This window comes from Cupressus sempervirens, chromosome 5 (genome assembly GCF_028749045.1).
Source record: "Cupressus sempervirens isolate cs-2001-9-10 chromosome 5, ASM2874904v1, whole genome shotgun sequence".
Taxonomy (NCBI): Eukaryota; Viridiplantae; Streptophyta; class Pinopsida; order Cupressales; family Cupressaceae; genus Cupressus; species Cupressus sempervirens.
Window position 1 is genome coordinate 1,023,189,509 of NC_143122.1, and position 288,358 is coordinate 1,023,477,866.

At 37.1% G+C, this 288,358-nt stretch overlaps 3 protein-coding genes across 3 annotated transcripts; 2 read left to right on the forward strand and 1 right to left on the reverse strand.

The window, feature by feature from the left end:
- Positions 1–3,721: 3,721 nt before the first annotated feature.
- On the reverse strand, positions 3,722–242,441 carry POL{LAMBDA} (DNA polymerase lambda (POLL)). The gene is made up of 14 exons (XM_089833317.1): positions 242,134–242,441; positions 238,503–238,640; positions 223,779–224,213; positions 223,385–223,463; positions 223,151–223,281; positions 189,397–189,459; positions 143,388–143,567; positions 143,215–143,268; positions 119,710–119,798; positions 64,997–65,087; positions 28,923–29,003; positions 28,692–28,759; positions 4,491–4,572; positions 3,722–4,181 (listed from the first exon to the last, which is right to left on the reverse strand). The coding sequence occupies exons 1-14, from the start codon at positions 242,215–242,217 to the stop codon at positions 4,083–4,085; spliced, it is 1,674 nt and encodes a 557-aa protein (XP_089689443.1). The 5' UTR covers positions 242,218–242,441; the 3' UTR covers positions 3,722–4,082.
- LOC149559422 (cysteine proteinase inhibitor 3-like) lies at positions 72,904–73,210 on the forward strand. Its single transcript, XM_089828404.1, has one exon. The coding sequence runs from the start codon at positions 72,926–72,928 to the stop codon at positions 73,166–73,168; it is 243 nt and encodes an 80-aa protein (XP_089684530.1). The 5' UTR covers positions 72,904–72,925; the 3' UTR covers positions 73,169–73,210.
- A 7,851-nt stretch (positions 242,442–250,292) lies between the features above and the next one.
- Positions 250,293–250,646, forward strand: LOC149559423 (L10-interacting MYB domain-containing protein-like). The gene has a single exon (XM_089831434.1). The coding sequence runs from the start codon at positions 250,293–250,295 to the stop codon at positions 250,644–250,646; it is 354 nt and encodes a 117-aa protein (XP_089687560.1).
- Positions 250,647–288,358: the final 37,712 nt, after the last annotated feature.

The window sequence follows — 288,358 nt, forward strand, 5'->3', positions numbered from 1 at the left end:
GTGCTTTATGCTTCTCTATGCTACCATCTGCGGGATGTTTAATTTTGAAAAGCCACTTGGATGAAACAACGATTTCTCTTTTGGGTTGGGAACTATGTCCCAAACATCATTTTTCATTATGGATAGATACTCTTCTATCATAGCATTTGTCCAAATTTGATACTTGAGAGCTTCAATAACATTAGCAAGTTTAGAGTCCAGAATCTCACACATTAATGCATCATATATTAATTTGCGAGGTCTTTTACACTCCTTGAATGTCCCTTTAGGTGTAGCAAACTGATCTCCTTCCTGTATTATCTTCCTTGCCCAAAGTGGTCTATTAGAATTATTGTTTTGATTCTCTTCTTGAATTTCAAGAGGAGTCTAACAAGATGTGGGATCCTCTTCTATAGCTTTAAATACTTCCTGAACTTCTACTTCATTTTAGCTATGTTCTCTTTTAAATGAAATGTCTGCTTCGATAATGGCATCTCTATTAAGTTATGTATTTGTCTAGACATGTATACCCTGTAAGCCTTTGTAGTTTCACTATAGCCTACAAGAATTTATTTCCTTCCATTAGGTTCTAATCTTGACATTTTCTCTATAGGTACATGGATGTAAATTGGGCAACCAAAAATTCTTAAATGACCAATGTCAAGTTTTTCACCTGTAAAGGCTTCTTCAGAAGTTTTGTTATCCAAATGTGTGTGAGAACATTTTTTTTCAATGTATAACATTGTATTTGATGCTTCTGCCCAAAATGAAATATTTAAACTTTGATTATATAGCATAGCCCTAGCAGCTTCAACAATAGTCCTATTCTTCCTCTCTACAACTCCATCTTGTTGAGGCTTATAGGGTACATTGAACTCCCTCTTAATCCAAGAATTGAACTCCCTCTTAATCCTAGTATTTATACAAAATTCTTCAAATATTTCATAAGATTATTATTTTACATTATCTATTCTCAAAGTTCTAATTTTCTTCCCTGAAGAATTTTTTGTAATTGCTTCAAATTCCTTAAACCTTCTAAGGATCTCTTCTGATTCCTTACATTTTAGGAAGTATATCTAGGTCTTCCAAGAGAAGTCATCAACAAAGATTACATAGTACAAAAATCCTCCTAAGAAGGGTATAGACATAGGTCCACATAAATCAAAGTCGACTAATTCTAACACATCTTTAGGTCTACCAAACTATTAGGAAAAGTACTCTTGGTGTTTTTCCTCAAGGCACACCCTTTACATGACTCACTATGAGATTGATTTAGTTTAGGTACTATAGTTATTAATTTATCCATAGAAGTTAGGGCATGAAAGTGAACATGGCCTAATCTTCAATGCCAAATCTCATTTGAGTCAGAGGTCTCATGAATAAGAGCTTGGGTTTGTCTTAGTGCAAAGTTCGTATAGAAGTCCTTGTCTCGTGCTTGTAGTTTGAGCATTCTTAATAGTTGAATTCTTTGGCCATGCTAGGACTTTACCCTCCATGAATGCAAGTTTGTATCCATCATCTTCAAGAGCTGATATAGATATTAAATTTCTTTTAATGCCTAGCACATATAGTAGTCCATCGAGTTGAATAGAGTTCCCTGATTTCAATTCGATAGTGCAAGTTCCAAGCCCTTTTATGAAATGTGCAAAATCATCCCCAATTGCAACTTCCTCATTTGATTCTACTTGCATGGTTTCTAGATTGTCTTAGTATCCTATGATGTGCCTTGACAATCCACTATCAATTATCCATGTGTTGGATTTGTTTGATACTTGATTGGACAATATTGAGTATAAGGAAAACTTCTCAAGTTCTATGATTGTCTTTCCAACTTTGGCAAATGAGGCTTGTTGTTTTATTCACTCAGGGCAATTTATTTCACAATGTCCATAATTTTCATGAAGAATGCATTTATCAACTCTCCCTTGATCATGCTTATGTTATTCATTTGTCTCTTTAGAGCAAGGGTTCTACCTGTGTTGTCTATTTCTAATGCTCTTTCGAGGGTTTTGAACATGAGATATGCAATTTAATGTTTTGTTAGTATAGGTACTATGTGGTCCTGGACTGCATCCACTATGAGTTTCATTACTTTCTCATTATTCTCAATCCATTGGGTCTTTTCTGGCTCTTCTTTAGGTTCTTCCTTATTTTCTTTCACAAATGATTCTAACTTATTCTATTTTACCAAAATCATCATTTAGAGCTTCCAAGATACAAAGTTGTTAGCACCTTCAAGGCAGTCTTCAAATCTTATCATGTTTAACATCTTGAAGAATGATACGTGACTGCAATATCAAGGTATAAATCTAATGTCTCAAACTTAATAGGATCTTCCTTACCTAGGCTCAGATACCATGTAAATGTTTATCAAGTTTATTTCAATTTCAGAATCTAATTGTTTTAATGTTTGATATATTGCAGACTCAAACTTCAATTCCTGTGACTTTGATTTACTCCAGACCATTATATGTACTATTGTGTCAAAAGAGAAGAAATGCTTTAATGACCGAATTGTTTATTATTCTCCAGACCTTGCTTTGTATTTATTGATTTTGATCCTTGCAAGAATGAATTCATTTTGAATATATAAACATATGATAAGGTAAGGGGGTGAATGAGCACGCCTCTAATTAGAGAAATGACCATTCATCACCGTAACTTGTCATAGTTTTGTTAGCACTTAACAACTGCTAATGCAGATCGGTATATGAATGCACTGATTCACTAATGTGCATTGCCCACACATGATACTTGCATGATCGATAATATATAATAATCATATAACAATTGACTTCCATAGTAATATTGATGATCATATAAAATGTAATTCAAAATCTTCACAAATGAAACATACACACACACAAATTCAGATTTATTAATCTCAGAGATCACTTGACCAAAGCTATATACTTCCAACGCTAAGGATCAATAATTCCCAACCTGCCCTTATGCCTCAGTTGAATGCAATGAGACAAAGAAGCAATGCTAAATCCAGCATTACCGTCCCATTTATACCAAAGATTTTTTTTTATAAGTTTGTTCAAATCCTCAAACTTTCTCTGTGATGGCATCCAACAAGATGAGTAATAAGCATGGGAAGCAATACAAAATTTATTTGCAACTCGTATTTTTCCTACCAAAGATATGGATTTGATACTCCAATTGAATAATTTATCTTTAAGAGTGTTTCAAAACCAATTCCATGTTTGAAAGAGAAACCCTGATAGTGAAGGGGACGCCCAAATATCTAGTGATCTCCACATGCGTAATATGCCTCAATTCGTTAGCAGTCCACTTTGGAACCTGTCCAAGATGAGTTATTATAATTGAGTTTTATTATGAGTGAACTGGAAACCAGATATAGCACAATGTAATTCCAAGATATCCCAACCAATAAATAACTCTTATTCAGAATTTTTGAAGAAAAGCAATCTATCATCAGCAAAATGGGAGTTAATAACTACCTTATTTTGAGGGATGGAAATCACTTTGATGAGTTTCATATGATTAGCACCTTGAAGAAGCTATTCCAAGGCATCAGCTGTAAGAACATATAAGAAGGGGGGTAATGGGGCAACCCTGTCTAATAGATCGTTGTAAATCAAGTGGTGTTGTGAAAGAGTCATTAATTACAATTTGAGCATTGGCATCTTGGACCAACATTTTGACATGTCCAAAACCTAACCAAAGCACCCATTCAACAACTTATAATAGTTCCTAAGACCAGTTAATTCCGAAGAATGTTAAATTTATCATAAACTTTCTCTATTAAGATCTGAAAAATGTATTTGACAAATTTGGAGACTTGAATAATGTGATTAGCCACTCAACCTCAATTTTGCATCTCAAAGTCTGTTTCATACAAGCCAAATTAAGGCTCTATAAACATTATACGTCTCCCAGATATATACAGATTTTCACAGTTGTGTTCTTTAACATTTTTGTACAATCCACACAGACTTTACAATCAAAAAACTTATCATCCAAATGATCACACATTTATTTAAGTGATCAAAATCACCTGAACCTTGCCCTCTACATATAATTTAGGCATGTACATTTACGATGAAATTATATTCATTACAATTGATTTTCCCTCGTTACAGATTTCGCTCATGGGGTTCAAGCCACGGAAATCCAAGATAATCGAAAACTTCTCTTTCTGTTTTGCATCGGACACTTGTACTTCCCTTTGCAACCTGCAAGGAATGTTGAATACTGACTTTGATTATGAAAAGGTCTAGCATGTCTGTATGACGCAAAAAATGATTACACAAAACACAGTACTTTTGCGTCTTCATTAAAAGAAACAGAGTTCATTATGCAATATAAAGCTTTACTACTCTTAAAACAGATTCATATGCTAGTAACTAAAATGGACACAAACTTTATTACAGTTGAAATCATTGAAATTCAAATTCCACATGGCAATATAGTTGGAATCCTTGTAGGTTAAGATCCTGCTATTATACAGAAAAGTTTTGAGGTCTTTAGTTTCAATGATATACCTTTTTCCCTGCAGATTGTGTGACTGGATAAAGGCCAGTATCGTCAAGTTTGTAGCCTTTTTGTTCTGCCAGGAGTCTCAACCTGAAAAATATATTGAATTTACATAATTAGTGCTTGATCATAGAAAGAAATCCGATTGCAAGAAGAAACTGATGCAAAAATAGAATGCATGACTTAAATTTGTGATTTAGAGTTGCAACGGATCTGTGTTAGGTTGAGAAGTGTCCCACATCTCTCTAAGAAATGGAAAATTTAAGATGATCCACTCAGTTTGCAAATGAATTCAAGATATTCCATCTCCAAGAATGATACTGATCTGGAAACTACAAAGTTATTTCCCCAAGCAGTCACAAACCTACAGACTTCGTCCTGTTCACACTGCAAAATGCCCTCAAACAGAGTATCCTGTAGGAAACATAGTGTTCATAGCAGTATAACATGTTCACTGAGTTTAGATTAATATGTAGAGAAGAAAACAGGGACCAACAAACGCAAGAGAAACATGCAGCAGTGACTGAGAAACTCCGTCTGCCCTGGAGAAATCCTGAATAGGCAAAACTCCAGCAAGAATAAGCTCTGAAGTTTCTCAGTGTGTGCTATCCTCTAGGGAAACAAAGCACACACACACACTAAGCTTACAACACCCGTATCGCGTCCTTCCACCAAAGCAACATGCATCTCTGCTACTGCAACAATCAAAATGAACAATAACACAGAGGATTTGGAAGGACAGACAACTCAATCATCTTTCACAAGGCATATACAATCCGCACCACATTCCAAAATTGGTTGAGTTGGCTACCCCATTTGTAATAAAGCTTTTAGATTATGCAAGCAGTCACAGGGAAGAAGTGCAGTTAGTTTAGTTAATTTATTTAATTTATACAGAGCAGCATAAATGTCTTTTTGGACTTAATATCATCAATCAATGGTAAATATGATGCTTACATATGTTCAAATTACAGTTCACCAGGTATTTGTGATTGTTAATTCAAAATTCATGTCAATTTTCTCAATAGAGCTTTATTATGGCTCTCTTACTGATAAATGCTTACTCCAAATGTCTTGTTACATCTGTTAGATGTTAAATTGCCTCCATGAATTTGAAAACTTTGTATTGAAAGTTAGCTTGAAGGTGTATATGTCATGTCCCCTTTCTAGTGACATAACTTTAACAGGGGAATTTGCCTATCATCGACTCTCGTAGGCAAATGATTTTGGAAAGAAAGTAATTTTATTTCCAGATGGTTACATTTTTTTGCTCTCGGAGAATAATAATTCAGTAAGTGGGGCCTACTTGTTCTAATATTAAATTAAGGTTGTACTTTAACTTTATAAAGTTATTTATTCAATTTTATAAAGTTAAACAATTAAAAAAAGTACATTATAAAAGACAATTCCGGAAGCTTCCAGTGACTTCTCAAAAAAGTGAATAAATAGAGGACATGAGGCACCCATTCAGGCAAGCAGTTTTGTGAATTAGATTTCTATTCCATTTGGAGCGATTTGTAGCCATTTGGTCTGCAAATTCTCAGACTATCTTTGGGAATGATAACTCCCATTGATAAGCAATTTTGAGGGTGTGGAATATCACCCGAATTATTGCACTTTGGAGGTAGCATTCAGCTATTTCAAGTTGGGCGAAATTTGTGGCCTAGGGCCAACATCCAAAGGATTTAAGTTAGAGGAATAAAACGCCATTTTCAGTGGTTATTGCAAGATTTGGGAAATTCGTTTCAAGCAAGGAGGCGGAATTATTTTCAGTAACCCGAATCACAAGCAGAGTCTCCTCCCGGCTAACATACGAGCAATCAAAACTACCGGCGTCACATGATTACTGGCGCCTTATTAAAGATTAAACCTCGGGCCAGATAGAATATAACCGGACACGCGATCGTGAGCCAAGGCGAATTATAGTGGTCAAAAACGGCAGCCGCACCCAGTCTGGAAAATCGGAGGTATTTCGCGTGATTCTGGGCAAACCCCCGACAGTGAGCTAAGTGGTCATGGAGGGCATCCGGCAACTAAAGCTGGGTATGATTTGATCCTATATTAACTGGCAAGTTTAATCGAACTTCTCTGATTTGGGTGGAACGACCAGCACGCCATTACAATGAGAGCAAGAAGTGCATCAATCCCTAGCCGTTGGAGTCGGCAACTCAACACGATTTTAGTAAGAGCCGACAAGGATAAATTCGACAGCCATCAGCAAGTTTACGGACTGAACAAAAAAGTTGCTATTCAATATTCATGCATTGCGTATTCCTTGATTTTCTTTAAATAAATCTAAGTGCAGTCTGTATGTGCTGAGACACTGTTATCTAGCATTCCTTGCTATTTCCCTTAGATGGTTGTACAAATCATTTATGAATGCAAATAACGATTATTTTTTTTGAACATTGTTGTTATTCACTATACCTACATGCATAAATGGTTGCACAATAAGTGTTTGAGGAAAAATCCAAAGTCAGTTTGTAAAGGGCCATCTCAATAAAACTTCTAAATCCCTCCGCAGAAAGGCCGTAGGTAAAAGACATTTCCGCCAGGAAGACTCCGCGAGCAGTCTCCGCTGGTAAAAAGGAAAGGTCCGTGGGCTATAACAAAAAGAACCCCGCCATCTGCAGATTTCACCATAAGAAAAACTCCTTCATTCCTTCGTCACCAGCAGAACACCTCGGCAGGTTGTGCGGGTGCAGAGGCAGGTGAAAGGTGTGGTTGATAATTTGGCGGCAGTGAAGGGGATCTTCAATCAAATATTGTCGGCCTTGCCAAGACCAATCGGGTGACTGCTTCTCTCAATTCGAGCGGCGATTTACTAGAGAAGATATTGAAGCAATCTGAACATATATGCAAGAAGAGCATTGTTCCAAATTTTAATCGTGAAACACAGGTATTTGTGAACATATATGCAAGAAGAGCATACAGTGGTGCTGTCGTGACAGTTTTTGTGGTCCGGGCCAGTAGACGGACAATTTTTGCTTGGATGCGGAAACTCTCCATTCCTGTTCTGCACAGGTGATCCAAACGACTACGGCTCTTGGGGGATCTGTGAACCGGCTGTTCCAGGAGGCAAGTAAAGAGGAGAATGGAGTGCATATTACCGAAGGTTTTGTGATAGCGGAGGGAGATTTTGTGCATTCAATTTTGACCTCACATCAGCCATAAAATTGTTGAGATCACATTCTCCTCCAGACGGGATCTTCGCCACATACTATAAATACACTTTGCACATATTTCTCTTCCTCTCGGCCTGCAAGGGATTGGACAGGCAGTTGTCCGCGGAACTTCATTGGGTTGCCGTGGGAGTAACCGGAACTATAAAAGAAATAAGAAATAAGAGGCCACCGTCATATGGAATCGGCAGGCAAGCGGAAGCCGTGGAAGAGTCAGTTAGCAGCTAACATGGAAAAGAATTCAAGAGTTTTGGCATCGGGAATTCGAGTTGCAGGCCCCTCCAGTTCCAGTTGCAAGAAACAGAAGACCAAGAAAGAACTCACTTATCTCACCGTCCAGTTTGAAAGTCTTAGTGGGAGCGAATGCCGGAAGTGGTGGCAGGAGACCCTAGAGGCCGACCAAATTAAACAGATTTTGATACGGGCACAAGTGCATTGGGCCATCCAGCTTCCCATCTTTTCCATCAGGTTGTTCGAATCCGTTTTGTGCACCATGATAAAGACATATAGCGCCCGGAGCAAAACAAGTACATTCCTGTACAAGCAGCATCAGATGACAGTGTCTTTTAAACCTAGGGATTTCACTAGGGTTTTTGGCATCCCTGGCCCCGATGGGAGGAAAGTGGAAATCAAGAATCATAAACTGTCACGGGAACGGAAGGAGCATTGGATAGATCTAGTGTGCAGGGACCTTACACCTGTGGAGAGGGAGACAGCGGTTCAAGGGACAAAGTGCAGAGGGCTTCGCAGGGACCTTTCGGGAGGGTCATTGGCGGTGTATCATGGACGTCATCAAGAGCAGGTTGACAGGTGCCACCCGAGCTTCACATATAGCTTTTCCGTAGATTGTGTTTATGAATGGTATCATGCAGGGAGTAGTAAATGATTGGGCCTCAGTGCTTGCCGACAGGATGGAGGAATTCATGACGCTTCAACACCGAACATTTTTTATGCCACACCATGCCATCGGGCTGTTTCTGGAGGCTGCAACTAGCCAGATTCCACTGGATGGTTTTGAGGCTCCTCCAAGGGGCAATTTGGCAGACGGGGAGCCTCCCATATTCTACTGGCGACACTTGGATACAGGGGGATCAGTAGCAGGTCACAAGAAAGTACTCTGCGGATTGGCTGCTTCCGGAGAGACAGATAGCGGACGGGAGGGCACTTCGATGAGTGATGGGGCTAAGTCCATGGAAGAAGAGATGAGCACATCGGCGGAAGTTGATGGTGAGGCAGCGGGTAGTGGGCCCACATTCTTTACCCCTCCTTAGCTGTCAACTTCGACACACTTGACTACCTTTTCGACAGTCATTCCGACGTTTGGTCAGCGCCATGCCTCGGTCCTTGACTCCTCCAACAGAGGCAGATGTCCCACGGACAATGACGGAGATGGTCCCACAGACAGTGACAGATGTTATCCCACGGACAGTCGCCGAGATATTACCAACGGCTGTAGCGGAGGTGATTCCAATTCTACCACCAGATGTCACTGTCGCAGTATCACAGAGAGCACAGTTGCCACCGCCGGAATCTGAGCCGCAAGTTCGGTTGGAGGTCATTGATTGTGATGCAGTTGTCATTGTTTCGTCATCTTTTTTAGCAGAGGCCGAGTTAGCCCAGCCAGTACCGGAGGAGAACATGGAGCTCGCGCAGTCCGACCAACCGGAGGTGATGGATAGAGCTAGTGAGTTTCTGAGGCAGCAGTTCTGACTCACTCCTGCCAAGCGGGGTCCATCCATTCAGTCTGCTAGGCATTCAGGAACATCACTAGCAGTACCAAAGCCTCAGCTTCAGGAGGAGGGAATGCCACATGCCGTGGTTGCGCCAATAGCAGAGAAGGCGACACCGGATGTGGGCATGGCTCCTGCTAATGAGGAGGAGAACAGTGATGCGAAATGGTCATTGGAGGACTTTGCCAAGGAGGATTACGGGTCGAATAAGGATAGGTGCCGGGATTACCTCAGGACTATGAAGTCTGCGTTGAAGAAAGGACATGATGTGCAATTCAGGCCCTAACTTGGCGAAGGGAGTGGCATTTGATCAGAGCATATATCCGTGGGATCTGTCCTCGACGATTTAAGACTTGTTTTGTAGACAGGGGCTGGCCGATGGTGGAGATAGCTGAGATGTTGGCAGATTGGGCTGCTGAGCCAGAATTGGGACCCAGTGACACCCCTATGATGAAGCTGGCACATGAGATTGTGGGATTGTACAAAGATGTTTACTATGGTCGTCAGCGTGTGGAGGCGGACAAGGTTGCAGCAGAGAGATCATTGGTAGCTGAGAGTGAGGCTAGACAGAAGCTAGCCGCCGACTTGGCCGACCAGCAAGCAGCATGGGCCGCAGAGTAGGCAACACTACTGGCCGATTTGGCAGTAGCGGTGCAGGAGAGGGACGTGGCTAAGCAAGGTACAGAGGTGGTGGTTCGAGATAAGGATGCGGCTGAGCAAGAGATGCAGTTAGCTAGGAGGCAGGCTATGGATGCGGTGCTTCTTCTAAAGGAGGCCGTCGAGGTTGATTCTCAGATTCAGACAGATCTCCGCATCAGGACAGAGCAGGTGTACGAGTCACGTTGCCAACAACACACTTCTGGGACTCCCCCTTCTCTCTAGTATTTCTTCTGTGGTCTGTAAGTTGTCTCCTAATTTTGTTAGTTGTCAGGAGACCACTATTTTTTTGGGGGGGGATGGTGTTAGCCAACTGGATGGTTCCGACAATGTTTCTGTAGCCGACGGATTGACTGTCAACGATGTGTTCTATTTTGTAGCCGACGGGTAAATAGTTTGTAGCGAATGTAATATTGTGGCCGACGGACTCCTTCACAAAGGTTCGGCGATAGTATTTATATCCCGTCTGGGATCATTGTAAATCATCTTTCATCTACTATTGCAAATATAATTCTGCTATTCTGTTCCCTTGTCTATATGCATTGATTTCTTTACCAGTACAGTAAACAGGGGAAATCTCGGCAAATTAGAAAGTACAAAAATTTAAAGTCTCTTGAAGAAACATATTTTTTTGTAGAATACAATTACAAATTGTATTAAATTAGTAATTGACATTTCAATACAAAAAATGTGTAGTTTTATAGCACTAAAATGATGTGAAAAATGTATCTAATCCAATGGTTTCCGTGCATCAACATTTTTACCTACATTTTTTTACATCTATAAATACGCGAGAGTTAAACTTGAGAGTACTCGCGCAGCAAAAAACTTGGGAGTACTCGGAAACTCTGTGAGTACTCGGAGAGTTTGCAAGCTATGGTTGAATGTGTCCATGTAAGATTTGATGAACAACTAAATAAAGACAATTCTGGTGATGGCATGATTAATTCTGAAAATGTATTTGATACTGTTCCTACAAATGTTTGTACAAGTAATTCTGATGGAACAACTTCAGCATCTAATAATGGAGTTACTTCAGTACCTACTAATTCTATGGAATTAGTAGAAGCATCATCAAATAATGCAAGTGGGATTTCTTTTAAAAATAATGAAGATGGTAATCCAATTAGAAGTCCATCTAAATTTGTCAAGAAAAATCATCCAGAACAACTAATAATTGGTGGTAAACATGAAGGGGTTTAAACTAGAAGGAAAGATGTAAAATATTATAATGAAGATGCATATTTTGAAAATGCTTACTTATCCTTAATCTCAGGAATGGAACCCAAAACTTATAAAGAGGCTAGTGCAGATGAATGCTGGATTAAAGCAATGAAAGAAGAATTAAATCAAATCAAGAAAAATCAAACTTGGGAGTTAGTTCCACGGTCTACAAACAAAAATGTAATAGGTGCTAAGTGGGTCTTCAAAAATAAACAAAATGAAAATGGTCAAACAGCCCGTAATAAAGCCAGACTTGTATGTGAAGGCTATGGTCAAATAGAGGGAGTTGATTTTGAGGAGACGTTTGCTCCAGTTGCTAGACTAGAAGCTATACGCATGTTTCTTGCATTTTCAGCATATAAAAAATTTAAAGTATGACAGATGGATGTAAAATCAGCCTTTCTGAATGGTTACTTAAACGAAGAAGTGTACATGGAACAGCCAGAAGGATTTGGTTGTCCAAGTAAAGAAGGGTATGTTTGCAAGCTCAAAAAGGCACTCTATGGTCTAAAACAAGCCCCCAGGGCCTGGTACTCTAGACTTGATCAGCATCTTATTGAGCATGGATTTCACAAAGGTAATGCAGGTAGTAATATGTATTTTAAGTCTATTAATGATCAGATTTTTGTTGTGGTCGTATATGTTGATGACATAATTTTTGGGGGTGATGATAAAATCTGTCAAGAGTTTGCAATTGAAATGCAAACAGTGTTTGAAATGTCGATGTTACGAGAACTTTCCTACTTTCTTGGATTTCAAGTCTCTCAATTGAAAGATGGCATTTTCTTATCTCAAACTAAATACACAAAAGAGATGCTCAAGAAGTTTAAGATGGATTCTTGTAAACCTGTGAGTACTCCTATGATTACAGGTTGTAAACTTAGTAAAGATGATGAATCTCCAGCAACAAACCAACAACAATATAGGTCAATGATTGGTAGTTTACTCTATCTAACAGCATCTAGACCAAATATAATGCAAGCAGTATGTATGGCTGCTCGATTTCAGGCTGCTCCTAAAGTTTCTCATCTTAATGCAGTGAAGCGTATATTCAAGTATTTACAAGGCACTTCTGAATTTGGTTTATGCCTATGGTATCCTAATGATGATCAATTTTCTCTTGTTGCATATACAGATGCTGACTATGCAGGTAGTGTGGACGATAAACGTAGCACTAGTGGGCGAGCATTCTTTTTGGGTAACAGGTTGGTTGCATGGCTTAGCAAGAAACAGGAATCCGTGACTCTCTACTGTTGAATCTGAAAATATTGCTGCTGTAGCATGTTGTACACAGGTGTTGTGGATGAAACAAACATTGTTGGACTTGCAGATTGTTTTCAATGGGCCTATTCCTATATATTGTGATAATACCAGTGCCATTAATATCTCTAAAAACCCTGTTCAGCATTCTCGTACTAAACATATTTCTATAAGGTATCATTTTTTGAAAGAGCATGTTGCTGATGGTGAAGTGTGTTTGACTTTGGAATATGTGAACACTAAACAACAGGTGGCAGATATCTTTACAAAGCCCTTACCTGCAACTACCTTTGAACATCTTTGAGAAGCACTTGGAGTTGTGGGTATGCCACACTAAGCTCTTGCCACAAGGCATGAACATCGGGGGAGCATTTATTGTGTTCCCAACCCCTTGTCATTGATCTCAAAGGGGGAGTAAGCTACATATTGATAAGTGACAGTACGTGATGATTCTAAGATTTTCTCAGATGATTCCAGATTGCGTGGTTTAGATTTGATGGTGTAGTTCAGATTTATATAGCTCAAATGTTCAAATTTATGGAGTTTTTGCAGCATTGTGACAGTATTTCGCCATCAATGACAGGGGGAGATTGTTAAGTGTCATTGATGTCAAATAGACTCTTTTCTAGATGAATATCAAACCATGAAATGAATATCTTGTACATACCTGTGTGAATCTGAATACTCTGTTCTTCACATTACTGTTCTGTATAGACTCACAGCAAGCTTTGTATCTAAACAAATATGTGGTGGCTGGAAGATATCTTGTTGATATTATACATAGGGTTGCATATCAGGTGATAGAACAATGTTATACAGACTGGTTATGAATGAAGAACTTACAGCAACTGTTGCAGCGTAGTTGGATAGCAAAAGATACATTCGCAGCCTCATGAATATTTAAAAATAAACACTGTGCGATAATCATTCTTCAAAATGTTTGACAAAGAACTACAGGAAATGAATTTTGTTTAGAAGTGACAATAAATATATTCACAAGGCACTACAGATGAAATTTTGTTTGGTCATGTAAAAGAAAGTAATAAAGACAAGGTTTAGAAAGGACAAAAGACAAAACTGGGAAAAGACAAAAGACAAAATTGGGAAAGAACAAAAGAAGTTTGTCTTAATATTTACTAGTATCGAGCTGTGGCAGCCCGATGATAATGAAATAGTCCTATTAAAGTTTTGGTGACACAATAAAATATTGAAATGGTGCATCAGTTTATTTAGTGGTGACGTGTTTCATATTAATATATTTAATATTTTGTTAGAGGACAGTTTTATTACAAAGTGAAAGAAGTTGGAACAAATTTCAACTAAATCATCCTCTATATATTTCGTATTATTGTGTCCATTTTAGATTGTACTCAAATAGAATATGTTTTGGAGAAGAAGCCGATTACATGAACAGAAAAAGGTATTGAAAGTATATATTATTATTAGAAGAGCATACAGATGAAAACAACTTTTTGAGATTGTATAAAATCAGAGAACCAAATACATCAAGAACAGAGATCAACAGAGAAGTTCAGAAGAAGATTTGTGACAATGTACAGGGCAGGTATATTTGATTTAGTTGTATGTTGAAATTTGACATGTCACAGGATTTGAAAATTTTATTTTGAGATTTTGAAAAAAATGTCTGTGAAACAATTGTTCCTGGTTTGATAGTTATTAGAAGTTCAATTACAATATGAATTTTAAAAAGGAGATGTTTTGATGTTCAGTAAAGCAATATCAGACCTAAGCCAAACTTTTAGAAATTCAATTCAATCTTTGTATAGAGATAACATAATGTTTTAAAGCAAACTGGAATGTGTTTTGGATTCTAATTTGTCAATGAGTTAGATACTTGTATAGATTAGGTGGGTGCTCAGTTTAAAAGAGTTGTAGCTCTGAAAAAGGGGTTGTTGCTGCTAAGGGTTGAAGCCCTTAAAGTTGTATTTGAAGAAAGATTGGTGAGACTGGATTAGGATAGTAGCTTCTAGCAGTCTGGGTGTTGGTGGTTTTTCCCGAGTTGGGTTTCCACGTTATATCTTTTGTACTCTTCTTGTGGATTGTGTTTATTTGATTATTGTTGTTGATATTATGGTACACTGATGAAATATTTAACACAAGTTTAGCAATAAATTAAATTGGCAAAAGATTTCAGTATAATCCTAATTCATCCTCCCCTCTTAGGATTATTATTGTGTATTATTATATAAGAAATTAATACTCTTTAATAATTATTGGGATCAATAATTATATAATACTTTGATTATATTTTTTATGTTCACTTAATTAAAACATTTGTAACTATAATGGAAAGGCTCTTATATCTTTTAACTCCCTCCCTCTTAATTAATTTCATATATTTTCTCCATGCTTTAAATCTTCTACATCTTGCTTCCGTCTTTGTATATATTAAAAAACACCACTTCCCCTTACGAGTATGCACTTACCCTCTATATCTTATTGGCTGCAATATAAAACTTTAAGCTTTCTCCATTTTAATTGTTGTTTTTTTCCCTTTCTATACTATTTTAATAATAATATCATCACTTTGATGGCTGCATTTATCTTATTATTATTTTATTGGATGGTATCATCATCTTAACCTCTTCCAAGCGATTCCCTTATGTTTGTGGACCTTTTTAATGATATCTTTATGGGTTTAATATGTGTTGCCCATTGAATGGCAATATGGGTTTATGCATTTCCCATTTGATTTCAATTGCCTTTGATAATTGGAATGAGCCAATAAAACCATCCCCCTCTTTATTTAAATGTTTTTTTTATAGATTCTATTTTCAAATTCCTTTTGTCCGATTTGGTGAGTTGGTGATATCATCCATTTCTTTATAAATTCTTGACCACATGTGATAGTTAATGCCAAGAATCAAATAGCATGCGAATATATGAACTCTCCTTTATAATTTAATAATTCCTTAGCGCAAGAGTATATGTATATTTAAACTATCCTTTTAAAAATGTTTGTGCGGTCTATATCAAATGGATTAATAGTTGTTGCTTATATATGTCGATCAACTTGTAAAGGTTGTGATGTGTGATAGGGTTGAGTCCTTTTGTTAGATACGGTAATCGGTAGTGCATTTGGGTATTTATTATTTAGCTTATTTAATTCTTTGTTTATTATTTAGCGATTATTTATTTATACAGTATTATTTATATTATTATAAATTTTCATTTGTTAACTAATATTGTTTAGTTAATATCTAAAGGTAATTTGATTATATTAATAATTATTATTCAGTTATATAATAATCAATTAAATATTCTTAGTTGTGAGTACAAATGTCAATATTTTATTTTATTTTTATTGGTAAACGGCCGAAGCCTAGATTAATTATTATTATTTGTTGATATTAATTATTATTATATGTTAAGCGAAGGTAGATTCGAACCCAAGACCTCCCACATGAGAGGCTCGCAAGTTACCGTTGCGTTGTAGGCTTTTGCCTAAGTACAAATGTCAATATTAGTTTCTATTGTAAGACGAAATATTATATGAATTCTAGTGGCAAAGCACAAATGGATGAGGAATACATACGTCGACCCGACTCAGAGCCATGACATATGTTTTTAACTAGTCTTTTAATACAAAGTGGTTTTCTTTCTTAAAATTAAAAATAAAAACCTGTACAAGTTGTACACCCTTGTACAGGAGCATTAAGTTACATATGCCTCTGAGACAAGGAGTACCCTTTATAGTATAATAATGAATTCTTCTAAAAGCCATATTTTACTCTTGATATCATTAAACAATCTCTCATAGGGCAAGGAACTTATTACTATACAAACAACCTGCAAATTCCATGATTAATGGACAATCACATCAAGGATGGTCAAGCATCGTTGAGACGAAAGGTGTAGACTGTGAACATGGATTATGGGAATATCCCTCCAAATTAAGAGAATGGATCCGTAATAAATTATACATCAGAAAAGTAACTTAAGATAGAAATTGGATGTGGTCTTGTTTGTCAAGTCGAGCGGTGCGTGATCAAGCACATAGTGTCCATGTAAATCCCTAGCCAAGGTAGGATTAGTGGAAAATGATGTTGCTGTGATCTCTAGAGGTCAGCATAACTTGCAGTCCGATGGATAGACCGATAGGAAGGTTCCACAATCTAGCCAGTTGCGTTGTTGACACACAAACACCAAGATGCTTAGCTGGCAGGACAAGTTGTTGTTCCCCTACCTTATCCCGTGCAGGGTAGGGTCGTTCTCAATTAAGAGTGAGAGGAAGATGCACTAGGAATGTGGTTGGGTGATTAAGGCTCTAAAAATACTTATCCTCTCCACCAATGCCAAGACTTGCACAAGATGGAACAAGTCTGCAATTTTATCCCAATAGGAATAAGTAGGTATTTGAATCTCCTTTCATTCTCATTTAAGTTCTATTAGATATGTATTTATTTATGTTCCAGTTGCATTTATTCCCTTTCACATATATGAAGTGATATTTAAATGTATCATCTAATTAAAGATCTCTATTTTTCATGAAATTTAATTTTTAGTTTAATTGAATAAATGAAGTAAATCTCCATTTGCTAGTTCCTTTCATAAAAATCCGTTAATCTATTATAACAGTTAATCCCATGCATATGAATATGCAGATTGCTTATTTTCAAATGTTAAAATATAGAGAAATTAAGGGGTAGAAAAGTTGGATGTTACATTCTTATTATTATAATCTGATAAACTAGTATCCCTCTTTTGTCTTATGTCCCATAAACTTCAATGATTTGTAAACAAATCATAAACGTATTTTCCCATAATAGACAACAAATCACTGAACTTCATATTTACTAACAACGTGCCCTAGGTATAATATTTCTGTCATTCTGAATTCACACTTGGATTGCTTGGCGAAGAAGGACTGAGCCTTCATGATCCCTAGGACTTCATTTAAGTGTTTCAGGTGTTCTTCCCAAGTTTTGTTGTAAATAAGGATATGATCAAAGAATACCAACAATTACTTACGCATTTGTTTGTTGAAGATGCGATTCATGCAAGACTAAAAAGTAGCTAGTGCATTCATTAATCCGAACGACATGACCAAGAACTCATAATGCCCATAGTGACAACAAAAAGCCGTTTTCTCTATGTCTTCTTCCCACATGCGGATCTGATGGTATCTAGAATAGAGATATATTTTAGAAAATAAACTGCACCATGCAACTCATCCAACAATTCATTGATATTGGGAATAGGGTATTTGTTTTCTATTGTCTTGTTATTCAGCATACAATAGTCCACACACATGCCCATTGTCCCATCCTTTTTTACTAAGATCATTGATGACGCAAAAGGGCTAGAACTGGGACAGATCCATTCTTTCTCAAGTAGCTCCTGAATCGTCTTCTCAATCTCATCTTTGAATTTTTTGGGATGACAGTATGGCATTGTGATAACTGGCTTGGCGCCAACCTCCAACTCAGTGGTATGTTCAAACCTGCGATGGGGGGGTATGTCAGGTAGAATGTCTATAAAAACCTTATCATGGGTACTCAAAATATTTTGAAGATCATCATCCCGGTGGGGTGTCTGTTGTCCTTCTATAGGATTCGCCAAAATGAAAAAATGTGCAGCCCATGCAATGTCATTATGCCAAAAAATTGCCTCCATCCATTGTGTTGAAACTTCCGTCAATGCATCATTGGGTATTCCACAGAGAATAACCTTCTTCTCATCGATAAAAAAAGTGAAGTCCATCTGTTTGAAGCTTTCAGTGTATTCTTCAAGTGTCTCCATCCACTATATGCCTAGAATAACCTCCATATCATCTAGGTCCACTATAAAGAAATCCTCCATCACAGTGTGGTTAGCCATGGTGATACTCAGTTGGGGAACGCAATTCGTAAAGGACAAGAGTATCCCTGTAGCGTCCTTGACCTAGAATCCAAAGTGTGTTTCAATAGGTAGACCTCTTCATTTCACCAAAGATGAGTTTATGAAGTTTAGAGTGGCTTTGCTATCGAGGATCACCATGACCCTTTGTCTATAAAGAGTTCCTTGTACATGAAAGACTATACGTCTTGGGCTCCCGGGTAGGGCAATGGTTCCTCCGCGCTATACTAGTGCTGCAATTCTCTCTGTACAATTTAGATTAACCATTTTGGTGTCCTCGTGGGGATGGTCATCTTTTGTGGGTAGATCCTCCTAATCGTCCTCATCATCGGATATGACTTCAATGTAGTGTATTTTGCCCAAGCTCCCATGGTCCCTTGCAATTGAAGCATAATTTCTTTCCTCGTTGCTCTTGTCTGGTAGCTTCGTCCAATGAAGGCTTCTTTGGCAAAGTTTCTTATCTTTGTCCTTTGGAAATACCGGCAGTTTGGAGTGTGAGTAAACTCAAGAGGATGATGTCAATGATGATGCCATGCTCCGCGCCTTGTTTATAGCCTCCGAAAGGGTGGTGGGATTGAACTCGTTTACCCAACCCTTGAGTGGTTTTGTCAATTCGTCCATGAAGAGCACTATCCATCTCCTTTCGGAAATGTCCAAAATAGGGAGTTTCTGAAATTTTGTGATGTCCTAGTCAACCGATCCAGTTTGCCTTAGTTGTGCCAATTCTTTAAAATTAAGTTCTGGATCTTTACCATCAAATCGATCTATCAATCTTTCAATGAATTCCGCATAAGTATTTATTTGGTCATGCCCTAGTGTGATGGCGCCATGATGCCACCATTCATGTGCCACACCCTCTAAGTGTAGTGCCGATAATTTGATTGCTTCTTCTTCTACATTTGTTTCATTACCCATGGTTGAGCAGATATGGACCTGGATCCATCAAATGGTGATAGATTGACCTTAATCAATTTCCTTTTGAGATCATCGTTAAATCAGTTTCTACCTCCATAATATCTCATTCTTAGTTCTATCTAATATTTGTAGGATATATCCTCCAAATTTACATTCTTCTAGTCTTCTCTCAACTGTTCTTGAACTTCCTCAAAGGTTGTCTACTTTCCTCCGTGTGGTACCTTCGTCCATGGAGGGAAAGACAACATGGAAGGTCAAGAGTGTGATGGATTAGGGTTTTCCTTACTCAGCACCAAGTCTGTATTGTGGCCATTTTATTCACTAGATATTTTATTGTTTACCAATTTCCTAAGAGTTTCTTCCATACGTTGTTGAGTATTATTGATTTGTGCCTAGTTCTTCGAAAGATCTCTTAGTAGCGCAATGAGTTCGGCAGCAGTGGGTTCTTGTTCCTTCATTCTATCAACTGAATGAGATCTTCTTCTCTTCCAGCTATTAACTCTCATTCACTGTCCATAGGCTGGCAGGATCATTGGCTCTGATACCACTGTAGTGTTCCTAACCCCAACATGGCTTGCTAAATGCCTAGACTCAGGTTTCAAATTGGTTGTACACTACTATTCAGGTGACCATATGGTTGGAGCAGGTGAGCAAGTTGGTCGTACAGTCTAAGAGTGGAAGAAGTGTTGGCCGTACGGCTAGTTAGAGGTTGTAAGGTAGGGTGACTAATGGTTGAATGATAATTGGGAAAGAAAAGGCCATACAGTGCTTGTAGGGTGGCCATACGGTGATGAATCTGGAGGTCGTACGGTCAGAGTGAAAGTCCATACAATATGGACTAGGTTGTAAGGTGATGATGGACTGCATAAGATGGGTTGGAGGCCGTACGATGGTTGTGGGATGTGGGTATGGTGATGGATTAGAGGGGAAACAATATCCAGGAGATAGTCGAATACACACTTGCCAAATACACAAACAATAATATATATACTAATGTTGTCCAAACACAAATATATTCCAGAAGTTGTGTATGTTGTAAACAATAATGATGCTCCAATTTGCGAGATTCGAGCCAAGAAATATAGTGACAAAATAGGATGAGGGATGAATCCCACTGAAACTGCAAGAGCCAAATGAGGAAGATCTTTCACTTTCGAAATGACGAACAATCCAGAACTCCAACAGGAATTCGCAGTACAAAGAAGTAATCCAAAACGCATACCAACTATTTCCTACATGCTGTGCTTAAATACCCTTCAGAGGAACTTCTCGAGGGTTTACAAATATAGCTAACGGCCAAACCTACGGAAATAATAAAATAAAAATGGGTCCAAGATAGACTAAATGAATCGACCCAAGAACAAAGGTTTGATTAATTAATGATTTTATGACGGGAACATTACAGACAAAGAAGAAAGATTGGCTTGATTATGCTAAATGTATTCATAAACTGTCATAATCTTTTGCCCAATCATTTCATTTCTACTGAAGATCATGGTCAATGAATACAAAGTCATAATTGTCAATGTTGAAATCCAAAATGAAACAAAAAAGTGGCATCCTCCATCATGATGAACTATGGAGTGTTTTGACTACCCAAGATTCCTCTCCTTTGTGCAATGACAAATTTGTATTTTAGTTGAAAGATCTAGGAATCCTTCACTGCAAATTGTATCCTTCACATCTTCTACATCTGTAAAGTACTTTCCATTATAGCAAAGTGTTGAAAGGATAACAAGTAAATTTACATGCTTTGAATTGTCCCTGTAGGAATGATTGGTTAAACTTCTCTTCATCAAGCTTCAAATGCCTCAAGGTAACCATCTCCATTTTTTTAAAGTGTGATGAAGTGACAGCTTGGTGAATACATCCATTGCTCAATGGTATTCATGTTGGCCTTTCCTAGATTTTCCACGTGCAAATTAGAAGACTCTTTCTTATGATCACCAATCAAGTATCGACCCATCAATGAAGTTAATGGAACAAGGGATTTCAAATGTTCCTTGGTCAACCTTAATGTAGTCAATGCATTGAGTTTTCTTATTATTCCTCCATGTGGGGGTCAATTTTTGATGAATTATTCTTCAAGATACCATCACATAGTCCAAGCATTTACATACATTTCAAATCATCATTATAGAAGTCAATTAGTTCAGAAAATTGTCTAAATGTTTCTTGGGCATAAATTGCAATCATAGATACATCTTCAACCCACAAGTACCATCTCTTTTTCGTCCTTTGTTTTAGCAATTTCTTGTCGTTCTCATTCCAATTTATGTTATGCTATCATTAATGATTATTTTGGAGCTTGCTCCTTGATTTCCTCTTATGTACTAATTTGGAGTTTGTTTCATACTGGCTCTCGAGTACGTCAAGAACTCAAGGGAAATGCTAAAACTGAAATCTTTTGACAATATTTCATATATGTTAATAATCATGGGGCCCTCAATTTTGTGCCATAGTTTCCGAGTAGGATCCATGTCATCTTCCTTTTGTAGACATTTAAATCTCTTTGATAAGAATATATCCATGTAATGTCCCTGTTCTTGGACTAAGTAATTGATGCTAAGAACATGTAATAGTTGTTAGTAGATGAAAGAGAGCATAAACATATATCACATTGTTACTGGTAAAGAACAAGATACATAATCTATCAGACATAGTCAATACTGAGCGGGAGTGGGGTGCGGGGTGAATGAATACTGCAGCACTTTTACATCGATTGAATATTTCAAAACTCAACCATATACATCCACAAATAATAGTATTGAAAAGTAAATCACATGACAATGAGAAATTCATAACACCATGATTTGTTTTCAGAAAACCCTGGCCAAGGGAAAACCTCGGTGGGGATGGTATGCACAACTATGTACTAATCTGAAAATAATCTATTAGGAATTGACCCTATTAGGAGTCATTACATACATTTAGTACATTAGTCCTTGTTAGAGAACTTGACCTTGTTAGAGGTCTCAACATGTTAGGAGTTGTTTTACAATGGAATCTCACTGCTTAATCAATACAGTAGGTAATGGATATAATAACAAAATGACTATATTGATATCACACTATCCACTTAGTCCATTGTGTAGCTCACATCTAATTCTGACCATACATCAAATCTCAAATTTGATTATCAATACAACATTAAAGCATCAACGGAGCATCATTTGTAGAGTTTTCATGTCATCATTATTGCTCGCATACAACAACTATCCTTTATATCCTTCCAAAATACTTATTCAATTGGTTGTCTTCACAAACCGTGTAGTACAGTAATCAAAACTGATTATTAGAAATTACTATCCAAGGGTTTACATCTAGGATGACGTCCCTACAATGACAAGTAGTTGAATTGACAAGGAAACTCAATTCCTTAGGCCCATGTTATAAGGGCATTTCTAGTGACTCCGCTTTACTCTTTTGCTAGTTATGATCTGAGGCTCCATATACTTGCTACCTATTCTTATGGGCATTCTTATTGGCCTTCTCGTTATTTAATCTTTTGTATTTGGTAGGATTGAGGGTTTTCTTGCTGTTTCTTTCCCTCATGAACCTTGAACCAGTGTTATTTATTAACAAATCAATGGCTTGCCACTTTTGCCAAAAAAAAGAAAAAATAGTTAGGCCAATTTGCTTGATTAATAACGTTTACTCTAAACTCTGCGATATCAAACAGTCAGCATATTCTTCATCTAAAACATGTGCCAACCACTATCTGAACTCAAGAAAACATACTGAAATCATATATAGATTGTATACTATCAATAACCAAAGTTGTAGCCAATACTAATAAATATCCTGTGCATGCTGATCAAAACAATCTGAAAATATACTATGTTCCTATATTATACTTAGGCATTTTTTCTTGATTATCCAGAGCCAAAACTGATCATTAAGTCAAGCTACTTTACTAGATGCTTATGTTGCCATCAATAACAACATCTATGCTTCCCATTATTGATCACTTGCCAACATCCCCCTTTGGCATTGATGGCAACATTTAGTGAAAAATAAGTAAGTGTCCAATGCCAAAACAAAAGCTTAGTACATATTGTATGTGTGATGTCCCCAATTTAAATGTAATAATTAATTAATTAATTCCTAGGAATTAAATTAAATAATAAGGACCTTTAATTAATCCATAAATGTGGGGCCCAAATTAGTAAATTAATCAAATAGTTTATATTTTCAACTTGTACTTGTAAATTTCTAGATGCTTCCTAGAGGCATCTAATCGTCACGGATTGGAGATGACTCTTCTTTGTATTTTTGGAGGGTAAAGGCCGAGGGATCATTGTACGCAGTTTCGGAGGTGGAAGATCCTCCCTACTCTGCTTGTTGCAGTTTTGGTGGTCCAGCGCCTCACTACCTTGTCGTTGGAGATATCATACGGATATTTCACTTGTGTGCCAATTTGCAAAAACCTTCATTTGAATACTAATTTGTAATCACTCAGTCATTGACCAACACTGTTGTAATCTGTAGTACTTTCACTATCTAGATATAATTATATTTGAGTCGCTGGCTTTTGGCAACACACATTGCATGTTCTTGTGATCTGAAGCAATATCACTATCAGAATTTGAAGGAGTCTTTCTAATTGATTTGTGTGTAATTATCAATCTGTGATTCCATGACTTCCCACTTACAACATTAATTGCAAGGTATTTGTGGCATCACAAATCCTTGTTATAATTTCCGTCGTTAAAGTCTGCAGATCATACGCTCGAATACCACCAGTACTTTCCCCACATTGTACAGTCATTTGCATCATACGACCCAATCTGTATGGTACAACAGTCCCCTTGCACTGTACTGACACCTCTCCTCTCAACCATATCGTACACCCCAGCTGCACTAATTCCACCGCATGCCACCATCCACTCTTCCCACTCACCGTACAATCAACCCTTTCCCACCATTTCCCAACATACGGATCAAAGGCTCTTCACTACACGGCTTCATTGACAGCCTCACCATACAACGTACACAGAACTTTCTCTCCACTCTACAAATTGATCAGTGATGGCTGATTGATGACAGTTGACATTATTAATTTTCAATATTCATATATAACATATATCATGACATTCAAGTTTGAATAATTGAAATTGTAATATTTATTTATTTTTGTGGTGGCTTTGTTTATTATAAAACATATGATGTGTGGTACTTTGAGCTTAATTACTGCTGCAAATATCTATCTATTTGCCTATCTAAGTTCTTTTTATTATTATATGTTATGTATGGATGGACTTGATAGAACTCTAAAATTTCTAAAATTTTGGAGAATTTCAGAATCCTAAGCACCATGGGCATGAGAAGATTTTTTTGATCTCATCCACTACTAGTATTCGAGAATTATGCTTGAATCATGAGCAGGGCAGTTATAAGTGGTTCGAGGATAATTATAGAAAGAACAAAAGGGTGGACTTCTTTTAATAGGTTATGCAGCATTCCAGAGCTTATCTTTAGGGAAATATGTGAGGGACAAGGCTGTTGCATGATGATATTTGTGAAGCTTTACAAAATGGACCTAATATACTCATCTATGATGATGCCCATATGATTAGGAATACAAAAGCTGATATAACTCAAGCATTGAAACAAGTGAAGACCCAACGCAGAATTGCATTGACAGGTTCATCTCTGCGAAATAATCTAATGGAGTATTATTGCATGGTGGATTTTGTAAGAGAAGGTGTTCTGGGAACTAAGCACAAGTTTAGGAACAGGTTCCAAAGTCCTATAGAAATGGCCAGCATGCTAATTCAGCAGCCAGATGATGTGAAAGTACAAATAAGGATTGTCCAGTCATAGAATTTGTTGTTCCAGATAATTTTGAGGATGAAGGGTGTTTGATTGACAGCTTAAAGAGAAATTTATATATTGTTGAACAACAAGCTTCATTTAAAAGTCATGATTTAACTGTAGTTAAAATGGAGGCAGATCCAGAAGCATTGGGCAAGCCTTCTGCGATTTTGGAAGAAGTCAGTGGTCTTCATAAATTTGGCTGCAGTACTGATAATATGCTGTTATTGAACTGCCATGGTTCTTTTGGTTAAAAAAAAAGGAAACAACTGCAGAAGAGAATTTGCATCTGAATTCTTGTGGAAAATGTACCAATAAAGAATGTTCATTCAAGCTATCTACCTCTTGGGCAGATTGTAATCTGAATGTTTCTCGGATTTTGTTTAAAGAGAAACCTGTTTTCAAAGTCCCCGAGGAAACTCCAGGGCTTTATATAGTAGCTTCTCATCGTAAGCAGATTCAGAAATTCTGACAGAATTTTTGATACACATGGGGTATTTCCTTCAGTTTGCAACTTAGAGCTGTATGCACATATGCCCATGGATATCATTTTCTTGCACAATTTGGATTGGCGCTTTCTAGTTCTTGGTAAAATCAGATTAGAGAATCAGGTTTAACCAATTCATGGAGAAGTGAGCATTCATCATCACTTGGCTCTATTTTTATGAGTGGCAAAATGAAGAATGAGGGACATGCTAGGAAGGGTGATATATCACCAAACCTTCCATTATCACTATCCTGATTGCTTGATGTTCTTGTAAATCTAGCATAGACAAAGCATTTCAGTGCCTGGAGGAAGAGCCTCAAAATCTGTATGCAATAAGGTTGGTGGGTGGGCTAATCAACCATTTTTTACCTCTGGAGGTGGAACAGGTGAAGAGACAAGATGAGTGGTAAAGTCAAGGATCTCGAAGCAATGCAAGAGTTGCTTTCCCTTTGTTGCTTGCTACAGCAGAAATACAGCTACATGGAAAGGGAAAAGCTCCTCTAACTGATGCTAGTGTCTCTGAGGTAGCACAAGCAGTTCAATCTGAAACATTGGTCCTTATCATAGAAGGCTTCTAATGAAAACTTTGCTACGGGCTATATCTCTTGGAATATATGCTCCTGGAAATACTGCACGACTCTATGGATCTGAAGAAAATGCATTGCCATTTTTCCTTTGTATCATATTCAGGAGAGCAGAAAAGACATATGGAGGGACTCTCTGACCGGATGTTTATCAATAGCCAAACATTTTCTTTATATCGTATAGTGTCTACTGTTTGTCACAGGTCTGAAGCGTGGAGTCTGCAAGCACACTCTAGAGGGCAAAATATACGTAATGGATGGAATGATAGAGTCCCACGTCGGATGCATATGAGGAAAACGTTGAATTCGAGGAAGTCTGGAGATATATGGGTGCAGAGAATAAGGTATATGCGCATATGAAAATCCCAATATGCTCGATTGCATACGACTAAAGCATCACTGTGGAACAAGGCACATGCGTGAGGGAGATTTCAGAGGTTTGTGGCATAATTCCAGCCCTGCCAGATTGCGGAGTGGATGCATTTGATTTGTTTCAGGAATGTCTATGAAAAGGGAAATCGAGTTTTAGTGAATATGTGATGTAAGGGGTCCACGCAAATGATGTGGCTAAATATCGCAGAGTATGGCTTGCGGTTTGTTGTTAAGTGGATGGAACCACACAGAAAAAGTGCCCACGGGAAAAATATTGCGTCTAATGTTATAAGCCACGGGAATTATACAACCGCCAGTCATAACTCACATCATATTAAAAATTAAACAACATTTAATTTTTAGTGAAGAGATGCAACGTTTGGGAATGCAACGGACACCTTTTTTCTTGTCTATAAATGTATAGATGGAAATCAAAACGAGAGACAATATTCATTCATATTTTAATTTTTTGGCCTAGCCTATGCCTTATGATGTATTATATTTTCTCATTGGCAAAAAAATGATCTTTGAACTAAGCCTGTGGATGGTGGATTACTAGGTAAATTTCATGCGGTCCGGATAAATTTGCAGTAGATGGATCATCCATAAGGAGTGTCTCTATGTATAATTTTTATTTCCGGCACAATCTATCAATGTATTTATTTTCATTTGCATTGGAGTTTAAATTATTATTAAGTTTTGTCCTTTGTAAATGTTTTTTATTTATTTTTCATAAATATTTTAATATTCAGATAAGTGGATTGGATCATTATTGGATTTTAAATTTGATAAACATAGATATTGTGAAATATTTTATTGTTTCCGTATTTATGTCTAATCTGTCTCTGCAGGAGTTAAAGTGCATTTTAGACTAGTTTAAATTGTGTTTATCTAATTGATCCGTCACGTCAAAATTATTAAAATTGTTTATAGTTTAAATATATTAAACTTTATAAAGTTGTACGTCTCAACTTATAATATTGACTCTGTCGCCCATTCAATTAAGCACTAGTCTTTTGCTCTTAATTCATAATCCATATGCTAGCAAATGTCTCATTTCTTGCCTTTGAGGAATTAATATATTCATCTGTTGCATTAATCTATACTTATTTTTTATTTAAAACATTATTTCAATCATTTACTTTTGTTCTCAATTCATAAATTGCAAGTTCAAAGTTTTCCTATATTTCTTGCCATTTGGAAAACTTTTATTGTATTTGTGTTCTAATCAATCTGCTTTAAGCATCTTGCATTTGAGGTTGTTGTCCAAGATTAGGTGCACCCGCCTCGGTTTTGCAAAGCTCAAAGTGCAGGGGATTGGATCGCATCGATCAATCCCATCAAGTTGGCCTTAACTAGTTGGACATCCCAAGATCGAGCAGGCAAGGCTCGTAGGATTCCAATCTGTGGTTTTGGGAACCAACAGGACCCAACTCCCAATTTTGTTTAACCAAACCAACAAACCAAACTCATGAAACCAAACGAAAATCAATAGCAAGACTGGTTGTTTAAATATTATTTTAATAAACATTATAGCACAAAATTTATTTACCATGTAGACATTATACCTCTTTTACCTGGGGTACATCCTTTGAAGATGTTCTCCAATCATTTGCCTTACTACTATAAATTTCCTCCACCTAATATTGACAACATGAACTAAACTGATATGTGAGCATTTTCCCCATCAATTATATTTACACATTGCTTTCCTTTACAGGTTGAGGGTTCAGTAATCATTCTACTACAGGCAATGGCTGATAAACATGACATCAAGGATATTACAGTATAAACAGACACCTTCTGCACTGTTAAGTTTAATTGCCTTGCAAGATTAACCACAAAGTACATAAGAAGACAGCAATACTAGGGATGTTTTTGGACAAAAAAATAGTATTCCAAAGGATACACTTAAAATACTCTTGGAGGAAAGTGGTTAAATTATGGAGTGTCCTTGGTGAAGCAAAACAGATTTCATATTGCGCTAATCACTTTCCATTCTTAATGCAAATCAACCAAATAAGGGAATATTACCAGTTGTTGAAACTTTTCAATTCCAAAAATCAACATTTCTTAAAAACATAAATAATTCAGATGCATGAAGATATATGATAGGTTGTACCTTCTATTTAGAACATCATTGCCCGTCCATGCAATAAGTCCAAATGAGAATATTTCTGATGGGTATACCTGCAACGAGAAATTCAATAAGCAACCAGTTTTCCACAGAAGTCGGTGGTGAGGCAAAAGAAAAATCCAATTGCCTCGGAAAAATTCACTATAAAAACTTCCATTTGTACGGTAAAATGTGTCCAACATATTTAAAAATGACAGATTATTTACTTCAGTATACCTTGATATCAATGCGGTGGCGCTGCTCACGACCTGGATATGTGCAAAGCCCAAAATATGTATCTACCCCAGAATCGGTTCCCTGGCCATTTTTAACTTCAAAAGTTTGGAAACAGTAGTCTAAATAAACTGTTGTTTTCTGAATATTTTTACTCATAGAGAATGAATATTTTTTACTCAAACAGTTACATATCAAGAAGTTCTAAGCAATTACTTATGAATCTCAAATAAAACCCCTCATAATGAAAATGAAACCCTAAAATGTTCTTGTGCAAGTCATTCAAACTGGAATATTTTTTGAAGGATAACTCAATAATTGAGATTAAAAATGTAGCCTATAGAGTTTCAACCTTAGTGACTCAGAAACTCCATTATAAGAGCATTAGCTGTGTACTCATCTCCACAATTCCCACTGAAGACATCGATGTATACTATAGCTGTCGCCTTATTCACATGCTCTAAAAGTTGCCAACGAGAATAAATTTCTGCATAGAAGTACATTTACCTCTGTTTCTCCTATTAACTATGGTTTTAAATTTTAACACACTTCTTATATAGGCATGGCATATGCATATTCAAAAAATATCACAATATTTATTTTATTCAGAGTTCACTCCCTAGTATATGTTGTACATACTCAAGGGAAATACATCATATATTTTTATGGATGGTGCACCCCGCTGGGAAGGAGCCATAATACTTCAAATGATTTGGATTTATATTGTTAGCAACAATCATACATGGTGCAATTTGATAATCGCAAAGTATTAAAGCTGAAAAGGTAATTGCACTATTGTGTTGGATTTATTATTGTCTTGAGAGTTCATACTGTCAAGCTCAGTCTTAAGTTATCTCCAAGCTGTCATAGCATCTATTGGTTTGGAAATTCCATTTATGTTGCTATTTAAATTGTTCTTCCTTCTATATCAATTATACAATTTGCAGGGCTGAATATTTGGTGTTTTGTTATTCTGAAAATTATCTCTACTAATTAGTTTTAATTTCAATCTAAATTTTTTGTGCTGCCAACATTAATAATTGATCATTTTATCATGTGTTTCTATGGAATTATCACTATAATTTATTTATAGAAGGATTGCCACAAACACCTGCTACAATTCATTTTCAGATTCTGTAACTCCAGTATAAAGTAGTGTAGCTTCCTGCCTGTAACATAATATCTAATTAGCCGATAGGCTATTAGACAACAAACTTTGACCGTAAAACCTAATGTCTCACTCCCAAATATAGTCTGGCAAAAACGTTTCGGTCGGGGAAAATAGATAAGACAGGTCCAAGACCTGAAAAATAGATACGACAGATCAAATGCCCGAATTGGGGATTACCCAAGAATTCTCATCTGTGCTGAAAGGACGAGTTCAAGGAAGGCTGACTTGAGCTACAACACTTGGCCATGGTGGACACAGTCTGATGCTCTGTATGCACCTGTTAGCATAAATGCTAATGACATTCCTGTGGGGGAGCATGTTAGCATTGCTGGAGATATGATTGAGTGCTTATGTATTGCATTCATGACTGAGTATGTTGTTGATGTCAACATGTACATTATTATGTGAAGATTACAAGAGTTGTAGAGGAAGATGCATTTGGCATGGTCAACGGTCAACGATTTTGGTTATGCGCACTTGGGAATATATTCAGTGATGTGTACAAATGCTTCAGTTATGACTCAGAAGGAAATATGAAGTTCTCTCAGAGTTATGTGATGTGTTTTTGGAGGAAGCTTTCAAAGAGTTTTTCGAAAGAGGGTACAGGTAAATTAGCTGTATCTTTTAACAGCGATGGAATTTGGTTAAGCGAGCTTAGAGGATGGTCAAGACATGTTCCAAATGCAATGTTCCAAATAGTGAAATCAGATATGCAGTTTGACCCAACTTATGAAGTCTGTTCAGCATGTTGTTTCCTCTAAGCTGACTACTGTTAAAATCATTATGAAAACTGTTAATTGTAATGTAACATGTATTGTAATATCTTAATGATGTCCTATATTATTCATTGTAAATTAAGAAAGCGTCATGGCCGACTCAATACTAGTTTTAGGACTTGGTATATAGGAAAGATCATTTCCTTGTGGATACGTGTCTAATGTGGATTGTTATTGAGTATGCAAACTTGAATGCAAATTTGGCTAGGGTCAGAGAAGAGATTGATGTTGAGAATGTACTGTGAGCTTCAAATGAATTGTATTATCAAAGAAGTTGTTGTTTAGTCAGTTCAAAACTTGGATATGTTATCCTGAAGATTGTTTGGTGAAAACGTTCTAAGGCTATTTGAATAGTGGGTTCAGTTGTCCTCCTTTCAACTCCTAACAAGGTTGGCACACCTCCTAAGAGAGTTGGAATCTTCTAACAGGGATTCAAAGTCTCCTAGCATGGACTCATATGTCCTGATTGTATTTCATTGGCTCCTAATAGAGTCCATCCTTACACAAGGAACTTCTATATTAGTACATCATCTTGTGGGCATTATTCCCACCAGAGTTCTCCCTCTGATCAAGGGTTTCCCTAGTTAACATATCTTGTGTTATTGTACATGGTTATCTTTCTATGGTTGTTGCATCGATTGTTTACATGTTTCAGATTAATAAGGATATAAGAGTTGTTTTAAATACATAACTCTTTCACCCTCACCCCCCCCCCCCCAGTTATCTTGGTGGACTTACTTTCTAATAGCACCCACAAGGCATATTGTTTTACATGTGACTCTTAAAAATGAGCATGGGTGTAGGGACAAATTGTGGTAGAAATATTAAGGACAATTCATAAGATTAAGAGCTAGTTCATCTCACATTTAAATATCAATCTGGGGTCGTAAACTCATAAAAGGTATAGTGCCTATATGCTCAAGGGATGAAGATAACATGCCAAGTGGGGATGGATGCAACTAAAACATGTGAAAGGAAACCTACAACAAGCCAAAACAAAACTGGAGACAGGAGCTAAGCTGAAACCTACAATAAATCAAAACATAACTGGCAACAGGAACTATCACTTCCTATGGCAGAAATTGAATGTTTAAATCTAAAAGAAAACTATTCTAAAAACTAGAAAAGAATTGCAAAATGTAAAATTTAATCTAGAATTTAACATTGCATAAAATAAATAAGAAACCATAGAACTCTAAATTCACACTTTTTTAAACCATACATGAATCAATAATTAATTACAATAACATGAATTAAAACAAGTAAGCTAATATAAGAATTTTATATAAGAAATCAAATCAAAACATACATAAAATAAAACACACTCTAATCAAAAACAAATCATTAATATGATTTCATAAATTAAGGTATCTGAACTATACACTATTTCTATATATGAAATCAAATGAAAATAATAACACAGAAAATAAAAACTCATAAACAATCTAAACTTATCACTAGTCATTTTGAGAAGTGGATCCTACCTCCTCAATACGTCTGGTGATTAAAATTAAACACTCTTTTACATTCCTCTGATCAAAATGATATCTCTTTATTCATTCAAAAATATAGAGTCTACACAAGCTACTGCTACAGGAACAATCTTCTTACAAAATCTGCATTTTAATCTTACATCAAATTTAATGTATATATATGCCCTTCAAAAGCTACAGTAGAGCTAAAATATATATAGCGCAATATTACAACAATAGCTCGCTAAAATAAGATGGTTTGGTAAGATGGTTTGGTTTGGCCATCTTAACAATATTATGATGTTCATTTTAGTCCTCATATTAAAATGATTTAGTTACAACAGCAAGCTCAAATAAGAAGCATGTTGTTTTCTACTTCCATTAAATAGAAAATAAGCTATGGGTTTAAAATGGTTAGCAGAAAATTGACTTATGAATCAACCAACCATATGAAGCTGTAAACTAGGCGCTAGGAAGAGTTGATAGGTGTTAGGAAGTCTTGTTAGGCGACAGGAAGGAAGTCTAATAGGTGACAGGCAGTCTGTCAAGTGATAGGAAGTCCGACAGGTGACAGGAAGTTCTATAGAATTCTAGACTGTGACAAGAAGATCTGCACCCACGAATCAGAATGTTGCAAACTATATATGCCATGACAAATAATTTTGATTAGTAAAAATAATCAATAAATAATTTCCATAATTTAATCCCAAAATGATATTAAATAGTACTTATATATATTTAACCATATGCAACATTACGTGGTAAAAATATGATAAAATAGAATGGAAATAAGCTATGGGAATAAGTATAAAGGTATATAAAATGGATTAAAAGATGGTATAAAATGGGTCATAATTGATTCTCATCAATGGGCATATAAGGTGGAGCTCCGCAAGACAGACCCGGAGCGAAGCAGAAGAAAGCACCACATTTGTTTCCCACTCCTCTAGTGCAGCATCATGATGTCATTGCCGAGGCTAGTGCGATATCTAGTAGAGCTATTCACAATTTGAGCAGTCTACTAGTCACCCAGAGTAGGTCATTGTTGCCTTCTCGTGCTGATGATGTCGGTGCTAGTACATCTGGCAATGCCTCACATGTTTGTGTGTCGCATACTTGCATTATGTGTGCAAATCTTTGTCTGGGTCCCATTAACAATTCTGAGTTTCAATTTGAGGTTGGCGATGATGGCACAATAGACATGGCTATAGAGACACACACAACTCCCACAAGAGATAAGGAGGGGCGAGTAGAGACATAGACTCCTGCTGTTACAACAAGTCTATACAATTGATTCATCACAGCATTTTTTATTTAGAATCAATATTTATATTAGAAAAATTGACAACTTCATACTTATGTACATTATGTGATTCATATATGTCTAGCTGATGACAAAGGAGGAGATGAGAGATTCGGATGTTGTCACACTTTAAGCCATTTCATTTGGTCTTGAGACCTTTATGGTGTGTATTATTTGATTACTCATTAATTTCCTATTTGATATTGTATTTTACATGATTTCTCATCTTTTTTTGTCCTTTGCAGGGTTCACTTGTCAATAGAGGACAGTGTGAGAAGGTTGTGCCACCGACCATTGACAAGGGGAAGGTAATTATATGTTTTGAAGTCATTAAATGCATATATAGATATATATGTACTTGTCAGTTCTTTGTACTAATGAAACGTTATTGCATTGTTTATTTTATAGGGGGTCACCTCTGATGATACATCGACCCATATTCGCCATCGTACACCCTCAAGCATTTCCATTTGTAGAAAAAGCCCTATAGTATGTATATTTATCGCTTTTTGTTACTTATCTTAAAGTTCATAGATTATAAAGAAATGATTGCCATCATTGTAACAACTATATTTTTAACTATAGTAGGAAATACCTGATGCGACAGAGGGAGATCAACAGGGCTTTGTATCTTTTCTCACTCAGCCAACATTTGCCGATGAGGGTTCACCCAAGGTAAATTATAATTTGAATTCTTAATTATGTTATCATTAATAATGTTATAGGTTTAAGTAGTAGATAAAGATGACAACCATACAAACATGTTTAGGTTGGAGGTGGCGAGGTGCCTACTTTGTCGAGGACATATACAAGGAGTCATGAGCAGCGGAGGAAGGCATAGACAGAGGTAAATGAAGTTGCCTTCATTATTGATCAATATGCGTTTGAATAAATTTATATTTGATATGTACAAATCATTTAATTAACTAGTCTAACTTGGATTTTGTCTTACAGGATCTAACGAGTTCAGAGAGTGCATCGAAGAGGCTCCATTTTGACAATCCTCCAGCAGCCTAGGATATTGTAGTTTTTTAGGAATGCCTTATAGCACATTTTCAGATGGCATATGCCACATTTTATATATAAACTTTGATTTCATACACATTTTGATGGCATGCGCCATATTTTGCATATGGATGTATATTTTGACATATATTTGCATCAAATAGTATATGATTAGATATTTTGATATATTATATTATTGTGAATTATTGTGCATATGTATTTGTATAGTGCATGGGATCTTGTTCAATTTAATCATGTTCATTAGAATCCTGTTAATTGAAATCTCATTCATTGTAATCTTCTACATGATTTATGAAATCTTATTCATTTTAGTTTTGTTCATTAGAATCTTGTTCATGGTTTATGAAATCAATATCACAATAAGAGAAAGGAATTGAACTCCTCCAAAGATATAAGCAAACACAAAACCAAAATCCCTCCTTAAGAAAAAATAGCCAGAAACCAAGACTAGCCCTTGAAATTTTTCAACATCCAACTAATCACAATCACAATGAACAAACAAAACAAGGGCTCTGAGTTACCACCCTCAAAGATCGTTGCTCAAACGTGCTTAGTGCACCTTGTAGACACTTCGGTCTGTGGTGCTTGCAAACGTTCTAGGTGTGTCACTAGGTTTCACCCGCCCATCTAGAGCTAACGAGGTTGACAAATTGATGCCGTAACGAATAGCTTCAAAGTTGCACAGTGGTGGACCAATTCACTAAGGAACACTACAAGATTTGGCATCAAGCAAGATCGTTGTGCCAATTTCAAACAAAATTGATCCTCCCAGACCAGAGAGGTTATTGTAGACATCAATATCATAGTCCGCAACATCTGACAGTCCATCGATGGGCCTCACGAGCTCCAAGTTACGACCCTCGCAAGAGCGTTGCCCAAACGTGCTTAGGGCACCTTGGAGATGCTTCGGTTCGGGGTGGTCGCGAATGTTTTAGGGTTTCCATGGATGAAACAATGGTGTCACTAGGCTTCACCTACCCATCCGTAGCTAACAGCATTGATAAAACAATGCCACGATGAGCGGTTCAAAAGTTGTGCAGTGATGCACCAATTCACTAAAGAGCACTAAAAGACTTTCAAGTGAAGATAACATGCTAGTTGATTAGTGATGCAGTGATGCACCAAAATGGTAAGATAGTCGTTATGATTTCAAGTGAAGATAACATGCTAGTTGATCATTAATCACGAATTCATGGAATTGAGAAGAAGATATACCGTTATGATTATTTATGATTAAATAATTTATAATTTAATTACAGAGAAGAATTAGGCAGAAGCATTATAATTAAATTATTTATAATTTAATTATTTATGATTAGATAATTTATAATTTAATTACAAAGAAGAATTAGGCAGAAGCATTATAATTAAATTATTTATGATTAGATAATTTATAATTTAATTATAGAGAAGAATTATGATTAAATAATTTATAATTTAATTACACATTGAAGGGGTGGAAGCATTGTCAAAAAAGAATTAGGTAGGAGCATCACCATCACTAAGCAAATGAGTTGAGGACCTGGTGACTTGAAACAGGATACATCTGTCATGAGCTATTTAAATAAATAAATTGAGAAAATAATTGGGTTTAAATATAAAAAGTATCTCAAAGGATATTAATTTATCTTTCATCATATTATTTTAATAAATATTTAATTACGTGCATTTAAATATAAAAATGATTTTGCATCATTCTAATTTAATAATTTAATAAAGTGATGTAAAGTGATGTTTACATGTATATATAGATATAAGATTATAATAATGTTTAGAACATAATAACATTCGCATTATAGTATTTGAATTATAATCTTCCAACTTTATTCCTTCTTTTTATATTCTTGCTTTTAACCTTTCGACTTCTCTTTATTTCTTTTCCCTCCTCATTTCTCTTCCTTTCAAATCAAAATTCTTAATGCATCCGAATAGACTTCTTCAAAATGGATGGAAGTCAAGGAGACTTGGCTTAGTTATTAAGAAGTTGTGATTGAATTAGAAGGATATACTTCTTTTCTCTCCATCCTCTATGTATGCGTTTGAAAGCACGCTCTTTCTCTGCCAAATACCATACTTTTTGCACCCCGAATCCCTACATTAAAGCAAATTTATTCACCTTGCTGCTGTCAAATTTGTGTCGTGAATCAACCCAAGAGATGAACTTTTTTTCATGTTGCTACGAAATTCAATCAAGCACAGGGGGTTCTGGCCAAGAACAGAGGATCCACGCCCAGATCAACTACAATCTTAACAGAGGTCATGAATAATGCCAACATGATTCATAGAAAATTTCTTCCTTACTATGCATGTTCTGACTGTAGTTGGCTATAAGAGATATGACAAATGTGTCTGTGATTCATAGTTCCTCTTTATTGATTAATGTCAAGTACATATTAATAGAGCTGATAATAATGCAAAGGGGTTTGCATATTCATAACCTTTCTTTTCTGGTTTGAATGTTAAAACCATTGTCAGTTTTAAAACAATCCAAATTCTTGTTCTTTGAATTTAAATTTGAATAACCATGAAAATACTTGAATTATGGATTTAGAGGATAGAGAGTTCAATTGAGTTATATAATCAATATCTATGCTTATGAATATCTATTCTCAGCCAATGCATAACAATAGGGAGGAGAATAAATTAAAAATGCTTTTCAAATTCCTTCTCTCTCTGATTTAGTATCCATCCATAGCCGGTTAGGCATGATAAATGGAGATCAATTTATAATACTAGCTGTTTGTACTCTGAAATGTATATGAGATCATACACCAAGTATCCCTGAGTATATACCATTTAGAAATTCATTTGGCAGTTGTATCAAACTTGATTGATTACATAAACCCACATCAATGCATATGTTTTTATAAATTTTTCAAACATATTCAGAATACTTTTAACACCAAGGAATTCACCGGCAAGATGCCAATGATATGGTGAAGAGGTGGAAAGATTTCTGCAAGAACGTAGAAGACAAATCAGATATGATTATATTAAATTAATTAAACAATAAATTCTGAAATTTATAAGAATATCTTTTTCAAATAACAATTGTTATAAGCTAGAACATTTTTGTTATTCATGAATTTGTTGTGAATCAACAGTCAAAGCCGAATGCTCTCAGATCCGAACACCTAGGATTCAACGGCTGTATAGCCATGGAAAGGGGTGAAGAGGTGAGATGGAGTTTGCAATGACTTAGAAAACGAAAATTAGATATGATACATTAAATTTAGAATAATGAAAAACCTTAATCGCTCATGCATAATCCTATTATTGCAATATTTTGTTGTCAAGTTGTATGGTGTGTAAAATACTAGGATGCCCAGTGGATGGCAAGATGACCCCTATCTATTGCGCGTAGGGAGGGCCTTTCTCATTAGATATTGTGTGGGGATAAAATTATGGTCCGAGGTTGGGTGGTTAAGACCCTGACAATGTTTCAACTCTCCATAAGTTGCCAGATGTGCATCAGACAAAGATAAGCCATACATTCAATTGGTTGTTAGAAACAGGTATTATCACTTTTACATATGAGAAGGTAAGAATAATTGAGTTATTTCATTGTTACAGTTATTTTACACTTAGATGCAAAGGATAGATTTATCTAGTAAATTGATATAACAAACTTCCATTTATATGAGCATATCTACTAATCTTGAATTCCTGCAATAGTTAAGTAATCAGATGGAAACGAATCAGAAGCCCTTATTGATTCAGTGGTAACTGGAACCCTAAACGATACAGCGATATCAGAAGCCTTAATTGAAACAGTGGTATTGGAAGCCCTATTTGAATCAGTAGTATCGGAAGCCCTAAGTGATACCGAGATAAATAAAAGCCCTAAAAGATTTCAATGGTAATTGATGCCCTAATGATTATAGTGGTATGTGATGCCCTAATTTTTAAATATAGTGGTATTTATTTGCAATCATCATTTGATTTTGAGATACTAGTTTTTAGATGATAGTCGTCATTTGATATTGTTATAGTGGTGTTTGTGGATTAACCCGGATGGTTGCAGAAGCATCCCTAGTTTTGATTTCGATTTCAAAAGTCATGGTATGTGGTTTTTAATTTCTATAGTAATTTCATTGATGGTGTTTTCAGCTCTTCATTAAGAAATTTTTGTTTAACTGATTTTAACTGTCAATCTCTTTCATATGAATGAAACTGAATTAACTGTCTTCCTATGAAAATGAAGTATTAACTGTATTTCATTGGATATGTTAGTTGTTAATTTAGACCCGGGAAATCGAAATGTTATAGTCTATCTTTATCAACCCTTGATTTACTATAATTAGTAAAATCTGAATTACTCGACCAAAACAAATGAATTGAAGGTCATCATTGCAACTGAGGCTTGTCCAAGTGCCCTGCGAAATATAGAAACATTGGCTAAATGACTTACTATAAATAGTAAGTGTACCAAATTGACCCAAACAAAGAGCAATCCTAAGTAATTCTAACCTTTGAAAGAGAAATAGCTTCCTGCTCTACAAATTGGGAACTAAATAATCATTTGTCTTAGCCTAGGAGGGTCAATGATAAGCTAATCCAAACAAACTTTGATGCTTACGAAAATGGGGACATTACAAGAATGGAACTCAATACTACGAAAGTTAATGTTCCTATAAAAAAAAATGTCAATATAAAGCAACTTAATGTAAATAGTTGGACAAAATGACCACATAATCAAGTGTATGGAAAAAAATTGCAAAACTTTTAGGGTTTAACAATCTATAATGTTCTTGTCATAAAATAAATAATCAATCGAACCTTTGTTTATGGGCCGACTCATTTAGTATATTTTGGACCCATTTTTTATTTAATTGATTCCATAGGTGTGGCCGTCGGCTATCTTTGTATACCCTCGGAAAGTTCCTCTGTAAGGTATCTAAGCATGTAATGTCCCTAACTTTTTAACCTCTTAATGTAGTTCTTAGCCTTTACATTCTCCGAAGGCTAAGTGAAAAGAATAAGGAGAAATTGATTAAATTGATTTCTTATAAAGTCATTAAATAAATTAAAATTAAAATGTCACTTTATATTTAGTCTAATTTAATTAAAAGTGACTAAATTAAAAGAATCTTCTAAAAGGAGGAATTAAATATTATTTTATTTCTTCTAGAAGGAGATCCATCTATTGGAGGAAAAGAATATATAGAGAGGGCAGCCTCATTGTTGATCATCGAATGTGTTGCCATCTATTCTTTCAGGTAGCTTATGGAGCCAAGGGTTTCTGCAGTTGCTACATTGAACATGAGAACGGACACTCCCATTGATTTGCATAATTGCCGTGGTGAAATATCTTCCGAAGGGTTGTCGCTATTGAAGAAGACAAATCAGTCTTTTCATTGTACCAAATTTGTGGCATAGGGCCAGAATTGTGGAGTAAGGAATAAGTTGGATATTGCAACAGGAACTCTGCTACAGTAACTTTGCTACAATACCGCTACTATAGTATCGCTACTACAATGACGCTACTACAGTAACTTTGCTACAATACCACTGCTACAATGATGCTACTAAAGTACCGCTGCTACAATAAAATTCAGATTTTTTTTGGAGCAATTCCAGGTTTTTACCTACTACATTTTGCATTGTTGGAGAGTAGATATTTAGGGCATTGGTAGGGTTTTTTTTTTTAAATCTATTTTAATATGATTTATATCAGAAGTTTATATCATAATTTATTGCCCTAATGTCTTATTCATGTAGATGCATAATTTCCTATTTGTAATTAGTGTTATACAAAAACATTTGCATCTTCATTGCTAGAAGTTTTGAAGTTCTTTGCAAGCATATTTATTAAAGTTTGGCATTTAGAAAGCAATCAAAATTTAGATATACAAAATATCTCTTGCTTGCAAAGTGTTTGACGAAATGTCAAACGAGTGAATTAGAGAAGAATTTGTGTTTGACAAAGTTATAACCGGTTGGGGTTATTACATTGGTATCAAAGCTAAATCATGTCATTGTGAGGGTTTACCAATCACATGCAGCCACCTGTGGTTGACTCTCACAGATTAAACACTTGCAGGCGAGCTTTGTTTGACAGGGAACAGGATTTTGACAGGCAGCTAGACAGCATGGGTGATAGGCAAGAGCGTAGCCCACCAAAAGACAATACGAATGAGGATGAAGAAACAAGGGAATTTTCCAGAGCCATAGTTACAGGACAAGAGTGGATGGCTCAAGCTTTGCAAGCACTCCCCACCATGGTTGAGTGCATGAACCCATAGGACAAACGGAATCAGGAACAAGGGGATAACAGGAGTGCAGTGGGATCACCTAGAGCTCATTAAACTGTTTTCAAAATAGCAGATAGGCCCACACGTCCTACATTTGTTAGAGAGGAACCAATACAGGAGCCAGTAGAGGAAGCAAAGGATTGGACATTTGCAGATGTCCTTATGGTTGCTAATGATGAATGGGAATTATTGGCATCGCAGGTACAGGAAAGAATGACTTTTGCGAGGTTTGTGAACCAAAGAAGAGAACATTACCATGCAGTCAGACAGAATAGGAGACCTCGTGGCAAGGATAATGAATTAAAGCGTGCTATAGGGAAGCTTTCCTTGACTACATTTGATGGGAGTAACAAAATGACAGCGCAAGCTTGGATTCACAAGCTTGATACCTTCTTAGCACTGAGACCTATGACAAAAGTGGAGGCAATAAAATATGCCACGCTACATTTAGAGGGAGTTGCACATGATTGGTGGTACCATGAGATGGTTACCCTTCAACATAACCAAGTGACTTCATATTAGGACTTCATGGACAAGTTGGTAGAGAAGTTTGATAAGAAGGATACAGAAGTCTACTTTAGGGAGTTGGCACAATTGAAACAAACAACTGGATTGGAGTATTTCATTAGTGACTTTCAGAGGCTATCCGTTATGGTGCTAGATATATTAGATGGGAGATTGGTTGTTTTATTCACAAAGGGATTATCCGAACCACTAAAGGGTTGGATAAAAGCTTTTGATCCATTCAATTTGCAAGAAGCGATTAAGAAGGCTAAACGTATGGAACAAGCAGCCCCAGTAAATAAATTTCAGTCAAAGGGTGCATCATCTAGCGAAGACAAACAATTCTTCAAAAAACCTAAGAGGAATGAAACAAAGACTGAAAAATAAAGATAAATAATTTGCCCCTCTGGATAGAGAGACATTGGATGATTTAAGGAAGAAAAATCTTTGTTTTTATTGCAAAGGGCCCTATGAAATGAACCATGACTGTCCTTTGAGGCAAAAAGGGAAAGCAAATAGGGTTATGTGGCCTTATTTTGAGGATTTTGATTCTGAAAATTCAGACCAGCAATCTGAAAATGAGGAATCAATTGAAGAAAAGGAAGGCATAGATGATATAGGTGATGAGAAGATTGAGAGTAGACTTCAAGAGGTCCGTCTCACTAGTGTACAACAAAAGAGATCATTCAGGATGAGAGCGGTATTGGCTGGTCAGCAAGTTATTACTTTGCTTGATACAGGTGCTACTCACAATTTTATTGATTCCAAATTGATTGAGCGGCGTGGGATACAGACAAAGCAGTTTGAGGGTCTGAGAGTGAGGGTAGCTGATGGCTACATCCTCAAATGTGACAGGAAGATTACAAGTCTCCCCCTAAAGATCAACAATTTTAATTTCAAAGCAAATTTTTATGATATTAACATGGGTGATATAGATTTAATCTTGGGTATGACTTGGTTACATGATATAGGGGAGTTCACTCTCAATTTGAGGGATATGGAGATAAAGTTTCAGTTAAAAGGGAAGTGGGTTTAGGATGATGTCTTGCAGACGCATGGAGAGCTTGTTGAGACATGACCAGGTTGAGTGGGCAACCCGTTGCACTTTGATGCCATCATAGGGGCAGCGAAAATCAAAATCACACCCAGACATACAGGAACTGAGAATCAAGCACTACAAGGTTTTCGATGAAATACCACTAGGTAGACCTCCAAATAGAGGTATTGAACATATTATTGAGTTAAAGGAGGGTGCTAAACCCATCATGATCACACCCTATAGGCATCCAAAGAGATTGAAGGATGAGATTGAGAAAACTATCAAGGAACTACTTGTTATGGGGCAAATTAGACCAAGTCTCCTTTCGCTTCTTCTGTGGTTTTAGTGAAGGATGGTACTCTTAGGATGTGCATAGATTACAGGGTCTTGAACAAGAAGACTATCAAAAACAGGTATCCCATCCCAATCAAGTAGTGTCTCCACATTTGGAGGGCATGTACTATAGCTGCCAACTGTAGATCATGGGGGGTGTGATTATGCTCATAATTCTTCAATTTCCTTGACTTGTATGCAATCACCTATTCATCCTACATTAGCACTCCTCCTACTCCTTCCCCTGATGCATCATGTATGACTAAAAATTTCTTTTGTGGATTGGCTACTCTTGGTATGAGTGCAGTAGTTAACTTTTCTTTCAAATACTCAAAATTTGATTGACATTTTCCAGTCTATACAAATTTCTTTCCCATTTTCTGAAGTGATGTGATTAGGTAAGCTATCTTGGAAAAATTCTTAACAGATTTCTTATAGAATCCTCCCAATCCCATGAAAGTCCTAACTTCTGTCACATTCTTAGGTATAGGCCATTCATTAATTGCTTTGATTTTTGATGGATCTACGGCTATTCCTTGTGCTGATATAATATGTCCTAAATACTGAATTTCTTTTTGATAAAAAGGGCATTTAAACAATTTTTAGTATAGTTTATGTTCTTTCAGCCTTTGCAAGACTTTTTCTAGATGCTCTTGATGTTCCTTTTCATTCTTCGAATATATCAGGATATCATCTGTAAAAACTAGTACGAACTTATGTAAACAACCTTGGAATATGTTATTCATCAAATTCATGAAAGCTGTTGGAGCATTGGTTAACCCGAAAGTTAATATTGTGAACTCATAATGCCCATACCTAGTTCTAAATGCAGTTTTTTGAATGTCTTCATCCTTGATGCGAAGCTAGTGATATCCTAACCTTAAATCAATCTTTGAAAATATCGTAGCGCCTTTCATTTGATCAAAGAGGTCGTCTATTCTAGGAAGTGGGTATCTGGTTCTTGATGGTGACCTATTAAGCATTCTATAATCTATGCATAACCTCATAGTCTCGTCCCTCTTCTTGACAAACAATGTTGGAGCTCCCCATGGTGAAATACTAGGCCGAATAAGTTTCTTGTTTAACATGTCCTACAATTGCATTTGAATCTCCATTAATTTTGTGGTGATCATTCGGTAAGGAGCTTGAGAAATTAGTTCTACTCCTGGTACTAAACCTACAGTAAAGTCAAAAACTTAAGATGGACATTATCTGAGAAGTTCTTCAGGAAACACATGCTGATATTTCTTTAGGTAGTAATACTTCTCTTTGAAAAATTTCTTTAATTTTTCCCTAATTTCCCCATCTTCAAAAATGTAATCATCTCCATAAATGGTGTTTATAGGATCTCTCACATCTTCAACTCTTATGCAAAAATCTCGCAACCTTTTCTTCCACATTTCTTGAGTTGCATGGTGGATATCTATTTTGATTTAATTTCATGTATAACCCCTTTAATGCTTACAGGTTTGCATTGGTCATCCAAACAATATACAATTTTACCAAGACAATCAACCTTGGCCTTATGCTCACTGAGCCAATTAATGCCTATAATAATATCTTAAGACCCAAGAGGTGCTACATACAAATTCAATTCAGAGGAGAAATTTGGAAAATCAACCCGAGCCTCAAACAGACACTGCTCTACCTTAGCCTTTGACTGGTTTGCATACTTGATTGTCCATGGTTTTGCCATAAAACTAGATCTCTTTGGAAATCTACTTAATAGTTTAGGTGATATAAAGCATTCAGAAGCTCTAGTATCAATTAATATGGAAACAAGGTTTCCGTAGATTTTACCCAAAGTTTCAATCAGGCCTATCTCTTGCTCTGCTTGTCGATTGTCAAGTGCTACGTGAATCCTTTGCTAATAAACATGTTGCTGAGGTGGAAGGGGCGGTCGGGGTGGCTGATTGGCGTTAGTCTTAGCAGGGGATTTATTAGCATAATGATCTCCTCTGCAAGTGAAGCATCCTAAAGGTGGCCCCTTCTTTTCACTACCTTTGCTATTCTTATTTGTATTAAAATTACTTTTAAAATCCTTAATACCATTCCCTTTTGGTTCTGGTTGTTAAAATTATAATCCTTAAACTGTTTCTTCTGAAATCCAATATTTGCACTTTCTATATTCTAGTTTGTTTTTCTTTTATTATCCCGAATGGAATCATCTCTCTTGATCTCATATTCCTATCAGACGGCCTTTTCTAGAGCTCCTTCCATAGTTTGAGGAGCAAGAACATCAACTACACCTCCGATCCTATTATTCAATCCCATGATAAATTTCCTCACTTACAGGTTCCTATCCTATTGGTATGGTGGTGAATACTTCAATAATCAGGAAAACTTCTCCCAATACTTATGTATGGTCATATCTCCTTTCTTGAGATTTTGGAAATCCAACAACTTTTGGCCATAGAAGGTTTGGGGTAACCAACAGTCATTACAAATTGTTACAAACTTTTCCTAGGTAATCTCAATGGTTTTAATATTTAGCTCAACCTTGGTGTTTCCCCACCATGTAGCAGCTTCACCAGTAATAGGTCTCTGAAAATTTCCTAATTTCAAAGTATTGTTTCATTTTCGTTAATCAGGCCTCTGCATCCTCTTCGGATTTAGAACCAAGAAATTTGGGTGGTTTGATCTTCTTCATATCTGCAGACAAGTCGCTCACTATTTCAACTTTCTTTTGTTTTTCATTTTGGGAAGGTGAAGTTTGAGGGGTTTTCTTGTTGTGTTCAAAGACTTCTGTTTTTGTTCTAGGTGGGGGCAAGGATTGCATTTCCTCTTGATTATGCCCTATCTGGGTTATCATTTCATTCATTCTTTTTTCCATATTATCCAAATTCAGTTAATAAATCAGTGGAAGATTGTGGGTTATTTTCATGGACCATGTCGTGGCCTGCAATGTTCTCATCACTGCTCATTTTTCTTACTGGTTTGACCTGGAAATTATCAATATTCTTATGTCAATTTGTTGTCTTATATCATTTTTTCATGATTTCTACAAGATAAAAGGATTGCAAGTAGATAAAACATAGGAATAAACCAAGTTATTTAATCAATTTTAATACTTCTATGTTGTAGTTACTGCAGCCTTTATTTACAAAAATTTCCTTATCAAAGGATGTTTACACTATAGATTCAGGCATTCTGGATTTTGTTTATTTTCAGCATTCAATTCAGTTTTAGACTCGTACATATCCCGCACCATCCAAGATCTATGGAAGTGCATAAGAGGATTGACCTGACAGGCATTCCAATTTTGAAACAGTTTGTTTCTATAAGCTGCTTTACTGGCAAGAGTCCACCTAACTCTTTCCATCCTCATTCATTGCAAAGCCTGCTTTAGGGTTTCATTGTCTTGAGGCATGGAACAACAAGTATAGTCATAGTTTGGTATGTTCCTAATTAAGTATAAAAGGATGGGATGTGTTGCTTTCTTGCGAGGTGTTTTGCGTACTTGCATCTTGTACATTTAATCTAAGAATTTTCAGGTTTACTAGTTTTTATTTAAGTAGTGTGCCCTAGTTTCAATGTCGAACCCAACGCTCTGATACCATATGTAACAAACGGATTTTCATAACAAAATAAAGAACTAATATCTGATTTCACATAGAAATAAAATAATTTTCTTCAGCTAACTTTCAAAACAAAACATCTTAAATCTTTTTCATGAGACCTTAACCGGTAACTACTAACGATTATCTGAGATAAACATTCAACTGAAATAACTGAAATAACAATTTCCTACCTTTCCTTGCATATAGTAAAGTAAATACATGATCAATTACAAGAGGAATATAAATGCATATAAGGAATGGAAAAAAAAAACATACAAGAAGTAACTGGCAAGTCTTTAACTAATTGTGCAAGCCTCGGCTTTCGGTAAGAGGAGAGGCATTGACTTAGGCTTAACCTCCCAACCTCAGACCATATTCATATCCACAGAATCTATTGAAATCCTAGGATCAAACTTGGGGTACTACAAGTCCAGCCACCTAAGCATTTTCGATGTTTAGACTATCCTAAAGTTATGGACAGACATGTCTGAATAACTAGCACTACTGACATCAAGTAATCATAAGATGGCAAACATGCCTTTAACGACCTTTTCCAAAGTTTTTGGATGTATTGAATTACCCGATCACCACCGCTTGACTTGACAATAGGGGAACAATAAATCTGAACATGCATGAGTTATTAAATGATTTTCCTTTCGAAATAATATATAATTATTATGTCATATCTAATTATGTTTCAATGTTATTGCAGATTTCTTTATCACCTCTTCACCTCTTCCTTGGCCATACAATCAGGTGAGTCTCTGGTGTTTATATCTCAGAGTAAACCAACACATTCTACTAATCCTCAACTAGTTTATGAATATTACATGTTCCAACATATAACAGCTTTTATGACTTGAGAGAAATAATCTTAAGATTTGCAAAAATACAATTCGGTTATATCATACAGCAATAAAATAAAGATGTATAAACTTGTCATGAACAATTGGTCTCGACTTAGCATGGAAATATCTGACTCATTGAGAACCTCTTCGGTGATACCAACATAGATGAAGTACAACATTTCATGGAAATATACCTTACTATTGTAAATACAAATCCAGTAGTAATTTGATTATATATATATATATATATATATATATATATATATCAATCGGATATGGTGAGCTAATCACATAACCTAGTTGTTTGAAGAAGGAAGAGCCTTGGTTGGATGCTAACAACCAATTCCTTCACTAGAGTAATTCTGAACGCACAACTCAAAGTGATTATCAATCATGACTTTCAACAAAGGTAAAATGAGAAGGAAAAATTGTGACAAGAATTGCAGAGGTAAATCGTAAATCTTATGGAAGTAGAGATCAATTAATGTTCCTCTAGTTTCTCACTGCTCCCAAATATATGGAGGCATTCGATATAACAAGGCTTCCAAGAAGCCATAACTCTTAAAGAATTAAAAAGATTTGTCTTCTTGAACACTGATATTATATGCCAAGTGTACGTTTTAGTTCTAAAGAAGAATTGAATAAATATGGAAAAGAACACAAGGATAATTATAAACATATTTATCTACTTGCACGTAGATATATTTTATAAGATGGCATCATATTATATGTTTTATCCAAGGTCATACCTTTTAAATATGTATATCTAAATACATGCTTCATTTAGAAGATTATTTTATCTTCTTGTACATATATTTAAATGTACGTATTAATTAGATAAAATCTTGTATAAAAATTAATACTATAGTGTCACCTTTATTTCTATACCTATGTGCACATACATAGATATGTATTGTAATGAAGCAATGGAAATCTTAATTATAAGCCATTAAAGCTATCTATTTAAATTAAGTTAAAATCATTACTATTTTTAATGTTTATCTAATAGCTCACGCATGTCCAAATGATTGTACCTTGCTTTACAAGTTGCTAGGTCCTTACCAAGTTAGACGTCATACCTATCGACCAGATAAATGGACTAAGATAGTACCCCATTTTGTTGATCCCGTTAAGCAATACTTCTCCCCTTCATCTCCTCCTGCAATCACTTGTGCAACATTTTCCACAATAATAACAAGTTCCATGATAAATCCATAATAACATTTAACATATATATTAGCAAGGAATTTAATTATTAACCCTAATTCTGAAACTAAACAACTAGTAACTACTATCATCATCATATGACAAATAAAGGATAACGACCATCATCATTAAACAATTCGACAAATAATGACAACAACATTTCCATAAAATACAATGCATATATTTAACTACTCTTTTCACATGATTATGAAAGAAAATCCATTCAATTCAATGGCTATAATAAATTTAAATTAGGTCAAAAATTTGGGATGTAACATGAATGAGCTCATCATTTTCAAAGGGTACATTTATTTGGTGTCAAGGTCAAAGGTGAGGAGGATGGTGTTGAGAGTTCATCATGACTCGCCTATGGCAAGACATCCAAGTTTTTACAAAACCTACTGCCAAATTCGTGAGCATTTTTCTTGGAAAGGGCTCAAAGCTGAGGTATTGTAATATGTTAGAGAATGTCCTACTTACAGAAGAATAAACAGGAGCACTCTTACCCAGCCTGACAGGAAGTGGGAGTGTTTGTCCATGGACTTCATTACAGGACTAATGATAGCCAAGGGCAAAGATTGTATAAATGTTGTTGTTGATTGGCTTACAAAGTTTTCCCACTTCTTGATCATTGGTGCATACACTGCTACACATGTGGCAGATTTATTCTTCGAAGAGATATTCAGGTTGCATGTCTTACTTTGGAGCATTGTCAGCGATAGGGACAGTAGGTTTATGAGTCACTTCTGGCAGGATTTGTTCAGATTGTACGGGACATAGCTCACTCCAAGTACTAGCTACCACCTGCAGACAAATGGTCAAACAGAAATAGTAAACAAAAGGGTGGTGGGATACCTCAAGAATTAAATAGCAGCGCAACAGAAGGCTTGTGTTAAGTGGATATATCTATGTGAATATTGTTATAATTCCACCTATCACATGTCTATCCAGATGTCACCATTCATGGCATTATATTGATATGAGGCACCCAATTTCATGGATTTGTTGCTATCAGACAGTAGAGTACCTAGTGTTGGAGACTTATTACAGGAGAGCTAGGACATTGTAAAGGCTCTTAAGGAAAATATCACTAAGGCACAGAATCAATACAAGCAATATGCTGATCAAAGGACTGAGCAGACTTTCGAGGTAGGTGATATGGTATATTTGATGCTGCAACCTTACCGCCAGTCCACTCTCAAGAAGAGTGGTGCTGAAAAACTTAAGCCATGTTATTATGGCCCTTTTAGGGTGATCAAGAGAGTTTGAGAGGTAGCTTACGAGTTGGGTTTTTCGGCAAAGAGCAGAGTCCATAATGTTTTTCATGTCTCATGTCTCAAAAAGGCATTAGGACACCAAATTGTTCCTTCTATAGTGCTTCTACCCTTGGACGATGAGGGGAAACTAGTTTTAGTACCAAAGGTTATCATTGATTTCAAGGAGAGGAATTTGAGGAGACATACTATCAAGGAGTACTTGGTGAAGTGCAAGGACCTACCAGTAGAGGATGCCACTTGGGAGAGTGAAGAAATTTTGCAGCATCCAGAGTTAACATTGCTTGGGGATAAGCAATTTCAAGAGGGGCGAACTGTAATGTTCCCATCTTTTTAGCCTCTTAGTGGAGTTCTTAGCATTTAAATTCTCCAAAGGCTAAGTGAAGGAATAAGGAGAAATTGATTAAATTAATTTCTTATAAAGCCATTGAAAAAATTAAAATTAAAAAGTGACTTTATATTTAATTTATTTAATTAAAAGTGACAATTAAAAGAATATTCTAGAAAGAGGAATTAAATATTATTTTATTTCTTATAGGAGGTCCATCTATTGGAGGAAAAGAATAAATAGGTAGGGCAACCTCATTGTTGATCATCGAATGTGTTGCCATCTAATCTTCTGGATAACTTACATTGCCAAGGGTTTTTGCAGTTGCTACATTAATCATTGGGAATGGACACTCCCATTGATTTACATAATTGAGGTGGTGAAATTTCTTCCGAAGGGTTGCGGCTGTTGGAGAAAACAAATCAGTCTTTTCATTGTGCCAAATTTGTCGCCTGGGGCCAGATTTGTAGAGTAAGGAATAAGTTGGATATTGCTACAGGAAGTCTGCTACAGTATTGTTGCTACAGTAACTTTGCTACAATACCACTACTACAATATCGTTGCTACAGTAACTTTGCTACAATACTGCTACAGTAACTTGCTACAGTAAAATCCAAGTTTTTTTTGGAGCAATTTCAAGTTTTTAACTACATTTTGCATTGTTTGAGAGTAGATATTTAGGGCATTGGTAGGTTTTTTTTATAAATCTATTGTAATCTGATTTATATCAGAATTTGTTGCCCTAATGTCTTATTGATGTAGATGCATAATTTCCTATTTGTAATCAGTGCTATACAAAAACATTTGCATCTTCATTGTTAGATGTTTTGAAGCTCTTTGAAAGCATATTTATTAAAGTTTGGCATTTAGAAAGCAATCAGAATTTAGATATGCAATATATTTATTGCTTGCAAAGTGTTTGATGAAATGTCAAACGAGTGAATTAGAGAAGAATTTGTGCTTGACAAAGTTATAACCGGTTGGGGTTATTAGAAACCATAGCATGTAGGTAGTAGTTGGTATGTGATTTAATTTTTCTTCTTTGTACTACAAATTCCAATTGGGATTCTCTGTTGTTCACCATTTCAGAAGTGAAAGATATTCCATACTTGGCTATTCTAATTTTAGTAGGATTCAAGCCTAACCCTATTCCATCTGTGTACTGCTTGGCTCGGATATGGCAAACTGGAGCATTAATCTTGTTTGCTAATATCATTGTCATCTGGAGTTGCATTCTGCTTGTGGTGATCCAGTTACTTCAATTATATTCAATGTTAATAATATCTCTGAGTGGAATTGGTGTTTACTTTATGCAGGTACGCCCCTGCTCCCTGTCCGTACAACCCCTCTTCATTTTCTCTCCACACCGAATTGTACATCACTATCTCCCTTTACCATACGGCCCTCATACCTCCCTACCACAAAACATACGGTCAAGTCAATTTCCACTATACATCACCACCATACGACATCCTGACATCTTTTGTATGGACACCTTTCCATCCGCTCAACATCACACGGTAGGGCCTCTGTTTTTGACCATACACCATCTAGCTTGACTTTGCACCGTACGACCTCTTGCTCTTACCATACATCATCAAATTTGGCCTTGCACCAAACCGACCGTCTGACATCCTATTCTAACCATATTGCTTCCCAATCAAACTGTACGACCTTTACAATTGCTCCATCATTTATCAGTTATTAACGGCATAAATACTGATCAGAGATGTAGTGGAACAAGAACATTACAATGGTATCAGAACAAATGATCTTGCTAGCCTATGGATAATGAATGAAAGCCTATAGCCAAAAGAGAAGAAGATTACATTTAGTTGATAGAATTGTGGATCAAGAACCCACTCCTATCAAACTCATGGTACTATTAAGGGATCTTTTGAGAAATTAAGCTCAAATCAATGATACTCAACGACATATGTAAGAAACTCTCAGGAGATTGGTAGACAATAAATATCTAGTGAACAAAATGGTCATAGCACGGACTCAGTGTCGGGTAAGACAAACCCTCATCCAGCATGCTCTCAACCTTCCATGTCGTTTTTCCCTACATGGACAGAGGTAACGCACGTAGGAAAAGAGACAACCTTTGAGAAAGTTCAAGAACAGTTGAGAGAAGACTAGAAAAATGCAAATTTGGAGGCTATATCCTACAAAGATTAAGCAAAATTGAGAATGAGATATAATGGAGGCAGAAACCGAGGATACTTTAACGATGATCTTAGAAGAAAGTTGAGTAAGGTAAATCTGTCACCATTTGATAGATCCGGATCCATATCTGCCCAAGCATGGGTGATGAAGGCTGATACTTACTTCCAACTTAATCCAATCCCAAAAGAAGCAATCAAATTTGCAGCACTTCACTTGGAGGGAGTGGCACATGAATGGTGGCATCATGGCACTATCACACTGAGGCATGACCAAGTAAATACTTATGCGGAATTCATTAAAAGATTGATAGATCGATTTGATGGTAAACATTTGAAACTTAATTTCAAAGAGTTGGCACAACTAGGGCAAACTAGATCGGTCGACCAATACATCACAAAATCTCATAAACTCTCTGTTTTCGTCACAGACATTTATGAAAGGAGACGGATAGTGCTCTTCATGGACAAATTGACGGAACCACTAAGGGGTTTGGTAAAAGGATTCAATCCTACCACCCTTTTGGAGGCTATAAAAAAAGCACGAAGCATGGCATCCTCTTCGACATCATCCACGTGAGGTTACTCATACTCCAAACCACCAGTATTTCCAAGGGACAAATATAAAAAACCTCTGTCGAAGAAGCCTTCATTGGATGAAGCTACCAAACAGGAGCCCTGTAGGAAGAAATTATGTTTCAATTGCAAGGGACAATGAGAACCTGGGCATAGATGCCTTGGTAAACAAAAAATACACTACAATGAAGTCGTATCCAATGATGAGGACCAAGAGGATCTACCCACAAAAGACGACCACCCCCACAAAGACTCCAAAATGGTTAGTCTAAACTGTAAAGAAAGAATCGCCGCACTAGTACGACGTAAAGGAACCATCACCTTAGCAGGGAGCCCGATATGTACAGTATTTCGTGTATGGGGAACCCTTCAAGGACAAAGGGGCATTGTGATGCTCAATAATGGAGCCACTCTACACTTCATAAACTAGTCTTTGGTAAAAAGAAGTCTACCTATTGAGATGTGCGCAAGAGCATGTTGGATTGTAGATCAATGTTATCAGAGGGACACTTTTGCCCTGTATGCACTTTGTTCCCCAACTGAGTATCACCATGGCTAACCACACTATGACGGAGGATTTCTTTATAGTGGACCTAGATGATATGGAGGTTGTTTTGGGCATACAGTGGATAAAGACACTTGATGAATATACTCAAAGCTTCAAACAGATGGACTTCACTTTTGTTGTCAATGGGAAGAAGGTTGTTCTCCATGGGATGGCCAATGAAGGACCGAAGGAAGTTTCGGCACCGCGGATGGAGGCCATCTTTCAACACAATGACATTGCATGGGCTGCACATTGTTTCGTTTTGGCAGAACCTATAGAAGGACAATAGATACTCCACCGGGATGATGATCCTCAAAATATCTTAAGTACCTATGATAAAGTTTTTATAGACATTCCTCCTAGCATACCCCTCCATTGCGGGTTTGAACATACCATCAAGTTGGAAGCTGGCACCAAACCAATTATCACCACGCCATGTCGTCGTCCCAAAAAATTCAAAGATGAGATCGAGAAGACGATTCAAGAGCTACTCAAAAAAGGATGGATCCATCCCAGATCTAGCCCTTTTGTGTCATCAGTGGTAATGGTAAAAAAGATAGATGGGACGATGGGCATGTGTGTGGGCTATCGTGCACTGAATAAGAAAACAATAAAAAATAGTTACCCTATTCCCAAGATCAATGAATTGTTGGATGAGTTGCATGGTGCAGTTTGTTTTTCTAAAATAGATCTCCGTAACGGATACCATCAGATCCACATGCAGGAAGAAGACAACTTTCCATTGTCACTACGAGCATTATGAGTTCCTGGTCATTTTTTCGGATTAACGAATGCACCAGCTACTTTTCAGTCTTGCATGAATCACATCTTCAACAAACAACTGTGTAAGTACGTGTCGATATTCCTTAATGATATCCTTATTTACAGCAATACTTGGGAAGAACACCTGAAACACTTAAATGAAGTCCTAGGGATCATGAAGGCCCAATCCTTGTTCACCAAGCAATCCAAGTGTGAATTCGGAATGACAAAAATATTATGCCTAGGGCATGTTGTCAATAAATATGGACTACACATCCACCAAGAGAAGATTCAAACTATCCTAGATTGGCCCCCACCAAAATCACTCTCTGAGTTGCAATGTTTCTTAGGACTATGCAGTTACTACCGAAGGTTTGTAAACGGTTTCTCTCAGCTCAGTGCGCCATTAACAAATACCATTAACAAATCTGACTAAGAAAGACTCTTTCGAGTGAAATGAAAGAGTGCAATGCACTTCTGATAAGTTAAAAGAAGCAATGAGCACTTGTCCAGTTCTTGCCTTAGCCGATTTCACACAACCATTCATTCTAGAGTGTGATGCATCCGGAGAGGGAATTGGCACGATATTAATGCAAGACAGACACCCTATAGCCGATAGGAGTCGGAAGCTTACCCAAGCGAGCGTCTATATTCCATTTATGACAGAGATGTTACCCATCATGCATACACTAACCAAATTCTGGCAGTATTTGGTAGGTGCACAGTTTGTCATTCATAACGATCGTAATAGTTTGAGATATTTTCTTGAGCAATGAGATCTAAACGAAAGGCAACAAAAATGGGTAAGTAAGATTTAGGCTTTTGATTTTGACAATGAATATGTGAAGGGGGTGAACAATGTGGTTACAGATGCCCTGTGAAGAAAACCTATCATTTTGTTTACTATCTTAGATCTTTGCTCACTGGAAAACACACTTATTGGCGAAATATTCCAAAAATACATTTGCATGTAAGCTGATGGACAGTGACACTTAGGATGATCAATACAAGGTGGTGAATGAAATCATTTACTATAAGGATCGGATATACTCGGTACCTGAATCCAAACTGAAGCAGAAAATGCTGAAGATGACTCACCCTTGCCCGAACACCTAGGGTTTCTCAAAACCTATAGATAGCTCGGGGAGAAGTTTTCATGGAAGGGACTTAAAGGAATTATATTGCAGTATGTACGAGAATGTGCAGTCTGTCAACAGAACAAATCCGAACACACTTTACCTATGAGGTTACTGCAACCCTTGCCTATACCAGAACAGAAGTGGGAAAGTATCTCTATGGACTTCATCATTGACCTCCCTAAAGTAAACGGGAAGGATTGTACCTTTGTGACGGTGGACAAATTGACGAAGTAAGCACACTTCTTTGTTATCCCCTCAAATATTTAGGTCGTGTAGGTAGCAAACTTATTTTTCAGAGAAGTTTTTCATCTGAAAGAGTTACTGTAAAACATTGTTAGTGACAGGGATTGTTGGTTTATCAGTATTTTCTAGACAAAATTGTTTCGGTTGGCAGGAACAGAATTCTCGCTGAGTACTAGCTACCACCCTCAAACGGATAGACAGACGAAGATTGTGAACAAGTGGCTAGAAGGCTACCTCCGGAACTACGTTTTGGCACGACAACGGGCATGGGTCAAATGGATGCATCTAGGGAATATTGTTACAATACCACTTGGCACATGTTTATTGGGACGGCACCCTTCTATATGGGTATGAACCCTTTTCATTTATCGACATGGTTCTGAGTGACAGTCACGCTCCAAGGACGAGGGACTAGCTTCACGAAGGGCAAGACTTCCTAAGATTCTTGAAAGAGAACTTACAAAGGGCACAGATTCATCAAAAGATGTACGTCGATAAACACCGAATCGAGAGAAGTTTCAAAGTGGGAGACTTGGTCTATCTCAGCCTCCAACCATACAAGCAGTCCTCATTGAAGGCAAAAGGGAAAGAAAACTTGAAGCCACATTTTTATGGTCCTTATCGTGTAACTTGCCACATCAGTGAAGTTTCCTACGAATTGGAACTTTCAGAAGGAAGCCGCATCCATAAGGTCTTTCATGTCTCCTACCTGAAGAAAGATGTGGGACAGAACATTGCAATAACCACAAATCTTCTACCACTCAATGAAGAAGGGAAGCTCGTATTGCAAGCAACTAAGATCATTGATGTACGTAGAAACTGTACTGTGAGGGAGTACTTGGTAGGCTGGAAACACTTGTCGTTGGACAACGAGACTTGGGAAGGTGAACACATTCTGCAGCATTCAGCATTGCATTTGCTTGAGGACAAACAAATTTTGGGATGGGAGGACTGTAATGTTCCCGTCATAAAATAAATAATTAATCAAGCCTTTGTTTATGGGTCTATTTATTTAGTATATCTCGGACCCATTTTTATATTTTATTGTTTCCATAGGTTGGGCAGTCGGCTCTCTTTGTATACCCTAAGAAAGTTCCTCTAAAAGGTATTTAAGCACGACATGTAGGTAGTAGTTGGTATGCGATTTAATTCTTCTTTGTACTGCGAATTCCAATTGGAATTTTCTTTTGTTCCCCATTCCGGAAGTGAAAGATCTTCCCTACTTGGCTATTCCAGTTTCGATGGGATTCAACCCTCACCCTATTTTGTCTGTCTACTACTTGACTCAGATCTGGCAAATTGGAGCATTAATCTTGTTTTCTATTATTATTCTCTTCTAGAGTTAGATTATGTTTGTCGTGATCCAGTTGCTTTGATTATATTCAATATTAATAATATCTCTGAGTGGAATCGGTGTGTTTACTGTGTCCAGCTACGCCCCTGCTCCCAGTTCGTATGACCCCTCTTCATTTTTCCCTCCACACCAAACTGTACATCACTATCTCCCTCTACCATACAACCCTCATACCTCCCTACCACATAACATATGGTCAAGTATGTTTCTACCGTACACCACAGATCTACCACTCAATGAAGAAGGGAAGCTCGTATTGCAAGCAGCTAAGATCATTGATGTACGTGACAAAACTCTACGAAACTGTATCCTGAGGGAGTACTTGGTACGTTGGAAACACTTGTCGTTGGACAACGAGACTTGGGAAGGTGAACACATTCTACAGCATTCAGCATTGCATTTGCTTGAGGACAAGCAAATTTTGGGATGGGAGGACTGTAATGTTCCCGTCATAAAATAAATAATTAATCAAGCCTTTGTTTATGGGTCGATTTATTTAGTATATCTTGGACCCATTTTAAATTTTATTGTTTCCATAGGTTGGGCAGTCGGCTCTCTTTGTATACCCTAAGAAAGTTCCTCTGAAAGGTATTTAAGCACGACATGTAGGTAGTAGTTGGTATGTGATTTAATTCTTCTTTGTACTGCGAATTCCAATTGGAATTTTCTTTTGTTCCCCATTCCGGAAGTGAAAGATTTTCCCTACTTGGCTATTCCAGTTTCGATGGGATTCAACCCTCACCCTATTTTGTTTGTCTACTACTTGGCTCAGATCTGGCAAATTGGAGCATTAATCTTGTTTTCTATTATTATTCTCTTCTAGAGTTAGATTATGTTTGTCGTGATCCAGTTACTTTGATTATATTCAATATTAATAATATCTCTGAGTGGAATCGGTGTGTTTACTGTGTCCAGCTACACCCCTGCTCCCAGTCCGTATGACCCCTCTTCATTTTTCCCTCCACACCAAACTGTACATCACTATCTCCCTCTACCATACAACCCTCATACCTCCCTACCACATAACGTATGGTCAAGTATGTTTCTACCGTACACCACAGATCTTCTACCACTCAATGAAGAAGGGAAGCTCGTATTGCAAGCAGCTAAGATCATTGATGTACGTGACAAAACTCTACGAAACTGTATCCTGAGGGAGTACTTGGTACGTTGGAAACACTTGTCGTTGGACAACGAGACTTGGGAAGGTGAACACATTCTACAGCATTCAGCATTGCATTTGCTTGAGGACAAGCAAATTTTGGGATGGGAGGACTGTAATGTTCCCGTCATAAAATAAATAATTAATCAAGCCTTTGTTTATGGGTCGATTTATTTAGTATATCTCGGACCCATTTTAAATTTTATTGTTTCCATAGGTTGGGCAGTCGGCTCTCTTTGTATACCCTAAGAAAGTTCCTCTGAAAGGTATTTAAGCACGACATGTAGGTAGTAGTTGGTATGCGATTTAATTCTTCTTTGTATTGTGAATTCCAGTTGGAATTTTCTTTTGTTCCCCATTCCGGAAGTGAAAGATCCTCCCTACTTGGCTATTCTAGTTTCGATGGGATTCAACCCTCACCCTATTCTGTCTGTCTACTACTTGGCTTAGATCTGGCAAATCGGAGCATTAATCTTGTTTTCTATTATCATTCTCTTCTAGAGTTAGATTATGTTTGTCGTGATCCAGTTGCTTTGATTATATTCAATATTAATAATATCTTTGAGTGGAATCGGTGTGTTTAGTGTGTCCAGCTACGCCCCTGCTCCCAGTCCGTATGACCACTCATCATTTTCCCTCCACACCAAACTGTACATCACTATCTCCCTCTACCTTACAACCCTCATACCTCCCTACCACATAACGTATGGTCAAGTCTGTTTCTAATGTACATCACCGTACAACATCCTAAGATCTCCCGTACGGACACCCTTCCATCCACCCAACATCACACTGTACGGCCTTTGTTTCTAACTGCACACCATCTAGCTTGACTTTGCACCATACGGCCTCTTACTCAATACATCATCCAATTTGGCCCTGCACCTAACTGACTGTACAGCATCTTGTCCTAATTATACTACTTCCCAATCGGACCGTATGACCCTCACAATTGCTCCATCATTTATTAGTTATTAATGAGAGAAATATTGATCTAGAGAAGACATAGGGGAACGAGAACATTACAAAATCCCAGTTTGTTATCACTTATTACCCCCATTTTCGGATTTCAATGATCAAAAGATGTTAAGGTTTCATGTATTTGATCTTTGTTGAACTCTCAAAATCAAAGGAATACAGTTGGGTTCATTAAACTTTTGACTAACAAAGCAAGTGAGCAAATATTCAATATAAGCCAAGGTAACTAGGAGACTGTGGTACTTGGAGACAGGTAGCAATACTAGTAGTAGTACTGGTACGTCAAATTTTCAAAAAAGAAGACAGGGATACTTGGAGACGTTGAATTTTTTTAATTAAATTTAAATTTAATAATCTCTAGAAAATAACATGGCACAGAACTTTGAGAGAATGAACAACAAATAATATTAAGTTTAAATCAAAGTAACATGACTCGAACCCGACTCAGACTCAGCAAGGGTAACTTGACTGGTGACCCGGCTTGGACTCGCCAATGACTTGACACTGACTCGACAAAGTGAAAAAACCTCAAAATTTTGAGAATTTTTAAGATTTAAAGAACATTCCATGCACCCATTATTGAATAATGCTTAAGTACACAATAACATCATGAAATAGAAGGTAATTAGATCACAATGCACATACTTAAAAATTAAACATACATCGATTACATAAGTACAAAGCTAAATTGCTAAATATTAAAATTTAAATAGTACCGGAAGGAAATAGAAAAGTAAAACATAGAATCATAGATATATAAAATGATAAATCCATGAAACCCATCAAAATGTATATCAAATCCATGAAATCCAACACATCAATAGTCATCATCAAATGTTCCAAATTCCGATCATATGTTAAATTAAACAAAAAGTTAAAACAAGACTAAAGCTATGCCTCCTAGTCCTCATCCTCATCCTCATCCCCAACCCCACCCTCAACCTCAAGCTTAGTATAATCTATAAAATGCCTCTTGGTAAGGCATCTAAGGTAGGTCCTGGATGACTGATTAGCCATAGCATCAGCCTATGAGGTGCCTCTAGCATCAACTGAAGTCTCTGCCAGTGCTTGTGAGGTGCCACTAGGAACAACTGTAGCTCTCTGGTCCTCTGCTACCATAGCCATGGCCTCAGCCTCAGCCTCTCTATCTGCCTCGTCAACCCACTCTAGGTCCTCATCATCAAAGACAAGATAAATAGCCTCAGTGATCCACTCAGACTCTAGATTAACCTCCTCTAGAGTAATCGGAGTGGTGTCACTATCCAAAATCTCCCTAGTCTTAATGCGCAAGTTGTTATGCACAAAGACTAGCTTATTCATTTTCTCCACATACAACCTGTTATGCCTCTTTGAGTGGATGTCCTCGAACATGCTCCAGTTGCGCTCACATCCAGAAGCGCTACTTGGCTAACTCATTATGCGGATGGCGATTTGCTGAAGGTTTTTCGTTGAAGGCCCAACCATTTGCCGCCATCTATCTAAATTTTTAAAAAAGGAAAAGAAAAAATATATTAGTCTCATTTCAAAATTTGAACTTTAAAGTTAGAAATTTAGAATCTAGATTGTATAAGGCTTAAGCTGCAATTTTATATGACCTCCTTTGCAAATTTGACTTGAAAAAATGGGCCCTATTGCATTATTATGGGCATCAATCTCAAGCAATATATCTATGGCATTAGTGGCCATCTTCGATATCATAGAGTATAGGCCACTAAGAACCTCCTCATCTGCCTTGAAATCTTCACGGAAACAGTACGCCAGATTGAGGTAATAAGTTGCCACGTGGATGGGTTTATGAAGCTGATTTTGCAATTTCCTATCAATTATGTCCCAAATATGGCCATACTTGTCCTCAACTCCTACATATTTAGCCTTAATAGCCTCCTTTGTCCTATCTATGCCCTCATATATGTAGCCCATAGTGGGTTTCTCCCCATCAACAACTTTTAGGAGGGCTACAAGAGGCTCAGTGATGTACAAAACAATTAAACAAAAAAACAATTTACTGAATGATGATCATGAAACTTTGCAAAGTTGCAAAATAAAAATAAAACAAAAATATGTATGAGAAATTAATTTATAAAATTTTAAGACTTAAGCTTTTAAAATTTAAATTACCTCCACAATCTCCATACATGGCTCCCAAAAACCTTCTTCATCATAAATGCATTTTGTTGCATCTATCCCTACAAGGGTGGTGGCAAAGGAAGAGGAACTCCATTGTGAACCAACAAACATGCACCTCAAAGCTAACCTTGAACTCAGCAAGGATTTTAGTGTGAAAAATTAGAGGCAAATCTTGTAATACCAGGACAAGCCAACTCCTTTCCCTTCATGTATTCCGTCATAATGATGAGGACCAAGGCATGATTATAGATGAACTTGCAAAGATTTTTGACCTTGGCAACACATGATTTCAACCATTCAAGCTTGCCAATATCCTCTAACATGAGGTCGAGGCAATGGGCCGCACACGGAGTCCAAAAGATTCTTGGGTGTCTCTCCATCAGAAGTTTTCTTGGAGCAATTTTAAATTAGTTAGTAAACAATTAAAAATTTAGATGTGTTAAAAAACTTTTAAAAACCTAAAATAAAATATTTAGAACTTACAAGTTAAAATTTTATCTGCAGCAACATAATTAGCTGCATTATCAGTCACCACTTGGACAACATTCTCTTCCCCCACCTCCCTTATGACCTCCTCAATAGCATCACATAAGAATTTTGCATTTTTGACATGTGACGAAGCATCTATAGACTTTCAAAACATGGTGGATTCTGAAAGTCATAATTTGAAAAAAAAATTATCATTGAATAGTCAATAGAACAAAATTTCAGTTATTCAATCATACATTAAATTTTAGACTTCGTGAAGCAGAGGATAATGAATTACCTCCGCTAGAAACAAGAAAATTGAGGAGAGTCCTATTCCTCCTATCTGTCCATCCATCTGTCATAATGGTACACCCCCTTTGGCTCCAAATTTTTCTATGGTCCTCAAACTCAAGTTTCATCTCCTCAACCATTTCTAGTAAGAGGGGGCTACTCAACTCATCTTCAATGGGAGCTTTAAACCCCGCACCACAAATGGAAACTGCATCAATCATCCCCTGCCAATAAGGAGTCCTATTACATTTATAAAAATATTTTAATTAGCATATTTCAACATCAAGTTAAAATTATAAAATTGAATTTAAAACTTAAAACGTAAAACAATCAAATATAAATGAAGTTGAAGTACCTGGCTGCTATATATGGAATGTTGCAGAAATACCAAAACTTGCAAATTGCTCTTCTTCCAGCTTCATGGATCTCCCTATTCCAGACCAAGCTCTCAAGTGAGGGTTGTGCACCAGGAGTGGAACGTGGTACAAAAAAATTGTTCAACCTAGATTTTCTAACTCTAGGACCAAAGGTAATGCCAGTACCACTAGCAGGGGCAGCGCCACTAGTAGTGCAAGGAATTGATGTAGAAGAAATATAACTAGTAGAAACACTAGAACAATAGGGGGGAAGGAAAGCACCTCCAACACAACCTATTGAACCTAGGGGTGTAAAACTAGATACATAAGCAGTGCCAAATGAGTGAGGAAGGGAATTGGAACCAATCTGAGCTAACTTTACTAATTGTTTTTGTTTTAATTCCTTTTCTTGTTCATATGCCAACAATATGGTATTTTAATCTATTTATCCCCCCCACTATTAATGACCTTACAAAATAGACATTTTGTTTGAGTTCTACCTCTACCAAGAAATTCTATGGTGTACTTCCAGCACTCATCTTTTTTATTGCCTTTAGAGAGCTTGGGCTTTTTAGCTGAAGCAGCCATTATAAGTAAGGAAAAATGTCAAGGTTGCTACAATAAGACATTTTAGACCAAATATTACCATTTAAGCATTGTATTTTATGAAGATCTAAAGTAAAACAAAACTCATAAACATACGAAAAAAAACAGCCAAAAAAACCCATAAGCATAGAGAAAAAAACCATAAAAATCCAAAAAATCAACTGTTACCCCTTTGAAGTGAGTTGAGAAATGTTGAGAAGAGCTCCTATAAACTCCTTGATGATCTAAATGCAAGCGTATAGTTGCTCCAATGTCACAAATGCAAGTTTTTCTCCTCTTCCTTTCAACTGGTTGCAAAACAATGGCACTCTATTTCTCTTCTTCCTCTCTCTCTTTCTTTTTCTCACAATAGAGTGTTATGAAAGCCCTTTTAGGGTCTTAAGGATTAAAAAAGAACCAAAAACAATATTTTAAAAAAAGCCATTTTTTATGTTTTAACTTTGTCGGAAGTTGACTACCACGGTCGGGTCAACCAAGTTGTGACCCGCAAGTCATGCCTTGACCCGCAAGTCACGCGAGTCACCCTCCCTGACCCGTGGAGCCCGAGTCACAAGTCACTTGGACTCGGCAAGCCCTCCCTAACTTGATAACTCGGGAGACTTGCCCAACTTGCGGCGAGTCTCATTACTCTGGTTTAAATACACAAATGTAAAATGACACTATGTCAGATTTTAAAACTCAAACTACATATTTCAATGTTTCATATTAGATTGTCATTACCTATTGAAATCCAAAAATATTGATAGTTAAATGGTAAATGCCGATACACGAACAGAAAGAAAAATTCAGAAATCTATCATCATTTTTTACTCTTTTCAATGTAGAGACATTGATTTTTCAACAAGAGATTGCAAGGGATGTCGGGAGACATTATTGCCCGAGCCTTAAGCATCCACTAAGTCTCCGGAGACGTTTCCGAGATGGGAGATGTCTCCCAGTATCCGTGACGTGTCCCAAGGGTTTGGAGACAGGTCTCCCAGTAACGTCGATATTAGGACAACTCTTAATCATCTTTAGGTTTGTTTATAGCATATAATTGATGACTTAAGCCTTCCAACTTAAGCATATGCTTAGACAAGGACTCCCCTTCAGCCACCACTGTATTCAGCAATAAAAAAATTAAATACAATGCATGAATTTCTTCTAACGTTTGATACTTATTTTAAAGCTTGTCACAAGACAACGATGGAAGCATCATTTTTACTCAAATATGAGATCATTGGTAAAAGAAAAAGGAAGTAAGATATAGTGCTCAAGTGCTTTCATTTTATAGGTATCTTGAAACTAGAAGTGTTATAGCTTTTCCTACTGATTTTCTAAGGGTTAAAAGTACTCGAATTTTTTTTGCATCAGCTGTGATTCGTAGGACATTGAAAGAAACACAAGAATAAGCTCTCAACCATATGATTTAAACTTTTATCAGGAATTAAAAGGACGACAGTGCAGTGGTAAACAATAGAAATGATTGAACCTCTGTACAAGAATAACATTATTGAACAGAAAAGAGAAATTCAGATTTAACAAAGGAAGAATTCAGATTTAAAAGCATGATTATCTATTTATTTGGTGTGAAAACCTCACACTGATCCTCATGCACCCCCAGATAAATTTCTATTCTTTTTTTTTTTGGCTTTCTTTATTATTTGGCCAACATGCTTTTTCTACAGTTTTGTTTTAGTTAATCCTGCACCTATGGATACGAGATAATCTGATACTTCATTGAAAATTGAAAGTACTAGGGAAATGGGTTGAGAAGAGTACATTTTTGCGCATACTTTTTATTTATGAGGGACAAAATTAATTTAGTTGTAAAATATATAAAGAAAGTTAGCTTAGTAGAAAATAAGTTTAATTATAAAGACGTAATATAACATCAATACCAGCTAACATCTACACACTATATCTGCTATGCTTTAAACTCAAAGATGATAGGTCATTGTAGTTAGGTGTTATGAATGTTCCTATGGACTATGAAAGCACAGTGCAAGTTCTATCTTGGGGTCCATGTGTACCACCTACCATACTATTCTTCAGGATTTTTGCTGAGGGCCTGCAGACTTATACTGAAGTATAAAAGACATCACAGAATATAAGTAGCAATGTCTTTTGGCCTAGAACTTTTACCTCATTTATTAAAATAATTCACTGAGATATCTATTAAGTCTGTAATATAGCATGCTCAAAATAAATGGTAGAGATAAACACATACCTCAATGCTATGAACGCTGAACATTAAATCCTCTTTAAGAAAATCAATTTCTTTCAAATATTTCACAATTTTTTGCAGGAAACCTTTATGACTGCAAAAATATAACAGGTTGAAAACAAAGGCATTAAAAAAAAGTTAAAAATCAAATATCAAATTCCAATGAATATTCAAATCTCATTCATTTCTTGACAATAACAAGACTATCCTCTCCCAAAAGGCACTTCGTTTTTTGAAGCGCAAAGAGAGAATATTTCGCAGGAAATAATTCAAATGAAGTATTCTAGAATGGCATTCCTTGGACAACTGAAAAGAGTTCAGTGTACACACAATAGAAGACTAACTAATAAAAGCATATTTCCATATAAAGCATCTCTTTTTGATGTGAGAATAATTTACTGATTGTTAAGTTGTATATTGATGCAATTTTCAAAATTTTGGCCATCTAAATGCATATAACACACATTAAGGTTGATTTCAATTTCCCAATATCTTGGCTGATGGAGCTGCAATGAATTTGTCTAGCTTATGGTATCCCTGTCTTATATATGCCATCACCAACCTCAATCCCCAAGAAATTTTAAAATAACAAGGCTTACAAACACCTTCATGTATGGAAGCAAGGAAAGGATTGTGTCTAGGGAGATAAATGAACTTAGAAATCCTGATTACTTATTGTATGTTTGCTTTAAAATTTTATAGCATTTTCAAAGATAAAGCTATAGTACATCACATGTGAGGGGATTGTGTGGTTTAAGAATTTTAATCCCTATTGAGATTCCAAGCAAAGTTAGTTATCATGGGGTATAATTTTCAGCTTTTTCTTCACATGAAGCTTGTTTCAATTGCCTTGCTATTTCATTTCACCAACCATTAGACTACACATATTTGCCCTTTCTGTTGTCATTAACAAAGACAACCATTTGACAAGCAGTTCCCAAAATTAGAATGGTCATTAACAGGGATAATGGCACAACAAAAATATTACCACAAAAAAGATGTATTCCATTAAAGGAAGTGATCAAGCCAAATTAAAGAAACAATGAAAAAAACATGAAAATACAAATTAGAGCATTAGATTTCTGTGAAGAAACTCTTGCAAGAAGAAACCCTGCAAAAAAGAAAATCCAACATTATACTAATCTCAAAAGTGTAAACACCAATAGACCAATACAATCACTTATCCCTTTGGCAATTAACTAGCAACATAAAAGTACCTATAACGAAAGGCACTCCCCTTACAAATTGAAACATACAACAGCAGAGAAGTTCAAATAAACAAAAAAAAAAGCAAGAAAGGAACACTTTCTTTTTATAAGCTAGTCAATTGAATTGCTTCTCTATTGTGTAATCTTGGGGCATAATGTCATCTAAATTTTTATCTTTAGAAGGCTTCTAGACATTAACCACCCAATTCCCTATCTGCTCATCAACCTCGAGCATGGTTTCTATTTTTGGCTTTTTGGCTTTTTGGCCTTATGGGTTCTACCCAAGCATTTTCCAACCATGTCTTCCACTAAGAAAATTGCAGGTACTATGTTTCTCTTCTTGTTCATTGACAAGTCAAACCAATTTGGTGCAGAGGAAGTGCTTTTGGATGAGGGGGTTTGTAAAGCAGGGGAAGTGTTGATGGCCAAAGAACTTGGAGCATTGACACCACTTACTTTTTGCTGGTTACTTTGGTCCATGACTTCAAGTGTCTCTTCTCTTGCAGATTCAGCCACTGTCTCAACTTCAATCGATTTTGTACTAGGATTCACCACAATAGCTCTTTGGCCTCTTTCTTTCCTGGTGCGGGAACGAATTTGCTTTGTTGAACAGAACTTTGAACTTTGGGTTCAAGTTAAGCTTCAACGTTTAAAACATTTGCAGAGGAAAATGTTACAGCTTTGTCAGTACTATGAATAGGTAGAGTTGATTTAAGGCTGGTGGGCACTTCTTCCAAATGTTGTTATGAATCTCGTATCATAGATTTCCTTCTCTCTTTCAACGAACTCTTACTTCTTTTGATGAAGGGATCAATTCTGACTTAATGATCATCTTCTTCAGGTGAATCCCAATCTATTTCTGGAAAGGGAAAAGCTTCGACTTGAGCTACATAGAAAGGATCAACTACTTCTTCACCTTTATCTTCTTTTACACCCTTCACATTTATCTGTAGCTTAAACTCTTTTATCTATTTCAAGGTGAGTCTAGACCACCATCTTTTCCTCACTTCATAATCCTCCCCACAGTCAGCCCAAAAGTCTTCCAAATGAGGAACATGAGAAAATGAGGGTTGCAACTCAAATAGGGGATGAGCGAAACCCTTGCTATCAAAACTAGAATGAGCGGAATAGGCTGCTAGATTCATTGTTTTTAACTCCAGCTGGAGACCAAAAGTATCTTGAATGCTCTTGCTCCGATAATGGTCGAGTTCTATAGGAAAAGTAGAACCAGAACCCTTCTTAGCTTCGCAACTCTTGTTAACCTCTACCACCTGTCTACAGAATTCAATTAGAACATAACGATCTAGGAAGTATCAAGGCAACTTAAGACATTTACCTTCATATCCACCCACTTGAATATATGTAAATTTGGGAATTGGGTGAAGAAACTGCCATAGATAGATATGAAATGTGCCACTTATTCAATCAATCTCATTGTTTTTTACCCTACAACTCAAAGCCAGTTTAGCAACTAAAGTATCTTGCACCCTTTTGAAATCACTCGAATTCTTTTCTTTCTACAAAGAAGGAAAATGGTCATATATAGGCATATCATTAACCCATAGGGTATGAGGCAATCTGACCCACTCTTTACAGCATGCAAGAATGAAGAACAAGTACAAAGTCATGTAAAAACTACAAACCCCAAGTGCTTGTAAAAGTTCATCGTGTACTTGGTCTGCTATGATTTTTGTCCAATGAATACACCTCCCATCACTTTCAATAGCTTGAACAAAGAAATACATCCAATTTTCCCAATAAAAGGCATTTTTACTTCCCTTTACTCTGTTCAGAAGGGTGATCACATCTTTTATTTCAGATATCATATGCTCCCTTGTCAGGAGATGTGGAAGGTAAGAACCTCCTTTCTCAAGCTTGGGTAGCCAATTTTTGGCTCTAGCATTGTTGAACGTATTGGGGTCTGATGCAAATTTGGAGTCTAAGAGACCGATAGTCCAAGCCTCATATTCTTCGTATGTTGGAATCCTTAGGACACCCATGATCATAACCCTGTTTCCCATATACCAAAACTTCACCGAGGTATGTCCTAATACACCTCTGGGTGGCATCATACCTATTTCTGCATTCTAAAACAAGTTTTGGGCAAAGAATCGCCTCTGAAAAAATTGCGGTCTGCAATAATCCACTCGGCTATCTTTTCTTTGATGGACCCAAGTTTAGGCTTTTAGAATCTAGTCAGCAGCTTACTAATGTCCTCATCAACGAGGAAAATATCTTTTAATTCTAGCAGAAAATTGGTAAGGGCAGTTGTTGGTTTTTCTTTTGGTAACTTGAGGCGGGACGTGGCCATGAAGGACGGAGAAACTAAAATCTTCCTTTTTTAACCAGAAACAAAAGACTGAAATGAAAAGGATTAACAGAACTATTATACCATAAAGTAGAAATTCCAACAATAACTAATGAGGAAATGAAAAGGGACTCACCACGAGAAAGAAACGACAAGGTTCCTTGACAAAAAATCTATGTTGCAGACCGCTTACAACTCCAAAGAAGGTGTGAACGCTTACCTCATTCAGCAAGAACAGAATGAACCAGGAAGGCAAGTTTAAGTAGCCTATACAGGTAAACGCATCATAATTCAATATGAAAAATTTCACACGAGTACTCAATCATCAATGAGTATATTTTATCCCCACACGTAGCAAATCATCCTTCCATCTTTCGCACCGATCATGTATTAAAGTATGTCACTTCAACCTTTTAGGAAAGATTTTGACAATCTCCATACTTGTAATAACCCCACTAGGTTATAACTTCTTCAAACACCAAAAATCTTTATATTTCAATTGTTTGACATTCCGTCAAACACTTTGCAAGCAAGCTCTGATACCACTGTAATGGCCCTCCTCAAATCTGCCCTCAAAAAAAAATGATGAAAGCTCAAGGAATTTCATCAAACAATTCACATGCAAGGGACGTATGACTGATATAGTATTTCAGTTAGCTTCAAATGACTTTTTCTTCAATTTGCATCAATGAGAATCTTATGCTAGAAGACTACAATGGACTACACAATGACCTAACATGAGTGTGCTACTAATTTTGACAATATTCAGTGCATATATATGATCTAAGCATGAGAAATGAACACCTACAGCCAACTGACATTTTTACAAACAGTTGGTATGCAAACTAACTAGCTGATAAATAATGATATTAAATTGCTTAAATGACACCAGCAACTATTATCTTCTTAATTGCAATGACAATTACAATGCTCATGAAATATGGCCAAGACTTTAGCATTTACATGGATTACAAAATGATAATGCTAGTATAATGCACACTTACAGCTGAAAGCTTATAACACCCTAAAAAGCAATACGAACAAAAGAACCTGGTTGTAGATGGCTATAATAATTTCCTTCAATGCTGCCCCTTCTTCTTTGCTTTTTTCGAACTGCTTTTTCAGCCTGCTTTTTCGGTTCTACTTTTTCGAGCCCGCTTTTTCAACCTGCTTTTTCGGGCCCGCTTTTTCAGCCTGCTTTTTCGGCTTTTTCGGACTGCTTTTTCGTATCTGCTTTTTCAGATTGCTACTATGTTGAATCTCAAGACCATATCTTTCAATAGCGTCAAGACTTCTAGCTTGAAGGGATTTCGTCCTTCAAACTATTGAGACATAATCTCCAAAAAATTACCCAATTTCTTTGATATTTCCAAGCATGCATAAAAGAAGCTCTTCCATTTCTTTTATAGTGTTCTCACAAGAGCTCCATCCTTCGTTTTCTCAATGTGGGATAAAACATAACTCCCTTTATGTAACTTATGTCTCCAATATGTTATAAAATAAAGGGGACTCTTTTAATTTAAATATTTCCCACAAACTATAGTCTATGCATTGATAAAGTTAAATATTTAAATTTAACTTTATAAAATAGCTTTATCAATGCATAACAAATCTTATCTGTTAGAAATGGAAAAAGAAATATGTAAATAAGCAATACCAGGAAAGAATCTAAGCGAGTTAATGCATGAAAAGATATTACCTTAAGATAGGAGAGAGAAAGCTTCAAGATCCAACACCATGAGACAAGATATTTGGAAAGGAGAAAGCAAAGAAAACCCCTTGTGACATTATGAATGAGGCATGAAAAGTCTAAGAAGAGAGAGAGAGAGAGTGAGAGAGAGCAATTGCTCATACAATAATTGAGAAGAGGAAGAAACCTCATCATTAGAAATGAGAGAGGAGGGTCATCTCTTAAATAGAGATGAGAGAGAGGAGTTAGAATGTAACTCCCATGTCTATGAATGTCACCATTCATAAGTGTGTGAGGCCAAGTGTGAGATTCTTCTTAAGGAGGAATAATCTAAATTACAAATTACAATAAATATTTGTCCTCACATATTCCACTAGAGGACAAAATAAGATGTAGTGGAAAAAGGACAAAAAAGAAATATATTAAGATACCTTGGCTTATATCCTAATATATTATAACAATAACAAAAGGACGTCTAACCTTGGTTTATAAACACACCAAGGAAAGATTACAACTTCTAACACCCCCCTTTAATCTTTACTTGGGGTAATCATATCAAGGGGTATTAAACCCATAATTTACAAAAATCTGCAACTTAATCTTCAATATGAAGTAATTTGATTGTCTTCAAGCCATATGGAACATTTGCAGATCCAAGAGAAGTACACGAGTCCTTTGAATGTGATCAAGTGGAAGCATAGACACATCTTCATATGTGAAAAATCGAGAAGGTTCCTCCATGGATCACCTGGAAAAAAATGAGAACAAAAAACAAGACAACTATTCACAAGTAGAATTACATTGAATGGTCAAGTTAGTAAAAAAATAAAGTTATAATAATTGAATTAATGAGGATAAATGAATGTGTTCACCAACATGCAATGGAGTTAACAGGATATCTAAAATAAGACATAAGCTCAAAATGATCATAATAGATGCAATAAATCTCTCATTACAGAACATATGAATGCACAAATGACCATAGACAAGGCCAATAAATGAAACTTGCATCAACATTGTGTCAATCACATGGATATAGACAGTCCATTAATGAGTCATCCCACTACAAGTGAATGGGTCGCGACTCCATCACCTACATGACTCACGATCGAGGCAATAAAGTATGCAGAACATTATCACATAGTATATTTATCAAAGAAATATAAGAGAGACAATAATAAATAATTAGAACATGTGCCTCAAGCACCAATTAATTCAAGTTACAGTTTTGCTGAGAATTATAGCTGAAGTGGACCAAAGGAAGGGTTTATGAGGAGTAACAACATATTGCCTTCAAATAAGAAATCCATCATGGACAAGCAACATCATTGCCATGAGGAAAAAGATCAACATGGGTCAAAACAACTTTCTCAAATAAAGTCTCCAATATTGGAGTGCTCCAAGATATGGTAGCCTCGTCACCTATACACTCAAAAATGAGCAAAGTGTAGGAAGTCATACCATGACTAAATCAAAACTAGGAGCATACACCAAGGAGATAAAGAGATTGAAATGGGAAATCCCCATAAAATATCTTCCTCGCATTGAGGAACAAAGTGGAACAAATGGAGGGAAACTCCATTGAAGTAAGTGCACACCAATTATAGGTTGGAGGGATACTCCACGGGCCAGATAAGGCAACTACGAGTCAGTTCAAAACTGTCGGGTCCACCATAGTTAACCTTGATAAAAAATTGGCTCCCGATGCAACTTACAAAAATATATATAAAAAGAATGGTATTAAACCATGAAATGCTACTATGAGCATAAAGAGATGCTATAAAAGCATAAAGCTGCAACCATGTGCAGATAGATCAATAGAACATAGCAAAATAAAATCATTAAATAATGAAGGCAATAGTGTAAGATAACTCCTAAACCTGACTAAATCGAGATAAATAAGAAGTATTTGGAAGAGCAATAAGCGTAAATTATTAGATATCAGTTAAAATCTCCATGCAAGGTGAACACAAGTGAGAAGAAATTAAAGATGAGCCCACCAACAAAGACAAGAATCCTCCTAGATTACGACAAGAAAAGGAATTATAAATGAGGATATTTATTTATATATATAAAAAAAACATAAAAAGTCTTAACTTTTTATGTAAAAAAAAAATAATAAAGCTTTAATTAGTTTTAATATTTAATTCTAAGAAAACTTCTCAAAAAAGAAATTATCCTTAAACTTCTCCCTTTTTTTACTTAAAACCACATAATTTTAGATAAAACATAAGTAAAATCTTATATTAAATGGAAGAGATTTAATTAGATTAAATTTATATTGAAAAGAATCGCAACAAAGGAGTAAGAGAGATTTGAAGTAAAATATTGTACTTGTGTTTGCAATTGCATATAGAGTTGTCTGATAATGAAGGATTACATGCCAAAAATAGGTTGACAAAAGGCAATGATAGAAGCAAATGATGCCTCTGTCGAGAGCTCAAAAAAGAAAAAAGAATCTAAGAAAAGACGAGAAAATGTTACTACAGGAAGGCGTTCTTTTATCATATCTGCGGTCATAGAGCAAGCAGCAGAGGAACGCTCTGTCAAATCTGCGAACTCCCACTCAAGAAACTCTGCTAGACCGATGAATCTGAGGAGCCAATAGAATCCATTTCTAATAGATGTAATAAGAAAGACTGCATAGAATAGCAGCTTGGAGATGATGAACACTGAGTAGCCTACAGGAAAACCTATCAGAGCGGAGGTCAAAATAGAAGCACAATATGCAGTCGCAGGACAATTGGATCAGGAAAGCGCTTGTAATTGCAGCAGCAATAGCGATAGGGTTACTTGGCGTAGGGGCGATGGCCACTTTGGGCGGCAAGCATGCTATTGAAGGTTCTCAGAATAGCGTGGAAATTGAGGAGCTTGGACGCTTTGCCATTCAACATCACAATATCCAACAGAGAGAGAAAGAGAACAAAGCGCCTCTGTCATTTAGCCGAGTGGTGAAGTTAGAGGAGTAGGTGGTAGCAGGGACTATGAACCATCTCACGCTCAAGGCGAAAGAGGATGGAGATTTTGCTCCCAAACTCTATGAGGCCAAGGTATGGGTTAAGCCGTGGGAAAATATCAAGAAGTTGTAGGATTTCAAGCCTGTGCCTTCCTCCTCAATTACTCCTGCTGATCTTGGCGTTAAGCGTGAAGGGTTGGGTTCGAAGTGGAGTATTACTGCATATTCTAAGTGGTTACTTGGAGTATCCTTATGCAGGAATTCATCCGGAAAATGGATCTTTACTGAACTATATGCCCGGCTATGGTTACATGCAGCCAGCAATTGAAAAAGAGAAAGAATTACTGCAGGTTCGACTACCCTTCAGCTATGCATCAGCAAGAAAGCAAAAGCAAATACATTGCTGTTTGAAAGAAAATAAAATAATAATTCACTGGATTATCTATCTCAGCAGAAGGCCAAAACACTCGCGCTAAAAAAATAATTGTGGACATATAGAGAGGCATAAAGATCTATATTATTTCCGAACCAACAAGCCAACTCTCTGAGTCTATGACTTCAAAGCAGGAATTGCTCTCAAATTTACAAGGACACTGAGCAAAGACTGAGATGATGGCTCAAAAGAATAAGAAATGAATTTTTTAATTTACATTTGCCACTATAGCAAGTAACCCATAAAAAAAATAATAATAATAAATAAATAAATAAATCTGAACATTGTTTAGTTATGAAAGGTTGTAACCCATCAAAAACTAGCATATATATTTGAACATTTCAAATAAAAACTAATATAACAAAATGATACTGCAGAAAAACAGAACAAGCCTTCCAAAACAAGAGAAAAAAAAAATGGTTCGATGATAAAGAAAGTTACTTTTTGGTGGCAAGCCTTCCAAAGAGGGTTAGATGAAAACTAACAGAAAATAAAAAGTAACCTGCACAAATTAGAGCAAACAGAAGTTAAACGGGTTTGGCAGTAAACCAGCCAAATCCAAAAAAAACTTCAATTTCTACCAACTTAAGAAGATTAAAAAAATTAGTGAAATCTCTCTCAAGAGTCTCCTTCGAATCGTACCTTCATGCAAACACTCAAAACAAAGATTAAACTACTCTGATACCATGTTAAAAATGAAAAAAGAAATATGTAAATAAGCAATACCAAGAAAGAATCTAAGCGAGTTAATGCATGAAAAGATATTACCTTAAGATAGGAGAGAGAAAGCTTCAAGATCCAACACCATGAGCCAAAATATTTGGAAAGGGGAAAGCAAAGAAAACCCCTTGTGACATTATGAATGAGGCATGAAAAGCCTAAGAAGAGAGAGAGAGAGAGTGAGAGAGAGCAATTGCTCATACAATAATTAAGAAGAGGAAGAAACCTCATTATTAGAAATGAGAGAGGAGGGTCATCTCTTAAATAGAGATGAGAGAGAGGAGTTAGAATGTAACTCCCATGTCTATGAATGCCACCATTCATAAGTGTGTGAGGCCGAGTGTGAGATTCCTTTTAAGGAGGAATAATCTAATTTACAAATTACAATAAATATTTGTCCTCACATATTCCACTAGAGGACAAAATAAGATGTAGTGGAAAAAGGACAAAAAAGAAACATATTAGGATACCTTGGCTTATATCCTAATATATTATAACAATAATGAAAGGAGGTCTAACCTTGGTTTATAAACACACCAAGGAAAGATTACAACTTCTAACATTATCAATGATAAACAAGTCTTCTTGTCGATTTTAAACAATTGCCATCGACATACCGTTGCCACTGGATGTCCGCCCATGTCCAAGATGACTTACTATAAATAGTAAGTACGCCCAAAGTTGCCTCAAAACCCCTCAGAAAGACCTGCAACTAAAACTACATAGGCCAAATGGCCTCTGAGCCCCTTTAATGTCCTGGTTAGCCTACCGGACCGTGGGGAAATAGGCTAACGACAACATCATGCTATGAATGCTAAAAAGGGGACATTACAGTCCGCCCTTCCCAAAATTGCTTGTCCCCAAGCAATGGCCGAACAACAACCCAATCGATCCACCTAGATCTCAAATGTAGTCATGAACTATACTGCTGTCAGTCAACATAGGCTCCTGGAACAACCTCTGAAAATTAACCAAGAGGAATCCATAATCAAACTGATAATTACAGCTCAACCAAACTCCAAAATCACAACTGCCACAGTCAGAAACCCACGAGACACAAACTCTTAGAACATCAGAACCCAAGTAAAGTGGGCAAATCAAGCTGCCAACACAGTAAATACCATCAACGCATCCCACTGGCCTATACGGAATGTATAATCCAACTCTGCAACAATGGTGAATGCTCCCGAATGAAACTGTACCAAGTATGGAGAATCTACACACTGTACAACTCCTGCAGTCAACACAACTTTGCAGATCACCGGCCACTGTCTCATAACCATAACTCCCATGCACCGCTAATGGTGAAAAGACATCACAAGATAAACAGCAAGAAATGGAACCCAAACCAAATTTGCCTGCCATCAACTCCTCAACACAAGGATCAAATGCTAACTGATGTACATACCCTGCAGTATAATGCTAATAAAAAGAACCAACCTCAGTCAACAGCTCACCATGAACAAGTGATACAACCCACTGTGACTGATCACCAGCTAAGTCAGGAGATGTCATAGCCAAAGGAGTAGAATCAATAACAACAACCGTTGAAGCATCACTCCCAAACTCCTGCTCTAAGTCATGTATTATCAAGCTGTCAACCGCAGAACCTATCGCCATGTCATGCCTATCACAACTCTCATCCTGTGGCGTCAAACCATCCCATAACTGATGACAAGCACTAGGAATTGTATATGAGAAATGTTAGTATGCTAATAGAAACCAAATTTAAATAAAGCCTCTACAAACTAAACAAAATTCATAAACTTCAAGATAGACTAAGATGAGCTCTCAATTGAGAATATGAGTCATTAATGGACTCTCTCAATAAGAAGCTCTCCTGTTGAGTAGCTTTATCTAAATGGATAGGATGTATGCTCAATATGCTTCCAAAGGCTTCAATGGAGTTGGAATTTGGGTGTGAGTGTATGGTTTTGATGTAAAATGGCATTATGACTTTACTTCATGGATTGTGTTATTTTGCAAAGGGGAAGGATCCAATTTATAAGCAAGAGGCTTGAGGGTTTGAGGGCTAAGATGCAAGGATGGGAAAAAGCTTATGGAGGGCTCAAATTGCATGAGAGGAGAGCACATGGATTGTGCTTCCTTATAGTCAATCAAGGAGTGACACATGTCACATGGTGAGAGGATGGAAGAAAGGGGAAGGATGAGTCAACAAAGGAGGCTCAAGGGATAAAATCTTCATAAAGACCCTCATAATGACTTCTAAGAGCAATAAAAGGGCTTGTAAGAGTCATTTATGACCTAGTGGACTTCATAAAGTTTTATGGTTGAGATATTTTGAGGGTGATGAGAGCAATTTCGACTTGGACTTGATTAGGAAGGTTTTAAGCTTGTTTAGGCTTGTGCAAATGATTAGAGGATGGATTAGGATGGTTTAGGATTAGCTTAGGGATAGGCAAGTGGATGGCATTTAATGAGGGTGGGTGAAAGAGGAGATATTTTTTAACTTTGGCTTGAGTTAGCAAATCTTAACCCATGTTTAGGGAATGTGACAAGGTTAGGAGGGGATTAGGATTAGGTTTAAAGACATCTTCTAGAAGAGTCTAGATTTTGGATGAGGATAAAGACTTTCTAGAATAGTCTAGAATTTCCTAGGATGAGGATGAAGACTTTCTAGAAGAGTCTAGAATTTCTTAGGATGAGGATAAATTAGATTTTTAGGAAATAAATAAAGTTTTATTTATTTCAAGGGTTTGGGTTGAGGAGATATTTATTAAAACTTTTTTAATAAACATGAGGATTAATATTTAATTTTAATTAAATATTTTGAGTTGGGATTAGAGGTAGCAAATGATGGGATTAGCCTTTAATCGAAATTAAAGAAGGATTATAAGATTTTGGAAGAGGTTATTGGTCATAAGGAAATTGGCCAAGTTTTGGGCAAAAAATAAATTTTTATTTATTTTAGGATTTTTGGTCAATTTATTAATTAAATAATTAATAAATAAGGAAATAATGTTTAAATAAGATTTAAACATTTTTGGGAGGGATTCCTTAATTAAATATTTTTAATTAAGATAAAGGGATTTAATGGCATAAAAATTAATTAATTAATTAATTAATAAATGATGATGTCATCAGGACTTTTTCAGAAAATAAAAATACTTTATTTTCTAAAGGTTTTTAGGTGTCTACATTTTGCCCCTCTTTGATGTGATGCCGCAAGTGGCATGGCATCAAAGATAAGAAAATAAGATGCCCAAGGCTAGAGCAGAATGGACTGTGAGTTGCCCCCTCAAGAAGGTAGCGAGGAGAGAAAGCGAAGCTCAATGGCTTCTTGAAAAGTACAAGAATCCGAGATGAGCAAGGAGACTCAGATTGGCAAAGAGAAGGGGCTGAATTAGCTCAAACTCTCACTATGGGAGAATGATAAAGGAGAATCAGATGCACAAGAGGAAGCAAGCTTAAGACCTTAGGGAAGGTGGAGGATGAAGGAGCAGAGCGCTATAAAAAGGAATCCAAGATAGGGAGATGGATGAGGGGATTATAAAGCTAATGCAACAGGATTTCAAAGAGTCAGATTAGTGGAAGATGGGTTTCGGAGATCCCTAGGACTAGGATTGTGGATCTCAAAAGATGAGGCTTGGTGGATTGATTTGGATTGGTGGATCCCTAAGACTAGGATTGTGGATCCCTAAAGCTAAGAGTGATGAGTGATTCAAAGAGATACTGATGCATAAGCTGGGGTAGGAGAGATGGATGCTGGATATGGATGGGGGATAATGGAGATGAAGAAAAACCATTGAAGCTTTTTGAGCGGGGGGATACTTCAAAGAGAAGTACCACCATGTAGTTGAGCACTAGATTTGCTATAGGACTATTGGTTAATTGCCAAGGTTACCAAGAACATCAAGGCCTTTTCACCAACCGTCCAAAGGACTGACAAACTAACTCAAAACAAACACACAAGGATTGCCCCAGCATCACACATGAATCCTAGAGGAAGCAGCGTGGAAACGACATTGGAGAACCCACAAGCAGAAAAGAAAAACAAACGAAAGACCTGATCAAGACCTTACGCTCTAATTGCTCCATTCGCAGCATACCATGATATAGAAGATCGTGGCAACCTTGAGGAGGGAACAAGGAGATTGCTTGGAAAAGATACTTCAAAACCCAAAAGGGAAGATCCCAAATCAAAAGAAAGTGAAAATCCAAAAGAGAACCGTTTGCCAACGAGATGGGTAGGACGAGGTACTAATGGACCAAGATCAGACATGAGGAAAGCTATATCCTGCAAGGACCTATCGGAGAGCACCTAAGCTGGTGAATTTGGATGAGTGATGCGTCTGGCAAGCTGAACTAAGAAAGATAACACTTTGGTGATAGGAAATCTAGCTAAAGGATGCATTGGAATATCTAACCAAAGTGTGCGATGTGTGCAAGATGTTGACCAAGGACGAACTGACACGAACGCTGGATAGATACAATGGTACTAAGCTAAAGAGGATGTACAAGCTGATGGACCAAGATATGTTACAAATGTACAAGTTTTTTCATGTTTTGGTTTTTGTGAGATGAAAATGTTTGTGAAGGATGGGATGTCTATAATAGGTGATAGGTGGATAGGTAGATGGTTTGCGAAAAGATTAAGTGAAAATGGGGTTTTGTGTGTGCACGTGATAGTATACAAGCTAGGATACAAGATTATTTATAGGCTGGAATATGGTACAAACCTTGGACAAGATTCGGATAGACAAGGTATGGTACAAGATTTACAAGCTGTACAGGAGGTATTTACAAGCTTCATCAGATTTTGGATATTTGGTTGGAACATCAAGGGAACAAGCAAGTGTGTCTTATGGGATGGTGGGTAAATGGATGAGGGATAGGATAGTGATAGATAATGGATTAGTCTTTAGTACACAAGGCGCCTGAATTACCAGGTTTTCACCAAGGTACCTATCCAAGGTGCTTGAATTGCCAAGTTTTCACCATTGGACGCTTATTTCTCTTTACTATTTTTTTCTTTTGTATTTTTCAAAAGCCTGGTATACCAAGGATCTTCAACCATAGAACTTCTTGAGATGAATGATGTTAGTAGGATCATTCAAGAGTTCTCCTTCTAGTGTAGATAGTTGATAAGCTCCAGAGCCAAAGGAAGCAGTGACAACATAAGGACCAAGCCATGTAGGTTCAAACTTGCCTTTCTTTTCTCGATCTACTTGGACTTTCATGTTTTCTTTGAGGACCATGTCACTTGGCTGAAAGTGTCGTGGAAGCACCTTCTTGTTGAAATTTCTTTTGAGACGAGTTTGATAGACTGTGAGATGATCATAGGCTTGTTGCCGCTTCTCGTCTAAAAGATCTAGCTAGGTGAGTCGAGCTACTCTATATTCTTCATCTGATATTTGCCCTTGCAAAGATATGCGCAAGGAGGGAAGTTCAACCTCTATAGGTAGTACCGCTTCGGCACCATAGACTAGGGAGTATGGAGTTGTGCTTGTAGATGTACGGAAGGAAGTTCGATAGGCCCATAGGGCTGGATTTATTTGTAGGTGCCAATCACGGCCGGAATCATTGACAACTTTCTTTAGAATTTTGAGGAGGGTTTTGTTAGTTGCCTCTGCCTGGCCGTTACCTTGTGGGAAATATGGGCTAGAAAAGCGGTGATTGATGCGGAGGGAAGTGCATAATTCTTCCATGTTGAGATTTTCAAAGTTACCTCCGTGGTCGGTGAAGATGGTGGATGGGATGCCGAAGCGGCAAACAATGTGGTACAAGATGAACTTGGAGACCTGAACTCCTGTAGCTGAGACTAGGGGGACTGCTTCCACCCATTTAGTGAAATAGTCTGTAGCTGTTATTATCCATTTATGTCCATCAGATGAGAGGGGTGTGATAGTTCCAACTAGATCAAGGCCCCAACAAGCGAAAGGCCAAGGTGGTGCAATAGGCTGTAGATCCTGTGCCGGAGCGTGCACAAGATTTGCATGCTGCTGACATGGGAGACACTTTCTGACAAAGTCACAGGAGTCTTCTTCAATGGTAGGCCAATAGTAGCCTGCTCTAAGGATTTGTCGCGCTAGGACAATACCACTCGTGTGGGCACCGCAAAGTCCAGACTGTACTTCCTTTAACACCATCGCGGCCTCATTTTGGTCTAAACATCGAGAGAGAGTATCGTGATAACCCCGACGATATAGGGTATTGGCTATGATAACATAGCGAGATGATTTTCGGATGAGGTTCTGGCGTTGGGTACGTGTGAGGTGAGGGGATATGATACCATCGTTAAGGTAAGCGTGAATCTCATGGTACCAAGGGGATTGGGGACCAACCAAGATACAAACACGGTTTGAATCCTCATTCGCATAGGCAGGTGTGAGGAGCTGCTCCACTAAAAACTCATACTGTGTAGCTGCTTGGGGAATTTCCAAGAGCGAGCCTATAGTAGCCATAGCATCTGCTGCTTTGTTCTGTATTCAAGGCACTTGTGTAAACTGAAGCTTTGTAAAATGTTGGGTTAGCTGATCAACCAGCTCTTTGTAGGGTAATAGCTTTTCATCTTTGGTTTGATATTCATTTAGGGCTTGCTTGATGATGAGCTGAGAATCGCCAAAGATTTGTAGCTCAACAATGTTCCATTTTGCAGCTATCTTTAATACTGCTATGAGGGCCTCATATTCAGCTATATTGTTGGTGCTAGGGAATTATAGCTTGAAGGCTTTTGGAATGTAATCTCCTTGAGGTGTGACCAACAATATTCCTGCCCCTGATCCATGAGATGTGTATGAGCCATCAAAATAAAGTTTCCATGGGGGTTGTTCTTCAATTAGACAGATATGCTCATCTGGAAATTCTGTGATCAATGGATAAGCATCTATTAGAGGTGCATCAGCTAGGTGATCTGCTATAGCTTGCCCTTTGATTGCCTTTCTATCCACATACTGGATGTCAAATTCACTAAGGAGCATAACCCATTTGGCCAAACGGCCTGTAAGTGCTGTTCTAGAGAGCATATACTTGAGAGGGTCAATCTTGGAGACTAGTTGGATGGTATGACTTAGCATGTAATGGCGAAGCTTTTGAGTTGAGAAAACAACTGCCAAACAAGTTTTTTCCATAGGAGTGTAATTGAGTTCATAACCAACTAGGGTTCTACTGATGTAGTAGATGGCTCTTTCTTTGTTGTAGTCATCAAGCTGTGCTAGAAGTGCCCCTAGAGCAGTAGGTGTTGCTGATATGTACAAAATCAGGGGACGACCAGGAACTAGTGGAACCAAGATAGGGGGATTGATGAGATACTGCTTGAGATGGTCGAAGCTGCGCTGACATAAAGGATCCCACTTGAAGTTCTCATCCTTCTTCAGTAAATGTGAAAATGGTGTACACTTATCTGCAAGCTGGGAGATGAAGCACCGAACAGATTGGAGCTTTCCCTGAAGAGAGCGAAGCTGTCGCAGTGTCTGGGGAGGAGGCATGTCTAAGATAGCCTTGACCTTCTTGGGGTCGATCTCTATACTTCGTTTAGAAACTATGAAACCTAGAAGCTTGCCAGATGTGACCCCAAAGACACATTTCTTGGGATTCAGCACGAGATGATATTTGGCTAACCTATCAAAGACTTTCTCCAGGTCAGCAAGATGATCCATGAAGGTATGAGACTTGACCAAGATATCATCCACATAATCCTCCAAAATGCTATGGATGAGATCATGAAAAATGGTTGTCATAGCTCTTTGATAGGTAGCCCCAGCATTCTTTAGGCCAAAAGGCATCATGTTGTAGCAAAAGGTTCCCCAAGGGGTAGTGAATGCTGTCTTATGCTGATCCTCTTCTGCAATCTTGATTTGATTATACCCAGAAAATCCATCCATGAGGGACAAAATTTCATGTCCAGCTGTAAGATCTACAATCATATCTATGTTGGGCAAGGGAAAATCATCTTTTGGACAAGCTTTGTTAAGATCTCTAAAATCAGTGCAGATTCTGATGTCACCGGAAGGTTTAGTGACAGGGACCATGTTGGAGATCCACTCTGAGTAGTCGATAGGTCGGATAACCTTAGCAGCTAACATTCTTTCTAATTCAGCTTTGACCAATAATGCCACCTTGGGGTGCATTTTTCTAAGCTTTTGTCTGACGGGCTTGATCTTTGGATCAACTGCAAGATGATGAACTACAAGCTTTGGATCAAGTCCTGGCATGTCCTGATATGACCATGCAAATTGGCCAATGTTCTCTCTTAAGACCTCAAAGAGGAGGTCAGCTTGGTCTTGTGATAGAGATGCAGCAATGTGAACAAGTCTGGGGATCTCGGATGAACCAATGTTGACTTCTCGAGTATCCTCAATTAGAATAGAAGACACCTCTGGTCGATTATCTTGAGGAGGCAATGCTAAATCCTCATGTTCTTCTGGATTTTCTTGCTGAGGGGTTCTCTTCGTTGCCTTAGCTAGTCTTAGATTCACCTTAGTTCCAGTTTTGGGTGTATCGGAACTAAGTTGGGGATTTTCTCCAAAATACCCCTTGGGATCTAGCTTGTAGATATAGGCAGAATCTGGCTTTGTTTTCTTGTGAGGAGTTTCAGCTCCCATGAATCTTAGAAGTGCCTCCTCTGATGTGAACTCATCGATGTGTATGACACTTGGTTGGTCCCAATCTATGAGTTGTGGATGGGCGAGTGGTAGCTCAATGAGGTGGATGGATAGTTCTTGGAGAACAGAGTCTCCGAGGGAGATTTGGTCTAGGATATCGTCGTAGGCTCTCTTTTCAACTTCCTCAGGAATGTCTTCGATTTCGACAAGGTTGCGGTGAATGTTTAAAAAAGCGTGACCGTTCTCATTGGTGCCCCCAATTGTGGGTATGCCAAAGCCAAGACCTGACTTCGATTCACACTTGTGTGCGTCGATGGGGCACTGCATGCCTCTTTCTTCTGGTCCTAGACCACCACCTTGATAGTTCCATTTGTCAGTGATGAGCTTATGTTCTTGGGGATACTTTTGGCTGAAGTGATCAAGGCGTGCTTGATTTCTTTGAGGTGCATCCTTATGTAACCATTTGTTGATATCTAGACTGAGCTCCTCATGAAGAGGGATTTTTGAGGATACAAAGGTTGTTGGGCCAAACTGTTTGTATCGAGGAGGTGGAACCTCCTTAGCTTTGTGATATGTCGGTCGTCCATGGGCATGTGGATCAAGTGGGAGTGCCCCGACAGCAAATGCATCTGACAGACTATACTCTCCACAACCTTTGTTATTGATCTTCACAGTAGACAGGGTAGAGGCGAGGATGGTTTTTGGGTCATTATAAGTGTGGGATGAGCTGGCGATGGATGTGCCGATATCAATTCCAGGACAATGGTTTGTATATGAAGCTTCAACCGCATTGCAGTAAGCAAAGGGTTCTGGATCGGCATGGATGGTTACCTTAGTGCCTTGATGCGAAAATTTAATGCACTGATGGTAAGTGGATGGAACGGCTTTCATGGCATGAATCCATGGGCGACCAAGGAGGATGTTAAATGGTAGGTTTAGATCAATAACATGGTAGAGTGTATCTTGGATGACTGGCCCAACCTTGATTGGCAGCAAAATAGTTCCTTCTGTGGTTCTTTCCAAGTTGTCATAAGCTTTGATGGTGATAACCTCACTGATGATATCTGCCTCAGTATACCCAGCTTGTTTTATGAATTTTAGGGTGTAAATATTCAAGGCTGATCCATTATCTATCATTACTCTTTTTACAGCAAAGTTGGATACCATGATGGCTATGCGAAGCGGAAGGGTGTGATCTGGCTTGACCACGGGTATGTCGGTGGGTTTGAACGATAGGGCACATGAGGATGAGAGGTGTCCAACAAGATTACGAAAATCAGTAGCATTGATATCAGAAGGGACACGAGATTCTATGAGAGCACTGTCAAGGATGTTCTTGTACATAGGACTAGTGCGAAGAAGGTCTAAAATGGAGATTTGGGCTGGCATGTTCCCAAGGTGTTTCAAGATATTGTACTGGCTTTTTGATGGAGCTGATGGTGTTGGTGTAACAGGTGGGCCTGCGATGTTAAATCGCGCTCTTCGAGTGGTGACCGCACACTCATTGTTTGGTCCTTGGATATTGATAACATTGACGGAAGGCTCTTTCTCGGATATACAACCTATAAGGCTACCATAGTCTATATAGGATGAAGTGTGGTCATTTTTCTTCCCATGCTGTTGGTTTGGCTGACGGTTGTTGGTGTTGTTGTTGTTGGTTTGGATAGGTGTTTTTCCAAGATTTTGGTTGTGGTGTGGAGGAAAAGCATTTTGATAGATCTGTAAGCCTGCATTGGGAGAGGTTTGGGCACCAACAGTGATTTCCTTCCGATCAATGAGGTCCTGCACATAGTCTTTCAGTTTCATGCATCTGAGGGTAGTGTAACCTTTTACCCTATGAAATTTGCAGTACTCATTATCTTTGTACCATGCAGCTTTGGATTGGCTTGGGTCAATTTGCTGGGTAGGAGGAAATTTTATGAAGTTTTCTTTGACTAATTTCTCAAAAATGACATCCAATGGCTCACCAAGGGGTGTATAGTTTCTAGGTGTAGGTTGGAATCTAGGCTTTTGTCCTGCAGCTACATTGATAGCATTAGCTTGATTGCTAGACCCTTGGAAGTTGGGTCTTGGATTGTGGTTTTGATAGCTTTGGTTATTCTGTTGTTGGTAGTTGATAGCTTGTTGATTTTTTGGTTGATATGGTGGGTTGGATTGGTTGTGAGAAGGACCAACAATATTCACATGTCTGGTGTCAGTGACACCATCTGTTGCAACGTGCTTGTTTTTGTTCCAATACCTAGACTTGTCATTGGAATGTGATTGATTTTGGTTGGCTTCCTTGTAAAGCTTGACCACACCATCTTTAATGAGTCCTTGCTCAAGGATCATTCCTTTCTCTTTGATATCTTTGTAGGTTTGCAAACAGTTCATGGTCATGTGGTGAGCCAAGCTAGGATGGGCATTATCAATAAACATTTTCACCACATGGCGTTCTGGCAAGGTGCAGGATATGCGGGTGGTAAGGGTTTGCCATCTTTGCAGGTATTCGGCAAGGCTTTCTCCACATTTTTGCTTGGTGTGGACAAGATCAACTATTGATAGCTTTGTTTCAACAAGATGGGCATATTGGGCTACAAATGTCTCAGATAATTCAGCAAAGTTTTTAATTGTGCCATAGGGGATTCTATAAAACCATTCAAGAGCTGGTCCAGCTAAGCTTTTGGGAAAAAGGCGCAAGAGGAAAACATCATTGTATGCTACGTCCTGGCAGTGCATGTAAAATTCTTTGATATGTGTGACAGGGTCTCCTTTTCCTCTGAATTTGTCAAATTTGGGTACCTCAAAGTGTTTGGGAAATGGTTTTATGGTAATGGCTCTGTCAAATGGGTAAGGACACACATTCTCAAACTTGAATGTCTTCGGATCATTCCCTTCTTGGATGGCTTTCAGAGCTATCTTCATTTGCTCCCATTCTGAATTGATAGGTGATGGCTGGGGTGCCCCCAATGTAGGAGTGCCTTGAGGTAGGTATGTGCTGGATGGGGCCACTGAATATGGATGGCTATGAGGGATTTGCTGATAGGGATTGTACATTGTTTGGGCAGCTGCATGGTGGATGACAGGTTGCTGAGGGGGAGGTGGCGCATATTGTTGCATGTGCTGCGAGGCTTGCTGTTGATATGGGATTTGAGGTTGGGATTGAGGAACATAAGCTGGCTGTGGGATAAATGGATTGCTTTGTGGAGGTAAGGTATAAGATGGTTGAGAGGCTTGGGGAAAGGATCGGGGGGCTTGTGGGGTTTGACCAATATATGTGGATTGTGCCCCCATTTGGGATGGTATCTGCAAATAATTGGTGGTTGGCTGGGGTGGTGGATTACCTCCTAGAAGTGGCATTGAAAAGTAGTTGGTAATTGGAGGTAATGGATTAGTTGGTGGTGGAGGTGGTGGGAATTGAAAGCTTGGGAATGGAACTGATGGGGTTTGATAGCTTTGTGGTTGGATTTGGAAGCTTGGTAGAGTGGTGGCAGGGGCTGGGGTCACTTGGGAGTTTGGTAGAAAATTGGTAGTAGCTTGTGGGATTTGATAGCTTTGTGGAGTGAGGGTAGTAGCTTGTAGATTTGTGGCTAATGGTATTGAGCTCCCAAGACCTAATGGAAATGATGGGATTGTGCTTTGGGCTGCAGTGAACAAGCTGGGGGTGATGAAAGGTTGATTACTTGGCCCCATGGGTGGCATCCCTGTTGTATATTGCTGAGGTTGGCCAAAGATGCTAGCACTGATTTGGGAGATGGGTGGATTTGGAAGGCTGGGTTGGGGAGGAGCAGCAGCAATAGTGAAGGGGGTGAACGGTGAGCTGTTTTGGGTAAAGGGGGTTTGGAGCGGAGAGGTATGAACCAAGGATGGAGTGGTGGTGGATGGGTTGGCTTGCGGCATGGAGATTTCAACTTGGGTGGATGATGGTATGTTTGGGTCTGTTGGATCATATAGATTGGCTGGAGGCTCTTCTTTTGGCATATATTGAGGATAATTTGGATCATAAGAGCCTATGGGTGGTGGTAGCTGCCCAAACAATGGGTGAGATGGATCTGATAATGGAGGGGGTCTTCCAAAGTCAAAGGTTCCTACATTTTCCCTTCGAAAATTAGCCATGATTGTCTCTTTGTTCTTGTCTATAATGGCATTTACCAATACTGCATTTCCTGGTTGGTTCATGAAAGCTTCAATGTCAGTACATGATGGCATAGCTTTCTCTGGGCTGAAGGATGGCTAAGTGCTCAAGGGGGGTGAGGTTGTTCGATCCAAATGATAGGGCTCCATTGTTTCTTTCTTCTTGGCTAAGCGAGTGACGGGTGGCATGAAAAATGCTCCTAGGGATGAGATGCAATAATGCTGATGGATGCAAAAGGGGGAAGGCTTCTCTATGCAAATGATTTCCTAGGTTAAGGCAAAGCTATATGACAAAACCTAAGGAGGATTGGGTTGGAGATTCTAACTTCAAAGATATGTTGCCAAAGCACGAAAGGTCTGCTTTCCTATGTGCAAGCTTGGTGGTGATTGTGTCAACTTAAGAATAGACTGATGATCCTTTAGGAAGAACACGAGATTGACCACTTGTGGATCCCAACCTTTAGCTCAAGGTGATGAGGGATAACAAGTGACAAAGTTGAATTACCCTAGACAAAGCTCTGTCAAAGGGATAACCTTGGTGAGATTGATGGCTTTCGAAGATTTTAGGAGTGGCAAACTTTTGGCAAAAGTGACAACAATTTTGAAGGCTTGGATGTGAGGTTTTGATTGCTGGCTAGATGGTTTGATTCTAAATGAGATGGATGAGCTAATAATGCTTAAGGGGATAACCTAAGATGGCTAGCTTTTCTACAAAGATGACTCTAAAGTGAAGCTAATCCAAGAAGATGTGGAGAAACAAGGGTGTCTAATCATAGAAATCATGCCTAGTTGGTAAGGCATAAGCAGGATTAACTCCTGGATGTTGGCTAAATTTGATGGTGCGCTCTAACCAGGCCTCTTGAAGTGCTTCGTCGGTAGCTTTGTCCTCTGCTTTGTGGAGTTTGGCAATTCGTGGGCTTGGTGTTATTTCTTTTCTCTTGGCTGAAAGTTCTTGGTATGCTAGAGATGGTTTGAGTTTAACTTTGTGGAACTTCTGTTTGGGTTTGGGTTGCTCTAACAGCAATTTCTAAATCTGCTTGGCTCTGAGAGATCTTGGTTGTTTTGCTTCAACTCGTTCAACTTCTGGAATAGGCAGTGACTACGCTAAGTATGCCCTAAGCTAGGATTGACCAAGTTTGGCAAACATTCATTCAACAAATAAAAGATCAAGCAATAGATAGAAACAACCAGATAGAATTTTTTGATTCTCAGAAAGTGATACTTGCGCCAAGGAGTGTGTATGTTCTACAAATGTTTCGATCAGTCACCTCAAACACATTAACATCCTAGATGGTTGTCTACAAGGTTGACATTTTGTTTAGCTAAGGAGTCCTCGATATACCCAAGGTACGTGAGGCCCAAATTCGTAGATGAGACCAAAAAGATGTCACACAGCCGAGAGGAGCGGTAACCCACTTCTCCTCTTTCACTTCTCAAGGGTATAAAGTTCCTTGAGGCTTAGCCCGAGTGACAAAATCTTGATCCCAAGAGAGGTGTCTTTCGATTCACCTCCCAATTCTTATACTCCGCCAGAACGCTGGAGTTGAGGTCGTCCAAGGGGTGATGAAATCCCCAAGCAGGCCTCCTAAAAAGAAACAAGGTTTTGGATCCTAATCTTATGCACCCAAGATGGCCTCGAAAGACGACAAGGGGAGAGAATACTTGGATGACCTTGGGCTAAAAAACACGCTTGTTCTTTTACCAACTAACTCTTATGTGTGCTAATCTAGACTTTGCAAACACTCATGTTTAAGAGACAATGTTCAATTCCAACTTGAAGTGCCAACAAAAGTAAATCGATCGAAGAATGCAAACAATAAGAAGAGTTAGGGTCAACAAAAGCAAACTCGCGCGCCCAGAGGCCCTCCACGTCAAGTATCGATTAATTTTCTTTAAGGCATTCAAGATTGAGTGTGAGTTTGTTTTAAGCCCAAAACAAAAGTGTGTGAGATTCGATTTCAAGTGCGCGCCCGAAGGCTCTCCACGTCAGTTGTTATTTAATTTTAGTGCCCAAACTTGAAGTGTGATCGATTTAATCTAGAGTTTTGATCATTTAAGAATTTTGATAAAGTTAAAGCAAACATTCAAAGACCAAGTGAGTGAGTTAAATTGTGGAACATTTAACACCTTTTTCAAGTAGACCCATCCCCATAAATGGCGCTGAGATTGCAACCAATGGTTAATATTTGATGGGTGATTAGAAAAGAGGTGAGTCCAAGGAACTACTCAAATTGATTTTTGCAAATTTGTATTTTAACTTAACAAGGTTTCTTAAATGTCCAAAAATCAAACTTTACCTAGATTGCATGTGGAAAAGAGATTTGTTTTGTTCAATTTTTAGAAGCTCCAAATGAAGTGTTTGATATTGCAATGGTTAATTGATCCTTAGAATTTAAGATTGGATTTGTTGTTTTAATCATGCATTCAAGGAAAATTTGATTTTAATCCATGGCATTCAAAAGTGATTTTAGCAACATGCATTCAAAGAAAAGTGGTTAAACATTCAAGTGTTTTCTTTTGAGCATTCAAGATTGAGATTTTGTGTGTTGTTTTAAGAACTTTGAAGTGCTTTGTTTTAACCTTAGATCATTCAAGATTGTTTTGGACTCAAAAGTGAAAATGACTCTTTGGACTTTGGTTTTCATTCAAAATTTTGTGTTCTAGTTTGCATATTTTAAGCCCAAAAATGATATTCTTAGATTGTTTTGATGCATGAAAATCCTAAGAAACATTCAAGATTTTGCAATAAGACATTTGTTTGGAACAAATAACAAAGCTTTTAGGACAATTTTTGATAACCATTTAGGACTCTTAGTTTTCATGAGATTTTTTAAAAGAACTTTAGTGTGCACTTAGTGTTGATCTTGAACCTTTTGAAATAGAAACTTGAAGTTCTTTTTAAATTCTCAAAAATGAAGTGTTCCTAATTTTGCATGAATGCATCTAAAACCTTGATGTTGCAAGGATGCAAATGATTAGATTGGTTTAGTTTCACTTGTTAAAAGATTTTTTCTTTCTTGCAAATTTTTAATTTTTCAATGGATTTAAGTATGATTTGGGGGTTCATTTTAAGCACTAAAAAGAAGTGTGTATGATTTTGCTTCCTTAAAAAAAAATGGCCAAGATCTCCTACAAGAAGAAGAAGAAGAAGTAGATGGAATAAGAAGAATATAGACAAGAAGAGGAAGAAGAATTTCAAGTTCTTTGTCCACCTATAAGCTTGAAAAATCTGCAAACACTATGAGATAGATTATGAGTTCCTTTGTCTTCTTCATGCTCATGTGGACCTACAAAACCAATTTATACAATCCTACCAATCACAAAAACAAGAAAAATTAGCCAAAATCAGCAAATAACATACAAAACTTGACTAAAAAAGCTAATGAAGATGACCCATGCGGGGTCCCACCGGGCGTGCCAAAATGTATATGAGCAATGTTAGTATGCTAATAGAAACCAAATTTAAATAAAGCCTCTACAAACTAAACAAAATTCATAAACTTCAAGATAGACTAAGATGAGCTCTCAATTGAGAATATGAGCCATTAATGGACTCTCTCAATAAGAAGCTCTCTTGTTGAGTAGCTTTATCTAAATGGATAGGATGTATGCTCAATATGCTTCCAAAGGCTTCAATGGAGTTGGAATTTGGGTGTGAGTGTATGGTTTTGATGTAAAATGGCTTCTCAAAATGGCATTATGACTTTACTTCATGGATTGTGTTATTTTGCAAAGGGGAAAGATCCAATTTATAAGCAAGAGGCTTGAGGGTTTGAGGGCTAAGATGCAAAGATGGGAAAAAGCTTATGGAGGGCTCAAATTGCATGAGAGGAGAGCACATGGATTGTGCTTCCTTATAGCCAATCAAAGAGTGACACATGTCACATGGTGAGAGGATGGAAGAAAGGGGAAGGATGAGTCAACAAAGGAGGCTCAAGGGATAAAATCTTCATAAAGACCCTCATAATGACTTGTAAGAGCAATAAAAGGGCTTGTAAGAGTCATTTATGACCTAGTGGACTTCATAAAGTTTTATGGTTGAGATATTTTGAGGGTGATGAGAGCAATTTCGACTTAGACTTGATTAGAAAGGTTTTAAGCTTGTTTAGGCTTGTGCAAATGATTAGAGGATGGATTAGGATGGTTTAAGATTAGCTTAGGGATAGGCAAGTGGATGGCATTTAATGAGGGTGGGTGAAGGAGGAGATATTTGTTAATTTTGGCTTGAGTTAGCAAATCTTAACCCATGTTTAGGGAATGTGACAAGGTTAGGAGGGGATTAGGATTAGGTTTAAAGACATCTTTTAAAAGAGTCTAGATTTTGGATGAGGATAAAGACTTTCTAGAATAGTCTAGAATTTTCTAGGATGAGGATGAAGACTTTCTAGAAGAGTCTAGAATTTCTTAAGATGAGGATAAATTAGATTTTTAGGAAATAAATAAAGTTTTATTTATTTCAAGGGTTTGAGTTGAGGAGATATTTATTAAAACTTTTTTAATAAACATGAGGATTAATATTTAATTTTAATTAAATATTTTGAGTTGGGATTAGGGGTAGCAAATGATGGGATTAGCCTTTAATCGAAATTAAAGAAGGATTAGAAGATTTTGGAAGAGGTTATTGGTCATAAGGAAATTGGCCAAGTTTTGGGCAAAAAATAAATTTTTTATTTATTTTAGGATTTTTGGTCAATTTATTAATTAAAAAATTAATAAATAAGGAAATAATGTTTAAATAAGATTTAAACATTTTTGGGAGGGATTCCTTAATTAAATATTTTTAATTAAGATAAAGGGATTTAATGGCATAAAAATTAATTAATTAATTAATTAATTAATTAATTAATGATGATGTCATCAGGACTTTTTCAGAAAATAAAAATACTTTATTTTCTAAAGGTTTTTAGGTGTCTACAGGAATCAAAGTATATCTTTGTATCATCATCTCATCAACATGGTCATCAAAGGTAAATTGATGAGCATACCTCACAATGTAATGCCAATAGAATGTGCCAATCTTAGTCAGTGGCTCAGACTGCAACCCAGATGAAACTAACTACAATCGATCACTAACCAAGCTGGAACTGACTACTACCTCCGAAGACATCGCCAAGGGAGTAGTATCACTAGCAGGAACCATGCCAACTGCCAACTGCCAACTCACCAACATCACACATGATCTTTGATACAACATCTCTAGTCTTCGTGCCATCAGTACTAGAGGCCACCACCATGTCAGGCATACCACAACAATCTGCTGCAACACCCAACTCAACTGAACCTGACTCTAGTGAGAACGAACCCGATATGCCAATGTTAGTATCAAGGATGGATGCATCCCCATCTCCACTGTCTCTGACAATCTCGACTATGGACATCCTCGGATCACCAGACACCACAACTTGTGACTGTACAGAATCTGGTAAAGATTTCAGTCGCTCTAACTCCATGGTCACGTTAGCCAAATGAAATTATGACTCCTCGAAAGTCAACTGTGTACTCTCAAGAATCTTAGAAGTCACCTCGAGCTGCTGAGTAAGCTCACTCACCTTATCTTCCTTGTCCAATAATGCTTCGTATGCTGTACTCCCCCACTCCATAAGATAATCTCTGTCGGCTACCAACTGCATATAATTTTGTCTCAGAATCCGAATAGGCTCCCATAAAGAGTGGATCTCTGTCAAAGAAAGATAACTGCCTCCCTGCTCATCACTAGTAGGAGAACCCCATCCATAAACTGCTAACAATTGATGAGCAGCATCGAAATGCTCGCAAGCAATAGAAATGTCTCGCTTGCCAACTCTCAGCTGACTAGACACATGATTGAGCTAACTGGTCGAACTCCTATACTCTATCCCTGGTACACTGTCCAAAGGAGTAACCTCAGAATAGCTATCATCTGTAATACTCAGATCCTGGGACTCTCCTGTAAACTCTGTCATCTTTGAGAAATCATCAACATGTGATCTGACTGTAAAAGAAAACTGAGTCCCTGCTATACACGCTAACTCTCGAACTGAGCTCACCTCAAGACAAAGCTTGTCCACATGTCTCTCAGAATCCTGGAGAGCCAACTGAATACACACCAAGGAATTCTGAGTATCCTCCAACTCATGAGAAAGCCGGTCAACCTCCTCCTGCTTCTTCTTCAATGCATCTAAATAGATGCCTGCAAGACTAAGGAGATGATCGCGATCTGAAAGTAGGTGTATGTAACTTACTTTCATTGCCTCCATGCCTTCCTTGATCTGCTGTAAGTCGTCACAAGAAGAACCTGTTGTGACTCCTTTTTGTCTTTCCTGCACTTGAATCATCCAAATGTGATTCTCAATCAATCCATGCATCCTATCATGATGAGATAAAGCTGCGACAATATCCTTGTCCCCTGTCTTCAGCTGGCTTGCCAAACCAAGTGAAGAGCTACTAGCCTCTATCTCATGTGAAGAAGCATCCAACTGTGCTTGTTACTCATTTTCTGCAAAGTCTTGAATGCTCACTTTCTGATCAACTGTACTATCCTCAAACATGACAGTATCCTCAACTGCTGCAACTTCATCCAGCCCAACTGTACTGGAATCACTATCTGTGTCAATCACACAATCCGGTGTACTTGTGATATCACCTTCTAATACTACTGGCTCAACCTGCACAACATCTGTAACCCCTTCTACCTGTGAAGATGATGCAGATAAACCATTACCTGAAGATGTGCTAATGTCTCCCTATATCGAATCAATATGTCTGTTAAACTCCTCATACAAGTTTCTGCTTGTCATAGGGAAGGTACGATCCTTAGGCCTATCAAAATGTTCAATCAGTCTCTCCTTAAACTGCACATATGAGGTAATGTGTGCATGACCCATAGTAACCATACCATGATTCCACCACTGGTGTGCTAACCCATCCAGGTGAATTGCTGCATATTTAATAGTTTCTTCCTCAGGCATAGGGTTCATTTGAAAGTATGTGTCAAGCTTTTGAACCCAAGCTCTTGATGTAGACTTCCCCGAGCCATCATAATATGGTAACTGAAGTTTCCCTACTTTCTTGTGTAGCTCATAGCTCTGGTTCCTGTCATGTCCACGTGGCATATGCTTCATCCGCACATCTATATACTCTCTAAAGGTGATTGCAGCAATAAAATCTGGACCTCTAGCTTCCCAATCTCTCCTCAACTGGTCTTGTATATCAATGATCTAGGGCTCTGGTACGGGCTGCTCTAGAGTTCTGGGAGGAAATATGGGAATCATGGGCCGCGAACTCACTGTCCTAGTTTGCTGGGGTGCATGACCGAAATTGTTCCCAACTTGTTCGCCTCCATTATGTGCGCCACCCTAATTATTACCATTCTGAATATTTCCTCCACCCACATTAGCATTCAACCCCATTTGACAAGCCATCATCTGCATCATAAGCTCAAATCTCTGACTCTGTTCCTGTGCTCTTTGTTCTGCTGATCGCAGTCCCTGTGCTAAAGTGTCTAATAATTGTAAGAATCTTTCGTTTCTCTGATCTAGACCGGCATTCATTTTGTCAAACATTTTTCTCTCTATCTGGCTATTCCAAATTCCCTATAAGACCTCCACAGGATGGCAGGACTTATAGCTCTGATACCACTGTAATAACCGCACTAGGTTATAACGTTTTCAAACACCAAAAATCTTTATATTTCAGTTGTTTGACATTCCGTCAAACACTTTGCAAGCAAGCTCTGATACCACTGTAATGGCCCTCCTCAAATCTGCCCTCAAAAAAAATTGATGAAAGCTCAAGGAATTTCATCAAACAATTCACATGCAAGGGATGTATGACTGATATAGTATTTCAGCTAGCTTCAAATGACTTTTTCTTCAATTTGCATCAATGAGAATCTTATGCTAGAAGACTACAATGGACTACACAATGACCTAACATGAGTGTGCTACTAATTTTGACAATATTCAGTGCATATATATGATCTAAGCATGAGAAATGAACACCTACAGCCAACTGACATTTTTACAAACAGTTGGTATGCAAACTAACTAGCTGATAAATAATGATATTAAATTGCTTAAATGACACCAGCAACTATTATTTTCTTAATTGCAATGACAATTACAATGCTCATGAAATATGGCCAAGACTTTGGCATTTACATGGATTACAAAATGATAATGCTGGTATAATGCACACTTACAGCTGAAAGCTTATAACACCCTAAAAAAAAATACGAACAAAAGAACCTGGTTGTAGATGGCTGTAATAATTTCCTTTAATGCTGCCCCTTCTGCTTTGCTTTTTTCGAACTGTTTTTTCGTTTCTGCTTTTTCGGGCTGCTTTTTCGTACCCGCTTTTTCAACCTGCTTTTTCGGTTCCGCTTTTTCGGACTGCTTTTTCGTATCTGCTTTTTTAGATTGCTACTATGCTGAATCTCAAGACCATATCTTTCAATGGCGTCAAGATTTCCAGCTTGAAGGGATTTCGTCCTTCAAACTATTGAGACATAATCTCCAGAAAATTACCCAATTTCTTTGATATTTCCAAGCATGCATAAAAGAAGCTCTTCCATTTCTTTTATAGTGTTCTCACAAGAGCTCCATCCTTCGTTTTCTCAATGTGGGATAAAACATAACTCCCTTTATGTAACTTATGTCTCCAATGTGTTATAAAATAAAGGGGACTCTTTTAATTTAAATATTTCCCACAAACTATAGTCTATGCATTAATAAAGTTAAATATTTAAATTTAACTTTATAAAATAGCTTTATCAATGCATAACAAATCTTATCAATGATAAACAAGTCTTCTTGTCGATTTTAAACAATTACCATCGACATACCGTTGCCACTGGATGTTCGCCCATGTCCAAATGACTTACTATAAATAGTAAGTACGCCCAAAGTTGCCTCAAAACCCCTCAAAAAGACTTGCAACTGAAACTACATAGGCCAAATGGCCTCTGAGCCCCTTTAATGTCCTGGTTAGCCTACGGGACCATGGGGAAATAGGCTAACGACAACATCATGCTATGAATGCTAAAAAGGGGACATTAGAGTACTTCCACCTGTCACCTTCCGCATGTACTTTAGACTAGCGAACTGAACCTTTGAACCACTTTGAGCTTCAAGATTCAAATTTAGTAGTCAATAATGTAGGGATTTTGGTGCATGCAAACCGACTTGACATGAAAGGAAAATTATGTGGTTAATGAAAAGTGAACTTGAATGGGTGATTATTTAAACTTCAAGGTTCAATTCAAAAGAAGCATCAAAATCCAACTAATGATGGTGGTCTCATCGGGTTTAGACAAACATATGGACAAGGAGGATGAACTTTGAACCTTGAACTCAATTGGTTCGAAGTTCAAGTTCAAGAAAAGAGGACAAAACAAACCAAACAAAGTGTAATGTCCCTAAATTAAGAGATGGAATAAATAATGATAATTATCTAATATTAGTTAAATATTTTATAAACTAATATTAGTAAGTATTATTATTTAATATTACTTAATAAATCAAAAACTAATATTAAATAATTAATTATAAGAGTTGTTTGGAGGAAGTTGTATTATGGGAATTTCTTCCCTTATAAAGGGATTGCCAAGGTGGAAGGAATGATTTTGGGAATGGAATTGGAGAAGTTTGATTGCTAAGGTGGTGAATAAATTATTCCTTTCATCAGATCCTTCTGACCTAGTGGAATTGGAGATCAAGCACGTCTATATCAATATTTATTTTCAAAGTTACCGTATGTGGATATATATTCAATTGTGGTTAGCGGAAGAGAGCATACCAGAATTCAATGATTGTCTAAACAACTAAGACTGAAGATAGCAGTATGGATGGAATTGTAGGATGAGTTTGGTTAAATTCCAGATACAGTGAACAGGTGTATCTTTCTCTTTATTGTAATATTTCCATTCTCATTTTTGTGGTAAAACAAATGAGTCAAATATAAATATTGATATCAGAAATTCAATTAGAATAATATTTCCTATATATACATTAAGATCTCTTTGAATTAAATAAATTACACGAGATCGAAATTTACAAACATATCTAGTTTAATTGTTAGATCTAACTAAACATTTACATTCTTAGTAAATCCACGAAACTGGGATTTTACAGTGGTATTAGAGCTTTTTGTCCTGCTAGCCTGTGGATACAAACACACATATGCCAAAAGGGAAAAAAACAAAAAAAAAGAATTGAATGTCTTCAAGATCGAACAATTCATGTGAATAAATCCTTTTGTCAACCAATGTTGACCTAGTGGATTGAAAGGTGATTAAATCACAATACTGAGCAAACGTAAAGTATTCCTAAGAAGTAAAGGATCTAAGGAGACCATGAGTTGCTGGTTATCACGAGTTGGAGAAATCCTTTCGCATTGGATGGTTACATTTGTCATAGACTGAAGAAATCCTCTCTGGTTGAAAATTGAAATCGATCTTGGCCCACGAATGAAGAAATAACTACTTGACTCCTTTCGTCAAACGGAGAAACGACAGAGAGGGAATAAGGTGTCATGTTCTAAGGAGTAAAGAAAATGTAATCATCCTTTCATCAGGAGTTCGTGTCTAACCTAGTGGAAGATATATTTATCTGATATTGGAGGAGAAAAAGACAAGAACCTATACCATTTCTTTACACGAAAGTCATCCAAAAATCTATGCCATGACAGATAAAGATAATTGTTTGGTTCATGGTAATTCCTTCTGTCAGAATTATTTTAATAGAGTGGAATGAGCGACAAAGATTATTAAAATCAACCTCAACTATTTAAAATTTGGGGAATGATATCAGCAACAAGCATATTCAGGAAATCATTGTCGTCTTCTGACAGACAACATAGGCATCACTAGATAATGAGACAAGAAGCGTTCAATGTTTGTCTCCTTTCGATCAAAACTTAGGATATCGACGTGGACAGAAGATCTATGGATAGAGACAAAGAATGTTCGGGTGATTAAGCATATCTAAAGTCATGGTTTCCAGATTTCAAAGTCTATAGCAGGAATCTGGAATTATACATTGTGCCTTCCATGTTAATTTATAACCAGCTGCATAAGAAATTGGTTATAATTCTATTCGACGGAGAAAGGACAAGATTTGTCCAGTTGTCTATACCTATGGAGAAGATGGAAATACATGACACAGCGGCAGCTTTCCTGGAAGAGTGAACCAACCCAAATAATTTTCAAGTTGGCAATATCTTGCTTGCACCGATTCAGTATGGAGTTGTCATGCAGTTGAAGAAGTCAGTAATCTAGGTGATAACGACAATTGAATTGGGAAGTCTAGAAAGTGAATTCTCCAAAGTCCATGCACATTCTTTGACTGTGGATTGTAGAATTACGGTGGACAATTCTAAGTAATAATAAATCCTAGTAGTGCTCGATTGGCAGCCTCATCAAATTCTCAGAGCATTTGCCGAATACAGAGGTTGTTGTTTCATTTATAGTCAAGTGGTGCCTGTTCAAACACACCAATATATATACATCTGTAGAACAATCAAGTGACAACAAGCAATATGCTCAAAACAGAATGTGTATCAGGTAGGATGATATTCAACCCAATCAGAAGAAGGTAAACTTGTGGCATTTAAATTTGGCTAAAGACAAAGAGTTTGTCCTATCCGACCCTTCTAACTTTGGCCAACGTATGATTCATCATGGGGTGTGACCAATGTTCTATTGCCATGAGACAGGAACGTTAGCAGGGTTGTTGCAAACATTCAAGAAGACCATATACCTTCGGTGAAGAGACTTCCAGCAAGAATGTGGATTTCTTTGGAACTAGTTAGAGCATTCAATAATTGCAATAAATCAAGTTTGGAGTATTTCGATACTGGCCCATCTACAGTGTTGAATAAACAAATTCTGGAATAGTAGAAACATATTAAAAAGGTAAAGTTATTCATTGCTACGCAACTTCAATTCTGGGTTAGAAATTTTACATGGTATAAAAGTAAAATATGAAAATAAGTACGGAATCAAAAGAAAGACCTTGGTTGGTTAAAGCATTGCTATAAGCCAGCGACAAGGTACTTCCTCATCAACCCAGAAATGTTGTTTTTGACAATTTAAATGTCCTTGATGATTGTTTAAGTTTAGTAGAACAATCACCTTCACAGATTTTATATTCTTCTGTCATCCTCGTGAAAATATGTTTGAAGTAAGACTGGTTGTTGATGCATTGAGATACAGGAATTAGATTAATGGTTACATCAAGCCTCTATGAAGTTTTGAGAATCTTCGCACCACACATTTCCTACGATGTTGTTACCATGAAAAAGGTATTGGGTTTGATGGTTGAAAGTTCTCAGGGCCTTGATGATGTCAGTACTATTCATGCTTCAAGAAGATTGGCTATACTGAAAATATTTGAAGTTAGAGAATGTGCAATTTCTTCATCTACATATACTTTGGTTTGCAACGTGTTCAGTCAATGTGAATAGAATCTTAAGTGTCTCCTGTAGGAAAAAGAGCAGCAAAAGGATGGCATTAAAGAGAACAATTTCTCTCATGAGGAATGTGTAATTGAATCGCAGGTAGCTTCCAAAGAGCAAGAGATGAGTTATATACTTTAATTTGATTATCTTAATTATAGTTACATCATATTTTCTTATTCATTAATTTAATCTTTAACTCTATTTTCATTAAATTTTATGCTAGAGAAAAGGGACATCACAACCTTTGCATAGATAGCCATGATGAATCTTCAACAAGCATTCCTTTCCATTTAATTAGATACTCTTCATATTACTTGTTTCTTGTTTTTCATTCACACAACTATCTAAGATATCTTCTACGTCCTCATTGTCTGAAGTGTTTGAATATTTCAATGTACTTTTATTGATCCATCTTTAATGCCTCCTCTATGATACCCAATCAAATCTAAAATATTAAACATGAGTGAAATGTTAAGTCCACTTAGCAACTCTAACTCATAAGTATTTCCTCATGCCCACTTCAAAATTTTGTAAGGCCCAAATATCTTCATCATCAACTTATTATATGTTCCCATTTGAAACCTGACTTTTCTAAGACAAACTATGACATCATCTCCAATATGAAAATCCTTATATTCATCTTTTGATCTACCTTATTCTTGTATTGAATATTCACATTATTAAATATGATTTCTCACCTCATGTTGAGAATTCAAGTACTCTGCAAAGTCTTTAGTTTTGGCATTTGTCTATTTTTGCTTGTCCATCTTCCCTTAAGTCTGAAGCATTTCAACAACCACTTCGATATACAATCTATGATGGTGATTTATTAGTGCTCTTGTTGACATAATTATTGTAAGAAATATCCACTTGTGGTAAAAGCAAGTCCCATCCCTTGACTTTACTTCCCACTAAGCATCCCAACAAGTCACCAAACTCTTATTTGCCAGTTGGGGGATGGTTCTTTCTCCATATTTGCTATTGTTGTCTTCTCTCCTTTGAGCTCCTTTTCTTCCAAGCATCTTCTTGTGTCTCTATGGTCATAAAAAAAATTTATCACCTGTCACTTTTGGAGACACTTTTGTCATTATCCTTATTTGAACTATTGCTTTCTTGAACATGTAGGCTCTTCTTATGTCTTTGAAAGTTTTATTTCTCATGCTTCCCTCAAATGTGCATTTTCTTGTTGTATTGATGTGTCTTTCCTTTTCCCTATATATTCTTCCTCTTTGCTACTATTACTTCCAACTTATGCATATTTTGCAGAAATATGACCTATATTATGACAAAAAAAATATTGAGACTATACTTACCTTTGTGCTTCATAAATCCTTTCTTGAATTTCTTTAAAAAGTTAGCTTCTTCTCCATCGCTTGAAATTTGACTTGATATTGATCCTTTCTTCTTCATCCTTCTTGACGCTTTGAAGTAGTGTTACAAGACTCAGTGAGTCTGGCAAGTACTCGGCGAGTCTCAAGGCAAGCTGAGCAAAATGAGCAAATTGCCTCTAGACTCGGACTCGGTCGAGTCTTGGCTAACTCTTAGCTAACTCACTAAGGCAACTGACTCGGTTAACTCACCGAGTCTTGTTGGTTGGACTCTACCATCAACCAATAAAAAATAATAAGTTTTTCAGCTCAAGGGCAAGAGGATTTATACAAATATACAATTTGTAATGTCCCCATTTTTGTCAGTAACAAAGTTTCATGGATTAGCCTATTAATTGTAGGAGTTGAGAATCCGACTCCGATAATGCACCAAGATCACCTGCAGTGCAAATAGCTTGCTGAAGAGAAACATAGGGAGCAAAGAGCTTGAAGCAAATACCGCACAACAATATTTCACAATAGGAAATTAGAATTGCTATGTGAAAATGGAATTTGAATGAATTTACAATGAGAGAGAGACCACTTATAAAGGCCTCATGGAAGCTTGTAGAACAAGCTGGAATGAGGTAGGAGATAAGGTTGACAACTCAGCACACATCCACAAAAGGTGGAAAAGATAAGTATGCTAAAGGGAACAAACTCCCATGTTGTCAACAACTAACCTCAACTACATGCATTAACCTAAGTACGCTTAAGCAATAGAATAAATAATTAACAATTAATTAATTATTTACTCTAACACCCCCCCCTTAAGTGCAACTTAGGGAAATGCCTTAAGCTCACAAAACAAGGGAAAAATGCAAAATGGGTCCCAGCAACGAGGCCATTTTAGGTACCCAAGTACAATGCAACTAAATGCAACCTCTATAAAACGGGGAAAGAGAGAAAACCACTCGAGAAAAACTCTCCCCCAAAAAGAGGTAAAAAACATGCTGAAAAAAAAATGAAGTGAAGGAAGGAAGGCCTCAACCAATCCCCCCAAGGACAACTTCCGTAACCCCAAGGATTGACCGTAGCTGAAGAAAGCGTGGCAATGCAAAAGGTTTAGTGAAGATGTCTGCAACCTGACCGGCGGTAGGAATGTACTCCAATGCAATAACACCATCCTAGATCAACTAACGGATGAAATGCATATGCAACTCAATGTGCTTGGTACGCTGATGTTCCACCGGGTTGCAAGAAATGTGGATGGCACTTTGATTATTGCACCACAAAACAGTGGGACGATCAAGAGGAAAGCCAAACTCAGTCATCAACTAACGAAGCCATAAAGCCTCCTAACTAGCAAGAACTGCAGCCCTGTACTCAGCCTCTGTAGACGAAAGTGCTCGAGCATGCTACTTCTTGCACGACCATGTGATGGGACCGGAGCCAAGGCAAAACACAAAGCTAGAAGTAGACTTCCAATCATCAACATCACCGGCCCAATCTAAGTCAGTGTAGCCAACAATGTGTGGAGTCCCCGTAGTGTAGTGAATGCCATACATAAGTGTGCCCTGAATGTAGCAAAGAATACGCCTAGTAGCTTGCCAATGACTCTCATGAGGGTCCTAAGAAAGCCAAGAGACTAGGCCAACCGCAAAAGATAGATCAGGGCAAGTGTGTGTCAGGTACAATAGGCTGCCAACCAACTGCCGATATAAAGTAGCATCCACTGAAGGTGAAGAGCAGGAGGTAGACAAAGTAACACCCGACTGAAATGGTGTAGGAGCAACCTTACAATCAAGCATGTAAAAGCGACGAAGCATGTCAAGAGCATACTTCTGCTAATACACAAAAATGCCAGTAGGAGATTGATGAATCTGAAGACGAAGAAAGTAGTGCAGCAAACCAAGATCAGTCATTTCGAACTGGTCCATCAGTGCACGCTTAACATCCTGGAGCATGGATGACAAACTACCTGTAAGGATAAGATCATCAACATACAAAACAAGAATCAGAATCTCATCACCAAGACGCTGAATGTACATTGTGGGATCGGAATGGCAGTGAGTGAAGCCTGTAGATAGCAGAAATGAGTCCATCTTCTCATACTAAGCCCTAGGGGCTTGTTTGAGACCATACAATGAATGTCGAAGCCTGCAAACCAAGGTGGGATCCTGCACAAAACCTGGAGGCTGCTTCATATAAATCTCCTTTGTGATATCACCGTGCAGGAAGGCACTCTTCACATCCATCTGATAAACTGACCATCCCTGCGAAGCTGCGAGGGATAAGACAAGGCGTATAGAATTCATCTTGGCGACAGGGGCAAATGTCTTAGAGTAATCAACACCCTCGACTTGCGAAAAACCCTTTGCAACAAGACAAGCCTTATGCTTATCAATGGAACCATCAGCAGCATACTTAGTGCGATAAATCCACTTACAACGCACTAGTTTTCTCCCCTTAGGAAGAGAACAAAGATCCCATGTGTGGTTCTTCATCAAAGAAGAATATTCCTCCTCCATTGCACTGTCTCATTCTGAATGTCCTGTCACCTCTACAAAAGTTTGAGGATCAGTACTAACAGCGTGACTGAGTAGACTAGAACCTGTAATGTGAGAACGGGTGCGACGAGATTTGGAAGGGTCACCAGCTAGAGATCCTGCAGCCTCAATAGTAGCTCGAGCCCATTTAGGCATCTGGGGAGGATCTTGTGGTGGAGGTATATCGGGATCAACATAATCATCATCCTCATCATTCGTGAAACAAACTGGAGATGAAGAGGGAGTAATGGGTGCTAGAGGAGGCGTTGGAGATGAGGAATGAACTGCAGGAGGGCTCTCATCAAACTGGACATCCCGTCGAAATAGGACCTCTCTAGAATCAGGATCAAATAACATGTAAGCCTTTACATCCTCACAGTAGCCAACAAAAATCAGGGGTCGGCTCTTCGGTTCCATTGCTTTCCTCTGAGCATCAAGTACAAATGCATATGCTGTACTCCCAAAAACTCTAAATGACGATACATCAGGCTTGACATAGGACCAAGCCTCCTCAGGAGTCATATGTTGAAGTGCCTTGTGAGGCATCCGATTTTGAATGTAGTTGGCACAATTGACTGCCTTTGCCCAAAAACATGAATCCATGGACCTAGACTGAATCATACAATTTGCCATCTCCCGAAGGGTTCTATTCTTTCTCTCGGCCACACCATTCTACTGAGGAGTGTAGGGCACTGAAAGCTGATGTTGAAGACCATGCTCAGAACAGAAATCTCTGAAAGCTTGGTTCACATACTCTCCCCCATTGTCCGTGCGTATCCACCGAATAGGAAGTCCAGACTGCTTCTCTACAAATGCCTTAAAAACTCGAAATGAATCGAAGGCATCAAACTTGTACTTAAGAAAGTACACCCATGTGCGTCTGGAGAAGTCATCAATGAATGTAAGCACATATCTAGCACCCGAAAAAGGAGTAGGAAATGACATAAGGTCACTATGAATCAACTCCAAAGGTGCTAAAGCACGAGTGGCTTGTTCATGTGGAAAAGAATCCCTATGTTGCTTGCTAAGTGCACATCCCTAACAAACACCATTTGGACAGGAAATCTAGGGAAGCCCAAGAACAAGTGCCTGTCTGCTCATCTGCTGAAGATATTTGTAATTGACATGCCCAAAACGTTCATGCCAAAGTTTGCTTACTGAATCTGTATGTGCAACTAAGCATGAACCTGTGTCATCAGAAGACTCAAATCCATCAAATCTATAGAGGCGTGATGCAGAGTCAACACTCCCAGTGGCCACGATCATCTCCGGATCATGCAAGTCCCGAATAACCACATCATGTGGTAAGAACTCGACTGTCTTCCCAAAGCCAGAGTGGCAAATCTGATAGATAGACAGAAGGTTCATCGAAATATCAAGAACACAAAGTACATCCTGTAGAGAGCCCCCCGCCAAAGCAACAGTGCCAGAACCCAAAACTGAAAGTTGTGAAGAGTTCCCAACTGCAATCTCTGTGGTGGCACAAGGAGCAAGTGAAGTAAGCAACTGAGGAGTGTTTGTTAAGTGGTGAGAAGCCCCGGAATCAAGAATCCATAAAGGCGCTGAAGTTGTAGCTCGTGCAGAAAGAGCATGACCTTTCCCTGCAGGTGGAGATGAAGACTAAGGAGCTGAAATGTGATGCTCCTTCATGGCTTCCTCTAAAGCCTCTAATCGTTTCCAACACCTAGAAACTGAATGTCCATCTTTCCCACAAAAGCTCTAGTTCTTACTCGATTTCTTCTTGGTCTTGGAGGTAAACTCACCCGACTTTGAAGAATCTTTACCCTTGGGAGGGTTAGCTGGAGGATCAGATTTTGATGTGTCTTTCTTCGATTTGCCTTTCTTCTTTGATTTCCCCTTAGAATTTTGAGCAACCAATGCTTGGCTGGAAGAGCCAAAGCCATCCACCTGTTGGATCTTTGCCTGTTCCCTAGTCAACCTATCAAAAAATGTCTCAAATGTAGGCATCCTATGTCTGTCTCCAAGGGCATCCATGGTGGAGTAGAAAGTAGAAGAAAAGACCTGATACTGCCCCTTCAGCTTTGAAAGTATCAAAAATATGCACTCATTATCCCTTTTGTTCTTCCCACATCCCTGTAAAACTGCACGTAGGGATTTGAACTTCATCAGAAAGTCCTCGATGGTGGGAAAGTTGCTTGGTGACAAAGAAGTCAATTTTGCATCCAACTGAAGTGCTCGGAACTCATTCACCTGTCCAAACAAAGTCTGAAATTTTTGCCAATAAGCCCGTGGAGTAGTCAAACCATCTAGGTGAAACAGCAGACTGTCTGAAATGTTGAGTACAATCAGTCGCATGGCTTCATCCATCTTGTTCCTGTGTTGTAGAACCTCAAAAGGTCGCGTAAGAGTAGGCTGATTCTCATCCAGACAAGACCATAGACCTCTTGACATGAGAAGCTTAGTCATTTGTGCCTTCCAAGTGTGGTAGTTGTGTGTTGTGAGACAGGTTATAGTTGAATCCGCCATTGAGAGAAAGAATAAGACGGAAGTAGAAGGGTCTTAACTGAAGTAAATTACAGAAAAGAAAGACACTCCCCCCCCACAAACGTAGAAGAATATCTCCCAAATACCACAAAAACAACTATAGAAAGCAAAAAATTGGAAAAGAATCTGGATTTGTTGATGCAAAATAGGAGGAAACACAAGCCTCTACTTTGATGCCAAAAATGGGAGCTCAAACGAACTCGAAATCTTATGAAACCAGAACCAATGTCTCCGTCTCTAAGTCAACTTTTCGACGCTTCTTTTGGATCAGAAAAAGACCTCCGTATGCTCAAGTTATGGCCAAAAAACCGACAGCTGCTCCAAAAATGCAGCTTGCTGGAAAATTATAGACACTGGCTTAAATTTGACGCCTGTAAGGCCGTCACGGAACTATCGCCAAAAAATGACGTCAACCGCCAGAATCATGAGGTCAGTACACGGAAAGATGACGTCAGCTTGACGAAAAATTACGTCAGCACCGGTGTACGAAAAGATGACCTAATCTGCTAGGAAGGTGATGTCAGCACTGTACGGTCGCCGGTAAATGACGTCAGTAGTCCGTAAAATGATGTCACTGGCCAGAAAGTGACACAGGTGGTCGGAGCGCCCGCAAGGCAGCGGAGAGGTTGAAACCGCCGGTGGCAGTGGCGCCCAGGAGGAGAACCCGACAGCGCCGCTGGCAGCTAGTGGTCCCCGAGTTGCGCGTTGGCGGCGGCTGGGTTGAGCGCCCTCCGGGTGGCGCTTTGGCGGGAGCCGTCGGCGAAGCGCAGAGCGAGAGGTGCGCTGGTGGTGTGCAGGTGGCCCCACGATGGCGTGTGAGCACTACTGCAGCGGCGCACTATTTAAATTTTTTTTTTTTTTTGGCTCTGTTCGTCCGTACGGCTACCTGGGAGGCCAAAAAAATTTCTAGAAAAATGCCTGAAGCCAAAAACGAAAAGTTTTATATGAATCTTAGCTGTAAATGGCATTCTGGATCCAATGGCAATGTCCGTTTGGGCTGAAAATGCTCCAAAAATTCGCTCTACCCCCGATTTGAAGAAAAATTGTACAAACAAACTAGAGTTTGTGACTCCAAATTACGGCTTCAAAAATCCTTCGAACAAGAAGCAGCAGGGAGGCTCTGATACCATGTAGGAGTTGAGAATCCGACTCCGATAATGCACCAAGATCACCTGCAGTGCATATAGCTTGCTGAAGAGAAACATAGGGAGCAAAGAGTTTGAAGCAAATACCGCACAACAATATTTCACAATAGGAAATTAGAATTGCTATGTAAAAATAGAATTGGAATGAATTTACAATGAGAGAGAGACCGCTTATAAAGGCCTCATGGAAGCTTGTAGAACAAGCTGGAATGAGGTAGGAGATAAGGTTGACAACTCAGCACACATCCACAAAAGGTGGAAACGATAAGTATGCTAAAGGGAACAAACTCTCGTGTTGTCAACAACTAACCTCAACTACATGCATTAACCTAAGTAAGCTTATGCAATAGAATAAATAATTAACAATTAATTATTTAACCTAACATTAATGTGATCCTCGTAGGCTAAATATTGCGGATAGAGGGTCTTCTGAGATAGTGGCTTGACTTGGGAGGGTCTTATCTTTTCCACAATTCAGTAAGCTACAGGTTGGTCTTCGTTTGGCTCAGATTTGACTTCGTTTGGGCTTAGTTTTGTGTACTTACTATATGTGGTAAGTTGGTGTTGATCGAGATGGACACTTTCTATTTTTGGAAAGTGCATTTGGTCACGTGGAGAAATAATAGGTATGACTCCTATTAAGTGATGAATATTTTGGGAGTTATTATATTTTTAGTGGCCAAATTATTATTAAATGATTAAATGGCTTATTATAAAGTTATAATTTAACTTTATAATTTCACTTAAGTTGAAAGTTTGAGTTATCAATGGAAAGTTGCCATTTATTAATTAGTTAAGCCAAGTCAAGTGAGAAAATCTATTGGAAGCTTCTAATTAATGTTGTGTGATTAAGCTTCCTGAGTGAAGTTACATTTTGGCAACAATAGGGAATTTGGAGGTTATAAACACAAGCCCATTTGTTCAGAAAAGCATGCTTGATTATTTATTTACTTTTGTTGCCTTTGTGGCTTTTTCTAAGTTCATATTTTCATGCCCTTTCTAAAGTATATGGGTCTGAATTCTGGGTTTTTACATTGGATCTACAGCTGAAGTATTGTAGACTCGAAACTGAGATTTAATTCTGGGATTGCTTTGCAAATTGTTGCTGAGGTTAAACTATTTGCTAATTTCTCCTACTACTCTAACTGTGTCTAAGGAGATCTGCGTTGCTGGAGGTTATTGTTTGCATTTGTGAGAAGATCCATTAAAGTCTTCTACACCAACTTGCATCTGCATATTGGAGGGTCAATCTGGGCATATTTCAGATTGTCATTTTTCATCTAGAGGCCATGTTTCGGTATTGCTAACGTCTACAGCCATTGCCAAAGCTGAGATATCAAACTTGGAGGAGGGATGTTATTTCTCTAGAGCCTGTGATTCATATTCAGGAGGCTGTGAATTATTAAAGGCTGGAAATGCACACCACAAGGCCTGCGTTCCATATTTCTTGGCATTGTGAACTGTTATGACAGGTCTGCATTTTCAGTTTGAGGGTCTTGGTCTTCATTATAAGCTTGTGATCTGATGTTTTGGAGCCAGCAGTTTGCCAAAGGCTGCCATTACCATAGAATTGAGCACCAATCAGTGAAAGAGAAGAGTGCATATGCTATAAAAATTAGGTGCCATTAGTTGCATTTGTAAATTTCAGTTTTTCTAGAAGTTCAATAAAATTACAAGGAGTATCAATTGTCCAATTTGATATTTCCTTCAATTGTATTTCCACATTTCATCAAATAAATGGGAAATTCAGTATCTCTTTGGTGCATCACATATATTTTCAAAATAACTATCTTTGCAAGGAATTGGTGTTAAATGCTATATTCAAATTACTAGCAACAAGAACACAAGGGGCACATATAAATCTGAATATTCATAACATCGACAAGGAATTAGCAGAAACAAAGATAAGATTTTATGCATATTGCTAGTTTGATAGTTGAGTCAGGTGAGGGACATTACACAATTTAAGTATAAGAAATCTTATACTTTAAGTTATATTTGTATAAATATTGTTAGGATGTTTGAAATAGATTTCGGCTTCATAGGAGTTAAAATGCCAATTCTAGATTTTGGGGATTTTCAAAGAATTTCAGACTGGGCCAAATTTCAAGATTTAGCATGCCTTCAACTGTGTTATCTCGCACAACTTGTCTTCGCTATTTAAGGTCACATTAAAGCTGGAAGTTGATAATCCTATCTTCAATGATGAAGACTTAAAGTGGGTTGATCAGGTGGATCGAGAGGCAAAAGCAGTGGTAGTGGCGATGGCAGTGGAGGAGGCTAGAGCACCAAGAGACTCAATGCAGGACCTTGAGGCTAAGAGTTATGGATCTGACTCTGATGATGAGGATTATGAGGATGAAGATGAGGATGATCATGATGGGCATGTCACTGTCATGTCCCCTTTCTAGTGACATAACTTTAACAGGGAATTTGCCTATCATCGACTCTTGTAGAAAAATGATTTTGGAAAGAGAGTCATTTTATTTCCAGATGATTACATTTTTGTTCTCGGAGAATAATAGTTCAGCAAGTGGGACCTACTTGTTCTAATATTAAATTAAGGTTGTACTTTAATTTTATAAAGTTATTTATTTAATTTTATAAAGTTTAATAATAAAAGTACATTATAAAAGATAATTCCGGAAAACTTCCAGTAACTTCTCAACCAAGTGAATAAATAGAGGACATGAGGCACCCATTTGGACAAGCGGTTTTGTGGATTCAATTTCTATTTCAATGGGAGCAATTTGTAGCTATTGGTCTACAAATTTCCATTAGGTCTTTGGGAATGAAAACTCCCATCGATCTGCATAACTGAGGTGGTGAGATATCCTCCGAAGGGTTGCACATTGGAAGTGGTCTTCAACCATTTCATGTTGGGCTTATTGCATATTCAAATTGTTTGAAGGGTGGCAATTTCATGAAATTCTAAGGAGGGATACTTGTATTACTCTCATCAGACAATCTGCAGGAGACAAATTCAAATTATCATTACACGTAGAGGGTACAGAACTGGAGGATTTGAAGGGAAGTGGGGAAGCATTTTTCGGGTTACCAATTCCTCATACCCGTCCCCAGATTTCATGCGAATTAATGCGATATCATCCTAATAATTGAGCGAATCAACTCAACCAAAGGAGGCCGCTGTATTCCGCGTTGGAAATTATAAATTAAAATCGCGCAAGTTATACAGCAAGGGCAGACTAGTTCTAATCATCGTCGGCGCCAAAATCCAAGAGGAATGACGGCATAGATCGGGCAGACTGTGCAATTATCAGACCTGTTCTTCCATCCATCAGCAGTTATAAATAAGCTGAAGTTGTGGTTTTCTCGTTGCGCAACGGAAGTCTCTCTACAGTCTCCGCATACTATCGGGAGTAGCTGTGGACAAATAAGGCGCGAGGTGCTATTCCGACGTATATTCGAGATTGCCAGATTGAGCTACGACTCAGGTCCATTTAAATTCGGTTACTATTGAAATAACAATTGAATATTTCAGATGATGTTGTAGATCAGTATACTCAGTTTCCCCTAAAATTTGATAAAGTTGTTATCTTTAATTTCATGGGTTTATGTAAATCAATTTGAATGAATTATTAGAAACACTACACCATATCATTGAACAGATGCATGCTTAGTTTTGATAGAACTCATATTGCAAGGCAAAGTTTGCGAATTGTCACTATTCAGAATTGTTTCTTATTGACGCTATAGTAAGGGTTATTTTAGTGTCAGAGCTTGTTTGCTAATTGCTTGACGAAATGTCTAACCCTTGAAGTAGTAAGATTTTGGTATTGGAAGAAGATATAACCTGCAGGGGTTATTTCAGTGGTATCAGAGCTTGTATTCCTGCCATCTTGTTGGAAAAGTCATCTTATGCAATCATATTCCAGATATTATATTCGCAGGAGGACTAAATATAAAGGCAGAGATATGGGGGAAAGACAATCACTGAGCCCACCAAGATTTCCCAGAATTGATGATGATGAAACCAGAGAGTTTTACAGAATCATGACTACTAGACAGCAAGAAATAGCTCAGTCACTACAGGCTTTGAATACCATAATGGAAAGAGTTGTTCAGCCCAAGATTCAGGAACAAGGAAGAGGTACATCTGATCATGATAATAGAAGCGTGGCAGGCTCACAAGGTGCTCCAAGGCACAGATCATGGACAGCAAATAGGCCTACTCGTCCCACCTTCCTAAGGGAAGAAGCTCAAGAGATAGGAGAAGATGAATTGCCAGATGATTTCCAGGATGACCTCAGAGTTGCTACTGCAGAATGGCAGGCATTACCCCCGCATGTGTGTGAACTATTGAACTTTGATCGCTATCTAAACCAAAGGAGAGAACATATGAGGAGCAGCCGCCAAAATAGGAGGCCTAGAGGAGGGCATGATAGTGAGTTGCAGCGAGCTGTTAGCAAACTCACTTTACCAACTTTCGATGGTAGTGGTCAAATGACTGCGCAAGCTTGGGTTCATAAGTTGGATACATTCTTGGCATTGAGGCCTATGACAGAGATAGATGCCATCAGGTACGCTACCCTGCATCTGGAGGGTGCAGCTCATGATTGGTGGTCACATGGAATGTTTACTTTGCAACACAATCAGGTAACATCGTACCAGGACTTTGTGGATAGATTGGTTGAGCCTTTTGATAAGAAGGACCCAGAGATTTATTTTCGCGACCTTGCACAGTTGAGACAGTCTGGCAATTTGGAGGTTTATATTAGTGAATTTCAAAGGTTGTCAGTCATGGTATAGGATGTGTCTGAGAGAAGGTTAGTTATATTATTTACAGAAGGATTGTCTGAACCTCTCAAGGGATGGATTAAGGCATTTGACCCACCAACACTGCAGGAGGCTATGAGGAAAGCATGAAGTATGGAGCTTATAGCACCTTCTAGTAGGTTCACCTCTCGGAGTACTACCTCTTTCAGAGACAATAAGAAGTTTGATAAGAATAAAGGGAAGAGCATTGAAACCCAAGGAAAATCTAATACACCCCTAGATGCAGAAACATTAAGCGACTTACGCAGGAAAAAATTATGCTTCAATTGCAAAGGTCCATATGACAGGGATCATGATTGTCCTTTGAGACCTAAAGGAAAAGCCAATAGAGTTATGTGGCCATATTACGAAGGATCAGATTCCGACAGTACAACGCATGAGGATGATCACAGTAGTTCAGAGTCTGAGGAAGAAACAAGGAATTCAGAGCAAAAAGAGGACCCTGAATTGCATTTACAGCAGGGGCGTTTATCTAGCATTCAGCAGGAGGGATCTTTTAGATTACATGGTGTTTTAGCAGGACAGAAGGTGATCACATTGGTTGATACAGGAGCTACGCACAACTTCATCGATGCACGACTGGTTGAGCGCCGTGGTATTAAGACAGAAGAATTCTAAGGTCTCCGAGTACAAGTTGTTGATGGTTACACTCTTAAGTGTAACAGGATGGTTAGAGATATGCCTTTACGCCTAAATAATTATGAGTTCAAAATGGATTACCATGTGGTTAATATGGGTGACTTAGATATCGTTTTGGGTATTGCATGGCTACGTTTATTGGGCGAAGTTACTTTCCGACTCAAGGACATGGAGATTAAGTTTGAGGTTGATGGGAGGAAGCATGTGCTAAGAGCAATCAGAAATAGTGACATCCGAACCATTTCTCTCAGGCGAATGGAAAGATTGGTGAGGCATAATGATATTGAATGGGCAGCCATGTGTACTCTCATGCCTACACAGGAGGGACAACAAAAGACAGAATATCATCCCAACATACAGATATTGAGGGAAAGGTATAGTAAGGTATTCAGCGATATTCCACCGGGTACACCACCTGATAGAGGGATTGAGCACATCATCGAATTAGAAGAAGGTGCTAAACCAGTCATGATCACTCCATATAGGCATCCAAAGAGACTCAAAGATGAAATAGAGAAAACCATCAAGGAGCTTCTCGCGATGGGACACATCAGACCTAGTAAGTCTCCTTTTGCTTCTTCAGTAGTTTTGGTAAAAAAGAAAGATGGTTCTCTTCGGATGTGCATTGACTACAGAATGCTGAATAAGAAGACCATTAAGAATAGATATCCTATTCCTCGGATTGATGAATTAATAGATGAACTACATGGGGCATGCTACTTCAGTAAGATAGACTTAAGATCCGGGTACCATCAGATTAGAGTCAAAGAACAAGATATAGAAAAGACTGCCTTCAGATGTCATTGTGGACACTTTGAGTTTATAGTGATGCCATTCGGGTTGACTAATGCACCAGCTACGTTTCAGTCCACCATGAATAAGGTTTTCCATCATCAGCTGAGGAAGTTTGTATTAGTTTTCTTTGATGATATCTTGGTATATAGCCGAACATGGCATGAGCATATGGAGCATCTAGAGACAGTACTGAAGACCTTGCAAGCAGAATCCTTGTATGCAAAAGAGTCTAAATGTGATTTAGGCATGACCAAATTATTATACTTGGGACATATTATCAGTAAAGAAGGAGTACGGATGGACCCTGATAAGATTCGTGCTATTATGGAGTGGCCCACTCCTGAGAACCTGACATAGTTGAGAGGGTTCCTTGGTTTATGTGGCTTCTACCGCAGATTTGTTTGCGGATATTCGCGACATGCGGCTCCTATGACAGATTTGCTTAAAAAGGGAGCTTTCGTCTGGACAACAAAGGCACAGGCTTGTTTTGACAGATTTAAGGAGATCATGACTTCATGTCCGGTACTAGCATTGCCTGATTTCTCGAAGCCATTTGAACTCTAGTGTGATGCTTCAGGAGATGATATTGGGGCTGTTTTGATGCAGGACAAACACCCAATTGCATATGAAAGCAGAAAACTCCGTGGGCCAAAGAAAACATTCAGCATTTACGACAAGGAGATGTTAGCTATCATGCATGCATTAGCTAAGTTCAGGCAGTACTTAGTAGGTGGCAAGTTTTGCATAAAAACTGACCACAACAGTTTAAGACATTTCCTTGGGCAAAGGGATCTCAATGATAGGCAGCAGTAATGGGTCAATAAGTTACAGGCATATGACTTTGATATATCTTATGTTACGGGCACGCAGAATGTGGTAGCAGATGCCTTGTCACGCAGACCACATCTTAGTTCGATGATTGAGATCTCTGAGGACTGCAAGCATTTGATTATTGCAGAATATGCTAGAGACCCATGGGCATTTGGGATAGTAGATAGGACAATTGTTGGTACCAGGTATACACTTGTGGATGAGTTGATTGTTTACAAGAACAGGATATTTTTAGTCCCAGGATCGAAGGTGAAGCAGTCTATTATGCGAGCTCTTCATGATTCACCCATAGCTGGTCACCCCAGATACTTTAAAACATATAGACAAGTGCGAGAACGGTTTACATGGAAAGGACTCAAGAAGGATGTTTTGCAGTATGTTCGTGAGTGTTCTGTTTGTCAACAAAATAAACAGGAGCACACCTTTATAGCAGGACTTCTACAGCCACTTCCCATTCCGCGTCAGAAGTGGGAATGCATATCTATGGATTTCATTACAGGGTTGCCCAAGGCTCAGGGTTGTGATTGTATTTATGTGGTGGTAGATAGACTAACGAAATATGCTCATTTCTTTCCCATCACCACTACTTATACCGCAGTCCAGGTAGCCGAGGTATTCTTCAGAGAGGTTTTCAGGTTACATGGGATACCCCGCAGTGTTGTCAGTGACAGGGATAGCAGATTCTTGAGTCATTTTTGGCGAAAGTGTTCCGATTATGTGGCACTGAGCTCACACCCAGTACCAGTTATCATCCACAAACTGATGGACAGACAGAGATAGTAAACAAATGGGTGGAAGGCTACTTGAGGAATTACGTGGCTGATCAGCAGAAGGCTTGGGTAAGATGGATCTATTTGTGTGAATATTGTTATAACACCACTTTTCACATGTCTATTCAGATGACCCCTTTTCGAGCATTATATGGATATGATGCACCGAGTTTCATTGACTTGTTAATGGGTGATGTTCGGGTTCCACATGCCGGGGATTTGATTCAAGAAAGTAAAGACATTATTAACACTCTACGGGATAACATAGCTCGGGCACAGAATCAGTATAAGCAATATGCAGATCAAAAGAGGACGGAGAGGAGCTTTGAGGTGGGTGACATGGTTTACCTAATGCTTCAGCCATTTCGACAATCTACTCTCAAAAAGAGTGGGTCAGAGAAGCTTAAGCCTAGGTATTATGGGCCTTTCAGGATCACCAGGCGAATAGGGGAATTGGCTTATGAGCTTGAGCTTCCAGCAGATAGCAAAGTGTATAATGTGTTTCATGTATCACGCCTCAAAAAGGCGTTGGGACAGAATGTGACACCTTCTGCAGTATTACCTCCCTTGGATGATGAAGGGAAATTGATCTTAGTGCCGGAATTCATTTTAGAAAGCAGGGAAAAACAGCTCCGCAGAAGGGTAATCAGAGAATATTTGGTTAAATGGAGAGATCCACCAGTTGAAGATGCTACTTGGGAAAATGAAACAATTTTGCAACATCCAGCTTTGACATTGCTTGAGGGCAAGCAATTTCAGGAAGGGCGGACTGTCATGTCCCCTTTCTAGTGACATAACTTTAACAGGGAATTTGCCTATCATCGACTCTCGTAGGAAAATGATTTTGGAAAGAGAGTCATTTTATTTCCAGATGATTACATTTTTGTTCTCGGAGAATAATAGTTCAGCAAGTGGGACCTACTTGTTCTAATATTAAATTAAGGTTGTACTTTAACTTTATAAAGTTATTTATTTAATTTTATAAAGTTTAATAATAAAAGTACATTATAAAAGATAATTCCGGAAAACTTCCAGTAACTTCTCAACCAAGTGAATAAATAGAGGACATGAGGCACCCATTTGGACAAGCAGTTTTGTGGATTCGATTTCTATTTCAATGGGAGCAATTTGTAGCTATTGGTCTACAAATTTCCATTAGGTCTTTGGGAACGAAAACTCCCATGGATCTGCATAACTGAGGTGGTGAGATATCCTCCGAAGGGTTGCACATTGGAAGTGGTCTTCAACCATTTCATGTTGGGCTTATTGCATATTCAAATTGTTTGAAGGGTGGCGATTTCATGAAATTCTGAGGGATACTTGTATTACTCTCATCAAACAATCTGCAGGAGACAAATTCAAATTATCATTACACGTAGAGGGTACAGAACTGGAGGATTTGAAGGGAAGTGGGGAAGCAATTTTCGGGTTACCAATTCCTCATACCCGTCCCCAGATTTCATGCGAATTAATGCGATATCATCCTAATAATTGAGCGAATCAACTCAACCAAAGGAGGCCGCTGTATTCCGCGTTGGAAATTATAAATTAAAATCGCGCAAGTTATACAGCAAGGGCAAACTAGTTCTAATCATCGTCGGCACCAAATTCCAAGAGGAATGACGGCATAGATCGAGCAGACTGTGCAATTATCAGACCTGTTCTTCCATCCATCAGCAGTTATAAATAAGCTGAAGTCGTGGTTTCCTTGTTGCGCAACGGAAGTCTCTCTACAGTCTCCGCATACTATCGGGAGTAGCTGTGGACAAATAAGGCGCGAGGTGCTATTCCGACGTATATTCGAGATTGCCAGATTGAGCTACGACTCAGGTCCATTTAAATTCGGTTACTATTGAAATAACAATTGAATATTTCAGATGATGTTGTAGATCAGTATACTCAGTTTCCCCTAAAATTTGATAAAGTTGTTATCTTTAATTTCATGGGTTTATGTAAATCAATTTGAATGAATTATTAGAAACACTACACCATATCATTGAACAGATGCATGCTTAGTTTTGATAGAATTCATATTGCAAGGCAAAGTTTGCGAATTGTCACTATTCAGAATTGTTTCTTATTGACGCTATAGTAAGGGTTATTTTAGTGTCAGAGCTTGTTTGCTAATTGCTTGACGAAATGTCTAACCCTTGAAGTAGTAAGATTTTGGTATTGGAAGAAGATATAACCTGCAGGGGTTATTTTAGTCACTGAGGTTCAACATCACACACAAGGAGAGATGATGGCTCTAGAGTTATCCATGACCTATCTTAGGCATAGTCATAGGAGGACATAGGCTACTATGAGCCTTTATTTTGATATATGTTTTGAACTTTTGATTGAATGGATCAAACACTCCATGAATATTATAAACATTTGACACTAACACTATATCTCTATTATCCTATTTAGTTTAACTTTAAGTAGTTTCTTTCAAAAAATCGCATTTATACTTATGTGATCTATGAAAAGTTGTCGATGTGTGCAAAGTAGCTTCTATTTATCTCAATTATTGTGTATTTGATGTTAATTGGTTAAATGATACATGGAAAAAACTTAAAATCCTTTAAAAACTTTGAATTTCATTTTTTTTATTGCTGAGTCCAGCCGTTGAGTCCGAGTCTGAGTCCAAACCTAATTTGGGCCTAGTCGAGTCCGGGCCGAGTCCGAGGCTGGTAACACTGCTTTAAAGGTGGCTTCTTGTTCTGTTGTTATTCCTTTCTCAGTATTCATTTCACATGTAGTAAAGATGTCAGGTAACTCATCCACCTTCAATGTGTTTAGATTCTTCAATTTTTTATGGAGGAAACTTTCACATCAAATCTCAAGGGATGAGATCTTAATACCTTATGGTCTACGGCTTCATCTCAATCTTTTCTCCAAGTTGACAAATAGCATTTACGATTTCACTTAGGTAGACAAAATAGGTGACAACATTCTCTTCATGCTTCATCTTCAAACTTCAAATTTTCCCTTATGGTTTGAGCTTTTCCTTTTTTCACTTTATCTGCTCCTTTAGGAGTCCTTTGAAGCTTATCCAGCATCTCTTTTATCAATATGCAATGCATGAATTTGAAAAGTTTATTCACAAAACTAGTTAGAATTGCATTACTGCTTTAGCATTGTTCTCAACTACCCTCTTTCTAGTTTGGTCCCATCCACAACTAGTTGCCAGATGTCAAATCCATAACCTGCCAAATTAATTAATGCACATCCTTTCACTCCAAAATGCATAGTCGCTCCCATTGAAAATTGGTCCTTAGTTGAGAAGAAACCTTCTTGACTTGCCATGTGTGTTGCTTAAGATCTTTCCTTCAAGGAGTTGGGCTTTTTCAAAGAAACCAACTCTAATAACAATTGAAGAAACACACACATTTATATTGAGAGGGGTGAACCAATTTAAGGCCAACAGTTCATCAGAATAAAAACTTGAACAGCTATAATGAAATAATTGGAATCATGTGCACAAATAAGATTCAACAATTGAGACAGAAGATGTTCCACACAGTTTACATGAAAATCCTTGTGGTAGAAAACCATAGGAAAAAATTGTTTATATCTAGAACTTTGTACAATCTTCATAGTAACCAACCTGCAAGAAACACCAACCCCTCAACTGAACATGAGCTCAGAAAGAGACACCAATCCCTTTGAATGAGAGACACCAAAATCCCAATCTCTTAGAATTGAAGGTGCTAAAAATGGAATGATTTGCCTGTGAATTATTGGATTCACCATAAAAATCTGCTTAATCCTTCAACATAATCTGTGTTAAAACTTAAAACTCACTCTCAGCTCTACAAAATGATCTCCAACGAATGCTCATGACTGAAATATTCCCTCACACATATCTACATCATGATCTTCAATAATTATTCATAAATTTCCATATGTATGGTCCAAAATATGTCTTATTTTCCTCAAAAAAACTGCTCTTATTATGTGAAAGATCCACAAAGAATTATTGCTCCAACAACACTCAACAAACCTTCTTTCTATACCTTTCAAAAAATACCTTTTCACCCAATGGTCATGCCTCCTCAATAAGATCGGCTTGGCAAGATGAATAATAAACATTTCTTATAACTTTCTCGTGAAGTTGGCCAACACATTTCTAATTTCCTTAATTTATTAAAACATAATAATTCTTTTCCTTTGGCAGTAGCAAGATGATAGGAGCCCCAGTTTCTACTTCTTCCCTTTAACATCTAACAGCTATATTTCCTCCACACAATGTGAATCTCAACTATTTTAAGTTCTCATTCCAAGTTAATGGGTCAATTGGTGACATGATCATAGCCTTTTGATGAAGCATGTAATGTCTTAGTTTCTGAGCTACAAAGACCACAGTGAGGCATGCTCTCTCAATAAGTGAATAGTGTGCCTGCCATAGCCAAACAACCATATTGAATGGTCACCTTGAGTGCCCTAACCCCAACTCATTAGCCAAACAATAACCCACTAAATAGGCTAATGGTCACCATGATGATTGTGCTTAAGAAGGGGACTTTACAATCAACTTAATAGAGAATGTAAAGACACATTTTTAAATCTAAGTCAATAAAATCAAATTGTCGTGATGCCTTTCTATAGTGAATTGACATTTAGTATATATTATTGGTGATGCCTCTAGATGGTCAAGGTAGCATGTAAGAATATTAGATGTTTGATTCATGAAAAACTGCAATTGGTATTGATTTGTCGTAAAGAAAATTATACTAAGTGAATTCATGATTCTATTTAAAACATCAAGAGTGGGGAGAACAAACATTTGAGATCGAAAATCAATACTAATTAACATGAAAACACCACCACACGATAGAGATATATAATAATCGAAATAGCAAAAGATTATGTAAAGAAACATAAATGATATTTGAAAATATATGATCATTAATCTCTCTAAGTCCTGAACTACCCACAAATTAAAAATAACAATAAATCGCTTTACCTTGTACCATCGGGATGTGTAATAACGATGTCCATATCTGAACAAAATGCTTTTCCACGTCGATATGAACCTCCACATACAACTAGAACCTACAAATGGATAAAAGTAATAATCATTATACATTTTACATAAACACCAGTCATGTAGAATAAGATCTATGTTTTCAAAAAATTAAAACAGACCAAAAAGTCAAAGTACCAAGAACTTATTACTTCATGAGAGAATAATTACATACTTTTAAGGACAATTATGTTAATTTACTTACAAATTTTAATTAACATGTTCTCCATACATGCTTTGAAAAGATTTATTTTCCTCAAAATGGGGAATCATGCTTTGATTTGGAGAGAAGGGCAGTTAAGTTGCTTTTGAAAGGAAAAAGAAGTCAGTTGTAACAAGTTGGAATGCATTTAAAAAGCTATTAACAGGGGATTCTTATCAAATTGTACGCAAAACAGATCAAAATATTTAGCAATACTTTAGATTTGATCATGCTTAAAGTGTCCAGAAGTATTCTAATTTACAATGTTCAGCAGGTTCAGCAGATAATATACGTTGATGAGACTTGACTTCAAAGATGAAATAACTTGGCCAGATGCATGAGTGTTCTCAATTGCTCCATAAGAAGGTCATCACTTGCAAAAGAAAAGATGTTGATGAAGAATGTGTATTCATAGTCTTTATCGAGCATGAACTAAGCAAGGTGAGGAGTGATGGAGCCCTAAACTGTTGCAAAATAAAATTGGAAACATAATGAAGTTGATATCATGAATGTAAAGAAGAAGATAAACACAAGAAGCTCCAAGAGGTGATAAGAGACTTTTGGAAATCAAGTTGTAGTATTGACTTAAGTTTATGTGTAGTAATAAGGAATTAGTGTGTTCTTGCTCAATATGTTCAATATGCAGGAATAAATATAACATGAGCAATATAGTTCAGCACATACACCAATATATATACAAACTATTCCAGCATCAGATTTCACAGTGAGAGACATATATAGCAGTAATATATAGCAGCAGCAGATAATCAGAAGCATATTGTGCTTTTGGCTTTTGAGATCTACCACTTTCATTGATAGTGTCAAATGGCTGATAGCATCTATGAACAACAGAGTCAACAAAGAGTAATGAAGATCTGATGTTCCTGTTTTAAGTGGTGCTACTGGTCTGATATAACATTTATGAAATGGCAGATCAGTTGTTTTAAAGGCCCGATCAGCAATGAAACCACTGGCATTTCTGCAACCATTGTGGAAGCTTCATTTGATTAACTCCACTCATCTGTTCAGCATGTCTTAATTGATTACAGAAGGCAAACTAAGAACGGTTTTTTCAAAGTTATAAGTTGGAAGATATACCAAACAGTGATGTGATTAGAGTTTGAGAAAAGTAAAAGTATTAAGAGGCAGTGGAACAAGAACTTTTAACAACCATATCACCAGCAATTGTTAATATAGAGAGAATCAACAGAATAAAAACCCCTTCAGGAAAGATGACTGTCTCGTCTCCATGGCTCACCCATACAACCTGCTCCTCTGCCATACACTCCTCAGACAAACTGCGCCCCTTCTGAATGTGTATCTCCATTCTCCCATGCTCCTGACTCTCTGCGGGCTTTACTGGACCCCAATCATCCGAACCATCAAATGGAAACCATAGCAAATACCCAGTACAAAAACGTCATTATGCAAGACATTCCCAAAATCCCTGAGGCAGAATGGGCGTGCCCTCCTGATAAATGCTGTGAGGGCTACCTGGAAAAATTATTATCATCAAAGGCTTTGCTTCTGCGACTGCAGAATGAGGAGAAATACCTGATATACAAACAGAACATATAGACATCTGCCGAGTGCACCTATGGAAATAATAATCGATGAGATGGATTTTATTGTTGATATAGAATATATAAAGAGTATGGCTATCATAAAAACTTATAAGTCAAAAAAGTGTAATTAAAAAAGTTCAATAAGCATAAGCCAAAAACAAAGATAATATTTACTTAAATTGGTGCAATTATTTTTAAAGATGACATGACTTTTGGGATTGAAAAATCACCCTCCTTTTATTACGAAGTATAAATAAGGAATGAGAGGGCAGTTAAAATAACAAGACACATATTCAACAAAAGCATTTGAAGAAGAAATATCCATATATCTGTTTGAAAGGAGCGATAAGGAGTAAGAAAGATGACTTTGTAATATAAATTTATTTATTATATTTTAATGATAAATAAAAGCCTTTTTTGCTTTTTGTTTATTTAAAAGGCATGGACATTTGAACTGCAGTTGATTCATCCTTTATAATCATTTTTAAAATTCTGTAAACAATTTAAATATCAAATGAGTGGACAGGGTCATTTATGGCATTATAAACTCAATCATCATAGATATAGTGAAATATTGAATTGTTTCTGTATCTATGTCCAGTTTGTCTCCCTACCTTAGTAGTTAAGGTACAATCTACACTAGTTTAGAATTGTGTATATATACTTGATCCGTCGCATCTTGATTATTAAATTGTTTATAGTTTAAGTGCATAGAACTTTATAAAGTTGTAAGTGATAATCTTCATTGTAGTTGACTTTGTTGCCCGGATAAGCAAAGGTACTAGTCTTTTTATTATTTAAGTCAGAAATCAATATCTTCTTTCATGCAAACATCTAATCAATTATTGATAAACATTATACAAAATATTTAATCAATTCAAACATTCAGCATTCAACCATTTTAAGCACTCAACATTCTATATCATTTTGATCAAGTTTTTCGACCTTGCCAACCAGAGAACTCGTAAAGCTTAAACTCGCTCTATAAAGACTTTGAACTAGGTGATAAGGTTCAAGGTGAAGGTCTACACCACCTAGGTGTAGCAAAGCCTAAAGTCCAGGGCAATTGAAGTCATTCCCATTCATTGGCAAAAATTGATTGTGGATTCCTATTGGACAATTGGCAAGCTCTTGGATTTCTAATCTGTGGTTTTGGGAGCCAACAAGGAGAATCCTTTATAAAAACAAAATCAGCTATGGAAAGAATGTAGCTAGTCATCCAAATCCTATGCAAAGGATAAAGGTAAGAAAAATATAGTGTTTCAGCAAGTTTTTTACGACAAAGGAACTTGAGAATGCAATTTTCGGGGATGGAAAAAACATTTTTTATTTTTGAATGAACTGGAGGATGGTGAGAGACCTGTAATGTCCCCTTTTTGGTCTTGTGTTTTTTACAAATTTAATAAATATCAAACATCCTAGATATCCCTTTTTTGTGTCAATACTTTGTGTATATAACTTTCATTTTCAAAGTTGTCCTTTCATAAATAATATTATCCTGTTAATAGTTATATTATATTTTTATTTATTTTGATGTAATATTACTTAGATTATACAATTCATTAACAAATCTATTTATTTATCATTTATTTTTATTTATTCTTTTATTATATTTCACATTATGATACTATTAAATGTATGATCATATATAACATTTATATGATAATTGTATCAAATTTATGATTATATATAATATTTGTATTACTATTACTTTGCATTTTGTCATTATCATATATTATTATCAACTCATAATATTAGTATTATTATCATTTATACTTATTGTTTATTAGATATTCCTTTAAAGAGGAGAATATTGTAAATTGGGTTCTAAAAGGGGAAATGACAGCCCTCCCCTCCCAAAATTTGTTTGTCCTCAACAAAAGACAATTTATACAAATATTTCTATGTAATGTTAACATATGAAATAGAAATACTAAGTATAAACTTGGATGCAAGAAGATGCAAAGCATACACAAAGTAGACACATGAATGCATGAAGACACGATGCAAACATGAGTGCTTATAAACACAAAGCATACATGATATATACACATATTATTTGATTGGACCCTACATTTTATAATTTGCAATGAGCTAGGGTTAGGAAAATGATTTATAAAATTTAATTTCTTCAATAAGCTCTAGATTATAAATCCTACAACCACAAGTGATCATGCATGTATAAGTTTGAAAGAGAAGGCGAGTCATGATAAATTAGTCGAAGCTAATTCTACACTATGCCCTAGAGTAGAACAATGGCCTCCTTGGCCTCAATGGTACGTATTAAGAAAACAAGCCAATTATGTAAAGATTTGTTTGAGTGCAGTAGAATATGTTTATATGAGTAAGAAAACCTATTCTTATATTCATTCACTGTAATAGAGTTCTCATCACCTAGGATTATTAAGTTTCACCAATCCCTATTATTATCACCTTTGAATTCTAAGAAAGACACTCAGAAGCAATCGGGTTGCTTAAACAACAATCCTCAATGGGTATTCCCTCAAAGTTTACAAATCCATGTCTGCATTTCAAAAGCTCATAGATCATTGATCCCTGCCCTATTTTGGGAACAACCGATTGGTTGGAACTGATCCGAGTCACTCCCTCAATATACCTTTGCTCTTTCTTCTCAGATTTAATAGCAATTGCAATGTCATGTTTTTAGGGTTGGTCATGATTGATACTTATTTAGCCAATCATAATGTATACAAGTCTAAGGAATATCACCATAATAATAATTTCAATTATTCAATGATATTGTTTTACAGACGGAGGGTACAAATGCTATCCAAGTTTCCTAGACATTAACTATTGGCTCCCTCAAAGTTTACAAGTCCAAGTCCCTTTCACAAAGATTTATGGAACATTGACCCCTACTTATTATTGGGAATAAGACTCATTAACTTAGTTTTATACAAACCCCTCCTAGGAAACACTATACTCTTCCTCCCATAAGTCAAACAATGTTGAAAATTACTTTTGGGTTTAAGGAGGCTTTAGGTGTAATCAAGTTGCTTAGACATTGATCCTCAATAAGTGTTCACTCAAAGTTTACAAAGCCAAACCCTTAAGCCTTTCTTTGTACAATGCCTCAGGGCACTCGAGGTCGCTTATCCCCACCCTATTTTGAGAATATCCAATTGGTTTGAATTTACTCAAATCTCCCCTTGATTGCATCCTAGACTCCCTTTATTAAATACAAGGTAATAATGATATTGGAAATAAATGGCTATTCATAATAATGATAATAATATTAGAAATTACATTAATAGATAATGTTGATTCTATTCTTCAATTAATAACATAAGGGTTTTATCCTTAATATTTGATGATTATATTAATATGTGATGTTATTATTAATTATATTCTCAATGTGTTATAGGCATCAATATATATGTAGGGTTATAACCTTTGCCACATACCTTACTATTAGACTCAAATGGCCGAATTTGGCTGACATAACGATGTACTAATGAATATCTTAACACCCTCGAACTTTGCACTATAGACTTCATTGTTTCTGTCGGTTATTGTATGTTTTCATCTCCTTTAATACTCCATTCGGCGAAAATAATTATTGTTATCCTCTTCCTTTTGAAAGATGACCCTTATCTTCAATCACAACCCCATTTCCTCCTACTCCCTTCATTCTATTCATAATTCTTTCTCCCATTTGATGCTAATGTGTTTTCTTTTTTAATTTTTTGTCCACTATTAAAACAAGTCATATCTCTTATATTGAATTTATATCATCAAGTTGTGCCACTAACATTGGACCCTCACAACTTTAGGAAAAGACAACATTCTTGATTTGTTAATTATATATTAACTATCAAGGTCTTCTTTTGTGATTTAATCACTAATCTCTATCCCTTTTTAGCAAATCATTGTTAGTTTATCTTTATTAATCATTGATATTTCTCTAACAACATTGTATATTATTATCATCATAAAATGGTGTCTGATCAAGCTTTCCTAGAAAATATAGTATGTACACTTCCCAGTTCATTCATCTCAGGACACGATATACTTCTTAGACATGCCTTTGTTCAAATATAGTTCCTTCTTTTCTGAACTCAATTCTCTTTGTTCTATAGGTATGGATGAGTTTTAGCAGCCAATGAAAATGTCGAAATTTGAAATCTCCCCACACGATTAACTTGAGCGTCGATCTAGCAACATAATCTCCTCATCATATACTAAGCATTAGTGTTGCTAGGTGTCGAATGGACGTGAACCTCTCTTCCTTCATGTTTATCACTATTCTCTGTATATTGATCCATATGCATATGAATGTTTGATGGCTAATTGATAACTAATGAATGATGCCCTCTATAAGCTTTCCTAATTGAGGGTCCTGTTGATTTATTTTGAGTTTGCAAATGCTCAAACGATTTTTCCCTTTGACTAGGTTGCTGAATATAAAGGTGTCTCTCCTGAACATCCAAGAAAACTAAATACAAACTCAGAGCGATTGGCAGTAAACTCATTGTTGCATCACCTCACACAATGTGCAGTCAAATTAAACCAACACACACATTTTCTTATTGACATGGCTTGCTTGTAGTTGTAAACTCCGCAAGTCGATCCCTCTATAATGGATGCCTTCTCTTTGAACTCCGCCATTCTTTCAAAACAATAGGTGTACACTGGGATACAATTCTGTGTTGAAATGTCCGGAAGCTTTTATCTATACAAAAACTCTTCTTTTGCAGCCATTTGGACTCTTGAATTGCGTCTTGATTAACTCTCAATCAATTGCTTGCAATTATTTATTTTGTTGGTACAAAAAAATTAGAATTGCAGTATGTATATATAGATAAGGAGGCCATATAAATGTACACGCCATATGAGGCCAATTATGAGACCAAAAAATGTCAAGCTATTCTGCAATTTCTAATCTCCGACAAATAAGCTTATGAAGTTTTAGGCGGGATGGTAGGATCATAGCTCTGATACCAAATGTAATGTTCCCTTTTTGGTTTTATGTTTTATGCAAATTTAATAAATATCACACTTCCTAGATATATCTATTTTTTGTGTTAAGACTCCATATATATAATTTCTATTCATTAAGTTATATCCTTTCATAAATAAAATTTATATTATATTAATAATACATAATATATTTCTTATTTTTTTTAATGTAATATTATTTTGATTATGTAATTAATTAACAATTCTATTTATTTGTCATTTATTTATTTAATTTTTATATTATATTTTGTTAATGTTGTGGCTTCAGTCAGATTGTATTGATCTAGATGGCTATTAGTCAAGGTTGCACGGGTACGTGGGTACGGGATCGGGTACGGGTACGGGAACGGGTATGGGTACGCATATTTTTCAAAATAGGGGACGGGGGTACGTGTGTATGCCTATTTTTTCTATATAATTAATATTTTATGGAAAATATAAAAATCAAAATATATGTCATGAGTCATGACATTGAGCATTCAAAACAAGAAATTTGAAATATATATATATATATATGCTATTGCTGAATGTTTAATGTTTAAAGTATTTTTCATAATAGGGGATGGAGGTACTTGGGTATGTCAAACTTATTTTAAAATTATACCTTTATATTTATAAAACATCTGAAATTATGAGTCATGACAATGGTTTTTCAAAACAAGAACAGTGATAAAGTTTGCAAATGTAATGTATTGTTTTCAGTTTCAGATTTGCTATATGTTTGAAATAATAATACATGATAAATGCTTAGATGCATAACAAAGAAGGCAGACTTTAAACATGAACAAGAGGATCCTAAATCATATAACAATGACATATTGCAAATGATAAACTTATGACTTGAACAGTGATAAAGTTTATTGTTAATGAGTATTAAAGTTTCAAACTGATTTGGTATTGAATTACGTTTGATAAACAACAAGCTAATACAAAAATAAAAAACCAAAAAGAAAATCAGAATCTTAATCAAGGTCCTTAGCTATGATGCTCTCCACTGAGTACCCGGTACGTGGGATACGTGTACCCGGTACTGGGGTACGTGGGTACTCGGTGGGTACGAGTACCAGGGGTGTGGGTACGAGTACCCATGCAACCTTGCTATTAGTTAAACATCATTGCATTTGATTAATAATCAATTTGAAAACCAACAAATATATACATACATACATATATGTGTGTGTGTGTGTGTGTGTGTGTAGAGAGAGAGAGAGAGAGAGAGAGAGAGAGAGAGAGATGTTGTATTGTTATGTTGTCTAAATGATGCAATTACAAATATTGATCAACATTCAGATTCAAACAAAATAATCCTTATGTAGATCGCTAGAGTTAAACAGCGACCACAATAATATAGATCACATTACATGCATAGTGACTCCATTATGAGATTGCATATAATTCATAAGGAACTAACACAGCGATCTGTTTATGAAACAGTACAAAGGAAGGGTTTGTTAAGATGTGATTTATGGACCAGATAGGTCCCTACATGGGACATGCCTCTCCATCGTATTCCACTATATAAATAACAAGAGAGATCGCTACCTGAGGAAGACACAGAAATAAAAGGGCTGTGCTATTACTGGGCAGTGATATTCTCCATACATTGAAAAATATTAATTACCGTGAGAACATTTGAAAAAGATTACTTTGATTATCGTAGCACTTGTAGCGATCCTACCTTAAAATGGTACCAAGCAGGTGACAATCTTGAAGAAGTAATTTTACAGGCAAATCCAAATGTATCTAAGGTGCTCGCTGAGATGGTGAAACAATTTTACAGAGTGCTGAGTTGCTAAGAAATTAAATTTTTACACACAGAAAATTCCAGACAGCTGTAATAGAAGGCTTTGTTTGAATAAAATCTAGTGAAAATGCTTTGGAGAGCCTTGTGATATTTGTTGCTGCAATAGATGGGGTTGGGTTTGGCTTAAGTGACCAGCATTGATTTCCTATGTGTGGAGTCCCTGATTCTTAACTGCAATCAAAGGGATAACTTTTGCAGAGATATGTAACTTGTCATGCAGGTAATGTGATGGTCAATAAATTCTAGAATAACCATGTGGTTTGTAAGACCACTGCAGACTGCGACAAAACTATGTCGGCATTAGGATATTTTTGAGATTTCTGATATCAGGCAATGATGGGGCTGGACGCTTCGGGGTCTACTTGGTTCACAATCTCTGATTGAGTAGAAAGCTGATGAGCACTGGGAAATGGAGAAGGTCCAAGTGATCATAAAGATAGACCTGATTAAAGGGAAACTCAAGCACTTGATTGGGAGATAAGTGCCTCACAATATGCACAAATTCTTTATTATAAAAAGCAATAATATTACAACTGTTGACGAAAGAAATGTTAAAGACAAGGATTGCAAGGCATGACTTCCACGAAATAATGTAAGGATCCCAACTGCACAGCAAACAAATCCGTGAATCCAAAGTCATCAAGAATTAATAAATTTGAAAGTAAAGGTTGTCCACTGGACCTGCAGGCAACATAAGAGATTTGAAACATTAATATGTTTAGTGCAATTTGTAAAGAAAGTAAACAAATAGAATAATGGCAGCGATGATGATATATGCGTTTGACTGAAGTTTTTAGCAGTGATATGCATCATAGGCAAAATAAGATGGACGACTTTACTGTTTACATGAGATTCATGGAAAATATTATCTCCAGTATGGATAAGAAAAAGCAAGATTTTAAAGCAGCGACAGCATTTGAAGAAATGGTGAATTGAATTATGCCTTAAAAGTATTAGGAGGTTAGAAGGTTGATACTTATATTGGGGCTTAAAAAAGGAACCACATTATCATGAGCATTTGGCATTACCAAGCCTAAGGATGAATCCATAGTTTATTATATTCACTCATGTTATTATGGAATCAGAGAAGTGCATTTGTGTACAAGAAACTACTCCTATTACAATGTTGTGATCATAATTGTAACATGGTGTAAATGACCATGTCCCAGATGATGAGAGTCGCTTAGAACAAGATACTCTCTTGATTAGGGCCACGTATGCCTCTTTGACAGAGGGAATCTAACAGCTCATGAGAGGTAACCTTGAACAAGAAAATCATTAGATTGATATCAAATTCAGACAGAGTATGACATTTCATTAGAAGAAACCTTAAACGAGAAGGTCAGCAGGCTGATATAAGGTCCTAAGCTTTGTTGTTGGATCTGTTCTTGATAATGTAATGGATACAATGATTGGTCATGTGGACATGGCTGATTTTCTGTAGAGAGTTGAAAATCTTGTTGGCCATGAGATGAAGCGCATCAAAAGAAGTAACATTCGCTTGGTGTTTGCATTGCTTATGACAGGCATGGAACCTAATTTTGTTCTTGGATGTGCACAGCGCTTTAGTCCAAAATCAAAGACTATCAAGGACACTGCTAACAAGGTTGTCATTAGCCTTGACCCAAAGGTCATTGAGCAGATCTTTAAAGTACCACATAAAGCAAAATGTGTAGATCTAACCAAGGAATCATCTCTGGCATGTTGGAAAGAAAAGTGATTATCAAAAATATGTCAACCAATACTGGTTAGACAATAAAAATAACAACTTCTCAAGATGGCCAAAGATCATTCATCAGTCTAAGTTCAAACAAGAGTCCAAGGATCTCATCATCCTTCTCAACAGAGTTTGCGGTCTCAAAGATTCTACTGATTTCGAGCCATGGTTGTACAAGTTCATCTTTCAAATCATGGAAAACAGAGAACACATCTTTTGAGGACAGTTGATTAGCACTGCACTTTGCCAACAGTTACTCAATGTGGGAACTTCAACACCCTTCTACATGAACTCCTATCTTGTCTATATTGTTCCTGCCATAGGATCTTTCTCTGGTCTCTCAACTAAGGGAGATCATCTTCAAATTCTTGTTTGGGATTACTATGACCAAATCACTCTAGCAAATAGTAAATTTCATTATAGAAAAGTCCAATATGCCTTCTTTGGGTATTTCCGATGCTTGTTCGATAGAGAGTTATCCGTCAAGAGGGTATCTAACGGAGCGTGGGAAAAGGTGAATAAATACGGCTGTATTTTCATTCATTTTTCAACTTTTACATACTTTAGAGTTGGGTATTTCAAAGACGAACTGTATGCCTTACCTAGGTATGCTACAAATCAAATCATCTTGATGCAGCTAGCTAGACAGCTCATGGACGTGCAAAGTGATTAGCATGCTATGCATAGGCCTAGTTTCGGTATTACTTCAGCGAAAACAATTGGCAACTATTCAATCAAAAGCAGAGTTGCAGTTAATCACCTTGAAGAAGTTCAGAGCCAGATTCGAGTTTGATTACTAATAAATGAATTCTCAAATGAAAAAAGCTTGCATGCATGTTCATTGCATCGAGGACATCAAAATTGATGTGAGAACAGAGCTTGACATAATGAAGATGGACTACTGCAGATTATCCCTGTGGCAAATAATCAATCTCAACATAATGGAGATCCCTTCAGATTTCCATGTTGAAGATGACAGTAACATCCTTGATTCAGAGTTTCATCAAGCCAGCTTTAATAAGAAGTCCCCTTTTCCTATTCAATGGAAACAGATGGTACATCTATCATGAATAGATTTCAATCCATCTTGGTAAACAGTAACAATGGCTAAAAAATAAACCCCTTAAAAGATTTAATCCTAAGATGGGTTTGGATTGTGAAAACTTTGGCCCTCCTGGCAAGAAGTCACAGATAGAGATTACAGGGAAAGACAGTGCCTCACCTTCTGATGCTAAGGGTTCCCTCAAATTCAAATTGAAGGGTGGAAAAGGTTCTAGGTCATCTCAAATCTCTGAACCAGTTCAAGAATCAAAGGAAGAATCAGAAGAGGAATTGGAGATAGAATCAGATAAAGAAGATATGGATGAAGAAGGGGAAGTCGTGATCATATCTCCTTCAAGGCCTGCACCAACTCGTGCACCATCCATACATAAAGCACCTCTTCTAGATGAGGTAGATGACGATGTAGATTCATTCTCCACTGTTTTCACTCCTATTCCACTCTCGGAAGTCAATACAATGACCCTTCCTATTTCTTCTGTTGCTCCTCTCATTCCCACAAATGAACAATATGTGCATTTGGAAAATGTGTTTGAGGATTTTCCAACTCTTACAAGAGGTCAAGTTTCCCAACTTGATACATCTTTGATGAGTTTTGAGTTTTTCATAACAAAGTCCTCTCAACATGTTCCTATGCCTTCAACTGTAAAGACTGACTCTTGCTCAGTCATGACAGAAATACAATCTGGATCAATGTCAATGGCCTCCACTGTACCTGCTTCTACAGATGAAGGTTTCAGTTTGTCTGCGTGGTTGAGCAGAATAACAACTAAGAGAAGAAAAGTGGTTGTACTGCGAGATAATCTTCCTATTAAGAAGACCAAATCCAAATCTTTGAAAGATAAGATTGTTTCAAGGATTTCGGTTGATTCAGATAAAACCAAATTTGTTGATGAGCCTTGGTGGACAAACCTACAAAAGAACTTACTCATTCTGATTATAAGTTTGTTAAGGTTGAAATTGGTAAACAATCACATCTAAGTTGTTTACAGGATGCTCAAGATGCATTAGCTGATGTATCAAAAAGCAATCATAAGCTGTGGGAGAAAAAAAATCAACTGAAATAGGAGGTTTCTCGAATGAACGATGTCATTTGGCAACAATCTTCTCAGAGTGTTGTTGTTATGTCTTAGACATCCAAGGAGAGAAAGTTGATTGAAGTCGCCAAGTCTTGGTTAGGAGAAATCGTCTCTAAAGGAGTTTGAGCTATCACGGAGACATTTGCAATTTTCAGGCACGTGAAAGAGATAAATGAAATAGAGCAAAACTTGATCTCTTCTTTGACTTGAGAAGCAAATGATTTAAAAGAAATCCTCGATGATTGTGATGAAATGGCAAGATTTGACCTAGATGCCTTGGTCTCATGTGACATTCTTCTGTCATGTGAAATGTTCCTCAGATTTCAAGGACCTATTGGCTACAAAGAGGAAACATTGAGGAAGTTGATTACAAAGTTACAGGCAGCCCTTGGAGATGGTCAAGCAGTTGAAACAAGTGTTAATTGTGATTTTGAACAAATGAGATGCCAGGTTTTTGCTGAATCCGGTAATCTCATTCCAGTTGAAAGGGTAAGCTCGGAATATACAATCAGGATCAATGCTGATGTAGATTCTGAAGACTTTGGTTCACACACAATGAACAAGTTTGTCTTGTATAAGTCCTTGACAAAACACCAGTTAGATTCTATGGACTTGTATAAGTCCTTGAAATGGTCCTCAGATATCAAGGACTTATTGACTACAAAGAGGAAACATTGAGGAAGCTGATTACAAAGTTGCAGGCAACCCAACCCTTGGAGATGGTCAGGCAATTGAAACAAGTGTTACTTGTGATTTGGAACAAATGGGATGCCAGGTTATTGATGAACCCGGTAATCTCATTCCAGTTGCAAGGGTAAGCTCGGAATATACAATTAGGATAAATGCTGATGTAGATTATGAAGACTTTGGTTGCATTGATGTAGATTCTGAAGACTTTGGTTCACACACAATGAACAAGTTTGTCTTGTATAAGTCCTCGACAAAACACTTGTTAGATTCTATGGCAACAAATTCCAAAGTTGTACAATCAGCATATGCAGATGCAGTGAGGATCAAAGCCATATCAAAGACCATGGAAATTGTTGAGCTTCCCTCAATGCGTGATCATCGTCAAATTCAAGGCACTAAGAAACAATCTTTAAGATTCTTGTTTTTGTTTTTGTTTTTGTTTGTAGGTCTAAGAGAATGCATTACATAAAAAGATGTAATTACATGTAATCCGAGTTACATGTGCATGTAAAAGATGTAATGCGAGTTGTCTATGTAGTTGCATGTAACCATATATTTTCTTTTTTAGTTACACTAGGTCAAAATTGGTTGAGTTGCTCCCACTTTTTCCTCCAACTTTTTCTCAACTCCTATGCCTATATAAAAGAGTGCCCTCTTATTGTAAAAATCATCATCTTCATGCAAGAGAGCTCTGGAGAAATTGTGCCAACAAAACTTTGTTTGTGTAAGCATTATTCTGAGAGAAAGTGAATACAAAGGAGCATTTGAGACATAACTTTGATTAAGTGAGATTGTTAGTTGTGTGAGTTATAAGCTTTGTTATAATTCATCTAAGTTATCTTTGATTCATTGTATCTTGTGTTTTGGGTAATTGTATATTGTGAATTGAATATAAAAGAGTTAAGAAGCAATTGGAGCCAAAGCTTTGACCAAGAGCAATTGTGGAAGAAGCAATTGGAGCCAAAGCTTTGACCAAGAGCAATTGTGGAAGTGTATAGTTAGAAGCTTTGTTTGTAGTTTATACTTCTTTCATAATTCACAAAATAGTTAAGTTATTCTTACTTTTAGGAGTCTTTGAGCCCAATTGTAAAGTTTTTCCATATAGAAGTACGACTGAACTTAGATCCAAACTGGTACATTTTCAGCTAGCCTTAGAGTTAGTAAAGGTTAATCAATATCACTGTTTCTAGCTCTTGATAGAAGCATAGTTAGAGATTCACCCTGCCCATTACTCGCTCCATGAGAAAGTGGATTCTTTCTTGAAAGATAAGAAGAAAGGATATTGGTAACACCCATTTTATAAAATCTCTCGACTTCATGCTTACCTCAAGTTGATCCAAGGAACGGTGAGGGGAGCCTTCCATTTAAGGTAGGAGAGACTTTGTCTCACACGCTGTGGCTAGTCATCCTATTTTGCAACTGGATTTTTACCCAAAACTATCTGTTACAAAAAGTCCACCCAACAATATGGAGAAGGGAGACACGGAGGAGGACATTCTAGCGATTACTAGGGCATAAGCGAAAAAGGAAGGACTTCTCGAGGAAAAGGCCGAGACTGAAAAATAATTACAAGGCTGAAGGGACCCAAGAGATACCTCTAGCATTTCCACTCAAGCCATAGCAAAGCAAAACATTTTGAGGCAAATGTTGCAGTTAGAAGTACCTATGAAGGTCAAGGATCTCGTGGAAACAATGCCACATTTGAAAGCAGCCCTGTTCAATGGCCCTATGGTTCCAACAAGTACAATGGAACAAATAGACTTTCCTAGTTGCTCCACGGCAAACCCAATGATGTTGGCTATAAATAGTAGGCGAAATCTTGCAGTAGTGGAAATGGGTATCCTCAACACCATCCTTACCAACACGATTGTGGATGGTGGGTTAAGCGTGAATGTTCTACCCGAGGACACTTGGAAGAGTCTAGGAAAGCCGACGTTGTTGTCGTCAACCTTCAACTTACTTGGGGCTGATCAATATGGGCATTAAACCACTAGGAACCTTGATGCCACAACACGTAACCATCGGGACACAACCATTCATCTTGGACTTCATGGTGATTCCCCTCGAGCGGATCTCAAGCGAAAGGATACGACGCTATCCTAGGGAGAGGGTGATTGCTGACCGCCAAGGCAAAACATAACTGGAAAAAGAATACTAGGTCATTCGAAAAGCGGGGAAGAAAATTTGGAATGGATCTTAGAACTCAGATGGTTGGCAAAGAAATAGCATCCTCATTAGATTACAAATCTGACAACGAGGGAGATGAAGAGAAGAGGCGCATGGAGCCTAACAATGAAGAGGTACTCGAGTTGGAAGAGGACATAAACTCAATGCACGGCTTATTTCGTTGGCAAATGAACGACTGTAAATATTCCCTCTATCCAGTAATGTACTTGAAATAGAAGATCATCCCAATGAGTTCTCTCGAGAATACAAAGAGTATAAGGAAGGCGAAGCACGGGTCGAGGACAACCCTGCCCACCAATTCCCTAAGGATGAGCGGATCCAATACAAGGAGGTAAAGCTCAAGGAAATAAACGTTGGAGATGAGGCAACCCTGAAGACCATCCTAATGGAGGATAACCGGAACCCGGCATTAAAAATGGCAGCATTCAAAACAATCATGGAGTATAAGGATGTCTTCACCTAGATGTATAAGGACCTGAAGGGAGTACCTCCAGAGCTATGCATACATCGAAATCCCTTGGTTCTCGGAGCCCAACTTGTACGGAAAAGGTTGTATAGGATGAATAAGAACTATACCACAAGAGTAGAAGCCGAGATTGAAAGAATGTTGGACACGAGTATTATCTTTTAGGTGGACACGAGTGAATAGGTCTCACCCATTGTGATCTCCCTGAAGAAGGAAGCGAACCAGATATGCATTTGTGTGGATTTTTTATGTCTAAACACAGTAACCATTAAAGACCCGTTGCCCATTCTATTCAAACACAACATATTGGAGGAGGTAGCCGGCCATGAAATTTACTCATTCCCTTGTTCAAGAAAATGATTAGAATTGAAAATCATGTCTAGGAAGAACCTACCAAAAACTTTGATAATAAAAGTGTAAGTCTTCTTTTGGGATTGAGGGAGATTATATTTGCACTTTAATTCATCCCAAGAATACACCCTATTCTCGACCACGGTATCCTAAATCAGAGACATGCCTTTCTTATTCCACACCTTGACAGAACAACTTTGAGTAAGAACCAAGGTTTTATCATTATGATAGATCCCCCGCCATATAGATCTGTCTAACACTTCATAATGGATTCTTGACTGCAGTACCCCTTGGGCCAAGCAACTATTTAACCCGGCACCATGCCTTCCACAATGATTAAAACACAATAGATCCTGCGACCTTCACAGTAAAGCTCCCCAAAACAATGTCAATCATAGAAACATTGTTCCAATGTTTACCCTTTTTAATCTTGACCCTAACCAAGTTGTTGATTAACACTTTCCATGGTTCTTCTCCATTAAGGGCTCCAATGATCCACTTGGATGCAAGGGCAAGACCTTGTTTTCAGAGATCTCGCTTACCAAGGCCACCAAGATTCTTAAGATAACAGCACCACTTCCATTTAACATAATGCTTCTTCTTATTCCCAATACCATCAAACCACAGGAACTCCCTCAAAGTTTTCTATAACATATTATACTGATATTTAGCAAACAATCATGAAGAGGCGTAATAGACTGTATTAGAGGAAAGTACTTTTTGGACAATCTGGGCTCTCCTAGCCAAAGAAAGCAAATGTGTTTGCCATTTAAAATGTTAAAATTTCAATCTTTTAAAGATCGAATTCCACATATCTTTTAGAGAAGGATCTACAAATAAGGGAATTTCGAGATACCTCACAATCTTGTTGGGTCCGACCCATTGCCACCTTTTATTCAGGAACACATGGGAGGGTTTTCCTCCCGACCAAGGATAGAGGATTTCATTTGACCAATCTTGGCTCCTGAGGCTTCACAAAAGAACAACAATCTATTCACCATATTATCAAAATTAATATCAGAGAGGTCAATGAACAAAGATGTATCATCTACAATTTGTTGTTCTAAAATCAATTCTTCCTCATTAGGAAACACAATGCCTTTAACAAGTGGGCCTAATTTCTTTAGTCTTAAGCACATAGAACATAGCATCTGTTGCTGCGATAAACACAGAAGGAAAAGGGGGAGGGCAGGGGCAGGGGCAGGGGGGGATGGGGGCGAGGGTGTTTCCCTGTCTGATACATCTGCCCAAGGATATCACTTCTGATAGTTCACCACTAACCTCAATTACAATAGAAGCGTCTTTAAAAAGAATACTAGCCCATCTACAAAAGAACGGGGGAAATCCCTTAGCTTGGAGAACACCAATCACAAATTGTCATTCAATCCTATCATATGCCTTTTCAAAGTCAAGAAGAATCATACCAGCATTCTGACCACTATCTTTGGCCCATTTCATAGCCTCCCAACTAGCGATTAATTTTTCACGAATGTATCTGCCTTTGATGAAACCAATTTGTGTGACAGCAATGATACTATCAAGCATGTTAGAAACTCTTCTTGCCAATAGTTTATCAATAACTTTATGAGACAAATTCAACAAAGTGATTGGCCTACAATTTCTGATTTGAGATCTATCTCCCCCTTCAGGTAACAATTTAATGACTCCCTTGTTAATGTTTTCACCAAGGGTTGCAACCTCAAAGGCCTCCTCATAGACTTGGAGAAGCTCTGCTGATATCAAATCTTTGTTTTCTTTGGAGAATTCTGCTGGTAAACCATCAAGGCCGGGGGATTTCCCATTGGCTATAGAACTAATAGTATCATCAATCTCCTGGATCTCAATTCTTTGACAAAGAATCTTGGCTTGGCTTTTAGATACCTAGCGAGGAATGAGCCTAAGACATTTATTAAGGACTTCATTGTTCTTTTGCTTAATCTTTGAGGTGAATAACTATTTATAATATTGTTGGAAAGCATCAATAATAACTTCGTTGTCATTTGTGAATACTTTCTCATTTTGAATATTCTCAATCTTCTCCCTAGCATGTTAGGCTCTAATAACGTTAAAGAAATACTTGAATCCCCTGTCACCATCTTTAAGCCAGTTGGCCTTAACTCTGATTCTCTGCCCTTGAACCTTGTAGTTTTGAATGTTGCTTAACTGCATCTTAGTGGTGACCAATTCTTTCCCCAAACCCATATCATTTTTTTGTGTTGTAGTCTTTTCTCAATATGATTGAGATTCTTTTGATAAATATGTTCTTTAAGCCTTCTACCTTTAGCTTCTTTGGCCCCAATAATTTGAAAAATCTTTCTCTGAGATTCAACCATTAGATCCCACTTGTGTCTGGCAGAGCTAGAATTGCTGCAAAATTTAGTAAGGATAGCTGACATCCTAATAGCATTGAGGGAATCTTCATCATGTAGCAAAGAGATATTAAGCTTGAAAGAGTTACTCTTATGGCAATATTTAGGAGCATCATCTTCCTTAAAATGGATACATGCTGAGATGGGGGAGCAGTCTGACATACTAACTGGAAGGACTGTGAAAGGATACTTCCCTAGTTGCTGCATCAATCCTACTGAGTAGGGATTAAACTGTATCCTATCTAACCTGTAATATATCCTTTTTTGGCTAGCTTGATTATTACACCATGTGAATCAAATTCCTTGCATCTCCTTCCTGCTTTTTTCCAAAGGGTCTTTAATCTTGAACCTTCTTCTAAACTTGGACCAGAAGTACATATCATTACCCTTCCATTCATGTTTTGAACCACCCATTTTATCATAGCCATTTTCTATCATATTAAAATCTCTTATGAAAATCCAGGTACTATCAGGGAGATTTTCAGCAAGCCAATACCATAGAGTTGTTCTTTCTCTATAATCATTAGATGCGTAGATATTGCATATCCCAAAAGTATTATTATTATTCTTAAAGATGGCCCAAATTGCTCTTTGACAGGGGGAAATGTCATGAGTTACCATATTGTTAATCCATCTCAGGCCTATTAGAATAGCAACAGCTCCCTTACCTCTAACATGCCCTGAGTAGATACATTTGGCATTGTCCCAAATGTGCTTAAGAGTATTGAATGCATACTAACCAAAAACTTTAATTGCTTGGAGACAAACAATATATTTATGGTGCAATTTATTGCACCAATTTCTCACCATATATTTTATGTCGGGCATCTCAAGACCCCTGATATTCTAACTGTGAATATGGCTTTTCATAATCAAATTTTGGGGTGGGGAGTACTGTTACACAATCTATTAAAACACTATGGCATTTCACTGTTTTGCATTTCAACATTTCTCTCACAATTCTTCCCACTAATTGTTCTTTCATTGGTCTTTCTTTTCCTTTTTTTGTTCACTACCTCTTTAAATCCTTCATCTACAGGAGTAGTGTCTACTACATTATCCTCAGCGATATTGTCAGAATGTGTTTCCTCATTGTGGATAGGCACCAAACCAGGGCAAACATTCGAACCCAAAGGTTGCTGCCTCAAAACCCAAATCCATTTTATCATTAATATTCTTGAGGGCTAACTGCTGAGCATTCAATTTTAAGGCATTGTCATTATTGCCTTTCCCCTATTAACATGGATATACTCTAGTCGAGAATTAAAAGGGTTATGAGTATTCTGTTCTTGGTGAGAAGCATGTAAGACAACATATTCATCCTCATATAAGGAATTATTTTAAGTAACAATTTGTTCTCCACGATCATCCTGCAAGATTGCAACAATGTTAGGGTTATCAGCATGATTAACAAAGTTATCTTTAGTAATAGCATCATCCTTATTCAAAGAGTCCACAAAATAAGGGTTTGGGGGTTGGCCATTGGTCGAAGGAACAAAGGGTTCCCGAATATTTTTAAGCAGTGGGCAGTCTCTGCGATTATGGCCATTAACTTTACAATGAAAACAAGTAGTAACATCACCAAATTTGTTAATTTTCCAACAAAAAATATCCTCGTCAAGTATAATTGAAATCTCCTCTAGAAAGGTAATGTTAGGATTAATGGAAATGAGAGCTCGAGCATTGAGATATGGCAATGTAATTATAGGATTCTCAACTTGTAGCACTGACCCTAAGGGTTTAAACATATGGAGTAAAAAGGACCAGATATCTTCTTGTACATTTTGAATCTCCACCCAAGCAAGGGTTGAGGAACAATACAAATGCTCAGGTTTGTTCTTGTAAGACCACAAGATACCATTAACAAAGTCTGGCCAACATTCCATAAAAATCTCACACAATCTCACCCAGAAGCTTGAACATAATTCCATAACCCTTTATTAAGTACCTTTTCCTACATAGCATGGCTTTTTAAGAAAATAACAAACATGCCCTTCTAAATCATTCTACTAATATCAACCAGAATTACAAGTTTTTTACCCCATACATTATTAAACCAATCATCCAAGAATTTTCTAGCAGGAAAAAATTTCATATCCATGCAAACAAAACAGATAGCAACACTTTTCAAGCATTCTTGCAAAAGCTTAATGGATTTTACCATGTCATCATTCGGCTCAAGTTTGAGGGTTTCCATAGCTAGCAAGGGGATCTTACCTTCTCAATCTCCCTTGCCGTCATTTCCACTGTTGGGTTTGTCTCCACTTTGTCTATCTCTGTCGACACTGGCTCCATTAATTTCTGTCTCCACATTTCTTCTACAAAATGCTCCATTGAAACTGTCATCTCTGGTAACACAATTGTGATATTATCTGCAACAATGGCACTATAAGAGGACTTAGGAGGCATGTTGATCTTAAAACCTTGCTTCCCATTATCTTCAACAATGTTTTCCTTCGCTTTATCGTTACCATCATTGTTATCTAGGGCGACCATGATCAACCAGATCCAAGGCTAGGACTCACACACCAAAGAAAATGGAAAATTAAAAAGATGTAAAGACACACAAGCAAGGGTGAAGGAAGAAGCCGAAGACAAACTTAGAACACCAAAAAAAGATAACACCAAAGTTTAGGGTGCACAGAAAATTGATAACTCAGCACAAAGAGGAAAAAAAACACAGTTTCTCGTGGCATACACTGACAAAGGACACCACATATGCATCATACAGCCCAAATGTCAAGGGGCCTCCTCCAAAGCAATCTGCTGGGAGGGTACGAGACGTTGGCAAGGGGTGATGTCAGCGGACCCAACTTGCAGAGCGCTTCCAAACTTGATCTTCCTTCATCTGTTTATATGTGCATTATATTTGAAATTACATGATTTGATATTTATATATACATATATACCTTACTTATCTTATTTACTAACCATAAATATGATTTATTTAATATCAAATCATTTACCTTGTACTGGCCTTGAAATCTAATTTGGGCTCATTAAAGTAGCATGTGTTTAAATATTAAACCACGATGGCAAATTAAAGTTTTGTGACAATGGTTGCATTCTAAACAGGTAGGAGACAAGTCACCAAATGGACGTGCCTTCCACGTAGGAGTCACGTCCATTCGTGGACAGGCCTCAAGTGAAAAGTCTTTCCTTCTATATAAATCTGCAGTCAATGGGTATTGACAAAACATCGAACAGATCATTTGTTCAAAGTCTTTTGTCCTTCATTTCTTCTTGTCAGCTGCGCATCTTCATTGGTTAAATGTGTCAAAGTTAGCCTCTCACTTCAACGTACGATCTATACATGCACAACAGAAATTTGGTGGGTCCATATCCTGTGGTTTATTAAGTCAAGATAGTCAAAAAAGCCTCTAGTGTAAAGACCTAAATCACAATCAGTATATGTATTGATTGCAAATATAGAAAGTATTTATATGTATTAATATTTAAATCCATCAAAAAGGCTTAAGAACAGTTATAAGTTCAATTAATCAAAGTAAATACATCTTATAGAGAAAATTAACACTGTGAAAACTGTGAATACCAAGTAGGAAGGATCTTTCACCTTCGATATGGTAGACGATTTCACTCCAACTAGAATTAGCACATACAAGGAAATACCAAATTCACATTCCTATAACAATAACTAACCCAACTTTACGTATCGCTCTGCAAAACTTCCCAAAGGATATACAAAATGTGACAACAAGGCAGAAATATTACCAACAATAAAATAAAAAAGGGACCCAAAGATAGTAAACTTTCAGGGCCATACACACATAATTACTAAACTAAATTATTTAATAATGTCTGAGATATTACACATTATAACTTGTGTATGCACTCTATGTAATTGTACAATTAAGTCAACTGCATCATTTCTTCATTATAAATTTGCAATTTTGATTTGTAAATCAATTATTCAAATAAGAACCATGAAATCCCGAAGTTTATCATAATTAACAAAACATGGACATTACACATTGTAATTCCCATTGAATAAGTGGATGTTTACTTTGTTCAGCATTGCAATGCCCCCAGTGAATAAGTAGTATTAGTCGGCTTGCTACCTGATGCTTTCCTTTCAGGAGTTTGATTTCAGTAAATTGCGATCTTGAACACCATATGTTCTCACCTTGCCTTTTCTGGAATCTAGCTGACCAAAATGTAGAGAGCAAGTTGTATTGCATCTCATTTTTTAAGCTAAAATTTTCAAAAACATTAAAGATACATATTACATTCCTACAGTATGCCCATATCGCAGGTTTTATATAACTGTTCATTATATATTGCTTTGCAGGTTGTGGACTTGATAAGTATCTAGGAATATTTCCTTATGTGCTCACTGCAAGTTGAAAGTTTTGAAATCACTGAAAGCAATCATGTAAAATTCCATTTTTAGCTTCTCAGTTCCGTAAATGGCATGTTGTATCTACTTTAATTCCATACTATCATTCACTAAGTTTTTCATCAGATTCATCTTAGATTTTGATATTATAAAAGGCTGTAACCAACTAATGTTTTCTTTCTCCAGGGTGAAGGAAGATATAAACCCACTGAAGAGAGAGCAAGGGAAGACATTCTCTTGAGGCTAACAATCCAATAAAACATTATTCCACTCTTGTAGAAAAGTATTACAAGGATGCAATTAGCAGTCTACATAGTGTATTGTGCCATTTAAACATAATTATAACTGTGAATTCAGCTAATAGAATGCATTTTAGTCACAGTATCATAAGAATTTCAATGACCTTGTTAACGAAACTACAACCACCTTCACCTTTGATATCCGAAATTCAACTTCTCAAACATGTGGAAATTTGTGTAGAACGAAGATGTGCATTGTTCTTATTACCAATACTAAAAACACTAAATTATTAAAATAAAATAAAAAAATTATAAAAAAAAAAATTTTTTTAAAAATCATTTTGAATAACATTCAATTATAAGAGAGATATGACACTTACTCCTGGAAGAATACATTCGGCAGATTTCTGCAACAGTGCTTCCATATCTTCCACCTAAACTATCATGTAACATGAAGTTATCAAATAACCTTATATCCATTCGCATAACTCTAGAACTATGCATCCGTTCCACAAGACCATGTTTAAATTTACAATTATGTGTGACAATGTACCTCATGTCGCGGAATTTTCTTATTGATGTCATCAAAAAAATTCAATCCTATCTTTTGTGTTGTTGTTAGGGAATCATCCTTCTTTAGATCTTCTAGGGTTCGATGCCCCTTCTCATACAACTTTGAAGCAGTAGTAGGACCGATGCCCCACACATCCCCAAACAGCTTGATAGTTTGTATCTGTAAAATATAAGATCACAAAGAATGAAAAAAGATGTATTATAAGAATCAATGACATCTCCTTAGATGGAAAACTAGTAAACATGAAAATGGAAAAGTAAACTTATTTGAGAAAAGAATAGCAATTCAATAGGCCATGCTAAAAGAGTGTATGTGTCTCATTTTCAACCAGGAACATTGTCCTGTATTTGAACAATTATTGTCACCAAATCCTTTGTGTCATGCAAAAATGCTAAAAGAGTGTATGTGTCTCATTTTCAACCAGGAACATTGTCCTGTATTTGAAAAATTATTGTCACCAAATCCTTTGTGTCATGCAAAAATGCTTTCTTCTATCTTAGCAAAGTCCTCCCCTCCATCATAGAAGGTTGTCCTACAATTCACCTTATTATGTCATTGTATTTTTCATTTTGTGGACTAAAATGATGGGTTATACCTTTGCAAGATCCTCCAAAGGTTGTGTACCACCAATTAACAACTTGAAAATGATATACAAGTTTTCTTAACATGTTTTATAGGTATTATTTTACCTATCTCTATTTTTTCTTAAATAAGTCATAATATTTCAAATGGCAGTAGTCTTCTATCTACCCACAAGCTTATGGAATTGTTTGCCATTGATGTCAACATGTCAAGATGGGAGAGCGAACTTATTGAATTTTTTTATTGATGTCAAAGGTTGAATTTTCATTGATATCAAGATGAATAGATGAGATTGTAGGTTTATGATCATTTATGTACTGAACAACAGAAGAATGAACAGCAAGTTTATTGTACTTCTGTTTTGAACAACATTGAAGCTCTTGTATTGACATGATGACCAAACTCTATTCAAAGATGAAAAACTTACTTACGAAAGAGTAAATAAGAATAAAGCTTCACAGAATGTTACAGTAAGAGAAGATTTAACTAAAGTAATGCAGTGATTGACTTATCAATTGGAAATTCCAAAGTTCAGATATGTGCTATATCCATGGCATATGAAGCAAAGTTTTGGAAAATATACTCCATATGGCTTCATTCTTCTGTTGTACTGAACAACAGAAGAATGAACAGCAAGTTTATTGTACTTTTTGTTTTGAACAACATTGAAGCTATTGTATTGACATGATGACCAAACTCTATTCAAAGATGAAAACTTACTTACGAAAGAGTAAATAAGAATAAAGCTTCACAGAATGTTACAGTAAGAGAAGATTTAACTAAAGTAATGCAGTGATTGACTTATCAATTGGAAATTCCAAAGTTCAGATGTGTGCCATATCCATGGCATATGAAGCAAAGTTTTGGAAAATATACTCCATATGGCTCCATATCACATGCGCTTTCAACAACAATTCAAGGCTTCTGTAAAAGAACAAGAAAAGGAATTTATCAGGTTGTAACACAACTCAAGCACTATATCATCTGATGTTGAAATAAAATCAGCAAGAAAGGCTCCCTGGGAGAATAATGTCGATGGCTTCCTTTTAGAGATATAGGTCATCTATGTCACAACATTTGCCAAATTCCATGTATGAAATTCAAAATTTGGCAGATTATAAGAAAAAAATTTAAAATCATTCAAATTCAATCCAAAGTTTGTAGGAAACAAAGCCCAAATTTGATATTTTGAATTGAAATATATTTGGCCGTCTGATACACTGTATCCAGAGGAATAGGCTTGAATTCATACAGAAATGAATAAGTTTTCTCACTAGGGCTTTTGCCCCACAGACACATTGAACTGTCTCCTCATGCCGCGCTAGAAGAATGGCAGAAGATGTTGTTAATCTGCTGAAAACTGATATCCCACCGTATATGAAGAAATATTTAGTAAACGATTATATTATAAGTTGAAGGATATTAAATCAGTGTTACAAGACTCAACGAGTCTCGAGGCAAGTAGAGCAAAACGAGGCAAACTGCCTCAAAACTAGGACTCGGCCGAGTCCTGGCTGACTCGCCTAACTTGCGGAGTCCTGCTGGTCGGACTCTACCATCAGCCAACAAAAAATAATAAGTTTTTCAGCTTAGGGGCAGGAGGATTTATACAAATATAACATTTAAGTTGCATTTATTTTCTTTCTCATACTTTAAGTTATATTCGTATAAATAGTGTCAAGATGTTTGAGATAGGTTTTAGCTTCACAAGAGTTAAAATGCAGATTCTAGATTTTGGGGATTTTCAAAAACTTCCAAGCTTAGCCAAATTTCAGGATTCAGCGTGCTTTCAACATTGTTATCTCGCACAACTTGTCTTAGCTATTTGAGGTCAAATTGAAGTTGGAAGTTGATGATCCTATCTTTAGTGATAAAGACTTGGAGTGGGTCGATCATGTGGATCGAGTGGCAAAGGCAGTGGCAGTGATGATGGCAAATGAATGAGGCTAGACCACGAGGACACCCGGTGCAGGAACCCTGAGGCCAAGAGTGGTGTATCCAAATCTGATGATGACAATTATGAGGATGAGTATGAGGAGGATGGTCATGATGAGCATGTCACTAAGGTTCAACTTCACACACAGGGAGAGTTGATGGCTCTAGAATTTTCCATGACCTATCTTAGGTGTAGTGGTAGGAAGATTTAGGCTATATGAGCCTTTATTTTGATATATGTTTTGAACTTTTGATTCAATGGATTGCATATTCCATGAATATTATAGACATTTGACAGTGACACTAACCGTTTTTTCTTAACAAAAAAGGACAAAAGAGGAGACAGTTATGCAGTTAGCCGGAAAAAGAGCTTGGAAGAAGAAGTTAGACGAAGACTCGGCTACCAACATGAAAATGAATCGAAATATGAAGGCCTTTCCCTCAGGGGTTCATGTTGCAGGAGGCACAAGCACAGGCACAAACAAAAAGAAGGGCAAACAAGTAGCACAGCCAGCAGCTACACCAGCACACCTCACACCACAGAATATTGCTTTCGAAGGCTTGAATGGAGTTGAATGCAGGAAATGGTGGAAGGATACTCCTGCTGACCATCCAGTGAAGAACATCATTAGGTAGGCACAGGTAGAGTGGGTGATACAAATGTCAATTTTTTGCATTCGTGATTACGAAGGCTTTTTGGGCACGATGGTAGAGACCTACGACCAGTTCTCCAAAACCAGTTCGTTTGCCTATCTCGGGAGTGAATTGGTTATCTCATTCAGGGCACCGAATTTCACACGAGTATTTGGAATACTTGTCCATACACAAGAAGGGAGAAAATTCATGACAAACTAAAGAAGTTAAATCAAGAGGTGAAGGCGTAGTTGATAGAGCTTGTATGTGGTGAACTGTAGCAGGAAAAAAAGGAAGCCCTGATGGACACTTCAAAGGGTAGAGGACTGAAGAAGTCCAACATCCAAGAAGAGCATTAGCGTTGCCTCATGGACCTGGTGAAGAGTAGGTTGACAGGATCAAGCCACACGTCTAATATCTCATTTCCACAAGTAGCTATGATGAACGGGATCTTGAATGGGAGAGTGTGCGACTGGGCCACACTATTGGTGGAAAGAATGTAAGAATTCATGACGCTTCAACACAAGACACTCTACAGGCCTCACTACGCTATTGGGTTATTCTTGGATGCAACAGCGCAGATGATTCCTCTCGACAGTGTTACATCCCATTTTTTGACCCAATTCAAAATGTTCATATAGCTGTTGAGGTTCACATGAAGTCAATTGACAATTGAAATTTGTTATAATCATGCGAAATGGTAAGATGATTAGTCGTTATAATTTCATATGAAGATAACATGCTAGTTAACCATTATGATAATATTTTAAAGCTATTGTAGATGGTTGGTTATTTATCATGAATTCATGGGAATTGAAAAGGCGGTTAGCCGTTATGATCATTTATGATTAGTAACTTGTTATGGTAATATGATTTAACTATGGAGAATTTCCTTGTAGGGAGCACGTCAAAGGGGTGGAAGCATTGTCAAAAAACAATTGGACACAAGGGCATAACCATCACTGGGCAAATGGGTATGAATCTTGAACCACCGTGGTTGAGGATCTAGCAACTGCATAACAGGATATACACATTGGACACGCATGAGATAGTTAGACAATCAATAAAACATTAAACATTTAAACATAATCAAAATACATACCTTTAAATGGTTTATGTCGGCATTCTCATCACTTCAGTTAATACATATATATGTATGTGCACATAGGTATAAAAGTATGGTGCCACCATAGTAATAATTTATACAAACTCATATCTATTAAAATACGTATACCTAAATATGCACATAACTTGAGAAATATGAAGATAAAATAATCTTCCAAGTAATACATGTATTTAGATATGCATACCTTAGTAGGTACACCCGTAGACAAATCATTATAATATGATGCCACCACTCGATATAATATATATATGTGTGTGTGCAAATATATGTGTGTGTGTGTGTGTAAATTTATAAATTGTTTTTTTGTTTAGAAAACTTTTCGAATTCTTCCTCATAAATATAAATCACTATGAGAGATGAGGAATACACTCGACATCTTCTTTTTAAAATCGATGAACCAAGAAGTCAGTTATCTCTTTATAACAGCTACCAAGAGCCGCGGCTTCCTTGAAGCCTTCTATATGATTTCATGTTCAAGGGAGTGTGGGTGAGCTAGCACCCCAATTTTGGATTTTTACTTTTGTTCCCCCTTCTTATTCTTTCCTTTTCCCTACGATTGATATGGAAGTAGAACCAAGCTTCTATTTCGAATTTTTGTGTAGTATTCAAACCTGAATTCCGCATTTAAGAAGCCGACTTCAAGAGCTGTCCATTCAGAGTTAAACAATGTGATCAATACTCCTAATATTATTTTGGTAAACATATTGTATTCGAAAGTATAGTTTCAAGGATTTCCAATAATGATGCCTGGCCTTGATGTAATTTTAGTCTATCGAATAGTACATTCAATCAACACACCAATGTTATTTCATCATGTTAAGTCTAAACCAATTACACATCTTGTTATGGTTTCCTCTTTGCTTCAGCTAGTCTTTCAGATTTGAGTTAAATCCTCTGAAATTTCTTGAGTCTTAAGGACGATATGGTGCCAGTACTGAAATATATATATTATTTTCTATCAGCTGAGTTTCAGCAAATGAATTCATATCCTCTATGATTAGACATCCAGGGCTCACCTAGCTGGTTGGCCAAGAAAGAGGGTGAAGAGGTGGAAGAAAGTTCTGCAAGAACAAGAAAACGGAATCAGATTTGATATGTTCATTTTATTACTTTTAAAGAAACTATTCAATAACTCATGTTGTCCAATTCATATAATCTATTGTCAAGTCTAGTGGTGGAATTAAATACCAGGATGCTCAGTGGTTGGACAAGGTGTTCCATGTCTATTATGGATAGGGAGAGTCTTTCTAGTTAGAGAAAGTGTGGGGATAAGTTTAAAGTCCGTGGTTCGGAGATTAAGCCCCTAACAATGTTTTCCCTCTCCATGAGATGTCAAGACGTGCATCAGACAAAGATAAGTCAACCATTCAGACATTTATTGGTAACAAGTAATTTACTTTAATGATGTTTATTCAAGTAGAAGATAAGATTGATTGATTTATATCATCGTTCCAGTTATTTCCTTAAATAAAAAGTTAAAAACAACTCTTATCGTCAATGTAATTGGAAACCAATTATATCGGTTGATCTTCCAACGAAACGTGGAATATATCTATATGCAAGAGATAGGTTTATCTGATGGATTGTTATTTCAGTCGTCCATTTATTTGAATAATGAATATGAGCGTATTTTCTTAATTAAATGTTATTGCCATAGTTAGCAATGGAAGGAGAAGAGATGATTCAATGATAATTGATGCCCTAATTGATACAGTGGTATGTGATGTCCTAAATGATACAATGGTAATTGATACAGTAGTATGTGATGCCCTAAATGATACAATGGTAATTGATGCCCTAATTGATATAGTGATATGTGATGCCCTAAATGATAAAGTGTTATAGCTAATTGTTTCTAAGCAATATTTATGGATTAACCTGCATTGTTGCAAAAGCATCCCTAGATGGATTTCAGTGTTGAATCCAACAATATGTAGATTTTAAATCTCGCTAGATTCATTGATGGTGTCTTCAATTTTTAGTTATGAAATTTTCGTTTAACTAATTGTAACCAATAATCTCATTCACATGATATAACTGTCTCCTATGAATATGAAGTAATAATTGTATTTCTTTGATATACTAGTTGTTAGTTCAGACCTGGGAAAAGTGGATGTTACAAACAAGCTGGAGGTCAAAACTGGCCCGCTCCCTCCAAGTGAGCCCCCTATCATGCAGTGGAGACACTTAGATAAGCCACGCGGGCAGAAGTCCACAGTCGGGTAGAAGCGACCCAGTCAGGAGTTAGATGCCAATTCGGAGTATGGGAATATAGACAGTGGTCGGCAGGAAACATCTTCTCACGATAGTGAGACTAACGGAGAGGAGGATGAGGATGACAAAGAGGTGGAAGTTATTGCGGCAACACCATTGTTGTTCCCACGGCCTACACTTTCAGTGACAGCACATTTGGTTTCTATGGCTACGCACAGTACACACATTCCAGGATTTGGATAGCTCGGCTAGGAGTGATGACCCCTGTCACAGTAGCGACTCAGCCAACTGCAACGACTCCAACCATTCCGAAGGTTGTGGCTATAGCTCAGACTGAGTCCCACCCATCACCACCTACAACCTTTCCAAATGAGGTGATGGGGTTATTGTCATAGGAGGTTCTTGCGAGATGGGGGACACAATAGGTCAGACTAGAGGTTGTGGGATCCGATGCACTGGTCATGATAACTAATGCATTATTGGCTACCAGTGAGGGTGTTGCAGCACAGGACTTGAGCACGTTCTTGAGTAGGAGATTCAGCACTAGACCACTAACACCAACATCTGCCACTCTCTCACCTATGAGAGAAGTATCTCAGGCGATGGGTCCACCAATCCCACTAGAGAAGAGCTAACCTACTATTGCAGTTGAGTCACCACCCCCACCTTCGAAAGAGAGTACTGTAGAGAAGATGTTAAGAGCATCAGAGTCAGCGATGGCCATGAAGCACCTGTTGATGCGAGTTTTGTGTCACTACATAACATATTAGTAATTGGATGCTTGATACAGAATATCAAATACACAATTCCTCTCTTGAAAAGTTATCTCTCATGGGACATGAGTATAACTCCAATGTTCCTTACACCATTGGATACTCGCTCAGTTTTATCAATGTGATTTGCTGGTAATCACGTAGGCGGCCTTACGTTTTCTTGTTTGAGAAAAATTTGGATCTTGGTGAGAAAATGGAGATGGTGGTTCGGTGTGAATGCTAGATGGTGTTGATGGCGCGATGATGGCGATGTAGGGTGAATGGCGATGGAAGGTGAGAATGCCGATGTTTTGGTTTACTTCTCTAACTAACCTCTTCTAAGCATGAAATTTGGCTACTCAACTACTCCTACTCCTAAGAATGGAAGGTTAGCAAATGGACGGGGATCGAATCTAATGAAGGCTAACCAGCGGCCCTACCTCCATAGATGCAACGCTTCAAAGGAAAGTAAACTAGATCACCACACAAAGCCTCCCAACCAGCCGCTAGGATGCTAGTGGCCTAGTGTTGACCCCTATCAAACATCTACCAAAGCTACCATGCAACTATCCATTTTATTTCACTCTTACTCTAACAACTTGAAATGAAATTGCTTCAACTTGAAAAGAAAATTTAACTATGTGGAAGTAGAAAACATGCAATAACACCCAATGTTCTTAGTCAACATGCAATGAAAAAGAGAGCACTTTGGTATTATTTTCGCAACAATTTCTCCAACCCCCCCCTCCTTTACAAATGAGAGCCAATGGCCTTATATAGAGGTCCAAAATACAATGGACGGTAGAGATCAAAACAAGATCGACGATCCAGATTGGATCCAAAAACCCTAATTAGGGTTGCCACCCCATCGGCCAATGAGAAGATGCCACCTCATCAATGGACCAATGAAAAAAGTGCAAAAATGGCAACCAATGAGAAGGCACCAAAATGGTGGCCAATCAGAAACAAACACTTGTCCTATTCTAGAAGAAAGAGAAAGTTGCCACTTGGGCTTACATAAGATGATCTTCTAATATAATTCTTCCTTTTTCTTTTGTTCTTTTAGCTAAGGCAATGAACTTAGCTAGCCTTTCGTTAACTTCTTCCATAGGAGGACAAGGTGTGTGCTTCGCTCGGAGTTCTGCTGACTTTGCCACGCTGTTTGCTGCTTGTAGTATCCTTTCGTGATCCTTCTCATATTCCTTTGCAAACCCAATAAAAGCATTGAGTGAGGAAAGGGTGTTCAGATGTTTCCTTTTGACGGCAGCCTTTCCTAACTCATCCAATCTCGATCCAAATCCTGTCTCACTGACATCCTCCTCTCTAATACCCTCAAAATCAAGCGCCACCCCAACGTCGCTCATCATGGTCGAAATGGAAGTGTCGACGCTTGGGCCGTGTTGTGCAATCTCATCATGAATTTCTTCAAGTGTTCTGAATCTGGTAGTCAATGCGACATACCAAGATTCAACTATGCTCAATCCTCTCTCATCAACCAACCGGGCTCTTTCCAAATATGCCTCTGGTAGCCTAATGAACGCCTGCAGCCTAGGAATAACCAAATCCTTGATGGGAAGAAAATTCTTCCATTCCTCTTCAAATAATCTGAATTTGTTTCTAACAGTCACCAATGACTGGAATATTGAAATGAAGGAGGGCAAGAAATTTCGCCCATCTTGGATTGTATCATAGATCCAACCCCTTACTTCATGTAACTGAGCTGATACCTCTTCTGAATTGCTCCCGCTGTCTTGAGGAAGGGCTGCCTGATGCAACTGTTGGATTGGCTGGCAATCTCTCCAATATTTGTTTTCAGCCTCCAACTTTACTATCCTTTCGTTTGCCTTCCTCAATCTTTCTCTGATTGATGCTATGCCTTCCTGAACCTCCTCACATTCCATATCATCTGTATTTCTTCCCAAATTATGTTCTACTATTTCGTACTCCTGGGCTGCAATCTCATCCGCTGCCTTATTGACTGTTGGTATAGCAATCTGAACCCTTCGGTGACCATCACTGTCGCTTCTGATTACCCTTGCCACCGTATTTGCCATCTGTTTTTGGTTCTCGCTATCATCCTTTTCTATTAGTCCTTGGATATCATCAACTGCGTGAGCCATTACCACCTCGCCTCTCGGCATAAGCATTTGCCTTAACCATAGTGGTGCAGTGCATCTCCCCAAATCCGGATTCGGTTCGACCAACAAAGCATCACCAACGGCCTTAAACGCCTGACTTATCTCTTCAATATCAATCGGCCCATCTTCTTCTCTACTAGTTTCTGCCATATTTCCTTGCTGGTTCTCCGAGAGAGGGGAGTACTCCGTACTTTCACTGTAGCCACTTGATTCCGAATCAGAGCTCACCTCCACTGCGGCCCCTTTATCACTCGAATTGACCTCTTGGCTTCTAGCCTTAGTTATACTCTCCCTTGACGGCGCTGCCCGCTGTCTCTTGGCTGGAGGTTCCGAACGTTCTTGGCTTTTCTCTACCTCCAAAGCCCTCTTCTTGCTATTTCTAACTGTCTCCGATTGCCGACCACTTCCTTCACCCTTCTGTCCGATTGATTCTACTAGACCTTCCTTCGGTTTCATCATCTCATAAGTAAGGAGAACCTTTTGTCTTTGTAGCTTTCTCAACTTGGCATTATACCACGACTCGGTATGCAAATCTACTGTCCTTGTGACTGCCTCCAAGGAAGGATCCTGATGATCGTCCCAATCCACTGGATTCAACTCTGTTCCAACTACTGTCTCATAGTCTTCTCTCAACACACTACGATCATCCTCCAATTGATCGGGAATATCAAGGCCTCTCCATCTGATATCTCTCATCATGTTCACCGACAATCTCGAGAAAGCTAGCTTTCTCACGTGAAAATCATCCTTTGCATTGGCCCAAAAGTCCTCTATAGTGGGAACATGCTTAAATTTGCTTCCATGAGATGCCTTGATAAGACCAACAGGGTCGAATCCTTTCCTTGCTCTGTACCATCCTAGATGATACCACTCCAATTCCTTTTCCGCAGCCTCAAAGGTGGCCCGATTTGGGCAACTATCATTGCCAATTATAATTGAGAAGGAAACGCCTGTTTTCCCCTCATTCCTCATTACTCTATCATAGTGCTCAAGCTGCCTAGCCAATTCCATCAAAACTACCTTGTCGGGCGGGTATCTTGGAAGCCTCTTGGGACAAACTGTACTTCCTGCCACTCTAATGTATGTGAATTGCGGGAATTGGATGAACCAACTCCCAAACTTCTTAATCCTTGCTTCTGCTTCTGATGAAAGTCTCTTAGCAGGCGCCCCTTGTAATACCCTTACTGTCTTCATGGCGAATGCATCGCAAAACATCTTGTAATCCTTGTTATTGTGCAAATGAAGCTGCGGATAGCATTCATGCACCAAATATTGCCCCGGCCCATTACCAATCTCTCCTAAGGCCCTAAGTCCCGAACTCTCATACAATCTAGCAATTAAGTAAAACAGATAGGATCCCATGTAGAATTGCCTTTGTTTTTGAACTGTTCTAAGTTGCAACTCTAAATTTTCACTTATGATCCTAGCCCAATCAAATTTTCCTTTTCCCTTTTCAATTTCATCAATGAAGAAGTACATCCAGTTTTCGAATTGCATAGCTTGAGCTAGGCCCATGATCCGGCTGAGAAGAACAATGAGATCGCCATATTCCGGCTTGAAATCTGCCACTGTAAGCCTTGTTGATTTGTTAACTCCTTTCCTTCCTTCGTGTATCCAATTCCGCTTTAGATGTGAGAAGTAGGCCTCTTGGTTACCTTGAAATGATTTGGCCGCCTGGTCCACCATTATAACTGTCATGCCCCTGCTCTGGGGAATATTAAATGTCTCTTCAATTGCTTGTTCGCCAATGTTGGCCAACACTCTCTTCCCTTCGCCAAAAATGATGGATTTACTGTCTAGATCAAATCTGGATGCACACTCCATAATCAATTCCGGACAAGGCAAAGTAGGAGGAAAAGCTGCTGCATGTACAATTCCGCTCTTGTATATCCTCTTTGCCAAGGGGGATTGTCCTTCCTTTAGTCTGTCCCTCATCCGTATCATGTCCACTGTAGCGATATTAGTATCGGTTATTTTCTTCATTTTCGAGAAGAAGGAAGTTTTGGGCGTCATATTCTCTTTGTCTTTCTTAGCGTTTGCCCGCTTGGGATTCTTACTTGCACTATCATCCTCCATGCTCGTCGCCCTATTACGGGATGGTAGAGTGGTGGACCAAAAGGCAAGAAGAACCAAGTAGTGCAATTCTTAGAAAAGAGCGAAAGAATGGATGTCAGCTTAAGCACTCCTTGCAACTCTAGATGATGACTTTCACCTTAACTAATAATCTTACAGCAACTTTTCGGAACCCGGGATATGACATCAAAGAATTACAAATCCCTTTGCAAATTAGAAAACAAAGCCTCTAAGCTTATCCAACACTTGCCTTCTATGCAAAAATCAAACTTTTATATGTATCTCTTCTCCCAACAAAATTGCCCAAATCTGATATAAAAATTGCAGCCCCTCTAGAAAATCAGAATTTTGTCTTCCACAAATTTCGGCCCTCACAAAATTCGGCTCCCACAAAATTCGGCTAAGCATGGAAAAAAAAAATCTGCCCTTCCACAAAATTCGCCCAAGCAAAGAAGGAGCAAAATCTGTAAAATCTGCCACCTAGGGCACAAATCGCAGCCCACAAAGTGGAGCAAAAATCCCCAAAAATGCAAAAAATCTGGCTCTTAGACAAATCGCCCAACAATGGCAATGGAGAAATTGCCCAAAAATCGCCAAAAAACTGCCTTCCACCAATTTCGCCCAAGTCTGGAAATCTGCCCTTGCTTCAAATTCGTCCAAGCATGAGGAGCAAATGAATTGATGAAAATGAAATGGCAGGGGACTCCCTTTATAGCAGCTTTCACCTTCCTCCCAGGCTGGCCGACTTGGTCCTATAGAGGAAAAAAAAAAAAAACAAAATTAAAGCTAAGTTAGTGGCCCACTTTAAATACTTTGCCAAAATTTTAATTTTCTAAAATGAAAACTGCACTTTTAATTTACTAATTAACCACAAATTGCAAAACGAAATTGAATGGTGCCTTGGGGATGCTAAAAATTTCTATTTAATGAGGGTTTGCTAATTAATACATCCTTGAAGTTGAATTTTGGCTAACCAAAAGCCATTTCTTAATATTAATTTACCAATTTCATTAAATACCAAAAGCTTTCAAGGCAAATTTAATCTATTAAAGCCAATTTTTGCAATTTTCCTCTAAATCGATTTTGCTAAATAATTAAAATTTTATGACAAAAAAATAAAATTGCCTCTAGAGTAAAAATCGATTTTGCAATTTAACTTCATCTTACAAAATTAAATTCTATTTCACCAAAAAAAATAAGATTTTCCAAGAACCTAAGTCTAACGAAAAATTTCCTTATTTGAAAATCATTCAAATTTACAATTAAATCCAAATTTTCAAAAGAAATCGTCTAAGTACAAAATTCACAATCTTATCCTGCCAAGTTGAAATCAATTTTGAACTTATTCGGCCTAAGGATAGAACTGATAGCTCTGGAAAATCAAGTTGAAACCGGGTGAAAAATACATCTAACCTTCTCCACTGGCCCTAAAGGCGATTAAAAAGGGGGTCCCCAAGATTTTGGGGCGATGTGTGAAAACCTCACAACAGCACCCCACATCACCAAATCCCTCAACAACAATAGGGGAGGATGTCGAGACATACATAGCAAATGTGGTGACCCGAGGTCACCAAGTAGTAGTTTCAACCATAGTAATGAGAATCGCTCGAAAATTGTGTGAATCAGCAATTCAACAATAAGATTCAAGGTGGACGATTTTTTTGGAATAGGGAATCGCCACACCCGATTTTTTTGGATGAATCGCATGAATTGGATGAAAAAATCGGCATGAAATCGCCCACGGCCAGAAAAGTATGGAGTTGTAAATTTTTAAAAAAACTTATTTTTTTTACTTTCTTTTTGACCTATTCTCCTTGTTATAACCCTAAAGGGCCTTCTATTTGTTAAGCATGAGTAGAAGAGAGAAAAAGTGAGAAAGAAGAAGAGAAAAGAAAAGCCATAGGTTTCTAACTGGCAAGAAGGAAGAGCACCAAAGAGATCAGCAGTCCATTTGGGGAGGCCATCAATTGCATTGGGAGCATTACGGAGCCAATATCAACACTCCTCAACTCATTTACAAGAGGTAAGTGCTCATTTTTTTTTGCATGTTAGTGTATTATGCATTTTTTCTTAAATTTTTATAGTTTTGAAGATTTTTAGTTTAAATCTTGAATGTTCTTTATTTTTACTAAGTTGCAAACTAGGGTTTGTTCTTTTGTAGCTTTTATTAGCTTCAAACTTTGATATTTTACATTAAAAAAATTATTGCAGTAGCCTTTGCTTTCATTTTTCGCAAATTCACAATGGGTAAAAAAGATGAATGTTGGAAATATAACGAAGCGTTTTCTGGAAGAACCAAATATCAAACGAAATGTATGTTTTGTAAAGAAAAAATAACTTCTGGAGATATTTATAGATTGAAATACCACATTGCTGCTATACCTGGACACGATGTTACAATTTGCACTCACCAAACTCCTGAGGCAAAACGCACTTGCTTAATGGCATTAGAAAAAATTGAAAAAGACAAAGCAAATAGGAAAATGCAACTTGAAGGGTTAAGGGGTATTGGCTCCCATGTTCCCGCATCCACAACTGCATCCACATCTGTATCTGCATCAGCTTCCACATCCGTAGGTTGTGTTGGAGAGGGTTCTTCTAGGCCTCCTTTTTATTCTAGTTCTTCTGCCCGTGCTAGTGCTAGTGCTAGTCGGTCACATACTGAGACAGAGTTCCACACCAATCTATTGCAACCTAGAGTGCAGAAAAACAAAATGGATAGTTACTTTGTGCCCCACACTACTCCTGGTTCCCAACCCACGCTTGAGGGCATGGGTTTGAACAAGAAGATTCATGATGCTGCCAGAAAGGAGATATGCAAATTTTGGTACTTTTGCAACATTCCATTTATTGCAGCCAGGTAATTGATTCTTTTTTCTTTGTTTTTTTTTTAGTTATAATTTAAAGTAATAATAAAATTTTAATTATATCTACTTCTTTTATAATTTGAGTCTTTGACATCTAAATTTTTATTTGTGGCAGGGCTCCTTATTGGCAAAACATGATAGATGCAGTTGCTATTTGTGGTCTGGGGTTTAAAGCCCCAACTAAGGCTGAGTTGAGCGGATACCTCTTGGATGAAATGGTAGAGGACATGAGGGTTGAGCTCGAGGAGAACCGAAAGGAGTGGATTGCAAAGGGTTGCACCATCGTGACTAATAGTTGGACAGATAGGAGGAATAGAACACTCTTCAATTTTCTTGTATCCTGCGGAGGTGATTGATCATTCTACTTTCCTACATACATAATTGTAAATTTTGATTTGTTGAATATTAATTTGTTGATGATACATTTAATATTATAATTCATTGTTTTGTTACTTGTAGGATATACCATGTTCATCAAATCCATTGATGCTTTCGCACATGTAAAAAATGCCACATACTTATGTGAGGCTATTGAGGAAGTCATAGCAGAGGTGGGGGAACAAAATGTAATCCGGTAACAGATAATGCATCAAGTTATGTTGCTGCAATGCATCAAGTTATGTTGCTGCAATGCATCAAGTTATGTTGCTGCAGGTAAACTTTTAACTTTTCAAGTTTTGAAAATAAATTTATTTGAATTTTGAAATTTGAATTTCTAATTGACTTAAAATTGTTGTAGGTAAACTTATGATGGAGAGACACCCCAACATATTTTGGCCCCCTTGTGCGGCACACTGTATTGACCTCATGTAGGAGGAAATTGGCAAACTTGAGTTTGTCAAGTCGTGTGGAAAGGGAAAAAATATGCAAGTTCATTTATAATCATTCATTTGTCCTTAGCACAATGAGGAAGTACATAGGAGGCAATGAGTTAGATCGCCCAAGTATTACGAGGTTTGCCTCGAATTTCATTACCCTGCAGTCCTTGTTGACATTAAGGGATAATTTGAGGAGCATGTTTGTTGGGTGGGAGTGGATTTCCTCTTCCTATGCTACGATCACTACAGGGATAGATGCGGCGGATTGCATATTTGATGAGGATGGTTTTTGGAAACCCACTAGAGAAATCCTTAAGGTAAATTTTTTGCAATTTAACATTTAGTATTTTACTTTTACTTTAAGTTATATTATTTTATTTTTAAGTTTTGACTCAAATTTTTTGTTTTACTTTATATGTAGGTCACTGAGCCCCTTGTAGCTTTGCTACGAACTACTGATGGGGAGAAGCCCTCTATGGACTACATTTATGAGGGCATGGATAGGGCCAAGGAGGCCATCAGAGCCCAATACGCAGGAGTGCAGGAGAGGTATGGTCCTATTTGGGACATCATCGATAGGAGATGGCAGAATCAGCTCCATCGACCCATCCATGCAGCAGCTTACTATCTGAATCCAGCATTTCATTTCCATCCTGAGTTCAAGGCAGATGCGGAAGTTCTCACTAGCTTATACACAGTGATTCAGAGGTTGAGTAGCGATGAAGATAGCGCTGCTACGATTGTTGAGCTAAACCAATGCAACAATAAAGAGGGGCCACTTTTCTCTGGCAGGATGGCCATAAATGCTAGGACAACATTACAACCAGGTAAAAATTAAATAATATATTCAATGTTCATGAATCTAGATTCTAAACTTCAAGTTGATTATATAATGCATTAATTTTAGAGTTGTAATTTGTAAATGAGACTAATTGTTTTTGTTTTTCCTTATTTTAGATAGATGGTGGCAAATGTTTGGGGCCACAACCCCAAACCTTCAAAAAATTGCCATCCGTATTCTGAATCAGTCAAGCAGCACTTCTGGATGTGAGCGCAGTTGGTCCATGTTCGAGCACATCCACTCGAAGAGGAGAAATAGGTTGACAGTGCAGAGGTTGAATGATCATGTCTTCGTTCATTACAACCTTTGTCTTAGGATCAAACAAATTTTGGGCGCTGACTCCTCTCCGATAATTCTGGAGGAGATTGATCCAGAATCATAGTGGATCACAGAGACTGTGGAACCAGTCTTCACTGAGGAAGACCGCACGTGGGTTGACCAGGTGGATGTAGAGGCTGAGGCTATGGCCAGGGCAAAGGAGGCAGCTAGAGCACATTCAGGCATTGGTAAACGCACAGACGAAGGCCCTAGTGACGTTGTTCATGAGCCCATTGCCCATGCAGGGGACATGGCTCGGCAGTCCTCTAGGACCTACCTTAGATGCCTTTCTCGTAGGCACACTAGATACTCAGAGGCTGAGGTCGAGGCTGCAACAGAGCTAGAGGATGATGATGAGGATGATGAGGCTTGAGCTAGAGCCTTGTTTTTATATCTTGTTTACACTGTATAGATATTAATAGTGATACTGAATCATTGATAGACATACGTTTCAAACTTTCATGGATCTTCATCTTAGATTTATACATACATTTATAATTTGATGTCTTATAGATCTTCATGATTTCATCTTACATACATTCTATGATTTGAATCATTATGATCATTTGATTTTTATTTACTTCAACTAGCCTACAATTTACATTTTAGTACATAATGATAACATAGTTACGTATGTGATGGATTTTATGTTTCATGTTTATGTATGTTAAGTTTTAACTTCTATTTGACGATGTTATAGTGTGTTTAAGTTATATTCAATAAAGGGTGCATGAAATAAGCCTTAAATTGTTAAAATCTCTACATTTAAAAGGTTTTTTCAAATTTGTCGATTCATCGCCGATTCACCGGTGATTCACCCCCAATTCACGATTCGATTCGGCCGTGCCGATTCCGATACAATTCTGATTCTTGTTACTTTGGTTTCAGCACAAAGACGTGCTTTGGAGGCAGTGGTGCGGGAGTTAGAGAAGGTTTTTTCATTCATGCAGGTTGGTTATCCAACGGCTTTCTTAGTATGTTTCGAGGCACAAGGATGGCCGAACACAAAGACCCTTGAGATGCAACAAGAGTCAACTGCTAAGGAGCCTGTAGTAGAGAACAAAGTTGAGAACCTGATGTAAGAGATAGTACAAGTATATTGGGAGGCATATTATGCACTACGAAGGAGTGAGGGGGATCAATTAGCAGGCAACGAGGGCTCGGGAGGAAACAGCTACTAGATTAGCCGTAGTAGAAGCCAGTTTGGCCGCGCAACAGTCAACTTGGGAGATTGAACAGGCAACACTCATTGCTGAGAGGGAGTCAGAGAAGGAAACATTTGTATCTCAGTTGGGGGACGCGAAGAGGGAGTTGAATGCAAAGGAGGTGGATCTCTGAAACATAGCTGAGATGATGAAGAGAACATTAGAACTTCAAAAGTAGGCTAAGGTCAATGTGGATGCCCAAATGCAGCAGTTACACGAGTTGAGAGCACAGCTGAATGAGCTATGGGCACAGAGGACATCTACTACACCAGCCCTCCCAAGGACGCACCCCTCTTCTTAGTTTGTTTTGAGTCTTGGTGTACTTAGTAGTTTAGCTGTCTCTATTTTGTCGTCCGGAGACGACTTTTCTTTTGGGGGCAATAATGTTGTCAGTAAAAACTATATTATAGCCAACGGGATTAGTTAGTGTCCAAAAGGTTGTGTGACAGTTGAGTCACCCCTTCGGGAGATATATGTTCATCATCCGAATGGAATTATGAATTATCATTGTACTCGTGATTGCATATCTACTTATATGAATAAAGTATCTTGTTCTATGTTACATTCTAGTCTCTTAATGCAATAACTAACCGTTTACCCTGTACGGTAAACATATTTCTATTATCTTATTTAGTTAACTTTAAGTAATTTCTTTCAAAAATTTGCATTTATACTTATGTGATCTATTAAAAATTGTGGATGTGTGCAAAGTAACTCCTATTTATCTCAATTATTGTGTATTTGATGTAAATTGGTAGAATATATGAGAAAAACTTAAAATCCTTAGAAATCTTTGAATTTCATATGTTTTTAATTGTCGAGCTCATAACCGAGTCTGTCCGCCGATTCTGAGGTTGGTAACATTATATTAAATAAATTAGAGTGTATTGTATGCTCCAAATGGATGCCAAATTCCATCGGGTGTTTAAAAATACATTTAATATTCAATGCAATGTTTAAAAGTTTAACATTTTATTATTTGTATATTTATTAATTTACATTTTAAGATTTTAAAAACGTTTATATTTTAATAGTTTTTAAATTGCCATAATGTATTAAAATAAAAAAAATATTTAATATCCATCATACTTATATTATTTTAAAAAAAAAAAATTTATAATGATAATAATTTAACTAAGTAATTAATTTCACATTTTATATTAATTTATTCTATTTTATAATATTATTTTTGAATGTATTTAAAAATGTTAAGTTATTTTGAAAATTTAGTGAATGTATTATTTATATTATCAAAAAATTCAAATTTGTATAGGCAAATCTTATTTTGATTTATTTTTCGAATTTTTTACCCTTTCCTAAACTTATCTGAATATTATTGTTGTCGAATATCTGAATTTAAATAGGTTATTTTGGCTTCTAACATCATTTGTGGTGTGCAAACAGGTGATTTTGTGAGCAAATAGGTGATTGAGCAAAAGAAGTTTGTGCAAGGTGGAGTTGGAAGACTAGATTGTTAGCTATATTGAAGTGTTTGTGTCTCATTGCTACATCTTTGCAACCTTACAATATCAAGAAGAGGTAAATTCTTGTTCTATTTTGCTTTTGTTTCAATGTTTCATTGTCTCATAAATATTAAAGGCTAGAGTTTTATAATTTAATCTCAATAATAATATCAATATGTCAATATGTACACAATTTCTTATCATAGGAAAAGGAGCTTCAAAGGAATCTACATCTTTCTCAATAGGCAATGCCAATATCCCACAAAGAAAAGAACCCCCAACTAATTCTCCTTTGCGAAAGTATGTGGATATTCTAGAACCTCTTCTAGGAGGTGGTGGCTTCCATTGGAAATGTCATGGTTATTATATAGAAAGAAATAGTTCATATTATCGTGTGGTGGGTCATTTGTGTGGATAACCTGGTAGAGGAGTGAAGAAGTGTCCAGGAAAAAAAAATGCGCCTGTGCCAAACTCAGTAGTATTAAAATAATATATTGAAGAGCATGAGCAAGCTGAAGAGAGAGAGGAACTTAGACAAAATGCCATTGAAGGCAATAGGAATAACAAAAGAACAAAAGAAATGAAATCCACCCCAGATGCAGTGATAGAAAATCACCCCTTCTATACTACCTCAAGTGTCATTGATTCTCAAAATGAAGCACTCATTCATCACAAAAGAAAGGGACCACTTGAAACTGCATTTCAAAATCAGAGTAGGGAATTGCCAACATTGATGTGGCAAGATGCTTGTATGGAAATGGATTGTCTTTTAATCTTGTTTGCTCTCCATATTTCAAGCAGATCTTGAGAAGCGCTAATATGGCACTTGTAGGGTATTCAGGTCCCAGTTTTGAGAGAGTACGAACCACCTTATTGGATGATGAGGTCAAGTTGATTGATGAGCAATTGAAGCCCATCAAGAATTTGTAGTTTGAGACAGGGGTAACAATTGTTTTGGACAGGTGGAAAGATGGTAGAAATCGTCCATCGATCAATGTTTTGGCAGTGTCCCTTAAAGGAACAATGCTTTTCAAAATAGTGAATTGTGAAGGGCATGTAAAAGATGGGCCATTCACTCCTAATATCCTAATTGAGGCCGTTGAACAAGTGGGTGCAAGAAACGTTGTCCAAGTCATAATGGACAACGCAAAGAATTGTAGAGCTACTAGTTTGATGGTTGAAGAGAGATACCACCATATTTTTTGGACACCTTGTGCAGTTCATTCATTCAATCTTATGCTACAAAAGATTGGGAAGAGTATTCAGTGGATAAAGGAGATGTATGCAGAAGCTGAGGACATCCAAATGTTCATCACAAACCACCACATGACTCAAGGGATATTCAGAATGTTCTCACGTTTGGAGTTGCTGAAGGTAAGTAAACTTGAACTCAAGTTAGTTAATTTTTAAAAAAATAGTATCTTACAATTTCTGATTTTTTATTATGTAATGATGTATATTCTTTTATCAAGTATGTATCTAACAATTTGTATTGTTTTTGCTCTATTTTATGTTAAAGGTTGTTGAGGCACGTTTTGCATCAAATGTAATCGTCTTGAGACGACTTATGCAAGTGAAAGAGGCACTTTCCAATATGGTAATCAACAAAACAATTGGGCTATATGGCGGCAAAGCAATACTGAGAGGGAAACCACAATAAGGAGGAGGATATTGGATGGAAAATAATGGGAACATGTGGAATATCTCATAAATCTCACCGCACCCATTATGATCATGCTTAGGTACACAGACACGGATAGGCCTTGCCTTGGCGAGATCTATGATGGCATAGACACAATGCTTGAGAAGATCAAGCAAAATGTAAATGAAAAGGAACAAGATCCTCGAGAGACCTCCTTCAAACAATTGCAAACAATTGTTATAGAAAGATGGAACAAAATGACCACTCCTCTACATTTGCTTGCCTATGCATTGACGCCCAAATATTATAGCACCCAATATACTAATCTACCGGGAAGGCTACCACCCTATAAAGATATAGAAGTGTCTGATGGATACAAGGCAGCATTTGAAAGACTGTTTCCTAATGGTGAAGTGTGAGATTTGATTACGGTTGAGTTCACACAATTTGTGGAAGCAAAGAATTTAAGTAATGATGCTCTTTGTCATCAGTTTAGGAAGGATGCTCATAGTTGGTGGTACCTCCATGGCCAAAGATTTCAAAAGTTGCAGCCCCTTGCAATCAAAGTGATATCACAACTAAGTTTAATTTTTTTTTTAAATTGTTATTAGTTTCTTTTATCTAAAAAAATTGTTAGAAATTCTAAGATTCAAGTTACATAATTTAAATTTTATTTTAATTGTTTACATGTCATGTCTTCATAGATTGCTAGTTCATCCGCTTCAAAGAGAAATTGGAGCACATATTCTTTCATCCATTCAGTGAAGCACAATAGGTTATAATCAAAAAGAGCGGAAAACTTGGTGTATATGCATTACAACTTGTGTCTCCTCTTGCACAAGACTAAAGAATATAAAGAAGGGGAGACAAAGAGGTGGGATGTAGATGTAGACTTGGCGGAATTGGATATTTCTGCTTCTCGGCTTACAATTGAAGGCTTTGAAGATTTTGATGCCCATACTATTGTTGTTGCTACTGATCCCATTGGCCCTAGCTCTACTACTGAGTCAACTAATGCGGAAGGGCTACGAAAAGAAGAAGAAGAATATTAAAATTTTATAAATTATGACTACTTGACTTAACATTGAAACAATGATACTTGAACTTGCTGTTATGATCCATGGATAATGATTTACTTTTAAGTTTTAATGTTTTGAATCTCTGATGTTGAACTTGAAAATTGAAATCTACGATGGTATGATCTTTATTCATGATGCTATGATTACAACTTACGTGTTTAAAGTTTGTGTCTATTGTGTTTTTGTTATTTATAGGATTAACTTAATTTATATCATATGATTTTATGATATTCTATGCTTCTAGGCTTCATAAATATGTATATATATAATTTTTTATAATTATTACTTTTTTTTTGTACGAACGAACCCAAAACCTTTTCCAAAATTTTGCTGTACCAGTGATTTGGTTCTTCAAACCCGTATTTTGAGCCAAACTCAAACCGGTAACTAAGAAATTTAACAAAGAGAAGATAGTAAAGGTCAAGGCATATCCCAGAACAAACAAATATTCAGAATGCAAATATAGGGTGTCCCTAAGACAAAGTTAGAACATAGAAATGATCAACATACTTGATGAAGTTCTTTAAACCCTTTGCCATGAAAGAAGAGGTTTCTAGTTTGCCCGGCACACAAAATCTTAGCCAAGATCTAGATGAGCATGTCCTAAAGGTCATAATCATCGGCAAGGCGTTAGTAAACAAGACCTTAAACAATTTGTTAAGCTACAAACAATTCACTCTATCATTGAGAAACAAACTTAAATCTGTCTATTTAACGATTATTTAGAATGTATGTGTTAGTACCTTAAGCATTAATTCAACTGAGAAGAGCTTAAAGAGAAAATAATAATCTTGGTAAAGGAATTCTACTCATGGAGCAAAGAAGAGAAGTATCTATACTCTTAAGATCTACTGGAGAAATAAAACAAATGAAAAGATTAGAAGAAGAGATAGTTCCAGAGTATAGATGGATAGAAATAAATAAACACAGAACAAGGAAGAGGCATCCACATATAAGAACAGAGAAAGATATGAAAAAGATTCCACCAAACCCGCGTTTGAATGTCTCTAAGAGGTAACATGGAGGTATTAAAAAGATCCCATGGGAGCCAAAGACTACACTCCGATATGGAAAACCCATACACAAAAATACTTCCTAGAAGTGAAGAAATAAGGAAGAAAAACTACAAACAAAAGAGTGAAAAAGCTCACAAAAGAAAGAGAATATATAAATTTTATATATATATATATATAAAAAAAAAAGAAAAGGAAAATAAAAAATGAATGACTAAACACTGCTATAGTCCTATCTAAAATAAAACTACTAGAGATTCCAGAAAGCACAACTAAAAGTAAGATTTTTAAATCATAATACGGCATCAGCCCTCATATCCCTACCTATTCATGTGCAGGCCAACAAAAAGAAATTCTAATGGGAGTTGGGACCAAGCACATTCTGATCAAGAAGGGACTTAAATAAACATGCTAATGGCTGAAGGATTGAGTTCCAAATTTGATAAATCCACTATCCTTAGTTAATCCATAGATCAATTAACTCCGTTGATATTTCAAAAAGCGCTTAATATATGGGTTATATGAAAACCTAGAATCAAAGGTTTTTACAAGATGTACATGTGAAGCTGATAAAGGGTCAAGATCCCCTTCTACAATGCCAAGCCAATCCTACCTTTCATCAAAATATGTCAAGGCTTTAACTATCACACTTCCTTTTGTCAAAGATTCTGAAACACAATAATAAATAAAACTAAAATTCTTACTCATCGATCAACCCATCACCTCGATCTATCTATGTAAGAGATTTAGGAGAAGTGGCCAAACAAATCCATTGAAGCTCATTTTGGGTCGAAAGAGACAGACACTGAAAGCAATCACAAAAAAAATAACCACAGAGTTTTGTCCAACTAGAAGGCTAACTCTATCCAAAGATGAGCCTACCATGATTGGAACTTTTGAATTGCAGTACAGTCAAGCACTTGTAAATAACCTAAAACACTCCCCCAAAAATCCTACTAAAGAAGGCTCTTTAAAAAGAAGCAGAAAAATAGAGGATGGGACGAAAAAGTTGATTTTGAATATCAATATATATATATATATATATATATATCAAGCGATCAAAACCAAGTCTAACCATAAAAATAAGAGGAAAGGCCAAGCTACTGGATAGAACCTGCTCGAAAACTTCACTCTATTCCAATCATAGAAAGTAGATACCAACTAAGAAGATTCAAAGGATTTCAATTCCCTAAACATATCTCTCACATACCACTTAAACCTAGCGCCTACCTACCAAGTATGGCAGATGAAAACCAAATTTATATGAGTCTACAATGGAATCAAAACTGGGCGAGCATAAAGGAAACACATTAATGATAAGGAAACACATTAATGATAATGAAATTTGTAGAACACTAATCTGCTAAAACCTTCCCTTTATAATCAAAACTGTAAACCAAAATGTAACCAGGGTTTCGCATTTACAACCTGTTGTGAGGTTCTCACACCATCGCCCCAAAACTTTGGGGACCCCCTTTTTTTATTGCCTCGGCAAATTTTTGGGTTGTCCAAAAAAAATTTGAGTTTTGAAAATTTCACGCCTTGGCACCTTCGGGCCAAATGTGGGAGAGGCTTAGCTTATTTTCACCCGGTTTCAACTTGATTTTCCAAAGCCACCAATTTCATCCTTAGGCTGAACAAAATTTTAAAGAGCAATATTTGGCAAGATAAAATTGTAAATTTGTACTTATACGTTTTCTTTTGAAAATCTGGATATAATTGTGTAAATTTGAATAATCTTTTTTTAAAAAAAAATTTGTTAGACTTAAGTTTTGGAAAATCTCAAATTTTTCTTTGGTGAAAATTTTAATTTTGTAGAAATGGGTCTAAATTGCTACATGAGAAAGTCTGATTTTTGCTTTGTGGACAAGTGGAGGATAGCTTTAGATGTTTAAATTTCTAATTTTCAAAGGGTTTGAAGATCTTGAGGTCTAGTCCTAATTCTGAAAAGTTGCTGTAAGATTATTGGTTACGGTGAATTTTCATCATTTAGAGTTGCAAGGGGTCCTTAAGCTGACATCGTTCTTTTGCTCTAGCCTAAAGATTGCTTCCTTTGGTTCTACTTGCCTTCTGGTCCACCACTCTACCATCCCGTAATAGGGTGACGAGTATGGAGGATGTTAGTGCAAGTAAGAATCCCAAGCGAACAAACACTAAGAAAGATAAAGAGGATATAATGCCCAAAACGCTCTTCTTCTCGAAAATGAAGAGAATAACCGACACCAATATCGGTACAGTGGACATGATACAGATGAAGGAAAGACTGAAGGAAGGACAATCCCCCTTGGCAAAGAGGATATACAAAAGTGGAATCATACATGCGGTAGCTTTTCCTCCTACATTGCCGTGTCCGGAATTGATTATGGAATGTGCATCCAAATTTGATCTAAACAGTAAATTCATCATTTTTGATGAAGGGAAAAGAGTGTTGGCCAACATCGGCGAACAAGCAATCGAAGAAACATTCAACATTCCCCAGTACAAAGGCATGGCGGTTGTGATGATGGATCACACAACCAAATCATTTCAAGATAACCAAGAGGCCTATTTCACACATCTAAAGAAAAATTGGATTCACGAGGGAAAGAAAGGTGTTCGCAAATCATTAAGGTTCACAGTGGCGGATTTCAAACCAGAATATGGTGATCTCATTATCCTTCTCAGCCGGATCATGGGCCTAGCTCAAGGGATGCAATTTGAAAACTAGATGTACTTCTTCATTGATGAGATTGAAAAGGGGAAAAGAAGGTTTGATTGGGCTAAGATCATAAGCGAGAACCTAGAATTGCAACTCAGAACCGTACAAAACCAAAGGCAATTCTACATGGGCTCCTATCTGTTCTACCTAATTGCTAGATTGTACAAGAGTCCAAGACTTAAGGCCTTAGGAGAAGTTGGTAGTGGGCCGAGGCAATATTTGGTACATGAATGCTATCCACAGCTCCATTTGCATAACAACAAGGATTACAAGATATTTTGTGATGCCTTCGCCATGAAGACAGTAAGGGTATTACAAGGGACACCTACTAAGAGACTCTCACCAGAAGCAGAAGCAAGAATTAAGAAGTGTGGGAGTTGATTCATCCAATTTCCTCAATTTACATACATTAGAGTGGCAGGAGGTACATTTTGTCCCAAGAGGCTTCCAAGGTACCCACCCGACAAGGTAGTTTTAATGGAATTGGCTAGGCAACTTGAGCACTGTGATAGAATGATGAGAAATGAAGGAAAAACAAGCATTACATTCTCAATCATAATTGGCAATGATAGTTGCCCAAATTGGGCCTCCTTTGAAGCGGCGGAGAAGGAATTGGAATGGTATCATCTAGGATGGTACAAAGCAAGGCAAGGATTTGATCCTAATGGTCTTATCAAGGTATCTCATGAAAATGAATTCAAGCATGTTCCCACCATAGAAGACTTTTGGGCCAACGCCAAATATGACTTTCATGTGAGAAAGCTAGCTTTCTCAAGGCTTTCAGTGAACATAATGAGAGCTATGTCATGTCCCCAATTTTTGCCCCTCCTTAGTGACAACATTTCTAGCAAGGTTGGTCTATTATCTGGTTCCCATAGGCCAGCAGAGCGCAGAGGGAACCAAACTAGGGGCTTTGAGAGTCATGCATGAGTTTCCCAAGTAGTTTGGAGCAGTAGACAACAATTTCCTACAATTTAGGAGGGATTTCTAATTTGTAGGGATTGACTAGGAGTGGTCTAGGAGGCATTTGGAGACCTCGGCGAACGTTTTGGAGACTTAGAGTGCATCTCCTATTTTTTAGAAGGCATTCCTATTTTTAGGGATGGACTGCCAGTTGACCCATCTTGTTCGGCATCAGTCACAGACAAGTGACAAGGTCAAATTCATGTTTGATTGGTCATTTTGGGCCTTTTGGGACCATTTGGAAAATATTTTAATATATTTAAATATTTCCTAAGTTGGTGATTAAATCAATTAAATAAGGTTAAGTTTTACTCATTTTGGAGTAATAAGGGGTTTTTTGGCCTCATCTAGATGCGCATCCTATGGTGTGATAGCTCGTTGGAAAGGTCTCAAAATTCTCTAAATCTCTCTTTGGTCTCAGGGCATTTCAGTGAATGGAATTCTATCTATGAGGGAAAAGGTCATTTTCTAGTAACATGACCACTTTAAAATAAGAAATTATAACATTTTCACTACACAACGCCACTAGGAGACACTTAGGGTTCAATTTGCAATTGAGAGGGGGTTATAAGGAGATGGAAGCTTCATTCTACGATGATCTTTTGTATATTGAAAAACTATTTTTTGTGAATTGGCCCTGAGAGAGCAATTCTTCATCTGGTACGCAAACCCCAGGTTCTGGATTGGCTGGGACGTAGCCCTCAGCAGTTATTGGCATTGGATTCTTCAGACAGTGTGTGTTGCTATCAAGGATAGAGTACACCATTCTTTATTGTGGATTCAGGTTGCAGATTTATGGTTTCACATTACAGATTGATTCTTTCAGCTGGGACGTGATTCCTTGCAGTCTTACAGCTGCCATTTGCAACAGTTTGGCATCATTGTTGGATGTAAGCTCTTTGGAACTGCATTGGATTTATTATTTGACTTTATAAATCAAAAATCTGCCTGGTACGATTTATAGCAATTTTTGATTTGGTTCTATGTTCTTATTTATTTTCAGTCTCCTCTCATGTTTATTGTTCATTATTCATTACTATTGTGAAAACTATCAAAAAACACAAAACAAAAACAAAACCTTCTGCAACTTCTGTCTATTCTCAAAGACCATCAAAGAAATCACAGGAAAATATAGTTTATTAATTTAAAAACTACAGTAGATCAGCAAGAGCATCTATCAGGAATCTTTCAAGCTATCAAATGGAGAGGCCTTGATATTTCGGATGAACTGGAGGATGATGGAAATGTGCTGAGAGAAGATCATGGTACAGTAGAAGGAACAGAATTAAATCCAGTGGATTGGGGTGATCATCAGGATCCTTCCTTGGAGGCAATTACAAGGGCCGTAGATTTACTTACTGAATCGTGGTATAATGAAAGACTAAGGAAGCTGCAAAGGCAAAGGATTCCCCTTACCTATGAGATGATGATGCTAAAGGAGAGACAAGCAGAATCGGTCGGACAGAGGAATGAAGGAAATAGCAAACAACAGGAAATGGTTAGGAACGGCAAGAAGAAAGTTTTGGAGGTAGAGAAAGGCAAAGAACATTCGAAACCTCCAGCCAAGAGACAGTAGTCAGTGCCATCAAGAGAGAATATAATTGAGGCCAGAAGCCAAGAGGTCAATTCAAGTGATAAAGGAGCCGCGGTGGAGGTGAGCTCTGATTCAAAATCAAGTGGCTAGAGTGAAAGGACCGAGTACTCCCCTCTCTCAGAGAACGAACAAGGAAATGATATGGAAGAAACTAGTAGAGAGGAAGATGGGCCAATCGACATTAAGGCAACAAGTCAGGCACCCGAGGCCTTTGGTGATGCTTTATTAATCGAACCAAATCTAGATTTGGGGAGACGCACTGCACCACTATAGTTAAGGCAAATGCTTATGCCAAGAGGCGAGGTGGTAATGCAATGGAAAAGGGTGATAGCGAGAACCAAAAACAAATGGCAAAAACAGTAGCAAGGGTAATCAGGAGCAACAGTGATGGTCACCGAATGGTTCAGATTGCTATTCCAATAGTCAACAAGGTAGTGGATGAGATCGCGGCCCAGGAATATGAGATAGTGGAACATAACTTGGGATGGAATACAAATGATACGGAGTGTAAGGAGGTCCAGGAAGGTATAGCATCAATCAAAGAAAGGTTGAGGAAGCCAAATAAAAGAATAGTACAGTTGGAGGCCGAGAACAAATACTGGAGAGATTTGCAGCCTGTTTACCGTACAGGTAAAGAAATCAACACATACAGACAATGAACATGAACAGCAAAATTATATTATTATATTCGCATACATCAGACATACAATATGCTTCATAAGATTCGTAATAGTAGATGAATGATGCTTTACAATGATCCCAGACGGGATATAAATACTACCGCCGAACCTTCCCGAAGGAGTCCGTCGGCCACAACATTACATCCGCTCCAAACTATTTAACCGTCGGCTACAAAATACAAAACACCGACGACGGTCAATCCGTCAGCTACAGAAACACCGCCGGACCCATCCAGTCGGCTAACACAGCCCATCCAACAGTTGCACCAAGCAACCCTTCCTCAAACTAGCCGGAGCAATTCAGAAGAGATATTAGCTCAGCTACATGAAGTCAGGGATTGGATCCATGATACGATCCAAGATGGGCAAAATTTTCTGCCTTCCTTCATCTCAACATTCTAGTCATTAGTGGCTGTTAGAGACAAGTTCAGATTATTCGAAGAGGAGTGGAAAGATTTCCTTCCCATCAAATATTTGGCTATTCCTAGGCTACAGGCGTTCATTGGGCTACCAGAGGCTTATCTGCAAAGGACCAGGTTGGTTGATGAGAGAGGATTGAGTATAGTTGAATCTTGGTTTGTTGCATTGACTACCAAATTTAGAACACTTGAAGAAATACATAATGAGATTGCACGGCACAGCCCGAGCGTCGACACTTCCATTTCAACCATGATGAGTGACGTTGGGGTGGCACTCGATTTTGAGGATATCAGAGAAGAGGATGTCAACGAGATAGATTTTGGATCGAGGTTGGACGAGTTGGGAAAGGTTGCTATCAAGAAAAAGTATTTGGGCACCCTTTCCTCTCTCAATGCTTTTATTGGATTTGCAAACGAATATGAGAAGGATCACGAAAAGATACTACAAGCAGCAAGCGGCATGGCGAAGTCAGCGGAACTCAAAGCGAAGCACACAACTTGTCCTCCTATGGAAGATATTAACGAGAGCCTAGCTAAGTTCATTGCCTTAGCTAAGAAAATGAAAGAAAAGGGAAGAGTTATATTAGAAGATCATTTAATGTAAGCCCAAGTGGCAAATTTCTCTTTCTACTAGAATAGGACAAATGTCTATTTCTAATTGGCCACCATTTTGGTGCCTTCTCATTGGTTGCCACTTCACTTTTTTCATTGGTCCATTGATGAGGTGGCAGCTTCTCATTGGCCGATGGGGTGGCAACCCTAATTAGGGTTTTGAAGATCCAATCTGGATTGTTGATCTTTTTTTGATCTCCACCATCTGTTGTATTTTTGGCCACTATAAAAGGCCATTTGCTCTCATTTGTAAAGTGTTGGAGAAATTGTTGTGAAGATAATACCAAAATTGCTCTCTTTTTCATTGTTGAGATTTGCATGTTGATTAAGAACATTGGGTATTATTGCATGTTTTCTACTTCCACATAGTTAGATTTCCTTTCAAGTTGTTAAAGTTGGTTGCGTTCAAGTTGTTTAAGTGAAGTTAAAGTAGATGGATAGTTGTATGGCAGCATTGGTAGATGTTTGATAGGGATCAATACTAGACCCTTAGTATCCTAGCGGCTGGTTGGGAAGCCTTGTGTGGTAAACTAGTTCATTATTCCTTTGAATCATTGCACCTGTGGAAGTGAGGCCACTGGTCAGCTCTCATTAGGTTCAATCCCCATCCATTTGCTAACCTTTCATTCATAGGAGTAGAAGTAGAATAGTGAGTACCTAGGTAGTCGAAGTTTAGAGAGAGGGAAGTTAGAGAAGTAAGTCAAGTGACAGAACACATCCATTCACCTTCCATCACCACCGCTTTCCCACCAACATCATCCTCGGCAGACACATCTTCCATCATCATCACCATCAACATTATCTGCCTCCCCACATTTCATAAACCGAGCCACCATCACCTTCATTCCACCAAAGTCAAAGTCATCCTCAACAATTTGCGTAAGGCCGCCTACGTGATTACCAGCGAATCACATCGATAAAACTGGGCGAGTATCCACAAGAGTAAAGAACATTGGAGTTATACTCATGTCTCATGAGCATTAACTTTTCAAAAGAGGAGTTGCAAGTTTGATATCCCATATTGAATATTCAAATCCTAGTATGTTATGTAAGTGATACAAAACTCGCATCAACACAACCATCATAATCAATGTCGGTCTTTAACATGTTGTGAATGTCTAATTGCGATAAAAACCATTAACAATTAGCCTTGAAGCGTGCTTGTCTTAGTTGTCGATTCGTGACAAGAATCCGATTCTAGCACGGAATCGGATCCGTGGATTCGGGGATTTTTTATTTTCCCAGTTATGATTCGTGGAGGATTCGTGTGTATATATATATATATATATTTATTTATTTATTTTTTTTTTTTTTTTTTTTTTTTTAATTTTTTTTTTTAATTTTTATTATATATAAATATGCATTATATATACTAAAAAATAAGAGAAATATACATAATTCTAAAACTAAATCATTTCAAAGTATGCATCTATGAATCTAGTATACTTGATCAATGACATTGATAATTAATCTATTTTCATGATTATAAACAAAATCAACACATTCACATTGAATTAATAAAAGTGAAAGTTTGTAACATCAAAATATAGATCATTAAACTTAAAGTTTGTAACATGATTTACTCATAAAAGAGTCAAGAGTCAAGAATAAAAGTTTTTGATTTAATCATCAAATGGATTTTCAAGAAAATCCGCATCAGAAGGGTACTGATGAGTTGCAAGTACTGCATCTATATTAGTAGAGGAACCCAAACCACCAATAGTACTAGTAGAGGGGATTGTTAACTCATAATCCTCCTCCTCATCATCCACATCAATCAAAGTGGATCTAGCAAGATCTCGAATGGTCATATCTAAATCAGGAGTCTCGGATGCTACATCCCAAAGCTTTTTAGGCCCCTTCTTGTACTTAGGATCCTTCCGTGACAACAATCAGAGATTGTTGTGACAGAACACAAGGTCTTCTGATTTATTTGGAGCCAACCGGTTGCGTTTGACTGAGTGGATAAAGGAGTAAGTACTCCAATTCCGCTCAGCTGCAAAAGAGCTAACAACCTAAAGAGAAATTAAAGATTATCAATACAACAATCACGATAAATAAATTAAATAATAAATTCAAGGAATTGAGAGTGTTAACCTTAAGCTTAATTTTACAAACTTACTTGGGATAGGACCTTTATGGCAAGAGGTTGGAGGTACATGAAGGCTTGCCCATGAAGGCACCACCATTTGATGGCACTCATCCTGCTTCAGTCTGCTATGGCAATAGGGAGGAAATCCTCACCTAAGTTGAAGGCAGCAAATTCACTCCTCACAATTGCCCCAATCTCTGGATCTTGGAACATCTTAACTAGTGCCTTCTTATACCCATATGCAACCTCTGCATCTCTAAATGGTGGCACTCTACCTGGAAGGTTAGTACCTCTGCACTATAGTACCTGGGGATAACAAAAGACAATTGAACACTATCAAATATCAATAGCACAAACATTGGATAAAATAAGCACAAGCATTTGATAAGAAATACAGTACCTAGGGGATAGCGCATATGCAAGGAGGTGCAAAGGTGTGGTCATCTTGTTCCATCGATGATGAACAATTTTTTCCACCTTCTTGTAAAGGGTGTCCTCAAGATCATTCTCCCTCCTCTGTATGGCCTAGGATATCTCTCAAATAAAAAATTCAAATTGTTGTAAAAGAGCGTAAAACTTACCATTTTAATTTTTTCCAACATACTATCCATGGAATCATAAATGTCCCCAAGGCATGGCTCATCACTGTTTGCGAAACAAAGCATTGCCATTATTGGATCGGTGATTTCCAACACATAACTCACAAGACCCCACCAATCCTCATCTAGTATCATTCTTCTCACATTTATGGCCCTTGCTATATTGGAATTCTTCCAAATGCCCCATTGGGCGCTAATGACCATCTGTTTCAATGCTTCTTTTACCTTCACAAATCGTCTCAAGACGATTGTGTGAGAGTCAAAGTGGGTTTCAGCAACCTAAGAACATATTAAACTCAAGTTAGTAATACATTTAAAAATTAAAACATGTTAATGTAAACAACAACAAAAATTAATAATTATGGAATCCAATAATATTCAATTATATAATAAATATACAAATTCACCTCCAATAACTCCAAGTTCGAGAAACTCCTAAAAATTGCTTCTGAAATGTGGTGATTTGTCACAAACATTTGAATCTCTTCACCTTCTTCGTATATCCTTTTCACTCAATCTATTTCAGTGCCAATTGCTTTCATCACTAAATTGAGAGAGTAGACGGTGCATGGTGTCCAAAAGATATGATCATATCTAGACTTTGCAATTATCCCTGCAGCCCTGCAAACTTTTGCATTGTCCGTGACCACTTGGACAACATTATCAAAACCCACTGACTCTATAGCATCAATGACAATGCGTGAAAAAATTTTTGCATCTTTTACTTGCCCTTCACAATCAACTGCCTTCAAGAACATTGCTCCCTTAGGGCATACAACAATAACATTGATCAATGGACGGTTTCTACAATCTTTCCACCCATCCGAAATAATAGACACACCCGATTGAACCCAAAAATCTTTTATTGGTTAAGTTGAGCCTCTACATATTTCTTCTCATCATGTAATATGGTAGTGCACAACTTCTCATAACCAAGGGGTTTGTAACCATGGGGTGCATCATTTACTGCTTCCACCATCTTCCTAAAATAAGGTGATCTCACAAAATTAAATGAAACACCATTTGCAATTAAACAACGTCCAATTTTGTGATCAGCAATGTTTCTCTTTTCATTTTGGAATGCCCTATCTAGTGGGCCTCTCTTGCGGGTGAGTGGAGATGGGTCTTCATCCTCATCATTTGTAGTTGGCATAGGCAAAAAAGGATGTGTTCTTGTGTTTGTTTGATTGGATGATGGTGTTGGCAAATTTGTTCTTTTGGAAGCACCACGTTTTGCTTTTGCAACTGCTCTATAAGTATCCTCTTGCTCTTTTGCTAATGTTGCTATTTGTGCAGCTGGTAATCCCTTCTTATCACTACCCAAACACATGTTAATTCCTTCACCTGCAGGGCCCAACAAATGTAGTTTCACTCAGGAATAGGAGCTTCTATGTTGTATGTTGCAATAATTACATTTCCATATGTATGCCCCACCCCCAGGACATTGTGCAATTCTTGTTGTGTGTCTCCATAAAGGAGACCCCTTATCAATTTTGAAGCTTGGTGATGTAGCCCCACCCCCACCCACTAAGCCTTGACTACTCATTGTTCTTTTCTTCCAATCTAGAAAAAAAAATGAAAGAAAACCATGTTTAACACTTACACAAATTTGAAAATTTGAAAAACTAAAAATAAATCAATAATCTATGAAAGAACTCAAGAATATGGTTGAAATGCATACCTTAAGCACTTCTTGCAAGGTATTTGGAGCTCAACAACCGATCTCCTTTGAATCCAAGCTCTTTACTTCAAACTAGCAAGTATGAGAGAGCAAAATAGATAGTAAATGAACTTGCATTGTGATTTAGAGGGTCGTTTTTAGGGTTTATGGCCTTTAGAAGAAAAAAATTAAAATTAAAAAATGATGCTGGGCCCACTTTTTTGCAAATTTTTTTGGACCCTGCCGCGGATTCACACGAATCCGCGTGTGGATCCTCGAGCATCCGGGCATTACGGATCCACAGGCAGGATTACGGATCCTGCTCGAATCCTCAAGGATCCATATGCGGATCCGGATCCGAGGCTAAACAAACGAATCCGGTAACTAGGGTGCTTATTCTTTGAAATTTAACAAGGAATGTTTGATAGAAGAGAAACCCAATTGCTCATTATTTTTTGGAACACATAATTTAGATACAAATTTGCAAGGAAATTAAATAAAGAATAAACAGAGGCTTTCCTCAAATCTTGCCAAATTCACATACTGACAAATGGTCATATTATAAAGTGCTTCTTTATATTAGAAAAAAATATGTACATATATCTGAAGATGGTTAAGGATACAGCTGAATTCAAAAAGGACAAAGTTTCATCATATAGTTAAAAGCCAGGTCTATCTAAAAATTGTTTTCATTAGGGACTACATATCTATGCCTGTAATGGCTATATCTGTTAACACTAGACAAAAGGATCCCATCAGAGAGAAACTAAAACAATCAAGCCCACAAAATTTCCCTTCTTAATACTAGACCTATTTCATGAGACCTTCGCTCCTTAAATACCAATCCACACCCTTCCAATCAACGCATAAACAGGTGTTTGTCACAGCTAACAAGAACATCCAATTGTGCTTGATCTCCTCCCTTCTATCATAGAACTTCCAGAAGTTCTTTATCTGCAGAATCGGATAAACCCTCAATGGCTAATCATCTACCCCATACTCACAATGCTTAGGAATGCAAAGATTATCGTCAATATTCTCAAGCACTTAGTCTAGCTCTTCCTAAAGAGGGCCTATAAACAAAGCTCGACAAAAGTTGGCTATCACAGCTTTATCTCTATCGACATGGAGCGTTGCTATGAACATGGGTACAATGTCAGAATTGTGTTTTGACCTATCCATCATGTTAGAGAAATCCTATTAACATAATAGCCCTATTAACCAATTTGTTACTAATTTTGACCATCTTCCTAATCTTGAGTTCACGAACTTTCCCACAAAAAGACATTTCCCTTTTCCCCTGCTTCATGCGGATAGGAGTATCCATGAAAATTAAGCTAAAGAAAACCAACTGCTAAAGAAATACTAAATAAACACTCTACATGAAGCTACTTAAATAGGCAATAATACTTCGACTAATAATCCAAAACTCAAAAAAAACATAATTGTATTAAAACTAAATTTTAAAACTAATCAACAATTAAAGTTAATAACATTAAATAATAATTAATTTTAATATAATTTAATTTAATTTAAGTAACAACTAAATTTAATAATATCAAACATTAATTAAATTTATATAAAATTAATTTTAATTAATTAATAATAAAAATTAAATTTATAAAATTAAACTTTGATAAAAGAAATTTAAAATGATTTTTTTTATTAAAAAAAAAAACCCCTTTTGGGGTTTTGTCGCTACAGCAGCCTGTGGTTGCTTTGGCCATCACAACAGCTGTGATGTCATACGATTGTTGTGGCAGCCTTTACTGTTGTTGTGAAAGCAACAGGCCCATGTCATCGTGGGCCCTCCACAATATATTTTCTTTAAATATATATATGGGCCCTCCACAATATATTTTCTTTAAATATATATATATATATATATATATTTTTAATAAAAACAAACAAAAAAATAGTAATTATTAAATTTACTGTTTATAATTTTTTTTTAAACTAGTTTGAAAACAACAATCTAGTAGGAAAATAATCTTTAACCAGTTAACAAAATTCTAGTAATATTATGCTTGGTTTGCTAGCCATGCTTTAGAACGAAGATTATCATTTAATCTACAACGTGATAAACAATTCGTTGATAATTTAGAAGAGGGTTTTTTGGTTGAGTTTTCTTTGGTTTTCTTTCAAACCCTAGTTGATAGATTCTTTCTTTTTCCAAGCTCTTATTGTTGAATTTGTTGCTTGTTTGCTCAACAAGAATTTTAATGATGTAGATCTGTTGTTTTTATTAAACACAACAGTTTTCAAATTCCAAACAAGTTTCAACCCAAATTTCTAAGACATGAATCCAATTGTTCTAGAACTTTAATCCACATATTTTTCCACAGTAATTCCAAACATGGCAGACCCGAAGAAGACAAATAACCAGAAAAGATTTCATCATGGGTTCACAAAACCTACCTTGATCTGATGTTAAAAATCTAGTAAATCTGGTGTGCTTATAAGTTCCTGGTTTTCCTAAGCTTTCAAAATTTCCTCTTTCTTCAATTCTAAAGTTGCTCCTCCAAACCTATGTGGAGAAATGAACTAATCTACACTAATCAAGAGCTCTAGCTTTTTGTTATCTAATTTAGCAAAAGCCTCTCACTTTATTAAATTATAATTGCTTCTTATTTAATTTATCTTCTTATGCACAGTTAAAGCATCTTTTAAATTAAAATATTACTTTATTTTATGTTCCCTCTTTGTTTAATTTAGCATGAAGCTTTGTAGAAAACATAATTTTTATTTTAATTAATAATAGCATTTAAAGCCCATTATTTAAATGCAACTCTAACTTTATTATAATTAAATTAAATAATTATGATTATGCCATATTTAGCCTTTGATATTTTAATTACTTTCAATTCTCAAGATTAGTCTTTTTTTTATAACTAAATGCGCTCATAATTAATTTTTCAATTATTAAATATCATAAACTTCTAATCTTCTCTTTCACAAATTCTCGTTAATTAATTGAATTAATTGATTTTCTCCACTGAATTAACAAAAATAATACTACAAAACCTACAACGTAAACCAACAAGAAGCCCGACTAAAAATCAAAGTATAACATCATACTCAAGGGTTAAGTTCTCGAATTCACATTGTAGATACCTAAAATCCTTTAGAAAATAAAGTATTTTTATTTTTTGAAAAATCATTTATTAATTAATTAATTATTTAATTAATTTATTTCTTTTTATGCCATTAAATCTCTTTATCTTAATTTAAAATATTTAATTAAGGAATCCCTCCCAAAAATGTTTAAATCTTATTTAAACATTATTTTCTTATTTATTAATTAATTAATTAATTAATTGACCAAAAAACTCAAAAAAAAAATTTAAAAAAATTTTTGCCCAAACCTTGGCCAATTTCTTTAAGACCACTAACCTCTTCCAAAATCTTCTAATCCTTCTTTAATTTTGATTAAAGGATAATCCCATCATTTCCTGCCCCTAATCTCAACTCAAAATATTTAATTAAGATTAAATATTAATCCTCATGTTTATTAAAAATGTTTTAATAAATATCTCCTCAACCCAAACCTTTGAGATAAATAAACTTTATTTATCCTCATCCTACGAAGTTCTAGACTCTTCTAGAAAGTCTTCATCCTCATCCAAAGCATAGACTCTTCTAGAAGATGTCAATCCTTATCTTTGACCTTAATCCTAATCCCCCCCCCCAACCTTGTCACATTCCCTAAACATGGGTTAAGACTTACTAACCCAAGCCAAAGTTAACAAATATCTCCTCCTTCACCCACCCTCATTAAATGCCATCCACTTGCCTATCTCTAAGCTAATCCTAAACCATCCTAATCCATCCTCTAATCATTTGCACAATCCTAAGCAAGCTTAAAACCTTCCTAATCAAGCCCAAGTCGAAATTCCTCTCATCTCCCTCAAAATATCCCAACCATAAAACTTTATGAAGCCCACTAAGCCATAAATGACTCTTCCAAGCCCTTTCATTGCTCTTACAAGCCATTATGAGGGTCTTTATGAAAATTTTATCCCTTGAGCCTCCTTTGTTGACTCATCCTTCCCCTTTCCTCCATCCTCTCACCCTGTGACATGTGTCACTCCCTGATACGCTGTAAGGAAGCACAATCCATGTGCTCTCCTCTCATGCAATCTGAGCCCTCCATGAGCTTTTCCCCATCCTTGCATCTTAGCCCTCAATCCCTCAAGCCTCTTGCCTATAAATTGGATCCTTCCCCTTTGCAAAAGAACACAATCCATGAAGTAAAGTCATAATGTCATTTTAAGAAGCCATTTTACATCAAAACCATACACTCACACCCAAATTCCAACTCCATTTGAAGCCCTTTTTGAAGCATAAGCTTGAGCATACATCCTATCTATTTAGACAAAGCCACTCAACAAGAGAGTTTCTCATTGAGAGAGCGCATTAATGGCTCATATTCTCAATTGAGAGCTCATCTTAGTCTATCTTGAAGTTTATGAATTTTGTTTAGTTTGCAGAAGCTTTATTTAAATTTGATTTCTATTAGCATACTAACATTGCTCATATACACACATCACCTTGAAGAATTCAGTTGGGTAGAAGAATCAAATAGTTGTCCTTTTTCTCGGGACAATATAGGCTTGGATATGAGAGTTGGACTTCAAAACTATGTCCTCTATTTTATCATTGAGATAATGTGATTGGGCACGCTCATCCTAGCAATTCAAGGAAGTCGATGCCTCGTACCTACAATCCTGCATAAAAGATGAGCATGTGCATACATATATATCTAAACTAAATAGGCAATGGCGGGAGTGGTGCATCATGTAGATCCCAACTCATAGGTGAGTACAACTCCCTCCCTCAACCACATTAGACATGTCAAATAGAAATGTAAAATGTAAAAATGACATGGACATCATACACATGCAAGTATGGAGTACATAACCAAAAATCTATATACATCATCCATAGAACCATCATCGTGAACATAATTATAATCACTATGTAAAAGCATACAAAACATCATCATCAAAATGAATAACCATGATCAATAGTGAACACATATAATGTCTCGAGTACGAAATAGCTCATGTTATAAGAATCCAACATTAAGTAGTCTCAACCAACTAAGCAACCAAGTATCACTAAATCAAACAACATATGCATGAAAACTGGAGTAAGAGTTTGGCAATATAACTGGAACCTATTGATGTCAATTTTGTACCACTACATAACATATAGCAATTGAACACTTGATATGATATATCAAACACTCAATTCCTCTCTTGAAAAGTAAATACTCATGAAGACATGAAAAAAACTCCAATGTTCCTTACACCTGCATATACTAACTCAGTTATATCGATGTGATTCGTTGGTAATCACGTAGGCGGCCTTATGTTGTTCATTCAAGGATAACTTGGACTTCTGGTGTGATGGTGATGATTTTGTATGAGTGCCAGATGATGTTGATGGTGGTGATGGTGGGGGGTGTGTCTAACAATATTGTTTCTCCTATCCTCCTTCCTCAAAGCTCCAAATACTAAACTACTCACTGCTATCCTCCTACTCCTACGAATGGAAAGATTAGCAAATGGATGAATATCAAATCTAATGAAAGCTAACAAGCAGCTCTACCTCCATAGATGCAATGATTCAAGGGAAAAGACTAGTTCACCACACAAGGCTTCCTAACAAGCCGCTAGGACGCTAATGGCCTAGCTTATAGATTCCTATCAAACATCCACTAATATCACCATGCAACTATCCATCTACTCTTATTCTTACTTAACAACTTTCTCAAAATGAAATTTACTTTAACAACTTCAAAGGAAATCCAACTTTAACTATTTGGAAGTAGAAACCATGCAGTAACACCAAATGTTCTTAATCACCATGCAAGTCACATCAATGATAGAGAGAGGCAATTTTGGTAGTATATTAGCAGCAATTTTCTCCAACCCTTTACAAATGAGAGCAAATGGCCTTATATAGAGGCCCAAAATTACAACTGATGGTAGAGATAAAGAGGCAAAACCAACAATCTAGATTGGATCCTAGAAACCCTAATTAGGGTTGCCACCCCATCCGCCAATGAGAAGGCGCCACCTCATCAATGGACCAATGAAAAAAAAGAAAAAGTGGCAACCACTGAGAACGCACCAAAATGGTAGCCAATCAAAATCAGACACCTATCATACCTAAGAAGAAGGAGAATTTGCCACTTGGGATTACATTAAATGATCTTCTAATATACTTCTGCCCTTTTCTTTCATCTTTTTAGCCAAAGTGATGAACTTGGCTAGCTTGTCGTTGACTTCCTTCATGGGAGGGCAAGGTGTATGTTTCATCTTGAGCTCAGCTAAATTCATCAAGTTGTTTGCTGCTTGCAAGGTCTTCTTATGATCCTTCTCATATTCCTTTGCGTATCCGATAAAGGCATTGAGGGAGGCAAGGGTGCCCAAATATTTCTTCTTGATGGCAACCTTCCCCAACTCATCCAATCTTGATCCAAATTCTGTCTTATTGACGCTCTCCTCTTTGATATCTTGAATCATCCCTTTGGTCTCTAGCCTCAAATATTTTCAAATCAATTCCTCCAAATTTGCTCTTCCTTGAAATTCACTCTTCCTTGAGATTCACTTTTCAATTTTCACCGCCTCTAAATCAAATAAAAGAGGTAGGACCCCATATAGAATTGCTTTTGATTTTGCACGGTCCTAAGTTGCAACTCTAAATTCTTGCTTATAATCCTAGCCCAATCAAATCTTCTCTTCCCATTTTCAATTTCATCAATAAAATAATACATCTAGTTTTTGAATTGCCTACCTTGAGCTAAGCCCATGATCTGGCTAAGAAGCACAATGAGATCGCCATACTCTGATTTGAAATCTAACTTGGTGAGCTTTGATGATTTGGTGACTCCCTTCTTGCCTTCGTCTAACCAGTTCTACTTTAGATGAATGAAGCAAGCCTCCTGATTATCCTAAAATAACTTAACCGCCTGATCCATCATTACCACTGTCATGCTTTTGTACTAGGGGATATTGAATGCCTCTTCAACCACCTGTCCGCCAATGTTGGCTAACATCCTCTTCCATTCACCAAAAATGATGGATTTACTAACCAAGTCAAATCAAGTTGCACACTCCATGACCAATTCCAGATAAGGCAAGGTAGGAGGAAAGGTCATCGCCTATACAACTTCGCTTCTGTAAATCTTCTTTGCCATGAGAGATTGTCCTTCCTTCAATCTGTCCTTTAATTGTATCATATTTACTGTGCCTTTATTGGTATCACTTATTTTCCTCACTTTTAAAAAGAAGGCAATCTTAGGCATCATGTTTTCCTTGTCTCTTTTAGTATTCATTCCCTTTGGGTTCTTGCTTGCACTAACATCTACCATCCTAAACACTTATTTCTGCCCCTTCATTCTAAGTGATATGGACTACCCTTATCGATCTCCAACCTTCTTTCTACAATGGATTCTAACTTATTTCTGTCTCGCCAATCCCTATCACTACACTTATTAATCTTCAATCTTCAACCTAGGGGTGGGACTACCACTTATTTCTGCCTCTTCGTTAACTTAGGATAGACTACACTTATATCTCCCAACTTCATTCCTAGGGTGGTCTAGCTTATTTTTGCCTCACCAAATGTCCTATCATGAAATCTACACTTATCTCTTCAAACTTCAACCTATTGATGGGATGATGAAGTGGTGGATGATGAATGCAAGAAGAACATAAGGGAAACGAAACCAAGCAAGAACAAAGAGTAAAATCCACTTTTAAACCAACCTTCAACTCTAAAATGAATTGAATTTTACCTTCATTTCACCTTTACCAATAGCCGGGCTCTCTTTGAATTTGGATCAAACCTTTAAAAAATCAGGCCTCTGAAAGATCCCCGATAGATGCCCTTGCTAATCTGCTATAGTTTTTAAATTAATAAACTATATTTTCCTATGATTTCTTTGATGGTCTTTGAGAATAGACAGAAGTTGCAGAAAGTTTTGTTTTTGTTTTGTGTTTTTTGATAGTTTTCACAATAGTAATGAATAATGAACAATAAACATGAGAGGAGACTGAAAATAAATAAGAACATAGAGTCAAATTAGAATTGCTCTAAGTCGTACCAAGCAGATTTCTGATTTATAAAGCCAAACAACAAATCCAATGCAGTTCCAAGGAGCTTACATCCAACAATGATGCCAAACTACTGCAAGTGGTAGCCGTAAGACTGCAAGGAATCATGTCCCAGCTGAAAGAATCAATCTGTAACGCTGAAACCATAAATCTGCAACCTGAATCTACAATAAAGAATGGTGTACTCTATCCCTAATAGCAACGCACACTGTCTGAAGAATCCAATGCCAATAATTGTTGAGGGCTACATCCCAGCCAATCCAAAACCTGGGGTTTGCATCCCAAATGAAGAATTGCTCTCTCAGAGTCAATTCACAAAAACAAGTTTTTCAATATGCAAAAAAATGATCTTAGAATGAAGCTTCCATCTCCTTATAACCCCCTCTCAATTGCAAATCAAACCCTAAGTGTCTCCAAGTGGTCTTGTGTAGTGAAAATGTTATAATTTCTTATTTGAAAGTGGTCATGTTACTAGAAAATGACTTTTTCCCTCATAGATAGAATTCCATTCACTGAAATGCCCTGAGATCAAAGAGAAAGATTTAGAGAATTTTGAGACTTTTCCAACGAGCTATCACACCATAGGATGCACATCCAGATGAGGCTAAAAAACCCCTTATTACTCCAAAATGGCTAAAACTTAACCTTATTTAATTTATTTAATTACCAACTTAGGAAATATTTAAATATATTAAAATATTTTCCAAATGGTCCCAAAAGGCCCAAAATGACCAATCCAACATGAATCTGACCTTGTCACCTGTCCCTAACTGATGCCGAACAAGATGGGTCAATTGGCAGTCCATCCCTAAAATCTAGGGATGCTCCTAAAAAGTAGGAGATTGCCCCAATCAACCAAAATTGAGTCCCAATGACTCTCCCCTACTGTGTGCACCTCTAAGAGAACTGTCACTGTACTGGGAATTCGTCCTAAAAAATAGAAATGCCTCCTAAAAAATAGGGGATGCACTCTGAGTCTCCAAAACGTTCGCTGATGTCTCCAAATGCCTCCTAGACCACTCCTAGTCAATCCTTACAAATTAGGAATCCCTCCTAAATTGTAGGAAACTGTTGTCTACTGCTCTAAACTACTTGGGAAGCTCATGCATGACTCTCAAAGCCCCTGGGTTGGTTCCCTCTATGCTCTGCTGGCCAATGGAAACCAGATAATAGACCAACCTTGCTAGAAATGTTGTCACTAAGGAGGGGCAAAAATAGGGGACATGACAGCCTCCTTGCAAAAAAAATCAGAATTTCGAGCTCACTGAAACTGCCCACACTTACCCAAAAATCGGATCTTCAATCATGTATCCTCTACCAAATAAAGTTACCCAGATCTGATATTGAAATTGTAGCTGTAGCAAGAAAATCAGACTCCACAAAAATCACCAAACAAGAGGAAAGCACTTAGGTCTGCCCCAACAAAATCGCCAAGGTCTGAAATTTGTTCAAGTTGGAGGAAGGATAATGCCAAATACATGAAAATCTGCCCTAAGGAAAATCGGCTAGAGCAGAAAATTGCCTCCTTTTAGGAAAAATCGCCAAGCATAGAAAATATTCGGGTCTGCTCCATCATTGCCAAGGTTGAAACCTGCCCTCCAAGAGAGATCGCCAAACACAGAAAGCTGCCCTTCCTTAGAAAAGGGCCAAAGCATGTGAAATCTGCTCCTCCAAGAGGAAATTGTCAAGCACACAAAGCTGAGATGGGATCAGATAATGGGAGAGGAGGAAGCCTCTTATACCACACTCCCTTTACTCCTTGAAGCTGGCCGACTAGCCCTATAGGAGAAGAAAATTAAATTAGTGTCTAATTAATGGTCCTAATTTAAATGCCAAGCCAAAATTAATTTTGTCTATAGTGAAATTTGCACATTTAATTGCCGGTTAGGACCGAAAATTGCAAAATAAAATTAAGAAAACCTTGGAGATGTTAAAAAATTTCATTTAATAACGTTTTGGTAACTAAGATATCATTAAAATCAGATTGAAATTGATTTTTAATTTTAATTTACCAATCTTTTTTAATATTTTTAAAATCTTCAAGGCAATTTTAACCAATTTAATGCAAAATTTTGCAATTAAGTCCATTTTCAATTTTGCAATGCAATTTCAATTTTTTACCAAAAATAAACCATTTTTCTAACATTGAAAATCGATTTTTCCAATTTAATTTCACTATCACAAAATTTTCTTTTTCACCAAAAATTAAAGATTTCCAAAACAATTAGATCTATAAAAAAAAAAATTTTGAAAATGCTCAAGTCTATACAATTGTTTCCAATTTCAAAATCTGTCTAAGTCCAAAAATTTGCAAATTTATCCTGCCGAATATTGTTCTAACCATCGAAAAAAATGTTGTCTTTGAAATTTGCTCAGCCTAGGGATAAAATTACTCACTCCGGAAAATCAAGTTAACACCGGGTGAAAAATGAATCTAACCATATCCCTCCCAGGCCAAAGGTGTCCAAAGTGTAAAATTTCCAAATTAAAAAAAAAAATTTGGACAACTCCGAAAAAATTCACTAAGGTAACCAAAAAAGGGGGTCCCCAAAATTTTGGGGTGATGGTGTGAAAACCAAACTTGGGTATCCACTACAATACCAATATTGAAATGATTGTGAAGTGGAGAAATGAATAATCATCCTTCAGCTGTAAGAAAAGGACCAACATAATCAATTGAACCACTCTAATGCCATTGCCCTAAATGGACAAGTGGTGGCAATGTTGGATCATTTGGAGATCAAAAATATACTTCGAACACAAGGTGTCAAGAGAGCTACTAATGCATCTAAGTGTAGCTGTACAGCACAGTTGACTAAAGCGGGTATTGCAGATGCTTTTTGCATTGTGCTCCAGAAATAGAAGACAGCTGACCATTTCTTCTATAAGTGTGAAACACTTGTGTGGGGATGACATGATTAATTGAATTCCACATTATCAACAATAGCTGAAAAGATTATTGCACATGGTTTGGTTGGTAGCAATCTGGATAGAGGAGAGGATGCCAAGTTCTGTCCTCACTCAACATGACGAGGTTGTGACTATTTAGAAAATATTTCACCTTTACTATACAAGCTATGTTTGAGTGGTCGCCCAAGGATGTGAACTCTTTGCCTTTTGAAGTGCACACCCAAGTGATCTCCATCTTTACTTGTGCAATAGTCCAAAACAATATTGAAAAGACATTTGTTTATGATTTGGTTGACAGAAGTCTAAAGTAAAATTGAATTAATCGTGTCAGTTATAGTTGAAAAGATTAATGCTCATGATTTGTTCGGTAACAATTTGGTTGGAGGAGAAGATTGCTGGGATAGTTTTCAGAAATATATATCCTCAGTCAACATAGGGAGGTTGTGACTTCAGAAACTATTTCACCTTTAGTATAAGCTTGAATGGTTTCCCAAGGATGAGAATCCTCTTCTCATTGGACTATACAGCCAAGTCATTTCTTACCTTGCTTGTGCAGGTAGTAATTTTTCTTCAAATTATAGTGCTTGATTGGTGTGATTTTCTCTTTGAAGTAATACAAGATGCATTTCTTCAAAAGATTAAAAAGATGGATATTTTTCATACAAAAACGATGAAACAGCATAAGTAGTGACATGTATTGGAACAGCGCATGTGCAATAATATCATCTCACAAAATGAAAGAGGGAATATTTCTTGTAATTTTTAAACTGCTTCCATTTTAAGTATCTATCAGATTCGCAAAAACATTTAACTCTACCTCAAATCTAGTGACAGCATAGATATTCTGTATCAGTTGTTTCTGATCATACCATATACCTAAGGTCCTAAAAAAAAATTAAAACAAATCAAACTTAAATTCATATAACCCGTACTGACCTTTTCATCATTCTCAAAATGCTCTAACTTTGACAGTCGTCCACTCTGAATAATCTCTTGAATCTGCCACGCAACAATTTGGTTATATAATTTAAAATAATACCACTTTTTCCGGTAGAATAGTAAGGTGAATAAAACATATCAAACAGATGAGCTCAATTTGTAAATCAAGGATTTCATGAGGAAAACTTGTGTTCAAATTTCCAAGAGACATTTTATATAGTTAAATGTATAATGTTTAATTGTATAGACTTCGTAATGAATCTTGGATGTTGTGTACTCTAGTAAAGGCCAGGGGTAAATCCTTGTTAAATTTGAAAATAGAAAAACCCCATATCATGCAATTAAAGCTGAATGGAACCTCGGAGGATATTACCAATCAAGAAGTGACTGAAATAATAGAACATAAAGTAGCAAAACCAAGCCTCAGAATGAAAAAACATAATGTCATCACCATCAAGAAGTATCTTGCCTTTAAAACACAATCATCAAGTTATCCAAATTATATTTAAAGCAATGAAATAAAATATCTTAATTCTAATGCACAAAACATTTTAAAAATAAATCTATAAAAAGAACAAGATTTATAGGAATATAAGAGCACCTCTTGTGATTACAATGTTTTACTATGTACTATGGAACTATATTTTAATTTTGATTTCGGCATTGTTTATGGTTCAAAAATCGGGCCATTTAATGTGATAAAACCAGCGTTAAAAGACTTGGTGAGTCCTTAACGGATTGCGAGTTTCGAGGTCAGTGGCCTCTTGCCTCAGAGTCAGCCAAGTCTGGGCAAGTTCACAACCACTAGCCTCAGACTCGGCCGAACCTAGGCGAGTTTTGACTGGACTCACTGAGTCCATGAACTCGCCAAACTCAATGAGTCTTGCTAGTTTGACTCCATTGTCAACTAATAATAAAATGTCATTAAAAAAAAGTTTTCTTTTTTAGGTATGTATGCCATGTCTAAGAGCTAACAAAGGTCATTCTACCACTTGGAAACACAAACAAGAGAGAAAAAGGCTTGGGAGAAGAGTATTGAGGTTTTAGGAAATAGATTAGCGAATTGGCTGGCTCTTGGACACCGACACCTTGTCTTCATCAAAGACAGATCTTAGGCACCGACACATCGCCTATTGTATTAGAGGAGGTTGATCCACAAGTAGGGTGGAACATTGAGATTGATGATCCTGTATTCACTAATGAAGACATGGAGAGGGTTGATCAAGTCGTTCAAGAAGCAGGAGCAGTAGCAATGCAATGGAAGAGACTAGAGCACAAGGAAACCCAATGCACGACCCTAAGGTTGAGAGTGATGGAGATGACTTTGATGATGAGGTTTATGAGGATGAGGATGAGGATGACAATGACGATGAGGAGGATGAGCATGTCCCGAAGGTTCAGCCCTCAACACAGGGAGAGAGGATGGTTATAGAGCATTCCATCACCTATCTTAGGCATACTTGTAGGACATAAGCTACTATAAGCCTTATGTCCTATATGCTCTAGCTTTTATTTTGATATATGTTTGGAGCTTTTGATTTCATGGATTTCTTATTCCACGAATACTGTAGACATTTGATAGTGACATTATATTTCTGTTATGTTATTAAGTTTAACTAATTTCCTTTGAAAATTCGAATTTATATTTATGTAATCTATGCAAAGTTGTATATGTGTGCAAACTAGCTTCTATTTATCTCAAATACTTTGTATGTGATGTTAATTGACTAACTAAGCCATGAGAAAAAAAATCCTTAACAACCTTTGAATTTCTTGGGTTTTTCGATTTGTCAAGTCCCTGTTGAGTTTGGACACCAAGTCAAAGTCCGAGCCCTATCTTGGCTTGCCAAGCCAAAGGCTTAAAACTATCGAATAAGCTTTCCAAGATTATTTGTCTTACAATTAAGTTGTTAAATATTGTTTCTCAACTCGACATACTAAGTGTTCAACCACCCCCCCCCCCCCCCCCCCGACCACCTCCCTCCTCCCAAAAAAAAACTTAGTTTGTCCACTCACTCAGAAGTTGAATATGACACAGTTTTGTGTTGAGGTTTCAACAAAAATTATGCATATTGTTTGTAGCTTTTGGATCTATTTGTTTGCAATTTGTTTTATATCAACATTTTGGATCATACTGCATGATCCATCATCAGGTTGCAAGAGAGTTCAACAAGAGAGAAGGATTTTCTCCTGTTGAACTTTGTTGCATCCTAATGATGGATCACAAAGTGTGATCCAAAACATTGATATGGAAAATATTGCACACAGTCAAATCCAGAAGCTACTAACAATATTCATATGGATTGTGGAAATCTTATAGCACTAAGAAATTATGCATTCATATTCCAATATTGAAGCTTAAAATAATAACTGAAAACTATAAAGAACCCAACCGGTTCTAACTTCAATTCTAGTGGTTTGACATTTTGTCGAACACTTATCATGCAAGCTCTCATACCATTGTAATAGCCCTAATGGCTCACTCTAGGATAATGTTGAAGAATTGTATTCCTTTTGTGAAATTTTGCATTTTTTTTTTTTAATATATATGTTTTTTTTTAATAGGAAATGTCACCACAATGATCTCAATTGCAATTACCTAGATTTGCAATTATCACAAAGCATGAACATATAAGAAAAGAGTAGCTTATTTAGGAACCTGTATGCAGTTTGGTGTTGGAAATTAGGTGATGAACAAATTTGAAATGTTCCTTCAACAATCACAGCTGCATAAACTTCAGACGCAGAGAGCAGTAGACAACTCGCAGCCCAGCAAAATGATCTGCTGCCCACTATAGGATCAAGCTCGGCCTTTAAAACATCAAGATCGCCCAGCTTGTAACTTTAACGCTGCTTTTGTAGTTTAGTTTGCAGCACATATACACACCTAGCAGTGGCAAAGCTGACATGAAGTTGCAGAAATTATAAATGCCCAACACTAGTCTCTTCTCTCTCCAATCAGCAACGAAATGCAGATCGCTGCCACTATATAGTTATTCAAAACAACACCAAACTTGAGGTATGCAGAAAATTACCCATGCTAAATAGAAACCCTTCTACCTAAATTGGGAAGAGGGATCTCTAGGAAGAAGACAAAAACAGGTATAATAAAGAGCTAATGGATGATAATAACAAAAGAACATGTGTATCATAGGGCCATTGAGATAAGATAAAATAAGATAATGATATTAATGTCCAACAAAAGACCAACAAATGCTCTATGAGATTGCAGGATTACAACAATGAGGCTGACAGCAGCAGGACCACACAAAGGTGTCCGAAAAATAAATACAAACAACAACAAGAGAAAGCAAATAGAGAACCGGAGAGGAGGCCAAGAGAAAGACTAGGAGTCCTTTCTAGGTGAAAAGAAATCAATCACTAAATGACAAGCATGCCAAAGAGTAAAGGCTCCACTCTATCTATGGCCACTCATAGAGGAGTGTCGCTGGTGCAAATATCCGGTCCGGGATCTAACACATCTAGAATGCCTGGTAGATCTAGTGGAGCTAGAAGGCCTTTTCACACCACGCAAAGGGGATAATGGCGTGAAAAAGGCAGTAATGAGCTGAGTACGAGTGTCGATGTGAAAGTAATGACTGGATCATGCTATCACGGAGCATAGTGGTCTCCCGAAGATAAACTGTGAGGCAATGCGGATCATAGTAGCTAAAGAAATCATAGAGCAAGAAGCATTCCTGGAACAAACAGAAAAATCTCCCTCTAATCTCATAATAAATGGGGCAACGGAAAATGAAGTGTCTCAGTCTCCGCCTCACCCAAAGTACAAAGCCTGCAGATCCGCTCCCCATTGTCGATATGATGGTTAGTCTAAACCCGAAGACAGTGAGAACCAACTCTGAAAGACCCCAAAGAGATACGCAAAGCATGAGACCACCTCTGGGAAAGATAGCTAGGACGAACAATAATACCATCAGATATCTCCAAAAGTACTTCGCATAAAAGGACATTTGTGGGCGTAGTCCACAGGAGGGTTAACCCAGGTAGTAGCAATGTACTATCCATAGATGTCAAGTCTGACATGCTCATTCAACTCCTACCTAGAAGGGAGAAGATGAATCGAAGCATCCAGCGAGAACTAAAGGGGGGGGAGGTTGTCAATATCAATCCCAAGTGAACCAAGCAGAGAAGAGGCTTGTACATACGAACAACATACATGAGAACCAGACTCAGCACTCGTAGTAGACACAAATGAACAATAAGCTAAATAGAAGTATCGATCACAATCACCAGCATGATCTGCAAAACCACGAAGACGATGGAGGAACCAAACCAAATCAAAAATTGCCACAAGACTAAAAGGATGAGCGTCAAACTCCGCAAAAATAACACTATGAGGAGTAAACTTGTGGCATCTAATAATGCGCCTCAAAAATAAAGTCTGAACCCGCTCGATCGAGGCCCAATCAGAACCAAGAAGAGATGCACCCCAAACCACAGAACCATATAGAACAATAGGCCTCACAAGGGAGTCCAAGAGAGATAACTTAGACGAGGTATCCTGAAAGTGGTTCTTGAAACATTGTTTCTCAAGAAAAGCAAGAGAACCCATGCCCTTATTAACTCTAGGCTGAATCGCTTGCCTTCCGAAAATATTAACCCCTAGATAAGTATAGGATGTAGTTATCTCAATCTCCTGGCCCTGAAAAAAGAAATGGAGATGGGAAGTCTTTAAACAATTAAACATCATGATCCGAGTCTTACTTAAGATAACCACAAGCTGTTGTAGATCACAGAAGGAAGCCAAGCCATCAAGAAGCCTCTGTAAACTGTCTGGAGAGGAAGCAAGGAAAACCACATCATCGGCAAAAAGAAGGATGGAGATCAGAATGTGGTGAAGATAGCAGCCATCACCAAGGAGCGAAGACCTCCATAGGAAATCCTCGAGCTCATCAATATATAACTCGAACAACGTAGGAGAGAGAGGACAACCCTACTTAACCCCAATAGTGTTATGGATCGGATCCGAGAAACCCTCAAGAGTCCTGAATCTACCAATCACAGTCTCATATAGTTTTATGATAGCAGTATGTCACATCTCAAAATATGCTAATCTCCCTAAGCCTCTCAAACAAAGCCACCGTGGGAACGGAATCAAATGCTTTGCGAAAATCATCAAAGGAACGATAAATCTTCTCCTATCTATCTAGCCTCCTCAATAATAGCCCGTAGAGTAAAGATGTGATCTATAGTCTAATAGTCTGCTCTGAAACTAGCCTGTCCTCTAGCCCAATAAGCAATCCTGTCAAGCTCACCAGATAACATAGTATTAAGGGTTGTCGCATATGGTTTCGCAAATGTGTACCCAATCATGATGGTTCTGTAGTTTCCTGGATCAAAGACCGAACCAGTCCTATGAATAGGATAAATCAAACGCCTAGACCAGGAATTCGGAAAACCAGTGTGAAGAAGAAAAGAGGGAAGGATTTCTTACGAATGATGCATCTATCTATAGGCTAATATAAAGCAAATGGATGATATTCTACATGCCCATGGCAGCAAACATTTGCAAATCTTCGCCGCTTGAGTGTTGGCAACCATAGGTATACATATTATTATCCAAGGCTTTATATTGATGTATGGGTAAATGCATCCTAAGTAATTAAATTGATGGGGGTTAGTCACCATCCTAAATGCATTAATAATTATTTGGTAATTCCCTTCCATTATAAGGTTTTTATACCCAAGGATTTGCATAATAACAAACCTTTACATAGGGCTTCGATTTCAGCAATATGTTTGTAGCCCTACCAATAGGCTTAGCCAACTTGCCCCAAATCTTGTTTTTCCAATCTAGGATGATGCATTATATTCCCTCAACCCCTAGGTTACCATGTAAGGCTCCATCAAAGTTGAGTTTGTACTAGAGAGGGGAGGAGGTATCCATTTGCAAGAGGTATCCATTTGCAGGTAATCCTAGCATGAGCGGATGATTTACCTCCTTTACCATTGATTGGGGGGATGATGAGGTTAGGCCATGCTTTCCTCATATCATTATCCCATATGGATAAAAGGCTATTGTCATTGTTAAGAAATATTAGTCTGTTATTGACAACCTCAATAATGCATGCCTCAATCTTGTTAATCAATCTCTCAACACTAATTTTGGAGTCCTGGAAAATCTTGCAGTTTCTCTCCTTCCATAATTCCCAAATCATAATGAAGGCGGCTATGATAGTAAACAGAAAATAAGTAAAATCCTTGACGGGGAGAGGCCAACTTTTAAAGAAGTCAAGAAGAGATTCAAGAATTGCGAGTTGGGATTGGACTTTTCAGAGAATCCAAGACCAGTAAGCATACGCATCAAGGCAATGTAGGCCGATATGGTCGATTGATTCAGCATCAACTTCGCAAAGTGCACAACGTGACGGACCTTCGAAACCTAGCAAATTAAACCACTCTACAGTAATAATGTCTTTCTGTAAGACAGTCCAAGTAAATATGCCTATTTTTGGAAGGCAAAATTTATGCTAGCAGAAATGAAGTGGGAGATCCGAAAGGGGCTAATTTTGACTATTGACCAAAGATTGATACCTTCTTTGACTATGTAAGAGATGGATTTAGAGCCTAGCTAAAATAGAGAGTCGCTAAAATGCTTAGGGGTAATGCTTCTAGAAGAAAGTGTTGAACGGAGCTCTTCTTTGTCTCTAGGAGATAAGGGACTATTGTTGAGGGATCTCCAATCCCAACCTAGGCAAGGGTCGTTGAAAGGAAAGGTTAAATAATTGTCAAGGGTGGGTACCCAAAGCATCAAAAGAGTTTCTCTCATGTGGGGAGAAATAGATTCTAAAAGAAGGGAATACCCACCCCAAGGATCGTCCCAAAATAAGGCCTTGCCCCCCCATCTAACATCCGACAATAACTTGTTGGAAACAATTTCTCTACAATCCATCATGAAATTCTAGACTTTGGAGCCTCTAGGATGATTGAAGGTTCTGAAAAGGTTGAGATGGTTAGCGCAGTTTAGGTATTTATGATAGAGGATCCTGGCCCATTTGCTATTAGGGTTATGATACATGTTCCAAACAAGTTTTGCACCAAAGGCTTTATTTTGCCAAATGATTTTTTAATGCCCAATCAACCATTGGATAGGGGTTTAGAAAGCTTTTCCCAACTAATTAACACCATTTTCTTTTGATTAGATGTTCCTTGCGAAAAGAAATTATGCTTTTTACTTTCGATAGCTAATTTGGCTGAAGATGGGAAAATATAGAGGACATTAGGTAAGAGGGAAGAGTTGATAGGACCGATTTAACCATGGCAAGGCAAACTGCATTAGACAACCACTTGCCTTTCCATTTATCCATTTTCTGATCCAATTTGCTCACCATAGGGTCCCTGGATTTAGAGGACCCGTTGTCATTGACTAATGGGATACCCAGATATTTACAAGGAAAGTTGCCCTTTTTAAAGCCTAGGATATTACAGACAACTTGTTTGGTCAGGGGATCGGAATTTAGGAAGAAAAATCTCTGATTTGTCAAGGTTAAAATTTCAGATGAGCACTTGTATATAAGATTGTAAAATTTCCTTATGGAAGGAAGCTTCAAAAAGCGAGCAAATAGCAAGGAGAATGGTGTCATCCACAAATTTTTGATGGGTGATGTTCTCTACACCCTCAGTAACTTTTACCCCAGAATCTTGTTTGATGAATAATAACTTTTGATCATTCTTCCATAAGCTTTGTCCATAATAACAAAGAGGAAAGAAGAAATGGGATCGCCTTGTCTCAGACCTCTTGATATGTCAAAGAAACCTTCCGAAGATCCAAACATGAGAATAGAAATTTTAGGGGTATAAATAAATTTAAAAATAAGGTTGATCCATTGCTTCAAAAACTCGAACGCTTCAAGGCATCTACATAGAAATTGCCAATCCACCTTGTCATAAGCTTTTTGATATCATGTTTGATTAACGTTGCAGGTTTTTTTGCACCTTGTGGATGAGTTCCTAGATGATAATGATTCCGTCAAATAAAGATCGTCTAGGAACAAAACAGGGATGTTCCTCAAAAATGATCTTAGGTAGTAACAATTTCAGTCTATTGGCAACTGCTTTGGACATAATCTTATATACTATGTTGCAGAGAACAATAGATTTAACGTTACTAAAAGAGCCTACCTCAGGTTTTTTTGGGAATTAGGGATATAAATGTATTATTAATTTCTTTTTTAAAATGTCTTGATTTTCTAGTATTTTCAATTGCTTTCCAAAGCTCGATGGCAAGGAAATGCCACAATTTCTGATAGAAAATGGCAGGAAAGCCATTAAGGCTAGGGGCTTTATCGGATTTCATTTGAAAGAGAGCTTGTTTAATTTTATCTATTGTAAAAGGTTGGTTTCACATAAGATCATCTTCTCTGGTAATTAGTTTAGGGATGTTAGTTAGCAAAGTATTTTGGGCTGCTAGATCCAAAGAGTCCCAATTGTTAAGAGTATTATAGAAGGATTCAGCTTCAAGAGTGATAAGACTTAGGGTCTTCTAACAACGATCCTTGCCGGTTTTTAATAAGCATTATTCTATTGATGTTCCTCCTTACCTTAGTGTTGTTATGGAAAAAATTAGTATTCCTATCGCCTTTTGACAACTAATCCTACCGTGATTTTTGCTTCCAATAAATTTCTTCTTTAAGAAGAATGTCTTCTTATTTGTGAAGCGATTCTTTTTCTTTGAGGTATCTGACATTATCCATACCCACTTGAAAGATCTCATTACGTTTGCTGATTTCAGATTCTATGTTTGCCTTTTCTTCCAAATGTTTTTGAAATGATTGTTGGATTTAAGCAATATTACTTTGGAGATAAAACTAAACATTTTCGAGCCATCGAATGACTGTTCCCCCTACCAATGCTCTAAGAGGGTCACGAAATTATTGTCTAAATACCACATATTTTCAAATTTGAAAGAATTTTTTATTGGTCTGTTATCTTCAATAATATTCAAGGAAATAGGAATGTGGTTTGATCCTGAGATGAGAATGAGAGAAGCCTCCATAGTATATTGAAAATTGGTGAGGTCGCCAGAAAAGAGGAAATGATCTAATCTTTCACTAATTAAATCAAACCCATTCCTCTTATTAGTCCAAGTGTAGGTGTCATTGTGAGTAGGAAGACCAAAAAGATTATGAGAAGAGATCCAGCCACTAAAATCCTTCAATGATTGGGTTTCTGTATGAATACCTCCCTCTTGCTCATCCAAGCATTTGATTGCATTGAAATTCCCACCTAGTATGATTGGGTTTGGATTGTGGAAAGAGAGGAAATTCCCGATATTGGCCCATAACTGATTTACCTGAGGTGGTAATGGGGCCGTGTTGATGTGAGTTTTGTTCCACAACATGTAGAATCAAATACTTAGTGATTCAAGGAGAAATACCAAACACTCTATCTTCTCTTGATATAAGGTCATCTCTCATGTGAAGCTTGCAAAGTAAGAACATGAAATGACTTAAAGGTTCCTTCTTAATCGTGGACTTCGCTTTATGATGTGATAGCTGGTTATCACAAAGGTACTTACGCTATTCATTCAACGAATATCAACTCTTGCACTTCTAAAGATTTGGCTTCGCAATGTGCAATGAAAATATAGTTCAACTTTTCCACTTTAACTCCAACTTAAACTTATAACTTATAATTTCTACTTCTAGTTCTACTTATAACTACAATTGCAAGTAATCATGGATGAACTTTGACTCTACTAGATGTAAATTAATCGACGACTCCACCCACCTAGTGCAAGATTTTAAGGAACGCTCAAATAGTTTTCAAATCAATATCTCCTCTCCAATCCCATCAAATGGATGCAAACTAAAGATTGAATATTAATTGAAGTTAAGCGCACTCAATCATCAGCTTACCACACAAGGCACCCATACCATCAGCAAGAGGCTAGTGGCCCGAATTTGTTAATACCAAACAATTAAACATCCACAACAACTTCCATTCAACTAAACTAACTCAATATGAAAAGAAATCTACTTCAAGTGAAAATGATGCCATGAGTTGCTATCTGTACCTATTCTCTCACTGCGGCAGCCAACTCTCCTCCCACACCTTTATCATTAATGGAATAATCACCTACATCCAAGACCACGGCTGTAAGTGGTAAAATTTGCAGAGACAACTTAGCTAGAGGTATCTAGGGATTCAAACTGCCGTTTAATCTCTTCTAGACTGCCTGTAGTATTAATGCCGACCTTTCCAGAGGAGTCATTTGCTAAATCTATGTGCCCAGCTAATAGTCTGAAACCTTCCACGTGAACTCCACAAAATGCAAATGTTATAGAAATATGAATGCCGTGAGTTCTCCTGCTGGTGTCTATCTACAACCCTGGACGCGTCTAAAATTCCGTATATGACCTCTTTGATTAACTTTCAGTCACAACTCCACACATCTATTGCATAATGCCCCTTTAATGGCTTCCTAAGATGACGCCTTCACCTTCCTCAAGCCTGTTGTCTCCCAGAATTTTATGGAGTCCGTAGAAAACTCACAAAGGCCACAGAATAAACGGACCTTAAATATTACAGCTCAGAATTTTCCCTCTACATACTGCTAAACATATTTCATCTGTGTTGAATCACCAAAATGATTTCCTCAATCCAGAAATAAATATTTCAGGATTGTAAATGCTTCAGTTTCTCGATTTCACAGGCTCGCAAGAAAACCTGCTCTGATACCACTGTAATATCCCTCACCGGATATTTTTCCAAAAAGTTGAGATATGTGTAGTTGCAGATTTAAACCCACACAGTGAACCAATATCCAACATAAATTCCAGAATTTAAAACGTTTTCTAATCAGCAGATTTCATACAATAAAACTCAGAAAACTTGTTTATTCCTCCAATGTTTAGAAAAGTACATATATAAATCAGGAATTAACACAACAATCCGCCAAAATATGTTACTGTATTATATAACAGCAATACAATAACATGCATTAATCCAAGTAATCCAATCTTATACACAGAAATACAGTCAGATTGGAAATATAAATAACCTATAAGAAGGCTAGGTTTGCGTCCAACCTTCAAACGCTTCTCCAAGGGTTTGTGTCCTAGAAGAAGAAACTAGCAACTATTTCCAGTTCCCAGATTAATATTTTTTTGAATATTATAATCTTCATATATGCCCTCATGTGAAGCTTGTTGTATCTTTTATCACTTTTTCCAATGTGATGCACGCTCTTGTAGGCAATGTGGGATAAAACACTTTTTTTGTCCTTCAGTCACTTAAGTGACATAGTACCTTTTTAAAATAAAGTGACACATTAAATAAACTTTAATAGTCACTTAGTCAAAACCCACATAATCATCAGGCATTAAAATAACTGATCAAACCAACTTGGATAAGCACGAGCAATAGCTCGTTGGAAAGCTCTTGGCGAGACACTTCCAAAACAACACTGGGATATCAAGAATACTGAGCTCTGTTTACTTACTAAAAATAGTAAGCATCTGGACAACCTGTCAAAACTGCTCTGATGGGTTTGGAACTGGAAATGTCTAGGCCAAATCTCAAACTGAATGTCGTAAATACCCTTTTCGCCCCCGAGACCTAGGCAAAGTGAGCTGGCCACACAGAAATATAATGTCCCAGAAAAAAGGGACATTACACAACCATTTTGCAAAGTTGGGGAAAATTTTAATCTCATCTCAATCCAAAACCATTCATTATTATTACTTTTATCTTATATTTCTAATTTTTGTCACTTTCTCTCTCTCTTTTTTTTTTTGAGGAGAGGTAGGGTGGTTTTGGGCAATTTAATAAAGGATGAGATTTGGCTAGGGAAATTTATGAGAGATGGGAAATTTCCCTAGGAGAGAAATTTCCAAAAGATGGGAAATTTCCCCAAGACATGGTGTTCTTAAAACTTCCTCCTTTGAATTTTCCTTGGTGATTCCTTGCTCTATTCTTTTTCATATTATTGTCCTCGTGTCATAAATTGATCTTCTAATTCCTTAGAGGATGGCAATATTTAGGAGACTCAATGTTGGGAAGGTTTTGAGAAATGGGAATTTCCCCAGGAGGAAAATCCTTTGGAAAATTATCAATTTCTTCCCCTCATCATTCTAATATCGCAATGCTTGAGTTGCCCCCAAATAAAGGCCTCCTAAAGCGTTTGCTCTTTATTTTGCCCAAAGGGGGAGTCTTGAGATTTTTGTGAGAAATAAAGAGGTAGGGAAATCTCCGAAAGATGGGAAATTTTCTCAGATTCTTTTTCCACTAAGACTCCTCAAAACTTGCCATTTTACCCGCTATACCCATTCTTTCATCAATCTTGATTTGCTACGCCCTAGCATGATCCCGCATCTCTTTTGGGTTGATGAGGAGAAAGAGGGAGATTTCCGAAAGATGGGAAATTTCCCCACAAGGAAGATTTTTGAGAATGAGAAATTTCCCCAAGAGGGAGATTTTCAAGAGATGGGAAATTTCCCCAGGACCTAGTTCACAAAAATTCCTAAAAATGGCACCAAAATGCTTGCACAAAACCTGGACAAAAATTGCTTCCCAGCGAGCCAAGATTTCTCAAACCCACCTGGACTTGGAGACTTGAGATTGTTGCTGACCAAAACTAACTAAGACAACGACTACCACTTGCTAGAGTAAAAAGAGGGGGTCTCCATTTGCAATAGGGCGATAGTGTGAAAACCCCACAATAGGCTGTATACATTAATCATAATGAAAGAAAGTTTGTTATGTATGCTTTTAATGGCTCCAGCCACCCAATTATTTTCGATTAATAAATCATTGAATTTGACTTTTCTAGGGTCCCATAAAATAGCCAGCCCACCTTAGGCTGAATTGGTGGGGAGCCTATTAATTGTCGTATTCCAATCTTTTTATTGAAGATATTGAGTTCATCCACATTTAGTTTAGTTTCTTGAATAATAATTATGTCTCGTTTAAAAGTCTTCAAACATCTTTTGAGAAGATGTTGTTTGTTAGGGGCGTTGAAGCCCCTAACATTCCACGATGAGAGCCTCATGGCTCTTTGGGAAGGAACTTCCCCTTCCCTACATGCAATGAACTTGATATTTTGACCTGATTTTCAGCTTCTCCGTCTCTTTTACGGAGTTCTGAAATAGAATTTCCTACCTCATTTTTTGGGGTTTTGCCAAAGTTGGGAGCATCCAAACCAGCAAGATTTTGGGCTATTTCCAGATTGCTATTTTCAGAATTAATAGTGATGGTATTATCTATAGTCCTTTGATCAGTTACAAAATCTAGATTCTCACCCATCTTATCTATGGTATCAGCTTGAGAGATGTTAGCATTTATCTCTGCTTCAACAACATCATCTAAATTGTCATTGAACCCCATCATATTGTAAATAGAATCAAGTACAGGAGGTATTTCTTGAGATGTTTGAGTATTGCCATAGGACAAAGGACCTTCCGGAGCAGTTTCATTGACGTTCTCCTTAGTCCTATTTTGTTCCTTAAGCTTATTCCATGAAAGTAACTCCTCACTAATAATATTATGCATAGATATTATATATTTCAAAAGAGAGCTGAGTGCAATCACTTTCAGTTTGATACTTTTAACAATTTCTTCTTGGCTGACGGCAGTGGGAGTAGTAGGAAAAGGTGGGGAAGAGTTTACAGCAGCGACGGGGCTAGGCTCAAAGGTTGGACTGATATTTTGAGATTGGGTATGGATAGGCAGGGAAGAAGGTATGTCGGCTGCAATAGGTGTGATAGTGAGAGTGAAGGGAGTGCCTCTAGAAACAGGGCAAAGGAGGAGCTAAGAGGGAAAGATGGGACCAAACTTGGGTCAGGCGGGATGGGAATCAACTCATCCATTAATGAAACTAGATGAGATGGGCACCAGTCAAGCTAAGGCATGGGAGAGGAACATTGGGGATCAAATTTGATAAGGGGTTTTGATGGCTCAAAACCTAAAGGAGCAGAAGGATCATTAGAAATCTCTCCTTCCTCAAGTTTCTCTAAAGTAACGGTATCATCCACGCAAAAGTCGCCTTAATCAATAAATTTAATCTTGGGGAGGTGCTGCAACAAGTTAGGGTTGCCCAAAATTGGATAAAGATCAGCATAAAAGGCTACCTCTAAATCTGGGTCTGCAAATAAGATTCTAGATTTAATAGGGTCATTATAGAAAACAGGGCAAAGATGGTTGGTTATAAGTTTGACTGATGGGCTTCTATCTACAGGACACTCTATGAGAATAAGCGCATCTTTAGAATGAAAATAATCTATTGTTAATCCTCTAAACCTGCCTAGGGCATCCACTAATTGGGTGAAAATTTGATAATGTAATAGTTCTACTAGCAAATTGGGTATTTTGACCAATCTATACTCCGAATCAAATGAGACTTTATTAGTGTTAAAGTTGGGTTCCCAAGGAAAAAAGAAAATGGCAAATCCTTCGCAGTATAGGGTAGGGTTGTTTAACAACAAATCTCTAAGTTGTTTTGTTTTAGATTTGATATAAAGAAAGTTATTCGAGGCAATGGTGGTACTTAACTAATCCACGTAAGTAGATTTAAACCTAATTGAGAGATTAAAATCAGAAATGTGACTTACTCCCCATAATGCTTAAAGTCCAAACTTCGCACAGCGATCCCAAAGTAGATTGGAGAACTTATTGCTTGATACGATGAGCAATCCCAAAGTAGATTGAAGAACTTATTGCTTGGTATGATGTAATCGTGCTCACTTGTAGCATTAACCGCTTTACATTGCATCTTTAAATCTGGAAAAAGTGTAGCTTGGGTTGATGATTGATTAATATGATGTCCTTGACCCAACGACACTATTTGCACCAGTTACTTACATGGGAGTATTATGTGATGTGGGTAAAGCCCTGATTTTCTACAAAAGACCATCATCATTTCCGTCTGCAATGTTTTAGGCTTTAACTTTTTGAATCTTTACGACACCTTGATTTTAAATCTTTCGTTGCTTCGCTTTTAGACTGGATATCTTAGCTTGAGTTGCAAGGTGCAGGGTTGCCTTCGTACTCGACCAATGCCCTAAACCATCATTTGTTTGAGAAAGGGGTATATGTGCAGTCCGGTGCAAATTATGAAAGAATTTTATTCTTGCTGCTTGAGAATCATGATTACAAGCTGCTTGCCCAGATTTAAACATTACAGAAGATTGGATGCAAGTTTTGGCTAAGTGAGGCTTTTGCCCTTTGTTTGATATATGTCCTTCCTCTGAAATGTCTAAGATCAACGTATTGAAGGGATTTTGAATTGGTAGGTTGTATTTGGTACTTGCACAATTCAAGTTGCGTGAATAAAGTCTGTTTGATTCCTATCTGTAGGAAATCACGTCCGCTTTCAATCCTCCGAAATATTTAGTCATTTGAAAATTGATTTTCCTGCTATTGTTATAAAGGTACGAATTTGGTATTGCGCATTTTTGCTTTTTTACCAATTATTTGCAAGCCATACACATTTCTGGTAAATTATGTTATAATTTTATATTATTATAATGATTGATTAATTATATTAACTTATTACTTGTACATGTATATAATTAATATATCTTTTCATTTTATATTTATAACATTCATTTATTAATTTATTTAGTTATTTATTATATAAGTAATTGATAATATATTACTATCAATATTTACTTAAGCATTAATAATATTTATTTATTTATTATAATTTTATTTACTGATTTTTATGGTATATTTATCAAATTTGATCTCTAGATAGGCAACATGACAAACAATAATGCATCATCTGGTGGATTCTACGATAACCGGCACGGAGGGAGAGGAAATAATGATAATAGCAATAGGAGCCAAATAGAATACAGTTCTAAGGGACGGTCGATGATCTAATGTCAAGTGTTAAACCAATGGGGTCACTTCACCTTAGACTGCCAAATGGGCGACACACCACAGAAGTTGTGTCGATGGTGTGGCCCTGGAGATCACGAGAATGCTAATTGTCAAAAACCTAGCGTTAACCTTCTCAACATTGAGGAAGAAAAAGAATTTTTCGTCACTCGAAACCAAGCTAAACAAGCTTCATACCCTAATCCTCGTACTAAGAAGCAGAGTGTACAAGAGGCTAGGGAAGAGATTGAGAAAGCAATGAAGGTACGGAAGGATATGCATGACAAGGCAAGCACTTTCGGGTAGAGGGAAGAGGAGAATAATATATCAAGGTAGATGTTACAAATGGAGGTACCAGTAAAGATCCAAGACCTCCTTCATACCATGCCTCGGTTGAGGACAACACTATTGGATACCTTCTCTCTACAACCTAGCACCACTGTACAACCAATGCATGTCTCTAGCAGGTTGGCAATGGATCCTACGCTAATGGCAGTGAACAATGATCGTACAGATGGAATCTTTGAATCTATTTTGACGGACACCATTGTGGATGGCAGGTCCAAGATAAATGTCCTTCCGAAGGAAACATGGAAGAAACTCGACAAACCTACCTTGTAGCCCCTCACCTTCAACTTATTGGGTGCCGACCAACAAGCAGTTAAACCCCTTGAGACATTAATAGCCCAAAAGGTCACTATAGGAATGCAACTGTTTGTGTTGGACTTTTTTGTGATTCCACTCAAAAAGAAAGGGTATGATGGCATTCTAGGTAGTGGATGGTTAGTGATGGTGAAGGTCAATCACAACTAGAAGAAAAACACTCTCTCCATGGAAAGTGGCGAACGAAAGTTTGTAATTGACCTCCATACCCAGATGGCAAATGAAAAGATTGCATCTTCTTCGGAGTCAAAGTCTGACGAAGAACATGCCCAACTAGATGAAGGAAGGAATCTAATGGTAAAGGTTTAGAGGACGACACAAGCTCGATGAATGGACTCTTCCATTGGCAGATGGAAGGCTACAAGCTCATTCACAACTACACATTAGGGATGGAGGAAATAGAACAAGTGTCAGAGAAAAATGTGTTCCTGTCGAAGTATGGGGAATACAAGAGGAGGCCTACATAAATGAAAGTCCAGCCTACAAATTTGATGCAAAAAAACCAATTAAGTATGAAGAACCCTCCGTACAAATAACCAATCTTGGGGATAAAGAAAATCCACACAATATTCTAGTAGGGTATGATTGGGATCCCTCATTAAAGGCCACGGCATTTAAATCTTTTTGGAATACAAGGATGTATTCACATGGACCTACAAAGACCTCAAGGGTGTACCACCAAAGTTGTGCTTACACCGCATCCCTTAGTACTTGGAGTTGTAGCCATACGGAAAAGACTGTATAGGATGAACAAAAACTATGTAGCAAAGGTGAATGAGAAAACCCGACGTATGCTTGAGGCAAGGATTATATATAAGGTGCAGACAAGAGAATGGGTATCCCCAATAGTGATATCACTAAACAAAGATGCCAACCAAATTATAATTTGTGTCGACTTCAGATGCCTCAATAGCATCACCATAAAGAATCCCTTCCCCATCCCATTTACAGATACAATCCTCAAAAGAGGTTTTCAGACATGAGATGTACTCTCTCATGGATGGATTCTCTAGGTACAACCAAATATCTATCTCGAGGAGGACAAGTTGAAAACAACTTTCCTAGTGGAGGATGGAGTGTATGTATATAATCGGGTGCCCTTCAATCTATACAATGCATCAACAACATTTCAAAGAATAATCCTCCACATCTTCGACAAGATATTGGTGGGGAATTTCTAAGATTTCCTCGATAACTAGTCTATCTTCAACAGAAAGGACACACACATAGTAGCAATTCGGGAGTACATGGAAAGGTGTGGAAGAGCAAGGTTGGCACTCAATCCAAAAAGGTGCAATTTTATGGTTCCACAGGGGAAGATCTTGGGCCTTATTGTTTATAAGACCGGATTAAAGACTGACCCCGACAAGGCCCAAGTAATCGTCGAAATGGAGGCTCCCACGGATGTCATGGGGGTGAAATCATTTTTGGGGCACATCGACTATTATAGGCGATTTATAAAGAACTTTGCCCAAGTATCCTATCCTCTCAACAAGTTGACACAAAAAGGGGAACCCTACCTATGGGGGATGAAGCAAGATACCTCATTTTTGGAATACAAGATAAGACTGGTTGGGGCACCAATCTTGACATGTCCCAACTAGGACAAGGAGTCCCACGTGCATGTGAACGCCTCAAATTTTGCAATTGGTGCAACTCAAGCACAAGTGGGTGATCACGGCTTGGACCACCCCATTTACTTCGCTAGCAGGCTGTTGTCGAGGGCAGAGAAGAATTACACTATGTCAGAGCAGGAGGCCCTCTGAATAGTCTATACCATACAAAACTTCAGAATTAAACTCTGGTGGAGCGGGAGGCCCTCTGAATAGTCTATACCATACAAAACTTCAGATATAACCTCTTGGCGACATTGTTCACGTTCTATGTGGACCACCAAGCACTGATGTATCAAGTGAATAAACCAATCACACACAAGAGGGTGAGAAGATGATTTTTGCTTCTACAAGAATTCACCTTCACTATCATTGGCCGCCCCGAGAAGAGCCATGTCATTGCAAATTAACTCTCTCGGATCAAATCGAGAGAGCCACTGAAAGGAGTTAACGATGACTTCCCTGATGCACACTTATTTCACATTGTCGTCTTGCCTGAATGGTATAAGAGCATTAGAGAGTATCGATCAACCTCATAGTTTCCAAGGGACATGTCACTAGATGAGCAACGGAAGTTGGTACTTAGAAGTTGAGCCTTAAAAGTTTATCAATGGGTTGTTATACAAAATGGGACCCGATCAAGTATTGGGGAGATATGTCATGGAGGAGGAAGTACAAAGCATCCTGAGAGAGGTGCATGAAGAGCCAACTACAGGGCATATAGGACTAGATGCCACAACACGAAAGGTACTCCTTGCAAGGTTATGGTGACCTACTTTGTACAACAACATCAAGTAGTGGGTCGTAAGTTGTGATACTTGTCAAAGAGCGGGTAAACCCTTAAAGAGAGATATCATGTCGCTCAATGCTTCGTAGGCGCAAGAACTGTTTGAGCGTTGGGGCTTGGATTTCATTGGACCTTTAAAGGCAAGTAGGGCTTGAAGATGTTGGTACATCTGGTGGCAATAGAGTGCCTAACAAAGTGGGTGAAGGCACAATCTTTTCCGAATAACTCAGTTATAAACATAGAGAAGTTCATTTATGAGCAAATCATTATGTGGTATGGCATTCTCATTCAATTGACCACTGATAAAGGAGGTCACTTCGTAAACCATGTCATCTAGTTGCTCAGAACAGAGTTTAAGATCTTTCATTCATTGTCAAGACCATATTACCCCTAAGCGAATGGCCAAGCGGAGGCTACAAACAAGATTTTGGTATCGGCTAAAGAAGACCGACTGGGAGAAGTTACCATCAGTACTTTGGTCTTACCACATAACATACAAAGTAACAATAGGACAAAATTTGTTCCAATTGATGTTCAAACAGGAACTTGTCGTCTCGATGGAGTTCATGGTTCCCAGCCTCTAGATAGCCATTGTAAACAAAGGAGGATATGAAAAGCCTACAGGAGAGATTGCACAACTTAAATAAGTTCCATGAACGAAGATTGATGGCATAGTAGGCCACTGAGTAGCACCACAAAGACGAAAGATGTAGTGTCACAAGCACCTCAAAAGGGTTCGGTTCAGCCCAAGACAACTAGTATCGAAATACAATGGCTGCAATTGGATCAAGCCGGGAGAGTTCAAGCTGAAATGGTTGGATCCGTACCAAGTTAGGGAAGTTGGCGATAATGGTGCGCGGTCAAATTATGGACATTGAATGGATGTGAGATCCTGGAGGTCATGAGCGGGTCTCGATTGAAGTCCTAACATGAAAGGCAAGATCGACAATCAAGGCAACCCAAGCTGGTGGACACCACCACATGAAGTAGATTAGGAATCCGAGAAAATAATTGAAAAAATAAAATAAAATAAATAATAATTAAAGAGAACTATTACTGTACGGACTACTATGGTGACAGATGGACTAAAAAGAGTTGTCGTCATCCCATGGTGGGGCGTACGATTGACCATGGTGGCCGTCGGTCTCATACAGAGATAAAAGGGGCCAATTGAAGACAAAGGTAACTTATACCATGCAATATGAGGCTAAACCGAAAACATAGGATTAAAGGTATTATTAAGCACACACCATACGGTGAGTTGAGTTGAGGTCGTCAAGTTGATACCGTTGGCATACGGTAGGACAAAGACTTGGGCGAAGGTAAAAAACCATATGTCATGACAAACAGAAAGACGTGTGTCGTACAAAAAATATATATATTGCAATGGCTGAACATACATGCCCATGGTGAACATAACACAACAAAACCAAATAGGAATCAGCAATCAACTTAGTCACAGACTGTGCCAAGTCCAAACCGCCAAAACCATTGCATACCCTACGGTGGCATACATGAAGATGTGTGGCATAGAGAGAACACTAATGGGAGAGGCATAAGTGAACTGCAAGGAACCAATTTGGTTAGCAAACTGAACTAGTAGTAACCGCACAACACACGAAGGGTAAAATGAAGTAAAATTACCAAGCATCGTGAGAAGGGAAGGTCACAAATAGAAGAAGACTTGCAGTATTCATTTAAACAATACGGTATCAAGGTACACGAAAGCGCCAAAGAACCAATATCACACGACAAGAAGGCACATAGCATACAAGAATTTTAGCCGCACCAATCTGGAGGCACAGACAGGAAGAGGGGAAGAAGTGTACAGTAAAGTCTTGTCGGCTGCCATATAGAAAGTTGGATAGACAATACACTCTGGCCACACATGTTGCTCAACATGGATTTTTGTAGTTTAACAGAAAGGCGAAAAGAGGATACAGCAGCTGTACATACCCGCATGGAGCATAGAGACAAACAAGCCTAAACATTTTTTCATCATACATAAAAAGACAAGAAAGAGACAATTATGGATTCAACAGGTAAACAAAATTGGAAGGCTAATTTGAAGACACAAGCAAGTAGTTCCAGCAGCAACATGGATGAAAATGCCCAAGTGTTACTATCTAGAGTAAAAGTTACAGAGAGAATAGATACCAGTGCCAGTAGTGGCAAGAAGTGATGCAGTACAAGGCAAATGAGTTCCCAAAAGAGATGACCCAGCCCCCAACAAATAACCATACAGCGGAAGTATAATAATAACACAGATTTTCAGAAACAAAATAAGTTAAATAACACTTATTCTCATAATAGAATCATAAGATTTACATCCAACATGCCAGGTTGTAAGGCCTTTCAGGTTACAACCAAATACATAAGCAATTATAACAATAGTTCTGCAAGACCTCACAAGATCCAACTCCTAGCTAGCCTAGACCCACAATCCGGTAGAGAACCCCAAGAATAATCTAAACTTGTGCTCGCAAGCCTCCAACCAACCTTCTTGTTTCCCCAAGCCCACACTTAGCTACTAACTCTACCAACTTCGCTCCTCTCAACTACTCCATGCTGAATTGGATGACTCACAACATCACACGACCCTCAACTTATACTAAACCAAGCTACAGGACACCCAAAAAGTTACATTAAATAAACACTCTCATTAAATGCACAATCAAGGCACAAGTCGGTCTAATAGACGAAATTACATAACACTTAGGACAGAACCAAAGTTTACAATGAATAACTAACTCATATGAAAACATGAAAGTATGTGCCCCTAGTCATAGGTCTACCTGTCATTCAAAGATCCAAATCCAAGACCACATAAGCCAACTCCCACAAATCGAAGCTCATGGAAACAATCTTCAAAGCCTACCCAGGAAATAGAAACACATTACAACCACCAAAACAGCTTTAACTCCAATATGATTACTCGAATCATTATGCGCACATAGGACAAGGTACACCAATATGCCTCGAACATAACCCTAACCGCACAAAACATAAGTCCACCAATCCAAGCTTGATGCTCCATCATATAGGATTGTTGGCTACCCCTATAATGTCCCCATTTTTGTCAATATCAAAGTTTGAGAGATTAGCCTATTATTGTGATCCTCGTAGGCTAATTATTGTGGATAGAGGGACTTCTGAGGCAGTGGCTTAAGCTTGGGAGGGTCTTATCTTCTCCACAATTCAGTAAGTTACAGGTTGGTCTTTCTTTGGCTCGGATTGGACTTCATTTGAGCTTAGTTTTGTGTACTTATATTTAAATGATGAGTATTTTGGGAGTTATAATATTTTTAGTGGCCAAATTATTATTAGAACATAAATGACTTATTATAAAGTTATAATTTAACTTTATAATATCACTTAAGTTGAGGGTTGAGTCATCATTGGAAGGGGCCATTTATTTCATTAATAGTATGCCTAAGCCAAGTATTAAATGTTGCCAAAAGAGTTAAGTTGGAAAGTTTCAAGAGTTGAGTTCTTTTGGGAAACTTTTCACAATTTCAGAAGTTGAGTTCTTTTGGAAACTTTCACAATTTCAGAAGTTGGTTTCTTTTGGAAACTTTTCTCAACAAAGGCATTATAAATATGACCTCATTTCATTGGAAGAAGCATGCTTGGATATTATTATTATTTTGATGCCTTTGTGGCTTTTTCTAAGGTTCTGAAGTTTGTGCCCTTGCTAAAGTATAAGGGTCTGTTTTGAGGATTTGTTATCCACTACTAAAGTATAGCAATTTGATTTGTCTTCTCAACTATATTAACTATGCAAGAGAAGCTGATATTTGTGAGTGAATTGGTCTGATTCAAAAGGGTTTGGAGATAGAAATTATAAGTTGCAAACCTGCGTTTTCCTTTGGAGTTTGATGTTTTCTTTATTGGTGCATCGTCTATTACATGCTAACTGCGATCTTCCTTAAGTTGGAGGGAACATATTGTTGTACGTTGTTCCTCACACAAATCTGCAACAATTTGATATCTACAACAGTCACCTACAGGTTCTTATTTAATTGCAAATTTCATGAGTTGTAGTTATTTATTTTAGTCATTAGATTACATGCCAAGTGTTTGTATAAATGTCTATTGGTAGTAGATGCACATTTCACAGGCTATAATCATATGTATGTATTTGAATGGTCAAAAAAGATTGCATTTGTATTTCAACTTCTTTGTTTGGACATTTAATAATAGTGTAACCCTGGTGCGCGCACTCGGGTCAAAAACCCAAAGCACCCGGTGCGCGTACGTCCCCAGGCGGGTGCGTCGCACATTCGAGTACCCTTGCTGACCGAAAAAGCGTTGCCACACCTCGGCCGCACCAGTCGAGCACCCGGGTGGGATGTGAGACTCGAGTGCGTCACGTGTGCTCAGGTGCAAGGGTGCGCACGAGGTGCTCCCAAGGTGCTCACGGGGTGCGGCTGGCTGAATGGCCCAAAAAGTTATAAAAAAAAATACTTTTTGCATTTCTTTTTTAATTTGTTTTTTAAGCAAGCTAACTCTTGGGATGATTAGGACTTCAATATAGGGGATGATTAGAGAGCACTTGGGATGTTTCCATTCTCATTATTGACATTTTGTCATTTTGTTGATTGTACTCACTTTGATATGGCTATGATACATTATTTCATTTCACTGTTTCAAACTTACATGCTACTCGACTCATTGTCTTCATGAGCATCTTTATGATATATGATATTCATATTTGAACAATGAATTTTGAATCTTGCATCTTGAACTAAGTTAATTTGTTAAATGGTCATTGGTAATGGTTATGAAGTTTCAAGTTTGAACTTATGGTTTGTGAATCGCATTTCAATTTTCTCTATTCAACTATATTTGGTATGTTATATAATATATTAAAGTATCATTTCATAATTAGCATTTTCTGTCATATATATATACTATGCAACCCCCTCCACCCCCTCCGCACCCCTGCCATCCCCCCGCCGTCCCCAAACTGAGGCCCTTTTTTTTCCCACACACGAAACTCATCCCGACATCCTCCCACACCGCCGCACCCCTACGCCGGTGTAACACTGTCTAATAACCATTTTCATGCGTCTAAACTAAATTTGAACCATTACAAGCAAGTGAAAGTAATCTAAAGATAAAAGACAACAAGATAGAGATTTCATGCAAAGTGTTTGACGAAATGTCAAACCATTAATCTTGTGAAGGAAAATTGATGTTTAATTAAGCTATCACCTATTGAGGGTTATTACAACCCCATGATGCTCTTGTATCATCTTCTCATCTATCTTTCGTGTGCCACAAGTTTGTTTTTCACACTGATCTCTAACCCTTTGGGCATTCAACTCAACGCGGCAACCAAAACTCAAGTTCCTCCTACCGAGCTCTACATTCTGCAAAAGAATCAATGAAAACTCCATGGTACCCTTCTCAACAGTAAACACATTCTTGAACAATAATGCACTACCTTGCAATCATATTGTGAAGGTCTACCAAGTAATATGTGACAACTACTCATGTCCACAATATCACACAACACCTGATCAACATACTGTCCAATTTGAAAACTAATAAGACACTACTCCCTTACTTCCAAAGCATGTTCATCTTGCAACCAACTGATCCTATAAGGACAAGGATGTCTCACTCTCTTCAAACCAAGTTTTTGAACCATCTCCTCAGCAACTAGGTTATCAGTACTACCAACATCCATAATAACATTCCAGCAATAACCTCTAAAAATACATCGAGTCTTGAACAAATTCCTCCTTTGACAAGGTTCCAACACCTTCTTACCTAGCAATACTTGTTGAGGTAGCAAGTTTTCTTCCTCCTACTTGGGCTCATTCACCGAATCCACATTTCCATGCACTACAACAGCTCTTCTATCTCCAACCTTCCTATCATCATTGGGACATTCAAAAGATCTGTCCTTGACCACATCTAAAACAAGTATCCTTAAATGCACCTCTACCTATTCTTCTCCTCTGCTCAACAGGTTTTTGTTCATCCTCAAAAATCAATTTGTCCTTCACAGAGTGTTCCTTCTTTTCCTTCCCTCTGGAATTACCTTGATGTCTTATCTTCAACTTATCTTCTACCCTCAAAGCATACTGATAAGCATCCTCAACCAAATCAATCTTCAGCATACCAATCTCATCCTAGTTATTGAAGCTCAAGCCATTAATATATCTGGCCACCTTTTCCTTGGGAAGTTCTCTATGTCCAAACCAAATAGTCAACTTGTATAATCCTTCACAGACAAATCCTTTTGTTTCAGATTCTGCAATATCTTAAACAACTCAAGTTCATAATCAACAGGAATGAACTTAGCCTTCATCTTTGTCACCATCAATCTCCTTTCAGCTTAGTTTGTTCCAACCTCACTCTGAGCGGATCTCCAATACCCTCTAACTCAAATTAGTCCTCCAACTCACCAATCCAATCAATCAGGTCCTCAAGATTCAAAGTACCCGAGAAATTAGAAACATACATCTTATGGTTCAATTTCAACTAAGCTCCAGACCTATCAAACCAACCAGTTATGTCTTCCATAGGTCTCTCCATTCGATCAATTTTGTCTTCTCCACTAGATCCAACAACCTCAAAGTCTTCAACAACTTCCTCATAACCATCTTCAGTACCCATATTCCTCGATACACCAGCTATAGCCCTCATGATCTCAGCGACAATATCATTCTTCATCAACTCCATCTCAGATCTGAAATCCAATCTAACCTTCTCTGAAATCATAGTCTCCACAGCATCACAGAGATCTGCAATTGCCCTGGATTCCAATCTTCTCAGAGGCATCTTCCAAAAATTTTGAAAACCCAAAGCAGCAAATCCACAAGATCAACCAGCTCTGATACCACTTGATGCAGTACAAGGCAGGTGAGTACCCAAAGGAGATGACGTAGCCCTGATCAAATAACCACACAGCGGAAGTATAACAATAACATAGATTTTCAAAACCAAAATAACACTTATTCTCATAATAGAATCATAAGATTTACATCCACCATGCCCGGCTATAAGGCCTTTTGAGTTACGGCCAAATACATATGCAATTATAATAACAGTTCTGCAAGACCTCGCAAGATCCAACTCCTAGCTAACCCAAACTCACAATCTGGTAGAGAACCCCAAGAAGAATCTAAACTTGTGCTCGCAAGCCTCCAAGCAAGCTTCTTGTTTCCCCAAGCCCACAATTAGCTACTAGCTCTGCCAATTTCGCTCCTCTTAGCTACTCCATGTTGAACTGAATGACTCAAGAGATCACAAGACCCTCTACTTATACTAAACCAAGCCATAGGTTGGCCCAACAAGTTACATCAAACAAACGCTCGTTAAATGCACACTCAAGGCACAAGTCAATCTGATAGACTAAATTAAATAACACTTAGGACAAACCCCAAGTTTACAATGCATAACTAATTTATATAAAAATATGAAAGTATGGGCCCTTAGACATATGTCTACGTGCCATCCAAGTTTCCAAATCCAAGGTCGCCCAAGCCAACTCCCATAGATTGAAGCTCGCGAAAACAATCTCCAAAGCCTGTCCAGGAAATAGAAACACGTTACCAACAACCACCAAACGGCTCCAACTCCAATACAATTACTCCCATCATTATGCACACATAGGACAAGGTCCACCAATATGCCTCAAACATAACCCTAACCGCACGAAACATAAGTCCACCAATTTGAGCTTGATACTCCTGCATACAAGATCGCTGACTAGCCTAGGATGCTTCTGCATCAAGAAGATAAGGCCCAAAGTTCAAATGGTGTTGGCTCCTCCGAAGAATACAGTCATAACACAGACTGTGGCATTTGAGTGTTTTAAGGGGTTGGAATGTCGGAAATTGTGGCAAGACACACCTAAAGATGATTTGATAAAGAGAAGTTTGAGGACCACGCAGGTGCAATGGGCAATACAAATGCCCGTATTTTGTATTAAGGACTATAAAGGTGCACTAGGAGCGATGATTAAGACCTTCAACAGGCATTCTTGGGTGAGCACATTGCCATATCTCGGGTTGGACTTGAGGGTTACATTCACGGCAGTAGAGTTTACGTGTGTATATGGCAAGCCAAGGCACAACAACAAAAAGATTGACATGAAGGCACACAAGATGACAAGGGAGGCAAAAGAATTATGGATAAAGTTGGTATCTCAAGGCCTTACACCTGAAGAAATAGATCCATGGCAAAGGTGTCAAAGGATCACCGGATGAAAAAGTCCTTCATCCAAGAAGCATCATGGCGCTGTAACATCGATGTAGTAAAAAGTAGATTGACAAGCTCTAGCCGTGCTTTTGATATTGCCATGCCCCATATAGTGTTGATGAATGGCGTAGTACATGACTGGGCTATATTGTTGGCTGAGAGAATGTTTGAGTTCATGGCCCTACAGCATAAAACATATTATACGCCACTGACCTATCCTTGGGTACCACACGCACGCAGATTCCAACCGACTAACTAGAGGTGAGACTTGGCCCTCTAATGCCTGGTGAGTTGCCCATCATGTGTTGGAGGCACTTGGACACACCAACAAGTCAAAAAGAAACTATAGGGTAGAATCGTTGGAGGCATGTTGTATCCCGATTAGAGTTAGAGGATGTGGACATTGAACAGGAGGAGACGTCAGAGAGTTCTAGTGCCTCAGACGAGGGCGATAGTCAAGTGGCCAAGGATGACCCTATTAAGCTAGCAATTCTTACACTCACCTCAACACCTGTGGTGACACAAGTTTTGTTCACACGACCCTTATTATAAAACACACACTCGACTCCAACAGCATCAATGGGATTGGTGACCTCCGCAGCGATTTCAGCCCCTGGCTAGATTTGGATACCAATGAACATAACACCCATGATAGCAATGCCTTCAGTGACAACTAGTTTCAGCACCTTCCAAGGAGTTAGTTTATGCACCCTCACAGAGTGCATTTCAATGGTACCACCAACTTCAAGTAATTGGTTTACTACAAGAGGTTGACGAGTGGACAAATGGAGTTACTAGAGGTTGAGCCATAGGGAGAAGAGCACAGACAGAAAGAGGAGAGGGAACCACGCAGTGAGTTGGAGATTGTTGAGGTTGGTAAGATGCCAAAGAAGATGGCATATTATAATATGGCATTGATGAGTCCGATTAAGGAGACTTTGACCTCTCCACGACATGGCCCTCGCACCCCACAGGAGGTAGTTGATTTGGATGATGAGAGCTCATTAGCGAGATCTATGCCACCTCCGCCCATGGAGTTAAAGTAGATAGACTTTAAGCCCACTCGACAGCCTAACATGCTATTGGAGTTAGCCACAAAGCCCACTCAGGGGATGCTTGTGACAAGGAGTGTAGAGCAGGGTCTCATATAGGGGTCTAATAGGAGAGGGTTGAGGAAGTGTAACTTTGAGCAGTACTTGTAGGAGATGTTTGCAAGAGCTAGGAGCATGAGAGCCTCTAATTAGTCACAAACTCGGAGGAGGTCATAGAGGAGTTGGAGAAGCTCTTCGCGTTTATGAGAGTAGAATGCAACTAGACATTGAGAGCATGTTACAAGTCTAGAGTGTGCCTACCACAGTCCCTCACCATGAAACCAAGAAAGACTTGGATGGGTGTGTTACTGTAATGTTCCTGATCTCAGAATGCCCTCAAGAAAATGGTTGTATGGTATGAAGACAATGAAGGGGTAGGGAAACAGGCTCCGAATGAATTAACTGGCGAGTGATGACAAGTCAATACAGAAGAGGGCATAGTCGTTAGGTAAGAAGTCTGTGCAATAGGAAGGATGCCAGAGGTGTACAGTTGCAGGATAGTGGCCATACGATACAGCCTGTACAGAGGAGATGTGAGATGTCGTACGGGGGGCAAGGGGGAGTAACACTGTCATCAGTCAATGTCGTACAGTGGATGAAAGAAGATGCACAGTGGATGAAGAGGTCGTACGGGTGGGAGAAGTCAAGGCCGTACATAGCAGAGGTGAACCATACAGTGGCTTCTAATTGTAGTGATGAAGTTGTACGGTGTAGCTATAAAGTCGTACAGATATGGGGAAGGAGTACGAAGTGAGGTAGGAGATGTGGGGTAAAGATGAAGGGTGTTGCTTGGGATAGAGGCCGTACAGTGTGCAGTAGGAAGTGGAGATAGATGGAATTCGTAGGTGATGCACAAATAGACTTTGCAGACAATGTAAACAAATAGCCAGACTTAATTCAAATACATAGGACAAAGGAGAAGATCAAACCAACACGATGAATAATTTGCAATATGATGATGCTCCGACTTGCCAGGGCCAAGCGAAGTAATACATGCAACAACGGAATAGGGTGAGGGTTGAATCCCACCAAAACCGCAAGAGCCAAATAAGAAAGATCTTTCACTTCCGAAATGGCGAACAACAAAGAATCCCAACTAGAATTCGCAGTACAAGAGAAATAATCCAAATCACATACCAACCACAACCTACAAGCCGTGCTTAAATACCCGTCGGGAAACTTTCCGAGGGTGTACAAAGATAGCCAAAGGCAACACAAACTATGGAAACAAAAATAAAAATGGGTCCGAGATACATTAAATCAATCGACCCGTTACAAAAGTTTGATTTATTATTTATTTTATAACGGGAACATTACAGTCCTCCCGTCCCAAAATTTGCTTGTCCTCAAGCAAATGAAAACCCGGTTCTAAAAAACCTTCTGTCATCAGTTCCGAGTTAGGCACTAAGTAGATCTTCCCGTTGAAGTAAATGATGTCATCAATAACCTTGTATTTTTCATCATGTACATAACCATCCATCAACTCACATGCAAAAGAGTTCTTGGAATACTTGGCCAATAGATGAGCCCACCACTTATCCAAGGAATGCGGTGAGGTGTTGACTATCTTGTTTTTATCTGCAGCCTCTGGGGCCAACTCCTATTTAAAAATTGCCTCTATTTTCTTGATTGTGACTTCCCTCGATCCTTTATTTATCATTCCTCTTAGCAACACCACCTTGCCATCCATCTCGAATGAAAAGTCCATCCTTTTGAAACTTTGAGTGTACTGGTCAAGAGTTTCCAACCACTGGATGCCCAGAATGATATCAGTATCAACCAAATCTATGATAAAGAAATAATCTGCCAAGGTATAGTTTCCCATGGAAATTTGAAGCCGTGGGATCACATGAGTGCAAGGTAACAAGGTTCCTCCTGCAACCTTAACCTCAAATCCTCTGTGCTCAAATGCGTACAAGCCTTTACTAGTGACCAAAAATGAATTGATGAAATTGAGTGTGGTGCCACTATCAATCATGATTGGGACTCGCTTTTCATAAAGTGTGCCACAAACTCTGAAAATACCACCTCCAGTCAGTGTAGTAAGGGTAGCAATGGAACCCCCTTTTTGTATCGGGGCATTTATTCTCTCCTACTGGGTAATTCCTTCGTCAGTTGCTGCAGGTATTTGTTCTTCGTCGTCATCAAGCATCACCTCAATGTAATGAATCTTTCCCTCCCTGAGGCAGTGATGACCAAGACCCCATGGTTCTTTGCACGTGAAATAGAGCTTTTTCCTCTAGAGTTCTTGTCGAGATTCTTCATCTAATTGAGGTTTTTTCTAAATTGGCTCCTTGTCTTTGTCTTCTTGTGGGGATGGTGTTGGTGTAACTGCGTGAGTTTTGGAGGAAGATGCGGCCATGTCACGCACCTCCTTAATAGCTTCGTTGAGTGTACCCGGGTTGAACCCTTTGATCCAACCTCTTAAAGGCTCTCTCAGCCCATCCATGAATAACACAATTCGATGTCTTTCAGAGATGTCTGTGACTAATACGGATAGTCTTTGGAACTCGGTGACATAGTTGTCTACCATGCTCGTTTGCTTTAACTGAGCTAGATCTTTGAAGTTTAGTTCAGGATCCTTCCCATCGAAACGATCAATGAGTCTCTCAATAAACCCAACATAAGAGGTCACTTGGTCGTGACCGAGAGTGACTAGACCATGATGCCACCACTCATGCGCCACTCCTTCCAGATGAAGTGCTGCGAACTTGCTTGCTTCCTCTTCGGGCATTGGATTGAGTTGGAAATAGGTATCTGCCTTTCGGACTCACGACTGTTCTATAATGACTCCAGATTCATCAAATGGTGATAAGTTCACCTTTCTGATCTTTCTGCTGAGATCATCATTAAAATAACCGCGATTTCCTCCGCCAGAATATCTCATTCTTAAATCAACTAGTCTCTATAAGATATATCTCCTTCCATATTTGCATTCCACCAATCTTCCCGAAGTTTTTCCTGCATTTCCTCAAAAGTGGCCTCTCTTCCTTTGTGTGGTGCTTCCATCCTTGGAAGGAAGATGGGTATCGAGGGTCGAAAGCGAGAGGGTTAAAAGTTTGTCCTTCCAGAAACAGAATCATTGCAATGCCCATTTTGTTCTCCTGTTGTCTCTCCCTCGGCCAATTTTTGTAGAGTGTCCTCCATAAGCCTTTGGGTTTCGTTGATTTGCATTTGATTTCTATTCAGCTCTCTTAAAAGATTCATGAGTTCTGTCGTAGGATCTTGATGATCTGCCATTCTATCAATAGGGTTATTTCGTCTTCTCCTCCGAGTATAAACTTGCATTCACTTCCACAGGCAGGCAAGATCAAAAGCTCTAATACCACTGAAATGTTCCTGATCTCAGAATGTCCTCAAGAAAATGTTCGTACGGTATTGACAGGTAGGGAAACAGGTTTCGAATGGATTAACTAGCGAGTGATGACAAGTCAATACAAAAGAGGGCAGAGCCATACAATTAGAAGTTCGTACAATAGTAAGGATGCCAAAGGTGTACGGTTGCAAGATAGTGGCCGTACGGTACAGCCCGTTCAAAGATGTGAGATGTCATACGCGGGGGGGGTTTGGGGGGGTAACACTGTCATTAGTCAATGCCGTACGGTGGATGAAGGAAGTTGTACGGTGGATGAAGAGGTCGTACGAGTGGGAGAAGTCAAGGCTGTACGTAGCAGAGGTGAACCGTAAGGTGGCTTCCGATTGTAGTGATGAAGTCGTACGATGTAGCTATGAAGCCGTACAAATATGGGGAAGGAGTATGGGATGAGATGGGAGATGTGGGGGAAAGATGAAGGGTGTTGCTTGGGATGGAGGCCGTACAGTGTGCAGTAGTAAGTGGAGATAGATGGAATTCGTAGGTGATGCACAGATAGACTTTGCAGAGAATGTAAACAAATAGCCAGACTTAATTCAAATACACAAGACAAAGGAGAAGATCAAACCAACACAATGAATAATTCACAATATGATGATGCTCCAACTTGCCAAGGCCGAGCGAAGTAATACATGCAACAACGGAATAGGGTGAGGGTTGAATTCCCAGTGAAACCGCAAGAGCCAAATAGAGAAGATCTTTCACTTCCGAAATGGCGAACAACAGAGAATCCTCACTGGAATTCGCAATACAAGAGAAATAATCCAAATTGCATACCAACCACAACCTACAAGCCATGCTTAAATACCTGTCAAGAAACTTTCCGAGGGTGTACAAAGATAGACGACTGTGACACAAACTATGGAAACAAAAATAAAAATGGGGCTGAGATACATTAAATCAATCAGCCCGTTACAAAAGTTTGATTTATTATTTATTTTATAACAGGAACATTACAGTTACTCAGGGAGATTGAGATGGCCTTCAAGGAAGGTTGTTACTCTTATGCCACTCCGAGCATATCTTGTCCACACGTGAGATTGCCCGGATGGAGTTGGCAATAGAAATAGGGACAATGAAGCGAGATGTAACTCAAGAGAGGGAAGCATGGGCCACAGAGAGGGCAGCCATGCAGGCAGAGAGAAATTTTGGGGGCTCAGCTCGAGTAGGTCAGAGCAGATAAGGTGAAGCTGGAGTCACATGTGGCAAGATCTATGGTGGAGCTCGATGCCAAGGAGTAGTAGTCATTAGAGGCGGCAGTGACGGTGAAGAAGACGATGGAGAAGAAGATGGTTGTAGACCAGAACTTGCAGGTCAAAACACAACAAGTCTATGAGCTTTGGGCTTGCTTATCACCCACTCGAGTGCTTTCATCCACCACTACAACATCGGAGACGTGCTCTCAATCTCCCCCATCCTGATTTTTTGTTCTCTTTTGTATAGTGAAGTGTGAGTTGTGTTTTAACATCATTCCATTTTGTTTGTACATCGTCATGAGACGACTTTCTTTTTGGGGGGGATGATGTCGTCGAGTATAATGCTATGTGTTGTCTAAAATGTTGTTAATAGTAAGCATATCATTGATAGTTCGTGTGGCCAAGGGGAGTAGTTATGGTCCTAACAATTCACATCGCACCCCCTCAGGTGAAAGAGGGCATCATCATTATTACCATTGCCATTGGTATCATTTTTATCACTTGATGTAAACTCTAATTGATATTCATGGAATACATGGAGGTTCTCTAATATGTATGGCATATATTTGCATCTGTTATAACTTTCATACACTAGCATGCATTAAACTACCTTTACCATAGGCGGTAAACAGATTTTATTGCAAGCTTCAATTTTCATAAGTAACTTTATCTGCATTCACTATAAACCTATTTATTATTGACATAAGCAAATGAATTTGGAAGTATATGTATATATGCATAGAAAATAGAATTCTAATAAATTAGATTTCCTTTAAAGACCAAACGAATTTTTAAATAGCACTCAACTATTTTCTCCGAATTCATATTATTACTGAATGCAAATTATGTGTTCAGAGAAACCAGATATATGCACAAAAAAGGCATCGAGGATAAGCATTTTTTATAAGGTACCATCTATTTGTCAAGAATGTAAAACTAAAAGAGTAGTATCAACTCGGAAAAACACTTACATGGTCCTGCAGAGACTTGCCAATTGCAGGCAAACCCTTAACCTGATCAACATTAACAATTTTGAAAGGAATCTTCTCAAGAACAGAGATAGCCTTACTGTAGCTGAAAGACCTCCTATCATCACCTAGTGCTGAAAATATATAGTACAAGCTGACAAATTAGCTACTTTTGATTGGAAAAACAAAGAGGCTTATTTTACGAATACTCAGGATTTATTCAGAGACTTTTATCACCTTTGTAAATGGTGCAAAGATTTTCAAATGGTTCTGTAATATTTCTGTTTAAGTTAGGTGGATTGTATAGCATCAATAACTGCACAAGAAAATCAAATATAAGCCCTCATATCCAGTCATCTGACAAGTCCTCAGATGTAGATTATGATAATTACTGCAAGATGATATTTGTACATTTAATCATTAATGTCAAATGAAAAATCATTACTTTATACGTTTTAAGATTCATAATAAGTCCTTGCAGCTGTAAAATAGATTTAAACCTCTCTACAAGACCTTGTTTCAGGCAATGCATAAAGATATGGAATGACAACCTTTTCGTTCTAAAATGAACTATTATAAGAAAAGTTAGAAGCTTCAAGATTAACATAAGTTTACCCAAATGGGACTTTACCTCATCCAATGTATCTGTAGAATTGTTAGTACCAGAAGCCAAAGTCTTAGATATTGATTTGTCACTACGGAGATCAGTTCCATTATTCAAGTTCTCTTTGTGAAGACCACTTTCAGTGTTTGCATACTCTTCTTTGATTAGATCATTGGCAGATGTGTTTCCCATCTTCATTGCATTCTTGCCAATTGGAGCAATCTGCACTTCACTCTGATTTCCAGAGGACACCTCCTCAGAATGACTACTTAAATTCTTTGTTCTCTTAGTTCTTCCTGAACTGTAGTCATGTACCAGGTTTGCATCATTTGGCTCTGGTGAGTTAGTCACAGATTCAGATCTTGGTGCATCTTCAAATAATATTTGAAGCCGATAGTTCTCAACCGATAGCTTTGATCCTTCTTTCAAGCAGTCTTCTAGCCATTGGTAAGATAAGACATCCTACAACAATCATTCAAAGTGAGCTTGGTAATTATATATTTAATTATCCTCTATATAATAATACATATGTTTACTTCTATGATTTGATTATTTTCTAAAATTCATGCATTTTTGTTTTTATCAACTTTACATATAAAAAAAGGGTTTGTCAACTTCAAGCTAGGAAATTAATTCCAGACTTCACAAATAAAAGTCTGGACTTTGCTGCTATTTTATGAATTGCTTTTGCACTGTTATTGGCTTGAGAACTTGCTACCATTGATAAAAAAATTACTCCCTCTAGCCAGTTGGTATAAGCCTTCACATTAGGGTCCTAGGCAGACCTATCAAAATTAAAAGCCAAAGAACTCATTTAACAACTTGCTCAAGCAATTTGATTAAGAGGTCCACTCTCACAAGCTAATTTTTTTTTGCAATTTAACTGACCCACACTTTGAGGATCATCCAACTAGGCCCTAGCAAGCTTTCAAGTTCAAGAAGATATATTTGAAGTTCAATTTGCTTGTATCAAGTAAACGCGGAGTATTTACAGCTATATCTGTTAGACACATGAATTATAAATAAAGATGACAATGCAGACCAGATGCAAGAAGATAATGTGTTCACTCCGTCATGAAATGAATACAAAAGAACAACAAAAATGATCAGCCAAGGAGCAGAATTAATCCAACTAGATCATACTAATGAAGTATGGCTCTAATACGACTGATGAAGTACAGCTTTGATACCACTGATGAAGTACCGCTTTGATACCACTTGATGAAGGTACGCTCTGATACCACTGACGAAGGGCCTACTCTGATACCACTAATGAAGGTACGCACTACCCTTACCAACTCATAACCAAAAATGCCACAAAATGGAGACAAGAAATGACAAAATACTTCCCAAGCAATTTTATTATACTTGAAAATCCTTAGCAATTACAATAACATTTCTACAAGATCTCTCAAAATCCAATCCAAACCCAAGCTAGTCCAGCTCCACACTCTGGTAGAAACCTCTGAGATCTCAACTTGTGCTCGCAAGCCACCAAGCAACCTCCTTGTTTCTAAACTGCAGTCACTAGCTCTTCTCCAACTTTATCCAAGATCCAAGCGTAAACTGCCTCACATTCGACGCTCTGTCTACACTCACAAGTCCATCACAATCCTGCTGTAAACTGCCTCACATTCGGCGCTTTGTCCACAGACTTAAGAAAACTCACTCTTCACTTCCTCCTTCTCTTTCACACTTTCCAAGTTTCCACTTCTCGAGCTTCCACTTCTAGAGCTTCTACTCCTCAAGCTTCTCCTTGAGCTTCCACTTCTCAAGCTACTCCTTGAGCTTGATTTAGAAATGCTCATATGCCTTGCTTAAATAGGCACTTACCACCCCATGCATGACTTATCCACAACCTTCTAGAATTCCTCCACAATCTTCTACAACTTCCATAACCTTCTACAATATCCACAACTTTCTACAATATTCATAACTTTCTAGAATTCTACCCACACACCTCGATAAATGGAATGACAACCATTTATTTTTTATTTTTCTATTATGCCACCTATGCACCTCGAAAATAGAAATCCTCTTTTTCTTTCTTTTCTCTTTTTTCCTTTTTTTATTTTTTTTTTTTTATTTCTCCTTTAATTTTCCTCACTTTCTCTCTCCACAATTTTTTTTTTTTTTTTTTCAATTTTCCCATGCAAAATGCTCCTGCATCAGACTCCCCCAGTAGATAGAAAAGTGTGTCCCACACTTTGACGCCAAAAAGAAAGATCTACCACCATCTTCATCTTCACCAAAGGTTTCCACCTCAACAGGGACAAGAAAACCACCATGCAAATCTTCCACATCTGCACTACTCTATCAAACACCCAAATCTCAAACATCCAATCAACATGCTCACTTCCAGGAACAAACTGAACATAATGCTTCAACAGAAAACTCTCATCCACATCAGCAACTAGTGAATTCATACCCACAGCAACAAACCCCACATCAACAGCCACATGTAGATCTCCATCAACACATGCCAAACTCTCAACACCAGCAACCTCATTGCTCACAACAAGATGCTCTGCAATACATAACTCACCTCCAACAACCGGATCATCCACGACCAAGTGCTCTGCAACATACAAGTCACCACCAACATCAACTAGATCATCCACGACCAAATGCTCTGTAGTCTCCATGTCAGACTCAACCAACTGATCACGAAAACCAACCTCTGTCCCAACATCAACAAGGTTATGAATATCTTCAGCAACAACCTCTAGTTGCTCTGCAGGTTCTGTATCAGACTCCATAATCTGATCAACAAAACCAACCTCTTCCACCTTGACCTTCTTAGCTTGATTAGCCAATCTAGCATCCAACTGAGAAATCATCTTAGAAAAATTCCTCTCCACTATATCATGGATTTTCGCAATCATCTTAGGGTCCAATCCTCTTAGAGCCATCTCCCAAGATCTTCGTAAACCCTCTGCAACAAATCCTTCCCACGCTCCTTGTGACAACCTCAAATTGTTTGCAAGTCAGATCGCAACCTGCCACCTCGCACGAACAATCAGGAACCACATCACAAGTCTAGGACAACGAATCTGCAATCCACCAGCTCTCCACAATCATGCCTCAACAAGTTTAGTCTTCAATCTTCACATCCATCGATCAATCTACATGTCCTCCCAAGGCCCTGGTGCAAACTGCCTCAGCTTCAGCGATCTGTTTACACGCTCAAGAACTCCCACTCTAATAAACTTCACCCAACCAAGATCCTGGTACAAACTGCCTCACACTTCGGCGATCTACTTGTACACTCAGGAACTCCTGCTCTGATACCACTGATGAAGTACGGCTCTGATACCACTGATGAAGTACCGCTCTGATACCACTTGATGAAGGTACGCTCTGATACCACTGACGAAGGGCCTACTCTGATACCACTAATGAAGGTACGCACTACCCTTACCAACTCATAACCAAAAATGCCACAAAATGGAGACAAGAAATGACAAAATACTTCCCAAGCAATTTTATTATACTTGAAAATCCTTAGCAATTACAATAACATTTCTACAAGATCTCTCAAGATCCAATCCAAACCCAAGCTAGTCCAACTCCACACTCTGGTAGAAACCTCTGAGATCTCAACTTGTGCTCGCAAGCCACCAAGCAACCTCCTTGTTTCTAAACTGCAGTCACTAGCTCCTCTCCAACTTTATCCAAGATCCAAGCGTAAACTGCCTCACATTCGACGCTCTGTCTACACTCACAAGTCCATCACAATCCTGCTGTAAACTGCCTCACATTCGGCGCTTTGTCCACAGACTTAAGAAAACTCACTCTTAACTTCCTCCTTCTCTTTCACACTTTCCAAGTTTCCACTTCTCGAGCTTCCACTTCTAGAGCTTCTACTCCTCGAGCTTCTCCTTGAGCTTCCACTTCTCAAGCTACTCCTTGAGCTTCTACTTCTCAAGCTACTCCTTGAGCTTGATTTAGAAATGCTCATATGCCTTGCTTAAATAGGCACTTACCACCCCATGCATGACTTATCCACAACCTTCTAGAATTCCTCCACAATCTTCTACAACTTCCATAACCTTCTACAATATCCACAACTTTCTACAATATTCATAACTTTCTAGAATTCTACCCACACACCTCGATAAATGGAATGACAACCATTTATTTTTTATTTTTCTATTATGCCACCTATGCACCTCAAAAATAGAAATCCTCTTTTTTTTTCTTTTCTCTTTTTTCCTTTTTTTATTTTTATTTTTTTTATTTCTCCTTTAATTTTCGTCACTTTCTCTCTCCACAATTTTTTTTTTTTTTTTTTTCAATTTTCCCATGCAAGATGCTCCTGCATCACATACTTAGTGAAGTTATGTCAATTTGAGAAGGTAAACCAATGATCAAATGAGGCATGTATATAAAGATGTGTAATATCCCCAAACTAGGATATTTGTCTCAAATCTGATTTGGGTTATCCATTTTGGATATTTGACATTTTGTCAAACACTTCGCATGCAAGCTCCAATACCACTGTAAGAACCCCATAGTTCTATCTCAATTTCAGTAACACTAGAATGTTTTGTTCTTGCAAAGTTAATGTATTTTGTGCTTTTCCAAAATATTTTATTTTATCTTATTTTTGGAATTTTTGACAATATAAGGAGTTATTATATTTACAAGTTGAATATGCTTACAAATGCAAAATCATAACTTAAGTGAAAAGTGTGAGCATGATGCCTTGTAAGCAAAAAGTGTAAGCATGAAGCCTTTTAAGTGAAAGGTGTGAAGGAGAAGCTTTTTGGATTGAAATGTTATAAAAGCAAGGCTCTTGAGATGAATTCATTAATTCTATTGCTAATATTATCCCCAAACTAGGATATTTGTCTCAAACCTGATTTGGGTTTTAAATTTTGGATATTTGACATTTTGTCAAACACTTTGCATGCAAGCTTCGGTACCACTATAAGAACCCCATGGTTCTATATCAATTTCACTGCTTGAATGTTTTGTTATTACAAAAATTAATGTTTTTGTGCCTTTCCGAAATATTTTATTTTATCTTATTTTTGGAATTTTTGACAATATAAGGAGCTATTATATTTAAAAGTTGAGCATGCTTCCAAATGCAAAATCATAATTTAAGTGAAAAGTGTGAGCATGTAGCCTTGTAAATGAAAAATTGTAAGAATGAAGCCTTTTAAGTGAAAGGTGTGGAGTAGAAGCTTTTTGGATTGAAATGTTATAAAAGCAAGGCTCTTGAGATGAATTCATTCATTCTATTACTTGTATTATTTAATGTGCACTTTGTGTTTGGGGAAGAGATTGAAACAAGGGTTTCAACATTGTTGGAGACTTGTGAATTCTTCACCATTTCAGCACTTTGAATCTGTGAGACACCAGGTGAATTGTGTTTTATCTACTAAATATTGTTGTCCGGCAAAATGGGTGGTTAGGCAGTTACCGGTGCGGACACAGTTGTGTCGTTTCATTAACACCGTATCGGATATTATAAATGTGGCTTTCACTTATGTATTTGGCATCGTTGTATGAAACATTATTGTTATGTACGAAAAGCATTTGATGAATGAATAGTATTTTACTTTGTTAAGTTATTACATGTTTCTTTCTTATTCACTTACGGGCTAAACATTTGGCGTTGTTGCCAGTTCGAATCCGGTGTAGTATGGAAGGCTAACGATAAATGGGAATAATAGTACCAGACAACCGGAAAACGAATGAGGACAACGAAACAGAAATTTTGGAAGGTGAGCACAAGGCAACCCAAAACTTTCACATCCTATACCACATAAGCCTAGAAACCTTCATACGGAGAGAAGCAGCGGAGAACAAGATTACGCCAAACAATGTGTGGGATGCTATGCACACAAGCCCAAACATGAACAGATTTTTAGACCCACTCCCCCGTCTGATTGCACAACCATACTTGGCACAAAAGAGATGCAGGGAGGAAGTGGAATGCAAGGAACATCGTCAGGAGACCCTAAAGAATTTCTATGAGAGATGTACGGCGTCACAAAAAAAAACCATGAGCTTTTGAGCCATGGTGTCAAGAGCACTCAGGAGTTTGTAACTGTCACATGAGTCGACATGATGTATACAGATTAAATAAATAAAATAGTGTTCTATTTTGTATTTATATAATGATATATGTCAAATGCCCAATCTTTTAAACAAAATAAGGAACTTGAGGGAAGATGGTGATGAATTACAATCTATGCAAGGAGATTTAATCCAAGCCGAGCGAAGGCAACTGCTAAGACAACCTGTCAAAGATCGGATTGTGGGGTAGTAGGAGGAATCACTGAGTGTGATTGAAGGCAACCGCATGAAAGCACCGGAACTGTCGAAGGGTGCCACAATTTGCCGGAACAACGAGTACGGAGCAACAAGGAGTTGGTCGAGGAAACACGGCACAGATTAACGGTGCTCGAGGAGACAAGAGAACAGTTTTTGCATTCATCTCGTACACAACTACAAGAGGAAGCCCATAAAGAAGTAGGAAGAGAGGCGAGGCCAACAGAAGACACCGGTGCACAAGAAAGTGTCGGAGGGACACTGCACGGTGGTCAGAGTAACCTGCCAGGACCAACTCCTAATGGTTCGGGGACACGACCGAGTGGTCATCAAAGGACAAGAAAAACAATGTCTCAAAAGCAAAAACTCCCGAAGTTCACAGGCAATGGGAAGGAAGACCCCGTACGGCATTGTCATACCTGCGAAACCATATGGACTGCCAACTTCGTCACTGATGCTGACAAGTGGTTGAACCAATTTCCAACCAACCTACCGGGAGTGGTCATGGATTGGTTCTCTGAGATGAACAAGGCGAAGATCTCCACTTGGGATAATCTCAAGAAAGAATTTCAAGCAGAATTTCGGCTACTACGGGACGACAATGAGGTTGTCGCGGAGATCTACAACTGTAAACAAGGAAACAAGGACATCATTCAAGCCTACAATCAAAGGCTCAAAGATCTTCTTAGCCAAATGGGTACTCAACCCACAGATGAACTAAAGAAACATTGGTTTGTCGAAGGACTCCGCGGGGCATTGAGAAGGAAAATGAAGATAGTCCTGCCCACATCATATACGGATGCCTACGACCGTGCCCTAAACCTAGAAAGTGAGGGCAAGACAGCAAAAAAAAAAAAAGTAAATGCTCATCCTCCTCTGAGAGTGATGAGTCCTTTGACGAGGAAAGTAATGCAAACAGCGAGGAGGAACCCAACAAGAAAGTACAAGCTCTCCAAAAGGACTTGGAGCGAATGAGGAAAGAGTTCAAGTCCATGAAGGGAACTACTAACCGCATGGAGGAAGGAGAAATATGGTGTATGGATTGCAAAGAGAAAGGTCACCCAAAGGGAGCGTGCCCTAAAAAGGAAATGTGCAATATCTATCAGATCTTGGGTCATTCTACAAAGGAGTGCCCATTCAACATGAAGACACGAAGTCAACAAATATTGTTCACACAGGAACAACCATCCATTTTTGGCACTAATAATGAGACCCAAGGCAAGAACAATGCCACATCCGGCAGATACAGAAAACTGCTGAGGAGGATGGGGCAACAATGACAATAGGAATCGGATACAGTATGATTCCAAGAGAAGGCCCATAATCCAATGCCGAGCATGTAACCAATGGGGGCACTTCGTCAAAGAGTGTCCGAAGAACGACACTCCTCAAAAGATATGTCGATGGTGTGGTCCAAGGTACCACGAAGACACCAATTGCCCAAAACAAGTAAACCTCCTTAATATTGATGAGGAGAAAGTTCTTATTGTCACCTGCAACCAGGCCAAGTAGGCAACCTATCTTGACCCCCGCACAGAGAAGTAGAGACTACAGGAAGCACGAAAAGACATAGAAAGGGCAATAAAGGCTACAAAAGATATGAAAGATACTATTCTTGGACAATCCGAGGGGGAGAACAACTAGGTCAATCAAATGTTGTAAATGGAGGTGCCCGTTAGACTTCAAGACCTATTACAAACGGTACACAACTAAGGACGACATTATTGAATATCCATGCAAACCCGTCAGAGACAAAGGAACAACCAACTGTACTAGGAGGATCGGCCACAGATCCCATGTTGCTGACAGTAAGCAATGGCCATCACCCGGTGGTGGTTGAGATGGGAATCCTCGAAACCATCCTGACAGATACCATCGTGGATGGTGGGTCCAAAGTGAATGTTCTCCTCGAGGAGATGTGAAAGAAACTAGGCAAGCCTACCCTGTAGCCGCCCACATTCAACCTACTCAGCGCCAACCAGCTGGGGATAAAGCCCCTAGGGACCTTGATGGCTCAACAATTAACCATCGGGTCGCAGCCATTTGTGTTGGATTTTGTAGTGATTCCCTTGAAGAAAAAGGGATATGACGCTATTCTGGGAAGAGGATGGCTGGTGGCCGCTAAAGTGAATCACAATTGGAAGAAAAATATTTTGTCGATGGAAAGCAGAGGATGGAAGTTTGCCATTGATCTCCGAACTCAAATAGTAAGTGAACAAATTACGTCATCATCGGAGTCCAAGTCAGACGGGGAACATCGAACAAATGGAGGAAGAGCCCGTACGGATCCAAACAACAAGGGGGTTTTAGAATTGGAAGAATGTTCAAGAGACAAGACCAATTCACTAAATGGACTTTTTCATTGGCGGATGGAAGATTATGAGCTGTTCCATTCTTACATGCTTGGCATCGAGGAGCCTGAAGATGAAGATGAGTATTTCCACCGGAATTCATGGAATCCAAAGAAATCAACGTGAAGATCAACGAGAGTCCCGCCCATTGCTTTGAAGGGAAAACTATAAGATATGAAGAGCTATCAGTAAAGGCTACTAATCTTGGCGACGCAAAGAATCCAAGGAACATACTTGTTGGAGATGACTGCAACCCAGGATGCTCCTACATCAGACTATGTATTGGGAATTATTTTGGAAGTTGTAAATTATATTGTAACATGTGGGAACCTTGATGTAATATCTTAATGTGGTGCTATGTAACTAATTGTACGTTAGGGAAGCTCAAAAGGCCGACCTAATTATCATTTAAGTAGGGTATGCAGGAAGTTGTTTTGGTTGGGTAAAATATACCATCATTATGTATGTTATGTATGCAATGCAAACTTAAAGGTTGAACCATTAGAGCAAAGCAGAGTAGAGATAGAGTTGTTTCATGGTGTTGAACTTCAAAGGAATTGTATTGGCAATTGAATTGCGAGTTTGGTCGGTTCACTCTTTGGATTTGTTATCTTGAAGATTGTTGTATACACTTGCTTAAGCAATTTGAACAGTGGGTTCAGTTGTCTTCCTTCATGCTCCTAACAGGGCTAGAACCTTATGACAAGGATCCAAAGTCTCCTAACAGGTACTATTGTGCTGATTGTATTGAATTCAACTCCTAGCAAGGTCACACCCTTTCACAAGGAATATTTATATTAGTACATCATCTTGTGGGTACCATCCTCATTGGGGTTTTCCCTCTGATCAAGGCTTTCCCTAGTAAACAAATTATTGTGTCATTGTGCATGTTTTATCTGTTGGCATTGGTCACTCTTTTGGTTATTAAAGTTGGATATAAGAAGTTGAATTTAAGTTTGATTTGCTCAGAACTGATTCACCCACCCGCCCCCCAAGTTGTGTGGGTGGACTACACTTTCTAACACAAGAATCATAGTTCTATGGTTAATGTTTGCATGTAATGCATTTGGAGTGCATTTTGAGGAGTTGCGATCCTATTGTTGCAGAGGCTGAGTTTGAAAGTCAATTCAAGAATTATTGTAGCTGCCATTTTTTACATACAGTTGCATTTGTTTGTTCAAGAATTTTTTTGCTGCCAATATTCTTCCTTTCAAAGGGTTTCAAGGCATGCCTTATATGTAAGTTCATGGATTGCAGCTTCTAATTTTTTTGGGTATTGTTGCTTTAGATAATAGAGGATATTTTATCAAATGGGTTATTGATATTTTGTAAATTTGGAATTTTCAGTTGTATATTCCCCTATGTAATATCCAAATTTTGAGTTGAAATTATTATTGCAATATATTCTATTTTGCTGCTATACTGTTGTATCGGAAATTGCAAAACCTCAAAAATAAAAAAACAAAACCAAGCCTTCAGCATAGATTGTTTGAGAGCCAACAAGGCTCATTATTCAAATATTAGTTTATAATGCTTTACTAATATTTAAATAACTACCATGACTTATTATAATTAATTAATTAATTAATATTAGCTTTTGATAAAATTAATTATTTAATCATATTTTATTGATATTTTATTTAGGGAGACATTACATTTCCATAGTTCAGCAGTATGGATAGGAGACCCATCTCGGGATTTGCAGAGCTATGTGGGGGCTTTATAAGTTGTTTTGGACAATTTGGGATAATCTCCTAAATTTTAGAAGGGATTCTTACATTTTAGAGGTTGACTACAAGTTGATAGGAACACATCAGGGAACCTTCTGGATCATTCTAGAGACTTTGGTTGCAGTACCTATTTTTTAGGGGAATCTATCAATTCGCCTAGAGCATTCAAATATCATTTGTAGACTGGTTGGTGATAGCAGTCAGAAATTCATTTGGAGTCAAAATGATGAGTTTATAAAGAAAGTTGGAAATATTAAAGTACTTTAATATTTAATTATTAATAAGTTTAAGGGGTGACTTAGGAAAAGAAATAATAATGTATTAATAAAATACCCCTTGGCACAAGTTTTTAGGTGAGTGTGCTTTTAAAAAGCGTTTTTTTTTAAATGAGAATAAGACCCTCATGGACTGATCTCTTTAAGAGATTTTTTTTTTTCAAAAAGTTAATGAAAATAAATTATTAGAAAGCCTTTTAATATGGTTTGAACCTCTAGGAGGGAAAGAAAGAGATAAAAAGAGGGTTGGGAATTCATTTTGAGCATCCAGGTTTATTTTTCACATCAGCATTTAGAAGTTTGAGCTCTCAGACATATTTGAGCCACAGTTGGAGATTCCAAGAACGGAAACTCTTGGAAGAATAGGGAGTTGGACTAAAACCTAGCTCTCCTGCTGACAGGATTCAGTGGTGATCAGATTGGAAATCAGACATCAAATTTTGTGAGAAATCTTTTGAAGCAGACTTGGTGTGAACAGTTGATACTGATCACATTACAGATCCGAGGACTGGGTGGCAGATTTATTAGATTTCAATCATTCAAATCCTAGCAATACAGCCTCAAGCAATCAACCATGTCCATTCCCAGCAGGGCGCGAGGGATTAGCTGTAGCAGACATCATAAAACCAGAGAATTATGTGTGCCATCAGCAGATTTATGATAGCAGAGAACAAATCAGTAGTTGAAAGATAAAAATCAATTCAAATATCGATGCTGTTACTACATCAGAACCATACAGCCTGATACAGCTATGTTAGAGATTAGCTGAATAAAAATTAATTCAGAATTTTAATTCTTTTGTTTGATCTATTTTATTGTTAGTTTATTTCCATTATTTTGTCAATTCGGGCATTGCAATTCTCTTATCAGAAAAACAACAGAAAAATATCAAAAAAAGTAGAAAAACAAAAAAACACAAAAACATTGAAAATTTAGAAGAAGAAAAATCGGAATATTCAGCTTATTGGCACCTACGGATCTTTCACTCTTTGACCACTAATCTCCTTTCAATTTACCAAATTACTCATGATGCAAAAGGTTAAATAGTTGAGCTCACTCCTAATTATGTATACAATAGAGATATGGAGACTACAGATATAATTGCTAGAAGTGTTGAGGAACATGCATAATGACTGTATTCTTTACCTTATTTTGCTCCCGCTGATGACGTTCATCTGGTTGAGATTGTTCCTTTGCTTGAGGTTAATATAGTTCTATCAAGGGTAATCATGTTTGAGGTGAAGTTTGGTCATTTGAACCTCAGTGTTCTTGAGCCTAGTGTTGAGCTTCCTTGATGAAGGGTGCTCCCCTTAATACCACAACAAAAAAATTGAGAGAACAAATATGAGTTTCTTATTATCGCCGCAAATGCGGAATTATAGAATTACTATATACAAACCCACATGGGCACCTTCTTTACAACAATCTGCAAGATAGAGCTGCGATTATCACCTAGAACTGCCCTAGACATCCTACGGGCTTTCCTTATATAGGCACTTTTAACCACCCGAGAACGTTCTAGACACTAAGCCCTAACCCTTGAGGTCGACCAACCTCATATTATATTATTCCATTACACTTTATTACATATGATCAACTCAAGACAATTTACGAATTACATTTTCAGATGGGTCGACTTCTTGAGACCATAACTAGCAAACCGTTGACTCAATGGGCTATTATAACCCCATTACAGAATCCTCGGCTAGCGATCTATAGCGGTTGCATCCATAAGTCAAAGTTTCACCTCATTTCGGAGCCATTTAGGCCTTCATCGCTGGACCTGAAGTTTGGATAGCCAAAATTCATACCAAAAAATCTGCAATAATTACACCAATACATATAATATGACAATAAAGCTCATCCAGCAGGCTGATACGTAAAAGATGAACCTCCATATATGAGATTAGAACAATCTAAGCACATAATACTAACTTACTAAAATTAGCAAACACCCTCAAATGGCAACTCTATATAGGAATAGCCCTTATTAAAAACACAAAAACTGGAAATAGAAATATTTTTTTGGTGATGCAAGATTGTCCTTATACCTAGGATGCTCCTGCATCATTCCTCCTCCACCACCTGCTTCTACAGTTTTGAGTTCTACATCTACGCAAATTGATCATAGTGTTCTAGATCTTGCTTTATGGGATAATTAATAATTATTTAACAATTGTTTTAGACTTGTTTGTGGAGTCTCCTCTTGCAGATTTGGGAGACATACTTGAGGGGATGTTTGTCTTCTTTGATGACAGTCTCAACGCAACTGTTGGTTCATCTTTCTTGTCTTTAGAGATTGGCATTGATTAGGTTCCTTATTCACTTGATTTCTCAAATTTCTTGGTTGAATTTGATCATGAATATGTGGTCACTAAGTGTGGAGACTCCTTAGTTTCCAGAGGTTTCTATTTGAAGACTTCCTTCCTCATCCTTTCCATTGGACATGGAGTAGCTTCTTCATCATTCAATGGACTTGTTTCTTCCTAAGGGGAGATGTGTTGATCATCTCTTGTTTTTGGGCATACTTCATCAATATTAAAGCTTTGTCATTGTTGGGGGGACATCATTTCTCTCTTTTTCCTTCCTATGGGGGGATCATTAATTCTCTACACATCATGTGTGTAGTCCTTGGGGGCTACCATTGAGTTCTCCATGCATCATCTTGATTGTTTATTTTCTCTTTTTTGGAGACGATTTTTCACCCATGTGGTTTTCTCCTTTACTCCACTAGTGATCGATTGCATTGCATTTGCATTGTACATAGGTACCTAAAATGGTTTGTGTAGCCAAAACCCATATAGCATCTTGCTTTTGTATTGCATAATAATCTTCTCCCTTAGTTGCACTTAAGGGGCAATGTTGGAGTAAATGAACTTTTACCATTTACCTAAGCTTAAGTTTAGTTATCCATTTACATATGCTTAAATTAAGTTAGCCATCCAACATTGTTAGTTATTCTAAGTGCATTTAGTTTTTATTGTTATGGTAGTTGATTGTCAGTTATATGCATTGGCTCTCTCCTTGCCTTTATAAGCAAGAATTTGAACATTATCTTTCGTGTCCCCATTTAGTCATCGTTCTCACTCATGAAATAGTTTCTTCTTCTCTCCTATACGTGAAGGTCTGCTGGAGTGTTGGCACTGTGCTCCTGAGCTTGGTGGCCATCAACAACAATCAATACTCTACAAATTCTTTTTGAAGACAACTCATCACCTAGCCCTCAAATTTTTATCCTCCCAACAATTGACAAAATAACATACCCAATTTTATGGGATAGAGTTTTGAAAAAGTATGCCCAAATGTATAGTTGTCTTGTAGTTTTTCAGAAAAGATGATCTCCAATCCAAACAAGTAACCAAGTAGAAGGAAACTCAAAATGCACCTCAATGAAAAGCATTGAGATGGGGTAAGAAAACAAGTACGGCTACTTTTTACAGGATCGCTTGAAATCCCTTGCAATTAGCCGCTTTGCTAAAGTAAAGATTCAAAATTGCTCTCTAAACACAACCTGTAGAAATAAAAGTGACAATGGAGAGAAGCACCCCAATTTGCTTAGAATAAAAACTCAGTAGTTTCTACAACAATTATTTATTTGTTTCTCCAGCAAAAAAGAATTTTATTTAATGAATTTTTATTTTCACATGTATTTTTATTTATAAAAGTAACCCCTTATGAACCAAGTAGAGAATACCTAAGTTGACCATAAATTGAAATGTGAGAATATTTCAAGCTGGTTTGTATAGCGAATCAACAAATAGTGATCAACAAGACAAATCTAATTCAGGTAAAGATTTGGCAATTAATTTATGGGTTGAATTCCTGAATGTTGTTTACCTAGCATAAATATAGGATTAAAAATAACAGTCACCATATCTCCTAACTGTCATTCAACGTAGATTTTGTTGAGAACTATGCATATAAGTGAGAGACATATGCCTAACAATGATGCCTTTAAGGAGTATTCTTGTGTGAAAATATCCATTTATTTCAATATAAAATATTGTTTCCAGGTTCGAGGCTTGATAAACCTCAAAAAATAAAGGTGTATTTCTAGACTGAAGAACAAAACTATACCAAATACAAAAACATTATGGGAAGATAGCACACCTGTTTTAGTTTTTTGCATCGTTCAGGACCTAATTTTTCTGCTAGAGCCTTTGAATTTGCAGCAAATACATGTGTTACTTTCCTGGAAATATGATCTTCAATTTCAGCACCCAATTGTTGTAACTTTTGCTTCCATATCTGTATAAGAGCAACATGCGTCAGTTTTTCTGTAAAAAGATACAACCATACAGCTAAGCTAAAAGCACAGGTGAACATGGAATTTTCAATTTCAATGATCACAGTTTGTTATCAATACTTCAGAAGGCGAAAATTCTAAAGCAAAAACAAGAAAGGTCTCCAGAATTCTCATTTGTGCCTAAATATGAAGTTTTTGCATAAAAGGATGTAGTAGAAACAAATGCAAAATAATACTAAACTAATTTCAATGAATAAACAAAGAAGTTCCATACCAAAAAAGTTAAAAACAACAGCAACAATTCAGAATTAGCTCAAACTAAATGAAGTAATTAAAGTATGTTAATATGCATTGTCTCAAGACCATTAAAAACAAGCAATCAAAAGACAGATTTCAGAACCTTAAAAAAATTAACATATAAATGCCTCCCACAATATTTTCTTATGAACACATAACTCTTCAGAAGTACCTTTAAATTCCTCAAAGGGAAACTTTTCAATCCAGCATTTATTTGGGGGTAGTTGTTAGAATGATATATTTTCTTTGAGACAATTACCCCTGTAGGACACAGCCCTTTACATTGTCACTCTTGTTCAGGGTTCACTATTCTATCTCATTTGTCTTCCTGCCTTGTGTCCTAAAAATCATTAACCCCCTCATTTAAGTTTTGCTTGAGTTGAAATCTATACTAAGCGGTACAATCCTTCTTGTTTAAGAATATTTTAAAATGCATATTTAGTAATTATCTCCAATTTGAATGTTTATTACTTTATTCATACACTTTGCCAACCTCAACAGTAAAACGACATGGATGTAATTCTCACCTGCCCTGACACTGAAACAAAAAAATTGGAAGTGGATGTAAATTATCTTCATTTTTCACTTCGGTATTTTACTCTATGGTAGTTTAAAATTTTACAGAGACTAATAAATATTGGTTTTGGTTGGGGATTCAATTTGACATTCAGGCTACAAACTAGAAGCATGGAGAAGTATTTAGAAAATGGGGAAGAAATGAAAAGAAGGGGGTGTGCATACTCTTGGCGAAACAAGATAGTGTGGTTTTCGTCATACAAGCTAATGACCTCAATAAGTTGAGGATCTTTTGCCTATGTACTTTGGCTTTGCTTGTCATTCTCAACTTCACAATGTTCCCATGGCTTTGAGGTTGTATTGTATTATATATCTTAATTCATAGTTTACTATATCTAGCTTGGACAATTAGTTTGAGAAACGATCTTAGATGTTTGAGTTTGAGTTTTAAACTTGGAAGAGATACTTTGAAGTTAGCTTTTTTTTATGTCTTTCACATTACTTTGATGAGAGTTGAGATCTTACATATATATAATTGATTTTTTGAATGTCTTTTGTATTACTTTGGTGACAATCAATATCTTACATATATGTGTGGTTGCCAAGTGTTGAGGTATTTTCCTTCTTGATGGCTTTTCTATTTGTCATGTCTCTATGATCATATAGATTACTATGGTTTTTCACTGGATACCGTTTTAGTCTTTGACTGTGAATGTACGAATGTATCCAGGACATTTCCTTACTCTGGTGTAGTTTCACGCCAAGAGATTGCTATAAATTCTAAGGGTTCGTTTGTTTGCATTAATTGAACCGGAATTGGCAGAAACAAATTCTAAAAAATTTAATCCTTAGGTTAGATACGTCAAACCAGAATCAGAATATGAGTTTCGAATCCCCATCTTGATCCGAAATAAGGATTTTTTAATTCCACCTCAAGAGGTGGAATTAAAATTGGAATTGGAATTAAATCAAATTTTCATTTTCATTTTTCCCGCTCAACAAAACCCAATTCCAAATTAAAAAATCCAGCATCTGACAAATTCTGGATATCAGAAAAATGCAACAAATTCCAGATATCAGAAAAATGCAACATTTGCTAATGCCAGCAGCCAAATGGGCCCTAAGATAGTATGGCTTAGTGATTAAAACAGCACGTCACACCAGTTGCTTGCCATCAACAAGTTTAAAACATGGAGAGGTCCAGCACTAGCATGTTGTCTAATGGAAAAGCTAGACAATTGTTAAGGTATAATCCCTGTATTCTGTTTCTCTCTCCTGAGCTGATTTGTAATGTTGAAATGGGTTAGGAAATGTCACTCGTGGCATGGGAAATCTTGTAGTTGGGGCCAACTTGCAGCCCTATGCCCCTATTATGTTCATGAGAAAGCATTGTTATGGAGCATTTTGATGCTACCAAGGTGCTGCATATGCGAAGCATTCACCTGGCACCGTTGTACTAGAAAGCAGCTTTGATTCTGGAAACAACCTTAGAGAAGTGACTATTGCATTACACGAGAAATATGTTGATTGTCGACATCTTTGAGAATAATAGTTTTGGGCCTTTAAACCCTTGAAAACAGATTCATTTTTAGATTAATGTATACGTTTAAGGGCAAGAATTGTAGAACTGTATTTATTCAAATAAAGAATCATGACCTGTGTGTGATCTGTTATAGGACAGCCTCAGTAGGATCTATTGGTAGTTTCCTAGAAACATAAATGGCATTGCTCTTTCAGTTTGACTTGATGTGTACGCAATTCTTATAAAAAGAAATTGAGATGTTGTGTGCTAAGCTGAAAGTATTATGCTCGTTGGACCCTTATGAACAAGAATTTTCGGCTTTTAAGATTTCTTAAATGTTATTGAAAGAAATACCAAACATATTGTTCAATAGCTTTTGATAGGGAGTGGTGGCATCATTTTGGTTAAGTAGTTTAATTAAAGTCAATAGTCAGTATATCTCCTACCGGGGTAGAGGAATGGAAAACCACCGAAGTTACAAGCAATATAGAACCGATAGATTTTAGCTTGTTTATTTGATATTTCTATAACTTCGGTATAAAACATTTCAACTAAAAATTATATATCATGAATTTTTTCCTTTCTTCAATATAAGCTCTATTAATATGTATAAGATATCATAGGTGAATACATTTTCAGGATTGCAGATTTGCAATTAGATCGATATAAAACTTATATCTTTATATGTACACTTAATAAAATATAAATAAACTACTTACGTATATGTGTGTATGTACGTATGTATGTATGTCATAGGTGAATAGAAATTTGCACAAATAATCTTATAAGCAAATTTTATCTGTAGTGTTAATATTCTTTTTTATGGTTTATCTTTAAAGTTCTTACTTTTCAAACTTAGTTCATTGTCACTGAAAATCTTCTCTCCAATTTATATAAACTTCAAAATCACGCGAAATGTCATATAAGGCATGCAATGTGAACATCCACTGAAGTCCGCTTCAAAATTACATTTATTAAAATTAAACATTTCAAACAAATAAATACCGCTTCAAACTTTAAATTCCTGTCCCAGAGACCTATAAATTAAAGTACAATTTCAAAAGAAACGGTCTGTAATTTTCAGAGTTGGATTAAAGCAGTAGGGAAAAACCTCTTGTACCAATACCAACTAACTGGGTTGGAGAAAGAGGCACTCGTACCTGAATTCTGCGAGGCTGCATTCCTTTCTCAACGAAGTAGACCACCATACCAGAAAACCGCTTCTCTGGAGTTGTCGGCGCCATCTTCAAACCTGCTTTCCCATGTAGAGTAGGTGGCACGAAATCTAACAAGTACAGGAGAATGAGATTCTATTTTTTAAATTGATGGCTGATTTAAATTCACTTTGGTGACAACATGCCGTGGAGCATTTTAGTCTTCCGGAAGATTTAAATTTATCCATCGGTGCGCTTTGGGGTTCAGAATGGACTAGAAGACCACTAAACCTCTAAGGGCCCGTTTGGTTCGTGGATATCAACGGGAATTAGAATTGCGCATTTTAAAAAAATTGCAATCCACTGTTTGGGTCGACGAAATGAGAATAAGAATATGAAAAAATTAGAATTCGCAATCCTCATTTAGCCCCCAATTCAAGGATTCGGTCTTCCTCTCAAATAGTTGGTATTGACCAAATACCCAAATTTATATCCAATTTTGGATAAAATGAGCATTGCGAATTAATACAAAATGAACTTTTTTGAAGTCCGGCAGCCCTAAAATGTTGTGTTTTGGGCGCTCAAACTTATTTTCTGCCGGATGATATTCGTTTTCCCTCCATTTTAGCGCTGTAAACATTTTGCTCCAACGTCTCTGCTGGCTCACGTTGCAAGGTGCTCTCCATTTCCTCTGGTTGCAAGCTGGCTCACGATCGGCATTGTTGGAGTCTTCTTCCCAGTTAACTTTGAACAAGGTAACTCACCAATAATACCCTCTTCTCTCAAATGGTTTGCATACCATCTCTGTACTTCTCAGACTGAGATATACAATATTCATGTCTGAACTTTCACATTGGTGCGCTCATCTCTACTATGGAAATTTAATTTCATCTTTCTCCAACCAAAACATTTATTTGCCCTTCTAGATCAAGCATGTTGTGATAATGGCATTCTTGACAAGTTTGCGTCATGATTCTCCTAAAACAATTTCTAGTCATACCCCATTGGTTTGAGAAATCCTATTAAAATGGTGTACCTACACGAAATTATTCTTAATATTATTAGCCATGTGTACAGTTATTATGATTCAAGTTTCCTTAAATCATAAAGTAAAATTTAACTCTAGAGTATAGATTTATATGAGTTTGGATCTTGACAATGAGATTTCCTATTAGAGTATGGAGAGGTATATTAATGATTAGGTATTACTAGTTTTTCCGATATGTGCTGATATGAATATTAGTATTCGTGCAGAGTGTTAGGGAGAAGGTTACTTACCTCTTCATCAATGTATAGTTGTGAGAAATCAAAAATGCTTGTTCATACTTTGTAATGAAGGACACAATCCCTCAAGAAAAAGCCCTGTCTCACAATCCTTAAACCAGTTTTGACCTGGAAATATATGTCACACATTTATGGGTAAAATGCTTTTCGCTTTGGGAAACTTAAAGGCAGCTCATTTTTTGTTTTACTGTTACAGCAATGCCATTTTAAAAGAGTGCTCAAACATGATGTTAATTTAATAAGCATAATTATAATAGCATAATTATAATATTTTACTAAACTGAAATGATTCTATATATTTCTATTTTTCATGTGTTGACATACTTCACTTTAGGGTTTTATCATGTGAAACTGTGTTTTTTATCTCTTATTTTATCTCTTTTTGTTGGTGTGCACTTATAATGTTGCCACTTAACCTGCTGTTGTATTTCCTTGCTGAGCACTGATCAAAGCATAATATGTAATTTTATACCTTACACTTCCTTTGGTACAAATTTACATGATTCATCTTAAAACTGCTACACTTAAGATGTTTTTGGAGCTCTATTGGCTGGCCACTAAAACTTGCCCAACAATTTGATCTTTGATTCATCTGATGGGCTTTGTGGAGCTGTCATCAATTTTTGTTTGAGGGTAAAATCACATTTTTTTCTAATTTTATGTTAGCAATTTTTCTTTTAGCATATGCTAGCACTCTTTACTTCATGGTGTGTTGAAATTTACAATTTGTTCTCTCTGATATATTTTCTCGAATTAGTTTTTGACCATATCAGTAATCAACATTCATCCTACTTCCACAATGTGTCTTTTATTGCCCAGTAAATAGTCACTGTTTCTGATTTTTGTTTATCTCTATATAGGTCTTTATCATCTTTTTAGATCTGCTTATGTTTCTTACTAATGAATAGACATATATTCAGAAAGTTGTTCATCGTCATATTTTACCAAATCCATGGATCTAATGAAACGTGTCTCTATATTGGTTTTAGGTTACTAATGGATCTAATGAAAGATAAAAACATTTTGGGGCACATTGCTAGGAAGAGAAGAGTCATTTGTGCTCTTGTAGTTGGCCTTGTAGCCTTTGTTGCATCTATAGCAGCGACTGCACAAGAAGGTAGAAGAGCAATATGTAAGCGCAAAAGAGGCGAGATTCCATTTTATAAACGTATTATCTATTCAAATGAGACTGATTGTCATGATCAAATTCGAATGAGTAAACAAGCCTTCTTTCATCTAGCTGATATTCTTAGGCAAGAAGGGAGCATCAAAAATACGATGCACTTACCGCTAGAAGAACAATTGGTGATGTTTCTCCATACTCTTGGCCACAACCTGAGGAATCGTAAGATTGGTCATAACTTCGGTCACTCAAGGGAGACAATCAGTCGATATTTTCACAAAGTTTTGACAGCAATCTTGGCACTTCATGGAAAATATTTTTTGCCACCTGGTCCAAACACTCCTCCAGAAATTAGTGGGAAAGATCGTTTTGATCCGTACTTCAAGGTACATACCCCTTTGGTACAATTTGTTTTCCTTCACTTTATAGTTAGTTTATTCTATCCCTTTGATTATAAATTTTCCCAATGTAGGATTGTGTGGGAGCAATTGATGGAACTCATATTCCAGTCATAGTCAATGTCGACATGCAAGCTCCATATCGTGATAGAAAAGGCAATTTATCTCAAAATGTTATGGGTGTGGCTTCATTTGATTATAAGTTTCATTACGTCCTTGCTGGATGGGAAGGGTCAGCTGCAGATAGTCGTGTTCTATCTTCGGCCCTGTCAAGATCTGATCAATTGGTAGTTCCCCCTAGTATGTCTAGTATGTTTATATACTGATACATGTGACTTTCGTAAAAAGTTATATTAATAAACTTTTATTCTTATGTAGGAAAATATTATTTAGTGGATGTTGGGTATCCCAATGTACCTAGATTTCTTGCGCCTTATCGTTGCACACGTTACCACTTAAAAGAGTTCTCGAGGGCAAACCCAATAAACAGCCCGCAAGAGTTGTTTAACCACCGCCACTCATCCTTGAGGAATGCAATTGAACGTACCTTTGGCATTTTGAAGCAGCGCTTTCCTATCCTAAGACATGCGACGTCATATCAAATCATGACCCAAATAAAGATTGTTTTGGCGTGTTGCATACTACACAACTTCATTACCATAGAAGATGGCATTCTTGAAGTTGATGTTGAAGAGGAGGAGGATCGTGAGGGGATAGATGTACCAATACTTGAGACATATGGGATGACTCAGCGTGATAAAGATGATTGGGGGAAATTTAGAGACGATATAGCCAAAAGGATGTGGGATGATTATAGAACTCGATCTTAGTTGTGATTTGGCAAGATTATGTTACAAATTATGGTCAATGATATGGAAGGATGATTCAAATGTATTGTAGTTAATGCCATATGGAAAACTTTGCTTTTGTCGAATGCTATTTCATGCCATATTTAAGAGAAAAACAAAAGACTTTTTAGAGCACTATCATTTTGCAAAGGTGGCATGATAATGAGAATACATATGTTTAAAGGATTGGTTTCTATCCGGATGACCAAAGTCTTCAGCATATATTCCTTGCTTACGTATTCACATGTATTCTATAGGTACCTTTCATGATGGTGTAATTATGATAACCTACACTTGTCTCTGTATACATTTCTACATTTCTTGTACTCTCCTATTCGATGATTTGATGTCAAATGATAAATGCTTTGATTGCTAGTTTTGTATCCTAGATGTCATTATATAAGTTAACAAAATTTACATTCATTTGTTAATTTTTATCAACATTTGTTGAACAAGGCTCAAAATAACCTTCATGTGTAAGGCTTTACTTGTCAAATTTCAAAATGAACTACACAGATGCACACAACTATCAAGATCTTAAAGAGCAGAATTATCTTCCCTTATAAGACACAACATTAAGACTAGATGCTCTTCCTCTTCAATCCCACCCTGTTGTACTAGATTGAGGGAATAAGATTACAGATGCTGCAGTTCCTCCTTTTTGCCAAGGAAATTGCAACTTGAAATTGTGGCAGGTGTTAGCAACAAATTTGCTTCTCCTCCATAGATAGCACACTTCTCAAAAAGACTGAATACTCTCCTTTCATCCCTAGTTAGATCTGGAAAAGCAATTCATCCACATGGTGAAAGTCTGAGGCTGAGATTGATTGGTGCTGGACAGCCCACCAAATTTATCACTCAAAGATAGAGCTTCTCTTTAGAAAATGAGGGGGTTTCTGGTTCTTTTCCTCGAGTTCGTCCAACTTTTTACGGAATATTTCTGCTTTTAATGTATTTTTGGTGGAAACCCCAATTGGGTTTCATATCTATGTATCTATCAAAACAATGGTTTTCCAATCATTTTAATACAGTTGCCTAAATCTTTTGCTTAATCTTTCATTGCCTGATCGAGCTTTTGAGCTTTCTAATCTATTTACAGGCACAGAGTAGGTTTCTTAGATGCAGAAATGGATAAACTATAACATCGATTTTTCTAGATCCATATCATGTGAGAATGACTTTAACAGGGGACTTTTACAATTTATCTTGGAAGCACCAAAGTGCTATCTATTCAGAACATTGTTTTAAAATGTGACCATATTTTAATAAAACCATTTAAGCTTATGCCCAACCTTCAGTTTTGGACTGAAATTTTTGAAGGTTTTAATTATCTTATTACCTTTCGATTTTTTTTCTATTTGATACATCTTGGAGGCAGAGTTATTACTAATTTGTGACAAAAGAAATCAATTTCATATTTAAAAGTTTATTCACTGTCAACAGATGAGATCTATGTACTAATAAAAGGAAATAGAGATCTAAACATACGTTTGAGGAAGACATTTTCATTGAAGTCAAAGTTCTATATTTGCTTTTGGAAATAATTTCTCCCTTGCCAACTATTTCCACTACCTCAATCCAAACTGTTGCTTGCACCAACTCTATGGAATTTTCTACCAACTCTCAGTCTAGACTTTACAAACTGGCATACATTCACAGCTTGCAATCCAATTACCAACTTGGGAGCTCCAAGTTACTCAACCACTGATACGATCTTGTCTTCACATTTATGTAGTTCTTAACCAATAAGTTAATTGAACAACACGTATGCAATGTAACCTCTTCAGTATGGTTATAAATACAAAGGGGCCTATATGTAATGTTAAGGGATGTGTGTAATCAAAGAATTTGAGAGAACTCAGAAGTCTGTAGAGTTCCTTTGAAATATAATCAGAGAAGATTATGTTTCTGTAGAAAACATACATTGTGAGACCATGTAATTGCATTGTGAGAGAGCATAGTGCTTACTGAGATTGCTATAGAGTTCATATTTTGTATATTCTGTTCTCAATTAATAGAACTATTGTTTGTAAGCTATAGCATACTGTTATCTACATATTGTGTTTAGCTTAGTTTATAGTTGGCTCTGTTTTATTTTAGTACCCTATTTTATTGTGATTCCCATGTTCTCTTCATTTGTAATTGGTACTATTTTTGCATATCTTACTGTGACACTTACAATCAATGTATGGGTCGAAGAGTACAATGACTATGATCGTCTATCACAATTCTTAAACAAGTAAATGACTATGTTCATCTTCAGTAATTGTTCCAAGTATTTCTCAAAGTCCTATCGATTGAAAAGGAAAAGCAAGGATTGAGGAATAGTTAGAGACTCTGCGTAGCTGCAAATGTTGACCAGATACTAGGACAACAATGTCAACATAATAGGGAGACCACAGGATCCTCCTGAACTGCTCTCAGCCTTAACAATTCTTCTCCATTGTTTCCATTTCTTTAGTAAGGCCTCACCAAAATCTTTGGTAAGCTTAGTTTTCTGGATTAAAATGATCTTAGCTTCACAATTTTATAGCTCTTTCCTGGCTTCACCAAGTCCCATTTGTTAGGGGCATTCAAGATTCTTTACATTCTTTGATAGTATGATCATTGCTCATGGGGAGGAAATTTCACCCTCTTGGATCTTAGACCAGAAAAAATGCTAAGTACCATTTGAATCCTAGTAATAATTCACTCTTCTGTGACACCTTTCTCTGATTTCCTTGTTTTCCTTTCTATTTCACAATTTGCATTGGTTTTTAGAGACTTAGATTAACAACTTATTATTTTTTCTCCCAAAAGATTGTTAACTCACCAATTGATTGGTTCCTCTGATACCAAATTAATCTGATTCTGTAGGTGTTCATGTTTTTATCTCACTCTCCATGGCCTCTTCTCTACTTAGCTTTCATTTGTCTACACTGCAAATGTAATGTCCTCTTCCACATGACAACTGGGGAAGAATTATTCATTTAATTACTAAAGTTACTTGCAATATATTTAATTATTCATTATGATTATTGTTGGGGCCACAAGTTATAATTATATTACACCTAGCAAGTACCATAGTGATAATTAATATATATGTTTCTAACTTTGGGAATTATAAATGGCCTGGGTTTTTATAAAGAGGGTCGATGCTTTCAAAGGAAGAAAGATTGGTCATTATTTTGTTTTCCTCTTCATCGAATATTGAGTCCTACCACCCTTAGTCTACCACAGGATGATATCGCTGTATAAGTTGCCTAGACATAGCCCCAGTCAGTTATTAGCAGTCATAGAAATTAACAAGAAAAATAATTTTATGGCATGAGAGTAATGGTGAAATTCTGAAGCTTACAAAAGGTTTTAGGCCATTTAAGCAAGCACATGGAGTAAGATCCCATAAATCCAACAATCTAAGCCAGCTGACTTAAATTCTGTTATTTCTATCTGACTATGAGTTAGTTTTGAATATACTTTTATGAGTCTTATCCATATATACACTACATATTATCTCTTCCTCCATTATATCCACTATATCCTACACATGATACACAAATTGAATCACAAGCTCATCATCACGGATTATCCTTGTATGGAAAAGATCCAGGACCTATAGGGCCAAGATCTTCTCTATCTGCACCTTCACCAGCACCAATGATTACCCAGGTTTGGATTTTTTTCATTAGAAAATTAAGAGCGACTTCATTTAACTCCTGTAACTGATTACATACATGATAGAACTGCTGAAGATGTCCTTGGAGTGCATGGGAAATTTTTGTTTGTAGTTCGTTGATGTTTGAATTATCATGGACTATGTTGTGTGTAAATATTTGTAAAATCAAGGCCTCATATATACACTGAAAACCTATAATGTATTCGACTTCGTGTACAGGCTGGTAATGTTATTCTTGCAAAAACAATTTAAAAATTCTTATTATCCCGAGTGACTGTTTCAATCTTTCACATGAATTATATCTAAATCATAGCGTTTCTCATGTACTAGTGGGTCATATGTTTGAACTCAATTGTTTTGTCTACTGGTTAGTCTATATTTTGCACTTGGAATAGTAAATAGAGTTGAATTGCATTTCTTTATGGGCCTGTTGTTTTCTTTAGAGTTTTAGCCTGCAAAGAGAAATAACATTATCAACTTAGGTGTATGATGATCTAATACATGTTCTGTATTGTGTAAGGATAGCAAGTCATATTGTAATAATGTTATCAGGATTCAACTGTGTAGTTTTGAGCCAAAATTTATGAAATATAGGTACGAGTTTGACTCAAAAAGTATACATTTCAGCCCATAGCAATTTCACAAGAATGTAGTCAATCCTATGTAAAAATGTAGTCAATCCTATGTAAAAAGTATACAGTCCAATCCTGTGTAAAAATGCAGTCAAGATAATTTTCTAGAATAGAATTTTAAATTTTGATAACCAACTTAATTGGTCATTTTCAGTTTGGATTTTATTTTTGATCTTTAAAATATAATGTTTAAATAGATCCTTGCCATACACAACGCTCTTGAGCATGGACACTGTTGATGTTCAAATTGTTGATACACCTTCTTCCAAGAAGGTTTTTTGGAAGCCATGCATGGAGAGAAAGTTTATAGACTTGCTACATGAACAAGTCACTCTTGGCAGAAAGGGTGAGGGAGGGTTTAAAAAAGAGGCTTGGACAGCCATTGAACGGAAGTTCAATTCAGAGATGAACATGACCTTGACTAAGGATAATTTTAAGAACAAACTGAAAACTTGGAAACAGGGATATAGAATAATGAAAGAGCTGAAGAATACTAGTGGCTTTGCGTGGAATGAGTCAACACAATCGATGGACGCTGATGATACTATTTGGGATGAGCTATTGAAGGTAACATGGTGATTAAAATGTTTAGTATTTATTTAACAAGTTATTAAGTTAGCAACGATGGTCAAATGAGTAATCCAATTTTTATGACAACATGCAGAGGAGAGAATTCAAAAATGCGAAAGTGTTTAAAAGACACAGAAGAAGGGCACAATATGGATGTGACTGTGGATAATGAAGATGATTATGAAGATATTCATACACCGATTTGGGCTGATGTTGATTTAGATGACGAAAATATGAATATTCCCATGTCCAATCAGTGCAGTGCAGCAAGTGGACAACAGGGTTGTTCGGCATCATCAATAAAGAGGCAAAAGAGAAAGAAGGCCAGTATGGCCAGTTCCATGGACGGGATGTCCCATTCTATTGATAAGTTAAATGATACCCTTCTTAAGCCTCAAATTATCGAAATGGGTGAAGAACGCAAGCTAAAAGATTTACAAGAGGTCTATACTGCACTAAAAGCCACTGGTGAACTTAATATCACCACTTTGATTGGGGCATTTGACACCTTTGTGTCTGATCCTGACAGAGCCAAAGGATTCTTGATTATGAATGAAGAGGAGAGAGCAGAATATGTTCGGATAAAGTTCCTAGGGCTTTAGTAACTTTATTGTTGTTCACATACTTTTAAAAGATCGATTTTATAACTATTACATGTTTAATTTTGGTTGACTACATCCCATTTGATGGATATCGAAAAGAATTTTCAAATGAATATTGTAGTTATATTAGTAAATTATAGTTACTAATATCAATCTGAAATTTATATATTGACTATTTTGAAAATTTAAATATGTTAGATTTTATAGTTTTCTAAGTTGCTGGTATTAATCAACATTCAGGTAGAGTATGTAGAGTTGACTGTTTTGAAAAATTATATATGTTAGATTTTATAGCTTTTAGAGTTGCTGGTATTAATCAACATTCAGGTACAATTATTAGGATAGGAATTATGGAGCCATATATGATGGGTGTAGAGAGAACTATGCGCTTTCTTTTGTACAGTGATAAGATACCCATGGAACATGTGATATTTTACTGTTGCTGTCTAGCTATGTTTCAATGACATTCAAAATTCAAATAAGATAACTTATTGCAGTTGTAAGGATTGTGTCTATACTTTATATTGAACTTGGTGGACCATTCAATCAAACATGTTCTACTTTCTCTCCTTGTTAATTGCTTGGTATGAGGAAGTTGGTTACTCTGGAAATATGGTCATTGCATTTATTTTTATGAATTAGGTATACATTGTTCTATTGTTATATTTTACAACTGGTTCTACTATAATATGCTGAATATTCTGCTTTTGAGCGTGTTGTTGCCTAATTTTGGTATATTGGTGTGATATTTGGTTTATTTAGAAATAATTTACTTGCCATTGGAATGTTATGATTTGTCTTGAAAGATATCAAACAGCTTTGGTTGGTTGTTTCTTAGTCTGATCATTTGTATGTGATTTTTTCTCTTTTCACATTGTTTGTGAGAGATGGTAGTATAAAAGGAACAACGATTTAGTTATCTCGTTGTGTCCGTTCTTGGTTTGAGGTATATTTCTATGCATGTATTTATTGTTGTGTTGTAAATAGTTGAGAAGATGACACAAATATTCTAGCATGTCATTCTGATAAGTGTTCACTTTACATTGTTTATCGATATAGGATTCATGGCTTTGACAGATGCAACAATTCATAATTGCCCATGTGGTGCTGGGCCATGCCATTTAAAAGTGTCATGCACAAAGAAAAATCCTGGGCGCCAGTTTTGGTGTTGTCCCAAGGGGAAAAAGGTTATTAATGACGTTATATATTGAATGTTTTGTATTAATGACATGTAATCTTTTTAGTAATGTATATTTTGTATTGTAGGGGAACAATGGTTGTGGATATTTCAGGTGGTTTGATGTTCGCTCTACAACTGTACATAATGAAGGAGATCAGTGGAAAATGTGTAAGACAGAAGAGGTGGTCCGGGCTGACATTGGTTCAATGACGAAAGCTAAAAAATATGATGGACATGAGTGTCAAATGTGTAAGGCCCAACATGAGTGTAAAATGTGTAAGGCGCAAGAGGCTGAAATAGTCTTTTTGCGTTGCCTTGTATGGTGCCTTCTATGTGTAATTATTGGCCTCATATTCTGCATTGTATATTACAACCTTATGCAACAATGAGTTAGATAAAGACAAAAGTTTACTACATGTTTTATGAGTTACCTTGATCTCATAATTTTGTATAGACATTTGAGAAGTTCAAATGTCACAACAATTTATAAATTAATGAAGTTTTTGGAGTACATATTTTCCATGTGTAGCATTGTTTTAGTGACAATAAATAAAATGACTCTAAAACCATGTCAAGTGCAAGATACATTTCTATCATGCTAAAATGATGGATTTAAAACATATATCATTCATGTTGAAATTTGAAAATTAAAAAAAATTGCTTATTCTAGTCGGTATTCCAATTCCAGAATTGTGCAACCAAACGGTGAAAATGTATATTCTCATAATGAATTCTTGGTGAACCAAACGGTCCCAAATCAAATCCTCAAAATAATAATCTGGATTTCAAGTTCCAGAATCCCAAATCAAGGTTTCTGAATGCCAATTCTTGAATCATAATCCATGAACCAAACGGGCCCTAAAAGGTCTCGGACAGCGGCTCTTTTTTTTTCACTCCCTCTTTTTAAAGAAGAGGAGGTAACTCAATTTTATTAATCAGTTTTTTAAATTTAAGTTAATAAGTGCAATCACAAATATTACAATTCTTCCAATCAATTTTCAAATTAACTAACATGCAATAGAAAATATAATACAAAAGTAAAGTAAATAAAAATTCACAACATGCATTTCAAGAATATCAAAGAATTTTTCATGGTTAGAGGGAAAAACCACAATGAAAATTTGCACCCATAATGTCTCTCTACTTCAACAATAATATTTGTCCTATTAGGAGCATTACATCACTTTGTTATGGGCATTACCTATTTAAGAATATCTATAGCCATGTTAAAAGCTATTAAATAGGTTCTGTTGGGAGCTACCTGGTTAAGGAATTTAGAAACCCTTTTTGAAAATTACCTAGTTAAAGGATTTAAGATTCTAACCTTTTAGGATCCTATGTTAGCACAAATGCTAATGATACTACATTGGCGGAGCATCCTAAGCATTGGAGAGTATTGACATGTTGCATTCATGATTGTGTTTGTCATTGATGTCAATATAGCAATAATAGTGATATTGCTATTAGGATTTAACTGTGTGATTTTGAGCCAAACTCATTGACCCATGTTTCATGAGTAATTTGACTCAAAATCACACAATTAAATCCTAATAGCAATATCACAATTTGACTTGTGGAAATTATCTCCTACTTATCAACATAGCAGTAAAGTTTGTGCAGATTGACAGAGTAGCAAATAGAGATATTAGTTGTACGAACAAGGTTTTGAATGTCTGGTGATGCGTATCCATGGACATGTTTAGTACAGTGTCCTAATGAGGAGGTTTAATGTGCAGCACATAAGTCAAAGACATACAAAAGTTGCACCTGATTTATAGAGAGCGGTAGAGAGACAGAGTATCTGAGAAGTTATGTATGATGTTTGCATTATATCCTTTTACAATGGTATAATCAGGTGATGCACTTTCAGCTAGTGACAAAGGATAATCTGATGGTGATGTCAGCAAGTGCACAGGTCCTAAAGTTGCATGTGTGAAGTTTTATATATACTATGAGTCAACAATGCTATTGTAATTGTAAATTAGTTAATTATCTTATTATAATTAATTGGAAAAGCCTCAAGGTCGGCTCAAGGAATTATTTTAAAGATATGGTATAAAGGAAAGATGTTTTCCTTGTTTGTAAGTGTGAAGTATCAAGTATTATATTGAGTGTGAAATGCAAAAATGAGCAAAGTGTTTACTGAATGCAAGTAAGTGATCTAAGGGATTAATGGATGCAAGTTTTGTGATATGGTTACAAGATTAGAAGGAGCAGAAGTCTAGTTGACAAGATAGAAAAAGAGGAAGGAAGTACAATCCATTTCTATTATTCTATAAGGAATAATATAGAGACCATTTGGAGAGTGCGTTCATTGATCTTTCCCTTGAAGTTGTTTGGGCAGTGGGTCCAGGTGTCTTCCACAACTTCTTACAGGGTTGGAAACTCCTAACAGGGATTCAAAGTCTCCTAACAGGGACTGATATGTATTTGATGTTGTTATAGACTCCTAACAGGGTCCATCCTCTAACAAGGAATATTTATATTAGTACATCATCTTGTGGGTCCCATCCCCGCCAAGGTTTTCCCTAGTTAACATCTCGGGTGTTGTTGTGCATGAGTATCTTGTTGTGGTTTCTAATTATATTTCTCATATGCTTAAAGTTTAATAAGGTTGATAATTGTGATATTAGTCAGATGATTGATTCACCCCCCCCACGTGTCGCCGCGCCCCCCCCCCCCCCCCCCCCCCAGTTTTATTGCTGGACTATATTCTAACAATTAGTATTATAGAGTATTAGGTCCTTGAAGTATAAGCTTAACATCTTTGGGAGATTGATGGTGAATCCTTTTAGAAAGGATAGTCTTCAATTTAATGAGGCTAACTATGACAATTGGAAGGAGAAGATGAAGACTCGTCTACTATGTATGGGTCTGGGTTACTGGTTCTTAACAAAGAGTGAAAAGACAATTGTCATAGAAGATAAACTTGAAGAATGCAGTGAAGCAAAGAGAGATATGTTCGTGTACAACATGAGAACTAGAGAAGCTTTACTATCAGCTCTTCTGAAGAATGAGTATAGTCAGGTAAAATCACTAGAAACATCTCATAAGATTTGGAAAGTATTAGATGTTAGAATTGTTTCAGAATAACTGAGGCAAGGGGGTGAATCAGTTATTCAAGGTCCAAATGTCCTATTCAAACTTTTCACTAATTATAGTGAGCACATTCAACCATTCATTCATCCAAGCTTTAACTTTTCTAATCAGCAAGTTACTGTAAATCAACATGAAAACATAACACACAAGAAATCAATACATGACATAGTGATTTACGTGGAAACCCAATTTGGAAAAAAACACTAGTAGCATGCTACTCAATTCTCACTCTTATGAAGTAATACCCTGTGAAAGGCCTGCCCTATTAAAGGCTTACAACACACTATTAAATGTGACCTTGTTAGAGGATTTAACCACCCTGTTAGAAGTCGGCCTAGTTAGAGGACTTTAGAACATTCACTTGGAATGCCACCCTGTTAAAAGATTTACAAATGGCTATTAAACCAACCTAAGTCCATAGGATTTTCAGATCTAATAAAATTGCTAGAGAGTATTAGAAAATCTTGACCTGACTACAACATACAACTTATCTTGCAAATCTCATATCACTTCTCAGCTCATACCCTTGTCTGGCCTTCAAACTCTGCAATTCTAACAGCTTGCCCTCCTTTCAAGCCTAGTCTCCTTGAGTCTCCTTACTCAATGTACCAGTGCAATCATCTCTTCATGACCACTTGTAGAAGTAGAGCCTCTGTGCTCTTCCTTCTCCTAGATGTCACCACCTTGACACCCTTCCAACTACTTCATAGATATGGCTCTTCAGTAGCAACAGTATCAGCAACTCTCTTCTTCTTGGTCTATGACTCCTTAAATAAAAGTCTTGGAGTTCCTTGTCCTGCTCAATTCTTCCATTTTTAAATTTTGATTCATATGGATTAGGTAGGATTCATTGCATCTAACCCATATTTTGTTTTGTCTAGAAACTTCTTGAATAATTCTTTGGAATTTGCCCAAAAATGGTTTGCATAAGATTTTGTGCCACTAGCTCATCATCCTTATCTTCCAACTTGTTCACAAAATTCAATGTAACCACTTTGTCAGCGCAGATTTGGCAAATCTTCGTCACTTGAAATAATGCAGTAGCTCGGCACTATTGAAATACTGATGGTTAGCACATACTGTGTTACTTGACATCAACTGTGTTTTTCCTGATGCTCGGCACCTAAAGATCACTTGACACCAATTAAGAATTTTTGATGCTCTACACCTAATCTTCACTCGGCACCTGAATATCACTCGGCACACACTAGAATTTCATGTTACTTGACTCCAACTAAGAATTTGCTTGGCTTCAACTAACTTGCTCGGCACATACTAAAGATCTTAGTTTAAGCTTTGCAGTCAACCTTGTTACAACTTCTTCCTCCAATGTTTCTAAGTGTGACCAACCTCTGTATCTTTGACTATGTTATAAATACATCATTTAACCATTGTCTTAACTGATCCTTGCACTTCATTACAACATCATAACTCAACCTTTCCTTTAGGTATTCTTGTTACATCTTGTTGATCAAATCCTCTTCATCAATCAACTAAGCGATAGTACTTGGATCTTATAAGTAAATGTCATTCCTATAGATAGAAAATTTGACATCAATGACAAAATAATGATTGAAAACATTCTTTTACAATAATCTCCCTTTTTGATCTTCAACAATGAGCTTTTCAATCAGATTTCCAACAATCTCCCTCTTTGGCATTGATGGCAAACCAAATTGATCAACCATCAGACTAAACTATTCAAACACAAGTTAACTAGGTTAGAACAGTAAGTCAAATGCAAAAAAGTAATTGTAGCTTCACATCTCCTTCTACTATTCTGATTGCTTCATTTCAACTTCTCCCTCTTTGTTGTTGTATCCTTGTTCTTTATCTTTCTCCCTCTGTATTGTTCATCTTTTGTTGTTCTAATCAACCTCTAATTATTTCTCTCAATTTCTCCCTCTATCTTCATTTGATCAATTTCTTTCTATTTCTCCCTCTTGATCCTTCTCCTATTGATTAGTTTCAAACATCTTCTCCCTCTTTGACAACAATGCCAAAGACATATAAGCATCTTAGTATGCAAGTGTAGCTTTTACAAGTTCATTCAGTTTCTCCCTCTGTCACCTTGCTTGTGACTAATTTGGAATTTTAGCACTTCTACTACTTTAGGCATGAATTCTAAAGTAAACATCCTCTGCATCAGTGTGTAATATCTTCATTAATCAGCTCATTTGATGCAGGGCATTCTTGGTTTTGCTTCAAGTAGCCCTGGCTAGGGGTATTACCCCTAACTTACCTCTAAGATACTCAAAGCATCTTTAGGTAGTGCTTTTGTGAAGGTGTCAGCAATTTGTTCCTTTGAGCTAACATATTCCATCTTCACTTGTTTGTCTTCCACCAACTCTCTTACATAGTGATACTTGATTGCAATATGCTTGGTTATAGCATGCATTACAAGGTTCTTTCATATGTTAATAACACTTGTATTATCACAATAAAGTATCCAAGGCTCAGTTAGCTCTTCATTCATACCTTTTAGCAAATGTTTGATCCATACAATATTGGTACAATTTATAGCAGCTGCAACATATTCAGCTTTAGCAGTAGACTATGAGGTGCAACTTTTCTTTTTGGCAGTCCATGTTATCAACCTTTTTCCTAAAAAAAGTGCTCCTCCACTGGTGCTTTTTCTATCATTAATGTTACCTCCCCAATCTACATCAGTGTAGGTTCTCAGTTCATTTTTTCACTCCTCTTGTAGTACAAACCAAAGTCATCAGTTCCTTTCAGATACCTTAGTATTCTCTTTACTATCATCAAGTGATTTTCTCTTGGATTTGCAAAAAATTTGGCTACTATTCCAATAGCTAATGCAATGTTTGGTCTACTATGTACAACATATTGTAGTTTTCCAATCATTGATGTATACAATGTCTGATTTACTTCAACTAACTCATCATTCTTAGATAGCTTATGTCCAGTTGCCATTGGTGTGCTAATTGGTTTTGACTCTTCTAACCCAAATGTTTTGAGTACCTCCTTGATGTATTTGGATTGGGTCACAAATATTCCATGCTTCAGTTGATGTACTTATATCCAACAAAGAATTTTATTTCTTCAAACATTGACATCTCAAATTCATGCTTCATTTGATCAGCAAAATCTTTGCATAAAACATCTTTTCCTCCAAATATTATATCATCAACAAAGATTTCTGATATCAAAATGTCTTTACCTTTTTCAACATTGATGCATAAGTTGTTGTCATCTATTCTCTATAATCCTATCTTCACAAGATATTTGTGCAATCTTTCATACCATGATCTAGGTGATTGCTTCAATCCATAAAGTGCTTTGTGCAGTTTGCAGACCATGTCCTTATTCTTCTCATCAAAAAATCCCTCTAGTTGTTCTATGTAGACTTCGTCTTCTAGTATACCATTCAGAAAAGCAGACTTAACATCCATTTGGTACACTTTGAAACCTTTGTATGTAGCATATGCAAGTAATGTTCTTACTTCTTCCATTCTTGCAACAGGGGCAAATGTTTTCCCATAATCTCGTCCTTCTTCTTGTGCATAGCCTTTGCAAACTAGTTTGGCTTTGTTTCTTGTTATCTCACCATTATCATCAAGTTTGTTTCTAAACACCCATTTTGTATCACTCACATTCTTATCAGCTGGTCTAGGAACTAAGGTCCATATTTTGTTCTTCTCAATATGATCTATCTCCTCTTCCATGGCTTTATACTAGTCATCATCTTATAGTGCATCTTTCACTATTTTAGGTTCAACCTTGCTTAACAGACATGATTCATTCCTGAGCCTATTCCTTGTCATTGGTCTGGTATCCTTGTCACCAATGATTTGATCTGTAGGGTGATGTCTTCTCACATACTTGGCTAATCTTGGTTCTGTCATTCTTTCCATGTTTGGTCCTTCAGCTTCATGGTCATTTTGCTCTTCTTCATCTAGCACTTCATCATTCCTCTCATGTATACTATTTTTAGAGTCAGAATGAGCATTTTCTACATTTTGCAACTCGGCTTCTGAATGTAACTTGGCATTCACAGGTTGGGACTCGATAAATATTGAAGTTTGTTGTTGATCTCCAACTTGATTTGTAGTATTGTATTCAATAGTCATTCCTTCATAGAAGTATACAAAGGATCTATAATCCTCTGTTTGCTTGAACTCATCAACCTGAACTTTTGCATGCTCATCAAAATTTACATTTGTACTTTCCACAATATTGTTAGTGTTAGTGTTTAAACACTTATATGCCTTACTTCTAGTGCAGTATCCAAGGAATATGCCTTCATCACTTTTTGCATCAAACTTGTCATTTCTAGTATCTTTAAGAATATTACAACCAAATACTTTGAAATGTTTAACATTGGATGAGTGACAATACCATAATTCAAAAGGTGTTGTATTTGTACCTTTTTTGACTTGAACTCTATTCAGTGTATAGATTGTAGTGCTTACAGGTTCTCTTCAATACTTTAGTGCAACATTTTTCTCCATCATCAAGGTTCTAGCACAGTCAATTACTGACCTATTTCTCCTTTTAGCAATAGCATTATGTGGTGGAGTTCTTGGTGTTGATGTTTGCCTTTTGATACCTTTGTCATTGCAAAATATTTCAAACTCCTTTGATGTAAACTCACCTCCTCTATCTGACCTTAGACATTTCAAGTTCTTTCATGTTTCCTTCTCAACTCTAGCCAAAAACCACTTAAACATTTGAAATGCATCAAATTTTTTCTTTAAAAACATAGCAGTCATCATCCTAGAATAGTCATCTACAAATAGCATTATGCATATGTCTCCTGCGTAGCTTTGCACTTCTATTAGACCACATAAGTCTGTATGGACTAACTCTAGTACTTCCTTGGAAGTGTATGTTTTTCTTTTGAAACTAGACTTAGTCATCTTCCCTAGTTGACATTGTTTACACATTGTGTTTTCAGGTTTCTTCAACTTAGGCAACCCTCTGACCTTCTTCTTCTTGCTGATGCTAATCAGATTATCAAAATTAACATGACACAACCTTTTATGCCACAACCACACATCATCAAGTCTAACAACAAGACATGTTGCATCTTCCATATCTAGGTAAAATAGATTATTCCTAGTTTGTTCACCTTTTCCTATTAGATTTCCATCAGTGCCATAGATCTTAGCAGTTTTCTTTCCAAATTCAACTTTGCAACCTACATTACCTAACTGTGATACACTCAACAAGTTGTAGCTCAATCCTTCAACATAGTATGCATTATCACATGAAATTTTTTCTGTGATCTTAATAGATCCTTTTCCTTTGATTTGACATGGGGTATCATTACCAAATCTAACACTATTTCCATCATATTGAGTAAAGGTAATGAACTTACTTTTATCTCATGTCATGTGATGTGAGTACCTGTCTATGATCCACTTGTCATTCTTGTTCACACAGGTGACCAATGTTGTTGCTTCATCTTCTTCTTTATCTGATTCATCTTTCATGGCTACATAGACTACTTCATCATCATTCTCATCAGAATCTTCTTCAACAATGTAGCATCTATTGCCTTTCTCCTTGTAGTCATTGCTATCATCTTCTCTCTTGTTCCTATACTTGTTTGCTTCTTTGTAGTTCTTCTTCTATGTACATCTTGCAGCAATATGACCTACTTCATTGCAATTGAAACATATGATAGAGAGCTTAGCTTTGAATTTACCTTTGCCTTTATGGAATCTCCTAGCCAGTAGTGCTTCTAACTATTCCGCATCTTCCTCATCTGTGTTGCTATCACTGGATGGATGTTTTCCCTTTCTTCTTTTTTTTCTTGATGTCTCCTCATTTGTTTCTTCTATTGTCATCTTGGCCTTGAAAGCAGATTCAAGGTTCTCAGGTTTATAGTTATCAAAATTGGATAGCTCAAATGTAATAAGTCTTCCCACTATTCCTTCAAAGGTTATTGCGTTTCCTTGTACACATCTTAACTCTTGGATGGCTGAGACTCTAATAGCATAGATAGGGAGCAGAGTTCTTAAGTATTTGTTGATTGCAGTTTCTTCTTCCAATTGACCACCTAGACTTCTTGTTGCACTTACCACTTCTTTTATTCTTGCAGCATACTGAGCAGCATTTTCACCTTCCTCCATTTTCATGTCATCAAACTTTCCTCTTAGGCTTTCTTTTTTTTCTCTCTAGACATTTTGATCTCCTCCATGGATTTTTGATAAAGTTTTCCACATTTTGAATGCAGTATCACAATCTTTGATGTCATCATATTATGCATAATTAAGTGCAGAGGCAATCTCTAGCATTGCTCGATTGTGCTCCTTGTTTTTGTTCAAATCATCTATAGTAAGAGGTCCTACTGGATTTACATGTTCTGTTCTAATTGAGGTTTGTGCATAGTCACCTATTGATCCAAGGTGCAATTTCATTAGACTTTGTCATGCAGAAAAGTTGTCTTTGTTGAGCTTGGGAACTTCTCTCTTGGACATCTTGATCTTCCTGCTTCTAGTACCTTGAAACTAAATCAACAGATGGCTCTGATACCAATTATTAGAATTGCTTTAGAATAAATGAGAGGGGGGGGTAGGGGTGAATCAGTTATTCAAGGTCCAAATGTCCTATTCAAACTTTTCACTAATTATAGTGAGCACATTCAACCATTTATTCATCCAAGCTTTAACTTTTCTAATCAGTAAGTTACTGTAAATCAACATAAAAGCATAACACACAAGAAATCAACACATGACAGTGATTTACATGGAAACCCAATTTGGGAAAAACCATCAGTAACATGCTACTCAATTCTCACTCTTTTGAAGTAATGCCCTTTGAAAGGCCTACCCTATTAAAGGCTTACAACACACTGTTAAATGTGACCTCGTTAGAGGATTTAACCACCCTATTAGAAGTGGGCCTCGTTAGAGGACTTTAGAACATTCACTTGGAATGCCACCCTGTTAAAAGATTTACAAATAGCTATTAAACCAACCTAAGTCCATAGGATTTTCAGATCTAATACAATTGCTAAAGAGTATTAGAAAATCTTGACATGACTATAACATACAACTTATCTTGCAGATCTTAGATCACTTGTCAGCTCATACCCTTGCCTGGTCTTCAAACTCTACAATTCTGACAACTTGCCCTCCTTTCAAGGTTAGTCTCCTTGACTCTCCTTACTCAATGTACCAGTCCAATCATCTCTTCATGACTACTTGTAGAAGTAGAGCCTCTGTGCTCTTCCTTCTCCTAGATGTCACCACCTTGACACCCTTCCAACTACTTCATAGATATGGCTCTTCAGCAACAACAGTATTAGCAGCTCTCTTCTTCTTAGTCTATGACTCCTTAAATATAAGTCTTGGAGTTCCTTTTCTCACTTGATTCTTCCATTTTTCAATTTTGATTCATATGGACTAGGTAGGATTCATTGCATCTAACCCATATTTTGTTTCGTCTAGAAACTTCTTGAATAATCCTTTAGAAGTCGCCCAAAAATGGTTTGCATAAGATTTTGTGCCACCAGCTCATCATCCTTATCTTCCAACTTGTTCACAAAATTAAATGTAACCACTTTGTCAACACATATTTGGTCAATCTTTGTCACTTGAAATAATGTAGCAGCTTTGCACTGTTGAAATATTGATGCTCGACATATACTATGTTACTTGACATCAACTGTGTTTTTCCTGATGCTAGGCACCTAAAGATCATTCGAAACACACTAGAATTTCTTGTTACTTGGCTCCAACTAATAATTTTCTTGGCTTCAACTAACTTGCTCAGCACATACTAAAGATCTTAGTTTAAGCTTTGCACTCAACCTTGTTACAACTTCTTCCTCCAATATTTCTAAGTGTGACCAACCTCTGTATCTTTGACTATGTTATCAATACATCATTTAACCATTATCTTAACTAATCTTTGCACTTTATTACAACATCATAACTCAACATTTCCCTTAGGTATTCTTGTTACATCTTGTTGATCAAATCCTCTTAATCAATCAACTAAGTGATAGTACTTGGATCTTATAAGTAAATGCCATTCCTACAAATAGAAAATTTGACATCAATGACAAAAAAATTATTGAAAAAATTCTTTTACAACAATCTCCCTTTTTGATCTTCAACAATGAGCTTTTCAATCAGATTTCCAACATTAGAATCTATTTTTGAAGGCAATGCACATATGAAAAGAGTAAGATTGTAGAATTGGGTATGTGCATTTCAAGATATTAACATGATGGAAGATGAATTTGTAAGAAGCTATATTGGTAGGATATCAGAGATTGTTGCAGGAATCAAGACATATGGTAGAAATAAGGAAGAAGATGAGGTTGTGTGGAAGATCTTGAAGACTTTGACACCACCATCCAGGCAAGTGGCTCAGGTGATTCAACTACTTATACCATGTATTAAGGATTTTACTAGGGAAACATTATTTAGAAGATTGGAAGCACCAGAAGTAGGTCTGAGATAGTCAAGAGAATTGACAAGAGTGGAGACAACTTTTAGTGCCTTGAATGTTTGGCCAAGTGTGTCTAAAAATGCAAGTAAACATGGAGATTTTGCTAGTAGTAGTAGAATAATATCTAATGAAGAGAAGAATATTGAAGAAGGTATAACACTTCTTGTGAGATGAGAAAAATATGGTAAGAATATTTTTAAATGTTGGACATGTAATGAGTTTGGTCATTATGCATCTAAATTTCCTAGAAGAGAGAAAAAGTATAAGGGAAAGTTCAATCTTAGGAGACTTAGGAATTGTTTGTATGCTAATGAAGAAGAGGAATTTGATGAAAAGGTTAGAGTGAAAGTGATGGTGAGCTAGGATTTGTATCTATTAAGGAAGATTATCTTGATAGAGAAATTAGAGAAGTAAAGGCTCTAGTTTCCCAAGTTGAAAAGAAATATGATTGGATAATAGACAATGGTTGTTCAAATCACATGACTAGTGAAATGAATAAGTTTGTTAAATTCATAAAATATGATGAAGGTATTGTTAGAGTTGGTAACAATGGAGCCTATCATATTACTGGGATTGGATCCATTACTTTAGATGGAAGAACTAACACTAATGATGTTTATTTTGTTGATGGATTAAAGCACAATTTTTTGAGTGTTTGACAGTTGGTGGAAAAAAGGTATCAATTGCAATTTAGATTAAAGATTTGCACTATCAAGGATAAGGATGGTGAGATAATTGGAACTGGAACTAGGTCCAGAAGCAATGTATTTTAGTTGAATCCCACTGAAATGACTTGTTTGGTTGCTAAAGTGGATAACAGTTGGTTATGGCATAGGAGATTTTGTTATATAAACTTTGATAATATTGTAAAGGTTAGCAGCACGTTTGCAATCAGAGATTTGCCTAAAATAATAAAGCCTACTAATGTGGTTTGTAAATAATGTATTTTGGCTAAGCAAAAGAAGGTATCTTTTCCTAGCAAGAAGTTCACAACTATAGAGAAGCTGAAAATTGTTCACACAAATCTGAGTGGTCCCTCTAGAACAAGAGGATTCTATAGTGAAAGGTATTTCATGATTTTTGTTGATGATTTCACTAGAATGATGTGGGTAGCTTTTCTTAAAGAGAAGTCTGAAGCTTTTGAGAAGTTTAAGATATTTAATAATAGAGTTAAAAATCAATATGGTGTTAAGATAAAATGTTTGAGATCAGATAGAGGAGGAGAATTCACCTCTAGAGAGTTTAATATGTTTTGTGAAGAGAATGGAATCAAAAGATAGTTGTCTTCACTTAGAACACCTGAACAAAATGGGACTATAGAAAGAAGAAACAGATCAGTAGCAGAGACAACAAGAGTGATTTTGTTTGAGAATGATGTATTTAAGACATTTTGGAGAGAATTAGTCAATACAATAGTGTACACTATGAATAGATTACTAATCAGAAAAGGCATGATCAAGACACCTTATGAACTATGGTTTGGTTATTCACCATCAGTTAAGTATTTCAGAATATTTGGAAGAAAGTGTTATATTAAGAGAGATGATGATGTTGGCAAGTTTGATCCAAGAAGTGATGAAGGTATGTTTCTCGGCTATTCATTGAATAGCAAGGCATATAGATGTTTTAATCATAGAACCAAGACAATAGTTGAGTGTACAAATGTAAATATTGATGAAAATTTTGGAAGTAAGGAAAGGATGTTAGATTACAATTCAGATGAAGAAGAAGATAATTCTGGAATTGTTAGACAAAATGTTGAAGTTTTCTTTGAGACTAACAATGATTTGCATAATAATGTGCAAATTGTTGAGCAAAGAGGAGAGCAGAGGTCTGAACCTAGAGATGAGATAAGAGTTGAGATATCAACTCCTACCCTTGATAGGAATTTGACAAAGAATCACTCTCTAGAGTAGATAATTAGAAGCAAAGACAAAGGTACAATGACAAGAAACAGAGTTAATGAAGAAAGACGTCTAATTTCTCAAGTTGAACCTAAAAGTGCAAATGAAGCATGTAAAGATGATCATTGGATTCAAGAAATAAAGGAAGAATTAGATTAGATTGTGAAGAATGAAATATGGGAGTTAGTTCCTAGACCTAAAGACAATAATCTAATAAGAACCAAATGGGTATTCAAAAACAAGATGAATGAGCAAGGTGAAGTTGTGAGAAATAAGGCTAGACTTGTATGCAAAGGTTACTCACAACAAGAAGACATAGAACATGATGAGACATATGCCCCTGTAGCCATAATGGAAGTAGTAAGAATGTCTTAGCTTATGCAGTGAATAAAAATTTCAAAGTATATTAGATGGATGTTAAATAAACTTTCATGAATAGAGAACTTGAAGAAGAGGTATAGATTGAGCAGCCTAAAGGTTTTCCTTTGATAGGAGACAAAGATATGGTATGCAGACTAAAGAAAGCTCTATATGGTCTAAAGCAAGCACCCAGAACCTAGTATGCAAGGTTGGACAACTATTTGGGAAAACTTGGATTTGCTAAAGGTACGACATATAGTAACTTGTATTTGAAAGAAATTGAGAATGGTTTGCTGATAATAGTAATATTTGTTGATGGCATCATATTTGGAAAAGTGATAAGTTTGTTGTAGAGATGAAGAATGAGTTTGAGATGAGCATAATAGAAGAAATGAAGTTTTTCCTAGGATTGTAGGTTGTGTAGAACAATGATGGTATTTTCATTTCACAAGCTAAGTACTTGAAATACTTGTTGAAGAGATTTAGATTGGAAAGTTGTAATCTTGTTGGTACACCTATGATAACTAGTCACAAGTTATCTAGCAAAGATGAGACACCTACATTTGAGCAAAAGTACAAATATATTATTGGATGTTTACATTATCTGACTCACACCAGACCAAATATAGCAAATGCAGTTGGGATTGTATCTAGATTTCAAGTTGATCCTAAGGAGTATCATTATGCATAAGTACAAAGGATATTCAAATATTTGAAAGGAACATCTGATTATGGAATATGGTATGATAGATCAAGTGATTTCACTCTATGTGCATATATAGATGCAGATTGGGCAAGCAATATGGATGACAGAAAGAGCACTAGTGGTGGAGCATTTTTTCTTAGAGGAAGATTGGTTTCTTGGTTGAACAAGAAATAAGATTGTATTTCATAGAGTGCGACTAGGGAAAAGTATGTTGCAACAACAAACAATTGTAATCAAGTGATGTGGATGAAATAGGTGCTGAAGGATATCAGAATTGAGTTTGCAGAACTTGTTATCATATTTTGTGATAACATAAGTACAATAAGTATGTCTAAGAATCTTGTATTACATTCTAAGACTAAGCATATATCTATTAAGTATCATGTCTTGAGAGAAAAGGTAGTAGAAAATAAGAAGATTGGAAAATGTGAGTACTAAATATTAGATTGCAGATATCTTTATGAAGCCCTTACTCAAAGATACATTTGAGTACTTGAGAGGTATGCTTGGGGTTATCCCCCTACCTACTCCTGAGTAGATGATGCAGAGATTGCATTAGTCTAGTCGTACAAAGCACTATTGTTAGACTGGACTGAATGTTGATGCTTCCTGTATGAGGGAGTATCTGTGATGACTTGAGTCTTTAAGGACTCTTTGTATTTGGTCTTGAATAGTTTCTTTGGACACTTGAGCTGGTTGAAGATTTGGAGTAGTAAATTGACATAACGAGGAATTTGTCATTGATGTCAATAGGAGAGAATATGCATGAAAAATATCTAAGTATGTATAGGGAGAGTGTGTTGAAGTCTCTACTTTATTAGGGAGATTTAGAAAGACTCATGTAAAGAATGAGGAATATCTCTATGGGGGAGATATGCAACATGAGGAATTTTGATGTATGGTGAGTTGTTTAGTGTGAACAACTATTGTCGATCCTAAAGAAGAAGAAGAACATAGTAGTGTTTTAGAGGATTTCAGATTTGATTGATGAAGAGGATTTGAGAAGATGAGAACAATAGTAGCAACAACAGAGTACTATTTTGGTATTCATGGAACTTAGATATTTTTCATCTATGTTGTCATCAATTCCAAAGGGGGAGGTTGTTAGCATGAATGCTGATGATACTATATTGGGGGAGCATCATAAGCACTGCAGAGTATTGGCAAATTACATTCATGACTTTTTTTGTCATTGATGTCAACATAGCAATAAGTCTGTGTAAACTAATATAGTAGAAAACTGAGATCTTAGTTGTACAAATTTGAGTGGTTGGTGATGCATGTTCAGCACAGTGTCCTAATGATGAGGTTTAATGTGCAACACATAAATCAAAGATGTATAGAAGTTTTACCTGATTTATAGAGAATAGTACAGAGATAAAGTACTTGAGAAGTTGTTTTTGATGTTTGCATTATATCCTTTGACAATGATATAATCAAGTGATGCAGGATTAGCCAATGACAAAAGATAGTCTGATGGTGACATCAACAAGTGCACAGGTCCTGAAGTTGCACGTATAAAATTTTATATATATTGTGAGCTGACAGTGCTATTGTAAATGGAAATTAATTAATTATCTTATTATAATTAATTGGGAAAGCCTCAAGGCCAAATCAAGGAATTATTTTTAAGTTATGGTATAAAGGAAAGATGTTTCCTTGTTTGTAAGTGTGAAGTATCAAGTATTGCATTGAGTGCAAAGTGCAAAAAGGAGCAGAGTGTTTATTGAATGTGAGTAAGTGATCCAAGGGATTATTCCAGATGTGAGTTTTGTGATCTAGTTACAAGATTAGAAGGAGTAGAATTCTGATTGACAAGACATATAAAGACAAAGGAAGTACAATTCATTTCTATTATTCTACAAGGAATAATACAGAGATCATTTGGACAATGGGTTCATTGATCTTTCCCTTGGAGTTCTTTGGGTAGTTGGTCCAATTGTCTTCCACAACTCCTAACAAGGTTGGCACAACTCCTAATAGGGTTGGAGTCTCCTAATAGGGATTCAAAGTCTTCTAACAGGGACTGATGTGTACTAAATGTTGTTATAGACTCCTAATAGGGTTTTTCCTCTAACAAGAAATATTTATATTAGTACATCATCTTGTGGGTACCACCCCCAAGGGGTTTTCCCTTTGATCAAGGGTTTCCCTAGTTAACATATGTAGTGTTATTGTGCACAAGTATCTTGTTGTGGTTTCTTATTATATTGCTCATATGGTTAAAGTTTACTAAGGTTGATAATTGTGATATTAGTTGGATAACGGATTCACCCCCCACACCCTCCCCCACCCCCTCCTAGTTATATTGGTGGAGTTTACATTCTAACATCCTACTCACCCTATTAAGAGTGACCATGTTAAGGGATTTAACTTACAAAGGTATTAGGATTTGCAAGTGATGGTGATTTAAAAATAGCACTCATTACTTGATAGATCTAATGTTGTTTTTCTCAATGTGTTGCTCTGATATACTTTCACAACACTTCTTCACTTCTACCCTAACTTAAAAAATCACATTCATGCATCATAATTCCTTACATTTTAATTTACACATCCTTATATAGCTATTTTTTCATGTCAGCAAAAACCTTAAAACATCTTAATCAAAGTCTGCTTCCAAATCAACTAAAACATGTGAGTGAGTGTGTCAATTTGGCATTTTGAATTCTTTGATGCCAACCCTAAACAATTGAATGATAAATTATATCATACTTCAATTTTTACTCCATAGTTTACTGATTTCAACAAAATTACTATGTTGGTACGTTGTTCTAATTGTTATCACATATTCCCTTGCTTGAATCTCTTTTAGTAATGTGAACTCACTGATGTGATTATAGACATATATTTATATGATATTGAAAATGATTCCAAATCAAACTACTAAAAACTTCATCGTTGATCACTTGTTCATCAATTGATTATCATGTCACAAGTACACTAAATACTTAGCAATTTTGTCAATTTGATCCAATTCATTATCGATATAGTTGATCCATTTCTTTCAATATGCTTTGTTTCCAAAAATGACAATGTCATTTTGATAATTCATGCACTCTCACTCAATTCTCTTTATCTTTATGCCATTAGAGTGCCCCTGACTTCCTAATATATTCATCATTGAATAAGTTATACCAAGATCTAGCAGTTAAAATATACATATTTTTTTCCGTAGTGTGTTTATAAGAAACACACTCGACAATAAATTGTTATTTGGTTTTCACATTCCCAAAATTGACAAAGAACAAACTCTCTCTTATCGTACCTCTTTTAGCATTTTCAAGCACTCAATCTCACAGTAAAGTTGACAAGAGTTAGCTTCAAATTGGGCAATAACAATTTTTTCTATCCATGAAGTATTGGTCCATGTGTAAGCTTTTTGAAGTTGATGTCATGTGGGATTAAACTCATTGACACAGTATTTATTAATTCCTTCCTATCCTAATATCTCAATTTTATTGTAGAACTTGTTTTGAACAAAAAAATTTACTTCTTTGTTATTCATGGAGTACATATTAGAATGAATATTTCATATACTTGTCTACTTGATGCTTTGTTACATCCACATCTTCCTTGTACACAATATATTGTTGAACACAACCTTGAGACATCTACCTTCTTTCATTTGTTTGGTTCTTTAAAGATAGCTTATGTGGTGCACCATAGACATTACTTCAATGAGGCAATTTTTAGGAGGTTGGTGCCTTTGTCCCCTCTAGGTGAAGGTATTGTTCAACATAGACCGATGTCTTTGTGACATGCTCTTGATTGGATCTTGTGGATCCTTGTCTCTGGAACTATTGTAGCATTCATTGACAACTCAAGCTTTTGTTGTAATGAAAATGGTGATTATAACAAGTGGCATCAAAGCACTGAGTTATGGGTTCAAATCCCTCGAGTCACATTGAGGGGGGGATTGTTGGGAGGGTTGTGCCTCTGCCCCCTCTAGGTGAAGGTACCGTTTAGCATAGACCAATGGATTTGTGATGTGTGAAAGACCACCTCCTATATATCCTTGTCTCTAGTTGTTTTCATGTTCATTGATAGCTCAAGCTTTTGGTGCAACAACAATGGTGATTCCAACGAAAACTCTCATTTTTCTTGAAATGATAATCTGGAATAGTGCTTCTAGTTTTAAACTTGCATTTGATCAAAAGTTTTTAGATTCTCTATTTTCTTTCATTATGAGACTGATATGTTGGCCTACAACTCATAACCATAAAGAACAAAAAACAAAACTAAAAGACTAAAAAGATTTTGAGTAGTTTTCCAATCCCACACCTCTACCTCTTTACATATTTTTTAAAGAGCATAAAATGTCTTCCAACCTCCTACAATTATTTTCTTTCTACAACCTTACTGTCTCATATTCTTGTTAAAGTCAATGTTGAGATATTTTTAATATGTAACTTTCTCAAGAATACTTCCTTCAAAATAAAACTTATTTTGGTTCTAATTTTTGCTATTAGCAAAAAAAATAACTTAGTCTTGCTAATATTAACCTCCATACTAGGCAAGAGCCTACAACACAATGGTAAATTGTGAGCCTCTTATCGAAGAGGTCTTGGGGTTCAAATCTACTCATGATCACACTTAATAAATAATAATAATTAATTACAACACATAATAATTAATCTTGGCTTCGGCCTCTTACTGATCAAAAAAAAAAACAAACCTGCATACCCACCATACTACAAAAATACTCAAGGGTAAGTATATGTTCTTGGAAACCACAAGTGAATTTGGCAATTAGATTAAGGTCATCTACATAAAGAAGCACCCTTATTAAATATTCTCCAAGATAATATTGGAGAAGATTTAAGCTCAACATCATTTAGGTGTTCACAACATGGACTTTTCCATTATGTCGACTTTCTTGAATATTGATTGACAATAAAAAAATCTCTATTTTACTTTTTAAAATCAAATTATTTATTTCATCACTATCAATGAAGAATTCTTGCACTTTCTTTTTGGATTTGATTGTGTGAGTAATTTTTGCATCCATGAATAATGAGCAATAATCTTATGGAGTGGAAAATATAGTTTCTTTTAACTAAGAAATAATTCTTCTTGATGTAAAGTAGGATAGTAGAAAGGTCATGAGAAGATTGAAAAGAAAATGTGTGTATTATTTTTCACACTTCTCAAACAGTGAAGTCACCAAAAAATTCAAATACACCAAGAGGAGCATGCAAATATCTTGACCTTCATATAGTTTACTAGCTTATATATTTTTAATAATATATATAAAATATGTTGAGATATGTCCTTCTCAAGATGCATATTACACCTTAGGGTGAATATTATTAAAAATAGGTACCTCAAAAAGGATATCTTTCAACATATGTTTGTGTGTATGGATGTATGTGTATACAAATACATATATATGTATACAACTTGCACTCATGACACCACATGAAAGACATTAAATACATTAATATATAATAATATCGTATAGAATTTTGGTTAGGATAAGGATTGTGATTAGGGTTAGGGTTTAGAGTTAGGATTCAAATAAGACTAAGGATTGGGTTTGAGTTCAGGTTTCGAGTTTAGGATTAGAATTATGATTCAGTTTGCAGCTAATTTTAAGGTCTAGGTTGTGATCTTATTTAGGTTAGGGTTAGTATTAGGGTTTAACATTTAGGGTTAAAATTATCACTATGATTTTGGTCGACGAAAGGTTATACATTTTGATTACTATTATGGTTAAGGCTAGGATTTGGATTGGGATGAGGTTAGGGTTAGGATTAGGGTTTAGGGTTTAGGCTTTAGGATTTGGGTTAATATCTTATATAGGATTAGGTTTATGGTTAGGGTTTAATGTCTAGGTTTGGGACTTAGAGTTAGGGTTAGGTTTAGGGTTTAAGACTAAGATTATAGTTGGGATTTTGGTTGAGGTGAGGGTTTACATCCTAGTTAGTGTCAAGGTTTTCATTATAGTTAGGGTTTAGAGTTCAAGCTATGACTAGACTTATGGTTACAATTATGATTAGGGCTAAGGTTTACATCATGGTTAGTATTATAGGTAGGGATAGTTTTTTAATGAGAGTTATGGTTTAGGTTTCAGATTATAATTGGATTAAGGTTTAGATTTAGGATTAGGGTTAGGAATAAGCACGAAAAAAGGAACATTCTAAGTAGTACAAAATTAAATGTTATGAAAAGAAAGAAATTATGAAAACTAGAGCTTACCATGTGAGGGTGACTTGTAATAAATAAATTTGTTAGAATATTATAAAATTAGGGATGACTTCCCATAATTTCTTATTAGTCATTAGAAACATATGAATTTATTGGCTAGGTTTTTTTCTCCCTTACATATATGATTGGAGTTATTTTTTCATTATGAAGTTGTGAATCACAAGGGTAAAGGCAAAAAATGTAAGTACAATAGTCTTCTTCAGATTAGCAATAATTGATTAATTCAATATGGTGTTTCGTTAATTCCCTATTACACCATTGTTCCTTGCTCTAGAAGAAAAAGAAGAAGTTAAATATATTGTTTTCAGCTTGAAACTCTTCTATATTTTAGAGGCAATTGTAATCTATTAATTTTGGAAAGATAGGTACCATGAGGGAAATTCTTTTGAACCTAGAATGAACAATGACTATAAATCTTGAAGAAAATCTAATGATGGAAAAAATAGTAAAATTTGGCCTTATAGAAGCAATAATTTTTCATATTGTTACACCATAACATTAGCTGGTAATGGAGTGTATGAACAAATATTGTTGTTTAGTGTGGAGCCCGATCAGTCCCCAAGTGGGAGATTATTAGTTTGTGGTGACTGATCAGGAAAGTATTGTACATACTTCATAAATTTTGTGGGGCTTGGGGCATCGCCCCAAAAAATAAAATTTTTGGTACTATTTGTAGATTTGTCTTTCGTAGATTCACCACTAAAGTAATGGCTAATATTCGCCAATTTATTTCCAACATGTAGTAACCCTAAATTGATTTAATACTTGTATAAAAGCTCTTAGGGTTAGGGTTGTTTTATAGTGGTGATGCAAAATTGGTTCTTGCGGCGGTATTGAGCTATAAGGGATTACGAATTATAATTAGGTTGTAATCACTAGATTATAAAAATATTAGACTTGATGTTTGGTGGACGTAGCCCAAGGATTGGGTGAACCATGTTAAATCTTGGTGCCTTGTGTTCTTTTCTGTGTGATCTATTATTTTCTGTTATTGGTTATATTTGCATGTAATTGTTATTTTTGTCTGTGGTTTAATCCTAACAAGTGGTATCAGAGCCTAGTTGATTTTTAGTTATCCTCTGTAGGAAAGCCTCACGGTTGAGTGGGAGCGATGGCAGACGAGGGTAACTTGAGGGTTGATAGGTTTAACAGGTAGAACTTCTAGTTATGGAAGATGCAAATGGAAGACTATCTTTATTAGAAGGATTAATGGAAGTCATTAGAAGGAAAAGCCAAGAATTAGGGATCTATGTCAAAAGACAAACGGGATCTTTTAGACAGAAAGGCACTCAAAAGCATTTGATTATGCCTGACACCATCAGTGGCATTTAATATTACAAAAGTGAAGACAATAGAAGAATTGATGCAAACCCTAGTGAAACTATATGAAAAGCCCTCTACTTCAAACAAGGTATTTCTCATGAAGCATTTATTTAATATGAAAATGGCAGAAGGTGGATCTGTTGTAGATCATTTAAATGAGTTTAATACTATTACTAATCAGTTATCTTCTATGGGTTTCAATTTTGATGAAGAAATTAGGGCTCTCTTGATTTTGTGTTCTTTGCCTAAAAGCTAGAATGGCTTGGTAATGGTTGTGAGTAATTATCTTCTTGGATCTAGTACCCTAAAATGTGAGGATGTGATTGGTGTTGTTTTGAGTGAGGAAACTCGTAGGAAAACCTCAGGTGGATCTACATCAGAAAGTGCTTTGAATGCACAAAGCAAGGGCAGAATGACTGAGAGAGGAAGTAACTCTAGAAATCATGGAAAATCAAGAGGAAAGTCAAAGGGAGGAGGTCTCAATCAAGAGGACTAAATGACTATTGGTACTGTGGAAAACCAATGCACAAAAAGAAAGATTATTGGAATCGAAAGAAAAATGAAGGAGATAAATCAGATGGAGACAAGGAGGCAAATGTGGTAAGTAACAAATCCGAAGAGGATGCTTTGATTCTATCTTTAGAAAATGTTGATGATTCATGGGTTTTAGATTCTAGTGCTTCATTTCATGCTACACCTCATAGAGGTTATTTCATTGATTATGTCCAAGGGGATTTTGGACTTGTTTATTTGGGGGATAATGAACCTTGTCAGATTGTTGGAAAGGGAAAAATTAAGATTAAGTTGTAGAATGGGAATCATTAGCTACTACATGAGGTAAGACATGTTCCAAGGCTGACTGGGAATTTAATTTCAGTAGGGCAACTCGATGATGAGGGTTGTGTAGTTACTTTTAATGATAAAAATTGGAAGGTTTCAAAAGGTTCCCTGGTAGTGGCAAAAGGTGTGAAAGTAGGCACCTTATATCTTTGTACATGTCATATTGTTCCTTCTACTTTGATTTTTTCAGAGAAAAATGAATGTTCAGGAACAATTGTTGTAGTTGAGTAGGGAGAACAAATAATTGATGTAAATTCTGATACAACGTTGTGGCACAACAAACTTGGGCACATGAGTGAGAAAGGTATGAAAGTGCTTCATTCAAAGAAAGTTCTACCAAGTCTGAAATGTGTTAATATGGATTTCTATGAAAGTTGTGTGTATGGAAAACAAAAGAGAGTGAGTTTTGTGAAGACTGGGAAGGAAAACAAAAAAAAGAAATTAAAGCTTGTGCATACTAATATATGAGGATCGGCTCAGGTATCTTCCCTTGGTGGCTCTCATTATTATGTTACATTTATTGATGATGCAACTAGAAAAGTATGGGTTTATTTCCTTAGACAGAAATTTGATGTATTTCAAACTTTTAAGAAATGGAAATGCTTGGTTGAAAATGAGACTAGTAAGAAATTAAAATGTCTCAAATCTGATAATGGTGGTGAGCATTACAGTTATGAATTTGAAGATTATTGCTCCCCTAATGGTATTCGTAGACAGAAAATTGTTCCAAGGACTCCACAAGAAAATGGAGTGGCTGAACGTATGAACAAGACTATAATGGAGCGTGCAAGGAGCACGAGGTTGCATGTTGGGTTGCCCTTACACATGTGGGTGGAGGCTGTCAATACTACTATATATTTGATTAATAGAGGTCCCTCTACTCCTTTGGGTTATGGTATTCTAGAGGAAGCATGGACTAGTAAGAAGGCGAGTTATTCTTTTCTTAAAACCTTCGGTTGTGAAGTATTTGCTCACATAGATTCTAAAAATAGAACCAAACTAGAAGCTAAGTCAAAGAAATGTGTATTTGTTGGATATGAAATTAATGAATTTGGTTATAGGCTTTGGGATTTTGAAAATAAAAAAATTGTAAGAACCAAGGATGTCATATTCAATGAGAATGTGTTGTACAAAGATCTGTTGCAACAACATGAGAAGAAAGAAGATGATTATGTAGTGCTGGATGATACTCCAAAAGCTGATGTTCCAACCATTCCTCATGATGTGCAACAACTGCAACAAAAAATGCCACACACACCGGTGAATGTTAGATAGTCAACTAGGAAAATTAGACCTCCAGAAACATTTTCTCCCTCTTTGTATTCTATTTTACTTACTGATGCTGGTGAACTTGAAAGTTATGATGAAGTTGTGTAGGTGGATACTAAGATTCAGTAGGAGTTTGCAATGAAAGATGAAATGGACTCTTTGCTGAAGAATAAGACATGGAATTTGTGCAAGTTGCCTGTAGGTAAATTTTTTTTACAGAATACGTGGGTTTATAGGTTGAAAGAAGAGAAAGGAGGTAAGAAAAGATTTAAAGCCAGGTTGGTTGTAAAAGGATTTACACAGAAAAAAGGAATTGATTTTGATGAGATAATTTCTCCTGTTGTTAAGATGACTTCTATCAGTACTATTTTAAGTCTTGTGGCTACTGAAGATTTGTATTTAGAGCAACTTGATGTTAAAACAACCTTCCTTCATGGTGATTTGGATGAAGAGATATATATGGCTCAGCCATGAGGATTTGAGGTCAAAGGTAAGGAGAACTTAGTGTGCAAATTGAAGAAAAGTTTATATGGCTTGAAGCAAGCACCTTGGCAATGGTATCTGAAATTTGACAGTTTTATGCATGAGCATGGTTACAGTAGGTGTCACTTAGGTCATTGTGTCTACTTTAAGAGGTTGATGATGATAACTACATTATTTTATGTTTATATGTTGATGATATGCTTGTAGTTGGGTCTAACATGGATCACATTAAGGGGCTAAAACACCAATTAGCACATGCATTTGCTATGAAAGATTTGGGGAAAAAAAACAAATCCTTGGTATGAAGATTTCCAGAGATAGGAAGAGCATAACATTGACACTATCTCAGGCTGATTATGTTGAGAATGTCTTGCAATGTTTCTCTATGGAGAATGCTAAAGCTGTCAGCACACCTTTACTTGGTCATTTGAAGTTGACTGAGGAGATGTGTCCTAAGCCACAAGAAGAGGAGGGTAAGATGTCCAAGGCACCCTATGCTTCAGCTATAGGAAGCTTGATGTATGCTATGGTATGTACTAGGCCAGATATTGCACATGCAGTGGGAGTTGTTAGCAGGTATATGAGTCATCCGAGAATTGAGCATTGGAATGCAGTCAAATGGATTCTCAGATATTTGAGAGGAACATCCAATAAGTGTTTACACTTTGGGGGCTCTACTACTGATTTATAGGGCTATGTTGACTCAAATTTGGCAGGGGATATTAATACCAGGTGGAGTACTAAAAGTTATTTCTTTATTGTTGGTGGGGCAACCGTGAGCTAGGTTTCTAGGTTACAGAAGGTTAATGCTCTATCCACTACAGAGGCAGAGTATGTAGCTACTATAGAGGTAGCCAAGGAGATGATATGGCTTCAATTCTTCTTGGAAGAATTGAGAAATCCTCAAAAGGATAATTATTTGTTCATAGATAGTCAGATTGCCATTCATCTTGCAAAGAATTCAGCTCTACATTCAAAGAGCAAACACATATAGTTGCAGTACCATTTCATTCGGTCAGTTTTGGAGGATGGACAGTTAAAGTTGGAGAAGCTACATACAAATGACAATCCAACAGATATGTTGACAAAGGTAGTAACAAGGGAGAAGCTGAACTCCTCTTCAACTTTGGTTGGTCTTCTAGACTAAACATGAATAATAGAACAATAGAGTCTAGGGTGGTTTGATCCAGTGGGAGCCTCATGGAGTAGCGACATCATGATAGGATCAGTCTCCAAGTGGGAGATTGTTGTTTAGTGTGGAGCTTGATCAATCCCCAAGTGGGAGATTATTAGTTTGTGGTTAGGGTTGTTTTATAGTGGTGATGCGAAATTGGTTCTTGTAGTGGTATTGAGTTGTAAGGGATTACAGATTGTAATTAGGTTGTAATCACTGGATTATAAAAATATTAGACTTTTTATTTGGTGGATGTAGCCCAGGGATTGGGTGAACCATGTTAAATCTTGGTGCCCTATGTTCTTTTCTGTGTGATCTATTATTTTTTGTTATTGGTTACATTTGCATGTAATTGTTATTTATGTCCATGGTTTAATCCTAATAGATATATTCCCAAGAATAGGTGCATTTGGATTGTGGAAGTTGATATATTGGTGAATATTGTTAGGGAAACAATTATGGCCACAATAGTGATTATGCATAAGAAACCATATGAGTATTGGTATATTGGCACTACTTATTCTATTTTCTCTATAAAAAAAATGTCTATAGGAATGTTATTACCAAAAATTGGCTTGTCAAAATACAAAAAGATGGATCCAAAATACTAAGACACTTCACTAGAGAACATTTGATAAAACACGTAAAAGATATTATGATACTTCTCAATATAGTTAAGGAAAATTCAGATGATTTCTATTGGGAGTATTGGATGCATTTTATATTTAGGTCTTACTCGACAACCAAAAATAACTAGATTGGGCTCAAGTGATTGATGAAAGGTTGCATGCTAGTTTGACTAACTTTGTGAGGTTACAAAGTGTTTATGTCTTTATACTTGTTTTATATTTTATCTTGTACTAGAGAATGACCAGGCCTTCGCCATGAACCTTAGGTCAATCACATCAAGATATATGAATACTAGCCACACCTCCAACAATAAAGATATGCAAAAAATTTATGAGGCTAAATGACGTCTTTGCAAGAAGACTTGTCTTTGAGATGGAAGAAAGTGTTAATATAAGGATTCTAGATGGTTGTAGAGTTGGTGAGCATTTATGGAAGTTACTGCATTCAACTTGCAAGGTTTACATATATTAGAGTAAGGGATTTTAAGGTGAATCATTCAAACTTCCCATGTATGCTCTTGATTGCCATGTGCTCATTGAAGTATAAAGACAACTTGCTCACATTGATAATGAGTTAGGGGAAAAAAGAAATTTTGAAGTTATCATTTTATTAGAATTGGCACATTATAGTTTAAATGTGTGCTTGATGCCTTAGATCTGGAATTAGAATTGAAGAGGTTAAATCTCTAGTTGTATGTTTCTAGGTATACGTTTGATAATAGTGTGTATGCTTTGGCCCATATAAACATGGAAGAGAGTTTTCAACATATACCCCAACTCAAAGATTTCTGGAAAAATTGTTGTGATGTATTTGAAGTGAAGAAAAGATTATGGTCAATGTTCACACTAAACCAAATTATTACAATGAGCTTAAAGATGAACATTACTAGAGTTGACGAGGTGGAAGGACCTTGATTCCAAACTCAATGTGATAGTACAGGGGTAACCAATTACAAAAATTGACTAGGAAAGGAAAGAGGATGATAATGTTCAAGCAAGATCATTCAACATGATTAGAAGAACAAAGAGTTGGATAAGAGAGACATAACTTGGGAGACCACCAGTGCATAATCCTAGGACCTTTATAGAAGTTCATCATGGTTCTATTCCACAAACTCTTATTTCCTCTACTAATAATTTTTTACATATTGCAAGTGTTACAAAGGTTAAAATTTAAGAAGTTATAGTAAGAGATCAAAGAATTCTCCTTTAAACCCATCCTCTATTTTTGTTACTCACTCAAGAAGTAAGAAGAAGAGAAAACAAAGTTGTGAGAACCAAGTTATAGTGTATCTTGATACTATGGAGGAGGTTCTTAAAACATGGATTTAAGACAAGTCCCTAAAGCCCCTATTATAGATATTGTGAACAAGGAGAAAGATGTATAAGTAGACACAAAACCTAAGAATGCCATGATGGTAATAGGTTAAACTAATACTCAAACATCAACAACCAAAGATTTGTTAAGTGCTCCAAAGTGGTTGAAAACTTTAGTTTGTAAAAAGAACAACATGGTTCCATTTTCAATCCCAAATGAAGATTTGGTAAACATGTATTTAGGAAAGACACCTAAAAACAAGAAAATCAAAATAGAGGCTATGATAGAAGAATATGAGGATATAGGACACTAGATGGATTAGGTAGCTAGGCCTATGATAGATAAAAAAAATGTAGAGGATTTTTCCTCTAAATATTTTGTGATGGAAATTTTTGATCTAGGTGTAATATCGAGGGTTATAGATGCTTAACATTTAGCATCTTCCACCCAAAGGATGATTTCCTAAACTTTGAAGGATGAACAATATAAGGAGTTGAAACAAAATATGTGATAAATGAAAAATAACATAGATGTGATTCACCACCCAAGACCACAACCACTATCTTTGATGCCTCTTTGTTTTGGTCATCAAGTTCCCTTTAAACTAAAAGATGCTTGATCATATTTAGAGGAATAAGATGATTGCTTGTATTTTCCATGACTAGCTAGAATCGATTATATTGGATGGTTTTGATTATATCTCTTGGTTGGGAAAAATTTATGGGGATGCAGTAACAATGAGAAAGGAACTGGACATTGAAGTTGCCTTTTGGGAGAAAGAATAGTAAAATGGATTGCAGTAATCACTCAAATGAGTGTTGTATAAAACTTTAAAATCATAAAATTCCTCATTAAGAAACTTGTAGAAGGCCTACATGATAATGTGTTTCATGTTTTGAAGAAAAATATCAAGTGGAGAAACTCCATCACTAAATAGGGAAATGAAGAGTCAATTAAACTATTGAAAGAACTAACAAAGATGACATTAGATTTCAGAAATATTTGAAGTGTATTAACATCCAACTGATGAAAGAAGATTGGAAAACAATGGAGAAAGTGTAATATATGATCAAATCTATCAAAGATAAGATCAAAATTTTCAAAGAAACCAAGTCCCTCACAACTAAGGATTTCTTTAAGTTAGCACAAATAGAATCAATGTTGATGACATGTCAAGATAATTTAGAGACACATAAGGAAAGGGTGACTCAAGTTAGGAAAGATAAAGAGGTGCATAATCTATTTTGGCCTCTCACACTACTAGGTGATCTTAGACTTCTCCATGACACATCTTGAGTGGAGGAATATACGTAGCACTGCTATTTCTTAAAACCATCCAATAATCTCCTCAACATCATCCTATTAAGGGGAAAAATAGAAGTGATGAATTTGTTAATGTGAACTAGATGAGATAAGTTTATTAGTTAAACGTCTTCACCCTAAGCCATTTGTTGGAAATGGAAAGGAGTAACTGTGAGGAGAGGGGTGAATTAGTTACCACAAAAACAAATCCAAAAGTCCCTTTAAGATGTCAACATGATATAAAACCAATAACTTATTGTAACTCGATTAACACCAAATATTTAGTTGTAACTCAATTACCACTAAATATATTATTGTCACTCATTTAACACTGAACATGTAGATCTTAAGATATTAAATGTGATTAATCTTACTTAACTTATTTGCAGAAACATAAAGAAAATAACATGAACACATGAGACCACCAAGATTTAACATGGAAAACCACCAATTACACTAGTTGTTGTTTTTACCTCTTCTCAAGTGAGCCCTATTAGGAGCCAACCTAGTTAAAGGTTACAAAACACATTGTTAGGTGTGACCCTGTTAAAGGATTTAATTCACCATGTTAGGAGTGGACTTGTTATAGGTCTTTAGACACTTCAATCTAGAAATGCCACCTTGTTAGAGGATTTGTCAAATAGTTGTTAGGCTAACTCTGTTAGGAGTTTTCATTTGTTGCTACAATTATTAGAGAGTAACAATGACTTGACCTAATTGTTGATACAAATTTCTTTGCTAATTTCATATCTCTATTCTAGCTTGAATACTTTTTCCTCCTTGATCATAATGTTCTTTGTAGCTTGGTCAACTCAAATACTCTGATATCCTTCCAATTGGCTTCCTTAATTTATCTTCTTCAATCCCATTCTTCACACTCTTCAATCCTCAACTTGACCTCATACTTATATGAATAGACTTTTCAAGTCGGCTTGAATATACTTTTGAACAAATAATTTTCATCCCTTAAGTCAGCTAGCATTAACCAACAGAGCAATTAAACTCAATATGCTATCAATTGGCTAACATAGAATTGAGTACTTGGTCAACTCAGAGAAACTCTTCATTAACCAAACCAACTTAGCCAATATTGATTTTTAATTGACTTTCCTTTGGTAACCAAGTGAACTCAATCAACTCATGATCTATGCCAACTTTCCTTTGTTAACCGAGAAAACTTGGTTAACATAGGATCTACTTTCAATGCTCGAGTGAGCTTGGTAAAAACTAACTCTGAACTTGGTTATAACTAGAATTCTCAACATACACAAGAAACTACCTTCAATGCCTAAGTGAGCTCAGAAATCATTGACTTTCTTGGTAAGGCTTGACATTTTGTGTAACATCAAAGACAACATACAATTGCATAATTGTTTTCAACAATCTCCCTCTTTGGCATTGATGGCAACACAACATGTCATAGTATAATGAAATTTTAGAGTAAAATAGAAGTAAGGATAATATCCTTAGTTTCCATTTGATTCTCATCCATGAGAACTTCCTCTATTAGTGAAAACTTCCTCTAACATCAATCTCTTCCTTTGGAATGATTCTCTGATTTCTCTAATTGCAGTTTCTATCTCTGACTAAAAACTCTCCATCTTTACTGATACAAAATTTCTTTGATATGATAGAAAAATCTCCCTCTTTGAAATCTCATGCCAAAGACAAAAATCAAAGTGTTTTCCACGTACCCGATGTACTAATTCATATGCACTTTGCTCTAACAATACTGCATCAACTTGTTTTATCTTCAAAGTGCTTAGTTAATGCATCACTAAAATCTAATTAGTGAGCTTTAGATAGGGGAATGACCCCTAGCTTACCTCTTAGATATAAAAATGCATCCTTAGGTAATGGCTTGGTGAATATGTTTGCAATTTGTTCCTTTGTATTCACATATTCCAATCTCACCTCCCTTTTTGCACTAATTCTCTTAGAAAATGATATTTTATTACAATGTGCTTAGTCTTGGTATGCATCACAGGATTCTTGGAAATGTTAATTGTACTGGTGTTATCACAAAAGATAATGATTGGACCCTTTATTTCTCCCTTCATACCTGCCATCAGTTGCTTGAACCAAATGATGTTGGAACAATTAACTGCTGCTGCAACATATTCTAGTTCTGTTGTTGATTGAGAGATGAAATTATGTTTCTTGCTTGTCCAAGATAGTAGCCTCCTTCCAAAAAAGAATGCTCCACCACTATTGCTTTTCCTGTCATCAATACTTCTTGCCCAATCAACATCAAAATTCAAAGTTGCCTCCTTTTCTATACCACAAACCATAATCTTCAATACCTTTTAGATACCTCATAATTTTTCTTATTCCCATCATATGATTTCCTTTGGATTAGCAAAAAATCTTGCCACCATACCAAATACTAATGCAATATCAGGTCTTGTGTGTACTACATACTAAATTTTTCCAATCATTGATTTGTATGTAGTCTAATCTACCTTTTTGGAATCATCCTATTTAGAAAGCTTATGTCCAGTAGACATAGGTGTTCCAACTAGTTTGGAATCTTCCATTCCAAATTTCTTTAATATCTCCTTGATGTAGTTTGATTGAGTAATTTAGATACCATCTTTCTTCTTTGAATTTTCAAGCCAACAAAGAATTTAATCTCTCCAAACATTGACATTTCAAATTCTTTACTCATTTCCTTTGCATAAATCATCATGTCTAGTAAATAATGTATCATCTACAAAGATTTCTGCTAGCACTATCTTCTTATCTAGTCTTGCCTTGATGTATTGGTTGTTTTTATCATTTTTCCTTTGAAAACCAATATTTACTAGATGAATGTGCAATCTTTCATACTAGACTCTAGGGGCTTGTTTGAGACCATATAAAGCTTTGTGTACTCTGCAAACCATATCCCTTTTGCTAGGATATATGAAACCTTCAGGTTGCTCAGTGTAGACTTCTTCTTCTAAGATTCCATTCAAGAATGTTGACTTAACATCCATTTGATATACTTTAAATCTTTTATGAGCAACATAAGCAAGTAGTGTTCTAACAACTTCTAGTCTTGCAATAGGAGCAAAAATCTCTCCATAATCAATATCTTCTTCTTGAGCATAACCTTTGCAAACTAACCTTGCTTTATTTCTTGAAACTTCTCCATTCTCATTCAACTTGTTTTTGAATACCCATTTTGTGCCAATTATATTTTTGTCCTTGGGTTTAGGAACAAGAGTCCAAGTTTTTTTCCTTTCAATCTGATCAACCTCTTCATTCATTGCCTCAATCCAACTTTCATTTTCTAATGCATATTTAATAGTTCTAGGCTTAAACTCAATAAGAAAACATGTACCTTTTAATTTTCTCCTTATCATTATGTATTTTGACTAATATCTAATGATTTTCTCGGGTGCATGATGCCTTTTGACATATCTAGCAAGTACAAGTACCTTCTTTCTAAATTCACTTAGTTCACCATGCTCAAAATGATCTTCTGAATTATGTTTGAGTCCCATTGTCTGTGACTCAGGTCCATTAGACTGTGACTTACTATGTTGAAACTCGGGTCCTTCTGATTGCAACTTGAGTTACACTGGCTGCAATTCAAGTTGAACTGGAGATTTAGGGGACTCAGATGGTGAAGACTATTGATTCCCAATTGCATTTTCTTGAATTTTAAGTAAGGTATCAGGTTCATAGTAAACAAAGTTTATGTAGTTTTTAGGTTCTTTTCTACTTTGTTCTTCACTCTTTTTAGCAAACTCATCAATTTTCATGTGTGCACTTTCTATGACTTTCTGAGTAGGAAGATTGAGACAATTATATGCTTTACTCTTGTTGGAGTATCCCAAGAATATTCCTTCATCTCTTTTCACATCAAAATTTCCTTTCCTAAATTTTTCCAAGATATAACATTTGCTTCCAAATACTTTAAAATAACATACATTGGGTTTATAGTCATACCATAATTCATAAGGTGTTTGATCTGAGTCCTTCTTCAGCTAAACTTGGTTTAAGGTATGAACTATTGTATTGATTGCTTCCTTCCAATATTTGATTGCAATAGTTTTCTCTACCATTAGTGTCCTTGCACAATCCATAATGGATATGTTTCTTCTTTCTTCTATGCCATTCTATTGAGATGTACCAGGTGCAGATACCAGTCTCTTGATTCCTCTTTCATTGCAAAATTTATTGAATTCATTTGAGATGAATTCTCCTCCTCTATCTGACCTTAGACACTTTAGTTTCTTTCCTATTTCTTTCTCCACTCTAGCTAGATACCACTTGAATTTTTGAAATGCTTTAGATTTATCTTTTAGGTACATAATTATCATCATCCTAGAATAATCATCAACAAATAAAATAACATACTTATCTCCACAATAGCTTTTTATGCCAATGGGTCCACAAAGATCTATATGAACCAACTCCAAAACTTCCTCATAATGATAATTCTTGCTTTTGAAACTTGTCTTTCACATCTTCCCATTTGACGATTTTTGCACATGTCCATATCAGGTTTCTTTAGACTAGGAATGCCTCTCACTCTTTTGTTCTTGATTATGTTGACCAAGTTATCAAAATTTACATAACAAAACCTTTTATGCCATAACCAGCTTTCCTATACTTGAGCTAGGAAACATGAATTTTCATTTAGATTTAGGTAGAATATATTACATTTGGTTTGATTGCTAGTCCTAACTAGATTTCCTTTCCCATCCAATAGCTTGGCCTTCTCATTCATGAATTCTACCTTGAATCTAATGTTGTTCAACTGTACTGCACTAAGTAGATTGTGCTTCAATCCTTCAACCCAATAAGCATTTTCACACATGAGTTCATCAGTCAATATAATACAACCTTTTTCTTTCACATAACAAGGTTCATCATTTCCAAATTTGACACTCCCACCATCATAGTGTTCCAAGTTCTCAAATTTAGATTTAACACTAGTCATGTGGTGAGAACAACCACTATTAATAATCCATGTATCATTCTTGCTAATATGAGAAATGAGGGCCATCTTATCACTTTCATCCTCTGATTTATCTTTTACGTCAATGTAAACCATTTCATCTTCATCACTACTATCATAAACTTTAGCCATGTAATAAGAATTCTTACCTTTATCCTTGTAGTCTTTGTAGATTTTGAAAGCTTTCTTGCCTTTGAAATTGTCATGCTTCTTTTCTTCTTTGCCTTCTTTTTTTTGGACACCTTGCAACAATTTGGCCAACTTCTTCACAAGAAAATAGATTAGAATTATTTTACCTTTTTACTTTCCTTTTCCTTTAGGGAATCTCCTTGCAAGAAGGGCTTTAATGACTTCAAGGTCATCATTAGAATTATCTTTATCTTCATCGTCAGACTTTTTGATTTTGGATTTTCCACCTTTGTTCTTGAGTGATAGCTTAGCTTGAAATGCAGACTCAATGTTACTAGTTTTAGGAATATAATTATCAAAGTTATCTAACTCAAAGGTTATCAACCTTCCCACTAGTTCATCCAAAGTTATATCATTTTTAGGATCACATCTCATGTATTGAATAGTTGACACTCTAATTGCATAAATAGGAAGAAGAGTTCTAAGTACCTTGCTAACTATTGTCACATCATCTATTTTCCCTCTTGAAGCTATGATTGTACTTATACTTGCTTTGATTATTTCATTGTATTGTGCAATGTTTTCATCTTCTCTCATGTTCATTTGATCAAATTGACCTCTTAGACTTTCTGCCTTAGCTCTCCTCACATTGTCATCTCTTAAGCATTACAAGTGTAACCATCAATAGATGGGAATATTGATCATGGTAGAAGAATAAATGAAGGCATAGAAGAATAGTTATAGTAGCTCAGTTACCATCGATGTGATCATACAAGAGTAGGTCTAAATGTGACAAGACAAGTAGTAGAGAAAAGAAATCGAATGCATATGAAATACAAAAGGTCCTAGATCTAGTTGTAGACTTGTTGATGGACAAGCTGGCCTATAAGCACACGCCTCTCTGTCACTGGCATCTTGTGACTATGCTCACTGTGCATTTGAAAATTCAAATTATAGTTTGAGTGGGATAACTTCAGGGTTTCTATCTTGTAGGGTAGGAGAATGGTAGCAAACCCACCCTACATAAATGAGAAGGGGGGAAAGAAAGATCCACCCCTTTTGATTTGGTTTGATTGGCACAAGAAGGAGTGTCAATATGAAACCTAATGGATAAAGGAATGAATGGCTTGGTTTTATTTCCCTTTCATGCCCACCTTAAGAGGATTTAGGTAAAGATATATGTAATGAAGGTAATCTTGTAATGGAAATTATGGAAATAGAAGGGAGAAGATAGTGCCTTGTAGAAAAAAAACCTAAAAATATGTTTAAATTTTTTTTTTTTTTTTTTAAGAGGGGTAAACGCTTTGACCTGGAGCTATGTACCAGTGAGGCCACAAACGGGGGACCTCATCCCCATTAGATTTGAACCTTGATAGCAAGGCTAACAACTCAACAACTTAACCATCACAACATGCCACTATTGGAAAAACCTAAAAATATGTTGTTAAATGTTGTAGGAAGCTATTATAATCAGTGATCTAGGCTAAAATTTGCAAGGAAAATAAAACTCAAAAATATTTTGATGATATGTCAAGGAAAAATTAGTGCATCAGGGGTGTAGAGTGATCTTGATTGATTGTGAGCGACACTACTTCTAATTTTGTAGTTCAAAAGAAAGCCAAAAAGGGTATCCAAGTATGCAACTTGTCAGCTGACTTGAGATCCAAAACTTGCAAAAATAAAAGGATTATTTATTTGTTGTTTATGTGTGCCCTCACACACTTGGGGGGTGCCTTAGTCAAACCTTGGTTTAGGAATTAACCTTGAATTGAAATGATTTCAAAATATAATGCTACCAAGAAATAGTGATAGTCT

What these genes read in the sequence shown, in the direction of transcription:
- LOC149559422 (XM_089828404.1), top strand. Translation starts at nt 72,926, where the DNA reads ATGCAGTCGCAGGACAATTGGATCAGGAAAGCGCTTGTAATTGCAGCA.
- LOC149559423 (XM_089831434.1), top strand. Translation starts at nt 250,293, where the DNA reads ATGGACACTGTTGATGTTCAAATTGTTGATACACCTTCTTCCAAGAAG.